At 40.3% G+C, this 235,017-nt stretch overlaps 4 protein-coding genes across 6 annotated transcripts; 3 read left to right on the top strand and 1 right to left on the bottom strand.

Moving 5' to 3' along the window:
- Nucleotides 1-31,203: 31,203 nt before the first annotated feature.
- PDCD4 (programmed cell death 4) lies at nucleotides 31,204-60,003 on the top strand. Of its 2 annotated transcripts, XM_080822661.1 has the most exons (13): nucleotides 31,212-31,341; nucleotides 35,813-35,919; nucleotides 39,653-39,700; nucleotides 41,016-41,318; nucleotides 43,303-43,397; nucleotides 46,792-46,905; nucleotides 49,097-49,318; nucleotides 50,918-51,015; nucleotides 51,936-52,050; nucleotides 55,743-55,850; nucleotides 56,090-56,200; nucleotides 57,038-57,177; nucleotides 59,110-60,003. In XM_080822661.1, exons 2-13 carry the CDS (start codon nucleotides 35,877-35,879, stop codon nucleotides 59,168-59,170), a joined length of 1,458 nt encoding a protein of 485 aa, XP_080678787.1. In that variant the 5' UTR covers nucleotides 31,212-31,341; nucleotides 35,813-35,876; the 3' UTR covers nucleotides 59,171-60,003. The 2 variants fall into 2 exon arrangements, with proteins under 2 accessions (XP_080678788.1, XP_080678787.1); XM_080822662.1 differs by lacking the exon at nucleotides 39,653-39,700 and having other exon boundaries at nucleotides 31,204-31,341.
- A 713-nt stretch (nucleotides 60,004-60,716) lies between these two features.
- Nucleotides 60,717-74,894, bottom strand: BBIP1 (BBSome interacting protein 1). Of its 2 annotated transcripts, XM_080822664.1 has the most exons (4): nucleotides 74,847-74,894; nucleotides 73,817-73,901; nucleotides 62,015-62,092; nucleotides 60,717-61,250 (listed from the first exon to the last, which is right to left on the bottom strand). In XM_080822664.1, exons 3-4 carry the CDS (start codon nucleotides 62,058-62,060, stop codon nucleotides 61,084-61,086), a joined length of 213 nt encoding a protein of 70 aa, XP_080678790.1. In that variant the 5' UTR covers nucleotides 62,061-62,092; nucleotides 73,817-73,901; nucleotides 74,847-74,894; the 3' UTR covers nucleotides 60,717-61,083. The 2 variants fall into 2 exon arrangements, with proteins under 2 accessions (XP_080678790.1, XP_080678789.1); XM_080822663.1 differs by lacking the exon at nucleotides 74,847-74,894 and having other exon boundaries at nucleotides 73,817-73,913.
- A 420-nt stretch (nucleotides 74,895-75,314) lies between these two features.
- Nucleotides 75,315-167,471, top strand: SHOC2 (SHOC2 leucine rich repeat scaffold protein). The gene is made up of 9 exons (XM_080822660.1): nucleotides 75,315-75,410; nucleotides 118,206-119,150; nucleotides 138,967-139,104; nucleotides 152,371-152,501; nucleotides 156,849-157,037; nucleotides 160,868-160,990; nucleotides 163,273-163,410; nucleotides 163,729-163,846; nucleotides 165,402-167,471. The coding sequence occupies exons 2-9, from the start codon at nucleotides 118,448-118,450 to the stop codon at nucleotides 165,608-165,610; spliced, it is 1,749 nt and encodes a 582-aa protein (XP_080678786.1). The 5' UTR covers nucleotides 75,315-75,410; nucleotides 118,206-118,447; the 3' UTR covers nucleotides 165,611-167,471.
- Nucleotides 167,472-197,446: 29,975 nt separating this feature from the next.
- Nucleotides 197,447-200,226, top strand: ADRA2A (adrenoceptor alpha 2A; the record flags this gene model as incomplete). The annotated part of the gene is made up of 1 exon (XM_080823063.1): nucleotides 197,447-200,226. One exon carries the CDS (start codon nucleotides 197,447-197,449, stop codon nucleotides 198,842-198,844), a length of 1,398 nt encoding a protein of 465 aa, XP_080679189.1. The 3' UTR covers nucleotides 198,845-200,226.
- Between the last annotated feature and the right edge of the window lie 34,791 nt (nucleotides 200,227-235,017).

Genomic DNA, 235,017 nt, shown 5'->3' with positions numbered 1-235,017 from the left:
GTCCATCCTTCCTTCCAGGGCGCCCACCCACCTAGACCAGGAGGCAGCTCTGACAGCTGTAGACACAAGCCCAGCTTGTACTGCCCAAAGCTCGGCCTTTGAACAGTTGGATTCTGCAACAGCCACAGAGCTGGGCTTCCTACGCCAGCTCCAACCCTCTGTGTTCCCAGGGGGATCTCCTCGCCAAACCTACCTGTCCTCACTCTGCATCCCCACCTAGCCAGGCCCACCCAGTTCTCAGGGACCTTCCCAGGCAGAGCTGGGAACAAAGCGTGGTTTTATGACAGTTGTGTCAACACTGGGTGGATAGCCCTGGTTCACCCTGCATCTCGGAAACCACACCTGCCTCCCCAGCGCCCACACAGAATCAGTGCCTCCCAAAGACCCAGGGGCTGCAGGGAGCCTCTGGACACCCTTCTCTTGGAGCATCTAGAAAGCTCTAGAGAGAGGAGGGAGCAGAAGGCTGGCTGAAGACAAAGCGAAAGCCAACTCCCTGCAACTGCCCCCCAACCCCCACTCCTGGGTGGGACATGTGGGACACTTTTCCAGGAAGATCCCAATTATCTTATAGTTAATGCCTTGCTTGAGGGGGGAAAAACAACCTTAACTTGACAATGGCAAGGCTCTTGGGATCTCTCGGGTACTCTTTAGCATATGAAAGTTCTTTCCAAACCTGGCTTTTCCTTGCCTCCCCCAACCCCATAGTATATAATCAGCCACCCCTCACAATAGCAGCTCTCTCTGCTCACAGGTCCTGTCCCCCCCCCCCGCCCCCGTGCTTTAATAAACCACCATTTTGCACCAAAGACGTCCAGACTCCACCCCACAGAACCTCACCTATAGTCCAAAACCACAACACTGGGGGCTTAGTTTTAGCCCAGTGAGTGGCCATTTCACAGCCCTGGAAGAGAAAGGCCTTGGTCTACATTGATTAGGCCAGCCAGATGATTAATAATTAACCCTGACCTGTTCCCAGCCCCACCCCACCCCCACATACACCCCTGCAATCAGGAATCACCAGAGAACAGGGGCAGAGAAGGAAGCTGAGAAGCTCAGTGTGGGCCCAGCTCCCAGAGCTCTGGGAGTAAAATAGCCTCTCCGGCGTCTCAGGGCTCCTCCTTCCCACCTACCAGAGGTCCTCTGAGTCCATGGCCTAAATAAAGCCTTGCTGACTTTCCCACAGGCTCTGAGCAGACCTTGGGCAACTCATGGGGTGCAGCCAGCTCTGGTGGCTCTACCCTGGGCTGGGATTAGCAGATCAGATTGGACTTGGGCTCCACCTGTGTTGACTCTCAAGTTCCCCACCTCCATTGTGAGTTCCTCCCGCGTGGCCTCTCCCCTTTCTTAGTTAGTTTCCCACTGCCCAGCGCTCTGCAAAGGGCCAGGCACTCCCAGCATTCAGCTCAGAAGGGGGAACTCGTAGCCGGGATGCACTCCATCCTCACATCTGAGAACCCCTAAGTTCTCCCAACGTCCCTCTCCAGCCACAGGAACCCTGAGACTCCAGGTGGCTGACGGACAACTTGGAAGCTGAGAACCCCAACACCAGGGCTCAGCCAGGCAGCCAAAGTGGGGCTCCCTCATTCCTTCCATGCTCTGCAGACTCATCCTTCTGGTTTCTCCCTGATTTTTTTTCCAAGACCCCAGGGAAGCACGATCTCCTCCCTAGAGGCCACCTTCCCAGCCCACACCTCTCTCGACAGGGAAGAGGCAGCCCCATCCAGGGGCAGCCATTCTTTTAGCATAGTGACCAGCATGCTGTTCATTTTTTATTTGGGTGGGTGGGAAGGAGAGGGGTCTCCAGTCTCTGGGCTGCCTTGGCCTTGGGCCTACCAGCCAGACCTCCCGCCCTGGAAAACAGACCATCACCCTGGCCCTGCCTTCTTCCCTCCTAGTGCTATGTGAGATAGGACAGAAAGGTCTTGGGTTATTGTCTGAGCACAGGTGCATATGTGCCTGTGCTTGCATCGGCAGACATGGGTGCATGCAGGTGTACATGTATGTGAAGCTTCTGGAAAGCAAGTCACAGGTCGGGGGGGGGGTCAAAAATCTGAGCCTTCCCAGTATGTCCTATTAGTGAATATTTCTGTCCCACCCCATGCAGCTTGGTGCAACCAACTCTTGTCTTGACCCACACTGTGTTCTGCCTGTTCTCTCCCTCCTGGCCCAAGAGTTACTCCTGTGGGATTATTCAAAGCCTCTCTCCCCTTTCTTGCTAAAGAAAACTCTAACTGCCCAGTATTTGCCCCCTGCTTTCTTATCGGGTAAAACAGATCAGTCTGCAGGGCTGGGGAAGATAACCTTTGCAGATGGCTGAGATGGACTCCCACGGAGAAGAGGGAAGGAGGGAGAGAGCAGGAGGGAGAGGAAGGAAGGGAATGTACTCTTTCTGGGGAAGATGTGAGGGAGGCTCTGTCTTGTTTTGGTAGAGAGTAGAGATTCCAGGATGGAGAGACAGAAAGGCTCCCAGCCAGCTATTGGGTGTTAGAGAGTTAGAAACCAGACGAAATGGATACAGGGGTTTAAGGACACGTTGTTGCAGATCACGGGTTTGAGCTCATTATGCTTTGAGTGACCCAGATAACATTTTTCATTTGGTCTAAGACAGAATAAATTGTAAATTTCAGCTTGATTTTTTTTTTTTTGTTCCGAAGAAGGGTAAAAACACCTGCCGATGAAATTCTAATGAAGTGTTCTTATCTAATTATTTGTTAGATGCCACCTGACTTCAAGGATGTTAAAATGGGAAAAACTGTATGTGTTTAAATGTATGACTGTGGCACTTTTACTTTAGATTCCTGAAAATTCTGTGCCCTGCTGGGGCTAGACAATGTGTGGCTCTGAGGTTTATTCTGAGCACAGATATCTAAGTGCTTGTCCCCCAGCCCCAGCCCCAGCCCCACCCATCCCAAGGAGGGACACTAACTCTGATCCTGGTAAGCTTCACAGCACCAACTACATGCACCAGGCACATTGTAGGGATACATGTACTCAGTGGAATCTTATGGAGCAACTGCGTATTCTCGGGGCGGTGGATGGGGTGGGGGTGGCTACAGTCGGATCCTCTCCAAATGTCTTCATAAATAGTTCCACTTAAATGACAGTCTGAAAGATGGCTAGACAGGTGTGTGCACACATGCACACAGTGCAGTCTGGACATCTGGATGACCACGTGATCAGTGCTCCTGTGTGCGTGGAGCTACTACGGCCTTAGTGCCAGTAGTGTACCAATTACTCCGATGATCTCAGGCCCTTTCGGAAAGCACGGAACACACAATGAATGTTTGTGCATGCTGCAGGAAGAGGGGGTTCTGCAGCGGTTTTAAGAAAGAAACACGGTGTGGGCGCCTGGGTGGCTCAGTGGGGTAAGTGTCTGATGTTGGCTCAGGTCATGATCTCGGGGTCCTGAGGTCAAGCACTGTGTTGAGCCTTGTCTGCTTGTCCTCAGCGGGGAGTCTGCTTGTCCCCCTGCCTGTACTCCCTCTCTCTCAAATAAATAAATAAAATCTTAAAAAAGAAAGAAAGAAATATGGTAGTAACTGAGAGCATGGGGACAGATCAGACTGCCTACTGAGAAGAGAGGGGGTTGCATGACAGCGCCCCGAAAGATTGTCCTCATTTAAGAATGTGCGAAGAAGTCTAGGAAAAAGCAGCCGGAGAAGCTCCCAGAAGGAAACCTGGGAGAGAGTCACTGAGGAGACCCAAGAACCCGAGAGTATTTCAAGGGGGCAGAGCTGGTCATTGAAGGTGAGTAGTCAGACTGCTGATCTATAATCCCGCTAGATCGTAGGCGTTGAGCGCTCCTCAGCTGAGTGAGTCACTCCGAGGATAAACAAGGAGAACGTGCGGAGTGTTCAGTGGTGAATGTGGAGAAGGCTAGACAGGCAGGATTGTGTTTGAATCAATGCCATTTTATAACTGCAATCTCGGGACATCTGGGTGGCTCAGTTGGTTTAGCGTCTGCCTTCAGCTCCGGTCATGATCCCAGGGTCCTGGGATTAAGTCCTACATTGGGCTCTCTGCTCTGTGGGGAGCCTATTTCTCCCTCTCCGCCCCCGTTCGTGCTCTCCCTCTGTCTCTCTCTCTGACAAATAAATAAATAAAAATCTTCAAAATAAATACATAAAGCTGCAATCTCCATCGATTTACAGAGAGTGTAGACAGTTGCTCTCCATACCCAGCTTCTGACCCGTGAATTCCCTCCACCCTGCCCCACTCCCCGCCCCTGAGGGCCCACTAGTTTCCAATTCCAGAGTCAAGCTCTGACCAAGATAGGAAATGTGAGCCGTCATGGCTGTACGGTTGTGGAAGGTGGCCACAGTCAGCGCCTGCCCACCTCCCCCCCCACCAACACGCACACAACCTGGCCAACGAGGAGGCCTGCTCACTCGGCCCCCCTGAGGGACTGAATGGCTGTGCTGCCCCATGGCTGCAAGCCCTGGGGCCCTCAGGGGCTGGGCTCCAACTTGAGTACCTTCTCCTCCTGCCTGACTCTGGCCTCAGGCTTTCTCGGGAATAGGGACGTCCCTTAGCCCAGATGCCTATTGTTGACTTCTCTTACCCCACTGAACTGTATGATGGGTTGTTTCGCCTGTATAGCATCCCTTCCCTCACCTTCCTGTGAGAGAACTGCCCTTTCTCATGGGAACCCGTTTGCTGTGATTTGCGTGGGCTGAAATGTCCCCTTCTTCTGGGAGGTGTTCACGGGATTGAAGCCTGACCAATCAGAATACCTCATCCTCCTCTTCACGGTGACTGATTCAGGGAGAGCAATGTGACCCAAATGGGAATCGATATCTTCCCTGTGACTTTTGCAGGAAGCATCCAAAAAAAAAAAAGAAAGAAAGAAAGAAAGAAAAGAAAAAATAATAAAACCCAGCATCCTCCAATTCCGGGGTTGCTATCTGTAAGATTGGTTCTCCCAGTGGGGTCTGTAGATCCCTGGGGGTTCCTGAGCTCATTTCAGGGGATTTATAAGGTCAAAACTATTTTTATAACAACATCAAGATCTCATGTGCTTTTTTCTCCGAGTTGACATGTGCACTGAGAGTGCAAAAGCCAATGCTGAGCCGAAGTCCTGGCATGTTTGGCCTGAATCTGGGCAGTGGCACCAAAGTGAACATGTGTGTACAGTCACTGTACTCTTCATTGTCACCCATTTGCAGGGGGAACAAAGCCATTTGACTTAAGAAACCCCTTGATGAAGCAGTGAAAATGATTAATTTTATTAAGCCTTAACCCTTGCAAACATGTCTTTATCCTACTGGGAGGTGATAAAATGGGAAGTACCCATGAAACTTGCGGAAGCTCTGAAAACGCTTCACATGGATCTCCTGCCAGGGGAGCATCTGCTGGCTGCCATTTTCACTCCCTTGTTGTTGCCAAGGCTATGCTTCTCCTGGTCTGCTCCCAGCTGATGACCCAACACTAATGCAAGTTCATTACTGAGATACATGGGACTCCTACCCTGGGTGACTTTGGCTGGAGGGCTCTTCAGTGGTCTGCCTGAGTTTTTATTGACAGTAGCCTGAGATGTTGCCTCTCCCCTCTCCTTTCCCAGGTTAGACCAGCATGGTAGTCTAAAGCGTCTCCTTTCTTCTCTAGCTCTCGCCCTTTTTCCTTCACGGGTGATTTTCCCATCAGGACCATCTAACCTCTCCTTGGTGTCTGTTTCTGGGAGGTCCTATATGTACAGAAAGCACTTCCTGCGCCTAACAGAATACCCCAATTGTCTCATAAAACACACTCATGGGATTGTTTGAGCCAAGAGCTGAGTCAGCTGCTTTTTTTCATAAAATACCATTTTGACTGAAAAGAATGACTGATTGGCAAACTGGTTATTCAGACTTGGTATTTGGCAGACATTTGCTCAGAAACGAATGAAGTGAGCTTGCCATTTCAAGGAAAACAAGTGACAGTTTGTTGTCAACGGTAAAATTTGAGCTTTGAAACAAAAATTGGAATTTTGCAAAGTCATATATCTTCACCATGAACTTAACAGCTTTCTGACGCTTGAAGGCTTTTTTGGTGAGATTGGTGGTGATACTAAACAATGGGATATTGTGTAATGAGATGGGTTAACACTGGAAGAGTCTGCAAACCTCAGTGAACCAATACTTTTCAAATGACTGATCCATGATGTTTTAAAATCATTGTGGGGGGGGCACCTGGGTGGCTCAGTTGGTTAAGCTTCTGACTCTGGTAAGCTTCTGACTCTCGGTTAAGCTCAGGTCATGGTCTCAGGGTTGTGAGATCAAGCCAGGTATTGGGCTCCACACTCAGTGTGGAGCTGGTTTGAGATTCTCCCCCTCTATCCCTCCCTCCACTTGCTCTCTCTCTCTCTCTCTAAAATAAAAATAAATAAAATCTAAAAAAAAAAATCATTCACAGGTAGAAGACTTATTCACAGTGAAGAACAGATCAATGGATCTTATTTTTATTTATTTTTTATTTTTTGGAATTTTTATTTTTAAATAATCTCTGCACCCAACGTGGGGCTCGAACTCACAACCCTGAAATCAGGTGTTGCCGGCTCCACTGACCAGCTGAGTCAGCCAGGCACCCCAGATCAAGGGATTTGAATATAACAGAGTATGAAAAGTTGATTGATACCGTTTCAGATTCCACACTGCAACTACTCTTTAATGAAACTACTGTTGAGGAGCAAAAATTCCTGTTCCCTTCAAGGTCCTTCCAGCTAGACTAAGAATCAAATTGGTGTGAGGCAGATTAGCAGGAGAAAATGAAATGTAATAGCATAGGTACATGGAATCCCCATAAACATGGAAATTCCAAAAACAGGTAAATTAGGAATATATGTCATTCTGAACTAAAAAGAAGGAGGTAGGGGTCTGGGTGTTCAAAGGGAAGGAATACAATCCTCAGGAAGAATGAAAAAGAGTAAATGTTTGGTAAACAAATGTTTGCTGGACCACTCAGAAACAGTGGAGAAAAGAGAGGCCTTCGGACAAATGGGCCTTGCCAGGTTCCTTGCTGCCCACCATACCTGGTCCCTATCATAAAACACTGATCTACCGCCATAGCTCTCTTCCCAGAGAGGGTCCTCTATCTAAATTCTTTTTAGGCAGTTGTTGGGGGAGGTCAAGAACTTATCTTGAATCTGCTGGGTTTTGACTGCCTATTTTTTTCATCCAAAAAGTTCTCATTTTTTTTAAATTAACATATAATGTATTATTTGCCCCAGGGGTACAGGTCTGTGAATCGTTTACAGACGATTTACACAGTGTGAAGGTTTACACACTTCACAGCACTCACCATAGCACATACCCTCCCCAATGTCCATAACCCAACCACCTTCTCCATACTCCCCCACCCCCTGGCAACCCTCAGTTTGTTTTGTGAGATCAAGAGTTTCTTATGGTTTGTCTTCCTCCCAATCCCATCTTGTTTCATTTTTTATCGCTTTTTAACTCAAAATAATCTTCATGTCACTGTGGTCCAGCTTGGAGTGGCCTGCCCTTGGCCCCCCACACTACTATTTTTGAATTTTGGTGTGATATCAAAAGAGCACAATTATCTGAAAAAGTTATGAAAAGATTCTTCCCTTCTCTACCTACTTATCTTTGTGAGGCCAGATTTTCTTCACATACTTTGACCAAAACAACATATTGCAACAAATTACATTCAGAAGTAGATAGGCAAATCCAGTTCTCGTCTCTTAATTTTAAGATTAAAGAAATTTGCAAAAATGTAAAAACAATGACACTCTTCTTAGTAAATGCTGTTTGTTCTGGAAAATATAATTTTCTTATAGGAATGTGTTCTTTATATTCAGATGTAATAGGTTTCTTTCTTTTTTTTTAAGATTTTATTTACTCATTTGACAGAGAGGGACACCGCCAGAGAGGGAACACAAGCAGGGGAAGTGGGTGAGGGAGAAGCAGGCTCCCTGCTGAGAAGGGAGCCTGAGGGGGTCGATCCCAGGAGCCCGGGACCATGATCTGAGTCAAGGCAGACTCTTAACATAACAACTAAACCACCCAGGCACCCCTCTTATTTTTTTTTTTAATGAATTAATTATACATGTTTTTTAAATTTCCTGTTTTATTTTCTACCACAGTTAAATATTTATAACTAGGGTACATATAAACAAAAGCTCCTTGGGGTCCTGAATTATTTTTAAGAGCTCTTAGACAATGACTGCTTATAAGGTTAGACAGTCAGCTGTCCTTTCGTCATTACGTGGCAAGAAGCTGCCTGAAAAAGAAGGTAAGCAGACACTCTGAGAAACAAAGTCAGAGTCCAGATACATAAAAATTTGGATCAAATTCCTAGGGGGAGGAGTCCCCTCCTAGAGTTGGAGGGGACATGCCTGCAACACTGGAGAAGGCTCTCCAATTATGAAAGGCAATACACTGTTTGCTTTAGCTGGAGTGAGTTGGGGTTATGTCACTTGCAACTAAGATACTGACCGATATAGCCTCATGTGTCTGATGGGCTGGCCTGGGGCTCTCTGTCCTTGGCTCCTGCCTCAATTGGATACCCCTGGACTCTGTACTTTTTGTCAGTTTTAACTGAAAAATGTTTAACTTTTAAACACAGAATATGATATATCAACTAGTTTATAATTCAACTCCTCTTGTATGCAGATATATACATTTTATTGCAATGTGGGATTATTTCAACGTGGATTGGGGCCTCTAAAGCTCCCTAGACCCTTAAAATGTCCCCCAAATTACCTTCTTGATCTATTGCCGCTGACTTTATAATGGGCCTGTGTACGGTATCATCTGTAATGGGACCCTCCGCCCCATTTCCCCGGACACCTTCCATCATCCCAGTACAAACTTCAATGTGCTTATGATCACCTTAGGGATCTTCCAAAATGCAATAGGTCTGGGTGCCATCTGAGACTGTTCATTTCTAACAAGTTCCCAGGTGATTCCCCCATGCTTCTTGCTCCATGCCTGGAGTAGTGTGGCAGTAAACTCATTATTCTCAGGTTTGTACTCTTCCCTGAGTCCCAAAGGCCCAGAGCATGTGGTGATTTGTGCTTTTATTAATCCATGTACTTTAATTGGGCAAGCTTTGAACGGATGAATGGCATAAGCCACTCAGCCAATGACAACCTTGTTAACAGCCTGGTTTAAAAATCCCTACATTTTTTTAGATTTTTTTTTAAATTTATTTATTTGTTAGAGAGAGAGCGAGTGAGCACAGGCAGACAGAATGGTAGGCAGAGGCAGAGGGAGAAGCAGGCTCCCCGCCGAGCAAGGAGCCGGATGTGGGACTCGATCCCAGGACGCTGGGATCATGACCTGAGCCGAAGGCAGCCACTTAACCAACTGAGCCACCCAGGCGTCCCTTTTTTTTTTTTTTTTTTTTTGAGAGCAGAAGAGAGAGAGCAAGCACACACCAACAGGGGAGAGGGACAGAGGGAGAAGCAGACTCCCCACTGAGCAGGGAGCAGAGCTGGCTTTCACTCTCCCTTCTGAACCTCCCTTCCTCCCATTCCAAACTGGTATTTGTGTTTTTGTTGTAGTTAAATAGATATGAATCACTTCTGGCAAACTGTGATCACATTGCTTTTCTTATATATTATATCTTAGTTAATAATTACTTCTTCCCGTTGTCATCATTAGTTTCCTTCAAACTCATGGATAGGTCTTCCTCATTCTATAACTAAGAATTTATACAGGGTCAGATAGTCTCTTGATTTTTTTTTTTTTGTTTTGTTTCTTTTTTGTCTGGAGCTTCCCTCCAAGAATGTTTCCCACTTCTGTCCCTTCATCCAGTTCCAGCTGAGACCAGTTACCCTCTAGGCTTACCTTGTAGCTGTTGTCCTTAGACGGTCCCTGCCACCATCCCAGATGCCCTTTGGATCTCTCCTGTCTTGCATCTCCTATTTCCGGGACCCATACCTTTCTCTTTGTTTATTTGCTTTTGTTTTCAGTAGAGCAGATGTTCAAATAATTCCTGGAAAGCATAAGAGGTAATATTTTCGAGACTTTGCAATTCTTGAAATACCTCTACTCTCAAATTGATTGGAGGTCAGGCCAAGTAGAGATTCCTGGCTTGAAAATCATTTCCATCTGGAATATTGCCATCATGGCTGCATTGTCTTCTAGCTTCCAAAGCTGCTTTTGAGAACTCCATGCCATTCTTAGAAGTGTCCCTTTGTGTGTGATCTGTCTTTTGTTTTACCTCTCTGGAAGCTTTTAGGGTCTTCTTTATTTATTTTTATTTATTTATTTATTTAGAGTTTAAACATTTTTAAAAAGATTTTATTTATTTGTCAGAGAGAGAGAGAGAGCACACAAGTAGGGGGAGCAGCAGGCAAAGGGAGAAACAGGCTCCCCACTAAGCAGTGAGCCTGATATAAGACTTGATCCCAGGACACCAAAGGCAGATGCCCAACCAATTAAGACACACAGGTGTCCCTAGGGTTTTCTTTATAGCCTCAGAATTTTACATGTAACAGTGTTGTAACTCGGTGTGGTCCTTTAAAATATTAAGGAGGGAGTGTATTGCACAGAGCACTGGGTGTTATACGCAAACAATGAATCATGGAACACTACATCAAAAACTAATGATGTGCTGTATGGTGACTAACATAATAAGAAAAGTTTAAAAATTAAAAAAAATTTTTTTTAATTCGTTTTGCTGGTTTTTTTCAGCTTGGAGACTCACATGAATGTTGTGCTTTGACCTCTTGGCCACCTTCCCTAAGGCTGTCTCTGCAACTAGGTCAGTTTTCCCAGCTGCTACTAACGAGCCTGCTGGCCTGTTCTGAGGGAGGGGGCTGAGCAGCAGGGAGCTGAGTGATAGCCCTGTGAACCCTGTGGTCTCTGTGCTTTGCCCTCTAGTTAGAGATCAGGTCCATCAGTCAGGAAACTCCAGGGCACCTTAGATCAACGGTCTCTGTGAATGGTCCTGCTAAAGCTATTCAGTGCACAACCTGCATGACTGTACTGAGAGCCTTGCTCCCCAAAATGAGTTCCAGGTGACTCTGGTGCCACAAGATGCAACTCACAAAAAGGATGCCCCAGTTAAATAAGCCTGTGAAGGCTGCTTCTAGGTATCCGTCTCTTGGAAATGTGCATGCTAAATCTTCTAAAGTCTCATGATAAAGTAACATGACTGACTTCCTTAAATTTCTTCTTTCCCCCACCACTTTACCATGGAATTATGTTACTGCAAGGAATGAATAGTTAGTAATATACCACGGAATACTGAACTTGAACCAATACCACTGAACAATACTAGAAAATCCGTGAGAGCAGAAATTGTCAGTCTTATTTTCTGCGGTGTGCCCAGGGTCCAGTACAGTGCCTGGGACATAACAGGCCCCTGAAGATGATTCGTTGAGTAAACTAGTGAGTCAATGAATGATCAATGCTTTCAGGAGTCCCTGATCTCCTTAGTACTCTCTCTGTTTACCAAAAGGGAGGCCCTTTTGGTACGTTATTTATGTCCTTTTGGCAGCATTGAATTCTGTCCTGGGGTCAGTTGTCTTTTCCAAAATGATACGTTTTTCAGGATGCAGTGAGATTTTAGATATTTAAATTTGTACCCTCTGTGCACAGAGCTGGGCAAGCACAACTGTTTCCCATTAAGGCAGGCACTCTGAGGCCTCCCTCCCTTCTGTGGTTTGGGCTGGAGCAGAAACACAGGCAAGCCCTTTCCAGCGGTTTTCTTGTGGTTGGCAAAGAGCTAGCGCTACAGCCTTGGGAAAGGAAGGGCCTACGGCAGCTCTGACTCCACTCTGTGATTCTGGGCGTTTGGGCAATAACGAAATTCTTGACCCCTTTCTCGGGAGCTGTCAGGCTCAACCCATGTGGCCTCCTTTGAGAAGGAAAGGGCACCAAGAAAGGTGGAAACCTTGGAAACCTCAGGGTGTGGAAAGTGTAGGATTTAAGGGGCTGAGAAAGTGTGTAGGATTTAGGGGGCTGAATGAGAATATCCTACTTTCTATTATCCTCAAGTGCAGGAGTTAATCAACTACCTGAAGCCAGAAGCCAGACCCAAACCCAGCCCACTCCCTGTTTCTGTGCTGCCCATGACTGAGCTTCATGGAGAAAAAAAAAAGAAAGAATAATATTCCATGATATGTGAAAATTATATGAAATTCAACTTCTACTCTCAAAGAAGTATGTACATAATATCTTATTACATATCAGCATTAACAGATGAGTATTTACAGTAGATTTTGATGACAGAAGACACTGACTTTGAAAAAAAATGTTTTTAATTGATTTATTTAAGCAATCTCTACACCCAACATGGGGCTCGAACTCATGACTGCCAAGATCCAAGCCTCATAGTCTACTGACTGAGCCAGCCAGGTGCCCCAGAAGACACTGACTTTGAACTCGTTAAGTGAAATGTCAGTCCTCAAAAAATTTTTATTCTTCTCATTAGGAGACCTGTATTATAAAAAATAGATTATTATAATTTTTGTGCTTTGAATTTTGTTAATAAAAATCACATAGGAATTTGTTTGCTCTTGCTTTTTTTTTTAAAGATTTTATTTATTTATTTGACAGAGAGAGATCACAAGTAGGCAGAGAGGCAGGCAGAGAGAGAGGGGGAAGCAGGCTCCCTGCTGAGCAGAGAGCCCGATGTGGGGCTCGATCCCAGGACTCTGGGATCATGACCTGAGCAGAAGGCAGAGGCTTTAAACCACTGAGCCACCCAGGTGCCCCTGCTCTTGCTTTTTGAGTACCCATGTAATGTAAGAGCTTCAATTTTGCCTCTTGCCGGGAAAGCCTCAAGTATTTACCCTCTGACCCTTTACAGAAAAGTTTGCTGATCTTGTTCAAGTGGCTTATCTCCTGCTCTGGAATGACTCAAGCTGTCCTATGTGGCCAGGGAGAAGGGAGTTTAAACAGATTCATCCAGGATTCATTTAGTCAACAAGTTCTAATGAGAGCTTCCTATGTGCTGGTCCCTGAATGGACAATTGGTGGACAAAACTGCCTGGGTCTCTATCCTCAGGGAGCTTACAGCCAAGACTCAGGCCCCTGGAAATCCACCAGCCTGCACACACCACATCTGCAAGGATGCTGGGTCAGGGACCCCTGGAAGTTTCAAGGTGTCAGCCTGTCAGAAGGTCACCTTGGCCAGGGCACAGCTGCCCAGAAGTGCTCTGTTGAGAAGTTCAGGAAGGGCAGATAAGGAAGGCAGGATCAGGTGAGCACCACGAGACAGGCAGGGGAGAAGCCAAGTCCAGGAAAGTCAACTAGGGTAGGGTTGCTCTGTCGTATTGGCTCAGGCGAGAGGCCAGAGAGCCAAAAGCAGCACTGACCAATGCAAAGCAAAGAGGTGAGCCATGCGGGAGCCCAGCTGCCTGCGCTAAGGGCTCCTTCCCGTTGTCTCAGCCTCGGTGGGCTCGGAGCTCCTGAGCACGGCGAGGGCACAAGAATTGCTCTCTCGGGAGGAGGCTCCTTCCGTTAGATCTTGAATTTCTCTTTTCTCGTGGCTGTGGCTCTCAGAGGGGCTGCTGGGGAAATGAAGTGTCCCAGGCCGCTGGAGCTGAGCCACCTTTGGTCTGGGGCAGCATCTGCTGACAGTTGGGTCCACCCTCTGTGTCCAGGAGGACAGGCAGTGACACCTAGTCTAGACTGTGTAGCCTTCGCTCAAAGAGAAAAGCCTCTCAGAAAAGTTGTCCTGGTGCCTCAATAACTACCCCCCCAGAATTCTGAGGCTCCTGGAGCAGGGGCAGAAGTCAGAAGCAGAGTACCCCTCTAGGACCTCCCTGCAGCTAGGCCCCAGGATGGCTCCGGGGCTAGTCACAGACTTAATCCTGCCTGCCTGGGTTCCCGAAGAGCCCAGGCAGAACCCTGTGGTCTGTTCTTGCTAACCCGCCCTCCCAGAGCAGCCTGGCAGAGAACCTGGGAAGAACACAGGCTTTGGGGCCATGGGAAAGTCGTCTGGTGTCTGAGTTCTGCCACTCATTAATGACTCTGTCGTTTGAACTCGGCAAGTGACAACTTCTATGTGCTGAGGTAAACTGACATGTAAAGCCAAGGTAATAATTGCAACTATTTAGAAATATGTAGGGGTGCTGGGGTGGCTCAGTTGGTTGAGCGTCTGACTCTTGGTTTCAGCTCAGGCTATGAACTCAGGGGCCTGGGACAGAGCCCTGCACTGGGCTCAATGGCTCAGCGGGAGGTCTGCTTGAGATTCCCTCTCTCCCTCTGCACCCCTCATAATAAATAAATAAAATCTTTAAAAATATATGTAAAGAGGAAATTTCTCTTCCTCACCAATCAAATCCTCCTCCTCAGACATGCATTATTAATATTTTGGTTCAAATACTTCCAGATACTTTTCCCTAGGTTTACACTGACACAGATATGTATGTATACATGCACATAGTTTTATAAAATATTACTGTACATAGTGGTCTGCAACTTGATTTATTTCTATTTGACAATCTATCACATACATTTCAAGTATGACTCTACATCGACTACATAGGGCTCCTTTATATGGATATGTGGTACTTAACACAACCTACTGATGGGTATTAGGTCAGTTCAGGTGTTTCTCTCTCTCTTTTAAAAAAAAAGATTTATTTACTTATTTGAGGGGGGGGGTCATGGGGGCAGAGGGAAAAGCAGAGAGAGACTCTCAGGCAGACTCCACACTGAGTGCAGAGCCCGACAGACGGTTCAATCTCACAACCCGAAGATCAGAATCTGAGCCAAAACCAAGAGTAGGTCGTTTAACCAACCATGCCACCTAGACGCCCCAGTTCAGATGTTTTTCTATTACAAAATGTGCTGTAATAGACATGTATGTTTAGGAATTTATGTATATGTTTCTGTAGGAAAGAGTCCTGAAAGGGTAATTGCTGGGTGAAAAAGTACACACATGGCAAGTACATACATCAGACTCTAACAAATTACTTTTCTCCCAAAGCTGTGCCGTTTACCCTTGGACTTGGAATATAGGATGGCCCACACTTCCACACAACCCTGTAAGCACCAGGTTCCAATAACTTTTTCATTTTTGCATTTCTCTGACAACAGCAATGTTGAACATCTTTTTATGTTTCTTGGTTATCTGCCTTTCTCCTTTGAATTCTTTGTGTATGTTCCTTGCCTATTTTTCTATTTGGATGTTTGAGCTGTTCTTATTTGTAGGCACTCTTTGAAAGTTAAGCATCTGTTGGCAGAAAGAAAGGACACTGTGTTTTGAAGCGCTGTTAAATGTCTCGAATATTTTACCCGGGTCTACTCTTTGGTTTTAAACTATGCTGTTTTTCATCATGTAGGAGTTTTGAATGTTTCAGTATTCAAATGTGTATTTTTTTTTTCTGGTTTCTGGGTTTCCTGTCTTACTTAAGAAGGTGTTCTGCTCTGATGTTACATAATTAGCCCGCTCTGTTTTCTTATCATCTTTTTAAAGCTTCATTTATTTATACTCATATTGTTAATATTTCAGGAATTTCTATTTGGAGTAGATGAGGAATGTATGTTGCCAGTGTAGATGATCTGCTTCTGAGGTTTTTCTTCCTTTATTCACTCTGAATGTGTTAAGGAACCCATATATATATATATATGTATATATATATACACACACACACATATATACATATATATACACACATATATATACATATATATACATATATATACACATATATATGTATATGTGTGTGTGTGTATTTTGTATGTATGTATTTTATATGTTTTTTTAGTAAATATATATATGTAATTTTTTTAGTAAAAAATACCTGTGTGCTCTGTGATCCTATTAATGTACTCATTTACATGAACAACTCCATAACTTGTAAATATTGCTTGTAAATATTGCTTATTAACACAAATGTTAATATTGGTCATTTCTGTGTGATCAGATTGAAGATGCTTTTAATTTTTCTGTCTTCTCATCTGTATTTTCTTGGGGTTTTTACTTTTTTTTTTTTTTTTACAATTTTTTTAAGTAGGGTCCCCACCCAACATGGGTCTTGAGCTCATGGCCCTGAGATCAAGAGTCACAGGCTCTACCCACTAAGCCAGCCAGGCACACCTCATCCGTTTGTTTGTTTGTTTTTGTTTTGTTTTGTTTTCTACATAAACAATTGTTATTTGTGCACTGAAATTTATTTAAAGAAAAAAGTATCAGGAGGAGTGCTGATTACCCAATACCTCATATTGACCTAGGCCCTATCCTTGAAAAGCAACAGGACTGTAAGGTTCTTGAGGGCAGCCCCATCCTTTTTAGGGATCCCTCCCTCCCACATACCTAGCACAGGGCCTGACCAGCTGCAGAAGCATGGGGCTCAATTGGTTCAATTTCCAGCCCGCAGTGTTCATATGGACTAAAGACAACAGCTCGGCTCATTGAAAAGGCTGTTTTCTCTGGCCAGAATTGTTATTTCCTGGTTCCCCCTCCTTCCTCCCACAGTGGATATGCCACACATACTGGGAAAATTTCACACTCTAAACTTGAGTAAAGGCAACATGAATTTATATTCCAAGCTAACTCATGCACAGACATGTTTGTTAGAACCATTCCTAAACAATCAGTCTTCAAGAAAAGTTGAAACCAAAGGATTACCCTCCACTATCCAAACTGGTCATTCGGATTGGATTTCAGACCTTTTCGGTAGGTAGCTTCTCTGTTCCTATTATTTGATTTGATCCTGGGGCCAAATATTGATATGCAAAGAATGGGTATGAGTGCGCCCTCCAGAGCACTCTTTCCCAATGTCTAAATGCTCAAAGTGCCAAAGAGGTTTCCTTTTAAGCACCATTTATTTAAGACATCTGGAAGGAAATTTTTCTAAAATAGTAGTCTGTAAAGCCCTGTTTTGGTAAGTCCCCGTAAGTAACAGTTGTCACATGAGGTTCCTAGGCATGATGGCCTTTGGAGCTATTGACACATGTGAGTGTTTACCATGGTACTAAATGGTTGTGTTGCTTTAAAGATCTTTTTTCTGCCCTACAATTTTTCTTTCTCCTTCCTCGCTCTCTTGGTTGCCTTCTATGTTTTTGTCAGTCAACAGTATGTCTATCTCTAGCAGACCAACCCCTGCTAATCAATTGTCATCTGTGGTAGGCCAGGAAGCCAGAAAACCAAGCACACTCTCATTATACATCAACTAAGGAAACACAGGCTCCAGGAAAAGATCTAAAGGGCTTTCCTTTGAGTAAAGAATATGAGATAGACTGACAGTTGGAGTAATTTCTCTTGATTACTCAGAAGTGTTTTGGGATTTTCTTCCTGGTTTGCACATGATAAAAGCATTAATTGCATTTTCCAGATGAGGAAACAGGTGCCGATGAGACAAGTTGACTTGGTCAAGGTCACATGGTAGCTGAGTGGTGGAAGAAGCACTAAAACCTGGGGTCTTCCTCATTTCTGTGGCCCTGTGAGGCTCAGCTGTGTATATGCTTTCTTTGATGGGCCAAGTGGCAGGAGCTTGGCTGGGGCAGAACTCACCATTGCCTCTCCCATGTTTCTAAACACAGGGGGCCTAAAGTGTGGGCCCACTGCTGACCCTTCCTCTCTGGGAGGTTCAGCCAAACCCACAACCCACCTGGATCCCTTCTTTTAATGCAGAGCGTGGTAAATTTCTGTGTTTACAACCCAGAGGGCTAGTTTATTGCAGCTCAGTCCTGGAGAGGACTGTTTAGTCTTATCTTCTCTGGCTATCAATGTAGACTGAGGGCTGCTTAGTTCTGACCCAGACTGAAATTAGCCACAAAACATCTAGTCCTGAGCACACATGTGCGCGCGCGCATGGACACACATACACACACACACCTCCCTCAGGGGAATTAAGCCAACTGCAACTTACTGACACATCTTTTCCTCAACAGGCTGACTCCTTCCCAGAAGCCTGTGAGCTGGGCCAAGGCAAACTGGCAGGGCAGCAAAGGTCCCAGGGAACTCTGTTTATTGAGCCAGGACTGTTTCCCTGAGCAGTGCCTGCCTCCGGCCCCATATGCCTCAATCTCATGTCTTTCACTCATGGAGGTGGCGGGCTAAGAAGGCCCAGAGGAGAGAGATGGTGGGCCTCGGGCTGGATATTAAGAACAGAGGGCAGCTTTTGTCCACTGCACAGTTTAAGTCCTGAACTATTTCATTCAGAGAACAAAGCCCTTGTAAAAGGGTGGGACCTGAGGCCTTCCCTTTTAGGAATTCCACAGTCTGGTTGCTTCAGGTGGTGGAGGTCTAACAAAAGGCTCCAACCTCACTGACCCTGATCTGCCCACTGCCCTGGTCAGAGAAGCCTTTAATGATTCCCAACAGCCTGACCCTACAAAATCTAAACTATGATTCAAGACCCTTTATGGATTGGCCACAGTTTTACCTCCCTCCTAGCCCAGATTCACCCCTTCTTTCTGCTCTCAAGCTTCATGGTCTTATCTGTGCCCCTCCTAATACACTTATCACTTCCCAGGGCATACCATACTTATTTTTGTGGGTCTTATCATTCTTACTGTTCTAGGCTATGAGCTCCTTAAGGGCGGGGCCTATGCTTATCTTTGTACCCTGTGTCCTTAAAACAGTACAGGATGTCATGGGGTGTTCAATAAAATTTGTTGAATTGAACCAGGAACTCTCCCACAGGGCTGAGTTCACCTCAAGAGAAACAGGATGTCCAGTGTCTCATCCACAAGCAGGAAGGATACCTCCAACCCAGCCTGCATAGAGAGCATTTTCTTTTTTTTTTTAAATTAACATATAATGTATTATTTGCTTCAGGGGTACAGGTCTGTGAATCATCAGTCTTAACACAAGTCACAGCACTCACCCTAGTGCATACCCTCCCCAATGTCCATAACCCAGCCACCCTATCCCTACCCCTCCACCCACTGAGAGCATTTTCTTTTATTTCATTTTTTAATTTTTATGTTTCTTTTATTTTATTATTACTTTTTTTTTTTATGCCCACCATCCCCTCCTATGAGAGCATTTTCCATAGAAACCTCAAGGTCATGTGACCCAACCCTTGTATTTCAGAGCTAAGGAGACTGAGACTCAGGCATTAGACTCTGGACAGTGGATGTTACACTTTTCGTTTACAGCTCAGAGAGCTGAGGAATGGCCCGCAGAAGCCGCTCTCCTACAGTTACACAGTTAGAAGGTGGTAGAGCTGGGATTTAAACCTGGCAATGCCTGGCTCCAAACCCACTTTCTCTGTTGTGAAGCCCCTCTACCTGCAGCTCCTGAAAATTCAGCTCTCCTGTGGGTTTCCCAGAAAAGGGCTCTGGCAGGCCAAGGCCGGGGAGGGTTTAGGCACGGGGCAAGCAGCCCTTGGCTCCAGTCCAGCCTGAGTTCCAGGGCTGGAGAAGCTATTTACCAACTGTGCCTGTCCCAGGCCTGGCAGCCCCGCTACCCCAGCTGGGTCCTTTCACAGAAGACCTGTCAGGCAGGTAGGACCTTCACACAGAACCTTTGTCTGCAGGACACAGTGTTTTCCAGCGAGAAGTTTGTGTTGGCCCTGCCGGCAGGGGCAGGGGAAGTAGAGGCCTCCAGCCTTCTGCCTGCGGGGCGCTGCTCCAAAAAGGCGGACACTGGCTCCCAAGAGGGAAGAGGTCAGAAGGGAGGAGAGGGAGCTTCAGCCAAAAGGAGCCCAAGTAGAAACACGGCGGGAGGAACAGTCTGGGTGGTATTCGGGACCACGGATTAGGACCTCCTCAAGCTTAAGTCGGGTTTTTATGCGGCCAGGCTGTGGTGGGCATGCACGCAGCTCAGGCTAATCGGTCACTTTGGTCCAGATCCTGCCCCTTACTGCTTGTGAGGCCTCCCACAGGTTTTTGATCTTTCTGAGCCTCAATTTCCTTCTCCGTTGTGTGAGGGAATAATAGGAGTATCTTTCTGGGTGTGGAGAGGGCCAGACACTGGGGAGTGTGGAGTGTGCCAGGCACAGTAGTCGCTCGATCAATGGTGGAGACCTCCTGAATTTTTGTAAACATCCCCTCAGGTCCCAGATTTATGAACTAATAAAAGGGCAGGGCTGCAGAGAACAGGGGGGTAATGGTGTCGAATGACTGTCGACTGAGAAAAGGAAACAAAATCACCATGAATAGACCCACATTTAGAGGAACTCTGCCCCAGAAACAGTTGGGTGGGGTAGACGATCTGTTTCCAATTAGGGAGCAGCCAAAGGAAGAACTGTGAAATCGAGAGTTGTTGATTCATGTTTTAAACTTAGTGTGTGTATGTGTTTGTGGTGGGTCTGTGTTGTGTGATATGCGTGTGGTATGTGTATGGATGTGTAGTATGTGGTGTATAGTGTGTATATGTGTGTGGTGTATGTGCGTAGTATATTGTGGGTGGTATGCATGTGTGATGTGTGTGTATGTGGTGTGTGTGTGTAGTGTGTGTGTGGGGGGGTGTGTATGTGTGTGGAGTGTGTGTGTAGGGTGTGTATGTATGTGGGGTGTGTATGTGTGTAGAGTGTGTGTATGGAGTGTGTGGTATGAGTTGTGTGGGGTGTGTATCTGTGTGTGGTATGTGTATGTGTGGGGGGTGTATATATTGTGTGTGTGGTGTGTGTGGGGGGGTGTGTGTATGTGTGTGGAGTGTGTGTGTGTGGAGTGTGTGTGGGGTGTGTGGTATGTGTTGTGTGCAGTGTGTCTGTGTGGGTAGTATGTGTATGTGTGTGGGGTGTATATATCGTGGGGGGGGTGTTTATGTGTGTGGAGTGTATGTGTAGGGTGTGTATGTGTGTGGGGTGTGTATGTGTGTGGAGTGTGTGTGGGGTGTGTGGTATGTGTTGTGTGGGGTATGTATGTGTGTGGGGTGTATGTGTATAGTATATTGTGTGTGGTGGGTGTGTTAGCTCTTACGGTGGGAGTTCACCTGCTTCCTGGAGGCCTTGTCCTTCACCTTCAGTGATGCTGAACAGCAAAGGAAGGAAAGAAACTCATTATAAATGCTCGATCCTTCCACACACGCTTTTTGCTTCGGTCTCCCGAAGGCTCCCAGATGAGGACCATGAGGCTCTGAGGGGTTAGTCGTCTAAGCTCAGCTGTCTGGTTGGTGGCACAGGCTAACCCTAGACCCCATCTGCCCGACGTGACTAGCAGTAGTGTTGACCTGACTCCTGAGAGAACCTACCCCTCCAACACGAGGAGAGCCAGCATTTCATTCTCGAGTCTGATCTCAGGCAGCTTTCCTGTGGCGTGCACCCTTGTACCTGAGCTCTGCACTGGCTCCATGGCCTGCCACTTCCTGCACAGCCCTTCACCGCTCTGGTTTTATTTTTGTCAGCTCTTCCTCTGAACCAGTCCTCACCCCAGTGAAGCAGGCTCCGTGAGAACACAAACAGCTCGGGGTGTCGACGGGCCTGGCCCCTGGGCTGAGGCACAAACATCCATCCCGCCTCAGCCGTCGGGCCAGAGTGTTCCTGAGACAGCTGGAGGGCCACTCTGCACACTCTGCACATTCTTCCCGGGATCCAGCGCGCCTGGGCCCCTGGAGAGTTCCAGCTTCCCGCCATTCCTGGAGGCCCCTACGAGTGGCCGCAGTGTCCCCTCCTTAGCACGTTCGCAGCGAAGTCAGGCTTCAGCTGCAGGCGTTGAAGGCCACTTGTAGTTTATCCTCCTGAGCGGCTCCCTGTGGACCCAGCAAAGGACAGGCAGGCATCTGCTGGGCTAAGCCAGGAAATGAAACTCCCACTGACAGCCTCAGACATGCTCTTGAAGAAAAAATCAAAACGGTATTAATTTTTTTATGCCTTCACCAAGGAATTTATTGTCAAACATCTACTAAGTACCAGAGGCAGGGGCAGGCTTGTTGCCCTTCTGCAGCCTACAGTCCAGTGGGGAGCCATGAAAATGAAGACGGAGGCTGGGAGACCAGCACGAGACCAGACAAGCATATCCTGGGAGTGATATCCTGTGGCCGCACTTGGAGGTTAGGGCACACGCACGGTCACAGTGGTGGTTGGGGAAAGCCCTTCCGTGGGAACAAGTTCCAACGTATCTCTGGCTTTGTTGCCTGCAGCTCTGGGCCTCTGCTTTTTATGACATCTTCCCTGTGTGATGCCCGCAAATTTTTTATAGAGCTTCCACGCCTAGGATGCAGAACGCACACGCAGCCTTAATTCATCTCCACCAATTGTGCAAGAGCTCGAGATCTTCACAGGTAGTACTTAACGTGCTCCCAGGCCTCTAGTATCCCCTGGGAAAGTTTGCTGTCAGGGCTGTTATAGACTCAAACGCCTTTGAAAGTGAGCTAGAGTCAGCACCCCTTTTCTCTGAGATAGAGGATTCTCCCAGAGGATAATAATGCCTGTGGGAATAACTTTGGTCCTTTGAAAAGAGGCATTTGCTCTTAAGGTCATGTGGTCATGTTCGGTAAAAACTTGCTGGCTTCAAAGAGGCTGGGTAATTTCCAAAAAAACCCAGTCCCATCACCAGAACTACTGGGGCACTGGGGAAGATGTAAAGGTTATATTGAAAAATTCTCAGGGAGAGGGTGTTGCTCAAAGAAGTGCAGTCTTGGGGCACCTGAGTGGCTCAGTTGGTTAAATGACTGCCTTTGGCTCAGGTCATGATCTCAGAGTCCAGGGATCGAGCCCCATGTCAGGCTCCCTGTTCAACAATGAGTCTGCTTCTCCCTCTCCCTCCGCCTCTCCCCTGCTTGTGCTCTCTCTCTCAAATAAATAAAATAAAATAAAATAAAATAAAATAAAATAAAATAAAATAAAATAAAATATACAGTCTTTCAAACATACCTGAAGAGGAGAGGGAAGAGCCTTTCCACCACCAAGGAGCCCCAAGAGCATCCAATAGAAGCTGTGCAATTGTGTAAACTCAAGTCAACTGCCTTCCTCAAAATAAAGAAGTATAGCAATCCTTACCCACATACAGTGTAGAACATTCTCAGAGGCCCAGCATATTTTCATATTTCTTTTATGTGAATTTCTAAGCTGCAAATCTGATGGTCTTAATTTCCTTGTAGACACTGAAAGTTCTATAAACGAAATCATATCCATATACTTTGTTACAAAATGTGAATTATTGACACTGAAATAAACTGTGTACTGTTTGGAAAGGGTCCCTCAAATTTCCTGACATTTTAGTGTAGGGGCTTGTTTTTTTTAAGTTCTTATGTGAAGAGGAGGGAAGAGTAAACAAACCGCTCTGTCTGGTTATAATCTATAATATAGATTAGCAATCTACTCTTGCTTATTCTTTGCTATATATAATAGTGCTGTGAGAATGGGGAAAACGTTTTTCAAGATGCTAAAGTTTTTTTATTGATTTTTTTGTGGTAAATAATCAATGCTACAAAAATTTCTTTTAAATAGAAAAGAGAAGTTTTATAAGAAGACAATATTAAGCTAACCATCATGTAAGCATTCTGGACATTCTGGATGAAGGATTCTATGATTACTTCTTCTCTTAGTTCTTAATTCATGAGGCAGATGGGAGTAGGGAGGTGAGGGCAGAAAGAAATTCATTAAAATACATTACTTGTGTTTTTTCAGATAGTGTAACTTGCTTAAATTCCTTATGTAACAATAACAAATTAATCAGCTGTTTTAATATTTTTTTAAAAAAGAACCAGTCCCATCAAACACACATGGCCATTAGTTAGCTGCCTTTGTGTTGAGTAATGGCTATGACTGACCCAACTTTGTGATCTTGGTTCTATTCTGTTCTAGTGCCTAGACATTTACCTCATCTCTCTAAAGGATTCTTTTCTTTAAAAAACTGAGGCATGATTGACACTTAATGTTACATTGGTTTCAGGTGTACAACATAGTGATCGAACAATTCTCTACACCATGCTCACCATGAGTGTAGCTACTATTCGTTGCCATATAATGCTATTACACCACCATCGACCCTATTCCTTGTGCTGTGTCTTTTATGCCTGTGACTTACTCGTTCCATAACTGGAAGCCTGTACCACCCACTTCAAAAAGATTCTTAAGAGACAATGGCTTATTAGGGTAGCAGGTACTGTCCCATCTCCTGCATAAAAATACGTATAATCATAGAAAAAGGTTATAACAAGGATCTTAGGCCAGCAACCAACCCAGAGATCATATGGGCTAGATCACAACACAGAATCTGGAAGGCCTTTTATGTTCTACACTCTCAGAGCAGTCAGAAGATCTCTGATCACACAATCCAGTAGTAGAACTAGGGGTAGAATCCAGGCCTTTTGGTTTCCAGCTCAGGTCCCATTCTACTATATAAGTGCTTTCTGGGGTGTATTTCATAAGATGTGAATCAATATTTTTTTTTAAGATTTTATTTATTTATTTGACAGAGAGAGATCACAAGTAGGCAGAGAGGCAGGCAGAGAGAGAGGGGGAAGCAGGCTCCCCGCTGAGCAGAGAGCCCGATGCGGGGCTCGATCCCAGGACGCTGGGATCATGACCTGAGCCGAAAGCAGAGGCCTTAACCCACTGAGCCAGCCAGGCGCCCCAAGATGTGAATCAATATTATGTAAAAAGGAGTGCCATGGTCAAGTAAGTCCAGTAAACATTGGATTAGAGAGAATTAAAGGTACTCATTTATGATAAATTTCTCAGTCTTTAAAACACCATTTCTTATGTGATCCTCCAAGAGGGGAGATGGTAAGGCGTTTTCCCCAGGTTCATTCATCCTAGAATCCTTTTGGGATGGAATATCTGCAGAGCATGTTTTGAGAGACACTACATACTGTTTTGTCTCTTAAATAAGTTGGAAGTTTTTGAACAGATAAATTCATAGCTATTGGAACAATGACTCTAGCTTAGGAAATGTTGGAAGATTCAGCTATATTTCTGGCCCATTGATGTCAACATAATGGAAGGTCTGCCATACCTGACTGGAATGACTATTGGGATGTCCTAAGATAACGTTCTATCTATTTTTAGGACGACTGCTATCCAGAAACCAAGTTTGTTTAGCTTTGTTTCCCTGTTGTGGTTGCTTTGAAGATATTTTGATTCTGCACCTGGTTTGACATACGGAGGAGTCTGCTGGTCTTTCTTGTTGGAAAACTTAACTCTGTAGAGGGGCCCAAACATAGTAACATGCTGCATTCCAGAAGTTCTTGATTTTTTTCCTGGACATGACTCATCTATAACTTTTTAGGTGCCCCTGTGCTGAAAATGCATATTCACAGTATAATTTGTATAAAATTTGTATAAAATTTTAGGATGGTCTTGACTCTTTGATTCATTGCCCTCAAAGAGAACTGTCTAAAAACAAAATGCATACAAATGCACACACACAAGAAATGTGTAAGGGTAAGACTTTTAGTTGCCCCTCAGGAGTTATTTTTCTCTTTCTTTTGAATTCTTGATCCTTGGTGCCTTGTCCACTATTTCCTATTTTGATGCTGGCTTTGTCAATGGTGCCGAAGGGCTGCCTATCCTGTTGCTTTAAATGCAGGGTTTGGGGATTTCCTGGAGCTGCTGTAAAATGTCACTCTTTGTTTTTCTTTCTGGACGCTGCCCTTTTTGGAAAGAGAGACACACAGAGAGACAGAGAGAGACAGAGTGGGAGGAGAGAGTGGAGGCTGAAGGGCGAGACACATGCAGAGAAGAATCATATGGAAAAAGGAAGGCAGCTGCATATAGTAGGTTGGAGGTACTACTACGGCTGTCTATAACTTGTCTGGAGCCAGACCTCTGCTCCTCTCGGGGCTTCAGTTTTTATACCCTTATTCAAGCAAGTTGGCCTCACTAGGCCATCTCTTGGGATTTTCTTCTGTCTCTGACCTTCCATGAAGCTAACTTCATTTTTCTTATAAACATTTAATAGTACAAAACAATATCTCCCTTGGCTTGCCCTTGACGTCTTCTCATTCTCCACTACTTTTATTTCACTTTGTCCAAAATAGAGGTTTGATTATTTCCCCTCTGTAACTTCCTTTTCTATGTGTGTCTCTGTCTACCCAACACTGGCCTCTTGAGCCACCCTCCACCCATCTCCAGCCTTCCCTGGTTGTTTCCCTGTGGTTAAGGCTCTCTTAATCACAACTCACGATCATTCAGCCCCCTTTTTTTTCCAGTATGAAGAGTCTTTCATTTCCACAAGAGGCCCCTGTGCTCTACTGCCTCTTTTGGGAGATGAGCAGAAACTAGTGCAGTACAGACAGGAGAAAGGCATAACGCCATCTTCTGTGAGCACAGCACTCACTGGAGAGAAGAGGATGAATTCCGACAAGCGTGCAGCTTAGCTGAGGATCCCAGGTTCCAGAAGAATGCAAATAAAGCCCCTGGAGATACAGCTGAGGGGTGCTTCTCTACACTGACTCAACACAATTAATTCAGTGCAGGGTGTGACAGTTGTAGGAACTACTGGAAAAGCATCTGGCTGAATGGTCTTGTGATTGTAAAATTCTGAGGAGCTGGAGTTTCTACAGGCTTAGAACTCAGGCCGGGTTTGGGGATGTGTCAAAATACATGGTCTTTTGGGGGAAAAGATGATCTGTTGCAGTTCCTGGACCCTAATTTAGCTTGTTTCTACACCCTAAGATGGCAGGAGTGATTTGGTGTGGGGGTTGGGGGTTGGGGGACGGACACAAAGATGAAAGCACTAAGAAAACCTCTTGAAACTTGAATTGGGGAAGTAAAACCTTATTAGCTTTTCTTGGTACATACTATTTAAAAATATTGCATCTACTTCTTTGTGCCATGCTTCACATTGGTCTATTTTTTTAGTCTAGAAAAGAGATTCTTGAAAATGACCCCGTCAACAGCTTCTAAATATCATACTAAGCCTCCCGTATCACCACTCCCCCTCCTTCTTCACTTCTCCAACCTTAAATGGATTCCCATGATAGTAGGAGGCTCTGTGGGGGAGGGGACCAGAAGTGACTAAGACATTTAACTTTTATTCAAGAGACTCAAAGTTGAGTGGCAGAAAGAATCCAGTAGAGGCCTAGGTACTAGAAGGTCTGGGACATCCCACCCCCTTGCCTAGCCTGTGTAAGTGACACACTGAGACCTCATTCACACTCTGGCTCTGCTACTAACTAGCTGTGTGGCTCTGAGGAACTCACTTAAGTTCTTGGGGTCTCTGTTGGTAAGTGAAGGCTTTGGATTAGGGATCCCCACATTTCCTTTATTAAAAAAGTCCTTTGATTACCGGTGACCCACTCAAGCCCCATTTTCCTCATCTTTAAAACAGGGACAGTAATATCTGTTTGACCACTCACAAAGATGGGGTAAAAATGTATGTGAAAAGCTCGGTGAGCCTTAAAACACAATACAAATGTCAGTTATCATCATCATCCTTAGAATTTTTTATGCAACTCTCCCTCTTTCTTCAGAGTAGAAGGCTCTCTTTCTCTAGTCTTCTACCATTTCTGTTAAAGAACAATCCAGTGCCTTATAGGAAGTCCCAAAATTCAGTCCTTGGTTTGATGAACTAGGAGGCAGATGTTAGCTCAGGGAGATGTTGTTGCAAATGACAGTGCTATCTGAAAGCTCTTCTTAAGGAAGTGGGCTAAGGCTTCCATCTGTCCCCAGAGAGAGATGGCTTCTGAGAGATCTTATGCAAGGGCATGAACAGAGTTTACTAACAAACTTGTGTTCTCAGACAGGGGTTTGCCCAGAGAATGAAAAAGCCTTGAAAGTTCCAAGGGCAATAATGGCAATTTGAGATGCTTCTCTTTTGCCTAGCGCGTGCGTGTTTCCAAGTCTTCACTGACATTCACTCATCAGTACTCCCAACACTACCTCAGCTTTTAGTGTTGCCTTTGGGGTGCCAGAAAGGGATGTTACCTGAGCTTTGTATTCAGAGAAAGCCCCTGGGCTGAGAATGACAATTCCTCTGTCCACCCCTGGTGATTAGTTCTTCCCTGTTACCAGTGGCAAACCCTCTCATGTCTGGTCCCTGCTACCAGGACTCCAGTAGTGCCCTCCCAGGGCCTTGCCCAGCATCATGGTGTCAGAACTGGAATGACTCCTTAAAGACTCGCTGCAGGGGCCAACTCCTTCTTTGATGGTGCAAGATTGAGGCATTCAATCCACCCACAGGGGAAGTGAAACACCCAAGGCAACACAGCTAGCTAGAGACACAGTAACCCGTCTTAAGAGACAAAAACTAGAAACTACTCTCCACCCTCACACCTCCATACACCCTAACAAATTAAACACTCTTGGTGTCCCTTGAGGAATCAATAATGCTTAAACCTGAGGGGTACAGGGAAGAGGAGAGACATCATGTATGTGTGCCTGATCACCCAGCACGGCCTCTGTTGCCACCTCTGAACAGTTGTCTCATCAGTGGTGGCCCATCCTATCCTAAGTTGGAATGGGTCATTCTTGAAATAAAAGTTGAACTTCCATCATTCCGGACAGAATGAGTTAAGATAAAGGGCTTCCTCCTTTTCTCTCATCCAACACCTAAGTTAACATAAGCCCATAAGTACAGGGCTTTAGGAAACAGAAAGTCGGGTTGTGAGCAATTATAATGTGAAATGAAAGTGCCCATTGTGGCCCAGAAGCCTGGGAAGCTACAGATACTACTTACCCTAAGGTAGAACATGTCTTTTGCCAAGAACACAGCTGGATTAGCTCTGTGTTTTTCACAGAATAGGCACATAATAAATATTTGCGGATTGATTTGATGAGGAAAAATGCCTGGCACTTGGATAATTTCCCATTTTTCAGCTTCTTATTTTTTAATGTTTAGCAAAGGCGCAGGTGGCCAGTGTTTAATACATCTGGCAGGAATGTTGATGATAGTGGCTGTCATCTATATTTCCCAAATTGGTCTCTAAGTAACACTGATTCTGGGGTATCTTGGGGGAAAAAAGCTCTGTGTTTAAATAGGTTGGGCAATGTTACTTAGCTTCCTACTCTGGTCTCTCAAGATGCTCAAGACTCATTAGTTATTAAAAATACTGAAAAGAGTTGCCCCCCCACCAAAAACAGCTTTAACTTTGTTAAAACAATTTCTTTCTGAGTTGGTTTGATTACGTCTCTTCCACATATTTCTCATGATATCCATTAAAGTCCCACAAAATTAATGTTCTTTGGAAAATACCTTGGGAACTATTAATTGAACCCGGTTTTTGAATTTTACTGGTGACAAAACAGAGGTCCTGAGAGTGGTTGAAGTTCTTACATGTAGCTAGTGGGGGAACTAGGACTAGGATCCCATTTCTTTTTTGCCTGGCTTAAACTGGTCAGCCACACCCAGCTAGAGGAGGATTCTTGAAGGTGGGTCCTGGGACACCAAACATCATATATAGAGATAATGGGTAAAAAAGATATGAACATTTTACTCCATAATGGGTTCTTCTGGGATAATTTGCTAAAAGCTTTAGGTCGTTTTAGCTGCTTTTAAATATGGGTAATCATATCCCACTCTTTTATTATCTCATAGATCTTGGGGTGCTTGCCCATTGCAGCCTGCATATGCCATAGGTGCTTAATAAATATATTAATGAATGAACGAAGGAAGGAAAGAACCCAGCAAAAGTCAGAGGAGGTTGGTGGCAGGGAGGAGGAAGGAAAGAATCAAGAACTGCAAAGGAGTGAGAAAAGGAAAAAATGTGGAGAAAGGGGGATGGGTGAAAAAAAGGAGCCAGCAAGTTACTGCTCAGTGGGGGAGCCATGAGGCCTGGCAGAGAAAAGAAAGGAGGCAGCTGCAGGTGATGGAGAAAACAAAAACAAAACTGAGTGACCAGGAAGCTTTGTTTTTAAAAAGTAAAAGTGAGTCATAAGGCTAATTCAGATGCTGGACATGCCAAGAGGCTCTTGCCCAGGAGGTGGGAATGAGCAGGAAATGCTGAGAAACTTTGTGAACTCAGATCAGGGTACCTTTATTGCGCCAGTACAGGAAATGTGCAAGGCACCTTCTTAAGACCCACTATGATAACAGATGAGTAAGACAGGAATCTTGCCTTCGACAAGGTGACAGTTTAATGGGGAGGAGAGTTAGGACAGGGATTCAAATAACGTAATGCTAGGCAGAATGTTTCAATATCCCCAGAGGTAAAAGTCATTACTGGGGGGGGGAATTAGGAGACAGGAAATTCACATCAAGTCAGGAGGCTCAAAAAGGCCTGTGAGGTTGAGCCACCAAGCATGGATAGGATTGTACCAGGCAGGCATGGGGGATAGAGAGGCATTTCAAGGTGATATGATAAAGAACCCTCAGGAGGTGGGGAAGCATATCGAACAGTGAGAGGTCCAAGTGGATTCCAGCCAAGGAGGTGTGTGGATTGGGAGATTGTGGAGACATGGCCATAAAGTCACACCATGGGGCCTTGAATGCCTGGCTGAGGCGCTGGCGCTCCAGGCAGGCAGCGGGAAGCTACTTGAAGGGGTTTTTGTTGTCGTTGTTCAGAGAAATAATACCATTAGAGATGACTTTCAGGCAGGGTGACTGGGCAGAAAGGGGTTAAGTCAGGGGAAGGAGCTCCCCGGTGGGGGAGAGGCAGTTTGGTTGCCAAAAGACCCACAGACCATTTAGGTGTTGCACATCAGACAATCAGAAAATCTGTCCAGAGATAATGGCTGAATCCTCTCCCGAGAGAACAGACAGCAGAAGGTTCTGGTCATTTCCTCAGGGGATAGGGAAGGAGGAAGAATTAGAGCACAAGAGAAGCCAAAGAGAATGCAGTCAAGGAGGAGAGACACCAACAACAGCCAGGCGGGGTACAGGTTTCAATCAAGAAGTTATAGCCATGATTGGGAACCCCAGTCCCGGAGCAGGACTGTGGGAGTTTGAATCGCAGGAGCCTAACTAGTCATGATTAGCACAGGGACTTCAAAGAGTTTTTGAGTGTTTGTTTCTTCATATATGAAATGGGAGTGATTTCTATCTTCAAGGGGTGCGGGCATTCACTGAGATAAAGTTCTTAGTGTACACAGTACGAGCCAAGGAGTGAACAGGACCCGCGGGAGAAGCAACTGTAGAGATGAAGGGTGTTCGCTTGAGGAGCATCTGGAAATGGAAGAAAGGGACCCTCCAGAAGCCCAGCATTTAGCCGGGACCGCTGACTGCCCTGTGAGAGGAAGGAGTGAGCTGGTCAAGGCAGCCTCAGCCCGGTCCTCACCCCAAAACACAGTCCTTACGCCTACGCTTCCATCCTGCCACGCCTCCCAACCTCCCGCCCCCAGCTTCCCGCCGGGCTCCCACGCCAGCCAGGTCCAGGACCCCGAAGCGCATGCGCCTTCCGGAGCCCCTACCCAGCTTTCCACGTTTCACTTCCCTCCCTTTTTCCTCCTCAGCTCCCGCTCCACCGCCGCGATTGGCCAGCGGGCCTCCTCACTTCGGCCAATAAACGCCGCTCTCTCGCCCCCGTGTTACTGGGTAGAACAAAACAAAAACAAACAGAGCGAGAGGGGGCTGAGACGCTCTGAGGCGGCGGCAGAGGCTGAGCAGCGGGTCTCGGCCGGCGGACCGGGGACCTGGGCGAGCAGTGGCGACGGCGGCGGCCCGAGGGGTCAGTACCAGCGGGGCGGCCCGCACGCTCAGAACGACTGCGCTCTCTCCCTCAGCCCCCGTCTCTCCTCGGAGGCAGCCGCACGTTGGGAGGGGGTGGGGGCCCGAGACCACGGCCGGCTCGGGTCGGGGCCGGACCGGGTGGGCGGGGGTCCGGCCTCCTCCTCGGAGCCCCGCAGGCAGGCCGCGGCCGCCCAACGCTCCGGGATGCGGAGGGCGGGCTCCGGTTCCCCCCCGGGCCGAGGCCCGGAGCGCGGCGGCGCGGGCCCGCCCCCTCCGGGACCCTCTCCCGGCTGAGCAGAGTGCGCGGGGCGCTCGCCAGCGGGGGGCTGCTCCCCATCCCCGCTAAGGCCGAGTTCTCATTTTTACTTGGAGGGGGGACGTTGGGAGGCGTGTTTCTGGCGTGACTGAAATCCTGTGAGGAAGGTTCGCGCCCTCCCCGCCCTCCTGGTCTCCCTGGAGGGCCCCGGCCCAGCGTTCCCAGACCCCGGCCCGCGCTCCGGAGCCCAGGCCCGGCCGCTCTGGTCCAGCATCCCCCGGGGCCGGCCTGGACTGGGGCCCGCGGGGTCCGGTCCTGCGCCCGCGGCGGGGAGGAAGGCCAGCCGCCGCGGGAGGGGCCGCTGGGAGGCGGACACGTGCCCCCCTCCCCGGCCCTGCGCGGACTTCGGGCGAAGGGTCGCTTTTTTGGTTTAAGTGAAAATCTCCCAGGGACAACAAAGACAGGAAGGGAGCCCTCTTTCTGTGGAACGCAGGCCGTTTCTGCTGCATTCGTCAATTTGGTGCTGCAGTGTACACGGGGAGGGGTCCTGTACCCCCCACCCGCTCCCCGCCCCGAGCTTCGAAAACTCTCTGAAGTCGGTCTCTCCCGTCTCGCATACCCCTGTGAGAACTGGCTGTGTGACCAGCAACTGTGCAGTATCTGCAATGATTAAAAGGATCAAAAATGCAGCTTCGTGTGAACAAAAAGTCACCGCCTGTTTTTACTTGTATTTTTACTGCTGTTTTAGAATTTTGGCATTCTACCTAATGTAAGTTTTCTTAGAAACCACCGTATACTTTTCTAAAAGGGGAGCACTGCAAATGCGTTTTAAATTATTGGTATTTATGCCCTTAACTTTCCTTCATTATAGATTTCTTTTTTCTTTTTTTTTAAAGGTTATACTTTTTTTTTTTTAAGATTTTATTTATTTATTTGACAGAGAGAGATCACAAGTAGGCAGAGAGGCAGGCAGAGAGAGGAGGAAGCAGGCTCCCCGCTGAGCAGAGAGCCCGATGCGGGGCTCGATCCCAGGATCCTGGGACCATGACCCGAGCCGAAAGCAGAGGCTTTAACCCACTGAGCCACCCAGGCGCCCCCATTATAGGTTTCTTAAATTCCTTACTGTTTCAGCAGCGATCTTTGAATTATATTTTGATTGGTTCTTCTGTTGTAGTAATGAAAAGAAAAATAGTTGCTGGGTGTGCAAAAATAAATGACACTTTGATATCTTCTGCGCAGCTTTTGCATCAGTGTGGTTGAATACTTCTAGCTGATTTTAAGTTGCTAATTAGCTGTATTGTAGCCCTGGAATGAAAACAAATAATTTTCTGATTAACATATGGCCTAAACTTGACTAGAAACTGTCAGAGTGGTTTATGAAGTCTATTTCAGGAAACAGATTTTTGGGGTGGGGGCTAGTGGGAAGGTGAGGTTCTATCTCCTGGGGAATGTCATGGCATTTGAATGTTTCTGGTTGTATGTTTCTGTAAAACACATTTAAGAAATGAAAACTGTTTGTTAGCCTTAATTTTGTCAAACTTCTATGAATGCTTTTGTTTTCTTATGGGAAATTTTATTGTTTAGTTTCAAGGATGTGGCATTTAGAATTTTTGCTTTATGTAGTTAAGTGTGGGGCAAAAATCGTACGGATTGTTGAGTAAACTGGAAAAAAACTCCACTACTTTGAGGAAAGGAAAAACATGCAATGTATCTTTATCTTTCTCAAAATTCTTAAAATGTCTGTGTTGCTATCAAGTGTGACTGAGTTCTTGATTGCTTTATCATTGCCTAAAGACACAGACAAGGCTCCCCCCTCCAGTTAGGATTACTAAATAAAAACAAATATGGTAAGTTCTAGATGATAGTCATACTTAATAATTTTCTTTGCCCTACTGAATGTCTTTTGTGTAATAGTTTAAAATAAATATTATTTTTAGTGTTTGGAAAGTAATATTTAAAGATTTGATATAACAGTAAGAGTCTGTGTTTTAATAAGCTTCTGTCTGTTAGCCCTAAAACAGAATCTTCTTGTGGGATATTAAAATCTTGTATTGAACTTGTGCAAGCAGTACTGGATTGAGAAGGTCTGGTTCTGGTTTTTCCATTGAGCATTGTCTTTGGACAGATCATCTACCTTCTCTGAATTTTAGTTGTGTGCAGAGTGGAGTAAATAGGTCAAGGTTGTTTTGAGACGGACATGAAATAATGCCTATAAAATTCTCTGTGAAGTATAAAAGGCTTTATAAACACCAGTTAAAATAATTTCATTTCCTTTAGTAGCTAGGTTCTGCAGAAAGTATTCTCCCAAAGAATATACTTGCATCAAGTATGAAAAAGACTTCAATGTAATTCTAGTTTAAAAAAGCTCATACACACATCATAAGACGTCTTCACTGTTCTATAATATGTAACTCATATAAAATGAAACAGATATGGCATTTTCAGACATGAAAAACATGAAGTGCCTAGGTTTCCAAACTATTTTTCTTATATATTTATATAAATCTTTATATGCACATCTTTAATGGTAATTTTTTCCCCTAAATCCAGAGTTGATGGAAATTATGATATTGAAAAGTCATTATATAGAATTACATAAGTCTGTGTATTCTGAGTAGAATTAGAATAATCTCACCATTTTTTTAACTTCTGAAGTGGTATGATAGCATCCTGGTAGCCTAAGGATTATGCCTTATTAAGAAGTTTTATCATGGTTAGCATTAAGGTGTGTGTATTTTTGTTTTACAAAGTAATACCCTTTTCTGGATCAAAGGACTATAAACCTTTTAGATGTTAAAACAGTAAATATTAAGGAATTTTAAAGTTAGTTGAGGGGTGCCTGGCTGGCTCAGTCTGTGGAGCATGTAACTCAATCTCAGAGTCATGAGTTCGAGGCCCATATTTGGCCTAGAGTTTACTTAAAAAAAAAAAAAAGTTGAGTCCCGGGAGGCATCACATATTATTATTATTATTAAATAATTTTATTAATTTATAATTTATATTATTAATATAATTAATAATTTATTATTTATATTTATTGATGCTATTAATAAAGCAACATTTAAAAATAGGTTGTTATATAAGAAAGGTATGCTTTTCTGCAATTAGCTTATTAGTCATTTTCATTAATTTGTACATTTTATATCTTGAAAGCATATTGCTAGTGAAATGATTGGGAAGGCTTATATATAACCTGTATGATGTGAACAGATCAGTGGTTAAGTACTGTAAGCCACTATTTTAAAAATATTTGCAGAGAGATTCTAAAATCATTTGGTTACACCTTCTGGTAATAGTTTCCATGAAAATATATTTTGATAGTCTTTCAAGTAACAGATTTATATCACTAAGTTAAATAAGAGGTAACTGATTTCATCAAAACCTTCAGCATTAATAATTTTTAAGCCATTTTAGAACTGAGGTCTATAATACTGAGATGCTAATGTCATTGTACTTATTTCTTTTTGAAGGCAAGTTTTTTTGTTTACTTTTTATTTTTTAAAGAGAATGGGGGAGGCATCTGGCTGGCTCAGTGTGTGGAGGATGCAACTCCTGATATCAGGGTTATAAATTTGAGCCCCATATTGGGTGCAGAGATTACTCAAATATAAAATCTTCAAATTTTCTTTAAATTAAAAAAAAGAATGGGTGTTTTAGATTATGAAAATAATATTCTCATTGTAGAAAACAACACTTACAAAAATTTCTCCCAATCTCAAAGTCTTATAACTGTAATTATGGACACCTAGGTAATGAAATGGCAGACCTGTCTGCCTTCAGATATGTTACAATGTGAAAAATTAACACAGTCATGTCATATGCTTGATTAAAACTGTTGCTTGCATTTTGTAGTAGTTCTTAAAATTCATTCATCGTGAATTATCCAGTATTAATGTATATCAGATTAATTATGAAGCCTGGTAGTCCTAAAAAATTTGGAGTATGTATATACTGCTTTAATTTTACTTCCAAGTTAATGGGATGCTTTGGCACATTCAGAAATACGGTTTTTTTGTGTTGTTTTTTTTTGGACATAGATACACTTGTCAGGAAGAGTGAAACCAAATGTTAATAGTGGTAAACTGTTTTTCAAAGTAAGAGAACTCTTTTTCAAAAAATGAAATTACGTGCTGGTTTTTTTTACAGTGATTAAGTAAATTCAATTTATTAATTATGTCAGTTTGGAAGATACTGAAACTTTTTTCTTTTTAAGGAAATAGATCCCAAGGGAAGACTTCCATTAGTAATTTAATCAGTGCAAGTGACATTAAGGAACTATGGATGTAGAAAATGAGCAAATACTGAATGTAAACCCTGCAGGTAAGCAAGAATATTTTGAACCTTGACTGTATTGTGAGCATATTTGAGGTCCTACAAAATTTTATGAAAACATAGTATTAAAACCATCTTTTTACTTTGAAACAATCTTACTCATGCTATAAGAAAGTGAGTTATATTACTTTTAAAATCAAGTCTGGGATTTTTTTTGTTTAAATATTTATTTATTTGAGAGGGAGAGAACAAGCTGGGGGAGAGGGGCAAAGGAAGAGGGAGAAGCAGACTCCTTGCTGAACAAGGAGCCCGATGTGGGGCTTCATCCCAGGACCCTGGGATCATGCATGACCTGAGCGGAAGGCGGATGCTTAACCAACTGAGCTACCCAGGTGCTTCTGTGATTCTTATTTTTATGGAAATTCTTCACATGTCCTTATCTTTCTGCCCATCCTTTCACACTCCATATATTCTTATTCTCCACTTTGTGTAATAAACTGTAAGGTACAGAATGGAGAAGAATAGTAAACCTGTTCACTGATATTTTCAAATGAGCTAGTGATTTCTATAATACAAACTGTTACTGGTGTTTTCGATCTCTTTCCCTTTTTTTTTTTTTTTTAAAGAGTTTATTTATTTGACAGAGATCACAAGTAGGCAGAGGCAGGCAGAGAGAGAGGAGGAAGCAGGCTCCCTGCTGAGCAGAGAGCCTGATGCGGGGCTCAATCCCGGGACCCTGGGATCATGACCTGAGCCGAAAGCAGAGGCTTTAAGCCACTGAGCCACCCAGGCGCCCCCATATTTCATTTTTTAACACTATAATAGTATTATTTTTTCAATGACTAATTCATTGTGTACAAATTATATAGTTTTCTTTGATCTGAACAGACACTTTGAAGTTGAAACCTCTTTGCCATTTTCTATTTATACACCTGATTTCAAGTGTGCTAGAAAATTATAGTTGAAAAAAATTATTGCAATAATTAATGATTATTTTGGTGCTGCTATATACAATAGCTATGTGAATACTTGTTTTTAGGGTTATAAATGGGCATCATATCCCTGCTTCATTGAAGTGGGGTTGGTAAGAATATATTTTAAGAATATATTTCACAGGGGCACCTGGGTGGCTCAGTGGGTTAAGTTGCTGCCTTCGGCTCGGGTCATGATCTCAGGGTCCTGGGATTGAGTCCCGCATCGGGCTCTCTGCTCAGCGGGGAGCCTGCTTCCCCCTCTCTCTCTCTCTCTGCCTGCCTCTCTGTCTACTTGTGATCTCTCTCTGTCAAATAAATAAATAAAATCTTTAAAAAAAAAAAGAATATATTTCACATATAGATAATTGCTGCTTTTCTGTACTGCCCAGTGTGATACCTACTAACCACGTGTGACTGTTGAGCACTGGAAATGTGACTTGTCTGAAATGAGATGTACTGTAGGTACAAACGCATCCAGATTTTGAGACTTAGGATGAATGAAATACCTCATTAAGTTTTTATATTGACTCTGTTCAAAATCTATAACAGATCTAGTAGATTAAATCAAATATATTAAAATTAATTTCACCTTTTTTTTTTAATATGGATACTAGGAACTTTAAAATTACTTGTTTGGCCTGCGTTATATTTCTGTGAGACAGCATGACTCACAGACATGATGCCTCTGGCCAGAACTGCCTTAATATAAAGGATTTGTAGTTCTTCAATACTTGGATGGGCCTAAGACAGACCTTTGCCATAAATTCTTCCTGAATCAAATAGTTCAAGTCAGACTAGTGTATTAATTTCAACTTCTACTTAGACCAGCTCTGTTACTTTGGGGAAGTAGGTTATTTGCTCTGACCTTCAGTTTTCTCAGGTTGTGTAAAACTGGGGTATAAATGCCCTCTCTATAGGTTTATCAGTAGGATTAAATGAGATTATAGTATATGTGTGTCATGCCCGTAGCACTTACTTTGTATGTAACAAATGAAAATGTGCTAATGTTGTTAATTCTGATTATGTCAGTCAGTGGACCATTAATTGAAAATTTGATTGCTGCTGTGATAGTGGAAGTTACATTGGTTACTACTGAGATGCCAGAGAATTTAGAAGGAGAATTAGTACACAGTGGAAAACAATTTTGAAGTCACCACATTGTGTACTCAGGTTTTGTATCTTTTGTATTTTGGTTTTCTTAAAGTCAGATTAGTGGTGGTTATGGAACCCTAAAACCTGAGCAAATACGGGGCACCTAGATGGCTTAGTCGGTTAAGTGGCCAACTTTTGATTTCAGCTCAGGTCATGATCTCAGGGTCCTAGGATTGAGCTCCACATTGGGCTCTAAGCTAGTGGGGACTCTGCTTGAGGATATCTCTCCCTTTTCCATCCTGCACCCCCTACTAGCGTGTGCACTTTCTTTCTCTCAAATGAATCTTTAAAAAAAAAAAAAAAAAAGAGACTAGGTAAATATGAACAGCAAAATACAAAAGAGTAGTTGATGGAAACATGGGTTAAAAATTATAAGATCTAATAGATAAAATATACCTAGATATGTTCTGCTGCAGTCATACAAACATATTTGAAAGGATATTAAAATAGCTGAAACTCAGTTGTGGGAAATATGTTGAAATTGAATACTTTAGTACTCCAAGTGATAGTTTAAAGCATTTTATTGTAATTTGAAGTCCTTTATCATCTGGGTGAGTTCAGTGGTTTTCCGTAATTATAGAATAATGAGAGCAGTATGTTACAAGTAGATGTTTAATGTTTTCTTCAACTGTCTGCTCTTACTTGAAATTACATCTGACTTGTCTGATCTGTGGCTTTTTTTTTTCTCCTTCCTCTTACTCTTCCGCTTTTCTCTCTTTATGAGCATTCCCATGTACTGTCTCTTTAGCTGTCACTACTCTGCTCTGCTCTAGCTCTGTATTTTCTACAGTTATAATCATCGGAGATTTAAATATGGATTTGAATCCTGGCCACAGTCCATTTTAGATAATGTAATTTTTCCATGAAACATTTCTCTCTGTAAATTGAGGATATACAGCTTCATTACAGAGCTTTTTGAAGATAAAGATAAAGACCATGTATGTAAAGTGCCTAGCACAGAACCTGGTATCTAGTAGTAACAACAATGATAGTAATGACAAAGGAAGTTGCACTCCTGCTATGACAGCTACTGCTACTAGTAGTTGTAGTAGTTTAGTTATGATGATGATGTGATGATGTCTCAAACTCACCCTCTAACTTCCTGTCTTAGTCTAAAAACTTTTTAAGACTACATTTTTAAGACTACATTTCATGCTGCTTCTGTTTAAAAGCTCTTCATTTTTTGAGTGTTGCTTTCTTATTTACCCCCAAATTATTAACCCTTGATTTTTCAGTTAGTGAATGAATTATTGTAACATTTTCTTCGCTGGTCTTCCATTTTATACTTTCTTTTTTTCCTAATATATTCTGTATTTCTTTGCTAAACTAATCCCTTCATTACTACCTGTGATACCAAACCTAAGCTCTGACCCTTTGAATGTGGGAGTGGTCAGCAGTTACTCTGATGATGTAAGCAGGGGCAAGATCATGAAGGCTCTTAAGTTACAAGGTAATAAGTTTTAAACTTTATTTTGACCCAATGGGAATACCTTCAAAGGATTTTCAGTGGAGGCATGTTTTAGAAAATCAGTTTTCATGCAGTTTGGAGAATGGTTTGAAGGTTGAAGGCACAAAGACTATTTAGGAGACTAATGATGTAATTGGACTCTACTTAATGTTTGTTTTTTGATTACCACAATGTTCTTAACTTTTAGACTTTTTGTCAAGAATTACAAAGATTTCAACACATCTCTTTCTTACAGGTTGGTTTAATAAATTTTCAGTTTCAACATATTATCTTAAAACAAGTTAAAGCCTATACACATAGACTTGACACAGTTTAATTACATGTAGGAAATGTAAAACCATTTGAGGGATTCATTTCTGACTTGAGTTAGCTATAATGAACAAATCTGTGGCCCAAGGGTAGCTAATTCAGTAGTTTACTGACTTAGGAAGTTTTACGAGCAAAGCCAGCTGTATTCATGCCATTGGTCTCCACAGACATTTGAGTTGATAGTATGAATTATGCTCTGTTGGGTGCTGAGGGTACAGAGAAGTACAGATAAAGGCATGGTTCCTCTTTTGAGGCTTATGACTTACTTGGAAAAGCAAGACTGCTACATAAATTAGAAATAACAAAGCTGTTTGTTTCTTATGTGGTAAATGAACTGTGTGTGGGCATTAGTAGTATTGTGGCTAGAATTGTTAGAAAAGTTTTTATGGAGGAAATAAAACTTGAGTGTATCCTAAAGGATACAATGGGACCATTGGAAACTCCAAATGTGTTGCTGTCTTTCAGGGAATAATGTATAAATCTTACATAGTCTGGAAGATTGTCAGAAGGTGATATGTAATATGAGTCATTTGGAGAAGTGAATTAGAGCTTTGAGAGCAAGCTTTATCCCCCTCCCCCCGAGGCTTTACCTTTGAAAGCAGTGAATCCTTAGCAGTTAAGCTCAGTAATCATATGTGATCATTTATTTGCCAAATACCTTTCAGGCTCTTTGGATTAGTAATATTTCTTAGGTGTCTATAATTAATTAATGAGTTTTCTGGCAAGTTATTTAAACACTATCAGCCTTAGTTTCCTTATCTGTATTAATGATCTTTTATGTAGTAAATAGCTCTCAAATTTGTGGGTAAATGACAATACATCCAGCACAGTGCCAGATAAATAATAGTAGGAATTCTGTAAATATTAGTTTATCTTTCTTCTGTTCAAGATTGTTAGTATTATCTTACTATTTCCAATTGCTTAACTCTCTTCGCTCGCAAAAGTCTAAAGGTTTCGTCTGTGGTTGTATATTAACATAGATTTTATTTTCTAAACATAGATAACGTGCTTTCATTAAACTTTGCTCATCAAAATTAACTTAGTTTACTTTCTGTGATAATATGATAAGTAATTCTGTTTTGTTGTCATTTATTAGATGAAATCATATAAATTGTCAATATGTCACTGTTACCTAAAAAAACAGTAATTTCATGTGATTCATCCTAATATAACTTATGATGATAACTGGTATAACATAAAGTACTTATGTAGAATTTTCTTTCTTCATTTTCCTCTTTAAGATCCTGATAATTTAAGTGACTCTCTCTTTTCTGGTGATGAAGAAAATACTGGGACTGAAGAAATAAAAAATGAGATAAATGGAAATTGGATTTCAGCATCCTCCATTAATGAAGCTAGAATTAATGCCAAGGCAAAAAGGCGCCTGAGGAAAAACTCATCCCGGGACTCTGGCAGAGGCGATTCAGTCAGTGATAATGGAAGTGAAGCCCTTAGAAGTGGAGTTACTGTACCAACCAGTCCAAAGGGAAGGTTGCTAGATAGGCGATCCAGATCTGGCAAAGGAAGGGGACTACCAAAGAAAGGTTGGTGTATTCCAAGTACAAAGAAGCAAATAGAATACAATATGGCCTGATACCTAAACTATGGTTTCCTTGTTCTAGGAACGTGAGAAATTTAAACACTGATAATGTAAGATTTTATGATTTGTATATGTATTTGCAAAGTAATAGTCTGAGGACCATCCCACTTTTTCTTTAAGTTGAACTTTTTTTCTGGAGGAGATTGTTTTCTTGAGCAGAACTTTATTATTTTCAGCAGAATACACATGAATTTTTTGCACAGTTGTGAATTGTGCACGTATTCTCTAACTTTGCTTGAAAGTAGGGTCAGAAATTCATCCTACCTGGGGGACCTAGCTGGCTCAGTCAGTGGAGTATGTCACTCTTGATCTTGCAGTCATGAGTTTGAGCCCCATATGGCAGGTAGAGATTACTTAATAAATAAAAGTTAAAAACAATGCATTATATGTATTATCTAATGAATGTAATTACGTCCTTTGTTAAAAATATAGGATAAATATATATTGGATTGGTAATAAGTGGATCAGAATTTTAATGATTTCATAGATGGTTCCGAGTTTATGCATTCTTTTTTTGTTTCTTTCTTTCCATTCATTCATTCATTCATTCAGTTTAATTACAAGATTTTATTTTTTAAGTAATCTCTATACCTAACATGGGGCTAAAACTTGCAACCCTGAGATCAAGAGTTGCATGCTTTACCAAGTGAGCCAGTGAGGAGCCCCCCAAGTACTCCTCAGTTCTTTCTTGGATACTGGAGTGGAATGATCCTTTTTTTTTTTAAGATTATAGTTATTTATTTTGAGAGAGAGCATGAGTAGGGGGAGGGGCAGAGGGAGAAAGAATCCTTGAGCAGACTCCCTGCTCAGTGAGGACCTGGATGTCCCAGGACCCCAGGATCATGACCTGACCGAAGGCAGACACTTAACCGAGGCACCCCAGGAATGGTCTATTTTTTCACTGCTATATCCAGTGCCTGGAGTAATGACTAGCAGTTGTAGATACTTAAGTATTTGTTGATAAGGAATGTTAGCTTTGGTCTGTGGTAGGATTTTGATATAATTTGAAGATTTAACAGCTTCTGAATGGTGTGAACTTCAATTTACAGCTTAGGATTCTTGTTAAATGTTTTTGTGGTCAGTCAAAAACTGTTATTTTGTTGAATGGCTTTATAACCATTGGTTACATCAAAATCAGTCCTAATAATCAGATTCTGCTTTGCTCTAGCCTTGATAGAAAAAAAACCCTCAAAAAAATTGGTGATACTGAGGAATTCCTTAAAAATAATGTAATGTATTAAGCATTATAAAAATATTTCAGTAAGTTTATGTAGGAAAACCACTTCGAAAGTTGGAATTGTTAAACTTCAGCTGGTTAGTTTGTAAATAGAGGTACAGAGAAATAATGATCAGTGCAGGTAATGCTTAAATAGCTTAGTTATTTGTAGCATATTGCCAGTTGTCAAGTATAGTGTGTACTATTCTATTTAAAGGGTATTTGACTTTGAAACACTTAGAGTGGAAACTGTGTTTCTTTGTTAAGTAATTTCTCCCTTACTGATTTTCCTATGCCACATCTTACTGGCTCAAAATACATCTTTTTGTTTTGGTATGAAATGTCAAATAAAATTTAGAGCTCAGCTACATTATCACACCCCTTGGAGTCTGATACACATATTTTTCTGATCTTGTTTTGTTTCTGCTTTCATTTTAAAGCATCTGCCTTTTTAGTTTTAACTTTATAAGCTATTTCAACTTGGTGTTTTAGAAATAGGTTGTAAAATATATAATATCTAATCACTACTGAAAAAGCAGTGATCCAAAAAAAAAAAAAAATGAGGTTTAAAGTATAATTCAACTGGAGAAAAAACTGGCATAGAAATTAAAAGCAGTTTTTAAACTTATTTAATTAATATCTGAATATCTAGAATTCAATTAAAATTTATGAACTGAATTTTGTGTTCTTTCTCAATTCTAAACTTTTTCAGGTGGTGCAGGAGGCAAAGGTGTCTGGGGTACACCTGGACAGGTATATGATGTGGAGGAGGTAGATGTGAAAGATCCTAACTATGATGATGACCAGGTATCAGTGTTTTACTTTATTTTTTTAGTGTGTAGTTTTTTTGACTTCTTGCCTGTAGTTTACTCACACATTTGTCAAATTATACATTCTATATCTATACTCTGTGCCTGTCAAATCATGTATATATGATTTATAGCGTGTGTGTGTATAGATAAACACATAACGTGTGTGTATGTATATACACACATTAGTATCTATGTTTAAATCATACATATACTCAGTCCTTTTGGACTTTAAGGTAAATTTTGGATTAGGAAATCAAATTAACTGATAATGATACATGTGTAATTTTCATTTCATTTCCGAAATGAGTCAAAAATGGTCTTTACAGATTTAGGATGATTTAATTTTTTAATTTTTTTTTTTAGGTTTTTATTTGAGGCAGAGTCGGGGGCGGGGGGCAGAGGGAGAAGCCAATTCCCTGCTGAGCAGGGAGCCCAATGTGGTCTTGATCTCAAGCCCCTGGGATCATTACCTGAGCTAAAGGCAGATGCTTAACCAACTAAGCCACTGAGGTGCCCCAGGTTGACTGTTTTTTTTTTTAAATATTGATTTATGAGAGAGAGAGAGAGAGACACTGGGAAAGGAGCAGAGGTAGAGAATCTTCAAGCAGGCTCCCTGAGTGCAGAGCCCAATATGGGACTCAAACTCAAGACCTAGGAGATCATGACCTGAGCTGAAATCGAGTCAGATGCTTAACTGACTGAGCCACTTAGGCACACCCCTAAGTAGACTGTTTTTCAATAAATTCTTTTTTTTTTTTTAAAGATTTTATTTATTTATTTGACAGACAGAGATCACAAGCAGGCAGAGAGGCAGGCAGAGAGAGAGGGGGAAGCAGGTTCCCCGCTGAGCAGAGAGCCCGATGCGGGGCTCGATCCCAGAACGCTGAGACCATGACCTGAGCCGAAGGCAGAGGCTTAACCCACTGAGCCACCCAGGCGCCTCTGTTTTTCAATAAATTCTGTTAATATAGTTTCTACAGTAATGATAATTGAGAAGAATATATATTCTTTTGAACATCATTAGAATGTTACAGATATTAGGCTCCTTTTAAAATATTACTATTTAGGATGGTAACTCTGTGGTAAATTTTATTTTGGGAACATGACTATCTTTTTTCAATGTTAAGAATGTAAATTTTGGGGATGCCTGGGTGGCTCAGTTGGTTAGGCCACTGCCTTTGGCTCAGGTCATGATCCCAGGGTCCTGGGATCGAGTCCCACATGGGGCTCCTTGCTCAGTGGGGAGTCTGCTTCTTCCTCTGCCTCTGCCTGCTACTCTGCCTGCTTGTGCTCTCTCTCTCTCTGAGACAAATAAATAAATAAAATCTTAAAAAAAAAAAAAAGAATGTACATTTTGTTTTTCTTATGCTGTGCCTTTTATTCCCATGACTTACACATTCCGTAACTGGAAGCCTGTATCTCCTACTCCCCTTCACCAGTCTTGCCCCTCCCCTCTGGAAACTGTCAGTTTGTTCTCTGTGTTTACAGGTCTGATTCTTTTTTGTTTATTTGTTTTTGTTTTAGATTCCACATGAGTGAAATCATGTGGTATTTGTCTTCCTCAGTCTTATTTCACTTAGGTTCATTCCTGAGAATGTAAATTTTTAATAGATTTTATAGTGAACATATATATATTTATTTTTTAATGGAAAATTTTTAATTTATGTGAAAGTGGGATAGTGTAATGAACATGCTTGTCCCAGCTTTACCAACTTCAGGAATTAATAACTCATGGTCAGTCTTGTTTAATCCTGTACCTCCATTTATTTTTCCTTTTGTATCACCCTGCATGCACAACACCCCCCCCCCCCATTATTCTGAAACAAATCCTGGACATTATGACATATTTTTGCAAGAGATAACACATGGTGATGAGAATTTTAGACAGGAAATCATCAGGGTGTATGTTACATTGTTTTTATTCCATATGTTTGTATATACTTATCTATTTTAGCTAATTGTTGGACATGGAAATATTCCTGAGAACAGGAAAAAATGTAGGATTCAAATACTATAGAATCATTGCAAAATACTCTAATCTAAACATACAGTCTTTCAAGTGTATGTTAGAAACTAATCACAAGGTGCATATAACCACTTCTGGGTGTTTTTGCAGAGGACAAAGGGGATAGAAAATTGAGAATTGTCCTCCTTTTTTGAAATTTTAGTTGAATAATGCTTTTCCTTAGAGACTTTTTAATTTATTTTTTTTAATTTTTTAAAAAAATATTTTTATTTATTTATTTGAGAGTGAGAGAGAGAACATGAACAGGGAGGAGAGAGAGAGAAACAGACTTAATGCCTGATGTGGGACTCGATCCCAGGACCCTGGCTGGGATCATGACCTGAGCCGAAAGGCAGATGCTTAACCAACCGAGCCACCCAGGCACCCTCAGAGAATTTTTTAGTCACTATGACATTGATTCTTATTATATAGGGACTTCTGTTACCATATTAATCTTGAAGTCCATTTTTTAAATTTTATTTTTTAATCAGTACTTTGGGAGAGAACACAAGCCGGGGGGGATGGGGGGAACAAATTGAGAGGGAGAAGCCATCTCTCCATTGAGCAGGGAGCCAGATGTGGGGTTTGATTCCGAGGACCCCGAGGTCATGAGATCACGACCAGAGCTGAAGGTAGGCACACTCAACCGACTGAACCACCCAGGTACCACCGTCCATTTTTTTTTAAAAAGCGAAGTTTTAATGAGAATACTAGGTATGACCTATAGGAAGCCATCTTAAATCTTTTTGGTCAATGAAGGATTGGTTTTGTGAGAGAGATAAAAAATTAACAAAATATCAGGGGTTGGGAGCAAGTCATATTTGCTGTGGCTAATGGTTCTAATCTCTGTTATTTATTCAAATTTGTAAAAGAACAGTGACATAGATTCTGTTTTAGTATCAGTGATGAAAATGTAACATATCTTTTTCTTGCCCTGAATGAAGGTGGAATAAAAAATTGGTTGGAATATAAAGTCAGAATACAGTTAAAAACATAAAATTATATTTTATATTTAATTTTTAAGTTGGAATATAAAAGTATGTAATTTATATTTAAATTTTAAGTCAGAATATAAAATTAAAAATACAAAATTTTAGGGGCACCTGGGTGGCTTAGTCAGTTAAATGTCCAACTCTTGATTTCAGCTCAGGTCATGATCTCACGGTTGTGAGATCAAAGCCTGCATTAGGGTCTTGCTGGGCATGGAGCCTACTTAAGATTCATCTCTCTCTCTCTCCCCCTCTAACCGCTTCCCCCCGCCGACCCCATGCTCGCTTACTCTCTAAAGAAAAAAAAATAAAAAGTAAAAAAATAAAAACATTTCAGTTTATATGAATATTTTGTTCATTAATCTATAAACTCTTTCATCTCCTTTCCCTTCTAGGAGAACTGTGTTTATGAAACTGTAGTTTTGCCTTTGGATGAAACAGCATTTGAGAAGACTTTAACACCAATCATACAAGAATATTTTGAGCATGGAGATACTAATGAAGTTGCGGTAGGTTTAAAATTGCAAGTATGATTTATTTAATATAGGAAAGAAAACACTATTAAAAGCAGAACATCATATCCAAAGTGATCTTGGATCACTGAATTAAGTTTAAGCATTTTCTTTGGCATAACTGAATTTCCAAGACATGAATTAAAATTTCCATTTTAATACAGATTAGTTCTTTCCTATTTGGGATGTGATGAGGACTATATGCCATTTCTTTCCCTGAAAAATGGCACAGTAATATTTTAATAATTTTTGTAGTTATGTATTTTTGTAATTAAATTGTATAAAATTATAATAGTTTCTAGCATCTATGGATTTTCTCAAACCTCTTCAGGGATCTTGGTTAAAAATGTCTGATTTAGTTCTGTTTTTTTGACATTTATTTCCATGCTCAGGATTAAGATAAAATTTATCTTTGTGTTATGTCCAAGAAAGAGAACAAAGATATAAAGATTTGAATAAGAATGTATACAGAAACCAAGAGAACAAATGTGGTTTTTTTTTTTTTTTTAATTGCAACTCTTTAAAAGGCTTTTACAATATAGACTCTTATACTTCAGACTGGCTTTCTTGGTTTGTCTGATACCATGAGGTCTGATATCCTTAGATTTGTAGGACTTAAATATATATTTGTTCAGTGCATACCATGTGAAGGAATTTGTAATAGGTGATTCCTTTATGAAGCTCAGTCAGGGAAGTGATGTATATAATATGAAGCCTTCTATTGTAGAGGAAGAGCTTAAGTCCTGTAAGGGTAGACTGTTAAAATCCTATCTACCTAGCATGGGACTAGACGTATACTATGTATTTATTAACTGAGTAGTACACTATAAGCAGAGTGTTAGGGAAGCATAAAATAGAGAGTAATAGAAAAGATGATTCTGAGTTATATAAGAATGATTAGAAGTTTGACAGGGCAAGATGGTTGAAGAGTTTTCCAGAGAGAAGTATCTTGTTTAAAAGCAGTGAGTTAGGGGCATCTGGGTGGCTCAGTTGTTAAGCGTCTGCCTTGGGCTCAGGGATGAGCCCCACATGGGGCTCCTTACTTGGTGGGAAGCCTGCTTCTCCCTCTCCCACTCCCCCTGCCTGTGTTCCCTCTCTTGCTGTGTGTCTCTCTGTCAAATAAGTAAATCTTCCTTAAAATAAATAAATAAAAGCAATGAGTTGTTCAAGCATAGTCCAGGAAAGAGGAAGTTCAGTGGGAAGAGACTGCTAACAAGGACACTAGTTAGGTGGCTGTGAAAATGGTTCTGGCACCCTTTTAGTAGTATAACGTGGTTTAAGTACCCTGAGTATTTAAACCTGGCATCTTGTAAGTAAAAAGGAAGGCTCTCTAAGTAACTGAGTTAGAAGTTAGCTTGTAGGGTCAACTGACTATTCCACTTTCAACTTGGCCACTCCAGTTATGTCCTCAGTAAATATTTAATTTTGCTTTGGGTATGATGACAATACCTCCCTGAAAGGGTTGTTTTGAGTCTTAAATAAGATAATAAAAACTAAAGTGGCTGTTACAATGCTTGCTACATTATATACAGTAGTTAATAGGTATTAGCAGCTGCTATTATATTTTTAATAGGAAATTTCAACTTAATCCCAGCATTTAAAGAAATAATTCCACTTAAAAGCAATAAAGATCTCCTTTTAAACTTTATATGAACAGTATAAACTGTAGTGGGAAGAGAAAACTGAGGACAAGTAGAGTATAAACAATTTATGATAATGTAAAATGAATCTCACCAAAAATATTCACAGACGAATATTCCTAGAAATTAGGAACATCTGATAGGCTCAGTTGGAAGGGTACGTAACTCTTGATCTTGGGGTCCTGAGTTTGAGCCCCATGTTGGGTATAGAGATTACTTAAATAGAAAAAATTTAAAAAATTATGCAGGGTTAATTAATTCCTAACACCAAACTTATTTGCAGTGTGTAGTTTGTTTTAAGTGTAATTCACATTCTTCAGTTCAGTGATGTTCAGATAGTAAAAGCTTGACAGAGTTGATCAATATCTAATTTTATATGCACAGAAAGATGTGTTTATTCTATCCTACAAAATTTGACTGCTTTTCTTACATTTCCAAAGGGGAAAAAGGTAAGGATATATGGATAAAATCTTGAATTTTTGAAAATAAAGTTATATTGAATTAAAGGCAGTGACATATACTTTTTAGTTTTTTTTTTTTTTTAATAGGAAATGCTGAGAGATTTAAATCTTGGTGAAATGAAAAGTGGAGTACCAGTGTTGGCAGTGTCCTTGGCATTGGAGGGAAAGGCTAGTCATAGAGAAATGACATCTAAGCTTCTTTCTGACCTTTGTGGGACAGTAATGAGCACAAATGATGTAGAAAAATCATTTGACAAATTATTGAAGGATCTACCTGAATTGGCATTGGATACTCCTAGAGCACCACAGGTTTGTATGACTCTTCTTTTTATTCATTCTCTCCCCCACTACACTTCCAATTATAGACATAATACATGCTCCTAGGAAATTTTAGTAGATAAAGAGGACAAAATGGCCCATATTTTTTACCACACAAAAATAGCCCTCTGACATTTTAGTGTATTTTTGTCTAGCTGTTCTTCTTTTCTTTTTCTTTTTCAAATGTAGTTTTCATCATGCTGTAATTTTATATCCTGCTTTCCACCCATGCTCTGTATAATTTATAGGTCATTTTGTTTTTGCTGTCTGTTTATTTTCTGTTACATGTGGTTAAGCTGTTATATGAGCTAGGATTTTAAAAATATGTAGATTGTTGTAATTGAAGATTGAATTGGCTTAACTGATGTTTTCTGTTCCCTTTTGTAGTTTTGTGGGTAAACAATTAGAAAATTAATGATTTATGTTTCTGTTTAGATTTTGTCCTCAAAGCCTTATACTTTTATTAGATTTAATACATGCTGATACTATAATGTGACTTTCTGGTTTGAAATTGAAAATGTGTGAAATCATTGGTATTTACTTAACCAACTTTTAAATCAAGGTAGGAGCACTTAAAACGTTAATTTAGGAATAGAGTATAGGTAGTTTAATTCCTAAATGCTTTTTCTGTTACACTTTTCTTTGACAGACAGTAGTCTTTATAAGGTATTGAGCAATAATTCAGACATGGACTTTTTTTTCTTTTTATAGCAGTACTCTTATATTTAAGAAATGATTACTTAAATACATATTATGGAATTTTTGAAAAATAAAGGTCAAAAGGAAGCAAGGCCGGCAAAAATAACCACTTTTAACATTTTGGTGTTAAATCTATTTTACTTTCTATGGGTATATATCAATGTACGGTCTTTATATATCCTTGCATTTTAATGAATTACATTGTATATTCTATTTTATAAACTTGATTTTTCTTAAACCATAAAATGTAAACACATTTCCTAATGGCCACATAATGTACCATCTTACGTATCTATCCTTTATTCTTGGACACTAAAGTCGTTTCCAATTTTTTAAGAAATAATGCTATGAAAAGCAGTACTTTGCTGGTTCCGTCTGTGGAGCAGAAGACTCTTGGTCTCAGGGTCATGAGTTCAGGCCCCCACATTGGGTGTGGAGCCTGCTTTAACAATAACAACAACAAAAATAAGTAATGCTGTGATATACTTTCAGACAGAAATTTCTACACAAAGTTTTCTCCATATAATAAATTCTTTTAATCAGTTTTTGAGAACACCTAGTCCCATTTCTTTTGTTTGTTCTCTTGAATTTAGGCTATTGGCTTAACAAGTAATTTTGATGATACACTGTTTCAGGCAGTGTGCAAAGGTGTTGGGGGATTAGAATTGAGCAATGTGCCCTCGCCCATAGTACTCATCTTGAAGGGTAAGATGTGGGAGTGTATGCTGAGCATAACTAGCAGGTGCTAAGTAGATGTCTTTGAATATTCCTATATATCTTAGATACTGACTGTGTAGTTCAGCTGTTCTTCATCATTTATGTGTTTAGAAATTCTGTCCTGTGAAGGTTCATTTTAGATTTTTTTATATAGATTTTTTTTTCTTATTGTAGTTGGTGGGCCAGTTTATTGCTAGAGCTGTTGGAGATGGAATTTTATGTAATACCTATATTGATAGTTACAAAGGAACTGTAGATTGTGTACAGGCTAGGTAAGTAAATTAATTTTTCTACTTAGAATTTCGAAAGGGGAAAATTCTGCAGGATTTTATTGAAATGACATTTGAATTACTCAGACATTGTAGATCTCTGTCATTTGTGTTCATTCTCTGCTGCTAAAACAAAATTGAGAGATTGTGACATGCTGTAACAGGAAGAGACAGTACTATTATGTAGAAGTTGGGGATTTTAGCTAAACCATTAGCTACCTTTATGTCACACCACTCTTCTCTGGGCCTCAGTTTCCTTATTTATAAAACAGAAGGATTGGACTGAGAATGTTTAAGGTCTGTCCAAGTTTTCATTCAGGAATTGCATTCTGTAACTATTTAATACTCTAGTAAGATGGACAGTATTAACAAAAGAGCCCATTTTCAATTTTATTTTATATTTATCTGCTACAGCAATATTAGGAAATAATTTTTTTTTACTCTTGTTCTTTGGTATAATTAATTTTGAGCTAAATGTAATATTTGGGAGTCATCCTGTATGATTTTTATAACTTTCTGGAAATTTCGATTTGGTCTTAGCCATGTGTTAGGTTTTCTCAGGTGTAGGTGTTAATTTTCCTAGGACTACTCAGATCAGAGTGGAATGGTTTCCCTGGTGGGAATGCATAGATCTATAGAAGTTAAGTTTTATGTGGAATGTTTCTCTTCAGTATAGATGAATTATTTTGTAATAAGGTTAGATTTCTATTGACTAGAAAAGAAAATAAGAGTATGAGAATATTAACATGAAAAGCAAAACTTTTTTTTTTTTTTTTTTTGCTCCCAACTTTTAATTTTAAAAAGTAGTTTTTTAAAAGACTTTTGAATTTTAGGTTTCTTTTAGGTTACATGAAAGCTTTTAGGTCAGCCTCAATCATGTCCAAATTGTCAAAGTAATTTATTGTTGTTATTTTTTTTGGTAGAGCTGCTCTGGACAAGGCTACTGTACTCCTGAGTATGTCTAAAGGTGGAAAGCGCAAAGACAGTGTATGGGGTTCTGGAGGTGGGCAGCAGTCTGTTAATCACCTTGTTAAAGAGGTAACAACTACTGGTTATTGTCTTTAATTTAATTTACATGTATTTCTCTAGGGGAGTAAACTATACCCTCTAGCTGGTATTTTTGCAGACAAAAATTAAGTTCAGTCTTAAAGCTACAAATGGAAAATTGGATAACCTTTATATATTTGGCTTTATACTACGTGAATTATATAATTGTTATTAAATTTTTAAGGTTTCCCTAACTTAAAAATAAGACTGAGTTAAGTTAAAAGGGCTTTCGTAAGAAGGCTATGTTTGAACCTCAAAGGAATGCCTGAAGTCTTATATTGGTTTTTTAAATTTTTCAAAATACTGTGAAAATAAGACTTTCTGTCTTGTAGTTATTCAGTAAATGACTACATTTTTAAATGAGTAGCTTGAAACTGGATACTCTCAGATCATAAGTTATGAGTTATGAACACTAGAGTAGAACAGAGTGGTAGATTTTTCTAAGGAAGGTCACTACCTGTATGCATGTTTTAAAAGTAAAAATAATTGAGATGCCAGATTTATTCTCTGTGGATCTTTTTTTCTGGTAATAAAGTAATGTTCTATAACTGTAAGCCAGAAAAAGTATTTAATCTTACTTGCAGATTGTTAAGAAAATTAGAAGATTTATAGCTCATGTGCTTCTGATTTTTGAGTATAATTTTTTCATGTGACTATAGTTTCGATATTTAATCTTTTAATGATATGTGTACCTAGTTTGGGGTTTAAGGAGCTGAAAGTACAGATTTTTGACCAGTTTGCTTTTATATATCTTAAAGTAAGTAAGTTGGGGTTTGTAATGTCATGATTGCAACATCTGCTTTTAAAAATTATTTCAAGTTGGGAAGATTGAGCTGTAAACACAGTCAAGATACCAAGGCATTTTGGCAAGAAAATGACATAAAAGGCATCTAAGTGGGAAAGGAAGAAGTCAAACTATCTCTATTCCCAGATGACATGATCTATATACAGGAAGTCTGAATGAATCTACAAAAAAACAAAAAAAACAACTGTCAACTAATAAATGAATTCAGCAGGGTTGTAGGGTATAAGATCAATATACAGTGTTCAGTTCTAGTTCTGTACACCTAGCAATGAATGATATGAAGTGAAATTAGGAAACAGTTGCTTTTACAATAGAATAAAAAATATTAATATACTTAGGAATAAATAAAGAGAAGTTCAATTCTTATATACCAAAAACTGTAAAACAGTGTTGAAATAAATTAAGACTTAAATAAATAAAAAGCTATCCAGATACCCTATACTTATGGATTGAAAGATGTAAGATTGTTAAGATGGTTATACTGAGGGCACCTGGCTTTCTCAGTTGGAGGAACTTGCGATTCTTGATCTCAGGGTTGTGAGTCCGAGCCTCATGTTGGGGTAGAGATTACTTAAAAAAAACAAGACAAAACAAAAAGATGGTAATACTACCCTAAAATCATTATTTTGAGAAGCTGTCAAACTATTTTTATATGAATTATCTCAAGCAAAAAACAGTCAAGATAAAAATCGAAGTAAAACTGCCAATATGAGTTTCAGGGTTGCATTATTTGGATATTCATTTATTTTTACATGGAAGGATGAGTTGGACAAAGAGGACTTTTAGAAATGTATACATATGTTTATAATTTATCATTCTCAAAAAAATGCATAGAACCTAATGGGAAACATTTAAATACTTAAAGTTGCATAACAAAGTTACAAAACTCTAAATGATACAATCTATTAAATATATTAATTTACAATTATAAAGTAAAAACACTTCAAATGCCGTGCTTTAAATATTTACTTTCCTAAAGCAGGATAATAGGAATTATTCATTAGGATGTATTCTACTGATCAAATTTTACTTTACCTTTCATGAAAGTACATTACAGAAGTTGAAGTCAAAGATACTTAAATGAGATTATTTAATTCAGTCAGTCAATATTCATTGATTGTGTTCTAGGTGCAAAAGTGATTTTAAAAGGCAGTGTATAGGGAAGAACATTCTTGTCGAAGTTCTTGTGCTGGAAAACTTTTCCTCCTCCTCTCTGGAGCCATAGAGATTTATTTTATTTAAACAAGAAAGTCAAGTCTTGCTTCTTTAGCTACAACTAGAAACTGAATTACTGATGAATGTTTTAGATAATTGGTCTCAAATCCTTAGCTGTAGAGAAAAGAGAGAGTATATACATATTTTGCTCTGTCTCGTAAAGCTCTATTATCATCACTTATTTTTTGGCTGCCAGTGCACTATTAAGGTCATCCTGATGGAAGTGAAAGTTTGTGATACTTCATTAAAAATCCATCTTGAGACTTTCAGTCAGTGCCCTCTAGTGGTCTTTAACATGCCTTGTTTTACAGTGAACATGGAAGCATTATGGTCCCAACTCAGGCCCTGTACACCTTGAGTCTGTTCCTAGATCTTAGTGATTATTAAAACACACTAAAGTACTGCATTTTCTTTATGATTATGAACTACTTAAAAATTGAGGGTGTATTTTTTTTGTGTGTGAATAAGTCATACTTTTATTTTTCAGAAGTAAAAATGACAAGGGGCAACTTGCCTTTGGAAAAGGCATTAAAGAATATCAGGGTAATAAGCTATCTGTCTCATAGAGACAGTATCTAAGACTCAGTTATCGCACAGTTCTCAAAGTCCAATTAAATAATATGCTTTTAAGTAAAACAACAAAACAAAATAAAACAGTTACACAGAATCCACGAGGTGGTATTTGAAGAAGAAAAAGGAAAATCTGGAAATTCACATATTGAGAGTGCTCTATTGAAATCAAGGAAGCCCAAATCCCAATGCAGGGTGTCCAAGGTAAAATCATTCTGCTCCCAACCATCCGAGGAAAAGAGACGGTGCAACTGCCACCTTATATAAATAGCCATTTCTGGGGTTCCTTTTCCTCTTTCCCATCTGCTGGCTAAGTGGAAAGGACTACATTTTGGCAAGATACAGGCTTGAGGAAACCAACTTCATTTCCAGTAAAACGTGTTTCACTGCCACCAAAATCCTTACAAGTTATGTTGGGTGCTGCAAAACAAGGAACATGAGCTGTGTAGTTCGTACAGTTAACTGGTTCTTGTGTAGCATCATTTATTTTTGGATCTTTACAAATATATTGTCCCAGTTTGAGGTTCTTGCACTTAAGTGTCTCCTCCATACTGGTGGTGGCGATGGCAGCAGCTCTCCAAGGTCCTGTGGTGACTGACACAAACCAAAGGACATACAGGAGCTGGGTGGCCACAGTCTTTGGAGCAGCTGGCCCAGAGGGCCAGGTGGCTGCCATCAGGGGTTTACTTTTTAATTATTAAAAAAAGTTGTCATGATAGTGTTGTCTCGAGTCTATATGTTCTTACACAGCTATTTGTGACCTGCTTTGAGAATAAGTATAGACAACATATAACTATAGACAAAAAGCACATTTTTTTTTTAAAAATTAGGAATTCTGGGGGCACCTTGGTTGCTCAGTCAGTTAAGCATCAGACTCTTGGTTTTGGCCCAGGTCCTGGTCTGGCAGTTGTGGGATGGACCCCCACCTCAGGCTCTGTGCTTGGTTGGTGTGGAGTCTGCTTCAGAATCTTCCTCCCTCTCCCTCCCCCTCTGTGCACACATGTGTGCTCTTTCTAAAAATGAATGAATAAAATCTTTAAGAAGCAAATAAAAACTAAGAATTCTAACATATCTCAATTTTTAAATTTAATAGATTGATATGCTGCTGAAAGAGTATTTACTCTCTGGAGACATATCTGAAGCTGAACATTGCCTTAAGGAACTGGAAGTACCTCATTTTCACCATGAGCTTGTATATGAAGTAAGATTACTTTGACATTCCACAGAGAATTATTAAGTGTTCCTTTTTGCACTACAGTGACTTAATGCTTCTTTAATAGCATATCTTTTTTTTTTTAATTTTAATATTAAGGGCATAAGTTCTTAATTTCTTATAGTGATTATAATTACATGTCAGACAAAAGGAATCTGATATATTTTAGGAGCAGTTTCTTTATATGAATTAATGACCAAACATTCATTCATTCATTCAATTTTTAGGCCATTGTAATGGTTTTAGAGTCAACTGGAGAAAGTACATTTAAGATGATTTTGGATTTATTAAAATCTCTTTGGAAATCTTCTACCATTACTCTAGACCAAATGAAAAGAGTAAGTATAACATTATTTTAAATAATTTTTAGGCTTAAATATATAATACCTTAAATGTATAATGATTGAATAAAGATTATGAATTGTCGATGAAATGTTCTTTTAGGTATGTTTAATAATACTGTGCCTGTAGTTGTTTCTTTTTGTTTTTTTTAAATAGTTGTGATTATGTTTGGACCCCTTGTAGCCATTTCTTGAAAGTAACTCTTCAGTGGGTTTTTTAAAGATGTGATTGTTCTTCTTCAAGAGTTCTGCTTTTAAGATATGAGAGATTCTGTTTTATATCTAGAAACAACATGAACATGATCTTTTAACAAATACACTTTAATTTATTCCTGTTTAAAATATTAGTGAAGTTCTTACTTATCTTGTACTTTTTTTTACAATATTTTATTTATTTATTTGACAGAAACACAGTGAGGGAGGGAACACAGGCAGGGGCAGAGAGAGAGGAAGAAACAGGCTTCCTGCCTGTATGGGGCTCAATCCCAGGACCCTGGGATCACGACCTGAGCCCAAGGCAGATGCTTAATGACTGAGTCACCCAGGCGCCTCTTGCCTTGTATTTTTAAAAAAGTGTAATAAATGTATATAGAGAAGTAGATGAAGAAATGTGTCCGATGTCTGATATCTGCCTAAACTCTCTTGAGAGAACAATTTTAGAGAAAACATTCTATAACAAACATACCTGCTGTCTATACTTTTCAAGGATCAGATCTGACTTCAGTCTAATTTTGTGAAGAGTTAAGGCCTTAAATGTAGCTTGATGACAGTGATAGGTTGTATGGCATTATGTATTTCATATGGGCTAACATTCTGTATATAATTTTGTTTTAGGGTTATGAGAGAATTTACAATGAAATTCCAGACATTAATCTGGATGTTCCACATTCATACTCCGTGCTTGAGCGATTTGTAGAAGAATGTTTTCAGGCTGGAATAATTTCCAAACAACTCAGAGATCTTTGTCCTTCGAGGTACTTTATTACTTTTTTCACATAAGATACTGGCTAATTGCTTGGAAGGCTAAGCTAATTTTCTGTCATTCCAGAAGAATTCTGGAATTCTGTCAGAAAAATAACATCTCCCCTAAAGCTACTTAAGAGTGAAAATCATCTGTTTTGAGTTTATGGAAAAACAGAGGTGGAACTTATTTTGCCCCCTTGTAAATCTATACATGCCTACTTCATGAAGCCCTTGTTCACTGGAAGGAAACTAACTTTGTGTAGTAGTTCTGTGTACCAGGCTCTGTTTTATGTACTTGAAATATTATTTTAGAGTAGATATTAACACCAGTAAGATAAGAAAATTGAGGTTTAAGGAAGTGTGTGGTATACCGTTCCTAAAGTCACACATAATAGAGTCCAAGGATGAATCCAGGCCTTTCCTGGCTCAAAGATCTGGGCTCATTCCTGTACTCCATGTAGCTTCCTTTTTCTCCTTCATGGAATGGAGAATTAAGTCTAATTGAATCTTACCTCATTGTAAAGTGGATGTGTATGATTCTTTGGAGATAATATATTTGTACTACTGGGATCTAACTCTTTAGGAGTTGATGAGGTTTTTTGTGGTTAAAATAAAGCTTATAATGAAGATTATAAATAGGTATAAATGTTAGTAATAGATAAATTTGTGTATGTCTGCTTTATATACATTTTAAGTCTAAGTAATTTTTAATCCGAAAAAATTGCAAAGCTTTGCCTATTTTTATTGAAGTTGATTGTGAGAAATCTCAGAAAAAATAGTTGCTGGTAGTGTCTCTCTGGAAAGTTTAAAAGCCATTGATAGAGGAGGAGGAAGATAGGGTTTAATGACTTTGATAAAAATGTTTGAAAATATAGATCTCTAAAAATATATATATAGACCTTTGCTTGGTGATGGCATCATTCATGTGCCAAGTGGTATACACCAGTAAATACTGCCAACTTTGGTAAGGGTTCTTACTTACTGCTTTGTTCCCCATCTCAGTCTCCTGATAATATAGTCTGAAGCCTTTATATGCAGGAAAATGTAGCTGATTTCCACTTAGACTTAATATGAAAAGGCACTAGCTTTTAAAATTTTTCAGCTTCTGTTCAGAAATCTAACTGGTTATTTCTCTTGTGGCTTTACTCTCAAGGATCAGTTGAGGAGATACCTAAAAGTACTTTGTTTGCCATTGAAGTGACTTTTTATCCTCTACCCATTAGCTTATTTGGGTGAAGTGCACATTTGTGTGAGGTCTTGAGTGCTTGTGCATGTTAGTCAGAGAAAGATGGCTAATCCTGAGCAAACTCTGTTTCCACTTACTGCTTTAGGCTGCTGGTCAGCTATTCCTCCTGGGTTGAAGCAAGGTGTCTTGAGTTTGAAATAGTAGGAATTCCAAAATGGAGCATAGACTGGAATTAATTGGATTCTGATTTGTTTTTCCATGTACAGGTTATGGCTTTTCTACATTTGAGAAGAAACTTAAAAAATTTTTTAAAAATGGACATTTTCATAGGTTCTGTAGCTCCAGTTTGCATAATTCCAAATTATGTTAGTGTTTCTTTGGCTCACTGTTCAGTTTTCAAATAATACTAATAACATAGTAGGAGTAAATATTAAAATTCTAAATAGCATGTTTGCTTTATATTTTAACTTTTCAACATGACTCCATTTGGACAATGAACTTACTTCAATACTTAAGCTTTTATTTAACTAAAAACTGCTTAGATGAGCAGTTCATTTGAGTGGTTATATGCTAGGGTATATAGCAGGGAAAGCGTCTTTCTCAAAAGAATTAGAGGTGTGCTCACTTTTTTTTTTTTTTTTGAAGAGTAAAACCCTTCAAAACCTAATGACTAGCCAAAAGAACCCAAGGCTTTTTTGATTTTGATATATAGTCAGAATTGGTATCTATTTTCATGTTTGTGTTCTTTTCATTACAGGGGCAGAAAACGTTTCGTAAGTGAAGGAGATGGAGGTCGTCTTAAACCAGAGAGCTACTGAATATAAGAACTCTTACAGTCTTAGATGTTATTAAAAAAATATAAATATATCTGAATTGTAAGAGTTGTTAGCACAGGTTTTTTGTTTTTTTTTTTTTTGAAGCACTTGTACAAGGCATTTCTGAAATTTTATAAACTTACAATTTAAAGGGGAATTTTTAAGGAAGTGTTTTCCTTTTTATCTTTTCTTCTTCTTCTTCTTTTTTTTTTTTGAGGGTGTAAAGGAGGGACAGAAGAGTAACCACTTCTTAAGTGGAATATTCTCATAAGCTACCTTTTGTAAGTGCCATGTTTATGACCTAATCATTCCAAGTTTTGCATTGATGTCTGACTGCCACTCCTTTCTTTCAAGGACAGTGTTTTTGTAGTAAAATCACTGGTTTATACAAAGCTTTATTTAGGGGGTGAAGTTAAGCTGCTAAAACCCCATGTTGGCTGCTGCTGTTGGAATACTGTGCTTTGGGAGTAAAAAAAAGTTATTTGTCTTAAAGAATTTTAAGAAAATGAGTTAGTCATAAGACTTATTCATTTTTCCAGGGAACATATTGATTGGTCTTAAAGACTAGACAGTTAAATAAATGGTGGCTGGAACATCTATTTTTCTACAAAACTGGAAAAATGAACCCGGTTCTAAAAGAATGTATGACAAAATAAAACATGTGAAGCAGTGTTGATTCTTTATTGGGAGTACCTATATCTTAGGTCTTTTTAAAAACTTATTTTACACAGCAAATTTTAAATCCTATAAGAGAGTGTATTTGAACCTAGTGAATTTAACTTTGTTCTTTGCAAACTTTTAAATCAAAAGTATAATAGTAAATTCTTTTAATACTATCTGTGGGAAATGCATACATACTTGCTTTTTTGATCTTCTTTAAAGCCCAGTGAAATTTCTAAAATATAATACCTTCATCGTCCTTAAGTTCTGTTACCAGTGTTTGTGTTATAAAAAATTATTCTTCAGAAACTCAAAAGTTTACATTTATCCAGTGTCTAAGAAGATAGTAGCTACCAATAATAGTTCTCTAAAGAATGATCACATTTCTGACCTCTTTTGCAGAGCAAAACTCAGCAAGGCCTCAAGGATTGTGCTAACTTAAATTGTCTATTATTGATTGTAGCAACTAGCCAAGAATTACATTCAGATTTACAAATATATTCTTAGGAATATGCCCATTATAGGTTTAGGCAGTCTTTTAGCACTAAAACCCCAAATTTAATGTTCATATTTATCTCATGGGCTCTTTCAAGTCCATATTTTTTTTTCTATTTTTAGGGTTTTAATTGTGTTTGACACCTGGATGATAAAGGTAGCACAGTAATTTAGTCCTTAAAGTCAGTATCATTAAAAGCTCAGGGGACTACTTTATAAGTGAAGGTTTCTTAAAAATCAGATTTGTTTAAGAAATACAGTTTTGTCATTGCCAGGAGGACCAGTTGATCAGGCAAAATAGCCTTAAATATGAAATACAAAATTCATAAACAAGTTTTTAAAATTAGATGATGATATAAAAGCACCAAAAACGTTTTGTACAAGATTAGAATGTATCTTCAAATTCAGTTTTTAATAAACATGTAAAGATTACCTGAATATAAAAGTTGCACTTAGTCACTTGTACCTATGAATGTTATCTGTAAGACTCACAGTCATAGGAATACTGAAACCGTAATTTATAGTTCTAAAAACTTGGGTAAAAAAAAAAAACTATAAAATTTGGGTTCAGTTTTTTAATTGCTCATGTTCAGTACAAACCAGAGGGTCTAAATTCACAAGTTTCGTTAGTCTTGGGTATTTTTATTTTATAAGCACTATCAGTTTTATTAAACACACCATCTTTAGCATACAGATGCAAATTATTGTCTAGCTATTGTTAATAGTAAGGCAGAGTATCCTTAGAAGTGCTAAGTTACCATTCAGTGAGTTATTTGCTGTTGTTCCTTCTCTGCCACTTCTTGTTGGCGAATCGTATCCTGGGCTGCTTGCTGCATTTTCTCCAGTTTTTCCAGAGTCAGAGATTTTAAGGGCAAAAGTTTAGGTTTACACAGCACCATTGTGGTTATATCTTCCACTGACAACTGCCCTGAGTTTAAAAAGAAATGATTTAGTGAGATGACCCAGTTGTATGGTGGTTTGGATTTGCAGCTAGAATGAGCGTCTAACGACTTAATCCATTGTCAGTGAAAACTCTTGTTTTTAGTTATTTCAAAAATACCAACATTTAATTCTAGGGAGTTTATAAGGATGACATTTTGAACTTCCTACCTAACATTCTAAGCTACCTATGAGACATACAACATTTTGTATCAGATGTTTAATTTGCAAAAAGATTTGGGAGAAATACATAGTGCATACGAATACTTACATAGTAAAAGCATGGTATTAATTGAATATTTGTTAATATATAACATATAAGCATATAAATATAATTAATATGAATATTCAAATATTAATATAAATGTTTAACTTATGCCATCAGCATTCAACAATTGCTTGACTTAGGTTTCTTTTTCCCCACTTTCAGACCTCATTTAACATTAGTGAATTACACTTTTTTTTTCACTGACAATTTCATGTTTTTATCTGCAAATCTGAGTACAACTGGATTTCTAGGTCTAAGAAACAGTGCTTCATTTGTCATCTTTTTACTGGGGGGAAAAAGCAATGGATGACTTCTTTATAACCTACTCCTAAGAGAAACACAGTAATAAGTGCACAGTAAATGTGGCATACAGGATACCAAATAGTTACCAGTGTTTAGTATTGAGCCTGTTGTATGCCATGCCTACTACTTTTTATTTTGGTTCCTATAATAGTCTGTGACCTAAGTAGTTGTGATTTAGATACCTTGTTTTGGAAGAACTTCCCGGAACATTGACTTCACTTCCGCCATATCTGGATTGTTGGATACAGCTAAGTTTTTTCCTTCAATGAGAAATCAGTTATTAATATTCAAGAATGAATATTGCTGGATAATGCATATTGCATAATAATGCATATTGCTGGAGGTATTTCCATTGTAGGTTAAGAACTAAAATAACAATTTCTATAAAGAACGAACTATTCAATCCTTGCATAATTATCCCATTAATTTCCTGTGGGTCTTTTCACTGAAACAAAGTTGAGAGAGTTCACGTAAGCATCTAGATCTTGTCAACATTCTTTAATAAGTGGAGGTGTTAATTTGTAAGGCTACATGTTCTAAATTTTTCCCCTTATGAAAAGTTAGGTAGGACTTCATTTTTTTAGACATAATCACCTAATAGATATCGCTGAGGAAAACCAGAAGCATTTATGTGTGGCTGTTTGGTTCACTGACAGCATCTCCTAAACGGCGGATGAGTTAAAAAAATTACCATCCAGGAAGTGTGGGGTAAGGCAGGTAGTTAGGAAAAAGGAGGAAGTAGGTAAATGTTTTCCAAACATTCCCACTTCTCAATACCTAACATCTGGTTTCTACTTTAATCCATTTGCTTTGATGACAAAAAGCATCCTAAGGATCAGTTACCTGGCTACACAGCTGACATTTGTAAGAAAGCAACACAAATGGGCGAAATTGGCTGTTGAACAGAAGCAAGAGGTTTGCTTTGAGTTTACTACTATCCTCTAATAACAGGGATAATAGATGCTAAAGTGCCAGCAAATACCTTATCTTGAATATTACCGGCATATACCAACTGGCTGATGACATTTGTTTCCAGTGTTACATTCCAGATTACTGCTGTGCTGTGTATTCAGGGTATTCTGGACTGTAATTTGTAGCATGATCCTTCTCCAAACACAGATGCTTCTCTAGACAGTCCCACCCCTTTTGTGATATTTCACCATAGTGATGCAACCTTACCATGTGCCTTTCACAACATCACCAGAGAAGAAAGATTTATTATTATAAAGTGGTGATGCTGGCGTGGTGCCTGTCTTTACCGCCCACTGCAAATTAATCAAGTGAAGCTGCTTCTGGTCTCAGTTATTCCCACTCTACTACACTTTGACATTTGTAATAAAATCTTCCTACTCTATCCACCAGGTCTCTTCTTGTTCAAATCCCTATTCTGGAATATCTAAAATTCCTGAGGAAACTCTATCCATTTTCCAGAACGTTGTCATCAAAATTTACTCCTACACTGCTCTTTCCGGGGGTGAAAATGAAATAGGGAATGGACTAGGAATAAAGCATCTCATCACTAACCGGAATCTGAGATAAGTGCAATATGCAGTTTCCTTAGAACACACTACTTCTGCCACATTCTTCTCTTGTTACTTAGGCCTGCCAGTGGTACCCAGTGATCATTTCCTCCCCTCCCCCACCCCGGATTATGTTGAAGCTAATAGCATTGCAATTCCCTCATTAGTCTGAATACTGCTATAATAGAAAACAGCCTCTCCATTAAAATATCACAATGAAAATATTCAATAGGTCCTTATTTGGTGTAGATCTGATAGGATATGCTGCCAAAAGGGAGAATAGATACTACAGATGTTAACAAATATGAGGGAAATAACAGCTAAGAATTTTTGTATCACAAAATTTCTTACCAGCAAAACAGTGGATGAAAAATGTTTTATAGAGTAGCAACTGCAGCTACTCAGATCTGTCACTATCGTTTGCTTGCTCTCTCCTGTATCTCACATCCAAAATCTGGCTCCAGGAAAACAATGAAACTTGGTGCTCTACCAAACCTTAGTTCTCTCTCTCACTAAAGCTGCCATTGTTAGTGCAAAGGGTGTGGGGCCAAAGGCCTGGTAGGGAGTGGGTTGGGTTTGGTGTGGGGAAGATGAGTGCTGGCAGTCACTTGCCTGGGTGGAGTGTCTGCTTTACTAGGGTTGGTTATTGTTCCTAGGCTCCCCCCCCACCCCACCCCAGGCATTCGCAGGAGAGAAACAGGAAGGGAAGGGCTAAAATAAGCAAGGTGGTGGTTGGATGGCCCTCATTGGCAAGGCTGCACTGTCTTGATCAACTGCCCAGGGAGTCCACAGAAGCAAGGAGCATTTTCTCCTTTACCCGCTGGCCTGCTAATAGCAAAACATGGGTGTTTTGTCTGGTGTAATGTGCCCTAAGGAGTTGTTGCTCCTAAAGGTTCTTTCTTATTATGATAAGGTAAGATGTATGTAACACTAGGGACATATGGGTTAAAGAAGAAACATACCAACCATGACTGAAATTCGTGTGTATCATACAAGTGCCATGTCATTCAGTTCAATAAATACGTGAGTGTCTGAGAGCCTAGTTCGTTCAGTCAGAAGAGCACGCAACTCTTGATCTCAGGGTTATGAGTCTGAGTCCCATGTTGGGTATAAATTACGTAAAAATAAAATCTTAAAAATGTGTCTGTCATGTGGAAAGCACTGTTCATTAGTGAACAAGACAGATAAAACCCAAAACTTTTTGGAGCCTATACTCTAGAGTAAGGGGAGAGAAATAAATAATAGAATTTTGTAAAGTAGTACGTCTATAGAATATAAAATAGGGGGATTTAGGAGTGCTGAGTGGAGTACTGCAGTTTAAGTAGGGAAGTGATCATGGACTCATTAAGAAGGTGAAAATCACTGTGACCTCATTTTGGTGTGCATGTTAAATTTTTTGAATTTGCAAAAAAGTCAAAAGCCTGATAGTATCCAGAGTTAGAAAAAGTATAGGGAAATGGGCATTTTCTGTTGGTGGGTGGGTTTTTTGGGGTACAAATTTTTTACAAGACCAGTGCTCTAACCCCTGAGCTATGTGGCCTCGCCTGGGGTACAAATTTTTTTAGAGGGTATTTTGTAGTATCTCTTAGTATTTTGTATTATGTACTAATACAAAATGTGCACATTTTCTTTGACCTAAATGTACTACTTCTAGTAATGAGCCCCAAAGAAAATAATGCACCAGTGTACAAAGATCTAAGAACAAGAATGCTCATTAAAGCATTGCTTTGTATAGTAAAATGTTCAGCAGTATATCAACGGTTAAATAAATTATGACAAAGCCATATAATGGAATACTATGTCAGATTTTAAAATGATAAATTTATCAAGGTATATTTTAAGAGTAAACATACTCAATTGCAGAAGTAAAATTCTTATACTAATAGAACCCTAACTTTTTAATGCTTAGAGAATACGATGTCAGTCACTTTTTGAGGCTCTTGGTCTGGGTAATTGGAAAATAATCCGCTTTCTTTTCCCCCATGGTTTCTTTAGTTTGTAATCTGTCCTAGAGATAATGGTTTTCATACATAGTACATTTCAAAATCATGACAAAGTAAGCATAACTATCATAGCCATTGAGCTGGATGCCTCAAATTAATGCAGAAGAACTTGGAGGGAAACCAAGTCTTTGTCATGAAATATTTGCTAACTGTAGGAGTGGGAGCTGAAAGACACTTAAGTTAGGAAGGATTACTACTTTAAATCAATCATGCCCATATTGATAACATAAATTAATATTACAACTTGGACAAGTTAAACATTTCTGGGGTGATTTAGTTTGATACCTTATCTAAATTATGTGTGGGACTGGACAAGAACACCAAAGTGTACTTCTAAACCCTGAGAATATAGGTCAGTAGTCCTCAGATTTTATGCTTACATAACACCCACAGGGATTTTAAAAAACAAGATAGAAAAACTACCCTTTTAAACCTTTCTAAATTGACATATAAATTTATCATAAAGTTCAAGTAGTTACAAAGACATAATTTCCAACATATTTAAAAATACTGTTAAATCAGTCTTTAAAAAACCTATCCAATATAATATAAATACCATAAAAATTTGACAGCTATTATCATCCATTAATAAAAAGAATGAAGAATTCCCTAAGTCAGAAATTTTATTTTTTTCTACCTAGACTTCTATTACCATTCCACTTAATTTTATTATAATGTAATACATTTTCATGCTTGAACATATTTTAATGGTTAATTTTCCTACCATATTTCTCTAAAAATGTTTATAAATTTATTTATTATTTATTTATTTTTAAAAAGTAGGTTTCATACCCACCGTGGAGCCCAACTTGGGGCCTGAACTCATGACCCTGAGATCGAGACCTGAGCTGAGCTCAGGAGTCAGACATTCAAACCAAATGAGACACCCAGGCACTCCAAAAATGTTTGTGAATTTAAATGAAAAAATAAGATATTCTGTATTGAGTTACTGTAATTATTAGTAAAAAAAACTAATCAAGTTATATACACATGGATAAAATAATAACTGAAGATGAAAAAAAAGTTAATAGCTATATATCTGTTAATAAGGACAGAGCTTTTAAAGTAAATACTGGACAGTAAAGACTGGAGTAGAAAGGATGCTCTTTTCAGGACAAGGGAATTACGCTTTCAGAACGGAAAACAAAAAAAACATATATAAGAGCAATTTGGGATCATATGTTCCTTTCCAAACACATTTTTTCTTTTAACAAACGTACCAAATGTCCATAATGTGCCAGCCACAGCTAAATAAAGGAGCTAGAGTAGATAAGAACCAGTTCTCTTTGAGGAACTTGGGGAAGGTGGGTAGGGGAGAGAGAGACACCTGTAAATAAATTACAGTTGAATACAACCTACTTTAATAAAAGCATGTGTACTGTGCCTTAAGAAACCAAAACCATAAATAACTTGGTTTAGGAAAGGTGACAGTGGCTGGTCTTTGAAGAACTACTAAATGTGATATTAGAATTAGCCCCACAAAGATGAATGGGGGTTTACTATGCAGAGAAGCAGCTGCAGAGAAGCAAGGGGACAGCGTTTTAGACAAAGTGAACAATATGCTCAGAGTCATTAAAAGAAAAAAATCTAGGCAAATGGCTAGAGAGTACAGTGCACATACAGTATATGTACGGTAGTGGGACTTACAAAGTGGAGGTCAGTTCATACTCAGCCTTAAATGTCATGCCTCAGAGTTTGGGCTTAATATCCTACAGAGAGAAGGGAGCTAACTGGATGACTCTGAGTGAGTATGTGATTAGTTTTTTGGAAACACATTCTAGACAAAAAGGAAAAACAGGAGCTACAAGAGGCAAGGAGATAAGTAAGGAACTATAATTATTTAGGTAAGATGATGAGGGTATGAACAAAAGCAGTGATAACAAGCATCAAGAGAAGATACAAGAGGTATTCAAGGATGTAAGAAGTTGAGATTCAAGTATCCTCCATTATTCCCCTCATCCCCCATAACCTCTGAGTGATAAATGATAAAGGATGACTGAGATTTCAAGCTAACATTTTTGAGTTAATGCAGCTACTAACTGAAGTTGAGGACACAGAGAAAGTACAGGCTAAGGAGGGAAGGGTAAAGGCCATGAATCAGGTATACTGGGTATGGAAGTCCAATAGGAAGGCAAAAAGGACTGGTTGCCCAGAGAGCCAATGGTACAGTAGTATAAGCTACAGAAGTGGATATAATCACCTAAGAAGGATATGGAAAGATGGCAGATGGTGATAGGTGGTAAAAAGAGATGAGTATACATGTAGTGGGTGAGAGAAGGATCTGGAGTCAGCTTAGTTATTTAAACAAATTAATTTTTTTTTTAAAGATTTTTATTTATTTGACAGAGATCACAAGTAGGCAGAGAGACAGGCAGAGAGAGAGGAGGAAGCAGGCTCCCCGCCGAGCAGAGAGCCCGATGTGGGGCTCCATCCCAGGACCCTGAGATCGTGACCTGAGCCAAAAGCAGAGGCTTAACCCACTGAGCCACCCAGGTGCCCCACAAATTAATTTTTTAAGCCTTAGTTTCATTTGTAAAATAAAGCTTGTAATGGCACTGACTTCAGACAGTATATTAAATGACCTAACTCATAATTCATGATCAGTCCCTACCACCTGGTAAGAGCTCAATGGATGTTAGTGATTCTTAAACCATGACAATATTGTCATAAAATTAGATTCTTAGAAAAAATAAGTCTGTTGACATGTATTAGAATTATAGAGGCTTATTATTAGAACAGAGTGGAGAAGAACTTACAGGTGAGCAAGAACACTTAGAATTCTCCACCTATCCCTTTTGCATCTGTATTGCCTTATAGGTCATCTTAAAGAAAGAACAGTTTCAGTGCCCAGAAATGTACTCTAGCTTCTTTCTTTTAGCATAGTGGCTCTTAAATTTGTTTGCTTAAGAATAACAGTAACAGCAGTGTTTTAGTACAAAATGATCTATTTTAACTACACAGACATTTTAAGGGATTTTTCTACAGTAATTTTGAAAATAAATTAACTTTCACCTTAAGAGGTGATTTTAGAATTGCATTAGCCATTTACCCACCTCCCATTGCATCTCCTAAATTTATACTAAATTTAAGTAAGATCAGGTCTAGGAAAAGTTATTTTGTCAAACATCACATAATTGGTAAGTGAAGAAGCAGGATTTGAATTCATGTCTGCCTGACTCCAAAGCCTTGGTCTCTTCAGTTTTCTCTCTGCTGCATCTATAGGAATGGCCTAAAGACCCTAGATGGATTGAGTATGGAGCCCCACTGAAGGAACATGAACATTTCAGAATATGTTAGCTAAGAGGATAGTAGATAATGGTATGTAGAAGCCAATGAAAGTTAAAGTAACATGGCATCTTCAGTTTCTACTGAAATGGGGAGTTTTAAGCCACAAATGGCTTCTGCAAAGAAGGAGGAACATAAAATATTAGTCAAAGAGTAAACCTCAGGATAAACATGTAAGTGCAGCATACCGACTAAAGCACCGCATTTTTTCCTCTTTACCATAGCTTTAACCAACATGTTTTTCTATCTCTCGATTTCTTTCTCCTTAATTTGAGGATTCAGCATTCCAGTTGTCATGTTTGATACCATTCTGGAAGGAAATCTCTTAGGAAAAAATACTGCTTTTTGTCTGTGGATTTTGTTACAGCAGTAGTCTTATCTTTAAAAGCTTACAAGTTTTGCATTTTTTCCTCCCACAGATTAGATATGAGAACACTGATAAGACCAATATTGTGGGTCAAACAGCCGAAAAAGACTGTTAGCTTTAGATGGTACACTATTTTCATCTAGCCATCTGGAAAATGTAGGCTATAATCTTAGAGGGGATAGACAGAGAAGGGGGATAGATTACTAAAGTCCAAATTGCATTCATGGTAACTCAAAGCATAGCCATGTGGATAAGAAGTATCAAAATGAGGGGCACCTGGCTGGCTCAGTCATTAGAGCATGCAACTCTTGGTCTTGGAGTTTTGAGTTTGACCCCCACACTGAGTGTAGAGATTACTTATAAAAATGCAAACTTAAAAAAAAAAAGTATCAAAATGAAACATACTGTGAACGTCAATGCCAAGTCTTTGTTTCTAAAAATGTTTGGGACAGGATTTGGATGTTTTTAAAACTGACCTCCTAGGTCAAACTAAAGTCTTAATCCAATATTTGATCTTTGTTAGGAGCCCCATGGAGCCATTTTGTGGGTCAGTGTGCTTATCTTCCATATGTGCCTACCACTCCTAATTTGCTATTAGCTCTTCACCATAATTCTTTTTTCCCTCCACTAATTTATCTAAAAAAAAAAAAAGAGAAATTTTATGTATTTATTTTAGGGAGAGAGAGGAGAGTGAGATTGAGAAAGAAAGCACACACAAGTGGGGTGGAGGGCAGAGGGAGAAGTAGATTCCCCGCGGAGAAGGGAACCCAATGCGGGGCTCTATCCCAGGACCCTGAAATCATGACCTGAGCTGACCAACTGAGTCACCCAGGCGCCCCAATTTATATTAAACTTATCAGCTTATCCTAATTGTACAAAACTCCATTTTTAAATTTTGAAATTGAATGCTTCAGAGTATTCTAGGATTCCAAGTATTTTAAACAAGCTGTGATAGTAAAATCTAATGTATGATTTAAAACAGAAACTTGTATTGGAGGGTTTTTTTCTTTTTCTTTTTGGATTCATCTATTTCACATTATATTTGAAATGGGATACAGGGTTGTACTCTAGCTCTATTGCTAGCTAGCATGACCCTGAATACATTTCTTAACCAATCCCAGGTTTGATTTTCTCATAAAAAGCATGTTTAGTATCTGTCCTGGGTTGCAAGGTTCAAGTAAAAAGTAGATGTAAAAATGTTTAGAAATATAGTGTGACATTTATTATTCCAGGTTTAATTTTCGTATCACTATAAAATAAGGATATGATAGGGGCTCCTGGGTGGCTCAGTGGGTTAAGCCTCTGCCTTTGGGCTCAGGTCATGATCCCAGGATCCTGGGATCAAGCCCCACATCTGGCTGTCTGCTCAGCAGGGGGTCTGCTTCCCCTCTCCCCCTCTGCCTGCTTCTTTGACTACTTGTGATCTCTCTGTGTCAAATAAATTAATAAATCTTTAAAAAAATAAAATAAGGATATAATAGCAGACTGTTCTAGATTTCCCATTAAGTACTTTGGCTCTAAAAATTCTTTGACTCCTTATCAACATTATAGTACCTGTAAGACAGCATGAGCTATTGAAAGATGTTTTCCTCTAAAAACCTGTCATATTTATTTACTTTTAAAAAGCATGTGTTGCCAAACTGTGCTCTTGAAAAATATGCTTTTAAAAGATTTATTTATTTATTTGAAAGAGAGGGAGTGCACACGCATGCATGGAGGTAGGGAGAGGCAGAAGGAGAAGGTAATCTTTTTTAAAAAGATTTTATTTATTTATTAGAGAGTGAGAGTACAAGCAGGGGGAGCAGCAGGCTCCCACTGAGCAGAGAGCCCAACGTGGGGCTCGATCCCAGGACTCTGGGATTATGACCTGAGCCGAAGGCAGATGCTTAACTGACTGAGCCACCCAGGCGCCCCTGCAGAAGAGAATCTTAAGCAGACTCCTCTATGAGTGTGGGGACTGATGTGGGGGCTCAATCTCACACGTCCAGCTGAACCAAGAGTTGGATGTTTGACTAACTGTGCCACCCAGGCACCCCTCTTAAATATATTTCTAAGAAAATATGATAAAGCAAATCTATTTCACAATATAAATCAAGGCTGAGAAAATGTGGATAAGTTTTTAAGCTGGTGGTAAAGAATAAAATGTTTAAAATTCTAATTGAGGGAATGGAAGCTTAGTGTACATAAGAATCTATCTTGAATTTTTGATGGAGGTGACAAATGGCTTGTTGCCTAACCTAGCAAAATAAATGCACCTGAAATATGGCAAAAAACACATTTTGGGGAGCAAAAAACGTATTTTCAGATTCTAGTCTAAGTATCAATACTATTTTCACATAAGAAACACAGGTCATAAACTTCTGGCCCTTTGTCCTATGCAGCTAAATTTTTGCTGGCTTGCTAAATGTTTTAAAAGTATTTGAACCAATGTTTTAAAGTGGAAAGAGTTCACATAAAGTCCAAATTTGCTCCTCTTGACAGATCTGGCAACACTGGGCCCATATTCTTGCATGGCAAAATCTGGCTAGGGCTGGGAAGTAATGTCCCATTTAGATGAACATGGGGAGTTCTGTAGTCCCCTTTACTGCCTATTGTTCCTTTTCCCTTACTATTCCCACTGCTAAAGACCCTTGACTTCACAACTTAAGCAGAATAGAGAACCACTATAATACACCAAATGCCAAATGCCCTATTTTATCATTAATAGGTATTGAGAAACAAAAATACAATCTTTGAGAACCAAGGGAGGCACCAGAAGCAATTTGTTTATGTAAAGAACAACAAAGGATATTTTTTGGTGAGTATTTACTAATTTAGATCCTTTTAAGTAAATTCCATCTGCCTATTATAGGTTGTGGATGGGGGTGGCAGGAATGGTAGGAAAAATATGAAACATTTTATTTGTTTGATTCAAGACTTATGATTGATAGGTGAATTTTCAAATGCGTATTAGACTTCTGAATGTAAACTAACATGAAGAAAAGGTGAAAGAGGGGGCCAAAAAAGAAAGTGTTTTTCAGCAGACATAAAGTAGTAATGTTCATTCTCACTCAAGTGGTTGCCCACATGCTAGCTGAGCTTAATTTGGACTGATAATATTCATCTGGAGATGCCAAATAGCATCATATGTCATGTGGCTGGAAACTATAGTAGTTCTATTCTGTTTTGCTATCTGGCATCTGCTAGCAGAAAAATGTTGCAACATGTTCAATTTGGCTAATTAATTTAGACTCATGTGAATAAAATGTGCAGTGTCTAGCTTCTGAACTGTGCCTAGGCCTAAGAACAGGAACTGTTCTTCTTGGATGAATTTGGATGATGCCACCGGTTCTGGTATACTTCACCAGCAGACACTACTATTAAGTTAATAGAAAATGACACATCCTACTCACACAAAATACCAGATGGCCAGCAGTTGCCTTGGTATCTGCTTTGATAACATCAAGATTCATCTGTATTTGAATTGCAGGGCCCACACATCTTTCATCAACAGTCCTCAGGGTGCCAGGAGTTGACACTCCTGAAACTGTGCTGACATCAGTACACTGCTGCAGATTATATCACATCAGCTCCAAGTGCTGGCGAAGTAGCAGCAACACTTTACTACAGGGAGACAGTCAGTCCAGGACACTGGCACTTACTCTCCACAGACAGGAAGATTAAATATTAAACTCTCTGTTGTAGGATACCATAGAAGGCTGTGTGTGCAGAGAATTGGGATGGATTTAACTAACAACGCATGACAATGGTAGTTATAGTTATTTTTGAGAAGGCGTAATCATGATTGGCGAAGTATGAATGCTGTGAATATTCTTGCAAAATACGTTAAGACTTACAAGGAGTAAGAAAAAAAAGGAAACACTGAAAACACTTCTGGCCTGAACTCTTTAAAATGACATAAACATTGACTGGATCCTAAGTTTTGTTGAAGGAGCAGGGGAAAAGGAGCAGGGGAAAATTTGATCTTGGGTCAAATGAGAGAATACACATACAGACTAGATTTTAAATAACACAGAATTAGTAATTTCCTTAGTTGTGATAATGATACTATGTTTTGCAGGAGAACTTTATAATTCTTGGGGAATACATCTTGGAAATTTTAGAGGTGTCTGCTTAACAAGTGTCTAACCCGTTACTGAATAGTTTAATGACAATGAAAAAAGGGATGAAATAAATATGGCAAAATGTTAACTGCTGGATCTAGGTGAGGGGTATATGAATGTTTTTTGTATTATTTTGACTTTTTTATGTATTTTTTTTTTAATTGAGGGAAGAAATCATGTTGGAAAGACTTCAGAGGGGAAATCTAAGAAAAGGTTGAGTAACAAAACTATACTGAATTTAATCAACTGAAGCTGGCAATGTCTCAGGCACCTGGGAAACACCAAATATATTCAGTCTTTTAGGAAGTATTTACCAAAATAATATCATGAGCAGAATAACATGATAGGGAGAAAAGATCCATCTAATAGGCAAACCATTCTATTTAGATGTAAACATAGTAAAGCTAAGAACATAAGCAGCTGTTATATAAAATAGTGGTTGTCATAAAATAAGTACAAAAAGTGCTAGGTAAGCACAGAGGAAATTACTTCCTGTTGGAGAGAATCTGGAAACACATCTCCAAGGATAACTAGGACATGGAAACAAGAGTCATGAAAGGTTAGTGCTTCAATGATTAATCTTGGAAGAAACAAGAATAGTTCATTTGGCTACAGCATGAGTAGTATGGAAGTAGAAAGAAATTAAGTAAAGAAGTCAGGTTTGCACCCTTGTTGACTGGCTGGGTAAATACAATTTTCAATTTACCTGAAAGTTCTCCTGGTCTTTTTTCCGGCAACGTTAGGCATCCAACCCAGTATGACCAAGATGACTTAGAATTCTTGACTCAAGCCTACAGAAGGAACTACATGAGATAAAGTGTAACAACTCTTGAAAAGAACCATATAAAAGTCTTACGGTATTTTTATGAATATTCACAAGCATTAAGTTGTTTAATAAAACGTAGGCGTGGAGGATTAGGACAGTATAGCTTCACTTAGCACCGCAGTCATTGGTTTTAAGCCCCCAAAGGAGGAGAAACAAAAGGAAGAACGTAATGTTAAGACAAGAGGCGGGGAAGTTAAGACTTAGAAGTGTTGCCGCTGCAGTGCAGGACCACCTCCTTCCTTTCTAGGTGGTAATGGAAAACGATTTCCTCAAGCTCCAGAATTCTCTGTCCTCCAAAGATCAGGGTGGAAGCACTTAATAGGAACTTGAGGGGCGAGGTCAGGAGCTCCATCTTGCGGGAGTGCCCTGCGGTGCGCGCCTAAGCCCCCTCCCTACCCGGCTGGCTGCAGCTGGGCGCGAGGGGCCGGTGGAGCGGCCTCGCCCCACAGGGAACCTCAGAGGGGCGGGGGTGGGGGGGGCAGGCCAGCCCGGAAAGAAAACCTTCTTCCAGCGGAAGCGGCTGTGAGCCCTGTTCACCCCCTCGGCTCTCCGTCTCCCACCGGCCATCTAGCTGTGGGCTGCCTCACCGGACAAGGCAGACGGACCCACATCTCACTTTGCGACTCCAGTTGGAATGGGCACTCCCGGTGGTGCCAGGGTCTCTGGCTATTCCCACCCTTCCGCCATGACCCCATTCAGAAGTGCCAAATGCAACTTCCGGGCAGGACAGGGATTTTCGGAACCCTAACCTTTTGTCCACCTAGGTAAGTGACCAGACGTCCCAGCAAAATAAGGGCCAGGAAACCTGCTCCTTCCTCTTCCCCATCCCGGGCAGGTAGTTCTGAATATTAATTAAGTTGTCTAACCTGGGATGTCTGGTCACCTTTGGTCCTTTTCCGGGCCTACTTACAGATTTATCTTCCCAGACGGCTCGACTGTTGCCCAGGGCAACGGTGAGATTTGGGCGAAGGGAAAACTACGTCACACTGGAGACGGGAGGCCAGGAAACTCCCTGCCATTATCAGTTATGGCTGCTTTGGCTTCAACAGTAACTTCCGATTGCAAGTTGTCACTCTACCCCGTTGGAGGCTTACTCTGTGGCTCGGCTTGCCAGCAGCGCCCAGTGGGCGGGAGAGGGCGTAGAGCAGCCGAGGAAAGGAAAAGGGCGGAGCGAGGGAAGCTGGCTCCAATGTCTCACTCTGATTGGGCAGCGTCTTTGGCGCCAGTGCCTCACTCTGATTGGGCAGCGTCAGTATGCTTGGCTCCGCCTGTTTTTCTTCTCCGGCGAGTGACGGGCCTGCGCCGGAGGGGTGGGGCGGGGCCGTAGGAGTGAGAGTGTGTGGAGGGGCGGGCGGGGCGGGGCGGGGCAAGTGGGGGAGGGGCGGGCGGGGGGCGGCGGTTGGGCAGCGTCGCTTCTAAGGAGGAGGAGGAAGGAGGGCGAGCGAGGAGGATGGCGGAGTTGGGGCTCCTGACGGTAACCCCGGGCCGCTGAGGCGGGAGGGTGGTTGTTGGTCGGTTCTTCCTGCTTTCGTTCCTACCCGTCGGGCGGTCCAGCTGGCTGTCGATTGGGGGAGGCCCCGCGCGCCCTGAGGGGATAGAGCCGGCGGGGCCGGGGCGAGGCCCGAGGGGCTGGGGCCCTGGGAGGCGCCGCCGCCGCCGCCTCTTTCCTGGGTCCTGTCGCAGAGAGGGCCCGGCCCTCGGAGCCGGCTCTCGTGCGGGGCCCGCAGCCGGTCTCCGAGAGTGAGCCGGGCGGCTCTGACAGCGGCCGGGGCCGGGCCTGCGGTGGCGGCGGCCGGCGGGGGCAGCTCGTGGGCGGGGGCGAGTCGGGGAGAGGGCGCGGGCCGGGGGCGCCCGGCGGATGGCCCTGCTCCGCTCTGCCCCCGGGGGCACCTGGCTCAGGCTGCGGGGCGCCCCGTGGGCGTCCGGGAGGCGTGTAAATCGTTGGCCGGGGCCTTGGCGCAGTGCTTGTGGTGCGGGGTGGGGTATTTCTTCGCCCTTCCCCAAAGCCCACCACTCTCTCCCCTTCTGTCGTTTCGGTGAAGAGTGGCGAGTTGGCTTTGGGTCTGTTGCCTGGTGAGGCGAGTTGTGGGCATCCAGGACCGCCCTGTTGGACTTGCTTGGTGGCAGCCTGTTTCCGCGGTAGCTTTTAGGAATAGAGGAAAAGTACTCTATCTCCTCCCCTCCTCCCCCCCCCACCCCCCAAGCTTTTAACGCTGGAGGCTTCGGGAGCAAGCGATTTTCCCCCAGCCCCTCAGTATCCATTGTTTTGTACCATCCCCCTCCCCCGCCCCAGCCTAGGTAGAAGAAGAATGACTTCAAACCCTTAATTGCCCCCTCCCCCCCCGTTTTTAAATCAGCAGAGGTATTGTGTTATTGTGTTTGTATGGATTTACAAACAGGTGGAATGAATACCGATTCGGGAGTTGGAAAGAAGATGCTTTTTTATGTGTTTCGAAGCTTTCAGCCCTTAACAGTTGGTGATTTGATTTTCTTGTCTGTCGCTTTGTATCATAATGGGGGTGATAAGAATAAAAGAGGAAGCAATGTTTTGCAACCTACCCAAAGAAATATTTTTTAAGTCTCTGGGGATGCTGAAGCAAAATTGGGTTGTAGATTTGTACTGTATAGTATTTGCTTCAGTCTATAGCTTTCACCTGTGCAATTTTGTATACTTCTTCATAAATGTCAGCTTCTGGTATCTACTGAGAGGGATTACTGTATCTAAAACTTAAAGTTTTTGTTTTCCAGAATCCTAGGGTATACTTGTGTAACCAAATATTTTTGTATTTAAATGTAGCATTAACACTGAAAAATTACCTTATTTTAAAGATCTCAGTTTATTAGTGTACTGATTTCTACCCTGGCCCTTCCATGCCATAGCTCTTAAAACTGAAATCTGTTAATATGTATTTGAAGAAACTTAGCTATTGGGTACAGTCTGTAACATTTATACATTTATATTTTGAATTTGTCAAGTGCTGAAGACTTTCTGTGTGACAGTGACAAGAATTTTTAGAAATTACATATATATGTATACATATATATATGATATATATAAAACCATTCCCTACCTGTGGAATTTAGATTGAATATGATAAATCTTCTAAATACCTATTTGACATAAGGTACACTGAAGCTTTTATTTAATTATGAATATACATTTGAAAAATAGATCTTAGACAAGTAAAGGCCTTAAGGTTTGTAACTCTCAAATGGCTTAAGTATAATACAAACCTAACATAAAACTATATTCTTGAAATGCCACAGAGTTTGGAGAGGTGGACCTAGCCTATCTAAGATGACTACTTTTTCTTAGGGTGTTTGTTTAGTTTTTGAAGAAACAACTACATTACTCTCAGGTTAGAATTTGCTTATTAGTCTCTCATTGTTAATACAGTTTTCAGGTGTTTTTCTCTTGTTAAAAGTTGACAATAAAAGAGTGATATTAAGAGATACATTAATAGCTTGCAGCTAGATTTTTAAAAAGTTTTTAAACTACCATATTCAGAAAGTTGATGAGAGCTGTGTTTTGATAATTGTAGCCAGACATGTGCAGCAACTTGTGAATTACAGACCAGTCAGAAATTGAAACAAAAAGTACATCAAAATTATAAATTCTTGTGTTATATTGATGGAATTGTGCGTTTAAAGTATTACTGTTTCTTTAATAACTTGGGACAGGGCTTGTCCCATGTTCAGAGTCATAAACTAGAATTCTGTGTGGGATCTTCCAAAGATGCCTTCTGAACAGTTACTGGTGTGTGTGTGTGTGTGTGTGTGTGTGTGTGTTTAATTTAATTTAATTTAATTTTTTAAAGTAATCTCAACACCCAGCATGGGGCTTGCACTCAAAACTCCAAGATCAAGAGTTGCATGCTCTTCTGACTGAGCCAGCCAGGCGCCCCCTCTGCTGGTATATTTTTTGACATGCCTTACCCATGTGGGGGAAAGATAAATAATACTGAATTTCTTTGTTATCCAGGCAGTCCTATTTGTTTTGAAAATATGCTGGATTATCAGTATCTGTTGTGTAATTTAATATTTCTGTAAGACTTGTGTTCTTTAAACAATTTAATTTTTAGATTTTTTTCTAGTGAGATATTTAAATATAAAAATAAACTGTTGTATTATTGATTAAGAATATACCTTAACTTCTGTGTGTAGATAGAAAGATGAGTATTTTTTGAAGGTCGAAAGAATATATCTTTAGAATTCAGTTTACTATATTCATGTATCGTTTACGTATCATTCATGTATGAGAACATAAAATGTATGTTTATAATCAAAAAACCAAAACAAAAGTAGCTCACCTCCCCCCACAGCAAAACACAGTAAAACCAAACAGATTGACCCATAAATTCTACAGTGAATTCTGAGGTTTATGTTTTGGCCTTGGTGGAAGTGTTCTTGAATTACTTTATAAAATATCACTTCTGTTCGGAGAGGAAATTTAGATATAGAATAAACACTTTGACATTTCTTAGTAAGACTAGTAGGGAATTGGTAAATATTTTGTTGTACATAAATTGGAAATTAGCTGTAATTTAGCAACAGTGTTATTTTAAGTACTTTCATGTACTTGAGAAACTGCAGATATTAAATTGGTTGTTTTTTTGCTTATTGTTAGACTTTGCTTCATGCATTTTATATTATATATTGGCATATTATAATTTAAGGCTAAATCTTCCATAGGCTGAATTATAAAAATTTTGTTTTTTGAATTTTGAATTTTATTTTGTCTGCTAGTTATACCACATCAAAGTTAGGCTATGTAAATCTTCCTGAAAATATTTTCTCTGACATTATACTAGTTAAAATTTTGTGTTTTCCTAGCTCTATTTACACTGACTTTTAAGATCTGAAAAATTTCTAAGTCACAAGGTGACCTATGGAATGCTTGAACTTTATATAGAGTGTTCTGAAATGTAATTGCAGTTAGTGAAGGTTGAAAGAAACAAGGATGAGTTGGAAAAACTGATTTATGTTCTAAAATAGGTAATTGCATTATTTTTGAGGTAAACTAATGCTCATTCTTTGGTACTTTCTCTTGGTTCCCATCTTTTTAGCACAGCATCTTTAATTTTGCAAAACAAAGTTGTAACACATGAAAATAATTTTCTAATTACAAAAGGCTCTTTAGCTTTTGAGATGTTGGTAACATATGTGCTTTCTGAGAAAGTATGAAATTCCCATTATCAAGATTTAAAAGAACTAATTAGATTTCACACCATATATCTCATTCCAACTTCTCTAAAGATCAGAACTGATTGCAAAAAGTAGTGCATGCTGTAAAAGGTAAGGATTCTTTTATTGGAAAGAATGAACATACTGCTTGAAGCTAAAACATTAAAGGAGACCTTAAAAGTGGGTATAATTGGTCCCTATGTGAAATGAACTTGAAAGACTTTATGAAGTATTTTGATTTGTATATCTTCTAAGTTTTATAGCGTTGTGAACACTTAAAATTTAACTACTTTATTTGCCCTCAAATACTATTTGTAAATTGTACAATTTTAATTAAGTAATTTCATAGTTGATAAAGAGAGCTCTTTTTTTCTTTTGGTTTTTCTAATGTGTTGGAAATTCTGATGTCTTGGCAGACAAGAAATTACTTGTTCTGACAATGAAATTAACTCCAAGTTCTAGATATTAATCAGTTAAATTTGCTCTTTCTTGGTTTCCAGTTTTGTGTTGTACAACATTTCTTCCTGCTTTCAAAATTGTCAGTTTTGTAAATAGTCCTTAAGTTAACTTTAAAATTTTGTTTTGTATATATTTCTTATTAACTATAATTTCATATTCATAATGTTATCGACCTTCTACTAAGTGCCATGTATGTCCCAGACTCTGAAGATACATAGATAACATTATGTTTTCTGCTTTCAGAAAGTTCACAGTTTGTTGCATGAACTGTGTAAGTCAATAGTAAATTGTTTTACAATGTTGACAAGTGCTTTGATAGCAGTATCAGTATGTGTTGGAAAACTCAGATGGGTTAAGACACAGATTGCATGTGTAACCAGCAATGCTTGCTGGAGAATAGGACTCGAATTAACTCTTGAGGGTTAAGTAGGGTAGAGTGAACAGAAAAAGCATAGAAGTTAGAGATGTTAAGGTCCATTTGGGGAATTGCAGGTAAATAGCAATTTAGATTCTATGTATGATTTAGTATTTTAGTAGGGATTCATGAAAGCATATATTTTTAGAGATTGTTATTTCTTGTATTTAATTTGGGCCTTGGATTGTGGATCTGCATGAATGTTGGAGATTTGACTCATAAATTATTATTTAAATCTTTTAACTAGGTATAGTTTTTGTTAATATTTTAATTAAATACAAGAAGAACTTATCAGCCTGATGTGGAATAATCCCCAGGTTTAGACCTTTGATAATTATTTTTCAGTCACGTTTAAATATCTTTTTCTCAACATTTATGCATCATGTTAAGAGTAACATTTATGAACCTCTTTAGAACTCAGAGGGGTTTACTGTACAAACATTTAAATTAACTCTTCTTGGGGCACCTGCTGGCTCATTTGAAAGAGCGTGCCACTCTTGATCTCAGGGTCATGAGTTTGACCCCCTCCTTGGGTGTAGAGATTACTAAAAATAAATTAAAAAAAATAAGATTCACTCTTCTGAGAACATTAAAACCACCTGTTTTCATACTTGCTTCAAAGTGCCACTCTTTCCTTTGGGTAAGTCAGACTATATCATCAGCAGTTATATCCTGGTAGAAGACTCTGTATGGCTTACATGATTTAAAAGTTCTCTAAATTTGAATATTAAGTGATTTTCCATATAGTATGACTTGATACTCCATAGAGTCCGTTTTTTTGCCATTCCAAACTCTTTTCCCTCAAAGTGCCATGGTTTCTCATTTTAAAAGATTGTCATACTGCTTTTTTTTTTTTTTTTTAAAGATTTTATTTGTTTATTTGACAGAGAGAGAAAGATCACAAGTAGGCAGAGAGGCAGGCAGAGAGAGGGGGAAGCAGGCTCCCTACCAGGCAGAGAGCCCGATGTGGGGCTCGATCCCAGGACCCTGAGATCATGACCTGAGCCGAAGGCAAGAGGCTTAACCAACTGAGCCACCCAGGTGCCCCTGTCATACTGCTTTTTATTGTTGCTTTTGATCCTTCCAGTTATTTTTGTTATAGAAACTCAAGAAATTCCTTTTTAAAATTTTCACCATTTAGCAATTACATTATACATTTAAAAAAGTTTTATTTAATTATTTTGAGAGTGAGAGTGAGCAAGAGCAAGCGGGGAGGTGGGGAGGGCAGAGGGAGAAAATCTTTCTGAGCAGACTCCCTGCTGAGGGAGGAGCCTGATACCAAGCTTGATCCCACAGCCCCAAGAGATTATGACCTGAGATGAAATGAAGAGTCAGATGCTTAACCAACTGAGCCATCCAGGTGCCCCTACATTATAAATTATATGTCACCTCATTTATTTCAAGATTATTTATTAGGAAACTAAAGCTTTCTGGTTTCATCTCCTTGGATAGATACAAGCCCCTGCATTCTCACCAGGCTAACCCAGTCACCCTCTGGCCTCTGTATCACGTCCTCTGGGAGGCCTTCTTTGATCCTTAGATTCTCTTGTTTTAAGGTTCTTTGGCACCTGCACTTACTCTTTTTGAATATTTTCATAATGATGTTTTTAATGTCTTTTTTGCTAGATTATAAGTTTCATGATAGCATCAAGTATTTCTGTCTTTACTGCCATTTCTCCAGTATCTAATGCCTAGACTGTAGGGTCCTAATAAAAAAAATTACTAAAATTAGTAGTCTTGAGCCCCAAAATGAACAGACCACTGAAAAGGACAAAGAGATGTCATAGTGCTTTTGGTCTTAAACATATTTTCTGCCTTTAGACCCCCTCAGATCTTAATTGAAGGCTTTTTTCCTCCTCATAATGTACAATTTAAAAAAGTTTAGTAACCAAATGTAAAAAGGACTGAGATATCTCCTAGAGGTCATAAGAGAGTTGAACATGGGGGCGGGGACGGGAGACACTTAAAAATCTGATACAGAATATTTTTTTAAAAATGGGTGTTTAAGGCAGCTTAATGTGATAAACATAGAATCTTTCAAAGCACCATTTATTTTACATATAGAAGAGTATAACAGTAATGCTGATAGAAGATCATGAAGAAGTAATTAACTGCTGTTAGTGAGTTTTGTTCAAGATTACACAGGACCATGTGTTGTATTTGGGAGAGGTTTTTATCTAAAATGACGCAATTAAAAAATTACAATGTCGGGCGCCTGGGTGGCTCAGTGGGTTAAGCCTCTGCCTTCGGCTCAGGTCATGATCTCAGGGTCCTGGGATTGAGTCCCACATCGGGCGCTCTGCTTGGCAGGGAGCCTGCTTCCTCCTCTCTCTCTCTGCCTGCCTCTCTGTCTACTTGTGATCTCTCTCTCTCTCTCTCAAATAAATAAATAAATCTTTAAAAAAAATTACAATGTCAAACTTTTTTATTAGAAAGATTTGCTTAATGAGGTGAGACATAGTCGGCGCCATAAATACTGAGTAAAATTAAGTTGAAGCAAATAATTATCTGAAAGTATTGAATCACTGCAGTATAAGTACTTTACAGTTTGTAGAAGTGGATTTTATACCTACCATGTTGTTTCTTTCCTTCCTTAGCTATGAAATATGTAAAATTGAGTAACATGTTTTTCCTAGTTAGTTTTGAATAAAAACATACCTGTTGCAATGATATGACAAAATGACCTAAGTATTTCTGCATCTTTTATTCTGTTAAAAAGAGTAAGCTTTATTTTTTTGGTATTTCTTGGTAACCAGGACTGGAAAAATTAGATAGGGGTTTGTAATTACTTCTTTGTTATAAACATGTGGAGTCTAATACATTGAGTGACCTGAAAGAGATTATATTTAATTCCAGTTTTGTTTATATATCCTTTGGGGTAAAGAATTCAAAATTTCACCTAAGGGCTTTAGTCCTTATTCAGATAAACTGCACGTTATCTTAATATTGTAATCTATTGAAGTCTATGATTCTGTAACTATGGGTAGAAAAGCTGGTTATTTATTGTTGCTAAAACAAATACTGGTTTACCTACCATGTGTTAATTACCATTTTAAACTCATAGAAATAGGATACTTATATACTAGGCAGCTTAAAATAGTAAGGTTTTATGATTTAATCTTGAAGACATTTATTTCTGTACTTTGGAAGTAGTGATTTGAAATTCTTAATACTAGAAATATGGCCTAGTTTCAGAACACCCACTAAGCAACTGTGGGAACTCAGCATGCTAAATGGCTTGTAGTGCTGCAGTATTTTTTAATTTTTCCCACCCCCTGTTATATAATAGCTTATAGTAGTACACACAGAACATGAGTATTTGGGACAAGAACAAAGTGTATTGAAGTCCCCAAAACATGTGAGATTGTCAGGCTTTCTGTTGAGTAGTTAGAAGCTAAAAGGTGATCAAATATAATGATGATTAGTTAGTGAATGACACACTTCAGGTGGATGTTTTAGGTTGCAAATAAGGCAGGAAAAAGGAAGAGGGTTTTTTTTTGGACTTGAAAAAAATGACTTTTAAAAAAATAGAGTCACTATTTTTGAGAAAACAAAATTTTTAAAGAATTTAATTAGAATTTTTATTTAAGAAGTTTGATAGCTCTGATTTAAACATTTCCATGATGTTTGTGTACAGGACTTAAAAATTTCAGTGGAAGTAATTCTAAACATTTCCCCCAGAATATTGTGCAACGGAAACATTGCAGCATTATGCCAGCCTATGAGAACCAGATACTGAAACTGATTAGCTACTAACTATGAAGAATGAAATCTAGTTCATACTCATTGTTCAGGAAAGTATGGTTGTAAAGGCATTCGATAAAGCATAGCTTTGCCATCTTATTTTATTAATTAAAGGGACTGAGTTGATTTGCATGCATGCAGATGGATATTTAGTTAAATGTTTCAGTTTAAAGATTTTTATGATACAAAAAAGGAAAGACTTAATTTGCTTTAAAAGTCGGCTATGTAATTCTTGTTGAGTTAGCTCTGTGAGTAATGCCTTAATGCAAACTAGTTGTATATAAAAATATAAAGAATTGGGGCACCTGGGTTGTGCATCCGGTTAAGTGGCTGCCTTTGGCTCCCCTCTTCCTCGGGCCTGGGATCCAGCCTGGTATTGGGCTCTTTGCTCAGTGGGGACCCTGCTTCTCCCCTGCTTGCTGCTCCCCCTGCTTGCTCTTGTGCTCTCTCACTCTCTCTCAAATAAAATCTTTAAAAAAAAACAAGGAATTTATCTGGTCTTTTCTCTGCTAGAACTCAGTTATACCTGACATTTTCTTTGTGTGTGTGTGTGTATGTGCATTTAATGATAATTGATAAAATAATAATCCTGTGGCAAGATCTCAAAGATTTTTGTTTCATCAAAGAAAGTTGAAATTAATAAAATTCAAGTTTTGCTATATTTGATTATATTCAGATTCTTTAAAAATTGATAATACACAAGTGGTAGAGTCATGTGCTAAAATAATTTGTTAATTAACTCATCTCTTTCCTGACTCTCTCATTATCCAGTTTTTATAACTAACAATGTGATAATATTTGCATTGCTTCCAAGAATTAAGTATTGCCAAATAATGTTTTTTTTCTTTCTGGCATGATTTAAATATCCTATCACTTGCTACCTGCAAATTATTAAATGATTTACATCTTTGTGGTATCAGAATTTTTTATATCAAAATTTCTGTAAACTATGTGAGAATCATTTTGGGATTATAGTCACAATATAGCACATACTAGTTGGGAACTGGTTGGGTTTAATGTGTTAATGTGTTAACTTCAAAAATAATATCCTTTTTTGTATATTCAAAAAATGTAAGCAAGAGCTGCCTTTCAATATTTTGAGTTCAGTATTTTGATGGGAGAAATTCCTTATTAACCTTAAGTTGGGCTTGGCTGCTCAGTATATTTCTTTTCATCTTGTTTGGGGAATATTTTTGTTTTTGGGTATTTAAAAAAACATAATACAGAGATAATGAGTTTATATCTTTTAAAGCCCAAAATGCATTCTGTAAATCCTATTTTACCTGACAGGGTAAGTAGATAAATAAAATATAGGGTCATCATCTGAATAGTCTCAAAAATTGTCTTTATAAATGTGAGAAAGTCTATTTGCTCTCTTTTTTAAAGTAGGTTCCACACCAAATATGGGGCTTGAACTCAGGACCCTGAGATGAAGTCAAATGCTCTGCCAACTGAGCCAGCCAGGCGTAAATAGGCTCTATAACAGTGGCAACTTGCCAAATACCGATTCTTAAATGTAAGATACCTTGAGACCACATATCCTCTAATCTTGCTTTGGGTAATACATTTATTTTTGTTTACATTTTTTCTGACAGTTTCTGTAAATAATTTATAGAGTACGTAGTGGAAAGGATTTATAATCAGTTAAGAACTAGTGAAGGAATGTGAGTTTATACTTATAAAAATGGAGCAGTTAGAGAAAGTTAACTTGTTTAGCTTAAAAATGCTGGAAAACATTTTTTTTTTTTTAGGTTGAAAACACTTTATTGAATGCAGTAGTCATTTTAGTGCTTATAAACTAAGATAGCAATTACATTTTCTCTTTTTGCTTTTCACTGATAATTAGGTAGTCAGCTTTTTTCTTTATTGCCCATTTGCACGTGGTAAATGAAAACCTGTGTTTGGAGAATACTTAAGGCGTGTGTGACATGTTTTGAGTTCTTTGGCAAAAAAGGCAGTTAAAGCAAACATTCACAGGTCAGTCTTTAGGAGAGTTGTTTGGGTGGCATAAGAGCTTTTAACAGAATGTTTGGCCAAGATACTTGATGTTTACTATTGTATTTTAGGTCCATTGAGACATTTAAATCCCTACTACCCTACCCCTGCCTTTTATTTTGAGGCTTTGCTGTAGAATCTTGCAATTTTTATAGATGGTGAATTGAAGTGTTGTCCAGGAGAGGTGTATTCCCAGTTATGGCTTATATTGTGGGTTGGGTAAACAGGAATTTACAGTTCTTCACTCAAAACTTGGCCCAGAATCGAAATTTCATAATCTTAGGCTTTTCCATAAGAAGAAATGTAGATTTCCCTAAAAACTCTTTATATATTTGCTACTACGTAAAATAAATTAGTCCTATCTCTCCATGCCAGTCCAAACAATTCATCTTACCTCCTCACTAAAGGGAAAAAAAGTTAAATTTGAAGGTGCTGTAATTCCATACTCTTACATAATTATTATTAACATGGGATAGTATAGAGCATTTTATTTTTTCAGTTATTTCTTTATCCTCCATGAAAACTACCCTTATCTCAGGTTCATTCATGCTATTTAAGAATGTATTTTTTCCATTTCTGTATGAATAACAACATTCCTTTGGGCATGTTAATTTTGGATGCTTTTTTGATCTTTAGTCTTCCAGTTCTCAAGATTCCTTTTTAACTCTTGAACTATAAAAAATATATAGCTTTATGTGAATTGGAGAGGAGAACAGTTAATTTTTGTCCTTTAAACTATTTTAAAAAGTAAGGAGCATTTCAGATCTTTATAAACAAAAGAAACTACAGTTGAAATCTTGTCATTTTTAGGTGTTTATATCAAAATCGGAGTGACTTAGAGTTAATTTTAAGTAGAATTTAGGGAAGCTATGCATGGGACAAGGGTTTTGTCTATTGTTAGACTGTCTTTAACAAGTGTTTACTGAGCACTTATTGTGTACTTAATAAGAAGTTCATAATATCTTTGAAGTTGCAGAGTGCTTTGTAGAGTAAAAATTGCTTCTTTATGTAAAGTGCCTGCTTGCTGTCTAGTAGGGTAGATAAAGCCAAGGTAACAGATATTTATAATTATTTCAGTAAATATAACTACTGTATATACAAGGTAATGTTTCTAAATGCTAGAACGCGACTGTGAAAAAGACAAGAGTTTCCCTGTTTTCCCATTACTTTAAATGAGAGAGCCAAGATATCTAACCTGGCGCTTGTACAGTGTGATAAATATTGTGATGGGGCAGTTTTAAGTGGGAGCAAGCTTAGAAGGGTGTATTGAGAAAGGCTTTTGAGTGATCACAAAAGTCTTTCCAGACTTCTAAGCTGAGATCTGAAGAATACATGAGAGTTAGTGAAGAACCTATGTTTCTGACAGGAGGAAATAGCTTATGTAAATTCCTGGCAACGGGAGATAGCAGGACCTGATAGGGGATCTGAAAGAAGTTCTTGTGGGAAATACTAGGGTTGTAGCAGAAGTAAGTGGGGGTCGGGTCTTGAAAGGCTTGGTAAGAATTTTGGATTTTATCCCGAGGGCTAGGTTTGTGGGGACCACCCACTCTCCCCCAAGTGTTTTAATTTGGACAGTAGCCTGAATGAGTATTTGAAAGATCACTGTAATTACAGTGTAGTGATTAGGTTAGGAACTGGATAGTGGGGTTGATGTGGTGAGACCACCAGTTACAAAGCTGTTACCGGAGTGAATTTAGTATACCCTGGAGCAGGGTAGTGACAGTGAGAATAAAGAAAAAGAGGAGAAATTTTAGAAGGATGGATAGATAGGAGTGGTGATTGTTAGGATATGAGAATTGAAGAGAGAAGAGTCAGGGTGACTGCAGGATTCCTGCCCCCCTCAGCCCTTCTTAGTTGATTTCTCCTAAGGTGGTATATCTTTAAGAAGCCTTTCCTTATTTCTCCAATCTCCAAGACTGGTTTAAATTCCTTTTCTTTGTGCCTCAGCAGCTCTTACTACACTGTGTTCTTGCCTTTTTCACTTGTTTATAAGCTTACAGCCAAGTACTGTGCCTTATTTTTGCCTACTTAGCACCTTGCACAGTGTATAACACTTAGTATGTATTAAATAAAATATCTGAATGAAAATACAGCTTTTTGGGGCATGGAGCCCAACATGGGGCTTGAACTTGGGACCCTGAGATCAAGACCTGAGCTGAGATCAAGAGTCGGACCCTTAACTGACCAAGCTACTGAGAATACAGTTTTTATATTTCCAGCTGGAGAACAGATGTGTTTCTCTGAAGTATCAGTATCCAAAAACTTAATTTATAACTTCAGTGTGAATCGGATCAGTCCATGCACTTTTGAAAATCTTTTGTAAAAATGTTATAATTCAGATCTGAAGTGCTATCATGAAATAATACATATGGACTTTGATTATTATGTTAACCTCCTCTTGTAGTACACATTCAGGTTTTCTTTAAAAATAAATTTTTAATTAGCTTTATCCTTTGTCAGTTTAGAAGTCAGCATAACCAAACTATCACTGTTAGAATTTTTGGTTTCAAATGAAAATAGTTCTCCCCCCTCCCTGATTATAAAAGGAATCAATGCTTATTTTGTACATTTTTTAAAAAGTAGAAATAAAGAAAAGTGACAAACATCTTAATACCCAAGGGTAAATATTACTGTCATTTAATGGGTAATGTAGACTTTTAAGATTTTATATATATTTATGAATGCTATGATGAAGTCGAAAGCCATCCACAGAGAAGAAATCTATATGGCATAAATATGTAAGAAAAGGTATTAAATATTCTTCATATGAAGAATCCTGATAATTAGTATATAACCAAATAACTCCATAGAAATGGGGTCTTCAACTTAAATTCCTATAGCAGACCAGACAGGTAGCATAATAAGTGAATACATTAAGGTTAAGTTGGAGGGCACAACTTCTGTTCAGTCAGTGCCAGCTGATTTTTTTTTTAATTTTTAAGTTTTTTAATAAACATATCATGTATTTTTATCCCCAGGGGTGCAGGTCTGTGAATCGCCAGGTTTACACATTTCACAGCACTCATCATAGCAGTGCCAGTTGATTTTAAGAAATGTTGGCCCAGTGGTGCCTCAGGTTTTTTGGTTTTGGGGGTTTTGTTTTGTTTTGTTCTTTTTAAATTTTCAATGAGAAGTAAAGGTCTAGATTGTAGTGAAGTTCCCAATTATTAAATACTGTCAAATGAAAAATTAAAACTATGTTTGTTATACGTAGTAGCCATGGTCTATGTTTTGTTAGTACCACAAACAGTGGAAGAATGAAAGTATTTGGCGGTGCCTGGGTGGCGCAGTTGGTTGTGTCTGCCTTTGTCTGGGGTCATGTTCCCAGAGTCTCAGGGATCTGATTGAGTCACATCTGGGGCTCCCTGCTCACCAGGGAATCTGCTTCTGCCTTTCCTTTTACTCTTCCCCTGCTTGTGCTTGCTGACTCTTTCTCTCGAATAAATAAAAATCTTTAAAAAATCTGTTTGCCCTCACTAACCAAGGAAATGTAGATTAAAATGTATCATTTTTCATATATTAGGTTGATGGAAATGAAAAAGATTGAAAATAATGGCAATATTGGGAGAGTATAAATTGATGCAGTCTCTTTCAAAGAGACCAATTGGTACTACCTATAAATCTTTAAAATGCATATTAGTTTTGACTAAATACTTTCACTTTCAGGAATCTGCCTTACAGAAGTATTAGTTCCTATATGTGAAGATTTATGCTCAACAAACACTATTTACTGGCCCAAAAAAAATGTGTGTGTGAATATATATATATATTTTTTAATTTAAATAAATGAAGGGGTGCCTGATTGGCTTTCTTGGTTAAGTGTCCAACTTTTGATTTTGGCTCAGCTCACGATATTGGGCTTATAGGATTGAGCCCTGTGTTGGGTTCTACGTTCACCATGGAGTCTCCTTGGAATTCTCTCTGCCTCCCTGCCCCTCCACCCTCTAGTGTGTACACATGCGTGCGCACTCTCTCTCAGATCTTTTTGATTTAAAAAAGTAAATGAAGAAAGTAAAAAAGAAACAATTTAAATGTCAGTTGATATGAGAATAATTAAGTTAGTTATGGTATGGTTATAGCACAAGTCGGAGCAATGGAAAGAAATGAAGTATATCTGTATTCTTATATGGAAAGAGACCATAATTTACTGTTTACCATTTAACGCAAAGTGGACAGTTTTATACATAAATTTGTATTATACTTGTATGCTGTCATTTTGAATGTCTGTATGATACTCTGTTGTGTGGCACTGTAATTTATTGAGACTATTGATGTACATGTAGGTTATTTCCTATGTTGTGCTATGTATATGCACATTGCTCTGAACACTTTTTTGTAAATGTCTTTGTAGTGTTGTCTCCAAAGATAAATTTTTGTATTTTATATTGCAACATTAAATATCTGAACTCTTACAGATGCTTTGGGGAAGTATATTTGTCTCTGAGAATGTAATTTAGGACCTCCGATCTGAGTAAATTTACCTCAGGCATATTAGTCGGAGAACTAACCAGAAAAGTAGCACTGTTTCAGTGAACTTAAATTCTTTAGAGTTTTTAAATTTAAGTAGTAATTTTTATCTAGTGATTACATGCTTAGGTATAAAATCTAAAAGATACAGAAGTGTAAAGCACATCTTTCACTCTGCAGCCTCTTCTGCTTTGTTTCCTTTTCTGGGAAACCAGTACCAGTTTTGTGTGTAAGGCTAATAATTAAATGGCCTTTATGCTCAGACCTTGTCCTTTTTTCTTGGTTTTTCTTTTTATCCTTTGGTTAGTTGAATTTTGTCAACTAGTATTTTCTTCCAAGAACAGTTCATAGGAACAGTATTCCTTGAGTTCTTTCATACTCAATGCTATTTAACTGTTGCTTTTATTGCTGAACTGTATTGTTAGGCTGGATATATATTCTTGAGTCATACTTTTTTCCCTTGAAGTTCTTATAGGTATTGAGGTACTGTTTTTAGCATTGAGTCCTTCCTGCTCTCCATTTTTTTGGGTACTGATGTTTTGCTTAGGTTCTCAAAAGAATTCTATTTATTTATTTATGTATTTGTTTTTAAGTAATTTCTACGCCCAGTGTGGGGCTTGAGCTCACGACCCTGAGATCAAGAATGACATGATCTAAAACGAAAAAAAGTCGCATGCCCTGTGGACCAAGCCAGCCTCGTGCCTTACAAAAATTCTCTTTAAAGTACGTTAATTATTTTCTTAGGAAAAGATGGACCCCTTTTCTTGTTCAGTTCTGACTCTCCTGTGTTAATAGTCAGATGATGTCTTTGAAACCTTCAGATGTGCCAAACAGGGGGTTGGGCTTACCCTTCTGGCTATGTCTTGTACAGTTTAGAGAACAGAGGTGTGATACTTTTGAGATGTGAAGATGCAGACCTCTCTCTTGCTTGAGATCTTCCAGCATCCCTCTTTTCCTTCACTGCATAGGCAGCCTTTCTCATATACGTGGTTAGGGATGTCTCTTGGTAAGGGATGTAGATTTTGCTTCTGTTTCTCATTCTTCTAGTTGTTTTGAGATTTTTCAAGAGGAGAAAGGGGCTACACCATCTTTACATTGCCATATTCACCGGAAATTGTAAAGTCTGTAGGCCTGGTTTTATAAAATTAAAATCATTTAAAAGTATAAGGAATCATATATATGTTGATATAGTTTTCTGAAAGCCAAAACCAGTTCATTTATAGAGGTTCTTTTCAAGCAAATATTTTAATTAAAACAATCACGGGGTGCCTGGGTGACTCAGTCCATTAAGTGTCTGCCTTCAGCTCAGGTCATGATTCCATGGGCCTGGGATGGAGGCCCAAGTCCCAGGAGCTCTCTGCTCAGCGGGGAGCCTGCTTCTTCTTCACCCTCTGCCTGCCCCTCCCCCTGCTTATGTACTCTCTCTGTCAAAGAAATAAATAAAATCTTTAAAAAATTGCATGTAACATTTGAGTTTGATTATATCACTTAATTTGTATTTATGAAGCCTTGTACATTACAAAGCATCAAGAATGAAACTAAAAACAAATGCCTCTAGTTAGAGTGCTCATTAGTTCTTTAATTTTAGGTGTTGATTCCTTTTTCAGTTGGATTTGAAAATTAACCTTTTTTCTTCTTTTTTTTTTTTTAAAGTAGGCTGTAGCCCCCAACGTGGGTCTTGAATACATGGCCCTCAAATCAAGAGTCGCATACTTTGCCGGCTGAGCCAGCCAGGCACCCCTAAAAATTGAACTTTTGAAATATATACACACTAGATTTTTAAAAATTTTAAGTCTTTTGGCGTAATACATTTTAGCTCCGGAGTAATCTGGTATTCTTTTTTTTTTTTTTCCCCCAGATTTTATCTATTTGAGAGAGAGCATGAGAGGAGAGAGGTCAGTGGGAGAAACAGACTCCCTGGCAAACAGAGAGCCTGATGTGGGTCTTGATCCCAGGACTCCAGAATCATGACCTGAGCTGAAGGCAGTCACTTAACCAACTGAGTCACCCAGGTGTCCCATAGTCTGGTATTCTGAATGGCATCTTGTTTTTTTCAAGAGAAATGTCAATTTATTTTCTTAATGGCTCTATTAAAAGAAATACTCCAGAAAAAATCTTGGTAGCTGGTGGGCAAGCTTTCTTCTTTTCTGATATGAAGATAATCTTTAATTCACTTGACCTAGTTGTGTTTTACCTGTCCTTTGTCTATTAGCAAGAGCAGGGTGACTGCTCAGAGAAAACAAGTTATTTTTTCCATCCCATTCCTTCTGTATGGTGGAATATATTACTTTGTTAGCCTGAAATACAAGTACATTCTAATAGCCTCACAGAAAATTTTAATGCCTTTTAGATCATTGGAGATTTCAGTGTTAAGTCTTTGTTATTCCAATTATTTTTTTAATAACTTTTTTTTGGTTTTTTGAAGATTTTATTTAAAAGAGAGAGTGAAAGACAGAGTGAAGGAGCACAAGTAGGGGGAGTGGCAGAGAGAGAGGGAGAAGCAGGCTTCCCACCAAGCAGGGAGCCTGATAAGGGACTCGATCCTAGAACCCCAGGATCAAGACCTGAGCTGAAGGCAGCTTAACCAACTGAGCCATTCAGGAGCCCCTATTACTCTAATCATTGATTACTCCAGTGTTTTTAAAATTTCAAATTACTTAAGTTTCATAAAATTCTATGAGTGTTCTACTTTCTCTCATGCTGACCTATGTTTATTACTAAATATTTGCACTTAGAGCACTTGAAACGCTATGAAATTTTATGGATATTCCTTAGAAATGGCTTTTTGATCCAAATGTATTGGGAAATCTTGTATATTCTGTCCTCCATCACAGAGTACATTATTATATCAAAAAAGGATAATTTGTGCTATAAAAACACAGTATAATTATGTTTGAAAAACATCTCTTCCTAACTATAAGCTTGTTTAACCATGGAAGTAGATGTTGTAGAAGTACATTTTGGGAAATGCTGAGAATGTATTACAGAACATTTTCAGGTAAACATGTTAGGGTATTCCAAAACATCTGTTTGCATGACAATTAGGGTTATCTATAGTTATGAGGACCTAATAAGCTTTTAATATGGATAAATGGTAATTAGTATCCTGGTTTGTGAACTTACCCAACACAATTATGATAATATCTTTGCTGTAATTCTAAGGGTTTGTTTTTTGACCTGGACATTTGGTTCAAATTGGTCTTTCAGTCTGAAAGTACTTCTCAAGTACGCACTGTGTCTTAAACACCCAATATTGGTCCTTAGAACTACTTTCTGCTAAGACTTAGCAGTAGGAATTTTAGAGCCTTAAGGTACCTATGAGATCAGGTAGCCCCTAAACTCATTTTTTGGATAAAAAACAGGTCTTTGCGGCACCTGGGTGGTTCAGTCAGTTGAATGTCTGACTCTTGGTTTTGTCTCCGTCATGATCTCAGGGTCGTGGGATTGACCCCTATGATGGGCTCCACCCTTGACCAGAGTCTGCTTGTCCCTCTCCCTCTGCTCCCCGCCTCCCCTGCCCTCTCTCTCAAATAAATAAATAAATAAATAGAATCTTTTGAAAAATCTTTTAAAAAAGTTAAATAAAAAATAAAAAAACAGGCCATTAAAGTATAGCTTTATAGCTTCAAGGTCACATTGCAGTTTATCAGGGAATTTGGAGCCCAAACTGTACAGCTCCAGATCTTTTGGTCTGTTTTTTACTGTATTTTCTTTTCAGTGTATTACTTTTAATCACATTCCTTTTGAAATAGAAATGGGGAAGGAGATAGATCCGTTTAACATGAGAATTTAGGGTAGAGATTGAGTTAAGTTATAAGGTGTGTCATATTTAATATAAATTTAATTTAGTACTTCCCAAGTAAGTCTGTGGACATCTAGGTGTCCCTTCACATGTCTGAATTATTTTCTTTCTTTTAGTTAAGAGAAAAATAGTTTTAAAATAAGCACGTATTTTTTTTTTAAGATTTTATTTATTTATTTGACAGACAGGGATCACAGGTAGGCAGAGAGAGAGGAAGGGAAGCAGGCTCCTCGCTGAGCAGAGAGCCCAATGTGGGGCTGGATCCCAGGACTCTGGGATCACGACCTGAGCCGAAGGCAGAGGCTTTAACCCACTGAGCCACCCAGGCACCCCAATAAGCATGTATTCTTAATATTACTAGTAAGGAATAGTTAGTGCTAGTGGTTTTTTGTTTTGTTTTGTTTTTGTTTTTAAGATTTTCTTATTTTAGAGAGAGTGCATGCAGGTGTCAGTGGGGGGAGGGGCAGAGGAAGAGACTCTTCAAGCAGACTCCCTACTGAGCGTGGAGCGTCACTTGGGGCTCAGTCTTGCGACCCATGAGATCATGACCTGAGCCAAAAACCCCAGTGTTGGTCGCTCAACTGACTGAGCCACTCAGGTATCCCTAATACTAGTTTTCAGTAATTGGTGCATGAGTCAGTCACGTATGAGTCAGGTTCTCTTCTAAATTGAGCTGCATCATCATTTCTAGTGGTCAGTTATGTAAATAATTATTTATATATCCTATTAATGGAAGAGTGGACCCACATGATTATAGAATTAAGGTGTAACATACTGAGTTTAAATTACAAAATACATTGTTTTTGTCACACTTTTCAAGAAGAAAGTAATTGAACTCAATGTTACGTGAATTATGCATTAAGACATATAATAACATTATTGGAAGAAATTTATCTTTAAGTGCCAGAATGTACTAGTGTTGTCTCTAGAATTAGGTTTTAGATGAGAAGGAAATGATTTTTTATTTTTTTTTATTTTTTATTTTTTTAAAGATTTTATTTGTTTGACAGAGAGACAGATCACAAGTAGGCAGAGAAGCAGGCAGAGAGAGAGAGGGAAGCAGGTTTCCTGCTGAGCAGAGAACCCAATGTGGGACTCGATCCCAGGACTCTGGGATCATGACCTGAGCCGAAGGCAGAGGCTTTAACCCACTGAGCCACCCAGGCGCCCGGGAAATGATTTTTTAAAGATATTTAGATTTTCTGTATTTTGTTGGTCTTTAAGCCAACATTTCCTTACACTTAGATTTTCCTTGGTTCATGTGTCAATCCTGATTGTTTATATCATCATTTATACCTATTTAATGTGTTCTGAAATAGTATAGACATAGGTTTTAAGACACGGGTTTTAGAATCAGAACTAGGTTAGTCTAATGACTTTGCTTAATGGTCTGTGTAATCTTTAAAGATCACTTGATTGCTCTTGAGCCTCTGTTTCCTTTGCTTATCTATAAATGGGGATTAAATTGCCTTAGAATTGTTGCAAGGACTTAATGAAATGATAGCTAAAAGCACCTAGCACAGTGCCTGGCATATAATACTCAGTAAATATCTGTTGCTGCTTGTGATGTTATTGTTAGATTCACACCATGCTATTGAGCAAATAATTTCACTTCCATAAGTCTTGGTTAACTTATCTGTTAATGGGAAGAATACTAGTTTGGTTACCTACTTCACAGGGTTATTTTGGAAATCAAATGTAATCATGTGATAGTAGTTTATAAACTCAGACCTGTCTGAGCTGAGGTAACAAGTCTTATACCGTTAGGAACCTGGCAGGTACAAGCAGAAGGAATGGAGATCTGCTTTTTGGGAAAGGATTTAGCTGAGGGCTTGAAGACACATCTGTCTTCTTTAGTACTGGCAATCTAAAGTACATGTGGACACATAACTTCCTTTCCAGGTCAGTCAGGCCCGGAATTCGTATGTGTCTCATCAGTGTCTTCCATAGAAGATATAGATGAAGATCTGTGGCAGAGTCCAAACTCCTAGCTCACTGTTCATTGCTCTTTAAGATTTGGTTTCAGTATCTATTTCTTTACCTTATTCCTTGCTATGTCCTCCCCTCCCCTCTTCTCCCCACCCCTTACGTCACTCCCAACTCCCATGTCTTTTCCTGAACAGTTTGGGATATATTTTTGTAATCTTCTGTAAATGTAGCTCTCACATACATTTACAAAATGTCTTCTAACAAACAAAAACTCCCAAATTATATTATGAAGAAGCCACATTTTTGGAAAAGCTTTACTTGAATCATATGCCCACCAGCTGTTCATAAGGTGTCAGTTTCTCTGTATCCTTATCAGCACTGTTTTATATTTTCATCAATTTGATAGATACAATATTATCTCTCATTGTGTTTTTAAATAAAGGTTCTTCTAATGACTAGTGATGTTATCTTTCTAGATCTTTCATACGGACAAAGGTAGAACTCAGAATTCATTTAAGCATTTGCTTCAAAATGGAAATGTAAATTTGAACTCTGTGAAAACAGCATATTAAACGATTTATCAAGCATTGGTTTGGAATAGTATTATCTTACCTTCTGTTTACCTTACCTTCTGTTTACCATAGCTTAGAAACCACTGTTCTAAACTTGGCATTTGTCTCAAACTTATATATTGACAGTGTATAATTTTGTATGTTTTAGAACTTTATACAAGTGGAACCATTCTTTATCATTCTGCAGCTTGTATGTTTCTTTGTTCTTGTTCACTTTTGTTTCTGAGATTTGTCTATGTTGCTTCCTCTAGATGTAGTCATTGATTTTTATCTTTGTGAAGTGTAACCTTGTCGCAGTAGCTTCTTGTGCGGTTGTGTAGAAGTTTTCATACTGTAAATACCTAGAAATAGGATTGATTGATTGGATGGGTAGATACAGGCATTTTCAAATTCATCAGATTTTTGCCAAATTGCTCTCCAAAGTAGCTTTAACAGTTGGGACATTTACCAGCATTGAGTGAGTTCTCATGGCTTTACATTCTCCAACAAGTTGGTTTTATCAGATTTTTTCACTTGCTAGTCTGATAGCAGTAATATCTCTTCATATTTCCTTAATGACTGGTGATAATAATTAGTTTTCAAACAGTGTTTATTGGCCTTTTAAGAATTTTCTTCTGGGGTGCCTGCGTGGCTCAGTGGGTTAAAGCCTCTGCCTTCGGCTCAGGTCGTGATCCCAGGGTCCTGGGATCCAGCCCCACATTGGGCTCTCTGCTCAGCGGGGAGCCTGCTTCCCTTCCTCTCTCTCTGCCTGCCTCTCTGCCTACCTGTGATCCCTGTCTGTCAAATAAATAAATAAAATCTTAAAAAAAAAAAAAAAAGAATTTTCTTCTGTGAATTGCATCCTCATTTTTTAGCACAGTATTTCTTTTTCTTAGCAATTTATTATGTTTCTTTATATTTTCTGGATACAAATCCTGTTTTAGAAGTATGAGTTACAAAGATCTAGTCCTAGTCTGTAGCATGTTCTTTTGTATTTTTTATCAATTATTTTTATTAAGATATAATGTATTATTTGCCCCAGGGGTACAGGTCGGTGAATCATCAGGCTTACACATTTCACAGCACTCACCATATCACATACCCTCCCCAGTGTCTGTAACCCAACCACCCTCTCTGTACCCCCCACCCCCAAACAACCCTCAGTTTGTTTTGTGAGATTGAGTCTCTTATGGTTTGTCTGTTCTTTCGTATTTTTTGTTTTATTTTTTTAAGATTTTACTTAGTTGAAAGAGGGATCATGAGTGGGAAGGTGAGAGGAATAGGGAGAGAGAATCTCAAGCAGACTCACTGTGCTGATTTGGGGCTCTGTTCCATGACCATGAGATCACCTGAGGTGAAACTGAGAGTCCACTGCCCACCTGACGATGCCACCCAGGCACCCCTGTTTTCTAATTAACCTTAAAAATTATTAAGGGACACCTGGGTGGCTCAATGGGTTAAGCCTCTGCCTTCGGCTCAGGTCATGATCTCAGGGTCCTGGGATCGAGTCCCGCATCAGGCTCTCTGCTCAGCGGAGAGACTGCTTCCTCCTCTCTCTCTCTGCCTGCCTCTCTGCCTACTTGTGATCTCTCTCTGTCAAAAAAAAAAAAAAAATTAAATGATCATAAACTTAGAAGTTTGGAGTTTATTAACATAACATCTTTCACCTCTACTTGAGAGTAAATTGTCCATCTGATTCTTCTTCATCCCTGAATACTTCCGTGTAGTAGTTATCTAACTTTTTGGCCTTAGGACAGCTTCACAGTCTTAAAAAATTATTTAGAGCACCAGAGAGTTTCTATATATGGGTTATATTTATTCATATTTATTATATTAGTAATTAAAACTAAGAAATTTAAAAATATCACTTTTTAAAAAAATTTTTTTTAAAGATTTTATTTATTTGACAGACAGAGATCACAAGTAGGCTGAGAGGCAGGCAGAGAGAGAGAGAGAGGTGGAAACAGGATCCCCGCTGAGTAGAGAGCCCGATGCGGGGCTCCATCCCAGGACCCTGGGATCACGACCTGAGCCGAAGGCAGAGGCTTTAACCCACTGAGCCACCCAGGTGCCCTATCACTTATTTTTTAAAACAAACTCATTACATGTTAACCTAAAGTTTTTTTTTGGGAAAAATTACTTTTCAAAACAAGTGAATTTGTTTCACATCTTTGTAAGTTTCTTTAATGTCTAAGTAGGTAATGGCTGAATTCTCATAATTGCTTTGATCTGTTATAGTATATTACTTTGGCTGAAGAATGTGAAGAAAATTAGGCCTCATACAGATAGTAGTTGGAAAGGGTAGGAATATTTTAATAGCCTTTTCACATAATTGTATATATTCACTGCTACTGCTTCAAATGACACAAATTTCTTAAAGTTTAATTGCAGTGTAAAATCTAAAACTATATTATTGAACTTTTTCTCCTCTAACTATTCATTTAGAAATGATAGACTCATAGGAAGTTGCAAGAATAGTACTTCACTCTGCTTTGCCCAGTGTTGGCATTTTATATAATTATAGCGCTTTATCAAAGCCAGGAGATTGACATTGGTATAATATCGTTAACTAGACCATAGACCTTATTTAGTTTTTTTGCCATTTTTAAAAATTTAAATATTTTATTGATTTATTTGAGAGAAGGCAAGCATAAGGAGGAACTGAGGCGGAGGGAGGGCGAGGAGGAAAGAATCTCAAGCCGACTCAGCAATGATCGAGGAGTCCTTGGGACTTGATCTCAGGACCCTGAGATCATGACCTGAGTCAAAACAGAATCAGACGCTTAACCGACTGAGCTGCCCAGGTACCCTACTTTTTGCCCTTTTTTTAGGTATTCATTTGGGTGTGTCTATAATTCTGTGCTTTCTAATCCCATGTGTAGATTCATATAACCACAGTCCAGATACACAGTGGTTTCATTATCACAAAGGAACTCTCCCTCTCCACCTTGTCCTAACATGACAGTTACTACTGTGTTCCCCATCCATATAGTTTTCATTATTTCAGAAATGTATAAATAGAATTACAAAGTATGTAACCTTTTGAGATTGACTTTTTCACTAAGCAAAATACCCTTGAGGTCCATCCAGGTTGTTGAATGAATCAGTAGTTCATTCCGTTTTGTTGCTGAGCAGTGTTACATTGTGTTGACAATATCACTTTACTACTTGAAGGACATCAATCAAGGGTTGATCCCCCCCACCCCCGCCCATTACGAATAGATATTATGCACATTTGGTGTACAGGGTTTTTTTGATAAACATAAATTTTCACTTTTCTAGGGGTAAATGCAAGAGTGAAATTCCTGGGTAGTATGTGGTAAGTATATGGTTAATTTTATATAAGTAATCACTAAACTATTTTGTCAGAGTGGCCATACCCACTGCTGTTTTTACCTTCCTACCAGCGATCAGGATATAACCTCGTTTCTCTGCATCCTTGTTAGCATTTGATATTACCACTGGTGCTCTGATAGGTGTGTTGTGATAATTCATCGGTTTTAATTTTCATTTCCCTAATGACCAGCGATATCAAACATCTTATCTTTGCCATTTGCCATCTGTATTTCCTCTTTGGTGAAAGGTTTTCTTGTATCTTTGCACGTTTTCTAATTGGGTTGTTTGTTTTCTTAAGATTGAGTTTTGAGCATTCTTTATGTGTTTAGATATAAGTCAGCAAAGATTGACTATGTGGTTTGCAAATATTTTCTCCCATACCTTGTCTTTCTATCCTCTTAACAAGATCTTTTCCATGTGAAATTTTAAAATTTTAGTGAATTGGGATTTGAGTATTTCTCTTTCATGAATTGTGCTTTTGGTGTTACGCTTATGAAATCTTCATCTGACTCTAGATCCCAAGGATTTTCTCATTTATCTCTCAAAGGTTAATAGGTTTACACTTTACTATTCATGATTTTGGATTAAATTATCAAATTAAAATTTTAAAAAAGATTTATTTATTTTAGAGAGAAAGAGTGGGAGGAAAGGCAGAGAGAAGGGAGAGAGAATCTGGAGTAGACTCCTCACTGAGCATGGAGCCCAATGTGGGACTCGATCTCATGGCCCTGAGATCATTACCTGAGCCGAAATAAAAAGTTGGACGCTTAACCAACCGAGCCGCCCAGGTGCCACTTGAATTAACTTTTTTATACAGTGTGAGATTTAGGTTGAGGTTCCTTTTTCACTTCTCCTATGGATGTCCGAATTTTCTAGTACCATCTAATGAACTTTTCATTCTGTTAAAATAAGATTCATTGATCTGTCTTGTACTTTGAATGGATCTTTTACCCATATGTGATTTTTAAATAATCAACTGGACGATACTGGTTTCCTGAGTTATGTAGATTTTCTAAATATTGACACATTTTATTTTGCAATATTTAAGAAATTCACATTTGTTAATAAGGTCACTTTTTTAAAGAAAAGTCTTTAAGTATTGTAGTTCTTGAGATTCTTGGTAGAGAATACATACTTTCAAAGCTTTAATTTTTGTTTTAAAGTCTAATTTTATCACTGGGTACAAGTATATTCAGTTTTCTGTGAAGTGATAGACTCACTTATTTCAATTTCCAGAAAGATCTCTGTTAAATACCCATCTGAAGGGCTACACATTCTTACTCTGCTCCAGTTTTGTTAGTCCATGCTAGGTCACTTCCCTGTAATAACACCCTTCTTGGCCTGCTCAGGCTCTGACTTGCTTTGCCAGGGAATTGAACTGCCTCTCTTGCGACACTCTTTTCATCTACTTGGGCTTCTAATTTCTGTTGCGGTTTCTTCTCTGACCCATAGAGTATTTAGGAATGTGGCTTTTAATTTCTACATACTTGTAAATGTTTCAGATTTCCTTCTGTTGTTGATTTTTTTATTATATCCCATTGTGCTTGGACAGTATACTTATTATTTATTGATACTTAAAGTTTTGTGTTCTACCATATGGTTTGTTCTGGAGAATGTTTCATGTTCACTTAAGAAGAGTGTGTATATTCTGCTGTTGTTGGGTGGAGTGTTGATAAATTTCCTCAGGTGTAGTTGGCTTCTAGTGGCATTCAAGTCTGTTTCCTTGCTTATCTCCTGTCTAGTTCTGTTATTGGGGTAGAGTATTGAAGTGACTATTATTGTTGAATCATCTGTTTCTTACTTCAGTTCTGTCAATTTTTGATACATTTTGGTGCTCTGTTAAGTACATATTTGTATATAATTGTCTTATCTTTTGATGGGTTTACTCATCTATTTTTATAAAATGTTGTCTGTAGTAATAATTTTTGTCTTAAAGTCTATTTTATCTGATAGCAGTGTAGCCACTTCAGCTCTCTTTCGATTACTATTGGCATGGTATACCTTTTTCCTTTTAATCTGTTTTTGTTTTTTAATCTATAATTTGTTTTTTATTGACAGCGTTTAGTCAGATCACCTTTTCTTTCCATCTCTTCTACCAACTTTTGCCTTTTGAGGGTTTAACCCATTTACATTTAATGTAGTTATTGATAAGGTAGAATTTACACCTGCCACTTTTCTATTTGTTTTCTATGTCCTGTATTTTTTGTTTTTCTATTCTTCCATTGCTGTCATCTTTTGTGTTAAATATTTTCTTCGAGTACTATTTTCTTTGTGATTTCTTAGAGGTTGCCCTACAGAGTTAACACCTTAAATCATAACAGTCTAGTTCTGATTAATAACAAGTTAATTTCAATGGTGTACAAAAACTTCGTGCCTATGTAGCTCTGCCCCCTCATTTGCTGTTTGTTGTCATGCACATTACATCTTTTACATTGTGTCCATCCACAGAGATGTATAATTATTGCTTAATGCAGTTTTCTTTCTTTTCCTTTTTCTTTTCTTCTTTTCTTTTTCTTTTCTCTTGTGTGTGTATGTGTGTGTGGGTTGGAGACTAGAACTACATTTATTTCGTTTCTATTTAAGTTTCAGTTAACATACAGTCTAGTTATTAGTTTCAGATGTACAATATAGTGATTCAGCACTTCCATACAGTACTCTTTGGAATTTTCTTTTACATTGAATAAGAGAAAAAAAGCTATAACTAAGAAATACATGTATACTGTTCTTTATATTTATTTTGTAGTTAACTTTATTCATGATCTTTATTTCTCCATTTGTATTTGAATTACTGTCTAATGTTTTTTCTTTTCAGCCCAAAGGAGTTACTTTACTATTTCTTATTGGGCAGTTCAGCAACAAATTCTTTCATTTTTATATGGGAAAGTTTTAAGTTCACCTTCACTGAAGAATAATGCTGGATACAGAATTCTTGATTGACAGTTCTATTTCTTTCAGAACTTTGAATATGTCCTCCCACTGCCTTCTGGCCTCCATATTTTCTGATGAGAAATCTGTTAACCTTTTTATCTCTTACACATGGTGAGTCAGTTCTCTTGCTCTGTTCAAGATTTTCTTTGTCATCTTTGTTATTTAGCAGTTCGGTAGTGATGCCTATGTGTAGATTTCTTTGAATTTATCCTACTGGGAGTTTGTTCAGTTTCTTGGAGGTGTAGATTAATGTGTTTCTTCAAAATTGTAAAGGAACATTTTGGCCATTATTTCTTCTAATAAATGTCACTTGTCTCTTTCTGGATCTCCTGTTATTATATATGTTGGTTCACTTGATGGTGTTCCACTAATTTCTGATAACTCTTTTCATTTTTCATCATTTTTTTCTGTTTCTCTTCCTCAGGCTTGATAATCTCAGTTGACCTATCTTGAAGTTCACTGTTTTTTTCTGTGTGCTTATACTTGTTGAACCTTTCTAGTGACTTTTTCATTTCAGTTATTGTACTTTCTTTTTTTTTTTTTTAATCTTTTTTTATTTTGAGATGTCACTTATTTGAAAGTGTGAGAGTGAGTATGTGTGTGAGAGAGAGAGAGTGCATGCATACACACAGGCAGTGGGGAGGAGTAGAAGGAGAAGTAGACTCCCCACTGAGCAGAGAGCCTGATGTGGGACTCTGATCCCAGGACCCTGGGATCATGACCTGGGCCAAAGGCAGACACTTAACTGACTAAACCACCCAGGTGCCCCCAGTTACTATATTTTCAACATCAGACTATCTGTGGGATTTTTTTCCCTAAATAACTTTTTGTTGTTAAAAATTTTATTTACTTATTTTAGAGAGAGATAACATGAGCAAGGGGAGGGGCAGAGGAAGAGAGAGAATCCCAAGAAGACTGTGCTGAGTGCAGAGTCTGATGTGGGGTTCAGTCTTAGGACCCTGAGGATCATGACCTCAACTGAAATCAAGAGATGGACACCTAACTGAGCCATCCAGGCGCCCCATCCCCAAATAATTTTTATGTTTTATTCATGGTCTGTATTTGATGAGACATTCTGTTGAAAAATTACATTTGGACATTTTGTTTTTTAAGATTTTATTTATTTATATTAACAGAGAGAGAGCACATGCAAGGGGTTGGAGAAGCAGGTCCCCCACTAAGCAGGGAGCCCGATGCAGGGCTAGATCCCAGGACCCTAGTATCATGACCTGAGCCAAAGGCAGTCACTTAACCAACTGAGCCACCCAGGTGCCCAATAATATGGACATTTTGAATAATAAAATTGTTTCAAGAACAGTATTTTTTAAAAGGATTTTATTTTTATTTATTTGTCAGAGAGAGAGAGAGCGCGCGCGCGCACAGGCAGGCAGAGTGGCAGGCAGAGGCAGAGGGAGAAGCAGGCTCCCACCGAGCAAGGAGCCTGATGTGGGACTTGATCTCAGGACACTGGGATCATGACCCGAGCAGAAGGCAGCTGCTTAACTGACTGAGCCACCCAGGTGTCCCTAAAGAACAATATTTTAAATAACAAACAGGGCAACTATGGAGATTTTGCCCTTTCCCCAGGGTGTGTTGTTTTTGCTGCTTGTTGTGGTTGTTGTTGATTTAGTGACTTTTCTGAACTAATTCTGTTGTGTGTGGCCACCGAAGTCTCTACTTGTTTAGCTTAGTGGTTAGCTAATGATTGGACAGAAATTTATTTATAAATTTCTAATTTATAGAAATTAAATAAACTAGGAGACTAATAAATCTCCTAGTCTTTGCTAAAGAACTCTGTTGTGGGGATATATCTTCAGGCACTCAACCAGGCATCTGACAGCTCTGCCTTAGTCCTTAGTTCCTGCTTGTGCAGGGCCCCATGGTTAAAAATAAGAGCTTGGGGCATTCTCAGGTTTTTCCTGAGCATATATACAACCTCGGGCATGCATACTGCCTTAAGTATGTACATGAGCGTCTCGTTGCCCAGGGATGTGTTGGAACTTTTTGAAGTCTGTATGGTATCTCATTCCTAGTTTTGTTGTTGTTGTTTTTAAAACTTTTTGATTAGCCTGTTGTTTAGTCCAAATATTGGCCACCACCTCAAGCAGCTGTGAGTATAAAACACTTGCCTTTAATTGTTTTCAGCAGATCTTTTCCTGAAAATTTATTTCGCAGTGGATAAACAACTGAGTCAGGTCAAATATGGATAGAATTGCAAGTGGACTTTTTTCTTGGAGCTACCAGACAGGTCTAATAGTAATAATTTGGGGGCAGTGAAGCTTTCAGTGAGCTCCAGCTTTGTTTTGCTCCCTCTAGGGGCTGCTAGGCTGTACTGGGAATTTGGCCTATAATTTTTCAAGACTACCATCCATCTGGAAAGCAGGGAGTGGGACTAGGACAAGTTAAAATATCGCAAAATATCACTTACTGAGATTCAGTCCTTCTTTCCTTCCTTCCTTTCTAAATGCACCCTGGGTGCAAGCTTTTGGTTAATTTTGATAGTTCTGATAAACTTTATTCCAGTGGGTTTTGCCAGTTTTCCATTGCTTTTGTGGAGGAATAAATTTTTGTGTTATTTATTGTGCTGTTTTCTCTGATGTTATCTCCGCTTGGGCTTTGATATCTTATACTGACAGACCTCCATGTTTAGAAATGTGCTCCCAAAGCCCCAGACAACTTAAAGTTAAAATTGAGGATATGATAGAGTTATAAATGGTGGAAACATATTATTAAATATATAGGTGACATATATCTATTATGTGCAGAGTAAGTACTTAGTAAGTCCTAAATCGTGGGTTTTATGGAGTCACCTGTAGGAGCCTCATCTGCTGTTGAGTCCATCTGGGTCTAATTTCATGAAACGACTTCTGTGGGCCTAACAGTTTTTTTATAATCCATTTTTTTAAAATAAAGATTTTATTTGACAGAGAGAGAAGGAGAGCAAGCACAGGGGGAGTGGCAGTCAGGGGAGAAGCAGGCTCCCCGCTGAGCAAGGAGCCCAATGTGGGGCTTGATCCCTGGACCCTGGGATCATGACCTGAGCCAAAGGCAACACCTTAACTGACTGAGCCACACGGGTGCCCCTTTACCATTTTTTTTTTTTTTTGAAGATTTTATTTGACACAGAAAGAGAGAGAAAGAGGGAACACAAGCAGGGGGAGTGGGAGAGGGAGAAGCAGGCTCCCCACTGAGCAGGGAGCCTGAAGCGGGGCTTGATCCCAGGACCCTGGGATCATGACCTGAGCTGAAGGCACCCCTACCATCCATTTCTTTAGGACCACTCTGTTTCTTCAGATACGACTGCTTATAGTTCTGCCTCTTTGCCTGTGGCATTTTGATACTTCTGCTGGTTTTATATCTTTGTGCTTCACAAAATGCTTCTTGTCCTAAAGAATGAAATTAGAGGCCCCCAGGTGGTGCAGTCAGTCTTAGTCTTGGTTTCAGTTCAGGTCATTATCTTAGGCTGTGATATTGAACCCCCACATCGGCCTCTGCACTTAGTGTGCATACTGCTTGAGTTTCTCTCTCTCTCTCTCTCTGTGTGTGTTCTCCCCAATGCACACTTGCTCGCTCTCTTTTTTAAAAAAAATGTTGAAATTAAGGTGTAAAAAATTAAGTCTAAGAGTTCTTACAGTTTGAAAAAAACTTCTTACCTTTTTGAAAAATTATTTCTAATCTTTGTATAAAGTTTTTTAAAACTTAAATTTCCCTTAATCTGTTAGGTTTAGATTAACTGCTTTTATTGCCTTATGTTACCATTATTATGATGTCTTTTACGTTTATGAAAAATAAAAAGACTTGGCTCTAGAAGGATCTTTTAATAACAATGCAGTCTTTTTAATGTATACGTGTTGTCAGTAAAATATCTTATAAGTAGCTTCCTTTTGTGAGAAAGTCTGATGTAATTGTAGCTTGTTTGCTTAATTGAAAGGAACAAGTTCTAGTTGACCTGTGAAATTAGACATCTGGGTAACCTTTTCAGGTGAGCTTAGAATTTTTTTCAGAGATTAAGAAAGCAAGGTATTTATGGGGCCCTTCTTCATCTACCTCCTCCTCCTCTTCTTTTTTTTTCCCCCATCCACCTATTCTTAAATGTTTATCTTCCCCAAGGTACCAGTATCTTTTCATTTTATATGCACTCTGTGATTTTATCATTTCCGACCTTCAGGTGGCATTATGCTATTGATACCAACGCCATAAGCTTGTTTTTATCCTGGACCTTTCTGCTTTATTCCAAATCCTATTTCCTTTTTATCTTCTTCTCTCCCTCCTCCTCTTCTTAAGATTTTATTTGTTTGAGAGAGAGCAAGTAAGTGTACAAGTGGGGGGGAGGAGGAGAGGGAGAGGGGCAAGCAGACTCTTTCCTGAGCACTGAGCCCTACAAGACTTGATCCCAGCACCCTGAGATCATGTCCTGAGCCATCTAGGCTTCTCTCCAAATCCTGTTTTTCAAGTGTAGACTAGAATAGGATAGCCTGGTGTTTTCACTGGAACCTCAATAGAAGCTTGTCCAAAATTTTACAGTTTTTCCCCTTTCTCGTTCCCTAGCTTGAATGATCCATATTATATCTATCTAGTTGTTCAAGCCAGCAGTTGACATTATTCTGGAACTCTTCTCCTTAATCCCACTCATCTCCAACTACTTTGATTCTGTCTCTAAAATGTCTCTTGAGTTATTCTTATCCAGTATTGTTAACATCAGTTTGTAATTTAAACCAGTGGTTCTTGGGCACCTGGGTGTCTCAGTTGTTAAGTGTCTGCCTTCAGCTCAGGTCATGATCCCAGGGTCCTGGGATCGAGCCCTGCTTTGGGCTCTCTGCTCAGTGGGAAGTCTGCTTCTTTCTCTCCCACTCCCCCTGCCTGTGTTCCCTCTCTGGCTGTGTCTCTCTCTGTCAAATAAATAAATAAAATCGTTGAAAAATGAATGAATGAATGAATGAACCAGTGGTTCTTTAAGTGCCTCAGACCTAATATCCCATTTATATAACAAATTACTTTGTAAAACCCTTTTACTCTTCTGAAACAATGATTTACACTGAAACTATATAACACACTGGTTAATTGAAAGGAAAAATAAGATATACATTTTGTTTGTCAATATGAAAATGCTTAGGCACAATACTAGAAAATAATGAAGAACAAGGCTTGTACGTAATACCATCATAATGGTTGCAAATGCAGACTTACATAGGTGTGTTTTGTTGGTGACTCAGATGCCAAGATCTGTATGGGTGTCAGTGAATGTCAGAGTCATGAATAAAAAAAATAATAATTCTTGAATTACAATCTAAACAAAGTAGCTTTCCCTTCTAGAATGTGGATGTTGTTTATATTTCCTGAAAAGTGCAAAAGTAATTGGACTTCATATGTAAAATGGAGCTAGGTTCTAGGGGTGCCTGGCTGCCTCAGTTGGTAGAGCATGCGACTCTTGATCTTTGTGGTCATGAGTTTGAGCCCCACTTTGGGCATAGAGATTACTTAAGAAAATGGTGTTAGGATCTAAGTATTCAGAATTATAAATAGATATTTCAACTAGTTATATATTCAGTGGTCATTTAAAGATTGTGCAGCATGCAGGGATGGTTCTTCATGCCTCCATCCTCTGTCCATTAAATGCTGGCAGCACTTCCCTAAACATTGAGACTACCTAAAATGAACCAGAAAATCCAAAATACTCTCAGGAAAAGTGGTTGAGGGGAGCCTGGGTGGCTCAGTTGGTTAAGCATCTGACTCTTGATTTCAGCTCAGGTCATGATCTCATGGGTCAAGGGGTCGAGCCCTGCACCTCGGGGGGGTCTGCCCTCAGTGGGGAGTCTGCTGCTTACCTCCCTCTCCCTCCCATGCTGCCCCCTCTCTGCCCCCCCAGGCTCGCTCTCTCTGACTTTATCAAATAAATCTTTAAAAAAGAAAAATGTGGTTGAGTTTACCATTATCATATTTTGTATGGCTTTATTGCATGGTTTCTAAATTTGGTCCTGCATTGGAATCACCTGGAAAACTCTTTGAACATATAGATTGCTGTTTCCTACCCTAGATACTTACTTTGGTAGGTTTCTTGGGTTTAGGATTTCTAAGCTCCCCAAATGATTCTTCTAGAACATGTCTAGCACTGATTTGAGAGCATTTGAGAATCAGTCATTAAAGTTTGTAGTAGCCCTCTCACTAGATTTTGTCTTACTTTTGAATCCCTGATCTTTTAAAATCATATGGAACGGTATCAGATAAGTTTTCAAAAATAGTTCTGTGATATGCCCTCTTCTTTGGGAATCCTTTAATGGCTCTTCATATTTACTCTTAGCAGCCCCTGAAAGTACCCTTCTGGAATATTAGGGTTTGAAATTGTGGTGCTGCAGAGTAAACTCCAAATTACTAAATTTGAATACTTAAGCTTTCAAAATTAGACAGTCTGGATTTCCAACCTTATTTTGGGGCCTGAACGCCAACGTAGAAAAACTGCTTGTGGTTCCTGGGTCTGGATAATTTTCTCATGCCATTTCCTGTGTATGCAGTATCTACCCATCCCCACAGAATGAATTTGTGAACCTCTTTTCAACTTTGAGGATTCAATTGGAGTCTCATCACAGTATTCTCCTCTCTGCCCCTCCTCCATCACTGTGCTCTCACATTACCTTTCCCAAAGTTTATAACTTGTCTGTTTCCTTCTCTTTGTAACGTCACTGAAGGCAAAGATTTTTTGTTTGATTGGCTTTTCTAGCCCCAGATAACAGTATAGTACCTGACTCATAGGTGCTTGGTGAATGAGTGGGTGATTGAAAGGATGGTGGGTTTGTATTAGATGATCTCATAGGTTTTTCTAGTTTCAGGATTGATGATATGAATATGATTGATAACTTCTTTTACGAAGAAAGTATGTGTATCGTTTACCTTTTTAATTCTTATTTATGTACTGTGTAGCTTTTAACCTAAAATAAGACATGAATATTTCTTATCATGATGGCTATACAGGTCAACTGTATTGGCATAACACTGAAGTAAATAATATTAGACATAATGGATCATATAATTTTACATGGCAGGTACTGAAGGTTAATTTGTACAGTGTATTGAAGAATATAATCAGTTATAATTTTATAGGTCTACTTTGACATGGTGAGAGTTTATTCTTAATAGAGTACCAAACTGTTTTAAAAATTGGAAAACTTTTACAATCCCACCAGCAGTGAGTTAGAATTCCACTTATTCCACATTCTTGTTAATAGTTGGTATAATCAGGATACCGTATTTTTTTTATTTTGCTTCCTACCACTCTAGCCCATCTTTTGTCCTCAGGAAGAAACCTTTTATATCTTATCTGTAAATTTTGTGGTTGCCTAGGATCAGGGTCTTTGTTACAGATGACCTGAGTCTAGCCCTGAACTCATCATCCCCCTTTTTGTATTGTTCTTGCTGATCATGGTCTTACGGGCTATCAATATGCTGATAACTTCCACATGGTTTTATCTCAAACCTCTTAGCTCTAGGATTCTCTTCCTCAAACTCTCTGTCCGCATAGAATGTATCACCAAGTTTGTTAATTTTTCCTACTAAAGATTTCTTGAATGTACCCACTTTATCTGTTGTATAATATTTTAGTGTAAGATCAAGTCTCACCTAGTTGCTGTTAATAGTCTCCTAATCGGTTTCCTGCTTTTACTCTTTTTCTCAAAATCGATTCTCTGTACAGTATTGTGAGAGAGATTAAAAACATACCATGTTACTCTCTTAAAACGTTGAATGGTGTAGAAGATCTGTGCTCATTATGGGTACAAAATCCTGCATAATCTTGTTTTAACTTCAGTCTGATCTCGTATCAGTGAAACGGCTTCCATTTCACTCCTCTGTCTCATGATGTTCTTGCATATCTCAGCCTTTACATCTTATTTTCTCTTTATGGAATGCTTTTTATATTTGTTTCTTTTTTCTACCTGACTGTTAGCACTTTGAGGACAGGAACCATGTCTGTTTTATTTATTCAGCACTTAGCATGATGCCTGGCACATGGAGGAGTTCAGTAAATATTTTGTTAAATGCCTATATGAGGTTATTGTAGTATTTCTTTTGCTTGAAGTCGTCTTTGGACTGCCATTTAGGAACTGCTTATGTGTGTCTTACTAGTATTCATCTTCTGTACATATATCATTTCTAAAAATGCCTGAGTAAATAAATTTTCTGTGCATTGGTTTTTTACCATATTGCCAGAACTGTTCTCCAGTATAGTCTCTGGATCCCTGCTTCTTGGGCCTAATATAGTTACAACTCATTTACCTTTTCTTTTTCTTTCACCTTTTATTTTTCTACAGTAATGTTCACCTTTTATTCTGTAGTAGATGTCAATTATGTCACTTATGTTTAAATCTTACCAGATGGATTACAAAATAATGAAATTATTTATTTCCAACAAAGAAACTATTGGAACTGTCCTTTTAATTTGACCCTCAAATTCCAGGAGCAGTGGTGTGACATCAGCACAACACTGCTTACTGGATAACATTGCAGATATTTTTCCTCATTCCATTCCGTTTAATTTTTCTTTCTTTTTTTTTTTAACTAAAAGGTCAGTTAACATTAGATACGACAAGTAAAACTGGAGTTAATGAGTATTTTGATGTATAATGGCCAAGCTTTTAAACTAATTCTAGTTAAATTATCTTGTAATTTTATCTAGAAGACAGAGGGGAATGTATGATTAGGGTGTTCCTGATTTACCCACCATTATTTTATGAATGATAATTGCATTAACCAAAGTGTATTTAAATGTATTTATACTTAAAAGAAAGAATCTTTTCTTTCCTGGTAATGTTATGAAATATCTACCTCCCCAAATTGAATGGTATCTGTGAATGGGTATATTTTTATCTGATACTGAAAAAGATTGAGAAAAATCTTTTCATAGCCAATATGAATTGTTACTCATTTATTTTTTAAAAAATTGTTATTTTCAAAGTTTTTTTTCAATGTGGTTTTTAAACTTCCACTGTATTGAAAAAACTCAGTGTGCTTTTTTATAATTTATGTGTGGTAGATTTATATTAACCATTGTATTATTGTTTACATTTTTCTTTTAGAATAATTTTACACTGATAGAATTTATAAAAATAGTACAGAGAGGTCCCTTGTACTTTTCATTTATTTTCCACCAATAATATCTTATGTAACTATAGTATAATTATCAAAATCAGGAAATTGACATTGGTACAATACTCTTAAGTAAACTATAATCTTGAGATTTTACCAGTTTTTCTATGCAGTCTTGTATTGGAGGGGGGATGTTGATAGTCCCATGAAATTTGAAAACTTGTACAGATTCTTTTTTTTTAAATTTTTTAAAGATTATTTATTTATTTAGAGAGAGAGCAGGGGGGCAGAGGAGCAGAGGTAGAGAGAGAATGAGAATCCCAACCAAGCAGGCTCCTTGCTGAATGCAGAGCCTGACGTGGGGCTTAATCCCATGAACCTGAGATCATGACCTGAGCCGAAACCAGTAGTTGGATGCTCAACCAACTGAGCCACCCAGGCACCCTGAAAACTTGTACAGATTCTTAAAACTACCACACAGAGTACACAACTGTTTCATCAGTTCAAAGAAGTTTGCACGTGCTACCCCTTTATAGTCATACTCTCACCCAACCCTAAGCCATAGCAACCACTGATCTGCTCTCCCTAAGTATAATTTTGTTGTTTAAAAATACTGTATGAACATAATCATACGGAATCACACATATCAACTATTTGATACTTTTTTACTCAGCATAGTGCCCTTGAGATCCATCCCAATTTTTGTGTGCAAGGGTAGTTTGTTCCTTTTCCTTTTTATTGTTGAAAAGTGTTCTGTTGTATAGATGTACCAGTTTTTCAGTTCACCCAGTAAAAGACATTGATGTTTGTACCTTTGGGGCATTACAAATAAAGCTGCTATGTATGTTTGTATACATGTTTTTGTGTCAACATAAGTTTTCATTTCTCTAAGATAAACACCTGTGAGTACCATTTCTGGGTTGTATGGTTATGAGAAATTGCCAAATCGTTTTCCAAGTGGCTGTACCAGTTTACATTCTCATCAGCAATGAGTGATTGATCCAATTTCTCCACATTTTCACCAGCACTTGGTATCATCCATATTTTTTATTTTAGCTCTTCTCAAAGACATGCAGTTATATTTGTATTTCCCTAATGACTAGTGATTGAACATCTTATGTGTCTTTAGTGGAGTGTCTCTGTAAGTCTTTCACCCCTTTTCTATTTGGATTGATTGTTTTCTTATTATTTAAAGGACTTCTTTGTATGTTCTGGATACATTTTCTCCCAGACTGTAGCTTTTCATTCTCTTCATAGACCTCTGAGTGGAGAGAGAGAACATTGCTTGGACCCTTTTTGGTCCCTTTTTGGACCAGTACTTAACTGGTGTTTTTGGATTATGAGCTTCTCTACTGCCAAGCCAGGATATGTAGGAAACAACAACAACAACAACAAAAACCACAGAGAACTCGCCAGTAGATTATCCTTCAGCCAGAGTCCCTAGCCACTGTACCTTCTTTTCTCTACTTTTCAGAAACTTCTGCTAGTTGCTTTATGTATTTTGTCCAGGGTTTTATGTTGTAATTAATGGGAGAAACGGTAAGGTGGGCTTACTCCATCTTCTTTGGAGCCAGAAGTCATGTTCATTGTAATTCAAGGTCCAATATCGTAAAGCTTTCATATCCACATTTAAGGTAAGACTAGGGAATGTATTTAGTATATGTGGCTTATTGATGTGGTAGTTATTTTAGAAATAGCTAAAAGTAATGTTGAGTGTATTATAAGAACAAGGAGATTTTTTTTTTACTTCTTAACATCGAGTTTGCATACAAAATATAGTTCCTGAAAGGAACGATTTGAAATATGAAACAGTGATCTGCAAAACTGTTGCCTAGGGGCCAAATTCAGTATGTGGCCTCTTTTGGTAAACTTTTATTGAAACATAGCCTCATCTAGTCACTTACAAGTGTCTACAGCTGTTTTCATGCTAAAGTGATGGAACAGAGCACCTGTAATAGAACATCTGGCCCACAAAGCCTCAAACATTTAATATGTGGCCCTTTACAGGAGAAGTTTGCTGACCCCTGTCTTAGAACGTATTGAGGCCTAAAATATTGTAATTAGCATCCTAATACAATTATGATTTGGATAGCTGTCTTTGAAATACAGCATGGTATAGTGGAAAGAACATACATGGGCTTAGAGTCAGTTAGATTTGGGTTTGAATTTTTCTTTACATCCAGGCATCTGACTATATTGCCTCAATTTTCTTATCTATAAATTGGAAATAGAGGAACTCTTCTACTTAGGAACTTGAAGTTAAGAATTTTTGTAATTTAGAATGTAACTAAGTACCTTAGAAAGTTTTATCAACTAAGACCTCTGCCAATGGATAGCATTGGTAGTATTTGGTTTCATTTTTGGATAAATGATAAAAGGGACTCAAAAAACCAAGTGGAGACACTTTAAATATCTTCCTTGATGTTGTGAGAATTTGAAATAAGATTAAAAGTTCATGTCAAGTGCTCTATTTATGTTAGTTATTAGGTGGTGGGGAATAGAGGAATCTTCTGGAGTGATAAAGACCCCAATACAGAAACACCATTGATAGCCTCAGCTTAGTAACTGGTGCAATTTTATGCTTTTTCACTAGATTTTAAGCATTTTTAGAATGGGTACTGTCACTTTCTATTACATAAGTGGGTGCAAGAGTCAAATTGTGCAAATGTAACCATCTCCCACGTTATAAAGGGATTTTTAAGAAATCTTTTTTTTTTTTTAAGATTTTATTTATTTATTTGACAGACAGAGATCACAAGTAGGCAGAGGCAGGCAGAGAGAGAGAGGGGGAGGCAGGCTCCCCGCTGAGCAGAGAGCTGGTGCAGGGCTCAATCCCAGGACCCTGAGATCATGACCTGAGCCGGAGGCGGAGGCTTAACCCACTGAGCCACCAGGTGCCCCGTTTTTTAAGAAATCTATTGGCGAGTTTATTTCCAAGAAACATGAAGATTACTCCCAATACTTTTTTTCTTCTCCAGAAAAATCTAGTGGTGTCACCTGTTCAGATCTGGATTAGACCAGAACTTAATTTGGGACTGTCGAGTCATTTTTTAGTTGTCTTAGACAACATATATTTTTACTGGATATGAAAAATTTTTAGTTAATAGTCAAGCCTGGTTAGTTAATTCCTTTCAGTATGGTGATGTCAAAGTCCAAATTCTGTTCTAACTAGTTATATTTTTATGAACAGTGCCTGAACTGTATACCAATAAATCTCAATAGGTACAAGAGTTATAGGATGAGTATCTGGGGTCAGTTCAAATCCATCACTATTGCAGGGAAACCATCAAACAGCTCAAGTATCTCTAGGATGAACTTCAGTTATATTATGGTATTTATATATTATGTGAGGTCTTTTTCAAACTTCAGTGGAAACTTAAAATTATTAGTAACTTGTTTTGTCATTAATGCAATTTCTTTCCTGACCCACTCCTTTATTCTCAATTTTCATTTTTATTTTATTTTTTTATGGAGCCATTTTTAACGTTTAGAGTAGTATCATGTATGTAACATACAAATATTTATGTAGTTCTTTGGTTTTCATTTTATTTTCTTAAGTAATCTCTACATCCATTGTGGGGCTTGAACTCATAACCCCGAGATCAAGAATGACATACAGTCATTCTGAGCCAGCCAGCCACCCCCTCAATATTCATTTTTAGAATAATATTTAAGAAATACAGTAGTAAATATACCAATGTTCAGATCTTCAATGTTCAGATTTGGTTATATCCTCTATTTCCAAACTTGATAAGCATTTGTTGAAACATTTTTAAAAATATTTTATTTATTTATTTGACGGACAGAGATCACAAGTGGGCAGGGAGGCAAGGCAGAGATGGGGGCGGGGAAGCAGGCTCCCTGCTGAGCAGAGAGCCTGATGTGATGCTGGGATCCCAGGACCCTGATATGACCTGAAGGGAAGGCAGAGGCTTAACCCACTGAGCCACCAACGCACCCTGAAACATTTCTTATTAAAACAGATGTTTCCTAGATTCCTTTTCCTGAAGATTACAGTTCAGTGGTTTAGGATAGAGCCTGGGAATTTATTTTTCTTAAACCAATATTCCAGGTTTATTTTATTTTATTTATTGAAGTTTGGGGAACATCAGAATAGGAGATCAAGATTCCATCTTTAAAAATGCCAGTTGTGTGTTTAGAAAAGTATTATTTTATTTTATATTTATATTTATATTATTTTTTATATTTATTATTTTTTACTCATAAAAATGTTTTTGGATCTGATTATTAAGCAGAAGCATTAAAGTTTTGCTAGTATACTTTGTGAGATGCTAGATTTGTTCTTTAATATGTAACATCTTTTTTATACCATCTGCATCTCACTTGAAATTCGGTACATACATATCTTGCCAAATAGAAATTTGATTTTCAGAAACTTGGTATAAATATCCTTTCTTACATCTGAATTGATTAGTAATGTCTATGTTCCATCATCTATGCATATACTCCCATTATTCACCGCTGTATCATTTTAATAAATGTGCTTTAATTTTGGGTTAATAGCATCGGTTTCTCAATCAGTACCTCTGAAGGTTTCTTAGTTTTTCTCCATTGTAGCTCAAAAATCATTATTTTCTCTTTTTGAAGGGGTGGTGAGTAGTGGGGAGATAGTAACTTTCCTGACGCACTAGCAAAAAATTGCATGTTTGTTTAACTGTAGAATCTTATAAGCTGGTAAGCTCAAACTCTAGTCTGGAATTTACAGATCATTAGTCTTCTATCCACCTCCTATTATTACTGTACCCCTGAGATTTTGCTTCAGCAAAGTTCCATCTTTTCATTTACCTATGGCAAACTAAGATCATTTGTTATTCTTGGCCTAAATTGCCCTTTTTTCACTGTATCTACCTGGACTGATTAGCCACCTTGTCTTTACTTGCTTGTACTTCTGTACAAAAGAGCAATAGCGTATGTCATTGTCTGAAGATTTACTGTACTATCTTATGTTTAGTTATATGTGAGTGTTTTGGCAATCTAATTAAACTGTAACCTTGTATAGGGTAAGGCTCACATCCTCTGTATAGAAATGCTTAGCATGACCCTGTGCACTTAGACTATCAAATACTTTTGGTGGTTTCATAAAATTTTAGCTTTTTTTTTTAACCTCTTAAGCTGATCAGGTAGGATGTTAATCATTTTATCTTTAATCTTTAAGCCCTACTACCACATAAAGATCAGTTACTTATAAAATTAATAACAGAGCCACAGGATACAAACTTACATTTTAAATTTCAAAATGCTTAGGGAGGACTGACTCCTTCACAAACATTTTACTCATCTATTCAGCCTTTGTAGTTCCTTTTGGTCAGTCATTTTACCAGTTTTTTTCTACTTTTTAGAACCCTTATCACCATTCAATTTCTAGTTTATAGATTTCATTGGAGATTGCTCTTTGTTACTGTTTCTCAAGGTGGTTCCCTAGGTCTACCTGCATTGGAATCAGCTAGAATGCTTAGTCAAGTACAGATTCTTTTTTTTTTTTCTTTTAAGATTTTATTTATTTATTTAACAGAGAGATACACAGGGAGAGAAGGAACATAAGCAGAGGGAATGGGACAGGGAGAAGGCTCCCCACTGATCAGGGAGCCCAATGTGGAGCTCGATCCCAGGACCCTGGGACCATGACCTGAGCCGAAGACAGGCATTTAACGACAGAGCCACCCAGTTGCCCCTATAGTACAGATTCTTAATGTTCTTTTCCCTAAACTATCTGCTGTGCTCCATACATATTTCACTTTGCCATTTTGTTCTTTTGTGAGACTGCTCTTGAGTCTATCATTATACTCTTTGAAGTCCTTTCTGATACCTAAAGCTGTCTGGCAATTAGTTGCGGATAGAGCAGTTTTAGTGTAGTGCTTAGGAACACAGGCTGTGGATATAAACATTGGAATCTCAACTCTGTTGCTTTTCCAAGATCACAGGGCTAGTTAGTTAAAAGTATTTCTGTGCCTTGCTGTCCCTATTTAAAATATAGGGACAACAGTTGATCTTTTGGGCTGCTGTATGTATTAAGTTAATATTTGTAAGTTTCTTACAGTAGTGCTTGTATGTAGAAAGCATTCAAACATTAGCTGCTGTTATGATTTCTTCCACTTTTCAGTTTTTACAAACTTAACAGTAACTTGTATACTTACCTTACATCTTCCTCTTAGATTATAAAGTCACAGAAGATAGGGGCCTGCCTTAACTATTTTTATAGTTTTTCAATGGATTTTGCATAGTAGAAAGTGTTCAATAAATATTTACTACATCAAATCATAGGAAAATGGCCAAATTTTCAGTAAGATTGTTTTTCAGAGCCCATTTACTTAATATAAATTATAATCTAAAATAATTTAATATTCTTTTTGTGTTGTATTTCAGGAATTCTAATGAACCATTGACCATCACCATTTTACCAGTTGGAGCAAGTTATCAGAAATGGGCATAGTGCTTTTAGATCCAATATGTAACAGATGGCTGTTCCTCCATGGTGATTACTTCTTCAAGCCAACACCTTTTGTGATTGTGTAGGATCTTTGTCTCTTCATCTTCGAATTCCAGTTACTGTTGTTGGCAAATAAAACAAAGGAGTTCATGTAGTTTTTGCCCAAGCTTGAGTCACCATGAGTAGTAGTTTAGGAAAAGAAAAAGACTCTAAAGAGAAAGATCCCAAAGTGCCATCAGCCAAGGAAAGAGAAAAGGAGGCAAAAGCCTCTGGAGGTTTTGGGAAAGACAGCAAAGAAAAAGAACCTAAGACCAAAGGGAAAGATGCCAAAGACGGAAAGAAGGACTCCAGTACTGCCCAGCCAGGGGTGGCTTTTTCAGTTGACAATACGATCAAACGGCCAAATCCAGCACCTGGGACTAGAAAAAAATCTAGCAATGCAGAGGTGATTAAAGAGCTCAACAAATGCCGGGAAGAGAATTCAATGCGTTTGGACTTATCCAAGAGGTCTATACACATATTGCCATCATCAATCAAAGAGTTGACTCAGTTAACAGAACTTTATTTATATAGCAACAAATTGCAGTCCCTCCCAGCTGAGGTGGGCTGTCTAGTAAATCTCATGACACTGGCTCTAAATGAAAACTCACTTACCAGTTTGCCTGACTCTCTTGATAACTTGAAGAAGCTGCGGATGCTTGATTTACGGCATAATAAACTGAGAGAAATTCCTTCAGTGGTGTATAGGCTGGATTCTCTCACCACTCTTTACCTTCGCTTTAATCGTATAACTACTGTGGAAAAGGACATCAAAAATCTGTCAAAACTCAGCATGCTTAGCATTCGAGAGAACAAAATCAAACAACTACCTGCTGAAATTGGTAAGAGATCTTAGGTTACTACTATTTGTGGTTATTTGTTATGCCAGATAATTGTTATGCCAGCTAATATGTCAAGTGCTTTTCCATATCAAAATATCTGGTACTTGCCTAAAAACAGCTGGTTTCTAAATTTCTTCTTTATGTTTTACTTCAGTTATTTAATTTTAGCAATTTTAGTGTATGGTTTGGGCTTATTTTATAGATTTTAAAAAGTGAGTTAGAATATAGATGTAGTTGGGCCTGTTTCAAATAAACTTATTCTGCTTTCATTTTCCCTGGAGAAGAGATGAATTTGTAGCAATAAAAAGATGTTTCCTGAATTTTTAACTTGTTACCACCTATTTTAAAAATATTTAAAAAGTATAGTATATTCACTTAGGCTACATTTTCCAGTTTTCACTTTTCCTTCCTTATCTGAAAAATGTTTGTGTAAATTCACATGACTCTTCTGCCTAATTTACTATAAAAGATTGGCATATCAGAGCCATGTAAAAAAAAAAAGGCAAAAGAATGGTAATAGTATAAAAAATAGTAAATATATATGTAAAAAAGTCAGTAAAAATATTTTAATTTTTTAATTAGGGAGTATAGTAAACATTGACTTATCAGTTCTGAGAAGTTGATAAAGGTATTTGTGGGCTCATTTTATAACATTAAAAAAATTGACATAAAAGTTAATTATTTAACTTTCTAAGGAAGGTTTTCTTACGAATGGCAGATATATGCTGAATAAAATAGGTGATTTAAAAATATTGTTGCTTGAGCATTGGGTGAGTGGGTGACAAAGGAAACAAGGCACTGCAGCTTTGTAGAGATACTTTTCTGTAGGTGTGTTTAAAAATTTATTTAACTTTGAAAAAGATACGGTTTAAGTTTTAGGTATGGCATTTTTCTACATTTAACTCTCACCAGACACAAAATCCCAGTTTAATTTTGGTTTCATTAAATACATTTTCTAATCCATGATACATTTTCCCAAGCAGTGAACTGTACTTTTTGAAAGTATGACTCACTTATCAGGTATTAAAATATCTTCAGGAATCTGAAAGGAAATACTCCTTTTCATGTTTTCAGATAGAAGTGTGCTTGTTGATTGACTTTTGATCTCATACCAGATTCAGTTAAAATCTCACCAGTAGAGGTTCATTCTGAAATGGAATTGCTAAAGAAAAAAGAAATGCTAGATTTTTACATAGAAATATCAAATGTTATTTCCTGTTTTTGTTCTTATTATTTTGTGTATGTGTTATCCTCCATCTGAATATGTTGGCTTTAATTCATGAGAGTCCTATTAAGAATGTCTTTCCGTAGAGATGTTACCAAATTACTTAGGAATTAAGAACATACATTTCTTACGTAAGAAATTATAGGGTTTTATTATTTTTAAAAATTTTTATTTATTTATTTGAGAGAGAGAGAGAACATGAGAGTGGGGAGGGTCAGAGGGAGAAGCAGACTGCCCACTGAGCAGGGAGCCTGATGTGGGACTCAGTCCTGGGACTCTAGGATGGTGACCTGAGCTGAAGGCAGTCACTCAGCTGATTGAGCCACCCAGGTGCCCCGAAATTAGAGGATTTTAAATTTACTTCAGTTTGTTCTTAGCATATAGATCAGCATTTTTATTTAAGTGAATGTATTTTTAAAAATTGGCAAATTTTATTTAATTAAATGGTTTGTGTCTGCCTAATCTTTTGACCTTTATTCCTATAACCTTTGAATTTGTTTAAGGAGTACCCTCCCACAATTAGTGGCATTATTAAAGTTTGTGTTCTTGTAATTTTTGTATTTTTGTAAGAATAGTAACTTCATAAATGTTATTTTATTCCAAGCAGGGCATCAGATAGAGAATAAACTGCTTTTAAAGATGAAAGTTAATATTTCATAAAAGGGGTTAAGATTTATAAGGTTTGGGGCACCTGGGTGGCTCAGTGGGTTAAGCCTCTGCCTTCAGCTCAGGTCATGAGCCCAGGGTCCTGGGATGGAGCCCTGCATCGGGCTCTCTGCTCAGCAGGGAGCCTGCTTCCCCCCCTCTCTCTGCCTGCCTCTCCGCCTACTTGTGACTTCTCTCTCTCTTTATCTCTGTCAAATAAATAAAAAATATCCAGGAGTGATAAAATTGCTCTCATGGTCCAGGTAATATCATTGAATGGATCTCATTTGAGTGTTTTGTACAAGTGCTAATGAGTTACTTAGTTTGGCAGGAAAAAGAAATCAGGAAAGGGAATTCATGGTTGTAAATAAATAACTCCTTTTGATTGGGAATCCTCAAGAGATTCTAGAGACTTGGAGATGAACTGTTAATTTACTTGGTTTATTGTCAGCAGGTTGTCAGATGTTTCACTGAACAACAAAAGCATGTAAAAGTTGTTATTGCTAAAGCTATCTTAGAAGAGTTTGATAGGATCAGAGAGAGAATGCAATTGACTTTCATCCTCCTGAGGTCAGCCTACCCAGTCAAAGGAATATGGACACTCTTGTCCATGCTGCCTAGTTGCAGATGTCCTTGATTAGAAGAGCTCCTGAAGTCTTTGCAGTGAAAGGGAAAATTAAGCTTCTAAGACTCAAGTAATGGTAGAAATTCTGATGTAAGTTCCTAAATCTGTTCAAGCATGTGTGATAGATAGGTATTTCCAGCTTTTGTTAATTATGTAGTTTGTCAAATTATTATGTTCTTTTTTTTATACAGGAAATCGCTGAATATTTGAAAGTGTTCCTATAAGTTCAAGAACAAGAGTTGAAATTTTTTTTAAGATTTACTTGAGAGAGAGTGGGGGGGTAGGGGAAAAGGGAGAGAGAGGGGAGGACAGAATCTTAAGTCAGGTTCCATGCCCTACCCATCTCAGAGCTCCACATGACCCTGAGGTCATGACCTGAGCCAAAACCAAGAGTTGGTCACTTAACCAACTGTGCCACCCAGATGCCCCTAGGAACAATAATTATTTTTAAAATATAAACATCTTTGGGGTGCCTGGGTGGTGCAGTTGGTTAAACAACTGACTCTTGGTTTTAGCTCAGATCATGATCTCAGGGTCATAAGATGCCCCAAATGGGGCTCCATGCTGGGTATGGAGCTGGGTATGGAGCTTAAGATTCTATCACTCCCTCTCCTTCTGCCCTTCTCTCCTTCTAAAAAAAATAAGTAACATATAAAATATAAGCATCTTTGATATGACTCAAAAGGGCAGGTCATATGACTTCACAGGGTAGGTCACAACTTATGAAACCTAATTGTTTACCGGTATTTGGGTACCTACTATATACATTTTACTAGGGCCTTTTTGTATTTTGCTAGATTTTAATTTAACCCCTACTAAAATTTTATTAAGGAATTTATGTCTGTATTCATCATGGCTGTTGACCTGTAATCCTCTTTCTCCCTCTTCCTCTCTCTTTTTAAATAATGGTTTGCCATAAGAGTAATGCTGGCTTCATATCATAGAATGAGTTGGGAAGTATTCCCCTTTTATGTTCTAGAAGAGTTTGTGTAGAATTAGTAGTATTTCCTCAAATGTTCAAAAGAATTTATCAGTTATACAATCTGAAACAGATGTTTTCTTTGTAGGAAGGTTTTTATTTACTGATCTAATTTAATTTAGTTAATAAAGATACAGAGTTACCTGAGTTTTCTACTTCTCAGTTGAATTTTGGTAGTTTGAATCTGTCAAAGCATTTGTCTATTTTGTACAATTTGTTGCATTTTTGGCATAAAGTTCATAATAGTTCTATATTATTCTTTTAATGTCATCAGCATAATTTGTAATCATGTCTCTCTTTCATTCCTCATATTGGTAATTTGGTCTTCTTTGATCAGTCTGACTAGAGATATATCAATTTTATTGGTCTTTAAAAAAAAAAGCTTTTGGTTTTGTTTTTTGTTCTATTATCTTTGGGGTTTTTAAAAATTTTTTTGTTTGTTTTCTGCTCATTTATTTTTACTTTAGGTTTAATATGCTCTTCTTTGTCTACTTTAAGTTGTTAGATTGATTTCAAACCTTTCTTTTCATTATATAAGCATTTCATTATAAATCCCCCCAAGTACTATTTTAGCAGCTGCATCCAGATTTTGATGTTACATTTTCATTATTGTTTATTTTAAATATTTTCTAAATATCTCTTATTCTTCTGTAACCCATGGATTATTTAGAAGTGAATTGTTCAGTTTTCAAGCATTCAAGAGATGTTTTCTGATATTTTTGTTATTGATTTATAAAATACGGCCTGTCTTACTAAATGTTCTATATGCTTTGTGTTCGTTTTTTTTGGAGCAAGGTCACATTAGTTGATATTATTCATTTATTCTATACCACCATCAATTTTCTATCCACTGTTTTTTTCAGTTAATGAGAAAATAAGTGTTGAAATAGCCAACCATACTAACAGATTTTTCTCAACACTAGTGCAATTTTTGCTGCTTATATTTTGAAACTGTTATTACTTTTAGATATACCTAGGATATCTTTTTCCTGATGAGATTACTTATCATTATGAAATATCTGTCTTTTTTTTTCTGTTGTAACATTCCTGGTAATTTTTTTTTTTAATGAATCCTATTTTATCCAGCTTCCTTGTTAATTGGTAGTTACATTGTATATCTTTTGCCATTCTAATACCTTTTGGCATCTTTAAGTTTTAAAATGGTTTCTTATAGACAGCATATAGATCTTGTTTTTAATCCTGGCAGTTTAAAAAATTTTTTTAATTTAAATTTTAGGTAGTTAGGGGTACTTGGGTGGCTCAGTAGGTTAATCCTCTGCCTTCAGCTCAAATCGTGATCTCAGGATCCTGGGATTGAGCCCTGCATCTGACTCTCTGCTCAGTGGGGATCCTGCTTCCCCCTCCCTCTCTGCCAGCCTGTCTGCCTACTTGTGATCTCTGTCTGTCAAATAAATAAAGCATTTAAAAAAAATTTTTAGGTAGTTAACATACAGTGCAGTATTGGTTTCTGGAGTACAATTCAGTGATTCATCACTTAATTAAAACACCCAGTGTTCATCATAACATGTGTCCTTTGTAATTCCTATTACCCATCTATAGTCCATCCCACACCCACCTCCCTTTATCAACCCTCAGTTTGTTCTGTCTTGTTAAGAGTCTTTTATGGCTTGTTTCCCTCTCTCCTTTCTCTCTCTCTCTCTCTTTCTTAAGATTTTATTTATTTATTTGAGAGAGAGACAGCGAGAGCGTGAGAGGGGAGAAGGTCAGAAGGAGAAGCAGACTCCTCCCTGTGGAGCTGGGAGTCCTACGTGGAACTGGATCCCTGGACTCCAAGATCATGACCTGAGCCAAAGGCAGTTGCTTAACCAACTAAGCCACCCAGGCGCCCTCTCCCTTTTTTCTTCAACCCCTTCCCATATTTTCATTTGTTGTCTTTCTTAAATTCCACGTATGGGTGAGATCCTATTAATCCTAGAAGTTTGTGTCTTGAAGGGTCTAGACCATTTACATTTAATATAGTTTCTAATATGATTGGATTAAATCAGCCATCTATTTTCTATTTGTACCATGTTATTCTTTTCCTCTTATTTTATGCCTTCTTTTAGATTGACTATTTTTATAAGTTCCATTTTTCTCAATTGTTGGCATATTAGTTATATATGTCTTTGTTACTTTTAGTATCTGCTCTAGTATTTACAGTACATATTCATAACAGTCTGCATTCAAATAATATTATACCACTTCTCATATGTCCTAAGAACATCACATAGAACACTTTTACTTCTTCCATTCTTTGTGCAGTTATTGTCATACCTTTTTATTCATATATTATAAATCCCATAATAATGCATTACTCTTTTTTTTAATTTTTTAAAGATTTTATTTATTTATTTGTCAGAGAGAGAGAGAGTGAGCACAGGCAGACAGAGTGGCAGAGGGAGAAGCAGGCTCCCCGCGGAGCAAGGAGCCCGATGTGGGACTCGATCCCAGGATGCTGGGATCATGACCTGAGCCGAAGGCAGCCGCTCAACCAACTGAGCCACCCAGGTGTCCCAATAATGCATTACTCTTATTCTTACTTTAAATTTTATCTTTTTTAAGCTTTTCACTTTGAACAAATTTGAGACTTAACGGAAAAGTTGTAAAACCAGTACACAGGGTTCTCATATACCCCTTACCCAGCTTCCTCTGTTACTAACATTCTGTATAACCATTATAAGTTTACATTGGTACAATACTGTGAACCACGAATTTTATTTAGATTTCACCAGTTTTTCCAGTAATGTCCTTTTTCTGTCCCAGAATCCTGCGTTACATTTAATAGTCTATGTAAGTATTCTCCTCCAACCTGTAGAAAGATTTTTGAAAGCCTTTCCTTTTCTTTCCTGATATTGATACTTGTGAAGAGTACTGCTCAGGTATTATGCAATGGATCACTCATTTTTTTGTTTATATTTTCTCATAACTAGTTTGAGATTATGTGTTTGGCAAGAATGCCACTGAGGTGATTATGGTGCTTTTCCCACTGAATCACTTCAAGAGATACATGATGTTGATACGTCTCCTTGCTGGTGATTTTGACCTTGGTTATGTGATTTTTGCTATGCTGCTCTACTTTAAAGTTAATTTTTTCTTCTTTTTTTTTTAAATTTTATTTTTTTAAGATTTTATTTATTTGACGGAGATCACAAGTAGGCAGAGAGGCAGGCAGAGAGAGAAAGGGAAGCAGACTTCCCTCTGAGCAGAGAACCTGACGCGGGGCTCGATCCCAGGACCCTGAGACCATGACCTGAGCTGAAGGCAGAGGCTTTAACCCACTGAGCCACCCAGGCGCCCCTAATTTTTTCTTCTTACTAATTACCCTAAGGAATGCTGGTTTTAGTTTATGCCAGTATCTTGTTTTTCCTTAATCTTTTGCTCCCTGATTTTAGCATTCATTGGTGGATCTTGATCGTCCTTGAAACAATTAGTACTATATTCTAATGGTGATTTTTAAAAAATTTCTCTCATTTCTTTTGTATTATGTAATATTCTTCTATAGGGAGGAGCTGTCCTTTCTCTCCCTCATATATTTATTTGTTCCATTACTTAATTTATATCCGTCTGGACTCATGTATTCTATTCTGTGGGTTCCAATTCAGTATGATTCTTACTGTTTTATTGCCCAGTTCCACCTTTGGTTATTGTGGGCTCTTTTAGGTTGGTTCCTGTGCCCTTTGCCATGCCATCATCCTTCTTTATTATCTTTTAAAGATATTACAAAATGTAAAACAAAACAAAAAACCTCTTGGGGCGCCTGGGTGGCTCAGTGGGTTAAAGCCTCTGCCTTCAGCTCAGGTCATGATCCCAGGGTCCTGGGATCGAGCCCCGCATCAGGCTCTCTGCTCGGCGAGGAGCCTGCTTCCCTTCCTCTCTCTCTGCCTGCCTCTCTGTCTACTTGTGATCTCTGTCTGTCAAATAAATAAATAAAATCTTTAAAAAACAAACAAACAAACAAAAAACCAGAAAACCTCTTTCGTAGTTACCCATGAATTTACCATTTCTAGTACTTGCATCCTTTGTATCTAGATCTGAATTTCTGTTTTCTTTTTTTCTGAAGAACTTCCTTTAATATATATTGTAGTGTATGTATGCTCATAATGAATTCTCCAGGCTTTTGTTTGTCTCAAAGCGTTTTGATTTTATTTTTGAAAGCTATTTTTCTTAGTATAGAATTCTGGTTTGACAGCTTTCCTTTTCTTTTTTTCCTTTTTCCTGTATTTTAAACTTCTCTCTCCTGTGTCTCGGGTTTTATTTGGTTTTCTTTGTTTTTTTTCTGGCTTACCTAGCTTTGGGCAACAGTTTTGCTATTATTCTTATCTTTGCTTCTGTGTTTTATTTTTCTCTGTATATTTACAAAATATTTTTCTTTGTCCTTGGTTTCCAGCTGCTTGGAGTTTATGAACTTCTTGGATCTGTGGGTTTATGGTTTTCATCAAAGCTGGAAAGATTTAAGCCATTATTTCTTGAAATTTTCTTGATTTTGGCACCTTTCCTTTTTTATTCTGTGGATTTCTAACTACATGTATATTGTATCTCTTCATGTTACCTTTCAGGTCATTGATGTTATATTCATTTTTTATGTGTATTTTTGATTATTTCTTGTTGCTTTTTTTATTGCTATATATAATTTTTTTCAGTGTCTAAATCTGTTGTTAATGCCATGCACATGAAATTTTAATTTGAGATACCGTAGGTTTTTGAGATTTAGTCTTGATATATGGTCTTTATTTTTATAATAGGGCTCTTTTGAGATATTGTTTTCTGATCCTTCTAACTTGGCAGGACTGAAATTCCAAAAACTTATCCACTATAGATGGCAGTTGTCAAAATCTCTGCTTGGCTCTTTTAGCTTCTAGCTGTTGTTTTTCCACTGGGCTCCTTGCAGTCTTCTCTCCCATAAGTGTACTTTTGGAGTCAGTCAGAAATTTGAGGGTTATGCATATGCAGATTTTGGTACTCCACTCTTTGTGGTTTCCTCCTTTCCAGGATATGCAACCGTGAATTTCAGCCATTGTCATAGATCCTAGACCTTGTCCTCTGGCTTCTCAGGTCAGTAGGACTCTGACTTTCTACTTGAGATTTATTTTCTACTGCCAGATTTGTGAGTAACTTCATGGTAAAAGCCTTAACAAATGTGGATCATAGCCAGTGTAATTTTTTATGTAAGTTATCGACTGTTCATAAGAAATTACTCTGAAGCATAGCTCTTAAAAATCACTCATTTACTACTGTCTTTGTTCAGAATCAGGCACAACTTAACTGGATCATCTGATTCAGGGCTTCCTCCCAAGATCTCTTACTCAAGGTGGTAGCCAGGGCTGGGGTGCCGTCTTGAAGGCGTGTCTGGAAAAGGCTCCACATCTGAGCCCATGTGGTTGTTTTTAGGATTCATTTGCTTGCAGGGTGTTGAACTAAGGGCTTCAGCTTTTTGCTGGCTGTTGGCTGGAAACTGCCCTCAGTTCTTTGCCACATGGATCTCTCCAGCATGGCAGCTTGCTTTATCAAAGAATGCGAGCTGAGAGGGCAGTCGAGAGAGTGGTAGCAAGATAAGAGCATAGTCTTTTGTAACCTAATCACAGATGTGACATCTCCTCACAGTTCTTATATTCTCTTCATTAGAAACGTGTCACTGAGTTCAGTGCACACTCAGGGGAGGGTTAATTATGCAGTGTATACAGTTATACATGAGATACGGTTATTGGGGCCATCTTAAAAGTCTGCTTACCACAGTTCCCTTTTTGCAGGAGTTGAATTTGTTCTAGTTTCTGCTTTGAGTCTCTCTGCATGCTTTTGTATAGTGTTATTAAAATAATTTATCCAGGGTGCCTGGGTGGCTCAGTCAGTTAAGCAACTGCCTTTGGCTCAGGTCATAATCCTGGAGTCCCAGGATTGAGTCCCACATCGGGCTCCGTGCCCTGCTCGATGGGGAGTCTGCTTCTTCCTCTTACCCTCCCCCACCTTATGCTCTCTCTCTCTCTCTCTCACTCTCAAATAAATAAATAAAATTTAAAAAAATAAAATAATTTACCTAGGACTCCATTATTACCATTAGCCAGAAGACCAATATTTGACTCTTTAGATCTTAACCCCAACTCCTTCTTGGGACAAAAATGTTCTAGTTGGGACAAAAATGTTCTATCAAGACAGTATTTTCTTACCTGTTTATTTTTTTTCCCCTAATTAACCAAAAATTGTTACTTATATGTCTCACTGATATCTTAAATTCAGCATGATCAAAATATAACTCCTTACCAAACACTTCTCTTCCTTTTGGGTTCTGTTTCTCCATTTTAATTACATCATTATTTTCTCTGTCAACTCAGGTTCAAGATCTTGGAATTAGGATTTTTTTTTCCGTATTCTAGATCGTGTCAAATGTGGCCTAATCACCAGACAGGTTGCTGGCCGACCAGTTTTTTTTGTCACCAGTTTGTCACAAGTTAACAACAAATCGAAAGTAAGCATTTAGAATCTTGTATCAACAATGTGACATTGCTGGAACATCCAAGAATGCAATTTTGTGTTTTACAGAATGTTGGTCCACAACTACCTGTGAAAAAAACAAAACCCCTTTATTGTATGTAATTTACCACATCCCTATTGCTATTTCCATGTCTCTTAGTTGCTTGTGTAGGGGTCTGTTCATTCAACTGCTTTTGATTATTCACTGTAGGCCCTCATATTGTATTATTCAAGCTAATTGCAATAGCTTTCTAATAGACTGTGCTTCCTAATTCTGCCTTCTCCAATCCATTCCATTCTCACAAATCTGTGAGAAAACAGACTTTTTTAAAAAAATTTTTTATTTATTTACTTGACAGACAGAGATCACAAGTAGGCAGAGAGGCAGGCAGAGAAAGAGGAGGAAGCAGGCTCCCTGCTGAGCAGAGATCCCGATGCAGGGCTCGATCCCAGGACCCCGAGATCATGACCTGAGCCGAAGGCAGAGGCTTTAACCCACGGAGCCACCCAGGCGCCCCAGACTTTTAGAGCAATGTTCTGCTTGTTCAGAAACTTTAAGTTGTACCTTATTACGTGATCAAAAAGGTCCATATTCCTTAGTTTGATATTTGGGATTCCAGATGTGTTTTCTTTTCCTTTCTCTCTCTAACATATCCTGTGTTTCAGTTCACATATGCACATAGTTCTTCTTTGCCACTCCAGACACTCTTATTTCCAGCTGTCTTTCCTTGCTTTACTTTTGTTTATAGCACTTAACACTTTATTTCCTTATTTTCTGATGCTTCCTTCGGTGCATACTAGAATGTAAGTAAGCTCCTTGAGAATAGACTTTATTTTGTTCACTGCTTAATTTCTAGTAGATACACAGTAAATTTTTGTTGAGTGATGAAGTGAATGAGATAGTTACCCTAAAGATAAAGAACTTTGATAATGAAAGGCCTTGAAGATCTTTAAAGAATGGCTTCTTAATGGTAAAATTTCATAAGCAGAGCCCTCTCTGGCTTCCATCAAATCACGTGTTGTCTCCTACTAATTTTAAGTTTCATGGGAACAGGTATTTAGTGTCTTGTAGTCTTTTTGTGTCTTCAGGGCCTAGTGTTGTGCCCGGTAAAGAGAACATAAACATAGGAATTTTTTTCAGACTGATTGAATTAGTGCTCTTAGAGCAGTAATTTATTTTCTGTTATGTTTTAGGAACAATAGTGTATTCAGATGTTTGTATAGTAATGTTTCTTTGTTCCTGGTTAAACCTCACACATTTAGTTTGTCACTTATTTAATCAAGTATTTGTTAAGCTACTCTGAGCAAAGCCACATATAAAATATTTTTAACAATTACTAAAAGTCAAAGATCTTTCTAAAATAAGATGTGGAAACTTAGAAAAGTTCCAAATATTCCTCAGGAATTTGGTACTTAAATGCATTTTAATAACTTGCAGTCTCCAGAAGGGGAAAATTTTTTTTCTCCTCCTAAAATCACTCTTCTGTTGTTTGATGAACATTAGTTTTATATATCAACTATCTGACTTCTAGATATCAGGCATCCTTTGTCCCACTTCTTTTTGCATGTGTAACACTTCCTGTATTACAGAATGAAAATGGGTTTAATAGAGTAACCTGGGAGGCTCTATTGCTCAGAGAAATAGCAGGAAGAATCCCAACAAGAGTCTAGACAGTGTTGTCACCTTTGAGAAGGAATATGTCCAGTTTGCTTCATTGTCTGGATATAGGGTAACATCAGGCTTAAAAAGTCTTGGGTATAGTGTGCAACCTTTGCCTCCTCTAAAGACAAGGCCAAAAGAGAATAAGTTTTTCAAGGTGGAATTAATTTAGACTTTTTAGAGAACTTCCATAGAGGAGGAAAAACAACATTTTACTAAAATATGTTGAAGATTATCCATCTAACACAAATTTAAGGAATGGCTTTTTCTGGTTTTATGCCATGGTTTAGTTTAAGGCATGTCCAAAGCAGGAACTTGGGCCAGAGACTTTTTTTTAAATCTTTTTATTGATACATCATAAATGTGCAACTGAAGACTATTTGCAAACTGTATAGTATCAGTATCCAAATTTAAAAAAATAGAACAGTAAGACCACCCATGAGATCCCTCTATCAGTCACTATTCCCATGAAGAGTAAACTTAGTATACGGACTTCTACTAACAGTTAATTTTCTTTGTTTTTATATAAATGGATCCTTAATCTGTATATGTTTTTGTGTTTGAATTCTCCTCTTGGCATTATTCATCATAATTGGTGTATGTAGTTAGAGATAGTTTATTCTTGTTATTGCATAATATCTCATTGTGTGAATATGCCACTATTTATCCATTCTGTTGTTTGGTACTTTGTAATTTGGAGCTAATACAAATAGTGCTACTATGTTACTGTAATGTAAGTCTCTTGGTAAATATATGGACTCATTTCTGTTGAATATATCCCTAACAAAAGAATTGGAGTCTATGATTTTCTTGCCTCCCTGATTACCTCATATTATTTCTTCTCCTCCTTCCTTCTTCTTTCTTTCTCTCTCTCTCTTCCTCCCTCCCTCCCTCCCTCCCTTCCTTTCTTTCCTTCCATCTTCTTGCCTTTGTTTCTGACCATCTTTTTAAGTCTAGCTTTTCTTAATCCACCCAGCCAGAATCTTCCTTCTCTATTTGCCTATCACTTTTTTTTTTAAGATTTTTATTTTTGGGGCACCTGGGTGGCTCAGTGGGTTAAAGCTGCTGCCTTCGGCTCAGGTCATGATCCCAGGGTCCTGGGATCGAGCCCCGCATCTGGCTCTCTGCTCAGCAGGGAGCCTGCTTCCCCTTCTCTCTTCCTGCCTCTCTGCCTACTTGTGATCTCTGTCCGTCAAGTAAATAAGATTTTTATTTTTAAGTAATCTCTATATCCAGTGTGGGGCTTGAACCCACAACCTTGAAATCAAGACTTGCATGCTCCAGTGACAGCCAGCCAGGTACTCCCTACCCATCACTTTGTGTAAGTGTTTATACCTCCTACTTTAAATTTTTTTTTTTTTCTAAGTAAACTCCACAAACTCATGACTCAGAGATTAAGCCTTGAGCTGAGATCAAGAGTCAGATGCTTAACTGACAAGCCACCCAGGTGCCCCTTTATGCTTCCTACTTTATGTTTACAGCATTCTACTTGTATATGTTTTCATGTAGATCTTAATTTTCCAGGATAGATTTTGTTTTTTGAGGGAAAACATTATCACATCATTATTGCTTTTCCATAAGGCTCCCTTGTATCTTGTAAGATACTTTCAAAATACCACCACCATCACTACATCCTATTAGAATGGCTAAAATCCAAAACACTGACAACACCAAATGTAGATGCAAACTCTTACTTGTCACTGGTGAGAATGCACAATGGTATAGACACTTGGAAGACAGTTGGCAAATTCTTTCAAAGCTAAATGTAGTCTTACCATTACAATCCATCAGTCATGTTCCTAGTTATTTACCCAAATGAGTTGAAAACATGTCCATACAAAAAACTGAACACAAAATGTTTTTAGCAGTTTTATTCATAATTTTTAAAAATTGAAAGCAACCAAGATATCATTCAGTAAATGAATGGGTAAACAAACTGTGGTACAACCATACAATGGAATATTGTTCAGTATTAAATGAACTATCAAGCCACTAAAAGACATAGAGGAACCTTAAGTGCATATTGTTGAATGAAAGAAGCCAATCTGAAAAAGTCTACATCTTATGTGATTCCAACTATATATTAACATTCTGGCAAAAGCAAAAAGAAACGATCAGTGGTTGCTAGGGGCTCTGGGAGAGGGAAAGAGGGGTGAATGTGTAGGTGGAACACAGGATTTTTAGGCTAGTTTTTTTTTTTTTTAAAGATTTCATTCAATTATTTGAGGGAAAGAGTGAGGGAGAGGGTGAGAAAATGTGAAGCAGGCTCTGCACTGAGCACAAAGCTCAATGTGGTGCTAGATCCCCCAGCCATGAGATCATAACCTGAGCTGAAACCAGAGTTGGATGCTTAACTGACTGAGTCACCCAGGTGCCCCTATTTAAACTATTCTATAAGGATACCTGTAATGATGGGTACACCATATTATATATTTATCAAGGCCCCTAGAATTGGGCAATACAAAGAGTGAATGCTAATATAAAATATGAACTTTCAGTTAATAATATTAATGTATCAATGTTGATTTATCAACTGTAACAATGTACCACTTAATGGAAGATGTTAATAGGGGAAACTGTGCAGGGAAAAGGATCTATGGGAACTCTCTGTACTTTCTGTGTAGTTTTTCTGTAAACCTGGAACTACTATAAAAACAACAATAAACACTCTTAATACGATTACCACTCATTTCTTAGTCAAAGCTGAACTCTTTATCTTAGCCTACAATACTTTAAGTGGATTTGATCCAGGGCTACTTTATCTCCTACCACCTGATTCCTTAATCATGATTCTAGCCACATTGACCTTCTGTTGCATTTTGAACTCTATTGCCTCATAGGCTTTGTGCTTGTTCTTCACTCAGCCTGGAACATTCTTCCCTGAGAATTCTCATTGTTTCTTCCCTCTCCCATTAGTTAGGTCCATTTTCTTTTATTTTCTTTCTTTCTTTTTCTTTTTCTTTTTTTTTTTTAAGATTGATTTATTCCAGAGAGAGAACGAGTGAGAAACACGCAGGAGTGTGAGAGTGCGCGAGCATATAGGAGCAGGGGAAGGGTCAGAGGGAGAGGGAGAGAGAATCCTGAAGCACAGGTCTGTTTGCAAATGGTACTTCATCAGCATTTCTTTCCCTTTTACTTCACCCTCTTTCCCCATCGCACTTTTATTTTTATCTTGCTTTATTTTCTTTGATAGCTCTTAATACTTCCTCACTTGATTACTTGTTAATTTGTTTTTTCCTTAATAAAATACAAGTTCTTTGAAGGCAGGCATGTTATCTTTTTTTTTTTTTTTTTCTCTTACTGTATCCTCATCCTCTGGGATAGGGTCTAGTAAGTGTTTCATAAGCATTTGTAGAGTGGATAAATGAATGAAGTCCATGTTCTCTCTGTAGGCAAATGTGTGGGAAGTCAAATTTAAAATCAAAAGATTGCTTAATGAGTGTGGAATATGAGTCATAAGATGCGTAATATTAATGGCTGATGTTAACAGTATGATAGCATGATGCATTCGTTTTCACTAAAAGATATATCTGCTCCATAGATGGGGAACTTCTGTTATGGGTCAGAAAATGCTCTTCTGTGAACAGTGTAGAAGAGACTGCTAGTGTTTACCTCTTTGAGTCTCCCTTTTTTCTCTTTGAATAAAAAAATGTACAAAATGAAGAAAAATCACAAAATACAAATGTATAAAGTAGGAAATAAAAACCACTCTTAAACCCATTCAGAGGCAAGTCACTTAGTTATTGTCTTTGAGAACCATTTTGGATAGATTTACATATTGTTTTGTTTTTATCATATTTGAATCATATGTAGTGAAACATGTTTAAAAGTACTATGTAGCTGGACAGAGTATAGAAATAAGTTGTGTATAAGTATTTCATGAACTGCTTATATATTTAATATTTAAATTTCTTACAAATTATAATGTAGGCTTTTATCTTGACACATTGTCTAATACAGAATTTGTCATATATTCACAATTTTCATATGTTTCTAATTATTTGACTATGGACAAGAGGACCTTGGGCAGTTACGAGTGTTAACTCCAAAGAAAGAAGATCTTAAACACTTCCTCCACCAACATTAAAAATGTTTTGTTAATTGCATTAAAAACAAAGTTTTGGATTAGTTTTGAAAATATTTTAGATTTTTATGGGAACTATGTATAAATGATAAACTTCCCTGAAGTTTCTTAGACTTTTTCTTTGGACCGAACAAAATCTATTCTGAAAATGTTCTTCATGGTTCCTAAAATTTATATGTAGATTTTGGGGAAAGCCTAAAATAACTTTCAGATTTTACTCGCAATAATATATGTAATTTCATTTTGAGTGTACTGTATTTCAGGGACTAAGACCAGATTTTAAAATCATGTTATTTTTTTTCTGTGCTGTTAAAAAAATTAAATCACATTTCCTGAGTTTTAAGCATTTTCAAAATATTTAGGGATTACTAGATTGTGAGAAAGAAGTATTAGTGTTATTAGGTGATGCTGTTCCTAATGTGTCACTATTACCATGATATCCTGACTTTGCAGAGAGTTGTATTGCTAGAGGATAACTTTCTGGAGAGAATATATGTTTGAAATAATCCAGTTGCCATGTGGTGATTTACACAAATCAAAAAAGTTTAACTTAATTGAGTCTCGGTGATTATATTTTGCTTTTTAAAAACACTTCTTAGTTTTAATGTTAGGTAGTCGTATGCAAATTTCTGTCCTAAAATGTTAGTAACTAATTTGTTTTTATGTTCAGAGATGTCAGACTGGCATCCTGAATACTGAAAAAAGCCCACAAACATGTTCAGTAACACAGTGTTTTGTTCTGTTTTAACCTAAGAATTAGTTGTTAGCATTTTAGCATTAGAAGATTTTATTTGAAGATCTAGATTTCCAGCTTCGTTTGAAAAATGTGAGGATTGGACAGTATTGAACTTTCTTTTTCCAATGTAGCAGTGATTCTCAACTGAGAGCAGTTTTTGCAGTGTTGTGACAGAGGACATTTGTTAATGTCTAGAGACAGTTTTGATTGTTATTATTTGGGAGGTGCTATTGGCATCTAATGAGTAAAGGCTAAGGGTGCTGCTTATGCCCCAGGCAGCCTCATATAGCAAAGAATTACCCAGTCCAAAATGTCATAGTACTGAAGTTGAAAGTCCTGCAATATAGTGGTAATGGATCTGAGTTGAATCCTAGCTGTTCCAAATGGGCTAAAGTTAGTCATAGTCTTCTTCCAGTTTGTTTTATTTACCTGCCTCAATTCTGTACACTTTTGGGCTTGTGTATCTTTCTTTAGAGTAGTGGAAGTTATTTTTGTAGGTACTAAATTTCAAATATTATTTATTAGAAAAGATGATGGCACATTTAAAAAAAGTATTTTATTACCTCTGGCTTGAAGAGTATTAGAATCCAAATTTTATCTTCCCCACTTATCTTCTTTTATTCTTTAAGTTAACATGATGGTATGTACTAAGCACTGTACTAGATACAGAGATAAGTAGGTATACAAACTTTAATGATTGTTATGTTTTGGAGAATTGTTCCATTTACCATTACGTAATTTAAAGTGAATTTTTTGAAAACAACATGCAGTTGAGTCTTTTTTCTTTTATCCTCTCTGACAGTCTCTTGTTTTTTATTTGGTGCATTTAGGTTATTTACATTTACAGTGTTTACTGATGAGTTGGATAAATATCAGTTATATTTGTAACTTATTATTAGCTGAACTTTTTTTTGTCGTTCATCATTTTTTTGCCTTATCTGGTTTTAATTGAGCATTTTATTCATTTTGTCTCTTAACATATTGCTTATACTTCTTTTAATTTTATTTGTATGTATGTGGTCATCCTGGTATTTACAGTATGCATTTATAGCTGATTATAAGTCTGCTTTCACATAATGCTGTGCCACTTCATATGGGTAGTGTGGTTACCTTAAAACAGAATATTCCCAATTCCTCCCTCTTGTCCCTTATAACATTGCTGTCATTCATTTCATTTATCCTTAATCTGTAATCATCTAATATATTGTTGCTACTAATACTTTGAACAAACCAATATCTGTTAGATCAATTAAGAGTAAAAAAATATTTGGGGCACCTGTGTAGCTCAGTCCGTTAAGCATCTGCCTTTAGCTCAGGTCATAATCCCAGTTGGGGTCCTGGGATCAAGTCCCGCATTGGGCTTCCTGCTCAAAAGAGAGTCTGCTTCTTCCTCTGCTCCTTCCTCCCACCGAGTGTGCTCTCTGCTCTCTCTTGCAAAACTTATGTGTCTTTAAAAAAAGAAAAAGTGAGAAAATATTTTACCTTTATTACTTCTCCAATGCCCTTCTTTTATATAGATCCAAGTTTCTAACCTATATCATTTTCCTTCTTTTTGAAGAACTTCTTTTAGTATTCTTGTAAGACAGGTCTGCTGGTGACAAACTCCCTCAATTTTTGTTTGTCTGAGAAAGTCTATTTTTCTTTTACTTGGAAGGATAATTTCATTGGATACAGACTTTAGGTGGGTTGGGTTTGGGTTTTTTTTTTTTTTTCTTTCAAGACTTTAAATATTTCATTGCATTCTCTGTTTGCTTACATGCTTTACTGAAGAGAAGTCTGAATATATGGTTTTTATCCTTGTTTCTCCAAAAGTAAGGTGCTTTTTATCCTCTGACGTCTTCCAAAATTATGTCTTTGCCTTTGATTTTCTGCAGTTTGAATATGCAGTGCCTAGGGAAAAACAGGAAAGGATTTTTCTTCTGTCTTCACCCTGAGAACCTGTGTGGTAAAGCACAAGGGTCCAATTTCTCCACCTCCTTGCCAACATTTGTTATTTTCTGTTTTTTTTTTATTATAGCCATTCTAGTGGGTGTGAAGTGGTATCTTATTGTGGTTTTGATTTTATTATTCTAATGATTAGTAATGTCGAGCATCTTTTCATGTATTTATTGGCCATTTGTATATTTTTTGGAGAAATGTCTATTGAAGTTCTTTAACCATTTATAAATTGGGGACTTGTTGAATTGTAAGAGTTCTTTTATTTTGGATATTAATCCTTTAGTAGATACAGGATTTGCAAATATTTTCTCCCATTGTGTGGGTTGCCTTTTCATTCTTTTGATAGTGTCCTTTGATGCACATACGTTTTTAATTTTGATGAAATTCATTTTACCTGTTTTCTCTTTGTAGCGTGTGTTTATAGTAATACGGCTTAATAATGTGCCCTGGACGCATTTTTTTTTCAGTTTCATGCGTTTTATTTGCTTATCTTACTTTTTCAGTATTTATAACTAATGCCTTTGGAAAAAAAGGGAAGTCATGAGAGAACCAATGTAGCTGTTACAAATTATAAGGGTTTTGAACATTATGTTCAAATAAAGAATTCTGCAAGAAAGAATGTTGCAGAATAACACTAAGAATAATCTAAATTGCCAGTACAGCTCTTTCAACTAGAATGTGGAGAAATATAGCTTATTTTCTGTCCTTGTGGAGTACTATTAAAATCTAGAAGTAGTTTTTGATTTATAAATCTCACTTTGTATATTTATAAAACATCAGAACATATGCCTATTTGAGATTTTATATATATATTTTGAAGTAGAAGGTGACCGTCAAATTGAATTCAAGATGAATCTAATATATTACTGTGTTGAATTTGGTTAAAAAAAATTAGTGGGGCACCTGGGTGGCTCAGTGGGTTAAGCCTCTGCCTTCGGCTCAGGTCATGATCTCAGGGTCCTGGGATCAAGCCCCGCATCAGGCTCTCTGCTTGGCAGGGAGCCTGCCCCCCCTCCGCCCCCCGCCTGCCTCTCTGGCTATTTGTGATCTCTGTCTCTCAAATAAATAAAAAAAATCTTCAAAAAAATTATTTAAAAAAAATTAGTGAGCGCTACTTAAAGTATGGAATATACAAACATAAATGTGGTTGAATTAGTTATTTAAAACTACATATGTAATATTAGTTGGCAGTCATTTATATTTTTAACTTTATCAGATGTCATTTTCTTTTTTTATTGAAGTATAATTGACAGATTACATTAGTTCTTGGTGTACAACATAATGATTCAATATTTTAAGATGTCCTTTTCTAATAAGTTTCAGAGCTTGTGTTTGATTTTTACATTTTCCAGAAAGGTATAATTATGATATAGAAAATGAAGAGGTTTTTTTTCTTTCCTTCAGTGTTAATGTATTCTTTAATAATACTTGTTAAATTTTATGTTGGCCAATTTTACAGGTGAATTATGTAACCTCATTACGCTGGATGTAGCTCACAATCAACTTGAACACCTCCCAAAGGAGATTGGAAACTGCACACAGATAACCAACCTTGACTTGCAGCACAATGAACTGCTAGACCTCCCAGATACTATAGGTATGGATTATATTGATAGTCATTTATAGCTACCTGAACATTAGACTATTTCTGGTGCATTTCTATAATAAAAGTTAAAAGATTAAAATTCACTATTGTCAAAATAGCAAGACTTTTTATTTCCATTTCTAAGTAGGTTTTAGGAAATGAATTTGACCAGATTATAAAGAAGATAGAATTTGGAATATTGAATATTGAGTATATATTTTATTATAATTGTTTAAATTGCAGAATGGGTGCATTTTTGCTTTTGCTTATTTCAGAATGTTGCATGCTATTATATAGGGTGTGGTCCCTTCTTTGCTAAAGCAAACACACTGAAAAAATAAAACCACTGCTGTTTAGTCTTTAAAACATGGGCAATGTAACTTAAAGCTTGTTCATTTCCACTGTTGAAGGGGCTAAGAGATGCCTTGAAGTACAAAATGTGTTTCAAAGACTTAGCCAGACTCAAAAAGTTGAAGTGTCCTTGCTATGAAATATTCTTATTGACAACAGTTTTATTTTTCTAAATATCCATAAATTTATACAAACAGTAAAGCAAATTTTTAAAAGTTCAGACATCTTTTTAGTTACTGGTGTGTTATAAGGATACTGTAATGTTTATTTAGGAAAATTACACCTGGACTTAATTTTTGTAATTGCAGTAATGAACATTTATGAGGTTCTGTTATTATATCATAAGAGGCCTATAATGGTGATACCTTTCTCCAGAAGGATTTTTATTTGTTTCTGTCAGGTACCTAAGTGACCACTTGAATCCATCTGTATCCTAAGGTTTGAAATTTTTCTGGTCCCCCAGGTCATTCACAGGTAGTCTGTAGACTGATTGGAGGACTGTTTTACCTCTGGTTTACCCTTAGTGCTAGGGGAGAGAACCCTGCAGTATCCAGTTGGTACTGATTTCTAGACTTCCCACCCTTGGCTGGTTGTAGATTTTGACTCTAGGCAGAAACATGCCTTATCAGCTATCTTTTCCAGTTAGAGAAGCACTCTTAGGACAAAATTTTCTCCATTATTTGCTTATTTCTTGGGTTTCCAGCCGGTATCTGGCCTGGTAATTAGTCATTGTCTTGTTAGCTCTCTGGTTTTTGCTTTGGAAGTACATTTAACTTTTTTTGGTGGGAGGGTTTATCTGAATTAGCTAGTCTATCATTACTTAAAACAGAAGCAATTATTAAGGAGTTTTTTAATATGTTACAATAAACTGTTCTAGGTTGCAGGACAACTAATCTGAGACTTCTTTAGGATATAATAGCTATCCATTAGAACCTATATCTTCCTGATTCTTGGCCCAGAGTTCTTTATTTCACATTATTGTTTGTAGTAGCAACAGACTAAGTATTCTGGTTATCTAGTTACCTGCATTAGATTTATTTCTGAAAGGCAAGATGGTGTACAACTTACAGTGATTTATTCTACTATATTCTTAAGAATTTTACCAGATTTCCTATATAAATAAAAAAATCTGATTTCTGGATCAGTAGAGACTGCACACAATTACTTCTTGCTTTTCTATCTTTTTTTTTTTTTTTAAGATTTTATTTAATTATTTGACGGAGAGAGAGCGACAGCGAGAGAGGGAACACAAGCAGGGGGAGTGGGAGAGGGAGAAGCAGGCTTCCTGCTGAGCAGGGAGCCTGATGTGGGGGTCAGTCCCAGGACCCTGGGATCATGACCTGAGCAGAAGGCAGACACTTAAGGACTAAGCCACCCAGGCGCCCCCTTGCTTTTCTATCTTAAAATCTATTGAAATGGCCAGGATGAACAAAGAAAAGTGAACCTAGAAGAAAAAGAGCATAGAAAAGATATTTATTGCATTTATAAAACATGATCAGACTGGTGCAAAAAAAAGAAATAATACATTCCTTAGAAATACCTTTGCCATATAAAGTTTAATTTAATGGGAAATACTGTGTAATAGAATGAACACATCTAAAGACCAAAATAGAGATGTGTAGGGTAAGTGGAAGAAGTCCATTAGAATCTAGAACAAAAAGAAAGAAGGATACAAAGTAAGTGATGAGGAGTCATGAGAGGAAGGACTAGAAGTTCTAGAAAGAGAATAGAGGTATTATAATGAAGAAACTAAATAAAATATAATTCTACAGTCTTTCCCTGAACTTGACAAAAACCCAGATAATGTGATTGATGTTCAAGAAGACATAATGAAAAAGATACATTCTGGTAGAAGTTTTAAAAATCAGATTTACTTAATTGCTTTGGATGGTACCATATAGTGACATATAATGTTATAAAACCTGTTCTTTGTCTAGTTTCAGTTTCTGGGTAATGCTGGCCACATATAGTAAGTAGGAACGTGTTTCGTACCCTTCAGTTTGGGGAACAATTTGTATAAAATTGGCATTATTTCTTCCTTTAATATGTGGTAAGATTTATCAGTGAAGTCAGTGGGGCCAGGGTTTTTCTTTATAGGTATGCTTTTAAAAAAACATTTTCAATTTTGGGGCGCCTGTTAGGCGGCAGACTGGATTTTGCAGCTAATCATGATCTCTCATGGTCCTGGGATCGAACCCTGTGTTGGTGGGGAGTCTGCTTGAGGGTTCTCTGCTCCTTCCCCTGCACTCTCTCTCTAAAATAAATAAATAAATCTTTAAAAAATGTTCAATTTCTTTAATAGATACAGAGCTATTTAGATTGTCACTTTTTTATTTTTTAAAGATTTATTTTAGAGAGAGGGAGGAGGGGAGCCTTACATGAGACTCCACCTCACAACCCTTAGATCACGACCTGAGCTGAAACCAAGAATCAGAGACTTAACCAACTATGCCACCCAGGTGCCCCTCACTTTATTCTTTTTCTTTTCTTCCTTTTTTTTTTTTTTTAGGTTTTATTTATTTATTTGACAGAGAGATACAGTGAGAGAGGGGAACACAAGCAGGGGGAATGGGTGAGGGAAAAGCAGGCCTCCCCTCAAGCAGGGAGCCTGATCTGGGTGGGGTTCTATCCTAGCACCCTGGGATCATGAGCTGAAGGCAGACACTTAACGACTGAGCTACCCAGGAGCCCCGACCCTCACTTTATTCTTTTTTTTTTTTTTAAGAATTTATTTATTTATTTGATAGAGAGATCACAAGTAGGCGGAGAGAGGGGGGGAAGCAGGTTGCCCGCTGAGCAGAGAGCCCAATGTGGGGCTCGATCCCAGGACCCTGGGATCATGACCTGAGCTGAAGGCAGAGGCTTTAACCCACTGAGCCACCCAGGCCCCCCCACTCACTTTATTCTTGAGCAAACTTAATCATTTATGTTTTTCAAGGAATGGATCCATTTCATTTGTCACATTTAATAGGCATAAAATTGTTTATAATATTTCCATATTATTTTGATATCTATAGAACCTGTCATAATGTCACTTCTCTCATTCCTGGTATCAGTAACTTAGATTTTTTTTTTTAACTGTCTGGTTAGAATTGTGTCAATTTAATTGATTATCTCTAAATTTTACTGACTTTCTGTATTGTTTCTCTGACTTTTATTTCATTGATTTCCACTTTGACCTTTATTTTTTCCCTTTGTGTTTTGAGTTTTATTTTTTAGTTTCTTATGGTGGAAGCTTAGAGGTCATTGATGTGAATTTTTTGTTTTTTGTTTTTTCATGAGTTTTCTTGAATGACATATCAACATATTTAGTTTGTGTTGTATGTTCTTACATTGAAGATTTTATCTCATGTGTGCATTTAGTGCTATAAATTTCCCCTTATGTACTGCTTTAGTAGCATTTCACCAATCCTAATATATTGTGTTTTTCTTCTGTTCAGAATACTTTCTAATTTACTTTTCTTTTGCTGAGTAGAGTGACATAGGTGAGGCAACCAGTGCATTTATTCTACTACCTATCCTTTTTTGTCTTTTTTTTCCCCTCCTAATTTTTGTCAGATGACACTTGTTGGGACATGTGACATTTATGGTATATCTTGTTACACTGATCTGTAGTTGTTTTTCTTCTTAATGTTCATCAACAGTCCTGTGTTGTCGTAATTGCCCCAGTCATCTTTGGGTAGGCTCAAGTCAGTCTTAACAGTAGTTTTCTCAGAAATGGTTCATAAATAAATAGTTCCCTAGTTATAGAATGTTTGTAACTTTTGTACTTCAACAGTTTGGATGGATATAAAAATCATTGGGTCCAGCTTTGTTTCCTTAAGCATCTTAGTAAAACTAAGACATGGTTGTACTGTCTTCTGGCATTGGATGTACCAAAAGTATGAAGCCAGTCCAATTTTTTCCCATTGTGACTTAATATTTTGGCCTGGCCACCCAGAGTACTTTCCTTTATTTCTGAAATTTAAGAACTCCATTATGTTTCTCAGTGTTGATTTTTCAGAGTCCATTTCCCTGGAATACTCTGAGCCAATCAAAATATAGGTTTAATTTTGATAGTTTTATATAGTTTATATACTTTTTATAGTTTTCTTGAATTACATAGACACACTTAGCTTCTGCTGTATGTTCTTACATTGCAAGACATGTCTGTAAGTTTGCTTATTTTGAATAACAAACTAGTTACAACAGTAAAGGGAAAAGAATAATGCATAATCTTTTCTTTTATAGAAACATCATTTTTTAAAAAGATTTTATTTATTTATTTGACAGAGATCACAAGTAGGCAGAGAGAGAGAGGAAGGGAAGCAGGCTCCCTGCTGAGCAGAAGTTTTGGAAAGAAAAATAAAGTTTGTTTACTACAAATCAGATGGAACCAAAATTAAAGATGCTTGAAATGTTATAAAGTTAATATAATTTTTTAATATTTTATTTATTTATTTGACACAGAGAGATCACAAGTAGGCAGAAAGGCAGGCAGAGAGAGAGAAGGGAAGCAGGCTCCCCGCTGAGCAGAGAGCCCGATGCGGGACTCGATCCCAGGACCCTGAGATCATCACCTGAGCCAAAGGCAGAGGCTTAACCCACTGAGCCGCCCAGGTGCCCCTAAAGTTAATATTCTTATCCCTGCCACCAATGCTTAGTCACTGTGTATTTCTTATGATATTATTGATGCTGAACACTTTATTGCTCCTTAAGTGTATCAGTCAAGTTCTAGCCTCAGGGCCTTTATACTTTTTGGTCTGTCTGCTCAGGACTCTTTATCCTAAATACCCACATAATTTTCTGTACTCTTTCAGCTGATCAAATGGATATATACAGGGCATCGTTATTAGTCAGCGCTGTTCTTTCTTTCAAATAGTCCAGCAGTATTTTGTTTAATGTTTTATGCATGTGTCTGTATTTGTGTTGTGTCAAATAATAATGAAATGGGGATGAAATTAGAGTGCAAAAATGAATAGCCCTGGCAAACAGAGAAGTATAGGTGGTGGTTGTGGGTGATAAAGATCTTCCATTTACGAGGACTAGAGTCACAGTCTTTTGGATTCACTTCCTCTGACAAAGGGTCACTTTTTCATGTATCCTTCTTTCTCCTGGCTTTCTTAATTTTATATATCTCTCCTGCCAGAATTACTGTATTTTAAGTATGTTTATTAATATGAAAGCATTTAGCTTCATTATTAATCTGTTTTGGTTAAGGTGTTATCTCAGAATAACATAAATGCCTGGCTTCTAGAACATTCTGCATGATCAGATTACAAATATGTATTGGAAATTTAAAATACAGTAATTCTGGCAGGAGAGATATATAAAATTAAGAAAGCCAGGAGAAAGAAGGATACATGAAAAAGTGACCCTTTGTCAGAGGAAGTGAATCCAAAAGACTGTGACTCTAGTCCTCGTAAATGGAAGATCTTTATCACCCACAACCACCACCTATACTTCTCTGTTTGCCAGGGCTATTCATTTTTGCACTCTAATTTCATCCCCATTTCATTATTATTTGACACAACACAAATACAGACACATGCATAAAACATTAAACAAAATACTGCTGGACTATTTGAAAGAAAGAACAGCGCTGACTAATAACGATGCCCTGTATATATCCATTTGATCAGCTGAAAGAGTACAGAAAATTATGTGGGTATTTAGGATAAAGAGTCCTGAGCAGACAGACCAAAAAGTATAAAGGCCCTGAGGCTAGAACTTGACTGATACACTTAAGGAGCAATAAAGTGTTCAGCATCAATAATATCATAAGAAATACACAGTGACTAAGCATTGGTGGCAGGGATAAGAATATTAACTTTAGGGGCACCTGGGCGGCTCAGTGGGTTAAGCCTCTGCCTTTGGCTCAGGTGATGATCTCAGGGTCCTGGGATCGAGTCCCGCATCGGGCTCTCTGCTCAGCGGGGAGCCTGCTTCCCTTCTCTCTCTCTGCCTGCCTTTCTGCCTACTTGTGATCTCTCTGTGTCAAATAAATAAATAAAATATTAAAAAATTATATTAACTTTATAACATTTCAAGCATCTTTAATTTTGGTTCCATCTGATTTGTAGTAAACAAACTTTATTTTTCTTTCCAAAACTTCTGCTCAGCAGGGAGCCTGCTTCCCTTCCTCTCTCTCTCTGCCTACTTGTGATCTCTGTCAAATAAATAAATAAAATCTTTTTAAAAAATGATGTTTCTATAAAAGAAAAGATTATGCATTATTCTTTTCCCTTTACTGTTGTAACTAGTTTGTTATTCAAAATAAGCAAACTTACAGACATGTCTTGCAATGTAAGAACATACAGCAGAAGCTAAGTGTGTCTATGTAATTCAAGAAAACTATAAAAAGTATATAAACTATATAAAACTATCAAAATAAGGACTGAAACATTAACAATAAGAAAATTATAAATATTTCTTTTTACATGCTTTGGGTAGTTGTCAACAAATGGAGTATTTATAGCTGTTAATCCAAATAATGGCAGTGAATAATACTTATTGAAGTTTTTAATAATATTGTCATTTATCATAAACCATGTATATTAAAAATTCTTTTGCCTTTTCCATCTCTCTCATCCCCAGTATTTTGATTGTATAGCAGAAGGTTGAGATTTGGTGAGAAATTCAAACATTTGAGTCTTAGTCTGTTACAAATCACGTCTTAATTGATTGACCTTTGAGATTCTCCTTCTCATTTATCAGAGAAGAGAAATTCACCCGAAACACTTAGTGGTGAACTTTATTGGAATATAATTCTCCTGATATTTTTCCTGTTTTTTCCTGTTCTACTTCTTGAAAAGTATAACTTTAAAAAAAAAATCCACATCTATCCTGCACAGTTGATATAAGTCCTACAGCAGCTGCCCTACTCGCCTTTCCCTGGACTTAAAGAAACTTGCTGTAAACTCACAGTTGAAATGAGATCTTTTAACTGTCACCTGATAATCAAGTTTTCCAAAAATCACTTTATTTCCTTGCCTTTTCTTTTTTCTTATAAGTAGACTGAGATGTTTTTACCCCTTTCTTTATTTAACACAAACACTCTTAGAGTAGTTTCTCACTCCTTGGCTCAGTACTCACTGCCATTTACATCCAGGCTGAGCAGTGCTAGGATCACTGACAGCTTACAGGATGTGGAGAAGTGGCAGAAGGAAGTAGGGAGGGGACAGCTGGTTGTAGTTAAGTGAGAGAGTACTTCAAAACATATTTATAGTTTCTCTGACTTAACCGTTAGTCTACCCTGTTGAATAAAACGTATATTCTCTTTCATGTAAATATTTTCTAATTCAAGAGTCAGTTATGAACGAAAGAAAAATATTAAACTTCATTACAGCAGTCATTTTGTTTCAAACTATGAACTTGGTATGTTAAATCTCCTGTGATCTGTGGTGATTTTATGAAACTATGGGTGGGAGGGGGGAGGTTAGAGGTCTCAAGTAGGAAAAACTTTTGTTTTCTATTTCTTCTTAAATGAGATAAAGAGAGAAATCTGCAGTAAGAGCTTGCCTTCAAGGCTGGAGCACAGAACAATTCACAGAGGTCTTTTGTTGCGCTGGGCTCTGAAGAAATGATACGGTAATTATGGTTATATCAACAAGTAGAGTTTTAGTAATTAGGTTTTAGGTAATTACAGTTCAGATTCATGTAACAACTTTACTAGTTTTCTTTTTAATGGTGGCATTCTTTTAGGTTTTTGACATTTAAGAATTTTTATATTGCTTGCTTTTCAGTTTGCTTTCAGTTTTTTGGTTCAGTGTTTCTGGGAAAAAAAAATACCGTTGACATTATTTTCATTGTTAGAGCTATGTTCCTGTTCTGTTGATTTTTTTTTTTTTTTGCTACTTTGTTAAAATAAAATTAAGATCATTTGAGTTGAGTTTCACTCAAGTTATACTGAATTAACCTAAAGATGCTGATTATATTTGCTGAAATTGAAAGCATCTAATTTTAATTCATAGCCATTTGATGTTGCTGTAATTTAAAAATCTGACAGCATAAGAAGGCAAGCTGTCAGAGCAGAGCACAGAACAACTTACAGTCAAAGTTAAGCACTTAAAAGCTAAATGCCAGTGAGTGGCAGTGATCAACCTACATTTATACACAGAAGCTCAGCAATGTTGATTTTATTTCTTAGTCACATAGCTCAACATTAAAGCAAGCCATGGCTTGATTTCTAGGTTGCAGTTTAGTTTATGATAGAACCAATCACTGAAAGAAAATGTCACACTTCTGATGTCCAAAATGTCACACTTCTGATGTCCAGCTTTTTTCCTTGCACAAGAGAATTTGGGTATTTTATCCTTAATTTTTTTCACCTCTTTTATTTTGTCGAGAGACATGGATTTTGGCAAAATGTGGATGACTTAACGTGCCGTGCTCTCAGTAAAGTGATAAGAGCTTTGCACACGTGAGTTTCTCATCAGAATAGCATATTCTCCTAGATTGCATTTTTTTTTAAAGATTTTATTTATTTATTTGATAGACAGAGATCACAATTAGTCAGAGAGGCAGGCAGAGAGAGAGGAGGAAGCAGGTTCCCTGCCGAGCAGAGAGCCCGATGCGGGGCTCGATCCCAGGACCCTGGGATCACGACCTGAGCCGAAGGCAGAGGCCTTAACCCACTGAGCCACCCAGGTGCCCCTAGATTGCATTTTTTAAAGTTCAATTTCTACCACACCCAAAAAAAGGAGGTGGGGAGAAGGAAAAAGTTTAGGAAAGATGGAGGTACTATTTTTGTTTAAATAACCACTAATTTTAGTACTAGATAAAGTCATGTGGCAGTTTCACTACATTTTTTTCATGTAATTTTTAAATTCTAGAAACCTATTCTGATTTTAACAGTGAGAAGTTCAAGAGTTATTTTGCTTTTGGAAGAGAAATTTTGGGAATCTGTTCTATTTGTTGGGCTTTTGAGTTGATAAGTAATTAGAATTTGTTATACTAATCTTTGTTATTAGAGAAAGCTGTTAGGTTTTGATGAGAATAAATCATGTTTAAAATACTGTATTTGTGTACTGCTCTGCTCTAAACAGTGACTGAATGAGAGATGTCAGTTCGAGCAAAAATATGGGGTCTTTGTGCTACTCCTTTGGCAGATTGCAGAGACTCCTTGGTAAATGCTTCAGCCATTTTATTACATTGAATCAGGCTTCTTCCATAGGGTAAGCAGTGGTATGAAGGAAAGAAAGGAATGGTCTGTCTTCCGTTCCCCCTCCCCCCCACTAAGGTTGACTGCCTTTTCTGTCTTCAACTTCATACAGCAAATTAAAATTTTACCATAAGATTTTTGAAGTTCTTTAAAATCAGATATTATCACTGCTTGTAGGAAAATGTCCACCATTACCAGCCTTGTTGTAGCTATAGTGGGCATGGGATAGGCAAATAATAAAATATTGATTTCTTCCTTCCCTCCCTATTTTAAAATGAGAATGGGTCAAAGAAAAGCACCTCATACAGTTTTAAGAGTAAACATTTTGTTCCTAATGGAGAGAAGGACAAATAGTGAAAATGCTTTAGCTTCTGCAGTTAATTAAGAAAATGTGAATGAATGCCTGCTGTGGGGCTTAGCACTGAAACATTCTCTGGAGTGATAGAAATATATAAGGTTTCTTACTTAAAGGGTTTTCAGCCTGTTGGGGGAAGGTTACTAATCCATGAAATGACTGACAACATAAAAACAAGTATAATTAGATGCCATTTTATAGTGAAAACAATACGCAGTCATGAGTCCGATTTATAGGGAGATCCATGAGATCTTGATAGAATGGCCAGGGAAGGCTTCACGAACAAGTGTGTTGGACTCAGTATGGAATAAAAATGCTTTCCATCAGCACAGTAGTATGGACAGATAGCCTGGGAGTAAGAATGAACATACACTTCTGTGTCAAGAGGTGGCAAGCTACCTGGAGCACAGTCCGTGAAGATCTTGAAGAATGATTACTTGTTGCAAGGAGCCAGCTGAGTTTGATCCTAGTTTTGCCATTAACTTAGGTGGTGGCTTTGATAAGTCTCTTCACATTATCTTACGCTGGAGTCTGTGCTTATTACTCTCAGATGGCTCTTATTATAAGCTGCTTCTTAGGTGTTTCTTCATCTCTCTCTCTCTTTTTTTAAACATATTTTATTTATTTATTTGACAGAGAACACAAGTAGGCAGAGAGGCAGGCAGAGAGAAAGAGAGGAGGAAGCAGGCTCCCTGCCTAGCAGAGAGCCCGATGCGGGACTCGATCCCAGGACCCTGAGATCATGACCTGAGCTGAAGGCAGAGGCCTAACCCACTGAGCCACCCAGGCGCCCTCATCTCTTTTTTTTAATCAGGGTGCTTGTTTAAGAATTCAAACCACCGTGCTCTGTTTTTTCATAATTTAGCTCGTATCTACACTTTATGGAGAAGATAAGCCTCACAATGTAAAATGTCTGAATGTTCTTACCTCTATGTTAGTATAAAACGTCTCCACGATGTAAAATATTCATTCAAAAAGAGAATGGTATAAAGATATTGCAGTCTTTTAAATTAAAATGACTTCATAATGAGACTTTTTCTTTATCAAAATGTTTTTAAATGGCAAAGCTGTAGAAAATTAGGAAAAAGACAAGTTCACAGAAAAAAAAATTATCTTCCATAATTCTACCATGCAGAGATAACTTAGTTTGAATGTTTTCTTTCCATTCTTTTCTACTTGTTTTTTTTTAATTATTGAGATCATACCAAATGCATAATTTTTCTTTTCTTTTTTCACTTAACATCATAGTCTTTCATATCTTAAAATTTTTTGTAACATAATTTTATAGGTATAAAATATAGTAGGGTACAGACATATACTACAGATTAAAGTCATGTTTTGAATGTATGTACTAGTCATTGTGCTACATATCTTACACATGTTGTATTTAACCCTTAGACAACCCTATCAAGTATTTGGTATCCCCACTTTATGGATGAGGAAATAGATTCCGTTAAGTAACTTGCCCCGAGTCACATAGATAACACAGAATTCTTTGTCTCTGACACTGTGGTGTCTCCAGTTTAAATAGTTCTTCATATATCCTTGAATAAATGGGTGGTCGCTGTTTTTTTTTTGGTTTTTTTTTTTTTTGCCACTACAAGTATGAATATAATTGTACTTCACCATAAAGCAGATTATTTTATTTTCTGCAAACCCAACTTTTAAGAAATATTTGTATCATATTCAGTGTCATAGTGCAGTGATAACAATGTTCTTGCCCTTACTTCTAATCTCTAAATTCTTTGGGGCTTTGGAAAATCATCTAATCCTCAGCTTGTTTTTCCCCCCTCTGAAATTGACGTATTTTACCAGAATGTAATTAGAAAGATTTAGTGAAACATCCTTCATTAATTTAGAAAGCATTTTTTTCTTTTCTTTCTTTAAGATTTTACTTATTTGACAGAGCAAGCGAGCACAAGTAGGCAGAGTGGCAGGCAGAGGAAGAGGGAGAGCCAGACTTTCCACTGAGGAGGGAGCCCAACGTGGGGCTCGGTCCCAGGACCCTGGGATCATCACCTGAGCCAAAGGCAGCCACTTAACTGACTGAGCCACCCCGGCGCCCCAGTTTAGAAAGCATTTTAAATACAAAATTAACTTGTCTTTGCTAAGTGATAGTTTTTATTGTTGCCTTTAAATTCAGTTTTCTGCCTAATGGAGTCTTACTTAAACAGAACCAGCAAACTCTTGGCCCAGTTTCCAGACACTATCATAAGAAAGTAATGTAAATTAAAATAGTATACCTCTGGAATAATTCCAATTACAATTCCTACAGGAATTGAAATGTTTGCTAAGTTTTTCTGCATTATAGCTGGCTATACTTATGGTATTTAATTATCAGAATATTTTCATTATCAATGACGAATTTTTGCCTTGCAGTTTCCAGACACTATCATAAGAAAGTAATGTAAATTAAAATAGTACACCTCTGGAATAATTCCAATTACAATTCCTACAGGAATTGAAATGTTTGCTAAGTTTTTCTGCATTATAGCTGGCTGTACTTATGGTATTTAATTATCAGGATATTTTCATTATCAATGACGAATTTTTGCCTTGCAGTTTCCAGACACTATTATACGAAAGTAATGTAAATTAAAATAGTACACCTCTGGAATAATTCCAATTACAATTCCTACAGGAATTGAAATGTTTGCTAAGTTTTTCTGCATTATAGCTGGCTATACTTATGGTATTTAATTATCAGAATATTTTCATTATCAATGACGAATTTTTGCCTTGAAGATGTAAAGAGTAAAAATTAGCTTGATTTAGTGATTTCTTATAACTTGAATCACTGATTTCTTCAGCAAGAGGGAAAGATGCAGATGAATAACTAGATAGGATTATGAGGCATAGTGACTGCCCTTCTAGGGTTTCAAGGCTTAATTTATGCTATAAGCTAATAAATACTTTCTGTAAGTATTGTAGTGGTGTTACATCTAAGAAAGAAAGTTATTCAGCAACTTTTTGAAAAATGATCAAAGCAAAAATAAAGAAATGAGCAAACTTCAGAAAGATGGTGAAAGTTCGGGTGCCTAGGTGGCTCAGTAGGTTAAGCCTCTGCCTTTGGCTCAGGTCCGGCTGTCTGCTCAGGGGGGAGCCTGCTTCCCCTCTCTCTCTGCCTGCCTCTCTGCCTACTTGTGATCTCTCTCTCCCTCTATTCAATAAATAAATAAAATCTTTAAAAAAAGAGAGAAAGATGATAAAAGTTAAAAGACATCACAATATTTGTCTCCAAAAGTTAAGTGTGACACAAGCATCTACATCCGTAATTCTTTAACGCTGGTAATATTGTTTAATTTAAAACTAGAGGCTGGCTACACTACATGTGATGTTTAAACCTGATACCAGCAGTTGTAATTTGAAGTCAGAAAAGAAATTAACAAGTTTATCAGATTAAAAAAAATTCCTTTTTTTGTGTTCACAGGAAACCTGTCCAGTTTAAGTCGTCTTGGTCTGAGATACAACAGACTGTCAGCAATACCCAGATCACTGGCAAAATGCAGTGCCCTTGAAGAGCTAAATTTAGAGAACAATAACATTTCTGCTCTACCAGAGGTGAGAGGTGGTAAATTTTTACAGCTGGGTGGATAATTTGATTATTGAGATCGTTTAAATAATGAATATACTACGGACATTTAGCCACCACTAAAATAAATACTCCAGGGAAGAGAGAATAGGTATGATTGTAGGAACATACTAATTTTTTCTTTGTTTTGTGTATAGAAAGGAGAAACCAGAGTGAGAAATTAGTTTGCTACATTCCCATTGTAATCATCATGTAAATCTTTCTCACATCATTTTGGAACTGACAGTAGCAGCTATTAAGGAAAAGTTGTATGGTTGGTTTTAAAACTCAACTACCCCACCCAATTCAGTTATTTAAAAAAGTGCTGTAGAAAATATGGTTCACGAAAAGAATAAGCTATATAGAACACACTATTTATTAATCATGTTAATATTAGCTGTAACACTAATATGATCCAGATTATTACTCTGTTTATACAATAATATTAAAGCTTATTAAGCATATACCAGTCACCAAAATTTGTTACTTCTTAACACATTATTTTTAATTTGGGTTTTGTTCTATAAAAAAATATTTTTGTTTATTTTGGGCAGAATGCAGTACTCTTTTATTTTATTCTTTTGCTACATATTATTATTTTAGCATACCCACAACTTGTATGTTTGCTTACGGTTATTCAAGCATTATGTCTTACTGTATTATTCTAACAAAAGAATGGACTTGTGGCTTACTGATTGAGTTTTGCAAAACGTCTTTTTTTCTAATAGTCAAAAATGCTTTTTATAAGTGACTTTATTTCTAGTTTTTCTGTGTGTGTGTGTGTGTGTGTATTTGAATTAAAAATAAAGGTGCTTGGCGATTCACAGACCTGTACCCCTGGGGCTAATAATACATTATATGTTAATAAAGATATTAAAAGGAAAAAAAATAAAGGTACTTTGGGCAAATGTTTTTAGATACGATTTATAAAGAACAGTTTGAGTATATAAAGCTATAGACTTGTAGCAGTTAGTTTATAAAATAAATGTATATGATTCATTTGTTACTTTAGGGATATGGAAAAAAGTACCTATTAATTTTGCTTCTCTTATTCTGGGTGTTTGGGTTTTTAGAAAACCTTTGATCAGAGTACAAAAACCAGTTTTTCAGGACTGTATTTGCTAAGATGGACCAGTTCACTAAAACTGCTATGACGGTATCTCACCTGCAGTTTAAACGGGATTAGGAATAGAATCCACAGATTGTAGAGATAACCCTGACAACTAGACTGTCTGGATTTTTGTCTTTCTTTGCTAGTGGTCATTTAGAATGGTAAAAATAGGTGGGGTTCTATTGTTTAAAGTCATCTCCTTTTATAACAGTAATTAGCACAATAATTAGACCTTACTGGGATTTTTTTTAGGTGTGATTTGTGAGTTTAAGTAAAATTGACTGCTTTTACAATGTCAGGCTGAACATAAAGATTGGGTGTATATTAAATTTCAAGAAGTGAGAAAATTTAAAACTTATTTTTATATCTAATTATCAGTGAAGGAAAACTAATAGTTATTGGGTACCTCAGGATACAGACATTGTGCTAATTAGTTTCATATATAATATTTTGTGACTAAAATTAATCAAGATTTATTTTTAGTAAAAGAATTATAAAGAAGACAGCTCTCTTCAGTCTGGCTGTGGAAGAAATGTCTGTGTGTGTGTGTGCACAATGTGTATGTGTTTTCATTCCCACATGCACGTATTTAAAGTGGCCTTTTTTCAGATGGAGAAGGTATGGGGGAAGCCCTTGATTGGTCCGGTCCAAATCTGGGAAAGGATTAAGTCTTATTTAAAAGGAGTCTGTGTGCTTTGGAAACAGCATATTCCTAATGCAAATATGTAATTATCTGCATTTATAATAAGCACAATAAGGAAAACAACAAAATCCATTAGACAGCACTTACTAGACATTCAAGCTGGGTTAGGCATGCACAATCAGGAAAGTGGTTTTCAATTGGGGTTCATTGCTGAAATCAGAGCTGGCAAAATGACCATAGAGTTTTTTGTGTTTTTTGATGACTATCTGAAAATGGACTAGTTTTAATGTAGACACATAGAAGGAAAAGGAATTTATTAAATTTAAGTACATATGGTCAAGGTGTAAGGCTAGGGATTCTACATGGATTATCCCATTTGAATCTTCACTATAATTGTATTGATTATTGGGGTATTATCAAATAGGAAGGGTAATAAGACTTAAGATACGTTATATTGTTAGGCAGAGTTGTACCTTATTTTCCTAAGAGTACTGTAAGAAATATACTGATTGTCTAATTCACCAAAGGCCACGTAACTGGTAAGTGGAAGACCTAGGATGGGGATCCAGATGTGTCTGACTTTAAGGAATTGATAAGCAACTTCATAGCTTCATTATATGCCCTAAGAGTGAAAGGTTGGAGAGTTGCCTTGTTGTTGCCTCTTTTCAGATTTCTGCAGTTTTTTTCAAAGAATGTCAGTAAAGTTAGCTACATGTAAGAATAATAAAAAAAATTTTTACCATGAGACTCAAAATTTCATGTACTTTCAGTAAAGTAGGATGTAGGCATTTTTCCAGAATTGACTGCCAGGCAAAGTGTTCTCAGCACTCTTACCTGAGCTCTTCCTTTTATCTGTGTACATCAGTAGACAAATGTTGAAAGCTTCTTAACGTTCAGCATAAAGAACAAGTTTCAGTTCACCATATAATTATACCTTCAATTACATAGTTACTTCATTCTTTCAGCTGGTCCTACGAATCGACTGACACCTCAAGTACTGAGTCTTCAGTTTCCTCCTGGTATACAACTGATATTTGAACATTATTTAAAATATACACACATACATACCTCACACAGCTTGTTTCCTCTCTGATTGGGTCTTCAATCCAAAATGTTTCTTCTACTTCTCTGAATATTTAAATTTTTTTTCATCCTTCAAGATCTAGCTCACTCTCAGTCTCCTTCCTGCTTTTCCAGTTACTCTAGTATTTCTTCTTTTCTTTAAATTTAGAGAAGGGACTCAAAATTTAAGCACTTATTATATGCTAGAGATGTAAACCTACTTATGTATTTTATCTCTTTAAAATGTCTTCACTACAGTTTAACAAAACAAGGCATCATCATTTTACAAATGAACAGATTAAAGTTTGGAGAAATAGTTTGCCTAAAGTCACAAGCCACTGAAAAATAGAGCTAGGATTCAGAGTTGTTTTATAGCCTATACCAGTGTTTCTCAAACATTAGTGCGCATACAAATCACTTGGGAATCTTGTTAAGATTCATATCAATTCGGTAGGAGTAGGACCGAAAGGTCTACATTTCTAACAAGCTAATGTTCTTCCTTCAAGCAGACTTAGAAAAGCAAGAGCATATTACATATAATTTATTAGTGATTATATACAGTTATGTGTTGTTTTCTTTTTCCCATCTTTGTGCTTTATTTCTCTAAATAGGTTTTAGTCATTTTAATGGCAGAGGTTTTTTTGTAATACCTAAGCTCTAGCACTGTGGTTACATGGTGGGAGGCTGAAGTGAGGGGATATGGTGGTAGTATCTGCAGTAAATACTTGTTTGATAGATGCATATTTCCCTCTGAAATCTTACCATATGGAAAAACACTACTACATAATATCAGGAAGTGTTATTATCTTCTGAATTTAATATTCTTTAAAGGAGCCATTAAATTACTGAATAACAGCTTACTCTGAGTCAGTATTATGTTAATCTTAATAATAATTTAGAGGATAATTAACTCGGACCTGAATAGGATTGGTCACATAGCAAGTGGCAGAGCCAGGACTCAGACTCAGGACTGTGTGATGCCAAAGATTCTGCTCTATAAGGTTCTCAAACTGGCCACTCGAGATACCTCTTACCCTCAGGCATATTTTCTTTATAGAGTGTTTTTTTTTTGGTGCTTTGTTTTTTAGAGGGGGGAAATGAGGGAGGGGCAGAAGGAGAGAGAGAGAATCCCAAGCAGGCTCCACAGTCAACATGGCTCAGTCTCATGACCCTGAAATCATGACCTGAGCCAAAATCAAGAGACACTTAACTGACTAAGCCACCCAGGTCCCCCTTCTTTATAGTGTTCTATATAAGCTAAAGCCAAGGAATAAAAATCAGATTTTATATGAGTTTTTCTGTTTCCTATAAAATCTGGAAATCTGTTTGTTTCATATTCCTATATGGCAATAGTGAGCTGAGTAGTGACTGTCCTCCCTGTAAGGCATCACGGAGCTAGCCCAACAATGAGTCTCTTTGATTTGTTACCTGAAGGCCCTTCGAGGCATTTGTGACTACTGCTCTGTATTCTATGGAATAATCTTGTTACAGTTCTAATTCGTATGTTTATTTTGTTTACAGAGTCTTTTATCAAGTCTTGTGAAACTGAATAGTTTGACCTTAGCTAGAAATTGCTTCCAGTTATACCCAGTAGGTGGTCCATCTCAGTTTTCCACCATCTATTCCCTGAACATGGAACACAATCGAATCAACAAAATCCCATTTGGAATTTTCTCCAGAGCAAAAGTATTAAGTAAGCTGAATATGAAGGTAAGCCTCTCTTTGTTTTGAGGGGGAGAAAAGCTGCTATTATTAGTACTTATACTAATATTTGTGTTTTCTTTATTAGTATGGAGAGCACTTGTTACTTGCTGATGGAGTCTAAACTGATAATGATACATCAGGACAATTTGTATTAGATAACAGTTATCTTAGAGCCATGCATGCTCTTAGCACTTTATCCTGAAGAAATAATCATAAATATCCATGAAAGCGTAGTTGTAGGGATATTTACTATAGAATTTTCTATTTAATTGGTACCAACCTAACAAAGGTTTCATTTTTTAATAGTGTATCTTTGATACACTGTTAATACTATGAAGTCATTAAAAATAATACTCAAGGTTAGAAGAATATTAATACCAGTTGAAACATTCTCTATTTAGTAGGAAAAAGTTAAAGCATGCAAGATTGTTAAAGCATCCACACAGTTTTTAAAAACTGTTCTTAATGTGCTTAAATATATTAAGTATCTATAGATTTATATGTGTATATAGCCAGAATTTATTAGAGTATGTTTATCTTTAAATACCATAATTATTTTAAGGATGATCTTTTTTATTGAGGAATAATTGATATAACATTATATTAGTTTCAGTTGTACAACATAATATTCAATATTTGTATATTGGAAAATGATCACCACACTAAGTCTAGTTAATATCCATCACCATACATAGTTACAGAATATTTTTTCTTGTGATGACAATTTAAGATTTACTCTCCTAACAACTTTTAGATATGTGATACGGTATTATTAACTATAGTTGCCATGCTGTATCTTACACCCCCATGACTGACTTATTTAATATCTGGAAAGTTTATACTGTTGGATTCCCTTTACCCAGTTTGCCACCTCCTAACCTTTACCTCTGGCAACCATCAATCTTTTCTTTTTATCTTTGAGCTTGGTGTTTGTTTTGATTCCATCTGTAAGAGGTATTTGTCTTTCTCCATCTGACTTATTTCACTGAGCATGCTGCTCTGAGAGTCCATTCACATTGTCACAAACAAAATGTAATTTTTTATGGCTTAATACTGTCCTCTGTGTGTGTGTGTACTGAAATTTCTTTATCCCTTCATTCACCCGTGAACACTTAGGTTGCTTCCATATCTTGGCTGCTTTAAATAATGCTGCGATGAACATGGGGGTGCATATATGTTTTTGAGTTAGTGTTTTCATTTTCTTCAGATAAATACCAAGGAGTGGGATTGCTGAATTGTATGCTAGTTCTGTTTTTAATATTTTGAGGAACCTTTATACTGTTTTCTATAGTGGCTGCACCCATTTACATTCCCACCAACAGTGCACAAAGGCCCCCCCCTCTTTTTTTTTAGTATCTTCACCAGCATTTGTTATTTCTTGTCTTTTAGAGAACAGCCATTCTGACAGGTATGAGGTGATAGCTCATTGTGGTTTTGATTTGCATTTCCCTGATGATTAGTGATGTTAAGCATCTTTTCATGTGCTTGTTGACCATTTATCTGTATGTCATCTTTGGGAAAATGTTTGAATCCTCTGCCTATTTTTTATTTTATTAACATACAGTGTATTTGCTTCGGGGGTACAGGTCTATAAATCATCAGTCTTAACACAGTTCACAGCACTCAGCACATACCTTCCCCAATGTCCATAACCCAGCCACCTTATCCCTACCGCCCCCCCCCCAAGCAACCCTCAGTTTGTTTCCTGAGATTAAGAGTCTCTTATGGTTTGTCTCCCTCCCCAGTCCCATCTCATTTCATTTTTTTCCCTCCCTTCCCCCCAGAACTCCCCACTGTGCCTCTCAAATTCCTCATATCAGAGAGAGCATATGATCATTGTCTTTCTCTGATTGACTTATTTCACTCAGCTTAATGCCCTCTAGTTCTATCCATGCTGTTGCAAATGGCAAGATTTCAGGGTTTTTTGATGGCTGCATAGTATTTGCTGTTGAGTTATAGGAGTTCTTCATATATTTTGGATATTAACCCCTTATCAGATATATAATTTGCAAATGTTTTCTTCTGATGGGTGATCTTTAGTTTCTTCTTGCATATCTGTATTCTCTATAGTGAATGAGTTTCACATTTGTAATAAGGAAAAAGGAGAAAGAAATGAAACCTGATTTTTTCCAGTGATTTTGTTTATAGTGAACAAACTTTAGGCCCAGAGGTAAAAAGTAAATTGGCCATATAGCTAATTTGTGGCTGAGGTGTAGGAATCCAGGGGACATAGATCTCCTGCTTCTAGGTGTAAGTGTTCTATTGTATTATACTAAAGGCTTTTATCTTTGATGAACTATTTCAACATAATTGTGGGTCTTTATGAACTATAGTCTAAATGTAGAATTTATTGATTCTATGTATACTTGTAAATATATGTATCTTTTATGATAATTCTTCAGAGGTATGTAATAAGTGAATTAGTGGGAATTCAAGATAATCTTACATAATCTTAAACAGGTATAAAATTATTGTTCATCATTTCAGTTATATGAGATTTAGTAGTGGTAATTGTGTTTATTCTGAATGTTCTGTTTGTAATAAGAGTCTTGGAACACAGTAGTCCAGGTGTTCGTTAGTTTTTTGCATTTGGTGATACATTTTTATGGATATGATGTTACTTTAACATTAGCTTGGAAAGGCTTGTTTTCAGTGAAATAAAACTTTGCCTAGAGCTTTGCCTTAATTTTTCTTCAATAGCATGACAGCTGTTTAATAAAATTTTTTTTGAAAGAAGTCAAAATGAAACCTGATATTTTCCTCCTCATAAACACCAATAGTAAATTTTTTTTAATGAAAATGCTTTATCAAGCTACTAGTTACCAGTAGATAGTAAGTTTGTGTTATAATGAATAGGTAGTAAATGTAAATATTATAATAAAAGAAAAACTTGGTTTTCAAATGGATGTTTGCTACTTGGAATTAATCTTACCAATTATTTTGTGTAAAATGAGACAAGTAATCCATGTGTATTGCAGAAAAATTTAAAAATACAAATGAACAAAAAGGACATAAAATAATCCTACCACTTGAGGTAGCATCACTGTTAACACATTGGCATACATCAGGGGTACTGATGGTCCTCTTTTGATACAAATAGCTCCCAACAAATACACTGTGGTAAGAGTTGTTATTGATGAAAATGTATTTTATATGTAGATTTGAGGAAGCAGGAAGAAAAATAGTCAATATATATTTCACAATTTTTTCTGCATGTAGCTATATTTAATTTTTAAACAAAATTGGATCATATTGTTTCATCATCTGTTTTTAGTATTCAATGAGAAATGTATTTTTGCCATCTCTTACGGATTTTTAAAGTAAAATTGGGGCTACTATAAGTTAGTGTTTTAATGATTTAATTTGCTATCTTCTTAAGATTTTTTTCCTCTCCTCCTTTTTTGCTCAGTGTCTCTAGAATTGTGTTTCTCTGATTTCCTCATGGGCTGTAATTCAGTATTTCTTCTTCCATTGTGCTCATGAGCATCCACATTTTATTCCATGATTTCTGTATATTATTGTGAAATGGGGAAAACCTGTTTTTCACCGGGACCTTTGAAATCTCAATTGTTGGTCTGTATAGTATAGTTTTCTGTATCCAGTATGGATAGTCACATAAGTAACAAACTTCTAATTTAACTTCAAAATAAAAAGGTTAAACTAGTTCGGAGGCTTAGATTTTTCATTGCTTTTTCATTTTTTATTTGGGTATCAAAAAGGGGAATTAGGTTTTATGCTTAATTAAGAATTTTCTTTCCAAAGAGAGGTATATGTATATGAAGCTTTTTGTTTTTATCATTCTACTGTGGTTACTTACTTCTTTTTGTCTTTGCCAGGACAATCAGTTGACATCACTTCCCTTGGATTTTGGAACTTGGACCAGTATGGTAGAATTGAATTTAGCCACCAATCAGCTCACAAAGATTCCTGAGGATGTGTCTGGTCTTGTTTCTCTTGAGGTGAGTATAAAAGAGCATTTATTTAGAACTCCTTAGATTCTTCTGCATTCATCTTGCTTATAAAGTTTCCAGTTAAAATAAGCAATTTCTACTGGAGGAAGATCATAATTAGAAGTGTTAGAGCTCTCTTAAACATACAACTGTATTAGGATGATGAGGTATTAACTTAATCTGGGCTCAGTGCTTCTGAATTACTCTTGCCCACTAAAAGTTAGTAGGTTTGAGTGCTATAAAGTGTCTTTAAAAGAAATGTCTTTACAATTTAGCATCTTTTAGAACATAGTTTTTCCCTTAACTCTATTTAGGAATCCTGCACTAATGTCTACCAGAATGATTATGGAGTCCTTAGACTGGCGATGAGGACCTTTCATATGATCTGGCCCACTTTTACATCCTAATTACCTAGTATGCTCTTATTTAACCAATTAGATATTTTCTTTGTTGGGAATTTGTGCATGTTTCTAGCTCTATATACATTTGATCTTTTGTTTTAAGATTTTATTTATTTATCTGGCAGAGAGGGAGAAGGGAGCACAAGCAGGGGGAGCAGCAGCAGGCAGAGGAAGAAGGAGAAGTAAGCTTCCCACTGGGCAGGGAGCCCGATGTAGGGCTCCATCCCAGGATGCCAGGATTATGACCTGAGCCAAGGCTTACCCTCAACCGACTGAGCCACCCAGGCACCGCTGTACATTTAGTCTTACTATTCTCAGTATCTAGAGTATCCTCTTCTCATTCCTTTTTTTCCTTTTAAATTATTTTCCGTAATTAAAGATCCATCTTATTGTCCCCTCCTTAGTGAAGGATGAATTCTCCAGCTTCTGAGTCCCTGGAATGTTTGTCCTTTTTATGAAAAAGCTTACTAATATATATTTTTATGTTTGTTTTTTTTTTTTTAAGATTTTATTTATTTATTTGAGAGAGAGAAAGAGTGAGAGAGAACATGAGAGCAGAGAGGGTCAGAGGGAGAAGCAGACTCCCGGCAGAGCTGGGAGCCTGATGTGGGACTTGATCCCAGGACTCTGGGATCATGACCTGAGCCAAAGGCAGTCACTTAACCCAACTGAGCCACCCAGGCAACCTAAATATATATTTTAAAAAGTTTCCTTTGTATCCATGTTTTCTTAAAATCTAATTTCTTTTTAAAATTATTTTATTTAGTAAGGTCAAATAGTATGTATAGTGGTGAAAAGCATGAATTCTGAACGAAGACAGATCTGGGTACAATTCCACTTTTATCTCTATTTATGGATTTAACTCGACCAAGCTTCAATTTCCTCAGCTGTGAAATGAAGATGATAGTATTTTCCTCAGAAGATTGGAGTTGGGATTAAATGTGAAAATGCAGACAATGCATTTAGTGCCTTGCAAGTAGTAGTGCGATAGCTACTGGGTTTTTCTGGTCTTGTTATGTATGTTTATTTTATTATAGGTGGTATCACTTTGCAGGGAAAAAAGTGGGCAGAAAACATCAACTAGAATCTTATGTAGGTCTTTCCATTCAGTGCTCTTTTCCACTGTCCCCATACTCGGTGTTATCTTCATAATACCGCCACCACCACCGTAATTTCTCTGGGAACAGGGACTGTCTTTCTCAACTACTTTTTTCCCCTCTTCAGTATATTAGAGGATGGCTTGCAATATAATAAATATACCATAAATAATAACTATTGTGTATTGAAATAGGCAGTTTAGAAATCATTACCTCCCTAAAAGTGATGGTTTGTAAGGGGTTTTGAATAAATAAGTGGTTTCCTATCAGATACACATTGGTAACCACTCAGTATCAAAATACCATTAACTATATGAATTTTAATGCAAGTAGTTAATTTTACATTTTATTTGTTATGGGTAAAATTAAACTTTTGCTTTCATTAGTTTTGACTTCAGTTAAATCTTTTATTTCCAATAGCTATGGTGATTTTTTTTAAGAATAGTAAGTTGAATGTTTTATGTTATATAGTGAACATTGCTCTTAATATTCACTCTTTGGGGGGTGCCTGGGTGGCTCAGTGGGTTAGGCCCCTGCCTTCAGCTCAAGTCATGATCTCAGGGTCCTGGGATCCAGCCCCACATCAGGGGAGTCTCCTTCTCCCCGTCTCTCAGCCTGTCTCTCTGCCTACTTATGATCTCTCTCTCTCTCTCTCAAATAAATAAATAACATCTTTAAAAATATATATATTCACTCTTTGGAAAATCAGCAGTTTAATAAATTTTAAGCCACCCAATGGTAATATATAATTCCATTTCATGAATTACCAAACACTATCAATAATTTCTCTTAGGTTCTAATATTATCAAACAATCTTCTAAAGAAGCTTCCCCATGGTCTTGGAAACCTTAGGAAGTTAAGAGAATTGGATCTGGAGGAGAACAAATTGGAATCCTTGCCAAATGAAATTGCTTACCTTAAGGATTTACAGGTAAAACATTATCCTGGTGATTCTATAGTTATATGACTAAAGCTTTGGGGGTACATTCCAAACTGCACATTTTTCTTAAGAATTTGATATAATTCTTTAATTAGAGATTTTTTATTTTAGCATTAGAGCTCAGTTTTATGTTTGCTTTTCACTTGCTAACAAACGATATACTTTGAAAGTAAAATTTATTGAGTGATTCTTACCTAATCTAATTTACCTATTAATTTATCTTATCAGCTTAGTAGATACATTATTTTAAATTTATATCAGTAGTAGGAAATCCATGTGTAACTATCTTTTATTTTGTTAATCTTTTAGAAATTAGTCTTGACAAACAACCAGTTGACCACCCTTCCCAGAGGCATTGGTCACCTTACCAATCTCACACATCTAGGCCTTGGAGAGAACCTACTCACTCATCTTCCTGAAGAAATTGGTATGAACCATTTGGATGCTTGACTGTACTAATTTGCTCTCATGTGTTCAAACAGTATTTCAGATAAATAGGACAAATATGTTTTTGTCACCTAATGTTACCTCAGAGTCAAGATTCTCTTTCTCTCTTTCAAATAGAGCTCCAAGTATTTGGTTGGTTGGTCGGATGGTTGGTTTTGGTTAGGTTTCCTCATGGGATGTTAGAGTTAATACTGCATTTGAGAATATTTTGACCTACTTCCATTTCCAATATGTTTAACCTTATTTTAGATGAGTTATTTTATATTTCTTCCGTTTAAAAATTACACAAGCTTGAATTAAACTAGTAATGTCTTATGCCAAAAGAACATTTCTTCTTGAGGTTTTAGGATTAATTTTACTATTTGATTAAATTACTATTTAACAGTATCTTGAAATGTTTTCAGTGTTTCATATAATCAATGTGACTACCTTGAATTTTAGTCAGTGCAAGTTGTAACCCCATTTTACAAAGAGAATTATCAATTGAGGTTACATTGTAGTTCTTAAATTAGTAATTCCATATATTATGTTCTTCCATCTATATCATGCTGTTTCAGAGACCCTTTAGATTAGTGGTTAAGAATGGGTTTAGAGTTATAATGTAAGTTATACTTTAATTTAAAAAAACGGTTTTGGGGTAAGATATATAATTCAAAATCTGGCCATGCTGCTTATTGGCTTTATGACTTTGGGTAACATATGGAAACTCCCTAAGCTTCAAGTTTTCTACTTGTGTAAAGTAAGAATAATAATAGTAACTTCTCATAGTTAAAATCTTAAATGTAAACATCCATTACCTGATAGCCATTATTTTCGTTAGTCTTCTAACGAAATATCACAACCAGTATTAAATATCACAAGTTTTGAAGTTTAAAAATTAGAAAACATGGGAGGCACCTTCATTTCTAGTATGTTTATTCATCTGGCCTCATTTGATTGCAGGAGACATTGCCTAGAAAGTGTGAATATCCTGAGACAGTCTAAGATAATTTTTTAAGATTATTACGTAAGTTGATTTTTTGGCTTATTGCCAAATATGTGATAACTCTCTCAGTGAAAGATTTATACGAAGGTAACAAAAATCTTTCCGTATGAGAAATTTATTTAAAAAAGAGATTATCACATTGTTTATAACAGGAAAGTGATTGTAGGCACCAGTTTACAATAAACTTACTTCTGGAGTTTTGAAAAAATACATACCAATGCCAAGCTGTCCCAAACAAAATCTTTGGACTTGAAGCATGTGTATTTAAAAAAAACCTGAAACTTGAAAACTCACCATAAAGGAAGAAATTCCAATTTAATTGGTATGGAACATGACCTGGACATCAGAGTTCTTTAGATCAGCCCCACTTGATTTGAATATGCAATAAAATTGGGAGATCCATCGTTGTAGAGTTTTAAAACGAAGAGAATAAGAGTCAGTGTGTATTCAGTATATATAATGCCCAGGATAGTATCATGCCCAACTGAAATTCTAAAATAGTAACTGATTTTTTAAAAAAATAGTAATTGATTTGATTTTTTTTAAACAGGTACACTGGAGAACCTAGAAGAACTGTATTTGAATGACAACCCCAATCTACATAGCCTTCCCTTTGAGCTGGCTCTTTGCAGCAAGCTTTCAATCATGAGTATTGAGAACTGTCCACTCAGTCACCTTCCACCTCAGATTGTTGCTGGGGGTCCTTCTTTTATCATTCAGTTCCTAAAGATGCAGGGTCCATATCGTGCCATGGTCTGATACAAATCTGCTGGTCCCACACACTGTTCAAAAATAGACTGCCATTAATGTTTCATATCTATATCTGTATCTATTTATGTAGATATTGATATATTTGGCAGATTTATAAAGACTGCATTATGTGTTTCTGCTAATAGAGGAATCATAGCCATTTAGATTTTTTTTAATTCTGTACAAAAAGCTTATATAAGTTTTCTTTGCTGAACTTGATGGATGTTTTTCTGTTGTGTAATATGATACGCCAGTTTGCTAAAAACATTTGCCAACAAATTATGAAGTTATTAAATTTAAGGGCCAGAGGTAGTATAGTTAGATATACTTTCTCTTAGCAAAAAATGGACAATTTTGTTGCAACTTTTTATATACATTTTCCCCTTACCAGTTGTCAGATCATTGTAGTATTATAGGCCCTAAAGGTAGAATTTTTCTTTAACTTATTTTGAAATTTGAGATTTAAATTTTATATATTGTTTACAGTCAGAGTAAATCACTGGATTTTGTTTGTTTGTTTGTTTGATTTGCTCTGTTTTAATCAGTGAAATCTAGTTTATATCCTCTGCTAAAGAATTTGCATCAGCTGGTTTAAATATTAAAAGATATTTGCTTGTTGAAACAACTGGCAAGTGAAAAGATACAGTCAAAAATTCTAGAATTCTTTTAATTGTGTTTCTCTGATCAATTGTAAAGCAAAATACATGAAGTGAGTCTTTAGGTTGGGGGAGGGTATTGAGATCTTTTCTAGTATAAATATCTTGTTTGGGGAAACAGAAACTTATAGTATGGAAGAGTTTTCACTCCTGAAAGTTGCAGAATGACAAAAACTAACAGAATAATTTGGCAAAAAAACAAAAAACCCACATAAACACACACACATTCTATATATGTATATACAATGCTATATAGATATGTATTTATTATATCATAAACTACAATAGGTAACTTTAAGGATTTCTCCCTAGCCTTGTACAATGAAATGAATGTTTTTCTTTGAACACTGCAATATATGTATGTTTCAAGGTTATTTAACAGTGTACTATGGTTTTATATCTTGACTTGCCTTGTACATCTCAGTTCTGGAATATCTGCGTCTAAGCACAATATCTTCACACTGTGCTATATTGCTGCTGAACTAAATGCACTTTTCCCCACATTTGGGGCACTGGCTTCAAACAATTCAGTTCAGTACCATTGATTTTAATCTCATCTTTCCTTTCTTGGTAGCTGTTAATACAATTACGGAAAAGAGGCACATTGTATAGAAGCCATTGATAGTTCAGTGGAAATTCTGTAAGATGTGCATGTGCTATTTGATATGTTTTCTTTTGCTTTACTGCTTTTAAGGCTAGCAGTACTGTAAGTGTGTGCCCGTTAGACAGTAATCTTACTTTTGGTAGTGTCATTCTAAGTCCATTAATTATTAAAGAGACAGAGCAAGTGCATTCTAGATACCATCCTAGAAAACATTTCCCATATAATGAATGTTATGTGTAATTAAGTATTGCTGCTTGGTTTTCTTTTTTTTTCCCCTCCATTTGGGTGGGCATTGTGTTTTAAATAAAACCATTTTTTAATTGAAGCTCTATTAAAATGGAAATTTGGAGTGTTTTCCTTTTTCTGGCACTCACAATCAGGACTTAGTTTGAGATCGAACCTGGATTCATAATTGGCAATTTTTTAAGGAGCAAGTAAGAAATGGAAGGCAGGTGAAGATATAAAACCCTAGAATGCTTAAATGTGCTGTAAAACTATTGTAGATGTCACTGGATTTTACCAAGTAATATCCTTTCTTCTTTTTTTCCGTCTACTGTGGCTTTTCAGTTAAAATTTTGTTTATAAAAGGAATTTGTTTATTACAGCTCTATATATCTATGTGTATGTGTTTTTTTTAAATATCATATCCAGTTGTGTTTATATATAAAAATGATAGAACTTGAACTTTCAAAGCAGTAAACTAATTTTTTGTGTGAGAAAAAAAGGTTATTGTTTCTTAAAAATGAAAATAGATTTGGTTTTTGAAACATTTTGGTTCCCCTACCTTCATTTATGTTAGTCTGCAACAGAAATGCAGAAGGATCACACTCTTAACAAGTCATGTTACAGGCAAACCGTATATAGCTGAGGACTGTAAAATTTTTTTAAGAAGTATAAAACATATGTCCTTTTTATGGCTGCCACCTTGTAAAAGCCCTTGAATTTCATTAGTTCTAGTAAGAAACTAAAATGGACTCTTAATTGGGATATCCTTGTGAAATCAAGAAATTTAATATTTAAACAGGGTTTGAATATATTAAGGGATATTGTTGAATGACTGTGAGCTAATTACTTTTCCTCAAACTGCAGTAGGACTAATTGGCATATCCAGACATTTTCCTTTCTTTTGAAGAAATCAGGTTTAGTTGCTCAATAAATAAGGATCAATAAATTAAAAAAAAAAAAAAGCAGTGTTGTAGAATGTTACATGGAAAATTGCTCTAAACTTTGCTTTTGTTAATATATCATGGTATCAAAACCGCAAAGACAATGTTAGTCCTTTTGTGGTAATATAGTACTTTTTAAATCCTGTATGATTATTTCATACAGAAAGAAATTATGCTGCATAATTTATGGATTAATGGATACATATGAATACAAGATAGAAACTCTTGAAGAAAATACACATAAAACATTTATTTGTACTTATATTCAAAGGTGGGTGATAAATTGGAATGAGCTCCAAAAATGTAATTGCATATTTCTAATTTATCTCATTGTAAAGCCTGAGTCATTTAAAGTGGATAAATGGTTATACGTCACAATTTATGTAGTCTTTCTGTGATAACTTTTGTTACAACTTTTGCTTTTCATGTCAGTTATTGCTAGGCCATGCATACTGAGTCCAAATTTCAGATCACAAAATTATGATTGTTAACAATCAGCAATATTGGGTTGTGGTTAAAATGTATAAAATGGGACATTTTGAAATGGAAAAGGAGCACTAACAGTCATTATGTTGGGCAAAACAGCCATACATCAGAACTGCCTCTGGAAAACCAAGGTTATATGGTTATTCTTGTATGATTAAAATTAGACGAAAACAAATGGCAGAGTTTATAAATAAGCAGGGAATTGTAATTCCTGAAATTTTCAAATTTACCTGAAATGAACACTTTAGAAAGAAAGGCTCCCTTCTGCCTATACCAGAGGATAGAAAGATGGCATACCAACTATCTTTGCTAAAACATTTCTCTTGATCTATTCTTTTGATTCTTTTAGTTAGTTTAACTTTTAAGAGCCATTTTGGGCAATTGGAAGAGATATAGCCATGTTTGGTTGATTTTCACATCTCCGAGAATTTGAATATATAAGAATTTTGATGTTGATTTGGTATATAAGAGGATATCTTGAGTGTTGTTATATAACGAAAGTATTAAGATGTTTTATAAAATAAGTACCAGTACTTTGTTACTGACTAGAATGCCTTCTTAACCTGGTAACACTAATTCTAAGGAAACATGTGGGTTTGTTTATTTATTTGTTTGTTTTTTGAGAGTGTGAGAGTGAGGGGGGTGGGGAGGGGCAGAGGAAGAGAAAGAATCTCAAGCCAGCTCCACACCCCAGTGCTGAGCCCGAGCTGGGGCTGCATCCTATCACCCTGAGATCATTCATGACCTAAGCTGAAATCAAGATTCGGACACTTAACTGACTGAGCCACCCAGGCATCCCTGTGCAATTTTTTTTTTTAAATTTCTTTTCAGTGTTCCAGAATTCATTGTTTATGCACCACACCCAGTGCTCCATGCAATACGTGCCCTCCACAATACCCACCACCAGGCTCACCCAACCTCCCACTCCCCCACCCCTCCAAAACCCTCAGTTTGGAGTCCACAGTCTCTCATGGTTCGTCTCCCCCTCCAATTTCCCCCAACTCACTTCTCTCTATCTCCCCATGTCCTCCATCTTATTCTTTATGCTCCACAAGTAAGCAAAACCATATGATAATTGACTCTCTCTGCTTGACTTGTTTCACTCAGCATAATCTCTTCCAGTCCTGTTCATGTTGATACAAAAGTTGGGTATTCTTCCTTTCTGATGGAGGCATAATACTCCATAGTATATATGGACCATATCTTCTTTATCCATTCATCCGTTGAAGGGCATCTTGGTTCTTTCCACAGTTTGGCGACTGTGGCCATTGCTGCTATGAACATTGGGGTACATATGGCCCTTCTTTTCACTACATCAGTATCTTTGGGGTAAATAACCAGTAGTGCAATTGCAGGGTCATAAGGTAGCTCTATATTTAATTTCTTAAGAAATCTCCACACTGTTTTCCAAAGTGGCTGCACCAACTTGCATTCCCACCAACAGTGTAAGATTTATTTTTAACTTTGAAATATAAGTTAAAATATAAGTATGTTTTTTGGGAGATTTTAAGACTTAAAACTGAAGTTGGGTCATTATTACCCTTAAAAAAACTTTATATCCTTGTTAACTATCCTGCTGACATACACATTCTAGATATAAACTGTTTTGAATGTAAATACCTGTTAATGATCAGGACTTGAGCTGGATAGTAATTTATGGTTTTTTAGATTGGGGACTTTTAAAGTTTGACAGGAAGATTATTGTCCATACTATTAGTGTCTGGACCATTAAGAGTAATATGTGCAGGCTTTGCAGGCTGTGCAGTGTGCAACAGTGCTACATGTTGGGGGATATAGTCACGTCATAGATTTGTATGTTATGACAGTTTTTCAGCAGATGGCAGTAAGGTGCCTTGTTCTAACAAAATCAGTATAGTATGTCAAATTTCTGACAGATCAAAGTAAAGAATCTTGAGGAAGGAGCATTTTAGACTAAGTGGGCTAGTGGGGAGATTCAGTCTTTGTGCAGATTATTAGAGCTCTGTTCTAAAATCCTAATAATAATTGAATAATACTTAAATGACATTATAAGGATTTTATATGTCCGAGGTGCTAATAAAAATGTTCTTGGAAAATCTAAGAGGGGCTTTATCAATGACCATTATTAATTGGATTTCATATGTTAAGTTACCTTTTATCATTACTGATACTATTTATATGGAGGATTTAATCTTACATTGGTTTAGTCAGCCTAATACACAAATAACATTTGCTTCAGTTGTCTATACCATTTTCTTTAAATAATTTTGTAGAAATTATTCAGTAAATCTCTCTAGCTAGCTAGCACTTAAAACCTAGTGCCCAGTACTAAAGGGAATGTTATATATGGCTTGAATCTTTTTTTTAAATATTTGTCTTTAATAGAAAAGTATACTAACACATAATTTTTCCTTGTTTAGTGTTTTAGTTTTCTCACTTCAAAACTCATTTTTAACAGAGTTCACCACATTGTCTTGTAATTGCTAAATAAGACTAATAAGTATTTTGTAGGATGAATAGATTAATAGTGTCCTTTGATTATATTTTAACCTGTATGTCAAAACTTGTTTGGTTTTTTAAAATATTTTATTTATTTATTTGACAGATCACAAGTAGGCAGAGAGGCTGGCAGAGAGAGGAGGAAGCAGGCTCCCTGCTGAACAGAGAGCTGGATGTGGTGCTCGATCCCAGGACCCTGGGATCATGACCTGAGCTGAAAGCAGAGGCTTTAACCCCCTGAGCCACCCAGGCGCCCCTTAGAACTTGTTTTTAATTAGATACATGATAATTTGCACAGTACAGAGTTTATAAGGTATAGGACACAGCTGCAAGATAGAACACTGCAAAAATGATAGTATCTGAAAACAATATTTAACAGTTCTGACTTTTCTCCTAGTAAAGCTCAGGCTTCCACTGATGTTTAACAGGGCTCATGCTGTAGTGAAAACTTAGCTATTCTAAATTATGATTCAAGGTCAGAAGGTATAAAACAGCCTTCAGAAAATGTGCCTTTCACCTGAATTATATTGTTGATTTTTTGGCCACATAAAAATTATCTTAATTTTTTGGTCAGTCATTCTGTATTAAGGTAGTCAATATAAATAAAGTATTTGTAAATGTTTTCCAGTTGAATCTTTTAAAAAATTTCCAGTGCTACATGTAACTGAAATTGGACTTTGAAATCAATCTTTGCAGTGTCATCAAACCACAAAAATGTGGAACTGAGAGAAGTGACTCTTCACTACCATTTAATCTTCTGGAAAACTGTAAAACAGCAAATGGCATCTATAAGGTATACAAAAACAGGTGCACAAAAAATGCAACAAAGCATTTTATGTGGTCAAGAGTTAACTTCAGTATAGTTATTTATATTGTTTACTCTTTATAAAGCCACAAACTACATGGGTTTTTTTTTTTCTGCTTTGGTTTTTCTATTAGAGTATATAATGAATATATCATGGAGACATTGAATTATTAAAGGTAATTCCCTCATTCTCTCAGTCTTCCTGAGACAATGCCTTTTGTTTTTTAAGCTTTCCTAAGGAAGTCTGCTCTACCATTTAGGATGTCTTAGTAACTAAAGGTGAAAATTGAGCACGAGATTCCTAGAAAAAGAAAGTTAGGATATTAGCTAATAAAGAACATTATTTAAATTGTGTTTTTAAGTGTTTCATGAGAACAAAATCTCTAAGGGTAAAGGAGACCTTACCCAGTAGAAACTGTAATTGGCTGAAGAAAAGTTATCAGGGAAGATCACAAATATTAGTCATAGGCACAATGTGATTAACTGTCATCTTTCCTCTTAACTGTCTTGGGTGTGTATTTCAAAAAAACACTCTGGCTACTTTGAGAAGAGTGGATGAAGGGAATAAAAACTAGATTCCAAGTGGCCAAATGGGAGGCTGTTAGAGTAATACAGGTGAGAGATGACAATGACTTTGGGATTGTAGTGGTGGGGATGGAAAAAGAAACATTTAAGGGAGTAGTAGAAGATGTATTAGTAAGACTTCATGATTTATTTGAGAGAAAAAAAAATAAAGTTTACTTCTAGGATTATGGCCTTAAGCATCTGGGTGTATTTACTGAAGTGTGAAACTTTGCAGGACCACCAGGTTTTTTTAGTTTGTTTGTGTGTAGGGAGAGGATGTGTTCTTCTACCTGTGGGACCTCAAATGGAGATGTCAGGTAAGCATTTGGATAATTAAGTCTGCTACTTAGAAGGGTAGACTTGGAAACAGAACATTCAGTATATAGATGGTAGTTGAAACAAGAATTTCCTAGGGAGCACATGTTGAATGGAAAGAGAATGGAATCCTCCCAGATGGAATCCTAGGGGATTCCTGGGGAACTCTAACATTTAGCTTTTACATAGATAGGGAGTGCCTGGGTGGCTCAGTTGGTTAAACATCTGACTCTTGTGTTGGGCTCAGGTCATGATCCCAGGGTTGTGAGATCAAGCCCAAGGTCTGACTCCTTTCTGAGCTTGAGATTCTCTCTCTCCTTCTGCCCCTCCCCCTGCACATGGGCAGTGTGTCAAAAATAAACAATTGAAGTAGCTATAGTAGAACTGGAAAGGAAACAAGGGATATGGTTTTTAGGAAGTAGCCAGTTCCATTCAGAATTCACTTTTTCTAACTTCTCAGTGTGTTCTGCTTCAGTATAGTATAATTTCCATACCAGTTTTTCCAGGACTCTGTACTGTCCAAAACCATTGCTATTTCCTAGGCAAATGTGGCTGTTTAAATTTAGAGTAATTAAAATTGAATACTTAACTTTCCTTAGTCACCATAGTCACATACGAAGTTCTCAATAACCATAAGTGACTGCTGACTACTGTATTAGTTCAAATACAGAACTCTCTTCATAATTAGTTTTCAGCCCTGAACTGTATAAATAGAAGCTAGATTATATCAACTGCTCGTTCTTAAGATTGAGCCTGTGTACAATATTCTCTCCCCAAAGAATTGGGTGGAGGGTGCCAGATAAGGAATGTTAAGGGCAATTCTTCATGGTCTTTCCATGAAGATAATGCTTATGTTCTTAGTTAAATTTGATTCCTAAATCTTATCTCTAGAAATGTCACCTAAAGATTTAACCTGTTTTTCTTCATTTAAATAAAAAATTACCGTTCTTTTCCACATTCTGATTACTTAGTCAACCTGTTTATGGTGGTTTTTCTCCCTTTTTGCTATTTAATTCTTTGTAGTTAATCTTCTGCAATAGATTAAACTTAAGATAACTGGCCAAATGTATACATTTTTTTTTAAAGATTTTATTTATTTGAGAGACGGAGATCACAAGTAGGCAGAGAAGCAGGCAGAGAGAGAGGAGGAAGCAGGCTCCTCACTGAGCAGAGAGCCCAATGCGGGGCTCGATCCCAGGACCCTGGGATCATGACCTGAGCCGAAGGCAGAGGCTTTAACCCACTGAGCCACCCAGGTGCCCCCAAATGTATACATTTTTTTATAAAGATTTTATTTATTTGAAAGAGAGCACGAGTTGGGGGGTGGGGAGGGAGAGAAGCAGGGAGCCTGATAAAATGCTCAATCCCAGGACCCTGGGATCACGACCTGAGCCAAAGGCAGACACTTAACTGACTGAGCCACCCAGGTGCCCCTGTACATTTTTTTAAACTCTTCTTTGATCAAGACCGGCTTACCTAGTCTAGCTAAGAAACCAGATTTTCATGGTCTTAAACCTGCTTGCAAAAAATCAGGCCCAGGAAGGAGACTGTCTGTATTTGGAAGGGGCATAATTTTAAAATGCATATCAAAAGATTCTGACTTGAAAAGACTACCTTTATAAAATAAAAAAATACTTAGATTAAATTTAAGTGATTAGATTATTGGTTCTTTAATGACTTCTGCAATGAAACTGTCTATTATTTATTCATTTATTTTTATTTCAATTTTAGGTAGTTATAGTGCAATATTGGTTTCTGGAGTACACTTCACTAATTCATCACTTACATACAACACCCAGTGCTTATCATAGCAAGTGCCCTCTTTAATATCCATCACTCATCTAGCCCTTCCCCCACCTCCCTCCATCAACCCCTAGTTTATTCTCTATTGTTAAGCATCTCTTATGGCTTGTGTCCCTCTCTCCTCCCCCGACTTTCCCATATGTTTGCCTGTTTTCCTTAATGAAATTCCACATGTGAGTGAGGCCCTATGAAATTTATCTTTCTCTGATTGACTTATTTCACTTGGGATAATACACTCCAGCTCTACCCAATTTGTTGCAAATGGCAAGATTTCAATTTTCTGATGGCTGAGTAATATTCCATTATATACATCCATTCATCAGTTGATGGACATTTGGACTCTCTCCATAGTTTAGCTATTGTTGATAAAAATGCTATAAATATCGGGGTGCATGTATCCCTTCAAATCTGTATTTTTTGTACACTTTGGACTAACACCTAGTAGTGCTATTGCTGGATCATAGGGTAGTTCTATTTTTTAACTTTTTGAGGAATCTCCATACTGTTTTCCAGAGTGGCTGCACCGGTTTGCATTCTCACAGAGCATTGAAACTGTCAATTCTAAAACTGTTGTTTTTAACTGAGGTTTTTAAAAGTTGGGTATTAATTTCTCCTTTAAATTTTAAGTGGAACAGTGCCTAATGAGAGAGTATATATATTATAAATATTACCTTCAAAATTAGGCATTGTGAATGTCCCAAGTCTTTTAACATATTTCACCTTATTGAATTAACTGTATGGTTACTAAAATTCCTTCCTTTGGTAAGAACCTGAATATCTGGATTTTTTGTTTGTTTGTTTGTTTTTATTGCTAGCTTTGAAAATTAGAAAGCCTAATTTTAATGTAATTTGTTTATTAGGGAGGGAGTTTTAATGCTCACTGTTTAAGCATCTGAATGGCCATATTATGATAGAAGTAGCAGAATGCTTGGAGTTAGCTTTTTAATTTCTAAAGTATGAAGATATATGCCATATGTTTATGTGAGTACATCTATATGAATATGAAAGAGTAAAAGCATAATGATGAAAACATAAATGAAGTTAACTTTGTTTTAACTTGGGTGGAGAGTTTTGTTTGGAGGGTCATGTTTTGCTGAATTTTACTTACTGGAGATTCCATGCATTTTTAACTAGCACTGTTCTTGGTGCAGAATAATGTTCATTATATATCTTGTCAAATACACATTACAGACAGAAATTTTCACCATTGAGGAGGTCACAGTGTAATGGATTTCACACCTATTTTGAGTAATCTACTTTTAAAAATTAGGAACTGCTGATTTCATTCGATTTTTCTAACCTTCAAAGCACCTCTCATTACTGCTTAAGAAAGGCATCCTGAGGCAATTGAGAGCATTGATTGCCATTTAAAAGCATCAATAGACTTTGGTTTATAGAGAATAAAATGTTAACATGAAGAATTATGGATGATCCTGGGTTTGGAATAATTACCATTTTCTTCTAAAATGTTTGGTGATTTATTTTTTCCTTCTGTGAACATCAGCATAGATGCAAGTAATTTACACATTTTGGCCTTTGATGTCAACTTCAAAAGAACACTGTATAGTCAATAATTTTTTAACCCCTAATTAATTCAGATTGCAGATGAAAACGAAAAGCAAAATTTTTCTAGTTTTCTGCTTTTGTACAGTAATAACTTATTGTTACTTTCCCCAGGGCATAATTAATCTTAACACATTCATTTAGTTTTAATTGTACATAAGAGATCTGAGTATTAGCATTTATTTTTTTCATTTCATATACATACACCCATACACACACTTCATGGAGAACACCACTTTTTTTTTTTTAAATGCACATTTGAATACCACGTAGTTAATGCCAGCTTTAAAAAAACGTGCATGATTCTAAAATAAACAAGACACCTGGGTGGCTCAGTCTGTTAAGTGTTTACCTTTGGCTCAGGTCATGATCCTAGGTCCTGGGATTGAGTCCTGCATCGGGCTTCTTGCTCAGCAGGGAGCCTGCTTCATCCGCTGTCTGCTGCTTCCCCTGCTTGTGCTTGCTCGCACTCTCTCTAACAAATAAAATCTTTAAAAAATTAAATAAAATACACAAACTTTTCTACCCAGGAAACTCTTTAAAACAAGTTCTAGGTTCAATAAGAGTTTTCTTGTACCTGAGTGCTTTGGCAGTTATTATATAACTTTTTTCCACAATATACAATATACTATTATTTGTCTAAGACTGAATTTTAAAATAATTTGGATTACTAGAATTCCACTGAGGATTGTTCTGGCATTTTGAACCTTTAAAAACTTGACAGCCTTGATAATCATTTTTTCCACTTAATTGGTTTTGGTTATAACTGTAGAATTTTTTTTTAAAGGATCATTTGTACACTAATTGTTTTTCCCATGCTGTTCTTTTGACTTTCATGTAAATCTTCATTATCTTTATATTCAAGATGAAGGAATAGCCAGGGTAATTGAATGAGTTATACATTGATGCAGTATCATGTCAGCATTGAAATTAGAGCCTGAGTCTTCTGACTCCTTAGTATTCCTATTACTTTATTGTGGCCTTCCCATCTGAATCATACCATATATACTGCCATGGGTGAAACCGACCAACTAGGTGAAAACCAAATCAAACAACATTTTTCCTCCATTAAGAATCTACTAATTTGAAAAACCGTATAACAACCATAAATTTAAACAATTTAAATATTTCCACACTTCTTTCCTTTGTATCCTTTTAACAAATGCAAGGTATAAGCTATAGGCGAAGTATTTGACTTAAGTCTACAATGTATAATTTATATTCTTAACTGCTACTATTTTTGTGTGGTTGGGTAATCTTTCATGTTGATTAAAGGTGGAAATATTTGTTAATAAAATTTTTGTTTTGGATAAAGTTGAAGATCAATGACTTTAGGTTTGGGGGTTCAAAGAAATTACATGGACCATCCCTGTCTTTCAGGTAGAATAAGACATTTTAAGATAAAAATAATCAAATCCAAAGACTTGTTAAGTCAACTAGCTAGTAAGTAGTACAGTGGTAGTGGGGACTACCTCTACTAGCTGACTGTTCTTTTGACTTTATCATGTTGATTTTGTAATATTGTATGCTTCACTGTGAATGCATTTTCTAAAGATTCAGCTTTGGGAGAGAGATGTTTGGAACTGTTTGAGTAGTAATTCAAAAAGCGGGCCTCTTTGGCTAGCCATCCCGACCAGTTTAAATGAATCCAAGGGAACAATGGAGTGACAAGTCTTAAAACCAGATTGCATTTACTTCCAAGACTGTAGAAACCAGGTGGTCTATAAGGTATAAATCCAAATTAAAGTTCTCATAGTTGCCTTTTGAGGCATGGCTGATAGAGAATTCTGCATTCAAGTTCATTTTTTTTTTTATATCCAAAACTTAAGCGTGAAGAAATGGTGTATATTCATTCAGCAAGTACTTGAGCACTCAGTAACGTGCCAGGCACCTGTCTAGGTGTAGGATATATTAGTGAACAAAACAGACCATAGTAAGTGAAATTTACATTCTAGTGAGGCAAGGCCAGTGGTAATCAGTAAGTAAATTTTGTAGTCTGTTCAAGGTTGATAAATGTTACTGAAAAGCAAAAATTTATAGTTTTTGGCCCAGCATGTAGGGAGTTTGGAAGTTCTCACTCTGTCCTAACAATAAAGACAGCTAAACAAACTGAAAACCAACAATTCTTAGATTTATAGGAGAATTGAGGTCACAGGGCAACTGGTGCTCTCAAAGTGGAGAAATGGGTGGGCACGGAAAATCACAATTACCAGGAAAGATACCCAGAGCAGATACCCGTAAGTATAAATCTTTATGGAATCCAGTGTTGGGTTAGGAAAACCTAAACTGTAATGCATGAATTGCTGATGGCTCAGTGTGGGCAAGTCTGAGGGTTAAAATATCCTAGCAGCCCAGTCTAAAGGGGACCCCCACACATTTATTTAAAGTTTTTATCTCCAGAAGCCCTGGCAGGTTCTTACAGTGAAGATTGGAGAATAATTTCCTCATCCTTCCAGCATGGGGAGAGGAAAGGGAGCCATTTTGAAATATACTGAGAACATTTCTGTTCTTAACAAGCCCTGCCCTTCCTTAAGAGAAGCTATTTTACCAGACACTAACCTGCTGAGGTTTTATCAGAGCCTAACTGATCTGGGGGAAGAGAAACACCCAACTACAGACTCCTCTAGCTTTTCATGTGGGGGAATAGAAATATCCAAGTGTAGCCTTCCTATTCCACTGAAATGGTGGGGGTGGAGAAGGAGAGGACTAAGAAGTATTTGTTTCCTCGTCACAGCCCAGAAGCACAGGCTCACTAAAAGACCTACTCAGGACAATGGAACACTTTTCCTTCTCCCAACATCATAGCACCACATCAAGACCTATTTGTATCAGTTCCTTTTACCCAATACATCATATTTGGCTTTCAAAAAAAGTTGCAAAGCATATTAAAAGACAAAAATTTTTGAAGAGACAGAGCCAACATCAAAACCAGACTATGATATCTATCACAGGGGTTTTTGAACTGTCAGACTAGGAATTTAAAATAACTGATTAATAAGGGCTCAAATGGAAAAAGTGGACAACATGCAGAAATGGAGTAATGTAACCGGAGAGATAGAAATTCTAAGAATTCATTTTAAGAATGAATTTTAAAATGCTAGAAATAAAAACATAGAAACAAGGAATGGGGGTGCCTGGATGGCTCGGTTGTTAAGTGTCTGTCTTTGGCTCAGGTCATGATCCCAGGATCCTGGGATCAAGCAACACATTGGGCTCCCTGCTCAGCCAGAAGCCTGCTTCACCCTCTCCCACTCCCCCTGCTTGGATTCCCTCTCTCGCTCCCTCGCTCTCTGTGTCAAATAAATAAATAAAATTTAAAAAAAAAAATGCCTTTGATGGGCTCATCAGCAAGTGACACAGTTGAAGAAGCAATCTGAGCTTGAAGGTCAGTAGAAACTATCCAAATGAAAAACAAGGAGAAAAACTACAAAAGTACCCAAAAACTACGAGACAGTTACAAAAGATATACATGTAATGGGAATACTAGAAGGAGAAGAACAATACTTGAGCAAAAATGACAGAGAATTTCCCAACTTTAATGTCAGACAACAAACTGTAGATTGAGGGATCTCAGAGCACATCAAGCAGAAAAAACGCACTCAAATCCATAGCATATCATATTCAAATGACAGAAAAGTCAAAGATAAAAAAATCTTGACAGAAATCAGAGGGTAAAAACATCTTACCCATGGAGGAACAAGAAAATTAATCCAACTTGCTTTTGAAACCACATAAGAAAAGAGTGAAGTATTTTAAATGTTGGAAGTGGGGGAGCCCCCGCCGCCCTAGAGTTCTGTACCTTGTGAAATTATTCTTACAAAGGAGAACTACTTTGTCACACTAAAATTTAGGGAATTTGTCACCAGTAAACCTGCTTTACAAGAATTCCTTAAAGTTCTTGAGAGAAGGGAAATGACATAGGTCAGAAACTTAATCTAAATAAAGGAAGAGCATCAAAGAATTAATGAAGGTAAAATAAAATCATCTTATTAATTGTTCTAAAGATAACAGTTTGTTCCAAATAACAGCAACAATGTATTTGGTGACTGTAGATTATGGATAAGTGAAATGAATGACAACAGTGTAATAGATGGGGGGATGAATTGAAAATACTGTTATAAAGTGCTTGCTTTACCAATGAGGTGACATAAGTGTGATTTGAAAGTGGACTTAGGGGGCACCTGGGTGGCTCAGTGGGGAGCCTGCTTCCCCCTCTCTCTCTGCCTGCCTCTCTGCCTACTTGTGATCTCTGTCTGTCAAATAAATCTTTAAAAAAAAAAGTGGACTTAGATTAGTTGTAAATGTATATTGTAAACTCGAGGGCAACCACTAACAACAACAACAACAACAATATATATATATATATATATATATATATATATATATATATATATATATATATTTGACCATTAAGAGAAGAGAGAAAATGGAAAGAATCGTATAAAATGCTCAATTCAGACACAAGGCAGGAAAAAAATATGTAAGACAAAGCAAGGGCAATGAACAGAAGTTTGATATTAATCCAACTATATGAATAATCACTAAGTATCAGTGGTCTAAATGCACCAATTAAAAAAGTATCACAGTAGACACAGATTAAAAACAAAAGGATGGAGAAAGATATACCATGCTAACACTAATCAAAGTTAGAGTAGTATATTAATTTCAGAAAAAGCAAGCTTCAGAACAAGGAAAATTATCAGTAATAAGACATAACAATGTGTAGGTGCTTAACAATACAGCATCAAAATAGGTGAGGCAAAAACTGAGCTAACATATAAAGAGAAATAAAACAATCCACTATTTTACCCCTCTATCTCTAATGGACAGATTCAGCTGTCAGATAATCAGAACATAGTTGAACTCATTAGCACCAATCAACTGGATGTAATTGACATATCAGTAATTTCAATAGCAGAATGCACATCCCAGGACGCCGGGATCATGAGCTGAGCTGAAGGCAGCCACTCAACCAACTGAGTCACCCAGGCGTCCCAGAATGCACATTTTTCTTAAGCTTACATGGAAAAATCATCAAAATATGGGCCATAAATTACGGACCATAAAATACACTTAAATTTAAAAGAAAGCATACAAATATGTTCTCATTTGTATTCTCAGATCACAATGGAATTAAGCTACTTTCAGATTTTTCAGAAAATCTGAAAGTACTGCACATTAAGTGCATTTCTAAATATTGAAAGTACTTCCAATAAAAACTTTAAAATATTCTGAACAAAATAGAATGAAAATAGAACATCAAAATTTGTGGGTTGTAAACTGTGCCCAGAGGGAAATGTATAGCACTGATTGCATTTACTAGAGAAAAGATCTAAAATCAATCTAGCTTTCAACTTTGGAAAATAGGGGGAAAGCAGACCAAATTAAATCCAAAGTGGGTAAGAGAAAATTTTAAAAAAAATTAAAGCATAAATCAGTGAACTAAAAAACAGGAAATCAATAGGGGAAAAAAAAAAGCAAAACCAAAAGCTAGTTTGAAAAGGTCAGAAAAATTGAGAACACTCTAGCCAGGCTAACTAGAAAAAGAAGACATGAATTAGAAATAGAAGAAATAAAAAACAGGCAATCACCAGAGTATCCATGGATATTAAAGAGATAATAAAGGAATATTATGAACAATTTTATGCCCACAAATTTGATAACCTAGATAAAATATACCAGTTCCTCAAAAGACACAGTCTGCCAAAACTCATATAGGAAAGAGTCTGAATAGGCCCAATTCTAGTAAAGAAATTGAACCACTAATTAATAACCTTCCAAAATAGAGTGCCAGGGCCAAATGTTTTTACTGGGGAATTCTACCAAACATTTAAGGAAGATTTGATACCAGTTCTCTAAAATTTCTTCCAAAAGCTAGGAGCAGAGGGAATACTTTGTAAGTCATTCTGTGAGGCCATCATCCCCTTAATACCAAAACCAGACAAAGCCATTACAAGAAAACTGCAGACCAATATCTCTCACAAACATTGATGCAAAAATCTTCAGCAAAATATTAGCAATTTGAATCCAAAAATGTATAAAAAGAAATATACACAAGGACCAAACGGGATATATTCCAGATATGCAAGGCCATTTTAATTTTCCTAAATAAATATAATCCATCATATCAACAGACTAAAGAAGAATCACATAATCATATAAGTTGTGAAAAAAACATTTGAAAAAACAACATCCATTTATGAAAAATCTCAGAAAACTAGGAATAGAGTGTAACTTTCTCAACTTGATAAAGAACATCTACAAAAAACAAACCCTACAGCTAACAGCATAGTAAATAGAAACTAGAAGCTTTTCAATTAAGAACAGAAGGCAAGGATGTCTCTTCCCATTTCTTCTTTTTCAAACATACTAGAAGTACTAGCTAATGTAATAACAGAAGATAAGTAAAAGGGAAGGAAAAAATAAAACTGTCTTTGTAGATGATGTGATCATCTATGTAAAAAATCCAAAAGAATTGACAAACTCCTAGATAATAAGTGATTGTAGTAATGTTGCAGGATTCAAGGTTCACATACAAAAGTCAATTGCCTTCCTATTTACTAGCAAAGAATAGGAATTTGAAATTAAAAACAATACCATTTAACATTAGCATCCAAACAATGAAGTACTTTGGTATAAATCTAACAAAATATGTATAAGATCTACATGATGAAAAATACAATTCTTGGTGAAACAAACCAATGGCTAAATAAAATGGAGAGTGATTCTATGTTCATTCATAGGAAATCAATCAACAGTCAAGATGCCAGTTCTTCCTCAATTTGATCTATAGATTCAACATAATCCCAAACAAAATTCTAGAAAATTTTGTGGATATTGACAAACTGATTCTAAAATCTGTAAGGAAGGGCAAAAGACTCAGAAAACCTGAAACAATATTGAAGGAGAAAGACAAAGTTGAGGACTAATGCTACCTAATTTCAAGACTTGAATAATGCTGCAATAATCAAGATAGTGTGGTATTAGTGAAAGAATAGACAAGTCAATAGAACAGAATAGAGGCCTCAGAAATAAACCGACACAAATATAGTCAACTGATTTTTCAAAAAGGAGCAAAGACAATGCAATGGAGAAAGGGTAGTCTTTTCAACAAATTGTGTGCCAGCAACTAGATATTCACATAAAAAAAAAATCCAAACATTAAACCTTCCACAAAAATTGACTCAAAATGAACCATATACTTAAGTGTAAAATGCAAAACTATAAAACACATAGACAATAATACGGGAGATAGTTTAGATGATCTTGGATCTGGTGTTGACCTTGTAGGTATAATACTGAAGTCATGATCTATGAAATAAGTAGGGTCTCATTAAAATTTTAAAATTCTGTTCTTTGAAATACTCTGGTAAAAGAATGAGAAGATAAGCCATGAATGGGAGATAATTGCATTAGACTTCTGATAAAGGACTTACAAAAATTTTTACAAGGAACTCTTAGAATTCAATGTAAAAAACCCCATCCCATTTAAAAAATGGTCAAGAGATCGAAACACATCTCACCTAAGAAGATAAAACAGAGGGTAAATAAATATATGAAGTTATGCTCAACATCGTATGTCATTAGGGAATTGAAAATATAAAACAAAGAGATACCACTGCATTCCCATTAGAATAGCTAGAACCAAAACCCTGATAACAAATGTGAGAATGTGGAGTGATAGGAATGCTCATTCGTTAATGGCAGGAATGCAAAACAGTACAGACACTTTGGAAGACCTTTGGCAGTTCCTTACAAAACTAGACATACACTTGCAATCATGCTCCTAGGTATTAAGCAAATGAGCTGAAAACATGGCCACACAAAAACCTGCATTTAGATGTCTGTGAGGGTGTATTCATAATCGCCAAAACTTGGAAGCAACTGAGATGTCCTCCAGTAAGTAAATGGATACATTGTGGTACTTCTAGGCAATGAAATATTCTGTGCTAAAAATAAGCTATCAAGGCATGAAAAGACATGAAAGACATGCAGGAACCCTAAATGCATGTTATTAAGTGAAAAAGCTAATCTGAGAAGGTTATATACTGTAAGATTCCAACTGTATAACATTGTGGAAAAAGGCAACACAAGACAGTGAAAAGACCAATAGTTGACAAAGGCTTTGTGGGGATGATTGGAAGGAGCACAGGATTTTTAAGACAGTGAAACTATTCCGAATGTTTTTTAGGACAGTCAAACTATTCTGTAGGATACATGTTCTTATACATCTATATCCATAGAATATACCACCAAGAGTGAACCCTAGGATAAACTGTGGACTTTGGTGATAATGGCATGTCAAGGTTAGTTCATCAGTTGTAGCAAATGTACCATTTGTAGTACAGTATACTGATGTTTGGAGAGTGTGTGTGTTTGTGTGTGTGTGTTGGTAGAAGGGAGGATATATATGGGAAAACTATCTTCCGCTCAATTTCAAGAACCTAAAACTGCTCTAAAAAAATAAAGTCTAGAAGTGGAGGGAACTAGAAGGTATTATGCTGAGTGAAATAAGTCAATCAGAGAAAGGCAATTATCATATGATCTCCCGATACGAGGAAGCGGAGATGCAACCGGGGGGCTTGGTGGGTAGGAAAAGAATAAATGAAACGAGATGGGATCGGGAGGGAGACAAACCATAAGAGACTCTTAATCTCACAAAACAAACTGAGGGTTGGGGGTGGGGAGGGAAAGGGTGGTTGGGTTATGGACATTGGGGAGGGTATGTGCTATGGTGAGTGCTGCGAAGTGTGTAAACCTGGCGATTCACAGACCTGTACCCCTGGGGATAAAAATACATTATATGTTAATTTAAAATTAAAGAATTTAAAAAAATAAAGTCTAAAAATTGTGAAGGATGGGAAGAAGACAGAAAGTACACAAATTACAAATTAGATTCATAGTGTTGCATCTAGTTGTAGATTAGTGATTTGCATTGCTGTATAACATTTCATCCTGGGAATATGCCACAATTTTTTAACCATTCTACCATTTTGATAATAAAATTGTTTCCAGTTTTGAGTGTCTATGGATATTTTTAAATGTGTCTTTTAATAAACAGATATATGCACGTCTGTTTAATATATACCTAAGAATGAAATTATTATAGAATATACATATGTTCAGCTTTAAAATACACTGCTGAACAATTTTCCAAAGTGTTTGAATTAATTTACATATCTACCAGTAAATGTATGAGAATTCCAATAGGTCCACATTTTGTCTGACACTTAGTATCACTGTTATTTTAGCCATTCTGGTATGTTTATAGTTAGCCTCTCAAATTTTGAAACACCATTTTTCTCAGAAATATTCTAGTTGTTACCTCTTTTGGTGTTAAATTGACTCTTGTGCTTCTCCAAGGAATCATGGCAGTACTCTGATGCCCTAAGCGGTAAAAAGCAGCCTCAAAGTATCATTTCTTTATGACTTTGTACTGTTTTACTCCTGGCTGTACAAGTGACTTACAAGCCCTAGCATGTCGTTATTGTGCAACTCTCAGAGTTAGCCTTGATAACATGCTAACCTTCCTAGATACTGCATATTGAGTCTTACCACACTAATAGTGAACATGGTTAGTCCCTCTTTAGCACATTAAAAAAAATAATTTCATTTTGCAATCAATATTGTCAAAATCATGTTGCTTTTTAAAGTTTATTTTGTTTGGATAACGTCTGTTAAAAGCTTATTAATTGCCTTCGCCAAAATAAAATCTTAAAATGGCATTTCTGCATTTCTTCAGTATGAATTTCCTATTTTTAAATGTTCGCTTCTTTTCCTCGCCAATAACATTCTTCTGACTCGTTGCATTCTAATGTGGAGAAAAACAAGAAATAAATATTTTAGTGATTTGAAAAAATATTGTAAAAATAGAAAAAAAATGTAGTGAAGTCTTATCATCAACTAGGGAGGATATTGAGGTGTTGGTGAAAAAGGCATTAGAGTCTGTCCGAGTTGGTCTGGCAAATCTTGTGTTGCTTCCACTGTTTTTCTTCAGATCTCTGGATTACCTAGGCTAATGTTATCTGAGATTTATTGGAAATGCATTTTCTAGCCTGGTCTCTATCCACAGCTGCCTAGACATTCCAATATGGTTCTCCACGACTCATGAACAGTGCTCCCTAGCATAATGGACTCTGTGCTACGATCCATGCTAGGGTTATGTGAGGACCCTTAGACTCATTCTAGAGTTTTAGAACACAGTACCCTTAAACATGCATCATTACCAAGCTATCTTTCACAAAACATCTTTCTGAGGTGAGGTCTCTTTCTCCTTTGTGACCTCTCTTGTGTTATTACATCCTATATACTACTTATGTAGAGGAGAGTAGGAAATAATTAGCAATATTAGTAATGATACAGATCATGAATTAGCCATTAGTCTATGGTAGGCAGTATTGTTGCGTACTTAATATGCATCATCTCATCTAATTCCTGCCACAGGAAATAAGTTCTATTATTCCCAGTTTACAGATGCTGAAACCGAGGTTCACAGAGGTTAGGTGATGTCTGTGTGGGCACAGGGTAAGTAGGGGAAACTGATTCAAATACAGGCCTGTGTGTTTCAAAAGTGCCAAGAGTCTTAAAGTAAATTTCCAGCTTAGATTTAGAAATTAAAAAACAAACAAAAACCAAAATAAGGATGGAGTGGGGGTAAAGAAGAATATGCAGCTATTAAATATTCTGGCAAAGTAGAAAGGATGCAATCCAAAAAAGGGGAGAAGGGATACCAAACAACACCATAATGAGGTACCACTTAATACCCACTAGGATGGCTATAATAAAAAAGAAAGCTAATACCACATATTGGTGAGGACGTGAAGAAACTGGAATGCTCAAATTGCTGATGGAAATGTAAAATGGTGCAGATGCTTTGGAAAAGAGTCTGGAAGTTCCAAAATGTTAAGCATAGACCTATAGATACCCAACTCCTAGATATACATCCAAGGGAAATGAAAACATGTGTCTACATAAAAACGTGTACATTAATATTCATTCAGCATTATTAATAATAGCTAAAAGTGGAAATAATCAACTAATCATCAATTAATGCATAAATAGAATGTGATATACCCACAGAATGGAATAGTATTTGGCAATAAAAAAGAAGGAATACTGATTATATTACAATATGGATAAACACTGAAAACATGCTAAATGAAACAATCCAGTCACAAAATGCCACAAATTATATGATTTCATCTACATGAAATGTCCAGTAGAGGGAAAACTATAGAGACTGAAAGTAGATAAATAGTTGCCCGGGCTGGGAGAAGTGTGGGAAATGGAAAGTGATTGCTAATTGGTACACGATTCCTTTTTGGAGTGATGACAGTTTCCTATAACTGATTGTGGGGGTGCTTGTACAGTTCTGGGAATATACTAAGAATCATTGAATTGTGTACTTTAGGTGGATGAATTGTGGTATATGAATTATATCTTGATGAAATTGTTGAGAAGGGAGAGACAGGAAAATAGAGGTAATTTTTGTGTAGATGACAGTTGAAAGATACCACTTAAAAGCAACATACCATATAATGAAAGGTTAGTAAGAAAAAAAAAACTAGGGCATTATAAAGAAAGTATTAATGCAAAGATAACCATTAGAAGAAAAAGACAAGCCTTCCTACATAATTTTTTTTTTAATCAAGAAAGGACAAAATAGAGAAGAACACAATAAATATAATACAGAATTTGTAAGATAAGATACTACGACAAAACTGAGACCAAAACTTAACACAACATACTGTATGCTGTTGACTCATTGAGAATGTATGATATACATGAATAATAACCAGTAGATATAATGGATTAGAAAATCCCATTTACATTAGGAAGAAGAAAATTAAAATAATAATAAACAAGAAATAAGAAATGTTCAAAAGCATGGATATAGATGTAGATACTATTACATACAGTAAAAAACATATAAAAATACATATTGTAAAAAACACTCCTAAAAAACAGAGGAGACTTGAACAATTTGAAAGACATTTCTTCTCCTCAAATAGGATATCTCAGCATCATCCAGATATTGATTCTCCCTAAATTAATAGCAATGTACACAATAGCCCAAATACAGGAAGATCCCAGATGTCCATTGACTGATGAATGGATAAAGAAGATACAGTATATATATACTATATACAGTATATAGATACAGTATATATGTATATATTCCATTATATACATTGTATACACAGTATGTATAAGAAGATATATATATATCACTATATCTTCTGTATTTATACTATATCTTCTTATACATACTGTGTATATATGTATATAATGGAATATTACTCAGCTATCAAAAAGAATGAAATCATGCCTTTTGCAATAGTGTGGATGGAGCTAGAGGGTATTATACCAAATAAAATAAGTCCGAGAAAGACAAATCATATATGATTTCACTCATATGTGGAATTTAAGAAACAAAACAAATGAACATAAGGGAAGGGAAGGAAAAATAAAGTAAGATGAAAATAAAGAGGGAGGCAAACCTTAAGAGATGCTGAACTCTAGGAAACAAACTGAGGGGTGCTGGAGGGGATGTTGGTGGGAGGATGGGGTAACTGGGTGATGGGCATTAAGGAGGGGACTTGATATAATGAGCACTGGGTGTTATATGCAACTGGGGAATCACTAAATTCTACCCCTGAAACTAATACTACAGTGTATGTCAGCTGAATTGAGTTTAAATAAAGAATTTAAAAGATTTTAGTGAAAAAAATACCTATGAGGGGGCACCTGGGTGCTCAGTGGGTTAAAGCCTCTGCCTTCGGCTCAGGTCATGATCCCAGGGTCCTGGGATGGAGCCCCGCATCGGGCTCTCCGCTCCGTGGAGAGCCTGCTTCCTCCTCTCTCTCTGCCTGCCTCTCTGCCTACTTGTGATCTCTGTCTGTCAAATAAATAAATAAAATATTTAAAAAATAAAAACCTATGAGTTTGTATGGAGGAAAACAAGTCAATGTTAAACTTTTTAATGAAAAAATAAATATTCAAGAATACCAAGGAGAGCACTAAAAAGGAAGCACTAAAAGAGGGGACTAGTCTTATCATACAAATAATAAAATAATACTGAAAAAAATTAAAGCTTTTATTCTTTTATTATTATTACTAAGATTAAGAGATCTAAATGCAAAAATTAAAACTATGCAAGTAACTGGAGGAAAATATAGGTGAGAAAACCTTTCTAACTATGACCAAAATAGCTAAATAGAGTAATAGAAAAACAAGCTAAAAATATAGACAATTGACAAAAAGATGTAAAATTGACCAGTGTAGATCTGGAAAGGATGTTTAGCTGTACTCATAAGAGAAATGCAAATTAAGGCTACAATGAGATACTATTTTTCACCCATCAGGTTTGCAAAATTTGAAAGTTTGACAATATGATATGCTCCATTTACAAGACTTTGGGGAAATGGGCACTCACATATGTGACCTGAGAGAATGCAAAATGGTGCAAGCCCTGTGGAGGGAAACGCAGCAATATCTACAGAAGTCATATGCGTTAGCCTTTCAACCCAGCAGTCTCACTCCTAGGAATGTAAGCTCAAACTATGTTTCCAACAAAATGAAAGTGCACATGCACAGAGTTATTTATCCCAGGATCACTTATAATGACAAAGTATTGGAATCACCAAAATGCCAAAGCACAGGAAATTGGTTGAATAAGCAATGATATGTACACACCATGGAATGCTATGCAGCTATAAAAAAAAAAAAAGAAGATGAAAATAAGGTCGATATGAACTGATATGGAGTGATTTACAAGAGATACGTTGTTTGCTTATCTTTATAGAAGGAAGACAATGAAACTGGTTTAAGTGGGGGAGGTGGTGGGAGGCATCACGATGGGATGACACTTTTCTGTTTTGTATAGTTTTGACTTTTGGAAGCATATTTTGCATATTCATAATGTAAAGTAAATCAGAAGGGGAAACTTAAAAAAAAAAAAAGAACTCTGGAAGCAAACGAACATATAAAATTGTATTTGTCCTGAGGGAATTGTACTTCTTCAGTCTTGTGTGCAAGGTAGGGGAGAACCGCTTACAGTTTCTGAACTATTTTAAAAAAAGTTTAGGTGAGGGGCACCTGGGTGGCTCAATTGGCTAAGCATCGGCCTTTGGCTCAGGTCATGATCCCAGAGTCCTGGGATGGAGTCCCACATTGGGCTCCTTACTCAGTAGGGAGCCTGCTTCTCCCTCTCCCTCTGCAGAAACCCCTGCTTGTGATCTCCCTCTCTCAAATAAATAAATAAAATCTTTAAAAATTTTTAGATGAAATTCAGATGACACAAAATTACCCATTTTATTTTTTTAAAGAGCCATTTTAAAGTGATTATTTCATAATGTTGAGCAACTACCACCTCTACCTAGTTCCAAAACATTTTTTCATCACCCCCACAACAAGCCTCACACCCCAAAAGTGCTCCCTCTTTCACCTTCTTACAGCCCCGGCAAGTACAAATCTGCTTTCTGCCTTCATGGATTTGCCAATTTGGAATCTTGTGTGTAAATGCAATCCTACAATACATGACTTTTGTGTCTGGCCTCTTTCACTTAGCATACTGTAGTCTCTGAACTCTTTTTAGTAGCTTGATTTTTTTTTTCCCTTTTTTTTGTAGTGGCATAGCTGAAGAGGCAGTGCCGAAACTATTTTATACACATTATAAGATTGAGCAAATACATAGCAGTGTTAAGGCTGGTTTCAGATCACAGGTTTTGTCTTTCCTTTTATGGCCACTGTTGCCAAAGTGGAGTGTTCGAAGTGTCTGCTCTGCTGCATTCTGTCGGTCACACGCAGGCACAGGTCACAGGTGAGCCGGGGTTTACTGCTGCAAGGACCCCTGCTCCCTTCTCTCCGTGTTCCCCTGCCGCCATCCCTTGTAGCTTCCAGGAACCCCCTTTCTGTGTTTTCTGGTTAGGAAGATGAATTTCTTCTGGAGTTTGTGAAATCATTTCCAGGGAGCGTTGATAGCGAGACCACATCTTACATTGTGTGTGTGTGCATGGGTGTGTGTGCACGTGCGTGTGTGTGTGTGTGTGTGTGTGTTATGTTTCAGGCACCGTGTCTCCATGAGTAAATGCGAAGGGTGAATTCACCTCTACCTACCCAGATGAATGAATGTTAGTTTAAGAGTTATTAACAACGGTGACCATTATCTCCTTTACCCCCAGGCGCAGAGGCTCCAGCTCCCCTATCACACCTGAGAATGAACAGCCATCACCTGACGTAACTGATTCGAGGTTTGCTTTTCCTTACGCTTCTGGACAAAACAGGCAAGATAATCACCTGGATGTGATGGGAAAGGGCACTTATTTATGGGGACTGCCCTGGAGGGCTGCAGGAGGTGACGACAAGGTTCCTGTGTGGGCACCGCCCTCCCCGGTCCCACGGTTGTGGAAACACAAACACGTCGACAGGGCGGGGAGGGCTGCAGCGAGGGGCCAGAGAGGAGCCCAGCCTGTTCTTGCACCCGGAGGAATCGCGCATCCTGGCACAGGGCTCTCTTCTTGGTCTGGGGCTGGTGGTGGCAGAAGACACCCGGCTTCCTCTCCCAGGGATACGGGTGAGATGGGCCAGTGCCCTAGAGAAAGAGCAGGAGGCAGCGGCAGGACGTCTCACTTGCTTTTGTGAGCACAGCGGGGGCAGCTCCTGGCAGGGAAGGCGGGAGATCAGGCAGCACCGAACACCAGCTCTCATCCTGGCCGTTCTCTGCGCTTACACTCGCCCTCAGTTAGGGTGTGACCCCGAAGGGCTCGGGCACGGGTTACAAGAAAGTGCAGGAATTAAACAATGGCTCAGAGGGAGCTACAGGATGTTCTCCGAGTGACCGCCCTCCCACCACCCCCGTGTGCACGAGGCAGGGACTTGACAGATGTCCCCTGTTCGGGGCAGCGTCGGTCCCAGCTGTGCACGTGGCGGGGGCAGCAGCGGGGACACGGCGTTCCCCACCGGCTCCTGGTGTTCAGATGGATGACAGTGTGTGTTTGAGTACCGTCTGCGTGCGTAGGTGTGTGCCCTATGTTTGTGTGTCCACACTCCTGTTCCTGAGGTTATGTCACAGCCTAGGAGCCCAGGCTAATGAGGCATGGGTTTGTTGTTTTTTTGTTTTTTGTTTTTTTCCCTTAGTCAAGCCTTCAAGAAGAAAGAAATAAAGTAAGCTATTAATAATACCTCCTACCCAGTTCCCTCACTCCCTTCAGACAAAGGCAAGGTACACTTTGGTGTTGCCTGACCCTGTTACAAATGGAATTCCAGGACAAACAGATTATGGAGTTCAAGCAGCTTTCATTTATTGGCAAGTTGCCTAGCTGATAGTTATAAATAGAAGATCTCTCATTACTTACATGTTTTCTTTTTTTTTTTTTTTCGGAAAAAATCTATAGAGAGATCATAAAAGACAGAGAGAGAGAGAGAGAGAGATATAGACTATGAGAGAATCCTATACTCAAGTCCCCGAACTAGTTGAGATACCTCAACTAATTCCGGACTTTGGAATGAAGTGCTAGCCATTGTAAGCACCTTCTTCTGGGCCTCTTCCCTCTTGGAAACCTTAATGGAAAGTGGTATTCATCCATTCACTAATTCCTCCATGCAGTCATCACACACACATTTAACCAGTATCTATGCCAGCGCGTCTTACATTTGGTATTTATTGGATTACTCAGGAACTTGGTAACAATACAAGTCCTACCATAGTCCTGTTGAATCTCCAAGGGGTAGGTTCCAGAAATTTGATTTCCAGAAAGCCTGTTTTATTTAAGTTCTAGGCATACAAAGATGAACAGAACAGTCCTTCCTCCTTACTATACTATCATATAAACGAACAGGTGAGCTGGTGCAATAAGAGATTACCTGAGCCATGAAGGGAGTACATATGGGCGCCCAGGAGAGTGGGGTTGTGACTTCTGTCAAGGGCAAGTCACAACTCCGTGGTTGTGTAACTGGTGTTTTGGTGTTGGCTCTCCATCAGGATGGCCATGGGGAAGTGCTCGGTCTTGTGGAGGGGACGCTCGATGCTTCCTCTCGTGTGGCAGCATCAGATGTGGAGTGAAGGAACGCGTCTGGTCCCACACTGTCCTTCTCTAGCAGCCACACGATGGACTAGGAGGAAGAGGATATAGGGATGATCCGACAGCTCGTCCACACTCGTATTTCTGATGATTCTCTTGCAGGTTTCCTTTTGTCAATGTGGTAGAGGACAACACCCACAGAAAGGCAGTTGGAAAGCTCAGTGGGCTTAAAATCAGGACAGATCTGACCCTGCTACTTATTAGATGAACTATCTACTTAGCCTGTTTTCCTCTCTGAGTCTTGTTTTGCCCATCTGTAAAGATAGGTAGTATGTACATTATAGGGTTGTTTTGGGGGATCACATAAAATACATGTAATACATAAACTGCTCAGCATCATGCCTGGTATGAGGTTAGTGCTATTAAATAGTATTTATTTTTATTAATAGTAACAATAGTGGTGGACCCCCACTTGGATGCCCAGAGGTGACTTCTCGAGCCTTAAAAGTCAACCTCCATATTGCAGTGGCTCTCACCTGTTCTGCCTCAGATCCCTGAGGGCTGTGATAGCCCCCTGGCTGTCCCAATGGCCACCAGGGCAGTGATTCCTAATCTGGAGCACCTTCTCTATAGTTCAGGTTGACTGGCTGAAAGTCCTCAGGGTGTTTGGCTGCTCCCTCCCTGCCCCCACCCATAGGGTTGCTCCTCTCTCCTGCACCCCCCCACCCCCACCGACCTGTCTTCCTTAGGCCACTGAGTCCTGAGCGAGCTTGTTAGCGCCTGCCAACCAACCTTTTCAAATACACGTGCTGCCTCCCACCACAGACCTGACAAATCAGGACGGTGCCGGGGAGCACTGATAAGTGCATTTGACCTTCCAGGGCAATGCTGATATGCAAGCCTGGTTAGGAAGTATTGTCTTTGTGGATGTCTCTCTGCTCAGTGCTGTCTCATTCAGCTAGCACAGCACTAAATCTAGCAAAAAATAATGGTGCCCACTTAGCTTTTAAAGCTCAGTTAGACTGACCCTGTGTGTCAAAGAAAGGAGGCCAAGCCCCTGGTGATAAGGGGCATGTATAAGAGGAAGGACGGAGAACTCTGCAGGTGAAGGGCTCTGGACACAGCCCGGTACTAGCCAAAGCTAGGAAATGTTATCTACTGGTCTCACAGACCTTAGTTCCTTGAAAGACCTCTCTTCTCATTTTAGTAGAAAAGACTCCGAACCCAGGAATTAAGGGATGGACTGGCTGTTTGGGAAGCATTCAGAAAATGTGGCAAGAGGTGTCATACACAGGTTAGCAGCAGAGAACCAAGAAAGGAAAGTACTTGGGCCTGCGTTTTCACTTTCTGTCTTGCTTCTGAAATGAGACGGGGAGGACAGCAGCGTGTTCACAGGGGATAGGGAGATCGGCAGCGGAGGCTGTCCAGGACTCCCTCCTCAAGTTCTGTCAATAGCACCGTGAGCCCCAGACTGCCTTGGCCTTGGATTTTTGTGTCTCTCATCATTCATACTCGAAGTTCAGGGCTCCTGGTTGCTGTGCAAAAAAAGAGTGTATCACCTGGCCAGCTGAGCCTAGTGCCATGTTACTGTATCCTGCCAGGAGACTCAGAGCCGAGATTTGAGTAGAGGGTGGGAAGTGATGGGCTCAACAGAGGGAGGAAATTCTGTCTTCTCAGCTTTCTTTAGATCCTCCAGAAAAGGGCTTTTTGGCTCCTCAGGATTAAGACTAGTAGAGGAGTTCCCCCGACTGGATCAGAGATTGGGGGATGAAAGTCAAATGAGACTCTGCGAAGTGCTTTGAAAAGATACAGACTTCCTGACTATGTCCATCCAGAGATGCTGTTTCAGTCACTGTATCACTGGTGCGGGCTGTAGACATCATCTGGGGCCTAATGTGAGGGTCACCACCCTGCATTCCTCCCCAGCCCCCAGCCTGCACCCTGCAGACGGGCAGGGTGATCCGCTGGGTCTCGAACTTCCAGCTCACCGGATTCCAGAAGTCATTCTGCTTTATCGGGTCCTTCAATTAGGTAAATTTTCTGTTAATCTCTCCGGTTAACAGTGCCTATTCTCCTGGGCTTACCCTTAAACTGCCTGCTGATCTGAAAAGCGCAGATAACACAACTCAGGCTGGTCCACTAGCAACTGCTGAGATCTATGGTCCCGCAATCAGCAGGCTGAGAAAAACTAGCCCTTCACCTCGCTCCAGGCTATTCCGGTCAGAGAGAGCACGGAAATGATTCTCTCCTCTTTGGGCCAGCACCCTCCTCCTTAACTAAAAGACGGTGTGCATGCATCTGAGATGGGGGCGGGGAAGGGGAGGAGACTAGCTCTCCTGCCTCCACCAACACAAAGTGGTTGGTGGCCGGCTAGAACTGGGCAATCGTTAGGGTACGCTGCAGGCATCTCGGATCTGTGGGAACGGCTGGCCGTGCCTTGGCCAGGATGGGATGCCAGTCCTGGGTCCTGAAGCCTGCTGAGCCCTTCCTAATGTGACTTTCTCAGGCGAACTCCCACTCCCAACACACCAAGTATATGCTTTAGGAAGATTTCTGCAACGTGACAAAATGCAATTTAAAATCTGGGTTCTCCTTTCCTGAGCTCGGACCCAAACTTGTCCTGAAAAAGAAGAAGGCGCTGTAGGCAAAGGACTGCAGAGGCGGAAGAAAGCGCCCGGCGTGGCGGCCGTGACGAAGAGCTGCCAGCAGGTGTCAGTGCGCCCTCGCTCAGTCGCGGCGCGTGGCCGCCGCCTCCAGGACCCCTCCTCACCGTCGTGTAAGGGGGCGCGGTCCAGACACCTCCCCGCCGCCGGTGTCCCGCAGACTGCTCTGCGGCTCAGACAGCACGTGGCCTCCTCTCCCCAGAGCCGAGCTCTGGACTCAGACGGGTCCCGCTCTCCGGGGGTCCGTCCCATTCCGCCCCAAGGGTTCTATCCGAACCCGTGCCTTCCTTTCTCACCAGGACCCCACTCGCCTCGCCGCCAGGAGCCCTTGCGGGCGAGAGCGGCGCGGCCCAGGACCAGGCTGCTTCGGGTGCTGCTGGTACCGGTGGGTGCTGCTCCCGATTCGGGCCAGGGTCCCCAACTCTCTTTCCTCGGACCTAGCTCGATGGGGGCACTCCCCGGTACCAGCCGCCTTCGGCTGGGCCGGCCCGGAGCTGCTCGGCCAATTCCCAGCAGGGGCCGCTCCCACTCCCCGGGCTCTTTAAAACCCTCGCTCCAGGTACCCGCCTTTCCAAAGAGCCCGTCCCGCCAGGGGAGCAGCGCTCCCCAAGGTCCCACGCGGGGCGAGGGCGCTAGACCCGCGGAGGGGAGGCGCAAGGGGCGGGGGAGGGTCGATTTCCCACGTGGGGGCTGACGCCGGCTGCTCGGCAACGCCGGCTTGATCCTGGGGCTATAAAACCAGTCCACGGTGAGCGCGGCGGAGCAGCAGCGGCTCCGGCTTCGGTGCAGACGCCCAGCAGCCGGCGCGCCGCCGCCCGGCCACCCCCCAGCACCTTCTCCCCCTAGCCCCGCGTTCCTGCCCCAACTCAAGCTGCCCTCGGACCCCGGCAGGTCCGACTGCACTCAGCGCCCGCAGCTCGCCGGGCCAACGCCCAGGAGACCGTGTGCCTCGGCCGCGGCTCTCGGAGGGCCGATCGGCCACCTGCCCCGGCCCACCTGAGGACGGGGGCGTCTTCATGCGGCCCGCACACGGCTCGCCCCGCCGCCGTCGCCGCCCCCGAGCTCCGCGCGCCGAGCCCCAGCCCCAGCTGGGCACGCAACTTTGGAAGTCCGGCGGCGCTCGGAGAGAGGCGGCAGAGTCCGCACCCTGGCCCCAGCCCGGGCCCGGCCGGCACCGCCGCGTCTGGGGGCAGCGAGAGAGTCGGTAATCGCTTCGGGGATGTGAGAAGACAGACATAGGACCCCAGGCCCGCATCGGCGCCCCTCGGCTGCCTCCTGGGGTGGGGGCGGGCCCCGCACACGGTAAGACCTCTTGCTTTCGCTCAGGCTCGAGAGTCAGGATAGAGCTAGATTTTAAATTTTCTGTCCTCCCTCCAAGTGATCAGGCCACCGATGATTTCTGTTCTCCCTTCTTGAAGAATAAATCTCCCTTTCCTCATCGGCTCGACCTACTCTCTCCCGCCGCTTAGAAATAAAACTTGTGCGGAGCTGGGAAGGAGAAGTCGCCCCCCACGAGCGCCAGCAGCGCGGGCCCGGCGCCGTTCGCGGGAGCCGGGTCCATGGGCTGCTAGCCGCCCCCCAGCTCGGGCCGGCGTCCCCGCGGCCCCCTCCCCATGTGAGGCGCCGCAGGGCGAGCGGGGCGCGGGAGGAAGAGGAGGACCCACGGGCGCCGGGCCGGAAGGCAGCTGGCAGCAGGCCCAGGCAAGCGGGCACCCGCGTTCATGTTCCGCCAGGAGCAGCCGCTGGCCGAGGGCAGCTTCGCGCCCATGGGCTCCCTGCAGCCGGACGCGGGCAACGCGAGCTGGAACGGGACCGAGGCGCCAGGGGGCGGCGCCCGGGCCACCCCTTACTCCCTGCAGGTGACGCTGACTCTGGTGTGCCTGGCCGGCCTGCTCATGCTGCTCACGGTGTTCGGCAACGTGCTTGTCATCATCGCGGTGTTCACAAGCCGCGCGCTGAAGGCGCCCCAGAACCTCTTCCTGGTGTCTCTGGCCTCGGCCGACATCCTGGTGGCCACGCTCGTCATCCCTTTCTCGCTGGCCAACGAGGTCATGGGCTACTGGTATTTCGGCAAGGCGTGGTGTGAGATCTACCTGGCGCTCGACGTGCTCTTCTGCACCTCGTCCATCGTGCACCTGTGCGCCATCAGCCTGGATCGCTACTGGTCCATCACGCAGGCCATCGAGTACAACCTGAAGCGCACACCGCGCCGCATCAAGGCCATCATCGTCACCGTGTGGGTCATCTCGGCCGTCATCTCCTTCCCGCCGCTCATCTCCATCGAGAAGAAGGGCGGCGGCGGCGGCCAGCAGCCGGCCGAGCCGCGCTGCGAGATCAACGACCAGAAGTGGTACGTAATCTCGTCGTGCATCGGCTCCTTCTTCGCGCCCTGCCTCATCATGATCCTGGTCTACGTGCGCATCTACCAGATTGCCAAGCGCCGCACCCGCGTGCCGCCCAGCCGCCGGGGCCCGGACGCCGCCGCCGCGCCGCCGGGGGGCGCCGAGCGCAGGCCCAACGGCCTGGGCCCGGAGCGCGGCGTGGGCCCCGTGGGCGCCGAGGCCGAGCCGCTGCCCGCCCAGCTCAACGGCGCCCCCGGGGAGCCCGCGCCGGCTGGGCCGCGCGACGCGGACGCGCTGGACCTGGAGGAGAGCTCCTCGTCCGAGCACGCCGAGCGGCCCCCGGGGACCCGCAGGTCCGAGCGCGGTCCCCGGGCCAAGGGCAAGGCCCGGGCGAGCCAGGTGAAGCCCGGGGACAGCCTGCCGCGGCGCGGGCCGGGAGCTACGGGGCCCGGGGCGTCGGCGGCGGGGCCCGGGGAGGAGCGTGGCGGGGGCGCCAAGGCGTCCCGCTGGCGGGGGCGGCAGAACCGCGAGAAGCGCTTCACGTTCGTGCTGGCCGTGGTCATCGGCGTGTTCGTGGTGTGCTGGTTCCCCTTCTTCTTTACTTACACGCTCACGGCCGTGGGCTGCTCCGTGCCGCGCACGCTTTTCAAGTTCTTCTTCTGGTTCGGCTACTGCAACAGCTCTTTGAACCCGGTCATCTACACCATCTTCAACCACGATTTCCGCCGGGCCTTCAAGAAGATCCTCTGCCGGGGGGACAGGAAACGGATCGTGTGAGCGCCGGGTCCGCGACCCGCGAACAGACTGGCGCCCGCTGTAGTCGGCGGGGGATCGAGGGGTGCATCTATGCAGTCCCAGCACACTGAAACCCGGGTCCTGCCTACTCGGTGTTTTCCTGGCCCGGCCTTGCCCTGTGGCCTCCTGTGGGTCTCTGCTCTTCCCTCCCCCCCTTCCCCCAGGGAAAAGAACTGGCTGGGAGGGCCGCAGGCCCCCCAGTTGTTGTTAGGGCCGCTTGCGACTTGGAGCGATCCTCCTGGGTTCCTGGGCGTCCCCTAATCAGTATTGTTTCCTAAAGGTATTTTCACCTCCCTTGAATCCAGCTGTCAGTGCAAACAGAGCAAGCAAGCACTGAACGGACCCCAGAGGGTATGGTTCACGAAGGATTAAGGGATGGGGGTTACCCAGCCCTAGCTAATTGCTCTCTCTTTTCCCCCAACTCTGTTTTTAAAAAATGCTCAGGGCAGCCCTGCCCATCCTCCCATCCCCCCACTGTAAATAAACACTATTTTTGATAGTACATGCTAAGGTCCCCAATGTCTGGGCTTGTGATGCTGTTGGAGATGCCTTTGAGGCAGACACATGGTCTTCGGTTCAGGCCCGGCCCCTTTGCAATGCAAGTCCCTTTCTGGTGACTGCCCCTTGGGGCTGGACCTGCTTTGAGATTCCCTGAGGGGAAAAAGTTTTCTGTCCATTTTTTTTTCCTGTGCCTAACAGCATAATTGCCTTTTCCTATGTAAATATTACAAGGAGGGACCAAGACAGAAGTAAATGAACCTTTTTGCCTTGCAGCAGCCCTGTGTATAAAGCCATTATCCTCTGATGCACCCTTCACCCCAGTAACTCACTTTAAAAGTATCTCTTTCCTGGGTCCCTTCCTCCCTCTTTCCCATCTTCCCTCTTTCCAGGGCCACTGCTTGAAGAATATGTATGTTTCTATCTTGTATGTTTGTGCACCTGCCCCTCCTTCTCTGAAAGTGCTGACTGCAAGAAATCTTTTAGCTGCTGTTTTTAGATGGAGGAGTGGAAATTATGTGGAAGAAGCAAACCTGATACAATTTGCCCAAGGTAAACAGTTCAAAAAGACAAATGAGCCTGCCAAACTGTGCAGTTCCTGCCCGGGAGCTCTTAGGTATCAAAGTGCTGTCCTTTCCCCCCTGCTTTTCTGGTTGAGATCATGTCACTGACGAACTCCCAAGATCAAGGGAGGAGGGCGGACACCGTGTTTACATCGAAGTTTCTACATGTTTTAGACAGAGACTCTTTAAGGCCTGCGCTCTTATTTCATTAAAGACAAACTAATGGCAGCACACGTTGCTAATGACAGTGGATTTTTTTTTAATAAAAAGTTTACAGATCAAATGTGAAATAAATATGAATTAAATGGTTCTGTCTGTTATCTGAGTTTCCAAAGCTTTACGACCCTGGGAACACCCGATTATATATATATATTTTTTTTTCTTCAATTAAAATTTTTAAATTAAACAGTAGATTACATTATAAAACACTCAACTTTGAAGGTGTGAGCAATGGCAAGGCTACCGTTTACCAAGTGTTTTTCTTTTTTTTTTTTTTTTTAAGATTTGTTTTAGGGCTTGAGAGCGCGCATGCGTGCAATGGGGGGAGGTGCGAAAGGAGAGGGAGAGAAGCTGAAATCCCAGGGAGCCCATCCGGAGGCGGAAAGGTTTCTGAGCCCAACCCACGGCTCCAAGCGGAACCGGAGGAGGGGCTCCACGAGGGGCTCCCCCCAGGTTGGAGCTCACGACCCTGCTATCGTGACCCTGGCAGACAAGAGTCTGAAGCTTAACTGACCAAGCCACCCAGGCGCCCTTTACCAGGGGTTTCTGTGCGCTGGACGCTATCGTGAGACCATTGTACGCTCAGCTTCATTTAATCTTGCCCTCAAGCCCTAGGAGGTAGGTACTATTATTATCTCCCTTGTACAGGTGAAGATACTGAGTCTCAGAGGGCAAGTGATTTGCTCAAGGTTAACAAGTGGCGGAAAGGCATCCCACCCAGCCTTATCTGGTTCCGGGGTCTGCAGGCTGAGCCTCAGAGTCCTGCCAGAGTCCCAGTGCTCCCAGCAGGGAAGTCTCTATGCAGAGTGTGATAGATACACAACGTATGGGATACCGCCCAAGTGTGTAGATCTACAAAGTGTTACATGCTGCAAAGCGTCTGTGTGCCCCGAAGTGTGTGTACACCTCAAAGCGTGCGTAGACCCCGAAGTGTGCAGTATACTTCAAAGTGTGCATGACTCCTTACAGTGCGATGATCTGCAGCCTGTGGTATACAGCTCGGGGTGTGGTCTCTGCACAAAGTGTGGTGGAGGCACCTGCACAGAACCCTGTCTTGGTTGGTGGCTTGAATGGTCTCGGGCCGAAGGCACGGATCCTTCCTGTTGAGTTACTATAGTATCCGTTTCCGCTCTGCTGTCTAGGAGGGCTTCAGACCCTCGCCCAGTGGTTCTGGTTCTGTGACTTTGAAGCTGAAAGGGCCTTGAGAGACCCACGAATCCAGCCCCTCCTAGTCAGAGAGGAACTGACTTGCACAGGGTCCTACAGCTCCGGGTACATGCTGCCTCGTTCAGTTTAGGAGCGGCTGATGGACGTGCGGCCCTGATGGAAGAGAGCTGCTCGTGCAGGAGCTGGGTTTGAGGGCAGTCAAGGCACAGGCGGTGGTTTGGGGAAGACGGCACTGTAAGGCCAGCCGCCTCTAACACATGCGCAGACTGACGCTGGACGTCCCCCCCAGAAGCAGGTCCTCGGCTCTCCCCGAGCTGTTTCTGTCCCCTCTGGGCAGTACGATGCAGTGTCTCTTACCTTCCTTACCTTCCTTGAGTTGGGGGTGAGGGTAGGTGTGCAGGGGTGGGAGAGTGGAGAGCGCGGAAGGGGCCTGGGGGAGGGAAGACAATGGTTCTGAGGGGTCTTTGTGTGGGGGGGAAGTTCCTGCCGTCACTGGTCATCTGAGCCCGCAGACAGAAGAATGGGCAGGCCCTTGGCTCCTTGCCCAGGGGCTTCATGAGCCATGGCCTCTGGCACCCAGGCTGGCTGCCTGGTGTGCTGCCGGGCCCTGCTTTCCCTCCCCCCACTTCCCACTCCAGGGCACCTCTCGCCCCAAAGGCAAACACTGCCAGACAATAGGCCATCCTGGCAAGCCCCCAGGAACTGGGCTGTGTGTCCCAGACAAAGGAGCAGATACAAACACTGCCCAGCCCGTTGTTGACTCTCTCAGTTCTGTTCTGTCTGCCCGGGAGGTGTTGGCCTTGCCCTCGCCCCCACAGGCCCTGCTGCTTGGGAAAGAGACAAGTATGAGCAATGGTGGCACACGGTGCGGGCCTCTGGTGTGCACCCCCCTCCCCCATTCCAGCAGCAGCAGCAGAGAAGCCTCAGAGATGGATGGGGCTGGGGAAGGTGGGGGAGGGAGGGCTAGAGTCCAGACTTCGGGACTGTGTTTCTCCGAGGAGGGCTCAAGCAACATCCTGCAGGGGCGGGGGCAGGGGGCAGTGCGGGGCAGGGGGGAGATTTGAGGAGGAGAAGTGGCCCACGTGGGGATCTTTGCCTAAGGATCAGGAGATAAGATTTTCCCCACACCTTCCTGTCCGCATCTGTGTAGGCCAGGAGAATCTATCTTTGCAGCTGAACCTCCTATTTTATGGAATTTTGGTTGAGGTGTCAAAAGCCACTGGCTTTTGGGTGTGAAGCATGTCTTGCCAGATTTACTCCTGGGAGGCGCATTGAGCTGGGGAGGGCTAGTGCTCCATTTGAGCCCAGCCACAGGCACGGCCTCCTCCCTGTAATTCTCTCTGTTCAGCTCAGCTGTGCTAAAGGGCTGCCGGGGAGCATGGGAAGAACTTGGCCTCTCCCTCTCTGTGAGTCTATAACCGAATCAGAGTTCAAGGGCCAGAAACGCCCGCACACGTCTTCTGCCCCCACATGGTGCTGTTCAGGGACCTGAGACCCTCATAGGCCGGTGGGTGGTGTGGCATCCCGGAGTCGCTCCAGAAGCCTCCTCCTCTGTCCTGTGACGAATCTCCAAAATGAATTCTATTTTGCTGTTGGATGCCCATAAACCCAGGACCCCCTCTGTGCCTGCTGTGTGCCAAGCACCACGCCGGGCACCGCGAGAAGGTTCTCTTCGTCTGTGTATGTGCTTGCAGAGCCTGGCACTTGCCCTGCGGGAGGTAGCTGAACTTAGGGCTTGCCCTGGGCTTTGGAAGCCTCCATGCTGCGTCCATGCTGCGTGGGGAAACAGGAGGTGCTAGGGGAAGCCTTAAGTAGCCAAACCCCGGTGACCCTATGGCGGGGGTGGGGAGGTAGTGGGCAGTGGAGGTCCAGGCCCGCTGAGGGCATTGGGCATCTCTCTGGGCCATGAGTGTGCAGTGAGGGAGAGGTCACTGTGGCTGGGAGCTCAGGGGATAGGATGTGGGAGGCAGGGTTCCAGGACCTTGGCTGAGGGAGGAGGGGTGGGAAGAGAGCTCTAGTTCTAGTAGCTGAGCCCTGTGGAAGGAGTGCCGGGCCGAGGAGTCACACCCAGGCCTCAGTCAGACCTTGGCTTTCATTTCTCCAACCCCATCCCTGGGGATGGCACTGTGAGGGCTTGTGCCATTTGGGTCCACCAGTCAAGAAGCCTCCCTCCCCACCTCAAGTAGCAGGACCCAGCATCCAGGCCCCTGGCCTTGCCAGAGCCAGGACTCCTCATCAGGCTTAGCCCTTAGGCCTCCGCCCAGGGCCCTGCCACCCTGGGAGTCCGGGATGCAGGAGGGGACGCCTTCCTCAGCAGAGGGTGTGTCTTTGAGGGAGGCCACGTGAAGTCACCAAGTACAATCACAAACACCAGGGTTTGTTTTGAAAATAGCATTGATCTCTTCGATTCCCAGAGATCCTGGGGGTTAGAGTTAAATTAAAAAAAAAAAAAAGGAACAGAGCCTGTTGGAAGGAGTGTGAACCTGGGCATTAGGAGGCCTGAATTCTAGTCCCACCTTTGCCTTTGACTAGTTGGTGACCTTGGGCAAAGCCCTTTCTGAGCCTCCGTTAATTATGAAAATGGTTGGTCTATGTGAATGTTATTTAAATGTGTGTTACCTAGAGTTTAACTTCAAAATCAATCTCAGTTTCCCACTCTCTGTCTTCCTCTCTCACATATGTACTGTCTATCTCTTGGTCCATCTGTCTACCTATCATCTACCACTGAAATACTGGGTGAAATGACTTTTAGCAGGAACCTTTTCTTCAGGACCTCACAGAGCCTTGGGATTCTCTGAGAGGGGATAATATGGCAGCCTGTGTTTCCCGAACTGCCTGGACTGCGGAATTTTATTTTTCATAGAGCAGCTCGGAAACTCATGTTCGCTGGAACACTTGTTGGGTAATGTTGGGCTACGAAATCTCAATGGGTCTTTCTGTTGATCCGCTTTAAGATTCTATGAAAGACTGACTCTGCTTTCTCCTTGTGTCTCTGCTTCAGGTAAGCCACTGGGCAGGGCCAGAGGTTGTCCTTGGGAATAAGTGGCTAAAAGAGTCATGAGCCTCACTGAAAATTGGGGTGAAAGTGAAAGTTCGGTGTGTTTTTCAAATGTGGGCTCTACCTTTATGTATGTGTGTACATGTGAATAAGTGTATGTGCACACGTGTGTGAAGGGCTATGTGTTCGTGTGTGAGAATGTATGTGAACATGTATGTGTGTGCACATGTCTCTCCATGTGCAAACAGGTTCAAAACCTCTTTCATGGGGATATTTTGCTCACCAGGACCTGGGGTGGAAGCATCAGGGGGAGTTGAGGGCAAATGTGTGTGTCCCAGAGGAAGAGGTCACAAAGGGAATTAAAGGGGACTGCAGTATTGTGCCCTTGATTCTCATCACAGTCGGCCCCTCTCTAACTTGTGACTTGGCTCCTCCTCCTCACCCCCAGGGCTGGAATCCCCATTCCTTGGTAATGGAGCTTATCAGAGCTTACTAGGAGGAGGACAGGATGATGGAATGTGGACATTTTGGAGAGGCCAATGCTGGTTCTCTAGCAGGTGTTTTTTTTTTAGCAGCGACTTTCCACAGAAGAGGGAATTTTTGTGATTCCAGAGCATTCAGGATGGTTTGGGAGGCCAAGCTGGACTGGACTTTAAGTCTCTCTCCATCCATCAAGGGCAGGAACTTGGGGCCTCTCTGGAATCTGTATCTGAAAAAACAAGATGGCGCCCTGACAGCGAGTAAAGAGAGACTAAAAAGGGGACTGTTGACAAGGTGCAGGCAAGCTGAAGGGGAGCCCACAAATGGTGGTGAAGCCCCTTGGGGGTGCACAGTGGGGGCTGTGAGCACCCTCAACCTGAGGGGGTGAGGGGAGGGAGCTGTGGGAGGGGAGCCCGGTGGGTGCTGTGGGCAGAGGGCCGCTGCAGCCATTGCCAGACCGTGCCTGGACAGGGACAACCCAGAGAATCAGTGCCTTCACTCTCAGTCCCGCACCGGATGGCTGCCCTTAGCCAGAGTGCGGTGAACGCTGGAGAGAGTCAGGGTGAGGCAGCGGCTCCTGGGGACAGCCTTCTGGGATTTGGAACAGGATGGACAAAGGCAGAGGCTTTGGCCAGAGGGGCAGATCAGGAACAGCCAGGGTAGGACCCAACGCTCGAGAGTGGCCAGGTGCTACCACTTTGAGGGATAGACTGGAGGGAGGCCGGCGGCTTGGTTCCTTCCGTTTGTCCACGGGCCAGTTGCATGGGTCACTGGGCAGCTGTAGAAGAAAAACAGACCCTCCTTCCGTCCACTCTGTGGTGGGTAATGGCAGAGTGTGCCTGCGTACAGAGACATAGACACACAGACATAAGCAGACTCAGACACACGGACTGTCCTCCCTGCCCACTGGTGAGTCAGGTGAGAGAGAGCCCAGGGAACCATGGGATGGGCTCTTGATCAGAGCTCTCCAGGCTCTCCTCATGCCTGTGGCTTGGTCCTAGTTTAGGAGCTGCTAGGTGGTGACCCACGAAGCTGGGGCTTGGTGAGGAGTGGTGAGGACTTGCCCAGGTCAGTGACCCCACCTGTCCCCAGGGTATGCTGGGGATTCTGGGGTTCCTTCCTGAGCACCTGTGTGTACCTCATAGCCTTCCTTTTCAGCAGATAGTCACCTTAAAGTTTCTTTTTTATGCCTTGGCCTCGGGAGTTTTAACGAATGATAAATCCATTCATTCATTCAACAATTCTTTTTGGGAACCGTCCCCAAACTAAGATCACTGATCTTGCTCTGTGCTCAGTGCTGGGGACAGAGTGGTGAACAAGATACCGAGGGGCTTTGTCTCGCCACACATCTTTCGGAGGGAGACATATAGTTAGTGGGCACCATGGAGTGGTAAGCAGGATGATGGGGGGGTACCGTGGGCGATGGGGACTCACTGCCAGGAGGCCTGGCCTGGGCTCAGGCACCAGGGGAGGATCCTCCCAAGTGACAGCCAGACGAGAACTGAGGGTTGGGCGGGAATGGGTCTGGCAAAGACTGTGGGGGTTGGGGCCAAAGCTTCGTCTGTTCAAGCAACTCAGCAAAGCCCACTTTGCTGGGACTGGGCGTGAGAAGCTCAAAGGCAGGTGGGGGGGGGGCGGGGGCAGGGCCCATCACACAGCCACTTGGAAAGATTTGTCTTGAGGGCAATGGGGAGCCACTGCAGAGCTTTTGGGGGTGGGAGCACAATCCATCTATGATTCTGGCTGTGGCTGGAGGCTAGTTGGGTGGAGTTGAGAGCAGTAACCCAGAGCCGACAGTGGCCTGGCCAGGGGGCTGACATGACCCTCAGGAAGCCAGGGCTCCTGCCATCCCTAGGGTCACCCAAGGGCAGTGTCAGTCCCTCCCTGTGCTGACCCAGTCACTGGGATTTCAGAGGTACACTTGCTGTGAAATACTGTACCCCCACTGCCCCCATCGTGGATTTCCATCCTTAGAGAACCGTTCCTGGACTCAGAGCTTCCCGGTCAGAGTTCCATGCAGTCATCCCCTTGGTTGGCCTTGGTGCGATGTAGGTCCAGCCTGGCCTGACACACTTCCATCTCCCAGCCTCGGTGGTTGTGTCTACCACAGGCCAGGGAGGAACCCAAGCGGGCTGAGTGGCCGAAGACTGGGAGGCCACGCAAGGGCGGATGAGAGTTTGCAAGCGCTCAGCACCCCAGAGCTCCTGCTCGGAGTCGAGAGATACCTGATAAGCCCCAACACGGGGACTGTCCCTGCTCATTGCTGTGCCTGGCCTATCCAGGCCCCTCCTCGAGAAAAGCCTTCTGCTTGCCAGCAGTTTGGGGAGCCTGGGACTTGACACGCCTGTCTGCTCTGCCTGCCCCTGGAGCTCTGAGCAGCAGGCTCATGGTTCCTGGGGGGTCTGTTTCTGCCATTCTCCACTTGTTTGTTGACTTGAAACCCAATCCTTACACTTTCAACATTTGCTTGCTTGAGAGGGATCGGCCTCTCTGAGACATTCCCAGAGGGTGCCAGGTCTTGGAGGGAATGGCTGGTGTTCCTGAGAAGGGCGTTTTTAAGGTAAGACACTGGGGTTGGAAAGATGGGATTCCCATCCTGGTTCTGTCCCGCGGCTTTGATGGTAACCTCAAGCAGGTGACCAAGCCTGTTTCCTCACTGTGACTTGGTCATAGTTCCTAGCGCTTTGGTGGGTTCCCCAGGGCAGTGCTCGGCAGAGGGCAGGAACTTTTTCACCCCAGCCTGAGAGCTGGAGGCTGGGGTCTGCTCATGGAGCTGCTCTGGGCTGGGCCAGAGTGGGCTGGCCAGGTGGGGGCGGCCAACAGCATGCCCGTAGAGCCAGTGTTTCGGGGTGATCTGTGACAGGGATGTGACCTCTTAGGCTCTTGGCTTTCTCATTTCCAGCCTGATGAAAGAAAGACCTTGTGTTCTTCAGTAGAGCGAGAAAATGGGAGCGGATGAACGCTGAGGCCTGTGTAAGACCCGTGATGACCACAGTGGTCTCCAGAGCAGAAGCCCCGGAACCACGGTCTCCCGGCACCCAGGATCCTGCTCTTTGAGGCCTTGTTCCCTGCAGGTGGGTTTTACTGTCTCCTGATCCCAGCACGCTCGTTTCCTCCTCCATAACCGCCCAAGCTGTCCCGCACGGGGAACACCACGCACCCAGCTGCCTCAGGAAATCACACCCCAACTGCAAAGCCAAGCTACACCACAGTACTTTTTAATTTTAATGGAGGAAAGGAGCCGAGGTTTGGCATTAATTTTCCCAGGGCTTAGAACATGGGTCTGACTCCCTGCCAACTTCCCTCGCTGTCCCCGAAGGTGGCCGGTGCCCAAATGGGACTGTCCCGCTCATCCTCTGGAACTCTTCTTGCTCATGTGGCTTTAGAGCCAGGGCCTGGCGTCTTCGCCAGATCCACTGTGCCCACATCATAGGGAACTTTTGGTCAGACGAGCTGCAGATGTAAAGCAAGAGGAGAGCATGAGAAATGCAGATACTCTGCCTTCGGAAAGCCATCTTGCCTTCCAGCCACTCGTCGCCGGCATGTTCTCCCACGCTCTCCGGCACCTGGGGAAGAGGAGCTCGGGTGCTGGTGTTAGACAGACGTGGGCGGCTCTGTGACCTTGGACAAGCTGTTTCCTTTTCTGGAGTTTCACTGTCCTTCTCTGAAAAATTGGGTAAGATCTTATCTTTTTCCACAACGTCCCGGCTGCGTGGTTATCGTGTCATATCCATGTGCTTATCGTGTTCTACCCGTGGGAGTGTCCGTTCCATGCAGGGCAGGGCTTTGTTTCCTGCTGATTCCCCGGCACCTCCAGCCCCCAGTAGGTGTCCGATGAGCCTTTGTCGGATGAATGGGTGAATGGCACATAATGTGACAGGGGCACCCCACACAGTACATGGGACCTTCGGGACACGGAATGGCAGACACACAGGTGAACACATCGTGTCCAGTGTGAAACAGGCACACGCTGTGGGACACTCCCTGCATGTGCATGCCCATTGGGTGGGGTGGAGCGGATTCTGTTCTCGGGGACCAGACGGAGCAGTCTGTGGGGGGAGAGCCTTCCTCCAGCTTGGTGAGGGCCCTCTCCTAAAGGTCCTTATGCAGTGGTGGGTCTAGTAAAAGGGCTTTTCTCTGGGCTTTGGTGGGAGCCCCTGAAATCTCTGGCTCTTCTGACCTTCATGAGCTGTGGTTCTGCTCTCCCTTGGTGCCTGAAATGACTAGAAATCAAGGCAGGTGCTCCAGGGTGTGTGGACTGACCTGTAGGCTGTAGACCTTGGAGCCTGAGGATCATGGAGGGATCCCCAGAGAGCACACCTTTGTGCAGAGCCTGGAGGGGTGGAGGGGCATGTGTGTGTGTGTGTACGGTATATAGTATATGTGATAAAAATATAATGGGATACAGTAGATATACTACATATTCATCTCCTACGACAGTGGGATGAGTGTGTGGGGATGTGGAAAGGGTTTCAGGTTTAAACCCAGACAGCTGGTATATTAATCAGGGTTCTGCAGAGGAACGGAACCACAGGATGTATGTGTGTATACATTTCTCTCTCTCTTTCCATTGTCTTTCTCTCTCGGTCATTTCTAGATCTATCTCCAACATATGCACATACCTATCTATGTCTCTGTCTACCCATCCATCCACCCCCCACCCACCCACCCATCCATCAACATCATCATTTACCATGTGGATTTACTTTAGAGATCTGGTTCACACAATTGTGGAGGCTAGAATGACACCCCCAACCCCTGCAGGACAGGCGGGTGGGCTGGAGGCCCAGGAAGAACTGCAGTTTGAGTCCAGAGCTAGTCTGCTGGCAGAATTTCCTCCTGCTTGGAGAAGGTCAGTCTCTCCTTGGAGGCCCTCAGCTGACTAGGTGAGGCCCACCACCACCACAGGGAGCTAACTGCTTTACCCAGAGTCTACTGATCTAAATGTGAATCTCTTCTAAAAATGCCTTCCCAGAAACATCTCGAATAACGTTTGACTCATAAGTATCTGGGGCTAGCCAAATTTGACGCATAAAACTGACCATCCCAGTTGGGTTTAAAACAGAACTCTGATCTAGAAGTTTGTACTCAGAGCAGTGGAGTTGGGGGTTGGGGACAAGTGTTCTTGTTCCAGCTTTCAGCCCATGTACAAAAGGTGGTTTCAGCTCATTAAGCCTGGCCCTGACTCCATGGGGAAGGACAAGAAAGGGGTCAGAAGCAATCAGTTTGTGTGATTCACAGCTTCACCATCACAGTCATGGTGGCCCCCTGGGGGACAACAACACACCCCACCCTCTATTTTGCTTTCTGGGTGACTCTGCTCCTCTATGTCACTCCTCATGGAGACTGTGAGGGGGGAGCCTCAAGCCAGGAAGACTTTGTGCATTAGTAGCCACTTCTGGGTTCTCTGTGATGTGGCCTGGACCTGGCAGGGCCTGGGCCTTCCCACCCCTCTCACGGATCTTCAGGCAGCCCTGGGATGTAATCCCTGTTCATGGGACTGGTCCAGAACCACTCACCGTAATTCCCCTGCCCAGCACTTGTCATAGCTTGCTCTTGGCTGTGCTGGTGACCAACGTGGTCACTTGTTTGCTCGTGTTAAATTTGTTTTGTTTTGGACGTGGCACCTGCTGCTGTCTTCTGAGCCTTGGATCTCCTTGATGATGAAGTTACTTGTTCAGTAATGGCACCACCTGCTCTCTGTCCCAGCAACGCGTGGAGATTGTCTTGGACATGTATCTCTGACCCAGTCCCGGGGGCCCTTCTGTGAGGGGGAAGGGATGACTCATACTCCCTTGATCGCAGCTTTGCAGATAAGGCCTACACGGCTCTCATGGGTGGAGGACCATGGGAGCACAGTGGAAGGAGGCAGGGGATCTACCATGTGCTTTGCTAAGGGTCACCTCTAAGCTCTTCCTGGGCTTTCTTCTTTTTCTCCCTGGCTTTCCCAAAGCATTTCCAGGAATCTCCCTGCCCTGGGACAGAGAGAACAGAGGTGATGATTTCTATCTGGAGCTCATCAAGGTCATGTGTATGACGATATCCACATGTGGAAATTGATTCATTTGGTATAATGTGGTGAACATTTGTGGTTTGCCTCCCGAGACCCCACTCCCTCCTTTCTCTCCTCCTGCCCCTGTCTGTGTTTGGATACTTTCCTCTTACTGCTCTCAGTCCCTGTGGCCGGGGTGGGCTCCAGGATGGTCATATGGGCTCATCTTGGGCTCCAGGATGGTCATACGAGCTAAGCCCAGACATGAAGACCACAGTGTATGTCCCACCCTGACCACAGTGACCAGGTCATTGTCTTAGTCCCTTCAGTCCCCTGCTACACAGACCATGATATCACACACTGGGTGACTTATAAACAACAGAGGTTCATTTCTCACAGTTCTTGGGGCTGGAAAGTCCCAGAGTAGGGTGCAAGCATAATTGGGTGAGGACCCTCTTCCCTGTTGAAGACTTTGTTTTATCCTTGTATGGCAGATGGGGCAAAGAATTCTCTGGGGTTTCTTTTATAAGAATACAAATCCCATTCATGAGGGCTCTACCATCAGGACCTGAGCACCTCCCACGTCCCCACGTCCTAAGGCCATCACATTGCAGGGTGAGGGTTTCAAAATACAAATTTTGTGGGTGAATATAAACATTCAGGCCATAGCACTCATGGATCCATCCCTGAGTTAGTCAGAACCAATGAGATCCCAGAAGTCTTTGCTGGAACTGTTGGGAGAGAGGCAGGTGTGCTTTTTGACTGGACCTGCTGGGTCCAGCTGTCACCTGGGGTGACCATGGTGGAGAGCAGAGCTGAGAAACAGATGGAGTCTCGATGACATCAGTTTAGTCCCTAATTCAGATGTGTGTGAAATAAGACCTACCTCTAGACTTAAAAAAAAAAAAATTCATGAGCTGATAAATTCCCTTCCCTTTATTTAAGCTGGTTTCAGTTGGGTTTTCTGTCACTTACAACCAAGAAAATCCCAATGGGTATAGCCCTGTGATCTTTGGGTCAAAATTACCTGAAAGGCTGCATGACCCTGAAGTGAGTTTAGTTGTACTTTAGCCAGTGGCACTTGGTCCTAGTGGTAGGGCCCATTCTCTTATTTAAACTGTTTCAACACTGCTCTTGGTTTCCAATGTCCTTAGGTAGTTTTTTGAACTTGTCTGGAGGCCATCACTCCAACGTCAGAAAGCCATAAGCCACGCACACGCTGTGGGAGCCTACAGGCCGTGTTTACAGGCATAGTTGGTACAACTGCTTGGAAGAGTTGGGAGGAACTAGCGGTTGTCCATTAGTTCTTGGAATTCTTTGAAGCTGTGGGTGGGAGGTACGAGGCTCCTGGTCATCCAGACTTCCGCTTCCAGGGTCGAGTTTAGTCTTCATGTGTTTCTAAAGAGGACAGAGCAGTTGTTCTCACAGCAGTTTCCTGGCTGAGCAAATAGTCCAACACTGTCTTCATTACCAGAAGCAATCGAGTTCATGGCCCAAATCCTGACTGTCCCCAAACAGGAGCTGTTGTCACCCAGTGATTGATTTCATGGCCAGACCTTCCAGGAATAGGATTTAGAGGTTGTTGAAATGTGTACGCGTTTTTTTGTGTGTTTATTGAGTTTTTGGAATATTCTTCTTTGATCTCTTTGGAAAAATGAAACCATATGGGCCAAGCGCCTGGGCCATTTGGGTTTCCAGCTTTCTGCACTTACATTCTGCTTCTTTACACATGCATATGGATCCCAGCCTTTGAAACTGTGTCGTGGTGATTGAGCATGAATCTTCTAAGTGTCAGTTATGGCTGTAAATCAGCTCTGTGGGACGTGAGTCCAGGGAAAATGAAAGAACATTGAGGTCAAGAGTCTGTGCTCTGGGATCTGCAGACCTGTGTTCCTTTTAAGTTACGTGGTACCAGAAAGAGAGAGATCCCTGAAGTCCACATTTGTCTTGTCTTTCCAAGACAAACTGGACTGTCACCAGCTCTACAAATTCCTCTTCCTCTATGTACCCCCCAACACTGACCTTTTGATCTTTCCAGAGTGCTTGATTCCACCACCTAGGGGGATGAATTCTGGATCTTTTTATCTTGTCATATTGTTTGACTTTTTTCGGTGGTGGTGGTGGGGTCTATGTAAGCTTTTCCCTTCTCTCTAACTAACCTGAAACTGTTGGGTGGGTTGAGACTATGCCTTACTTCTCTGCAAACCAACCTCGCCTACTCTTGTGCCCTGCAGATACAGGGTATCTGATAGGGCCTTGTTGATCTTAGGATCTTTGCTGCCATGGGGATAAGAGGGGGCCAGTGGGAGTGAGGAAAGAGCAGAAGTTAGACGTGGGAAGGGAGGTGTAGGTGGGGTGGCCAGATGTTGGAGGAAGTGGTCAATGAAAGAAAGAAGTTAACCCTTCCTCCGTTGTCTAGCCTGTGTTCATGCACTGTGTGTGTTGCCCTGAGCACCCAGGAAAGTGAGCCTGGATCTGTAGCTTGAAGTGAAGCTGGGGACATGGAAGCAAAAGTGACTGCAGCCACTTAATCAAGGTGAATTGACCTGCTGGTCGGGTGCCCTTCCCCTCAGCCGGCCCTTTCACACGGTCTGGGTCCTGAACCATGACGCATGCCTGACGTGGAAGGGCTGGCAGCCACAGAGCTCTAGGCAAAGGGCCTGCCGTCTCCCTTCTCTGGCAGAGAGTGTGGAAGCATCTGGAATGGGTCCCTGCCTTCTGTCTGCGGCCTTAGCCTGAGGATCTCATGGACACAGAGATCTTGAAGATCCCATCCCTGTTTCCAAAGCCGCTGCATTGAAATGGGACTTCGGCCCTGCTACCTCTGCCCCAGTATGACCATAGCCCCGCTCTGGGAGCCGTCCTTCAGCCCGAGGCCCTGTACAGTGGCACTGTGCTCGGTTGTGGACTGGGGAAGAACAGGAGGAATAGCCTTGCCCTCCTCCTGCACCCCGAGCTGGCCTGGGGGGCGGGGGGGTTTCTTCTCGTCCCAGAGTCACCGCGGGCAAGTGCGCATGTGTGCCCGTCTGTGTATGTTGTGTGAGAGTCAGAGAGCGAGCCAGAGAGGCTGATTTAAGGTGGAACAGGAATCAGGACCGGAGAGGTGGAAAATAGGTGGAAAGTCATGGGGAGCACTGCCCACGCCCGTGGAGGGTGACTGTCCCGGCTCGAGATGGCTGGGGCAGGAGAGAAGTACCGAGGGCTCCGGCATGTGCAGGACTTGCTGCTTCCAGCGTGAGCAGTGTGCTTCGGGGAGGGAATCCCACCCATGACGGCTCCTCCTTGCTGACCAAGAGTGCAGCTTCACCGGGCAGCTGGGCCTTGGCTTCTCAGCCACGCCCCCGGGGCCAGCCTGAGGCCCCGAAGTCCGCATGTACTGTCTCCAGGACCTGGGCCCATCAACTCCCTTTTCACTGTCTCAGCTGCGGAACAGGTGTCCCACTGCAAGCCCCGTGGGTGAGTCTGATGCTCCCGTGAGTGGGGCAGCACTTTGGAAACGTGAGGTTCCTGCGGCAGTGACGATGGACGTAGCAGACAAGAGGGTGCTAGGCCCCCGTGCTGCTGGGGGTCTGCTGAGGGACCAGAGGGACAGGAAGGTGGCCCTGAGGAAGGCAGTTTGGTCCCCACAAGTGTCTTGAATCTTTATCCTTCTGCATGGAGCCATAAGACACCGGGAGCTCAGCAGGGCCTGGGGCCAGCTGAGTGTAGGCGGCGTGAGTGGGTGGAGAAACAGGCAGAGGGACCATGTTCCTTGTCGCCTCTGATTCATCCCATCGCTCGCCCCTTTCTCTGAGCCGACTCCTTTCCAGGCTGCAGTGGGAACCACGGGGGCCCTCGGATCTTCGAGTGTGGTATGTTCTTGGAGATGGCGCTTGGGGAATCTGGGAGGAAGGCAGCCCTCTGGCATTGTCTCGGTCTTGGCCGCCCCTAAAAATACGATGTGATGTGGCTAATGAGAAAGCCCCACGGGCCCGGCTCGGCATGCCCTAATATAGCCTGGCATCCGAGCCCGAAGCAGGACGGAAACGGGGACTGGTAATTGAAAACACAAGCTGTCTCTCCAACGGGATGGCAGGGAGCCCGCTGTGATCTCGATGGCAGGGCCCACGATGAGGTTCTGAGCAGAGGTCCCAGGAGGCTGTCCCGGTGTAACCAGCATGGATGGGGTGGGGCCCAGCTGAGAGCACCTGCCTGCAGCCTCTTGCCTACTTTTTGGCTGGTGGGTCAACATCGGGCTGACCAGCCCACTTAGCTCTTGTGGGGAGGAGCGATAGGCTCAGGGCTACCAGGGTCATAAATTCCATCACCCCAACCATTTGGAGAGCAGCACAGACCAGCCCTCCGCCTGTCTCTCCCATCCTCAACCCTGCAGACTCCCTGGCTAGCCTGGTTTTTGCCCTACGTTGAATCTCTGAGCAACTCTGGTCCTACCTGCAGACAGCGGGCCACCTTAGAGAATCGAAGCCAATGTCCAGTGGAGAAACATCATGGTGGCAACATCAAAGCCTTGTTCTTCCTCTTCCTCCCTCCTTCAGCATAGACATGGCCCCATGGCTCAGCCTTGGAGCCAAAGGTCTCTGTGCTGCTCTGTGCTGACTTGTGATGCAGGTCTAGGGAAGCAGAGGGGGCCGAACATGGCAGGGGAGAAGCAAGGCTTCAGGTGACCAAGTCACCCCTGTTGGCTTGAGACTTTGCGGTTTGGGCACTGAAAGTCCTAAATCTCAGGAAATCTCTCAGTCCCATGAAAACCAGGATGCTTGGTAACCCTACTGCTCACCCCTCTCCCTCCCCAAACCTGCTCATCATGGGAGCCCAGTGGGCTTTTGGGACTGGTGTCCTAGGCGACTCACCCAAGGTCACCGGTCATAGGGCTGCCAGCTGGCAGAACAAGGACTTGAATCCAGGGCCTCTGACCACAGGTTCAGGGCTCCTTGCCCACCCCCTGCCCCTGTTTGCTTTTCTCAGGTCACCCATGAGCTCTCTCCAACGATCTTGGTCAAATCCTTTCCCCAGGGTAGAGATAACGGTGAAATAGCAGAAAGAAAGAAGAGAGAGGGGAATTGGTCACCCCTAAGGGGTTAAAGGCTCAGGGCTCTGGGCCTGGGAGAAGAGGGGAAGGACTCAGTCTTGGCCCTGAAGTGTTTGACTTGCTGGTTAGAAAAGTGCAGCGGGCTTGCCTGTGGGTGCCTGGCTGAGGGGCCTCTCTTGTCCACCTCCACACACACCCACCAGGAAACGAGAGTTAAAGGGTGTGGCTCGCTCAGATTGCATTGCTCTCACTTCCGTTAAAGAATTTATTCTTTCAACAAATATTTATTGAGTTTCTGTCCTTAAACATGTTGTTCGCTCTGTCTGGAACACGCTCTTGCCCTCCCTCCCCCTTTATCTCTGCCCCCCCATCCCAGCTCCATCCACTCCTCAGCTCTCTGTTTAATAGATAATATTTATCGAACCTTAGCCTGAATCACGTTGCATTACATAACTACTGTAATCCCTGTGACACCTGTGTGAAGCTGTTGTACCCATTTCATGGATGAGGAAACTGAGAGGTTAACTGGTGTGCCCAAGGACACCCACGTGTCTTGACTGCTAGGCTAGCGTAGTCTGGCTTGTGCTTTCCATGGAAGGAAGGCTTTCCGGAGCCCCGCCTCCCTGCCCCCAGAGCCATGGTAGTTATTCCCTGCTGGAACATTCATCGAGGAGCTGTGTGAGGCCTCGTGTTCCTGTCTGTTTCTCCCCTGGGGACAGTTCCTGGAGGGATGGGATCCTCCTTGCTTCATCCCAAGTTCTGGGCGGTTAAAGGAACCCGGTAAATACTTGTTGAGTGAATAAATGAATGGACTGATGGGTGAATGAGTGATTCCCTTTGATGGCTGAAGGAGCTCTGAGACGAGGTCCACAGTGAGGGCTTCTGTTTTGTCACTGTGGGGTGCCAGGCACAGGCAGTGGTGGGCTGGGGGCTCCTGATGTCCCAGGATAAACACCGCCCTCCTTTCTGGAGCGATGATGTAATTGTGAGATCGGGGAACAAACTTGATTTTTAAACACTCACGCAAACTGGGGGACTTTTATTTATTTATTTATTTATTTATTTATTTAATTTATTTTTAGTAGAATGAGATAGTTTTCATGAATTCTCAGGATATATCTGAGATTTGGAGGAATTTTCGTGCTTGGGGTAGCTTCTATAGGCTCAGATCTGACTCTCCCCGTGTTGTAATTTCTCTGCCGCTCTTGGGGGTGTGTTAGCGAGAAACTGAGAAATGCAGCTCAGGGGAGTGGCCGGAACCAGAGCATGGGGCGTCTGGACTCCATGTGGGGACAAGGCTGGCATTCTGGGCGGGAGCTCTGCTGAGAGCTGAGGCCTGACATTCAAGAGGCAACCCTCCCCTCCCAGGGCTTGGGGAGCAGACGGCCCGCCAATGGCTTTGACTTTGAGTGCACCAATAACTGTTGGAATAAATGCTTCACAGTCATATCCTGAAGGGCCACTGCAGCCTCTTGGAAAACCTCACACTATTTTTAGTCTCTTTAGCTCAAGAAAATGCCATCTCTTTTCCTCCCCACAAGCCAATTCATTGTTGATTTTGCCTGGGTCTTAAAACCCCGTTCTCCTTTTTAGCTCAGTGAGACCAATCAGCAGTCGGGTGGAGTTCCTCCGTCCACTTCTATTTTCATATTTGTATTACTTGTTCACATGGGAAAAAGCCAGCCATCTCCCCGTGTGGGGGCCCCGTGCCACCTGGCTTCGCGTGGAGGCACGTGATCGTGCTGAGTCACACCGGAGCAGACATGAACGAGGGACCGTCAGGACGTAGGGCTCAAGGAGCCTGAAGTTGGCATGACTGGGGCTCGGCTCCGAGCTTGTTTATTTCATTAAGCGTTTCCAAGAGGAAGAGGAGGAACCAGGGCCTCCCAGGCTCCGAGGAGTAAAAGGGTGCCTTTCTCCCTCAGAAGAATTCACTCTCATTCCGCAAGAACACCCCGGAGATGCTCGGTGGTCGTAGTCCTTTGCCGTTTATAAATGCTTTTTTGGGGCTGTGGATTGGTCTATTACTCGAACAGGGAAATGGACAGAACGCTGTGGGGAAACAGACCATGGAGGGGCAGAGTCCATCTGGGGAACTAGGAAGACTGGACAGCGGGACGGCCACGTTGGCTGGGTCTTAAAGGATAACAAGAAAGGGAGAGATGTTCCAGGCAGAGGCAAGGAGGCACAGAAGAACACGTGCTGATGAACCCAGGGAGGAAAATTGGGCCCAGAATTTGAAGGGCCAACCTGCATTGGTGTAGGCCATGGGGTGCTGTTGGTGACTACTTTGTAGGAAGTTCACAGTGGAAGCTGAGTGGAGGCTAGACCATTCTGGAGCATGTAGGGCACTGTGCTGGGCACAGCGTATTGGACTCTTGTATAAGACCACTGACCTTTTAACTTTTTATTTTAATGGTCTTATGACTACAGACTGGCTGGGTAGAGTGGAGGAAATTTAATTTAATCTCCACATAGGGGATAGCTCAGGAATTACCTCTCCTCCGTCCCATGTCCCTGGTACGTATTACTAATCAATCATAGCCCCATTTCCTGCTGAGTCTGGTCTTGGCCACAGATTTCTTCCCAAGGCTGAGCTCCAGGTAGCCGCCACTATTTGGCTTACGTGGCACTTGAAACGAAGCATGTTTGCCATTCTCGTCCCAGGAAAATAAAACCGAACATTGACCTTAGGCTAAAACAAGTGGCACCAGCGAGAAGAGCTTATTGTAGAAGTTTCCCAAGAAGGAAGTATTTAAAATAAACCCAAGGGATTGGTGGAGAAGAATCAAGTTCACAACCTTGGGAAAGTACTTTGAAAAAAATTGCCTCGGGATTAACTTTCCTACAAAGTGATGGAATCACACAGTAATCACCATGCACCTGTCGCTTTCTGTAACACACACTTGGAAATTAGAAGCAGTTTTCAAGTCCTTGCCGTCACAGGTCTTGCCTTCCAATTTCCGCTTTTGCCTGCAGAAGGAGAAGGGAGTTGCAAAGTCTGATTTAAACAAGAAATCATCTAGTTGGGGTTTTCAGGGGTGCTGGGGGCAGGGTAGCTGGATTCCTTGTCTGGCCCAAGAAGCCCACTCTTGCCTTGGCTAAGAAAGAGTTGAGAACCCCTCTGAGCCCTTCCCTCCTGCCTTTTCCCACTGGAGAATTCCAGAATGCCAGTAGGGCTCAGGTCCTGAGGAAGATTTGGGCTTTGTGCTCCAGCTGTCAGTCAGCTTCCCTGTGGCCTTTGGCAAGCATCTGGGACAAGCAAATACCATGTTGGCCTTTTGATCCTCCCTTCTCTGTGCTTGACCCTTGCCCAGGGCCTGCCTTTCCATCTCCCACTTCCCCCACCTTGCCCTAAGAAGCAGAAGGAGAGATCCTGGTCCTGGTGTTTCCAGCTCCCAAATCCCCAGACTAGACCAGCCTGCAAGGTGCCGAGGGAAGGGGACCCATCCCCTTTCCTTGCTGGGCACTGCCAAGAACCACGTATTTGCTTCCCTTTCACCCGGATGTACAAAGCCCCACTGGGTCCCTAACAGGTCGAGAACCCATCACCTGGCTGGGCTTAGGACCCATGCTGTTTCCCTGACCCACGGAAGGGTGGACTATTGCAGACCCTGCCGGGACGCCTCAGGCAGGGCCACGCTGCAGACTAGAAAGCTCATCCGTCATCACCGGTGTATCGGTGGGACACCCACGGGAAGCCCTTTCCAGACCAGGGCAGGGTCCCTGGCCAACCCGAGGCAGAGTCCTGAACCCGAACCTCAGTTTCTTCCTCTGTGAAAAGGCGGGCTTTAGCAACTGGCTTTGCAGGCGTAGCCCAAGGATTAAAGACCATACGCAATGCGAGCCAACTGTTCCAGTGGGAAGTGTGTAGATTTTGCACGTGGAGGGGCCAATGCCAGGCCAACTTTTTGGCCCACTGTCCCCCCTCAAGTCTGTGGAACTGTAAGCAGATCCCAGGAAGAAATTGGTTCAGCTCTCTCCAGCCTTTGCCTCGGGGTCGGTGGCCTGACACACACTCTCTGACCCAGTTCCCTGGCCCTTCTGACGTCCCGATGGGTCTGTTCCCATCTCGGTGCGCCCAGGTCAGGTCCAGCTGTTCCGGCAATATCTGCCTGATACAGGCTGGTGCTGGACACTCTCAGTGACAGCAACGCAGGAGAATTGCGTGGCTGGCACCTCTCCACTTTCCTCTTTTCCAGTGTTCCTGCTTCTGCCCGGACTCCAGACAGAGACCCCTGCACCCCTTTGGAAGGGGCTTCCGGGTTTCCGCGGTGGTCCCTTGGCCCCTAAGGCCTGTGCTGGCCAAAAAATGTAGTTACCCCAGTCTGGCAGATATCTCAGTAGCCTTTAAAAATGAATTCCTCCAGATGGGGCACCTGGGTGGCTCAGTGGGTTAAAGCCTCTCTGCCTTCGGCTCAGGTCATGATCCCGGGGTCCTGGGATCGAGCCCCACATCAGGCTCTCTGCTCAGCAGGGAGTCTGCTTCCCTTCCTCTCTCTCTGCCCGCCTCTCTGCCCACTTGTGATCTCTGTCTGTCAAATAAATAAATAAAATCTTAAAAAACAATAAAAACAAAATGAATTCCTCCAGAATGCAGAGGAGATCAGGGAAGACCCCGGTGTGGTCCTCAGCCTCTCCTCCCCTGCCCTGAACCACTTAGCTCTGGCCCCAAACGTACCAGCAGCTTGAAGGCTCATCAGAGAGTTGTCTCCATCGCGTGTAGGGACCATCTCATGTTTTCAGCATACGCCAGAGAGAACGTCCCATAGCCCAAAGAGCCTGTCCAGAAAAATCTTCCAACACCCTTGGACTTTCCCTGAAAGCAGCTCTTTGAAATATGTCTCATCATATTAAATTTCCGGAGGAGTTTCTGGAGTCCCCTCATATGGGTGGGGCTCTTGGCAGCCGCCGAGGTGGCCACGTGTTAATATTGTGAAGGTTCCAAGATAATTCCCATCCTAGAGACCCAAGTGGTGGCCCAGATGACACAAGGGCGGCGCCAGCCTGTGACAGCGGATGTCCTCGTCTCCCTTTGTTGCTGAAAGGACGAAGGCTCGTCTCTCGGTCCATCCAGAGCAAAGCATAGAGGCCAGATCAGGCTCACATCTACGCCACGACTGTTTCGAGAACCTCCCACTCTGCTTCCTTGGCAACTTGTTGAAAGAAAGGATGGGAGCCGGGGGATTGTTGGGCAAGACATAGAGAAAGATGGCATGGTAGGCGTGAGAAATAACAGTGTTATTTACACGACTAAGAGTTGCCATTCCTCAAGCACTTAGTACATGCCCGGCTCTGAACTCACACCTGGCATTCGTCATCCCCTTCCACCCAACCTGTGAAGGGGTATTATTATCCCCACATTACAGCTGAGGAGACTGAGGCACAGGGAAGGTGGGTGACCATGCAGACACTCATCCAGCAGATGGAAAAACCTGGATACACACCGGTGTTTGTCTGAATCCGTGGCCTGTCAGTGCCTACCCCGCTGTGTGTGGACGCCAGCCCTGGCTCTGCAGCCTCCTGGGGGGTGGGGCCCCGGGCCTGCCTTTCCACCTCTATCTGGTTCCTCAGCGGTAGGATGAAGACGATGCTGTGATTGATTAGCCATGCCTGCCAGGGACAGAGGAGTGGTGGCACTTGTGTTATCCGCTGTTTGGGGATTCCGTTAAATTTCCTCTCCCCCTACCTGGCCAGTCTGTAGTCCTAAGACTTTTAAAATAATGGGTCAGTTGTTCTATACAAGAGTTGATTACGCTGTGCCCAGCACAGTGCCCTACCTGCTCCAGGACGGTCGAGCCTCCACTCAGCTTCCACTGTGAACCTCCTACACATTAGACACCCGAGGCTCCCCATGGCCTACGGCAACACAGGTGGCCCTCCACGCTCTGTTCCTCCCTGGGCTCAGCAGCACGCGTTCTTTCATTCTTCCTTGCATTCGCACCTGCTGTTGCCTTTGCCTGGGACATCTCTCCCTTTCTTGTTATCCTTTAAGACCCAGCTAACGTGTCCCTTCCTCTGTCCAGTCTTCCCTGCTCCCCAGACAGACTCTGCCCCTCCATCGCCTGCTTCCCCATAGCATTCCTGGAGACACAGCAGGCTGTCCCCCCGTTAGCTTGTCCACCTCCATGGCTGGGGGACCACTGTGTGACTGCAGTGTGGTGCTGTCCCTGGCTCCTGGAGGATCTGGGGGAAGGTTTCTGGAATGAGCCGACATGGGGAGGAAGAGCTCTGGGATGTGTCTGGAAGTGACTTGAATTTTTATCCCCGTTTGTTCCAGCCTGCCAAGGACACAGCTTAAGTCACCCTCCTTGTAATGAGAGGAGAGGAGGAAGAGCAGTGATTAAATGTGCTTGATAAAACTTCTCTATTTCGTGTTTGGAATAAAAAGGGGAAGGTGGAGATAAAACAGCGCTTGTTTGATGTCGTGGGTGACACCGCAGGGCTGGCTCTGCCAGCAGGGCCTGTGTCTTTAATCCTCCCCGGGTGTGGGTGGCGCAGGGGACACTGGCACCATGTGGGGTGCCCTGGCGAGGGTAGTGCCAGGGGTGGCAGTGGGACAAAGGTGGGAGGTGCCATTGTCACCAGGGGGGAGGGGTGGTGTCACAGAGGAGAGGCCAGAGCCAAGACGTGAGAGAAGAGTGGAAGGTTTGCCAGGTGATGAGGCTGTTCCAGGCAAGGAACGGCACGTGCGTCCTGTAGGGCCCTGTGCACAGAGGGTCAGCCGGCCTGTCAGCCAGCCGGAGCTCAGCGCGCGAGCCGGGGGGAACGTCATTCCTTCTCTGCCTGACACCCGCCTCCAGGAAGCTGAGTCCCCGCTGTGCTCAGCGCGGTGCGGCCACTGTGGGGAACACAGTGGGCTGTTCCACGGCCTGCTGATGTTTCTTTCCCTGGGGGCCTGTTGGCTTCCTGTGTGTGTCTGTCTGGGTGACACGTGGCGTCTTTTGGAGGTGAGGGGGCTCTGACCCCATGTCATTCTCACGCTCAGCTTCTCCGATGAACTGGAAAGGCGGGGAGGCAGGGCAAGCTCTCCCAAAGCCGCCGTCCTAGCTCATCGCCTGTTCTATCGAGAGCAGGGCAGCGGGCTCAGAGGAGCGTAGCCAGGGAGGCCTGAGTAGAGAGAAGGAGCTCGAGCATCTCGCGTGTCCCTGGGATCCTTCCTTTATCTGCCCCATCTGGCTGAGTGGACTGGGGCCTCCCCCCTTGTCTAGTCGCGGGGGCCCGGTGTGGATTTCACTTGCCTCATTGCCATCATCTTCCTGCGCTGACCCTGCCCGAGGCCACGCTAGGCACCTGGCGCCACGCTCCGGCATTCGCCCCTTGGGCCTGCCCTACGAGTGCTCAGTGCTCAGGACGGAGAAGGGACCAACAGTGGGAGTCAACTGAGGCACAGTTTGGATATGGCCTGAAGCCGGCTGGGAGACAGATACGCCCTCAGAAAGTTATGTGAAACGGGTGTCGCTCATAAATAACGTTTGGCCTGACTCCGCATTTGCCATGCCCTGTTCCCCTGGCTTAGGTCCCGAAGCAGTGCTGCTGCATAGAAATATAGTGGGAGCCGTATATGTAACTGGAAAATTTCTAGTGATCACATTAAAAACGTAAAAAAAGTTGAAATTAATTTTAATACGTTTAACCCAACATATCCCAATACTATCATTTCAAAGTGTAATCAATATAAAAATTGCTAATGAGGTATTTTACATTGTTTTCCTGGTATGTTAAATCACAGTGCATTTCGCGCCTACAGCGCATCCCAGGAGTGGTGAGGGTGTTGGAGGGCCGAGTCTTAAAGGCTTCAGCAAGTGATGCGGGGCAGACACCTTCTCTGTGTCTCAGTTTCCTCCTCTGTCCAGTGGGGATGATAGGAGTACCTGGAGGTCGTACACACAAAGGGTCAGAAAGCTTTCGGTACATGTGCCTTCCTGGAATCGGTATCAGTTGCTTGAGATTCTGGGTCTGAAAGGAACCCTGACCCTGGCCTGGAACGAAGAGGGTGACATGAGAGAAACCAGCCATGGGATCCGTTCCAGGGCACCCGGACTCGCCACGGGCCCCATACTCTGAGCACCTCACATGTGGTTCCTTCTCTTCCACGTGCCTGTGTGGACCATTGCCTGAAGCCCTCAAGAAAGCAACTTTCCTTAAACTCGGCTCCTCTGTCCACCTTGGTGGTGGTTCCTGCTAAGCCTTTGTCTCCTGGTCCCTGCCTTCTGGCTCTCTAGGACTTTTGATGCCTCCATGAACAAGAAGCTACCTGAGAGAACATGCTAGAGGTGTGGGAAGACTTACTAAAAGCAAGACCCCTCGCTTCCCACTTCCCAGGCACTGCCTTGCTTGCTGGTTTGAGTCACGGGATCCGGTTTATTTGCTCCAGAGGACGTCTGTTGGTCTACAAGTTGTACCACAGCAAGCCCAGGCCATAGGAATGACTCCCCATTGAGCCGTGAGGAGAGTGAGGCCCAGAGGGTCTGGGGGACCTGTCCAGTGGCACCGTGCAGGCTGAGCCCGGAAGTCAGTTCTCCTGATTCCTTTGTGCCAGTCCCAGGAGAAAGGCCGAGAGTGTGAGGCTGGACCTCCTGCAGGGCATTTCTCCATGTGATGGCTTCCTCTCCGGTGCACGTATGGGACTCATTAGGGGCTCTGGAAGTCCCGGTGTCCAGAGCAGAGTGAGCTAGCCTCCTGGCTCCCGGTGTGTGAGCTGAGATGGGTATCACAGGGAGGTCCGGCCTGACTAGTCTGGTGGTGGGTTGAGGCCCTGGGCTTATTTTTAAAGCCCCCAGGTGAGTGGAAGTTGCAACCAGGCCCCGGTGTGGAGGGCAGAGCCTGGGATCGGGGAGGGCTTCGGGTTCTGAACTTGGGTGCTCTCTGCAGCCTTCTACCTGTGTGACCCGATGTGGGACATGTTGATAGTCTCATTAAAATGCAAAACCGCTGTTTTAATTCCAAGTAACACACCCAGCAGTTATTTCTGACCCTCATTTTTTTCACTTAAGTGGTCCCTGAGCCTCATTCGAGGGAGTCGGGGAGGATGTCTCTTTTCACATAGCACTTGGTAAATCATGAAAAAAGCTGAAAATGTAACATTTAAATTTTTAAAAATATTGATTTTTGAAATAGGGCATATACTTGCATGGTTCAAGGAAAGGTTGAGGGTGAAAATTCTCCCTCCCGCCTCAGCCCCCCTCTGTGTGCAGTTCCTGCCTGCTACCTTTAATGTGCGATCATTCTTCTTTTGTAAATTTTAGTTTATTTTGAAAATATAAGTGAATTTTAAAAAAATACTCCCCTCCCATTTTTTACACCAAAAGTAGCATACTACAAACGTTGTTCTGCACCTTCCTCCAATCACTACATATCCTGGAGTTCCTTTTATATCAGGACAAAAAGAGCTTCCTCATTCTTATTTTTTTCCAAACAGCGGCACAACACATCATTGGGTAGACCGTAATGTCATGATTTCCTTGGCCAGTCCCTACTGACGAACATTTGGCTGTTTTCCATCTTTTTCTACTATAACAAATTATGTTGCAGTGAATAACCTTGTAAGTACATTAGTTCACGTTTGCAAGTCTGTGTGTAGGATAAATTCCCAGAGGTGAGATTACTGGTGAAGGGGTCCATGCATTCATAATTTTGATAGATGTTGCCAAATTGCCCTCCACGGGGGTTCTCCTGTAAGCAATGTGTGAGGGAGCTTATCTCTCCATGGGCTCTCCAACAGAGCAGAGAGTTAAATGTTTGGTTTTTGGCCAACTTGCTAGATAAACAGTATTATCTCAAAGAAGTTTCCCTTTACATTTTTCTTATTATGAAGAAGATGGGGCATCTTTTCATATATATATATATATATTATATATATATACACACACACACGTATATATGTATATATATAATATATGTATATATGTAAGATTCTATTTATTTGAGAAAGAGAACACATGTGTGGGGAGGGAGAGGCAGAGGGAGAAGCAGACTCCCCGCTGAGCAGGAAGTCCAACAACGGCTCCATCCCAGGACCCTGAGATCATGACCTGAGCCAAAGGCAGACACTTAAGCAACTGAGCTACCCAGGCACCCCAACTTTTCTTATATTTAAGGGCCATTTTTGTTTTCTTTTCTATGAATGGTCTATGCATATCCATTTGTGTTGTCTTTCCTTAGAAACTTGTAAGAGTTTGCACATTTTAGAGAGAATTGCCCTCTATCTGTGATATGGGTAATAAATATTTCCTCCCAGAGTTTTATTGCTTATCATTTTTTCCATGCAGAAGTTTTAATTTGTATTAGTCAACTGGTCTGTCTTTTCTCTTACGACTTCTGAAATTTGAGTCTTGGTTAGAGGATTTTACACCGGGCTGTATAGAAATTCTTTTTTCTTCCAGTCAGTTTGTGATTTCATGTTTTCTTGATTTAAGTCTTTTTTTTTTTAAAGGTTTATTTATTCATTTGGGAGAGAGCAAACAAGAAGCGAGGGGCAGAGGGAGAAAGAACACCTCAAGCAAACTCCCCGCTGAGCACCGTGCCTGATGCGGGGCTCGATCTTATGATCCCAAGATCATGACCTGAGCCAAAACCAGGAGTCAGATGCTTAGCTGACTGAGCCATGCAGGTGCCCCTCGGTCTAAATCTTTGATCACGTTGAACCTTGTCTTTGTACATGGTGTGGAGCATGGAGCTGACTTTATTTTTCTGCAGATGGTCACCCAGTTGGCCCCATATCACTTATCGAATCATCCCTATTTCCCTCCCTGATCTGAGACATCACATTGATCACGTACTCAATTCCATACATAGTGGGGTCTACTTCTTGCATTTTCTTCTGTTTGATTGGGATATTTGTCTGCGCATATGCCGTGACACACTGATTTAACTTTGGGGAATATATAACATATTCTTCATAGATCTTCTTTTTCAGAGTTTCCATGGATATTTTAGTTTGTTTATGGCTCTTTCTGAACTTTAGGATGTGATTTTCTACTTCTGTACCTTCTGCCCCCAATCCTGTGGGTATTCTATAAACCGGTGGTTAGGAATACAGGTTCCAGAATGAGACCACTCGAGTTAAAATCCCATTACCCTTTACTCCAGGAGTTTGGGCACCTTTCTCAATTTTTTAAAGTTTCACTTTCCCCATTGTAGATTTCATAAGGTATTGTGTTATGAGAACATTCACATGAAGAACTCGTCTAGCGCTATTTCGCTTACTATGTGCTAGGTACAATACGACAGTTATTTCTGATGTTATTATGATAATCACCAAAATATCTCCATGACAAAATGTGCCCACAGCAAGATAGCCGTGTCTCAGTGTCATGTGTTACTGGCAGATGTGGGAGGGTCGTGGGCTCCAGCAGCTCACACGAGACCATGAGATTAGAGTGATGCGAATTCATGACGTTGGTTGCGGAAGACCCTGCGTGGGCTCTTGTCACCAATGAGAGAGCCTCTTCGAGCCCCGTGTGCCCCGAGATTGCATGCAGTGCGACCTCTGGGGACATGTTGGTGGGACGTGCTGTGTGGTCTTCTAAATCTCAGCAAACAGTCTTCCCTCCTCCGTCCTCTTCTCAGCTCCTCTCCCCAGGACAGAGAGAGGTTCTTTGATTAAAGAAGAGGGAGGCTGGAATAAGAAAAAGAATGAAGAGTGTATCCACATTTGTATTTCACGTGTTTCATGTTCTTATCAGGAATCCTCCCAACGAGCCAGAAGGAGAAGCGGGGAGGAGGTCTAAATCAACTTGGCCATTTAGCAACTCTCAGGGTTTTGTTTTGTTTTGTCAGCACACAGCTTCCAGTGATCACCCCTGGGCTGGGATTCTGCATCTTCTTGCTGCTTGGATGTGCATGGCAGTGAGCGCGAGTCTCGGATTCTGCCACATGAAGAGCTGCAGGTAAGTGATGGCTAACGTGGCACACCTGTTCCTACAAGCTCAGCATGCTCCCGGCTTTGACCTTGGCACTCGGACAAGCTCTGTGCATAAAAACCGCTCCAGGGGGAGGAAATGGTATTTTGATGGCAGCACCTGCCACCTTTCGATGCAGATCAGATGACAGACCCCTCCATGAAGTCAGAGGTGGGGCACACAGGACCAAAGGAACTTGAGTGCCAGCACTTGGCTAGGCGGCTGGGGTTTTGGATTCTTGAACCCTGTTCATGCGAAGGTTAGAAGGCTGCACAGTCTTTCCAGCCACCCCGTTTCCTCTGTCATTTCACCCATGACCAGTATGTCTGACCTTCAGGAGGTTAGGCTACTGGCCTTGGGGTACAAATTTAGATAAGGATATTTGAAGCCCTTAGTAGTACTTACTAGAATGTGGATCCCTGACAGGGAACGGCAGTGATTAATAATTGCCTTAGGGTGAAGTTGAAAATAAATTAATATGCACATATGCATTTACTTCACATTGTTTATACTTAAGTATTTTAAAGTAAACAATATATCATATAATAGGGACATATTTCAATCTGAAGGGATTGCAGGAAGGGAAAGCAACTTGCCCAGGGTCACATGGCCACTAAGTGGGGTGTCAGGATTGGAAGCAAGGTCTCTGCCAGCGCAAAGCCTCGACCTCTGCCTGAGTCTCCATTGTTCTTGGTCATGGGTTACTTGGGGGATGGCCCCAAACCTACCCATAGTAGGATTGGGAGAGTCCCAGGCTGCCAAGACTGGGCAGGTTTTCTGTCTTCGTTCTGGGATTCAGTATTAGGAGCCCAGATGCTTGCAGCTCTTGGCCAGATTCCCCCACAACAGCTTTCTCAGTCATGAAGGTGATGTTTTGGTCCCCCTCCTTCTCATTCCTCTGTCACCATTTGTTAGGACCTGGCAGGGAAGAGGGGGAGGCAGGGTGGTGTGTGAGACTCTGGTGTGTGAGGGGGTGTACTGCTGCTGTCCCAGAAGCCCCTCAAGGTGGGGAAGCCATTTTGGAGGATAGTTTACTACTGAGTGAGAGAAAACGGGGGATTTGGGGTAGAGTTTGTCAGATAAAATATAGGATGACCAGTTAAATTTAGGTTTCACATAAGCAATGGATATTTATATATATATTTTAGTGTGAGTCCCAAATACAGCATACAACACTTATACTAGAAAAATTACTTCTAATTTACCTGAAGTTTCAATTAACTAGTGCCCTGTATTTTTATTTGTTAACCTTAGTTTCCTTTGGCAACCCTAAGCTCTGGATAGTTCTCAAGCAGCATGTGGGGAGAGAGAGAAAATGGGGTCTCTAAATCTCTCAGAAGGCCCGCAGCTAACAAAACCCTGAGTGGATAGATGGGCTTGGGCAGTAAGGGGGTTTACTACTGGTCATGAGTCCAGATGCAGGGAGTCCCATGAGCTCCAGCTCTGCCTGCTCTGGGGTTCTCTCAGCTTGGCCTTCAGCTTGGCGCTCCTCATGGTCACAAGGTGGATGTACGATCTCCAGGTGCCACATCCATATAGTTGCATCCGGGGGCCATTTCTTCCCTGTGAGGAACCTTTGACCAGCGCCCCTCCAGCAAGCTTGCATCTCATTGGCCAGAATCACACATCCGTCCCCAAGGGACCACCACGATTGGCTGAAAGCAATCAGACCCGCCTCTTGGGGCTTGGCCTCTTCAGAAGCCTTGTTACAGAGAGCGGAGTGGGTACCCGGGCTACTTGGGGTTCTCCAGGGTCGGAGATCTCCCCCTGCTCCATGGGTAGGGGACAGCGTGGCCTGAGAGCAGCTTCCAGGACCTTCTCCTCGGGCCCCTGACCACTGACCTCTGCAGGGCGGTTTCCTCCCAGTCAGTGTTTCTCCCAGTGCCCCTGGGAGCGCGGCCTTCTCCTGCCCCTCTGCTTCAGGCGTTCATCCCTGCTTTTCTGTGACCCCCACCTCACTGGAAATGACCCACGTTCTCTTGTGGTCTTTGTCCTCAGCCCCTGGGCACTTCCTTACTGGTCTCTAAGCCCCTCCTTGAAGGACAAGCTGCTAGTCCTGCGTCCCCACGGAAGCCCTGTGAGAGGTGGCTAGATCCCCGTGGCCCTTTGCCGCAGCCTTAGACCATGGGCATCGGGGCATCCATCCCCTCCCCGCTCCCTCCGCAGATGGAATGCCTCATTTTCCCCTCTAAGGGGCACAGAGGCTGGCACCCAACAGATGCCCCACCGTTCACTGAGTTGTCAGATAGGCTCACCTCCAGGAACCTGGGCTGCCTGGGGGTGATCATCCAAGGCCACAGCCCCCTGTCGGCCTGTCTCTGGTTGTTCTGAAGTCAGCGGAGGCTGCTGGGGCCAGATGTGGGTCCAACTCCCTTCTAGATTTAGAGTAAGAAGCCCCTGCGGAGGAGGGGTGGGGAGGGTGTGGGGCAGAGGGAAGCTAGACTGTTCCGGCTGAAGCGGCTCGGGCCTGGTAGAGATGGGAGCAAGGCCTCCCGGGGTGGGGGGTAGGGGGGTCCTGCCTCTCCCTCCTCATTCCTGCCCACCCCCTGCCTCTCTGCTGAAGGAACTATGACTTTGAAGCACCTTTACAGCATGAGCCTTGGGCTCTTTGAACTCTGCAGAGCTCTTGTCTCCCCTGGTAGACCTTAGAAGGGGAGACCGCATCTCCTTGACCTTGGTTCCTGCTGACAGGTGAGGTGAGGGGGTGCTGGGAGACAGCTGCGTCCACCCCAGAGCCCACATGTAGATGGGCCTAGGAGCTGGCGAGTGTTCCTGATAGACCCCAACTCTGTTCAGTTTGATGAGTGTTGTCAGACTTGGGGCCAGACTTGGGGGCAGGGGTGTCTCTAATGAGATCTAACTCCCACATTTATTCAGTACTGAAAGCCAAGAGCGGACTAAGTGTTTTATGGGCTTTAATCTCTTTTAACCTCATGATAGCCCTGTGAGGCAGGCACTGTTTTTATTCTCATCTCCCTTTTACAGATAGAGAAATGGAGAGTCTGAGAGAGGCAGTTACCCCACAGATACACAGGTAGTGAGCAACAGGCCCAGGATTTGGAGTCAAGTCTGTCTGCTTGACTGTCACCTCTGTCCTTGTTTTTGATGACCTCACTGTTCCTGCAAGAAGAACAAATATACTCCCCATTCTCAGGTGCTAGGAGGACAAAGCAGGCTGGTTCTTCCCATGTAGAGGCAAAGAGTACCCCTCCCCCCCACCGATGGTCCAACCACCCAACCTGATAGCTGGGCCCAGGTACTCTCACCCCAGCCTTGTTCTTCCCTCTTTATTCTGTTTCTCTTCTAGGCTCTCTTCTCTTGCAAGAGGAAGGCGACGGGGGGCAGGAGATGGGGATATAAGACCACACAAAGCTAGGTGTGTTTGGGGAAGCAGTGGTTTCCCTTGTCCTTCTAGCTCCCGGGGAGCCTGTGCTCAGGTTGGAAGGAACTCTCAGACACAGGCAAGAAGCAAGGAACACCCGACTACTGGGTCCTGGGGGCATGGCCAGAATGCATGGGGTGATGTCAACATATTGCATAGCTGGTGACTGGATGTTGGGAAGACCCAGGCTCCTGTTGAGCCAGGTTTTAACTTTGGGTCCCTAGACTGTGGAGCAGTCCAGGGGGTCACAGCACAGGGGCTGGGGCAGAGGGTACGGGGAGAATTGTCTCCATGGGTGTGCCAAGTGTTGGACATATGACCCTGCAGGGTGGTTGTCCGAATGCCCTGGCACCATGGCAGCTCGGGTCTGGGAGGCTTCAGGAGGACAGGTTAGTGTTTTCATGGGGGCAAGGCTGTTTGGACACAGCTGCTTCTCTGGCCCACACACGAACTGATTCTTTTTCCCATCTGGCTCCCAAAGGGCTGGGTAATGGAATTGGAGAAATCTGAATGAATTGTTTGATGCATCATGACTAAGCTTGCAGGTTGCCAAGTGTCCCCCAGGAGAGGTCCTTGGACAACAAGGCTAGGGCGCCAGGACTGCATGGTGGAGACCATCCCCAGGGAGAGCCAACGATGTAAGCTGCTCTGAGTTCTAGAAGGGTTTGGAGGCTTGGGGGAATTGTCACGTGCATTTGTGGCACCAAAATCTTGTCTCCAACAGTCTTGCTGGTCAGGCTGTCTTCCGGGTAGGGGACAGATGACTCGGTGCTCACAGCGTGCTTCACTTTTGGATAACTTCGAGGGCTCCCGGGTCCTGTTCCTGATTGCATTTCGACTTCCTCAGAAGTTTCATGTTGTGGTCTTTGTTTAACCTAATGGAGCCTTGTAGGGTCATTCTCATTTCATTTTCATGGATACTCTAGTTCAAGGATGTTCGGTGCCTCTGCTCTCCTTCTGCCTCCTCCTGACATCCATTCTTCTCTAGGGAGAATGTTCTCAATTTTATTAACCGTTCTTCTTGTGGTTTTTATGTTGAGGTCCTTTTACCAAGTGAATCAATGGATATAAGATTTATTCATCTTACCTGACATGGATTCTTTTAAAATCTTGTGCACATATTAATGTAGTAGCCAAGAGCATTTATTGAGATTGAACTGTTTGCCCCAATACATCCTGTTTATTTTCTCTTTAATTTCACAAAGACCTTCTGAAGTTCATACTGTTGGTTTCCCCCCCGCCCCCGACCCAACTTTATAGACGAGATTCAAGCAGGGTAAGTACGTCCCTTGTTCAAATTTAACACAGCACGTGAGGGGGTGGATCCGGGACTGGACCTGGAAGTCTAGCTCCGGGCCTGTGCTCCTGACCCCATGTGTGGCCCACAGACCTGCAGGCAGTCAGTCGCTCAGGCCTCATGGGAATTGCTGACTGTCAAGATCCTGGGATCCCCGAGTGACTGACTTGCACATTCAAATAGGAGACGCTCTGGTCTAGCCTCCCTGAAAGGAAACGGGCCCGTGACTTCTACGGCTGCTGTCTAGGAGAACAGTCACGTCTGGTAGTCGCAATCCCCCGTCGGCCCTGGTTGACCTTGTCCTGAGGCTCATCTGCGTCCTGCACAGGTCGTTCCCGGAGCAGGTGCCCCTCGTCAGAATGATGGTGTGACGGTTAATTTTGTGTCAACTCGGCTAGGCTGTAGGACCCAGGCGTTTGGTGAAACAATCTGAATGTTGCTGTGAAGGTTTTTGATGAGATAAGCGCTTGAATCAATAGATATTGAGTAAAGCAGATTAGCTCCTCCCTCCAATGTGATTGGGCTGCATCCTGTCCGCTGAAGGCCTTAATAAAAACGACTGGCCTTGTGCTGGCTTCGGCAGCACATGTACTAAAATTGGAACGATACAGAGAAGATGAGCACAGCCCCTGCACAAGGATGACACGCAAATTTGTGAAGGATTCCATAAAAACAAAAACAAAAACAGCAACAAACAAACCGAAACAAAAAAACAGAAAAAAAAGCAAAAAACGACTGGCCTCCTCCCGAGTACAAAAAGACCAAAGAAGAGGAATTTCTGCAGAAGTCTGCCTTCTGACTCAGACCACGGGCTCAGCTCTTCCCTGGGCCTGCAGCCCGCCAGCCTTCCCTGCAGAGCTGAGACTCGCTGGGCCCACCAGAGGCATAAAATCAATCAATCTCTCTGTCTGTCTCCACACACAGCGTGTTTTCTTGGTTCTGTGTCTTCGGAGAACTCTGACTGACACAGAGAGCCAAGGACCCAGTCATGCCATCTGATTATGTCACTCTCTCGTCCCCAAGCTGAACCCATAACCAGGACCTGCTTTGACAGTGGGTACAACAGGCAGTGTGAGTTGAAGAGTGAAAGAATGTTCCCTGTCCTCCCACAGACTCTCTTACTGATGCCTGAAACACCACTGTGAGCAGCTAGTTTTGGGGGGGTCTGTCTATTCTCTAACACCATCTGGGGAAACCCCCCCCTACTTTCCCCCTTTCGGCCACAGTCTCTGGATTCAGTGCCAAGAGGGCGAGCGGCATTCAGTGGCCCTTGTAGATTAGTCCCATCAGCCTCCCCATCGTTGATGTGCAGTGACATGTTCCCAGGGGCGGGTTCCATTTGACTGCTGCTCCTGAGTGCCTTCTAGCCAGAAATTCCAAAGCAGCTCCTGGCCGGCTGCCTGGGTTAACCTGATCTCTTCTCTGGTCTTACACGTGAGCTTGACCTTCACCCTCAGCTCTGCCCTCCCACTTCCTCTTTGATTCGGGTGCCTCAGACAGCAGCAGGAGGGCATGGAGGTATGAAGTCTTCTTCTCTGGAAGCTTTGGCCCCACTGAGCCTCTGGGCGCTCAGACACAAGGCCTGAACTAGATGGTTATGCTTTAACTTTGATGCTCAACTTGACATCTCCTAACAGGATTGCATCTCCTAACATATCTGAAAAATACCTCTTGGGAGGAGGATTCTGGGTCCTCTCTTTGCTGCTAGATCTCAGGGAGCTTCTAGCCATAAATGCTGAGAAGTCGTGCTTTTAAAGCCATGAGGAACCCTGGGCAGATACAGCACGTTCTCCTTCTCACCTCAGGAGTGAGGATTCAGAGTGTGGGGAAGACCTGGCTCTAGATTTCCGTAGAGATGGATACAGGCAAAGGGAGATCCTGGCTGTTTGTCCAGGAGATGGTTATGTCGGTAGAAAATAATGAGATGTTCCTCACCATATAGTTCACTCTGTATTCCACTTTGTAGAATGTGGACAGGGCACAAATCTGGACCCACACATTGGCTTGGTAGTCACACTTCACCTCCTACATCCGTGCCTTCTGGGTCCATGGTTCTAGATCCTCCTGAGCCCCTCTTTCTTTGGTGACCAACTCAAGGATGCTTCCCCCTCGACTCTGCCTTCTCAATCAGGGAAGATCTGGTGTTAGACCAATGTTCAAACCAAACTAGTTAAGAGAGAGAAGGACCAGGACAGGAGAGAGGCAAATGAGACTATCATGCACCAGGTTGTATTTTTTCAGTTTTTAGAATTTTTATTTGTGCTCCTTGGTTCTGTAAGTTGATATGTTTTCATCAGATTTGGAATTTTTTCCCTATTATTTCTTTTTCTTTTTGAAGATTTTTAAATTTTATTGTATTTATTTGACAGAGAGACAGAGATCACAGGCCAGCAGAGAGGCAGGCAGAGAGAGAGGGGGAAGCAGAGAGCCTGACATGGGGCTCAATCCCAGGACCCTGAGATCATGACCTGAGCCAAAGGCAGAGGCTTAACCCACTGAGCCACCCACCTAGGCATCCCTTTCCTGTTATTTCTTAACATTTTTTTTATGTTATGTTTTTATGTTTAACCCTATCTCACTATCTTCTCTTTTTAGCACTGAAATTACAGATATGTGAAGCCATATGA

This window comes from Martes martes (genome assembly GCF_963455335.1).
Source record: "Martes martes genome assembly, chromosome: 14".
Lineage (NCBI taxonomy): Eukaryota > Metazoa > Chordata > Mammalia > Carnivora > Mustelidae > Martes > Martes martes.
Note: the sequence above shows the minus strand (reverse complement) of the source record. Positions and strands in the feature narration are given on the sequence as shown.

Excerpts from the sequence above, each read along its gene's own strand:
- PDCD4 (XM_080822661.1), top strand. The coding sequence starts at position 35,877 with ATGGATGTAGAAAATGAGCAAATACTGAATGTAAACCCTGCAG. Across the intron at positions 41,319-43,302 it reads AAGGGGACTACCAAAGAAAG|GTGGTGCAGGAGGCAAAGGT; the intron begins GTTGGTGTATTC and ends AAACTTTTTCAG. Across the intron at positions 56,201-57,037 it reads CTCTAGACCAAATGAAAAGA|GGTTATGAGAGAATTTACAA; the intron begins GTAAGTATAACA and ends ATTTTGTTTTAG.
- BBIP1 (XM_080822664.1), bottom strand. The coding sequence starts at position 62,060 with ATGGCGGAAGTGAAGTCAATGTTCCGGGAAGTTCTTCCAAAACAAG. Across the intron at positions 61,251-62,014 it reads GGAAGTTCTTCCAAAACAAG|GGCAGTTGTCAGTGGAAGAT; the intron begins GTATCTAAATCA and ends TTTTAAACTCAG.
- SHOC2 (XM_080822660.1), top strand. The coding sequence starts at position 118,448 with ATGAGTAGTAGTTTAGGAAAAGAAAAAGACTCTAAAGAGAAAGATCCC. Across the intron at positions 152,502-156,848 it reads ACATTTCTGCTCTACCAGAG|AGTCTTTTATCAAGTCTTGT; the intron begins GTGAGAGGTGGT and ends TTTTGTTTACAG. Across the intron at positions 157,038-160,867 it reads TAAGTAAGCTGAATATGAAG|GACAATCAGTTGACATCACT; the intron begins GTAAGCCTCTCT and ends TGTCTTTGCCAG.